Genomic DNA, 288,358 nt, shown 5'->3' with positions numbered 1-288,358 from the left:
CAGAAAGAGTACCGCATTCACTTGGGAAGGGGGGAGGGCCAACGCGCTATGCGGGCATTACTGCGTTCGGATCGGATTTGCGCTGGTAATTCGAGCGGAACTTCGTGCGAGCGCCACTTCCGCCGCCGCCAACCTCTTAGACACCGGGGGTTGCGAGGGCTTCCAGTTGACGGAAGAAAGTAAGTATGAGGATGGCGGGAGGCCCAATGCCCATGCCGACCGAAAGTGGTTGGCGAGGAATTGTTTGGGTGATTAAAAATTCCCATGATCGTAACCGATCGTCGCCGTTGGATGTTTTGTGGGTCGGGCAGTGCAGGTGCAGGTCCGGCGAGCCAATTAGGGCGCGCGTAATGCATGCGAGTTTGGATGTTTTATGAAAATAAAAACACATTTCGATCGCGCTAGCATGACCGGTAAGGATTATGGTTTAGGGTTTGTTTATGAAAAGCGGCACGGGACGTGCAACCTACGATCTACGAGCTGTCGGGCTTCGTTGTCCGAGTGGTGTTAATAATGGGCGCGATAATCCGGATCAAGAAATCAAACACACACACACAGACATATGCATTTGCTGTAATTGTATGCTTTATTACGCTTCCAATTGATTATTGGAATGATTAATGCAACAATGAAATCGAAATCGAAGTGTAATTATGAAGCAGAATGAGGCTTATTAATTCGCAACATATCGTGCTGCTGGAGTGTAATGTGTTAGCGGTGCGCTCGCACCCTGTACGGCTGTACTTCTGTAGGTCTTCTTTGCCCGGCACAGTTTAATGAGCCATAAGTCAATCGATGTGGGTTTAGCAAAAAACAGAAACAAAAAAAAAGACCGAATCAATTATTCCACAAAGTTGTGTCTTTTACGAGTGATGCAACAGATACGTTTATGCTGGATGATTTTACTGGCAATTGAAATAGTTATATCGACCAATACTTATCGTCATACTTTGCTTCGATTAAAGGGTAACGTTACAGAGTTACAGTCCATGGAAATTGTCGTTATCGATGTTGTTGAAGGTGCATTCAAACAAGAATTGCGATGCATAGTTATATTAATTTTTATATATTGTTTGCTTTATATATTGTTGCAATTTATGCTGTATATATTGTTAAACATTACATACATTATGTATGACATTGCCAGCATCTTTTAAAAACACTGTTTTTAACGTTTAGATCCTGACTAGCTGTGGCAAAACTGATGTAATAAGTAGATAGCGGTAATAAAAACAGAAGAGAAATAAACAAAATGAATATTTCAGTATGTATTACGTTATACTTTATCTAAGCCTAAAAATCATATTAAGTTTATCGTAACGTACGCTTTTATCGCTCGTTCGAAACCTACATAGCGATGAACTTTACCTTGAAGTGCAAATAGTGAAACAAACTGTTGTAGTGCTAGTACTGTCTGTCATTCATTAGCATTGTATCTTTGCCGTTGCCACGCATTTCATGATAATTGTAAACATATTACAATAATGATCTCTTCTTCTTCTTCTTTTGGCTCAACAACCGTTGTCGGTCAAGGCCTGCCTGTACCACTATTTGTGGGCTTGGCTTTGAGTGACTAATTGATTCCCCCCATAGCAGGACGTATGGCGGCACGGTCCATTTGGGGCTTGAACCCATGACGGGCATGTTGTTTAGTCGTACTACTATACTACGAGACCGGACAAATCATCTCTACTAATTGAAATAACTGAACTAACATACATTTTGCACCACAAACCCTTTTTATTTCAAGAATGTTTTGCAACAAAAGTGTCCATATTACAAGTATTCCCGTTCTATTTTCCACTTCCGAGAGTTTTTCAACCAACCATTCCAACCATTCCAGCCCGGCAGGGACGTCACGCGGGATGCTGCATTTATCGGATTTTAATCACATTTGTGTTGTCCGCGTGTTGCCCACCGTTTTTCCAATGACAATGCCCCCGTCCCTGACAATCAGCCCGACGCACGGGCCGTGAAGCGAGAACCGTCGTTCGTATTTCCGCCCTGGCGCAGGGTCGCACACTGCATCCGGGCAGTGCATTCCGGTTGAAGGGTAGCATAGAATAGCATCGATCTCGGGTAGCCAAGCTAGTGACAAAAATAGAAGCAAGCGAAAACTGGCACAACAACTACAGCAGCAAAAAAGCATCGGTCGAACAACATTTGCACTCCTCTTTCAATGAAAGGCCAAATAGAGTGCGTGCTTCGCAATAATGCAAACACGGAAGCAAACACCGTAACAAAAAATCAAAATACAACAAGGCTAAACTTGCTGCAGTCCCGGGTGCGAATCCCGCGACTACATTTGCGCACATCCGGGAAATGGTATGTGGCCCAAAATCGGAAAATATTAGCAAGAGCTACTCCGGTAGGGTGGAACGGTTCCTGCAACCAGGCGGGCTAGTGGAGATGCACTTCTGTCGCACAAAAGCTTACGTTGCTCGAAAAAAAAGCAATGGGAATGGGTTGCGATGGGATGGGTTGACGGAACTTTGTTCTATGGTCGATAATTTGATTGCCTATCAGGGACCTGTGGAAAGAGGTGTAGGAAGAGACAATCAAACAACTGGGAAAAAATGGACGAACTGCAGCGAAGGCAATGGTGAACGATTCTAGTGTGTGTGTGTGGTTTTACGATCTGGTTTTTGATGTTGTTTTGCCCAGTTTTGGACGAAATTCCGTCGTTGTGCACAGTGTTTACCATAACCGAGAAAAAAAGAAACAGTAGGAAGCGGCGTTTTGCTGCCTGTGCAGCCAATCATTTCACTGTATGAAAGCTGATGTTTGCAGCACTATGGCTATCGATATAAAAACACAGTTCTATTATTTTGTTGAAACATTTTTAGGCAACGTTGGGTGGAGAAGTGAAGGTTTTTTCTGCGCACGCAAGTGTTGCTATCCAACTCAGTTGTTAGCAGTTAAACAAAGCACTGATCAAAACTCAACAGTAAGAGAACAAAAAAAAAAAAACAAGGTCTAGAGCGTATGCGATTCTGTGGAGATTTGATGGATTGAAGGGTAAAGCTAATTGGAAGAACAGTGAAAAATGAAACGAAGTTCGTGGAAGAAGGCTTTTAGTAACAACATTGAGGAGAGCATGAGTGATTTAGTGCAACCAAATGGAGCTGCATTCGAAGTATTGAAAACAATTGCCCAACAAAAATGCATATTCCCACACTAAAGGGAAACGTTCTTGCAGGAAAAATGGACCTGAAGCCGCACGATCGTTAATTAATTAAATTGGGTTTCTTTGTTTGTATTAGACTTTTTTTCTTCTTTTTTTGGGTTTGGATGATCTTTCTCCACACGCACAATGACCAACTAGAAGTTCGCTTGCAATCAGGTGATTGTAAGCTTCGACCAGTATTAAGCGAAGCTGAAGCGAAGGTGAACTCTGTGCCAACGCATGGGTTGTGGTTGAAGGATGTAGTTGAAAAAATAAATAAAAAAGAGGCAACGATTGAGCGATTCGCCAAGGGAAAGAAAACGCGTGAAAAGAAAAAGAAAAAGCGAAAGGGCAACATTGGACGTTCGATTTGTGGGTTAGCATGTACACGCAACGCAACGCATCATAACGCTGGGGGACGCAGTAATTGGAGAGCCCAAGTTTTGTAAAGCAGCTGGAACAGTCGCACCCGGTGCTGGTAGCCACTTGCTGCGGTGGTCTACCACTACCATCGCTGGCGAGATTGAGGAAGTGAACGTGAGCCTGGCACAATACTTTTGATACCAAATAGGCCACCGGTCCCATACCGGGCGTTCGATCACGCGCGCAGAATGTGCCCGTGCCCACGCGGGTCGAATTGCAGTTGCAGTTGCGAGCGAAGTTAGCGAGGAAGCAATACAGGATGCGGGTTGTTCCAACTGTGTTTGCAGTCGGTACAAAGCAACGTGCCCGAAGCAACCAACACTTGCGTAATGGTTGAATGGTAAAGTGTAACATTAAATAAATAGAAAAAAAAACAAACAAAAGGGCCAGCACGACAGTTTGGTCGGGAAGCCGAAAGTCGAAGAAAAGCGTCGAACCCTTTCTCTTCCGGTTTGGAACCCCGTTGCACAGGTCACTCAAAAATCGTTCCAAGTGAAGCTTCCTCGTACGTGTCCGATAGAAATAATGTCTCTTTTTTTCTCTCTCCCTGTGTACACTCTAAAAACTACGAAGATAATTGTTGCAAGCTCTTCCTTATCGTTCTGTTCTTCCTGTCGAGTGGTGCATGAAAAGAAAGACGAAAAAAAAAAACACGAAAAACAACACAACGGACCATAAACCACGCCGTACCAGTCGATCGGAGCGATAGTTGCCACCGATTCGCATCCAATCTTGCCCCGGGACACGGTACATTGAGCTTAATTGATGAATGAATGAAACGTAAATGGACTCGGCGGCCACTGGCAGGCACACCATCGCGGTTGCGAGTGTCGCGCTTGCAGTGGCCCGTTCGCTGTCTCGTGTTCGCGCCCAACACCTTGCCCGTGTTGCGCGCCCAACGAGAGTGAATTTTTACGCTCGCCGTACGACGTGCGAAAACACCGACCGAACGCTATGGACTGCGATTGCCGGCCCGGGCAATTGGCGTCCCATTTTAATGGCGCTGTTTACATATGTTAATCAAATGAGCATAAATCTGATTTGATTGCTTCCGATGTCCGGGGCAGCAAAAAACGTCGGGCAGATCGGTTGACGGTAATTATTCATGGCAGATTAGTTTTCGGTACTTTCGGCCTGGTGGTGGTTCGTCCCCTATTCCACTGCACTGCACTGCCGGAGTGGTTTTGGGGAAAATGGTGTGCTAGCCGGTAGTGCATGGCGTATCGAACAGAAAAGGCCAGGAATGAGCATGAGGAAGGGCGGTGCATCCAATTTACTCTCGGTTGGAGTGTGATAGAAGGCGGATGATGTTCACAAACAAACGTGAACGAGTTGCTCCTGGAAAGAGGGAGGGCATTTGAGTTGCATAAAATTAGGGGAGCATTTGGTGTAAAATCAAAGGGAAATATTCAGCAATTGGTTTGGTAGACCTTCTTTGGCGAAAGATAATGTAACGAGTTTTTGATGCATAAAAGGGTCCAGGGAGCATGGAACTCATATGCACTGCCTGTAGGGAACGATAGTTATTGACATTAAAACATAAGCTAATGGAATTAATGTTTTATAAGCGAACATATCCAGTAATAATGTATCTTTACTATGGAAATCAGATCTGGCCCACCATGGCTGTTCGTTCCAATTGCGTTCGAATTTTGAACCTTTAAACCAGTACACGTTATGCATGATTTATAAAGCTTGATTCAAGAATCAAATAACACTGCATTCTGTCTCAAGGGAGCATAATTTCACAAAAAATGTTACACTGCACGTTACTATTATTCATTAAATATGTTTTCCTTTTGACGTTTCCGCTATGCTGCACGCAAATTGCTACACGCCCAGAAGCCTGTAAGTCAGCCAAAGAAGCCAACTCAAGTCAGGCAAAAGGCTTGCATCATCCAACCGGCTTCCTGGGATGGGGTGGTGAAGCAAAATGGCGCGTATGACCACATCTAGATCTCTAGCCGCTGTTGGTTGGCTTGGCTTAATTTGTTCCTTGTTCCATCCGGGTTTCTGCGGTACGCTGTGGATGGATGTGGCGGTTTGCTAACCGGCGATAAGAAGCAGTATCATACATGCCATACTACAGAGACACATACATACATATTCACACATGCACATAGTCACACAAACATAGAGAACTTCACCAAAATCCAAAGCCACGCATCACGGACGGATGATTAAGTGTAACTTCTGATGCCATTCCCATGCCGCAACTCCGCCGAAAGAGGTCCCGCGTGATACGGTAACGCGCCGCGGTAAGTTTAGCACACGTACAATAACATCAACCACGCACACACACACACTCACACACACAAACACACCCATCGTGCACCCCGTTCGGCGTGGGTAAGTGGCCAAGATCTGGTGGCGGGCTTTCGCCAGCGCCAGCGATACACGCCCGCAAACACGCGCACGCATTAGCAGTGGCGCGCTCGAACAAACCGTTTATCAGAGGCGTAAATCAAAATTTACATAAAGTTACCCGATTATTCCTGGCAGTGAAAACTTTGCGTTCGTTTTTCTCTCTCGCAGGAAAAATAACGCCCACCGTCGGGTACCGGGGTTGAAAACTGGGGTCGAAACATGTGCTCGCTTGGACCGGCTGGTTACGTTGAAACTTTGGTACGCGGCAACCAGACCGTTGTCTGGCGGATGGTAGAAGTCAGGGATCTAGTACTAATGGAAAGGGGAAAGATGATGGTAGATCATACCATTGGGAATTGGTGTAGCTTACCACTCCATCTTTTCGGGGCACTGGATCTTGTCGTGACAGACTGCTTCTTTAACGATACTTACTGTTTTTAAAGCGATCGGTACATTAACATTGGTTGAATTTAATTGGCACGAGTTTGCAACTGCCATTTGGAATTGATTCTACGAACATCTTAGTCGAGCAGGGAATCAAATATCAACAAACTGATTGAGTTTACAGTTCTTCGATTGACTTGAAGAATAGCAATTCATTAACTGAACAAGAACAAGAACAAGAACAAGAACAAGAACAAGAACAAGAACAAGAACAAGAACAAGAACAAGAACAAGAACAAGAACAAGAACAAGAACAAGAACAAGAACAAGAACAAGAACAAGAACAAGAACAAGAACAAGAACAAGAACAAGAACAAGAACAAGAACAAGAACAAGAACAAGAACAAGAACAAGAACAAGAACAAGAACAAGAACAAGAACAAGAACAAGAACAAGAACAAGAACAAGAACAAGAACAAGAACAAGAACAAGAACAAGAACAAGAACAAGAACAAGAACAAGAACAAGAACAAGAACAAGAACAAGAACAAGAACAAGAACAAGAACAAGAACAAGAACAAGAACAAGAACAAGAACAAGAACAAGAACAAGAACAAGAACAAGAACAAGAACAAGAACAAGAACAAGAACAAGAACAAGAACAAGAACAAGAACAAGAACAAGAACAAGAACAAGAACAAGAACAAGAACAAGAACAAGAACAAGAACAAGAACAAGAACAAGAACAAGAACAAGAACAAGAACAAGAACAAGAACAAGAACAAGAACAAGAACAAGAACAAGAACAAGAACAAGAACAAGAACAAGAACAAGAACAAGAACAAGAACAAGAACAAGAACAAGAACAAGAACAAGAACAAGAACAAGAACAAGAACAAGAACAAGAACAAGAACAAGAACAAGAACAAGAACAAGAACAAGAACAAGAACAAGAACAAGAACAAGAACAAGAACAAGAACAGTGGTGAAGAACAAGTGGTTTTATCATATAATTTTTTTTTACATTTTATCATCTCTTTGTACATGACATTGCGAACATGAACGTAGTACGTGAATTATTTTCAAAATTGCAAACATTCTATTTTTCGTTCTATTTTTTCTAGAAAGAGGATTTTTAGACATTCTAAAATTTTCGTTTCATCCCCTCTGAATTTTATACACCATCGTTGAGTTCAAAACAACCCGATCGATAGTGTTTTCGCGCCGTGCACTGGAATACCAAACCCCGCAAAAAGGTTATCGCGCAGAGAAGTATCCCATCGTGAGCGCGTCCCGTTGGGAGTTTATATTTCTCGTAAAAAGCTACCCAACAACTACACACATCAAGCACGAAGGATGCAACATCTTGGTATGGGAGGTATGGGTATACGTATTTTTTGTAACTCCCAAATTGTACACTGCCAAAAATACACAAGCAAACAAAAGTGCCAAGTGACCGTTGCGCACACTAAGCGACGGGAAGGTGTGAAAAGATACGCATAAATCATACTTTTGGCCCCATTTTCTTGAGCAAACCCCGTATCGTGCTCGTGTTGCAACATCGATGGAGGTGGATTAGGCTACCGGTGGAGTGGAGAAAAAAAAACAAGCGGAACTAGAGAAAACTCTCACAGGGTCAACCGTGCGCGGTAGTAGAAAAGCGCGTCCGGCAATAAATTAAATGAGTTGCGAAAATCCGCCTTCCGAGTACTGTCGCTCCAGTCGCTGTCATCCGAAACAACGCTCCAACTCTGCCTCGTGCGTGTGCGTGCATGTTTGGGAGTGTGTGTGCCTTACGATGGGAGAAAGCTTTAAGCTCAATTTATTTTACTTCTTTTGAGAAGCATCCTCGCATTCTTTCCTACATCAAAAAAAGGAAAAAAGCAAAATGTCGGCAATCGTCCACATTGTCTGGCCCCTGGTGCTCCCAGTTCATTCCACCGAACGAGCTCGCTTCGACGTGTTGATAAGAAAGTGAAACCGTTGCTCTGTTGCTTCATTTGGCTTTGGTGTATCGTTTTTCATGTGCTGAGGGTGTTTTTTTTTTTCGTCTTCCGTTTCCATCCTTCCTTGCTCTCTCCACGTGCGGTGGCGATCTTAGAAGGGAAGGAAAATCCAATCCAAGCATAACGGAAAGCCATCAGCAGTCGGGATGCGTTCCGCACCAAACACGCTCCGGCGTAAAATCGACCCGGTTAAGCCCCCGGTTCAGATCAAGATTCGAGCTCGTCGGCGGGCGATGAGCAGCTTTGGTGCTCGCCTTCCTTCACATGCGGTAAATTCATCATCGAAGTACTGGACGGGATGTGACGGTGCGGGTGATGGAGTCGCTTACACCGTTTGACGGTTTTGATGTAGGTGACGCTTTTTCTCTGAGCAAGCGTCCCTCCCGTGCTATGAACGTGCGAGAAACGAGTGTGGAGCGGGGGTAGAATTGGGAAATGAAGTGGATAATTTGCTTTCTGTTTTCGTCGCAACCTGTTCTATGCGAACAGCCCTCACCCGTGCCGTGTAGATCGTGAAGAGTTTTCTTGCCACGCTTCGCAGGTTCCGTTGTTGTTGTTGTTGTTGTTGTTGTTGTTGTTGTTGTTGTTGTTGTTGTTGTTGTTGTTGTTGTTGTTGCCAGTACGGCTTCAGTTCTGGCTGGGCAAAGAAAGTGTAGCGTACCGTGGCTAGGCCGTCCCTTCCATCCACCAGCAAAGACGCATGTGCGTACACGCGTTGGAAGGTAATGTTGTGCTTGTGTAACGTCAACTGCACAGAGATCGTCGTTGAGAGGTTTTTTTCCGTCTGCTATTTTTGCCACATATTTTGAGACGACTTATTGGTAGCATTTTATTTTGCCTCCTCCACCGCCTTCTATGCTCTCATGGGTGCTTTAACACACGACAAGCAATTTGATGGCGAACGCAACAAACCAAAAAAGAAAAGTGAGGGGGATTGAAAACCTACCCTCGTACTGAGTAGATTTCAAATGACAGCAAAGGCTTGTGATTTAGCGCGGCGGAGAATTTATTGACAGAGATAAGCGAGTTTATTAGAAATGATTTAATCAAACGGTGAACATGGCAAGAAAAATCAAACCTTAACTGCAGATACACATTCAAACACACACACACACACACACACGCGCATACACAGACATACACCCACTGAAATGGTGGATATTGGCGAGCTAGGAATGGTGCGGGAGCGTTCCACATGCTTTGAGTTCGGTGAAAACTGTCTTTCGACAAATCCCTGCGTAGACGACATGGGCGAAAACGAACCAAAAATAATAATAATAATAAAAAAACAAACAAATTGATGCTTTTGGAGAATGAGCGCTCGAGCGCGTACGCGTGTGTGTGTGTGTGTGTGAGTGAGTTGGGAATTTTCCACTTCGGGATGAAAATCTCTGAGTTATGCTAATGGCATCGACACACTCTCTAGAACAAAGAAAACGAGCATTCGTAAGATTGTAGACCGAACCTTTGGCGGCTGGAAGAAAAATGGTCTCGTTCGAGATTTTTAAACATTGGACACTCAATGGGATGATTTTGTGCAGTCGGAAGTGTGCCCATTGAAACGGACAGGCCCCGGAAACGACCGGGTTCTATCTCAAATGGGATCGGGCTAATGTGAGTGTTTTCTGTTCGACCAGAACACATCTCGTAAAGCATCGTGGTGAATAGGTTGCGCTGATTTGTCTCCGAGTTTATGTGTAGAGTGTGCTCTTACAGTAGATTATCGAGAATGTTATATGCTTTTATTCATTCCATTGAGTAAGACAAGTCGATGCGCTCCATAAACAGTCAAATTCATAGAGCAGAATGATTATCTACTAAAGTAGCCTTTTATCACTAGTATCTTAGTTTCTTTTTGATATTTATAACTGTTATTCATGCAATAGAACTACTTTTTGTTTCGGAGTATAGAAATTACACGCTATATCACAAGTCTGTACTGTTTCCAATCCTTCAATTATTATGATCTTATGGTCGTTCTGTTATTCTGCTTTATTTTTCTTTTTAGTAAATCCGTTTGTTATGATCAATATTTTGAATTCTTTTGTTGATGTATAGTATTTTTTTCTTTAGATTTTGTTTTTGGTTGATTAGATAATGTAGATAATTAGATGTAAATTGAATTCATTAGTTAAATTGGTCAATAGTGCACAAATGGTTAAGGGATCTGTTTCTCCATTTTTATTTTGTTCGACTCTACAGTTTTCCCGTATAAGATCTGTAAATCTAAAACTTTCCTCATCAGTGCCTCAGTTTTATTGTACTTTGCTTGAGTTCTAGTTCTCTAGTTGCTAGAGATTAGATTGGTGATTTGGAATTGATGAATTTAACAATTGTGAATCATAAGTCTCCATTTGCTATGGATTAGTTTTGAAAACAATGTCGAACATTCGAGCTGAAACATTGCGAAACATGTTGTTTGCCGTAGTCCATTGTTTTTCTTTTTAGAACGTACAATCCCTATTGACTGACACCCATGTCTAATAAATGTCATATGAACTTATCTGTCACCTTTACCATCGCATACAAATGATATAATTACCATGAAATGACCGAAATTTGCTAACACAATGAGTTTGCCGAAACAATTTCTCCCCCTCTTGACACGATTGCCACCAATTGCTATTGATGCAAAGCAAAGTATTGTTTTGCTCTACGTTAGTAGTTTGCCATTTCCACAAAGGTCCACGCATTGCTCACCCTAACAGCCGAACCCTCGCAGGAAATGCTTTGAATATTAATCACCTTCCAACCCTGAAACACATCAAGCCTCGTCTATCCATAGCACCGTATAATGTCCATTTTCCCCGTGTCGGGGAAGTTTTTCGCGTGCAGAAACAATTAACACCACGCGGGGCGTCACCCATTGCCGTCGGCGTTCCCAAGCGGAGGTTGACATTTTGCTGCGCCAGCATAACGTTGCGAGGGTGTGGTAGCGTTGCCGAACTAATGTTTGCATCGAAACGAACCATTTGTCCGATAAACAAATCTAGCATGCGTTTACGCGACAGAGCACACAGGGGCGCGAAAAATCATCGGGTGGAAATCAACTCAAAAATGACAGAGTGTGGATTTAATTACAATATAATAAAAATAATGACACCGCGTGCGCATATCACCGGATCTCGGGGGCGTACCGTGGTGCGATATGAAACTTTCCATCAATTCCGAAAGCAACAAAAACGCCGGTTCACTGAGGTTGAGGGGAACATTATTAAACTGGCTGCTGTGTGCGGCAAAAGGTTTGATCGGCGTCGTACGAAATATGCCTCCCGGCCGTGTCGTTGTACAGCAGGGATAGTATCTTGCAGGCAGCTTGTCCCTGCAGCAGTAGCAGCAGCAGCATCAGTAGTGAGCGCGAGCACCGTTATCAGTTATGACTTCCGGCGGCGTCTTGCCAAACGTGACAAGCTTTTCGGGGGGTGGTGGTGATGGTGGTACGCAAACTGTGTGGCGAGGGTGAAAAAGAGAGGCAAACACAGACCGAGAGTCAGTCAGCCAGTCTTGCCAACTTCCCATAGCCATAACAAGCTGACATTTAATGAACGTCATCGGTAGGCGGGTTCGAATCGTCGCCGGGATTTTTCACAACCGGATGCACACACACACACACACACACACACACACACACACACACACACACACACACACACACACACACACACACACACACACACACACACACACACACACACACACACACACACACACACACACACACACACACACACACACACACACACAGATACACACACACAGATACACACACATTGCGATATTCCGCACTAGTTTCCAATTTGTTCGGCGAAGTATTCGAGGAAAAACGGCGAACACACGCCGTGGGTAGTCGAATCACTGCGTAGGCCATTGGAAATGGCGTTTACGCAGCTAGAGGGGTATAGTGGCGACGGTGCTATTTTTCTACATCTCCCAAAGCTCTGCGCCGGGAGCGGGACGGGCTGCGAATCGAACAGAATGCGAAGACGCATTACGCTAGAAGCAGCGCATAATTCGATGTCAGTCAGAATGTAGTGCCGGTGAACGGGACACAAACGCCACTGCACGGGCTCGTGGGTTTATTGGGGGCCATATTGCCATCGACCGGCGATACACCCTCACCTCTCTAAGCTCATCCTCTCCAGCAGTCGAACGCTAAGTGTGAAAACCAACCGAACTTCAATGGTGCGTGCGTGAGAGAGATAGAGAGCGACTCCTTCAGTGGTGGAGGTGCATGTTCTGCATGCGAAATTAGAAGTTTTCTTATCACACTCCGCTGCTTGCCGAGTCGGATTGGCGGGAAGTTAGTGGGCACTTCCGAGGGATTTCCTCCCGTGCTTTTTTGGATACCCGTGTGACAGGTTTTCCCTCCGCGTGCTCCGGACACTCTCTGTCCGTCTGTCGTATCCATCAGTGTCAGCGTGTGTATGTGTGTGTGTCTCGGTACACTATCATGGTCGTCACGGTGGAACGGGCATGCTTGCAAGCGCCAATCTCATCTCATTCCCGCATTCCAATTCTTATCGAACGTGGATCATCGCCATGATCCCCCAGGTTTTGTGATCCGGATCCTGGCCGGGACCTGGCAAAGTGTCTCATCGTCATGCAAATGTGCTCGGTCGGGGAGCGATGATTGGAGATATTTTGGGAAGCACAAAACGGTAATCAGACGTCAATATCGGTTGCCCTGAAATCCTCCTGGGTTAATCCAGTTAGCGGATGAAACAGCAGCAGCAGCTGTCGCTGCACGGTGTCGTGCGAGCAGGGCATAACCGGCATAAGCGAAGGATTAGAAAGGAGTGCTGTTGGTGGCTGTTAAAGTGAATTAAAATTAAATTGATTGGATTTTGTGTAGCTCTCCTGGTGCGATACGGTTCCGAACTATGCTGCTATCAACGTTTAACAAACACAATCCTCACTGCAGCAAAGGTGAGAGCTAGTGCTACAAATACAGTTGTGATTGTTTGACAACTGGCATAATACGGTAGGGTAATATAAAATCGCATCGATATCAATCGGTACACAGAATACAGCTTAAATTATTTCCAAACTATGAAATTATATTGAAAAGAAAACATGAACAAAACGCGATAATCCGTTCTAATCTTTGCACGATGCTACGAATGTTAATGGGAAACTATTGACGAAACAGCTACACATTATGTTTTTATGTTTATGTTAAAAGTTCTGTGTAATAACCGAATAAATAATTAAAGTTGCTCGCATTTCTTATGCAAGTATTGTTCGTTACCTGGTTTGAGAGATATTTTTTCGGCACGGGAAAAAAGATACGCTGTGCATTCCGTTGTGCCTACCTCTTTGTTCTGGTCAACCATGTTCCGGTGACTCCACTACCTATCACAACGTGCAGTAATCTGTTCCTCAGTTACCAAACTTACCGAACCGTATCGATGGCCCCTGCGCTGCTCCAGATCGATGCGAACCGCACCGCAAATAGAAGCGGCCAGTATTTTATTACTGGCATCAGTAACCACACATACACACTCACAAACATATACACACGGAGGTATCACGGGGTGAAGGGCTTTGATGAAGCCGTGATGAAGGTATGGCATAGAAGGTTTCGACGCCAGCACTTCGTTCCACATGTGGGTGAGTGCACTGGCAATTGGAGAGCTGTTGCGTGTGATACACAGATCGCACTTCTGCACATTCGCATCCTATGTCGGGATTGGTATCATGCTGATGATGAAGGAAGTCAGCGAGCGACGACAAACACTCACGGGAAGCACAAAAACCGACGATGAGCTATGATGTAATGGGGAAATGTATGTCTGATATCGATACCCTTCGTCGGGGACGTAATTGGCTAGGTGTTGCGGATAGCAGAAACCTGGGACTTTCACGCAGTCAAAGTCGGTTCGAAAACGTGAGAGCGATATGTGTATTTTTATTTTTTGCGGAAGTTGAGATGAATTTTATCGACTCCAGGGGAGATTGTACGTGGCTAACGAAAAGTTTTGATTGTGGTTAGAAACAGTAAAAGTACAGGACCATTTGCGCTTTTTGCGCTCTCATTGTCGCAAAGCAAAGCAAGACGAATTGGCACGCGGTGTGATTCATCAGTTTCTGCTTTCAGCACGCAAAAAAAACACGAGAATATAAAAAAAAAACAAGATCAAAAGATAAAAGGGTAAGCTGACAAATAGCTCCCTGACAAATGTGTGTGCCAATGTGCAAAGCGTAAATGTAAAGGCAAACAATCCAATCGGAAACACCAACAGCAGCTTCTGAACAGTTTAATGGACTTTGCGCGATAATGTACGCGTGCGGCTCGCGTATGCAAATGGGGAACCGAACTTAGGGTTTTTGCTTCTCATTTCTTCACCCTTACGCTCCCTCTCTCTCTCTCTCTACCTTGCAAGATGCTGCTGGAAGCCAAAGTTGAAGTTAAATATGTTTGAAAGAACCAACGCAGCGTTTACCTTCGCCTCTTTCAAACGAAAGCAACCGTTGTGCAGGGGGGGGCGGAGCATTCTCATCCGTTTGGTAGAAGCTGTACATTAAACGACTTGGCAGATGAAAATATTCCGAATGTGACTTTGCCCAGCTTCTTCTCACAGTTTGCACCAGCCCCACTCGGAGCGTTAGGTGCAAAAGTTTTGCCAGTTTAGCTGGCTGGTGGGAAAGTGTTCCCATCCCCTTTGCGCGAGGCCTTTTTGACTCAAAAGCTACCCGCGCTTACGCTCTTATACCACTACGAACGGATGCCAACCCATCTTCGCCGTGGTGCTGTTTCACGATGACGCTCGGCAAACCGACGGCCAGAAAGAAATCGTGATGAAGCGCGATGCGTTTCGATGGTTCGATTCGGAAGGCAAATGGCAAATGACTAAATGGAACGGATTGCTGAAGTGACACTTTTCGTCATCCTTTCAATAACCCCTCTCGTTCGTCCAAAAACACGCCACAGCTGGTGCGAGAGTGGAGCGTTTATGGGAGGTTTTTTTTCCTTGTTTTTCGTGCAGAAAGTGTAAAGTTGGCTCTAAAATATTCATCCCACCTAATAAGGTGGAAAATGATGGGAAAATGCTTTTAGCATGCATAAAAATCTGAAAAACCACTCATACGTGCCCGCCGAGCGAAAATGGAATCGGCGAACGAAGAGGGTGAAACGGTGAAATGAGACTCAACGGATGGCTGAGGTGTAGAAAGGAAACATATACGTTATACCAACAACAACAACCACAAAAAGGGCAAAAACAAATGTCACGTGAAAGAATGTGCAAAACTGATTCGCACGGGGGTGCGAGATGGATGCTGCGATGCGTCCGCTTTCTTTACGATCGACGCCGCGAAAGGTTAAGAAACCGCCCACCGGGAAAGGGGGTTGATGGAAATGTGCTTCATAAAAGCGAACCGATGCGAAAGGGTTGCGACAAAAACTGTGACACAGTGTAGGCGACCGATGGGAGGATGGGTAGTAGGGCATAGCATAGCTGTTTATATCACCGGAAGAGCGTGAAAACTGTCCGGGTGTTGATGAACGTGTGTGAGAATGAAACTGAAAGCTCCGTTCGTGCTTCGGTACGTATGGGTGGAAGAAAGGGAGCTAGTTTTTAGGCTATAGTGCAGCAACAATTTGGGATTTATCAAAATTTTAATTCAGAGCGACATCTAGATTGTTTCTTTAAAAATTTCACTAAAATTAATGAAATGGTGTTATTCCTTGCAGTTGCAGAGCAGTTGAACAAATAATTAATTTACTTTTAGATAAGATAGATCTCCCAAATCCCATGACACAAATGGCACAAAACTGTTTTATAGAAATCGCTCAACCAGGATCATGTAACATATCGAAAGAAAAGAAAACAGAAAAGAGCGGAAGCTTGCGTCGCGCGTAGTTTTAAAAGCCGCGCTAAGAGGAAACTTTTCCAAGAGGCAACACACGGAACGGAACGGAAAAATGTATCCGAAAAAGAAAATGGATTGTTGAAAGCTTCATGTGTGTGTATGTGTGTGTGTGTGTGGGTTTTACTCCTTGTTTTTTTATGCAGATACATGTAGCGCGAATGGTAAGCGAGTGGAATGGTTCGAAGAGCAGGTTCCAGCAACATGTTTTATAACGACAGTACACTCACCGCATGATGACGATGTACTTTTAAAGGAAGCAGAGAAAAAAAACTTCCAGCCCATCCCTCATTCCTCCTTGCCCTTCTTCGCACCACCCCGGGGGAAATGTTTGCCAAACGGACGGAAACGGGCGGAAGAGGGGGGCGATTTCTTCTGGGAAGTTGTAAAAGGAGTGATGTGAAGTTTATGTCGTTTTTGTGCTTTTTGTGCTCATATGTTTGTTTGCCATTGTGAATGTGTGTGTGTGTGTGTGTGTGGGTGGGTGGGTGTTTTTTGGTTTATTGTTGAGTTCATATGTGGTAGAGAAATGTGCCGAAGGGGCGGTTTGGTCGGTGAGCTGGTAACTTCAAAGGGAAAAGTATGCAAACGAGAATTAAGAAGAAAAAACAAGACACACACACTCACAAAAACGGTTGATGGAAGTGTAAATGAAATAATTTAATTACATTATCTTACTTCTAGCGCTACCCGGTTGGTTTGTGGTCGGCCTCCATCCAGACTGGTGCCGGGTGAGCTTTTTAAATAGTAAAACAAACTTGCTAATATCTTTGTCTTGCAATGGAGTTTCGTAGGTGTTATGTTTGTTTTACTGGAAAAGGATAATATTACAACTAACAGATAATCATGTACTAACACGTTGCAACGGTGGATTGTAAAATCCCTTTCAGCCCAGCTTCATCCGGGGCGACACACCAGCAAACGCTCTGTCAAAAGGCGAATCTGTTGATAGCTAGCCCAAACGCTATCCACCATCAGCATTTAAATCAACCATCCGATGTTTGGCGAAATGTTCGCACCCCAGACCGACCAGATACGAGATTAAAAGAAATAAAACCCCGGGTGGCTGACGTCCGCTGTCAGGCCGGATTCACACCACCGCGGTATGTCGCAATAGGTAAAAGTTTATCGTTTATAAATATGTTTGTTGCTTGCATGACGTTGCTGCATCCGTGCGTGACGGGAAGAGTATGTCGCGACGGTGCAAATTTACGACGCTAACGGTCGTGTTTAGTGTGGAGCGGCTAGAAAGCTGCACAGATGAAATGGTTGCGACGGATCATTACAGCCTCGAAGGATGTTTAACACACACACACACACACACACACACACACGTGCACAGGATGATGTTGATCGGGCGTAAAATTCGCTTGAAATGGTGTTAAAACTTTTTACGACGGCTTAGAGAATTCATTTACGATCACTGCGTGTCCTACTCTCACTCTATCTCTCTCTCTCTCTGCTGCCCTCAACCTGTGGCTGGATCGATTGCGTGGTTTATCGCGGTTGATGGGTTGATAAATTCTCTATCGTTAAAACCGAATCGCTCGATGATGCGGAAGCGCGTTAAACAGGCTTCATTTTCTCAGTGCATCATTCGGCAAAATTAAGCCTAACGGCAGCGTTTGGTGGTTTTAGTACACGTTTAGTACATCTAGGCCGTTATTATGCTCCATGCTCCGTGCCAGTACGCGAACATCCAAACGGGTCTTTCAAACGCCGCTGTAGACTTTCTTTGTGTTTAAGGATGGTGGAGAAAACCAATTTTGTTTGTGTTTAGCTAAAAAACGATGTAAGTAGTCATCAAAAAAAGGTTGTAGTTAGCTTATTTAAAGCGTTAACAAATCACAGACTATGGTAGAAATCATACATAAATTTTAATGCGGACAAAATAAAGTAAAGTTATCGTAGAGATAAGTAATTTATTATAATTTTAGAATAAAAAGAACAAAATTGTCTCAGTATAAAAGCAAATGAAAACTTGCGTTCGAATTTTTCGTTGAAAAAAGTGACAAAAATTCCATGATATAACAAGCTGTTTCTCCATTTCCTAAGTAATTTCTACTTCTTGCGTCCGAAAATCCGACTTGAAAGTTTTAAATTTCTACTGAATTTTCCACATACCAACATACCAAAGAAAAGTCAGATCGAACCATACCTTCCTTCGCCGAACACAGTGCTGCGTACGCACGAATCTTACACGCAGCATTCCCGAAACCGAACCAACCCCCGCTCACTCCACCTCACCCCGGGTTACGGCACTATAAAACTAAGCTCAAGAAGCACGGTGGCAGCCGGAGCCCGCAGTCGGCCAAAAACCGGCAACCGATATTTATTTTCATTTCAGCTTTGGCCCACCAGAATCCCACCGTAATCTGATTATCCTGATGTACCTTCGGTGCCGCGGTCGTGGTATGGCTCGAGCGTCCTCGTTGTTCCCACGAAGGCTCGAGCGTCGCGCTAAGGTCACCACGGCGGCCATCACCGCCGATCCTACCGCCGATTCAGCCGACACACATTTCCGGCTGTTTCGGGACCGGGCCCTGTACCGTTTTTCCCGGACAACGCTTGTGGTTGACAGGCCGGAACCCGATTTTTGAACGGTCTGTGTTACCTTCTACTTAGCGGGCTTACCGGGGCGCGGTACCGTAGAAACCTGATTTACTCTGCGCGTGTTCGCGCACGGACACGTATTTGCTTTCAAAACAACGGTCTCTAATGTCAATGGTGGTTGCGTGGTGTGATTCGCGGCTCTGGAACGAGAAGAAAAGGCGAATCCTGGCCGCTGGATGTGATCCACAAATCATACTTTGTCCGCAAATGAGTCATCATGCGGACGAACAGAAGAGGGGGTAGCTATGTGACCACGGAAGAAACCAAACCAGTTCACCAGTATCTGAACGGGCAGGCAGCCAGTGTCCTGTGGTGGGAGGGAAGATCAATCATAATTAAGCGGGCCCCGCAATGAAGCCGCCTAATTCAATTGCCCGTCCTGCAGCGCACGCTGACGGAAGAAGCGCACGAACGTCGAACGAACCGTCGAACTGCACAGGCACACACACACACGATCGATGCAGACATATTTTATTCATACCGGCAACCAGGCAAGACATCATGCACTACTCAACCTACCCGTCCGAAAGAAAGTGCGCCGGCAAACAAAAGGGAGCTGCTACCCGATTGGCTTTTATCCCGTTGCACAAACCCTTCCCGGACGCCCCCGTTCCCGTGCACCGTTTGTTTGTGTGTGAGAGTACACTCGAGGGATTAGCACATAACCCGGTCGGCACGGCAGACATTAACCGCACGTCGGAAGTAAATGGATTTGACACTCGACCGTCAACTGTGATTAATGGCTTTTTAATGGAGTGTAAATAAGCGAACCCGATGTAAACACGGGTTTTGCACGATTCGCCAATCATACCGTAGCTACCCTGCCATAGCCAGCACGCGCCCTTGCAAGGATGCAAGGATACAAGTGGGTGAACAGGGCGACTTACCCGCCCGACGATCCTGGGGGCCGCGCGGCTCGCACAGCCACTGTCAATCTGATAATGATGGTGAGTCTGATTGATTTTTCTCTGTCGAACTGTGACGGCGACGATGAGATGGGTGGCGGGCAACGATGAAGTCGGTGCCCATCACGCGGGGTGGATTAAAGAGAAGCTTCACCAGAGCATTATGATTATGAACTCAGGATGGACAGATGCTATTGCGTGTTTTGGCGTTGGTTGTTTGAGTTGTGTTTGGGTTGTTTTTTTTCTCTCCTCCTTCTCCCATAAATAGACATTTTGCTGATGTTCATTGGATCGTGAAATGTGGTTGATTTTCCATTCCCTTCGCCCCGCCAACTCCACTCTACTCGGGTGGCTTTACGATGGGTAATGGTTTTTGCGGTTGCTCCTCCAGCGATTTGCGCAGCTCGGCGAGTAGATCCCTCCCGGGGTGCTGGTTCCGCACCGGGCGCACCGGGCTGCATTCGCGACCGGGCGGCGGTTCGACCGGCCCGTCAGCCGTCCGCTTGGGCCGCTTGATGGAGATGAGCAGCTTGCTGCTAAGCTCGTGCTGCTTAGTGCGGGCTTTTCCACCGGTTGATTTAGCTTCCATTTCGGATTTCGGCCGAACGCTATTTTTGAACAGACGCAGCGGTACAAACGCGTGTGAATTTGGCGATCCCGCACGGTGACGACGACGACGACTGCTGGGATGTGTGAAGCGGCGAGTGAAAGTTATTACTCGGCTGCACACACACACACGTGCGTCGCCTACTGTGCGTATGTGTGATGAAAGGTGGGATGAAAGATGAGGCCATTTTTCGGGCCAATCGATCGAATGTTTGGGTAGGGTTGCATGAGCACAATAAATCACATCGGATTAGCCGGCGACGCACTATTGCCCTTGGTTGGGACGGGGAAATGGAGGTTTTTTCCCACCCAACCAGCTCGGAATAGGAGAGCGGTACCAAGTGAGGGTTTGTGGTAGTTTCAAATTTCATAAATTATCATTTACGGTTCGCAATAAAACACGCTGCCCCATGTTTGGTTTGTATTCTTCGTTTTAGTGGCAGGGTATCGGTGTATTTTTTTCTCAACTCAACATCATCCCTTTTACCATCACACACACACACACACACACACACACACACACACACACACACACACACACACACACACACACACACACACACACACACACACACACTTTTGCTGTCAACCCCGTTTGGGATAGGGAGGGTGGTGAGAGTGCGCCGCATCCAACTGATAACGACACTACGCTAAGATCGCATGCGACACCCCTTAGTTTCGGTGGGTTCGATTATTTATTTTTATTATCCTTTATTTCCTCACTGATATGTTGTGTGTGTGTCCTTTTTTATGTTCTTGTTGAAGTCGGAAACCTCCGCCGCCGGAGCCTGGAGTGGATGGCGAGCAAAGAGAAAACAACGAAGTGCATTGGCAACCGGGCCAGGAATTATGGTTCAAAGTTTGCGAACCAATTTTGGTGGTTTTCTTCGTCCTCGGTCCAGTCTTCAGTACGCCTTGATGCGTTGCTGGCGTGTGCTGGCGTGTACTGGCGTAAAATGAAAAGCTCGCCATCGCGTAGATATTCCCTCGAGTACACACAACAGGATAAAGAGGCAGAACGAAAGAGTGAAAGACAAAGAGGCGCAGAGCTCTGTATAGATGAGAAAAGTTTAAATAGAGCACACTATCCCTGGTGGCATCCCTTGCGATGCTTCTACAATTTAATGATCCTTGAGCCGTGTGGAAAATATCCTACAAATACAAACATCCACACACACACACATACACACACAAACGCCTGTGAGATTGTCGAGCTTCTTGGGAGTAGCGAATAAATTGCATCACTTTATCGACTTTGCGACGAGAACCTTCTTTCGAACCGTACTGTGGTTGGCCGCGATGAGTACCGTACCACTCGCCGTCATTGCGGGGGCCAATCGACCGGAAGCCGGAATGTCCGGATGCGTATCGGATTGCTAATAAGATGTGTTTTGTGTTTGCCCACAGCCCTGCATACGCGCTTCGAACGGCTAATGATTAGACACGCTCGACTCGACTAGCCCTGGTAGGTAGTACGCATCTCGCCGGTGACGTCCGGTTTTCCTGGGTGCCACGCGCCCGCTCCTTCCGGCATGGTGTACGAAAGTACGCCGTACGTGAACCGTTATTGAACCGGGTATTGGGGTCCAATAATTTATTCTTTCCCCTTGCTCCCGGTGCTTCAGCGGCTTATTGCAAGGGTGGAAGAGTCACACACCGCCCGGAGTCGCCGTCGATGTGGAGGACGGTCCCGTTTTACGACCGGCAAGCAGATTGTACTCCCGACAAACGACAAACGACCGGAAGGTTTACGGCTTTATGGATGAAGTGTGTCGGCTGGCAGCTTTCTGGCCCTGGCACTGTTTGATCAGTGACAAGTATGTAATGTTGAGTCAACACGATGGCTACAGCCGAGGGCCGAGTAAAGTTTACGATCATTTGCTTGGTTTTTGGGGTGTACGTTTAGCAGTAAATTGGAAGGAAACTGTAAGATGCGCCAATTAACAGCTCAAGTAGGTTGATTTGCAGCAGTACCTTGTTTTTGCAATCATCCTTTGTTCTTGTAGACAAACAATATCCCTTCACTTTGCGCCTCGCAGCTTCGCTTGTTAATCGAAGAAAAGCTGTAGCGACATGTAGGTTTGGTACCGGTGCTGCTAATCCTTCCTAATGTGGCTAGCTTGACCATTCATCTTCCCGGGATGGGTGGCGAGAACCAGTACTCAACAAATGCAAAAAGCCAAATGGCTACAGTCTCGAGAGCCTAGCGAAGTCCAAAAAACTACCTCACTGTGGCACCATTTAATGCCATTCAAATTTATGGCATTCATGAATAGATAAAACCATTTTCTTAATATTTGGATGGCGCCTGAAGACTAACAAACTGGATGGGAACGGTGGGATCGACTTATTGGTCAGCTTTGGTCACAATAGGGTGGTTCGGTTTTAGTAGCAAGTCTTTAATAGGTGCTCCAACATGTTTAGATGAGTTCCAATAGGCACGATTATTCGCAGTTCAATTCACGATTATTCACTAAAATCACATCAAACCAGGCTACAGCTCAGTGTTCGCATCCAAACGGTAACAAAGGGCCGTGCCCAGCTTAAGCCAAGTGTGCCCGTAGAGCGAGAGTTGTCCAGTGTGCACGGCCACTATCATGTCCTCGCTGGGATGCACTGGCAGATATACGAGTGTTCTTCCTCGAGACAGAGACACTTTTGCACGCCTTTCGCCACCTGCCATTTTGAAGAGGGCCGAAGGATATGGTTCCGTTTATCCACCTGATTTTCAGACTCTTTCCTTCTCTCTGTTTCTGCCCCTTTCTGCTCTGTTGTTGCTTCACGCTGTCTATCCTTTCTTTCGCTAGTTTAGGTCCGACGGTCTGTTTTAAAATTCCTTTCCAACTGAAAGCATATTAGCATTATTATGTGCCAAGAGGCGATGGTTTTTTGTGTGGTGCGATTTTGCCTTATTTTGCATCGTACGCCGTCCGTAACGGACGGTAAGGTGTGTCGTCCTCCCTCGGGCTGGATGCTGCGACGCTCTCTCTCTCTTTGCCTTTCTCTCTCTCTCTCTCTCTGACCATAGTAGGGAAAATATTCATACTCGAATCTTGAAAGTTTTGTGTGACAACGTTCGCTTTTATTTCACGAGTTGCTATGCTTTTTTGTGTGGCACAAACCGCAATTCGTTCTTCTACCCAATGCTACCCTTGAATGCATTTTACGAGTTTCGGTCAAACAGTGTGTGTGTGTGAGTGCGTTTTTTTTCGGGTCGCTCATCCCGTGCCTGGTCTTTGCTTTCGCGTTAAACGATTTATTGGCAAGAAAGCGTTTAGCAGGGGTTTTGCGACAGCTTTACGGGATGCTTCATTTTATTGTCCTGCTTGCTTGCGTTCCCTTCCAGCTCGTGAAGCGGATACTCCTTGACGAATCCACTCAGGACAAAAGCACCCCAAGTACGCACAAGGGTTAGAGAACGCGGCGAGCAAACCACCGTAAACATCTGGGGAAGGGATAAAAACCAATGCACCGCGACCTGTATATCGGGGTTTGGCTTCCAAACTCGTCGAGCTCCGGTACCGGTGGATGAATCATAAAGGTGTCATCAGTCGGTGATCTGGATGCCGTACGTGCGTGAAGCGGGGAAACGAACCAAACCAACAATCACCAAAATTACGGACTCAGACCGATAGGCTTCATTCATGCTGCAATTACACTTCATTATGTCTCTTACGAATGTGTCGATCTCACTGCTTCCCCTTGGCAGGGGACACAGGATAGCGCTGCCTTTTAGAAGGGGGAATATTGTAGGGAATACTGTTCGAGCAGTTCACATCCGTTTATCCCCGGATACTTATGTGACCCCGGGATTCATGATCCGTTTCGGGCACACATTTGCAGGCACTGCATCCCTTTCTCGGGTGTGTCTCGGGAACGGAACGCAATCTTGGCGAGCTAAAAGACGCTGCTTAGACACGCGACACACAACGGCAACGAACAGGGCCGAAGGGACGAAAGCCGAGCGGAAAACAAATAAATACATCAGACCGTGCAGGAGAGGGAACATTTGTGCTGGGCCCGCCCCTTTTTCCCTTTTTCACGCTGGGCACTGTTTTCACATCGTTAAGGGGATTAGAGCTTACTGTGTGTGTGTGTGTATGTGTTAGCAGTGTTGCCATTTTTGCATTTTCCATGAAGTGAAGATCTTAATGCCTTTATTTACGACAGTTTAGCTGTCTTTTTCTTTTGCGCACTTTCTCCCATTCATTCCACTATTTTTTGTTTCGCTTTTTTTTTTTCGCCTGAAAAGATTTGTTTTGCTATGCTGGGATTTTTACGCGACAGAAACTTAAAGGCGGTTAAGGGCCACACAAAGGGACATCGTTAATTATGAAAACGGGCAACACTGTTACACTCACACGGAGTTGCTTACAAATTGCGGAGTTAATGGAAAAAAGGATTTAAATTCATTCATCTCTGTTTTCTGACTTTGGTATCAACTCAAGATTGATATTCATCCTCAAATTCTGTCTAATTGACGATTGATCCGTAATTTCACATTGTATCATTTTTGTACGTCTTTAATATTTATTTATTTATTTATTGATTTATTTATTGATATATTGATTCATTAATTGATTGATTGATTGATATATTTATTTTTTTTATTCAATTATTTATTTATTCATTTATTCATTTATTATTTTAATAATTTATTTAACTGTTTATGTATTCAACTATTCGTTTATTTATTTATTTATTTTCTTAATTACTTTTTAATTTATTTATTTGTTTATGTATTTATTTATTTATTTATTTATTTATTTATTTTTTTATTCATTTATTTTCTTTGTTTATTTATTTATTTATATACTAATTTATTAAATTCTTTATTTGTTTATAATTAATTTACGTATTTATTGATTAATTCATTTATTTATTTGTTTATGTATTCAATTATTTATTTATTTTTTTATTATTTATTAATTTATTTTTTGTTGAGTTAGGTTATTGGAAGGTTATTGTTAGGTTGGAAGTTTTTGTTAATAAAGTTGCTTACTGCATGCCGTTTAAATCATTGTTTGTTCATAACGGACGGTTGTAAAATTCAACAAAAGTGAGCCAAAATTTACATAATGCGAGCTTTATTGCTAAAACTCACCAAATAAGAAATGAAACCTGAAAGCTGAAAGGCGGTTCGCTTAATCTGCAAACCCCTCCGAGGGCGCCAAAATGCACCGCTGTACACTTGCCTGCTTGGCAAACCGAGGCTGGCGGTTAGTTCAAACCTCTGTTACACATTACACATTGCTCATTCGTTCCCTTCGCACCGCAACACGGGGTAACGCAAAGGGAAAGCAAACGCAAAAAAAAAAACAGCAACGCTCAAACAACACACAACCGGTACGGGCGGGATCCCTTTTGCTCGGCTGGGTTTGGCTGGGCTGGGAATGTTTGCTAATCCTATTACGTAAGATTTTTGAAAGTGTTAAACATATGTGCCTTTATTTATGCTAGGCCATCAAGTTCGGGCTGCCGCCGTCAGGTCAGGACAATCTCATCCTTCCCTTTCTTTATAGTGCATTTTTTGTTGTTGGCTGCGTTCGTTGGCGCTAACCCATCACCAGCATCCGGGGCCCGTTCGCAGGAGCGATGCACCCGAACGATGTGGGGATTTATGGGTGCCGGAAGGTTGTCTCATTTGCTCGTTTGCCTAACGATTACCAGCTGAGCGTGTGTGTCAAATGTCTCTAGTACTGGTTACTGCTGTTTTTTCTTATTTTTCTGCTCTATGCTACAGCTGACGTCTGCTCCAATGTTTGTACACGTATCCGGCACTGTAACGCGTTTGATCCAGTGCCGTGTGATCCCGGGCAGCTGCTTCTTCCGTAGGATTTGGGCTCAACTAACCCGGTTTGGACATTCGGGATGAGATGGAAAGATCATGCTGTGTACCGCCGCTGGCAACACTTGCACCGAGTATGTTGTTTGCTGTGGTGTGCTGCATTTCGTCGTGGCAGTAACAGGCCGAGGCCAGTATCGTAATGATGTCGTGTAAGTAAGTAGCTTAAAAGCGGTGTTGATTAAATTTTTCCCTTGAAGCTTGTCATTTATTGCAGTAGATGCTTGCACATTTTAGCTAACTGCTTTATTTGGGCAATGGCACACAGACGAAACCTTCGCTGTACTTGTCACGCCCTCCCACAACTTCTAGCCACAAGGCGTACAAATCAAATCGCTGCTCGTCGATGGTTCATTTTCATTCGGCTAACCCCATATCGAAAACGTGTTCCAATCACACTCAGAACGGATCAGAGCGTGGCGACTGCAGACTGTTGATTGGATTAGCTGTGTCATAATCGAGCAATAATCGGAACGAATCAATGAAAAATGCACGACATCTTGTCCACTTTCACTAGCTGCCCTTGGGTGAGCTTTTCGGAGGTTTTATGCTTAAAAGAAGGATGGAAGGGGTAGGCAAATTTCAGTGAACAATATTCAAATAGTTCATGGAATAAATCAGCATCATTTCGAACGAAATCAATCAATCGATTGAATTTCGGACAGTTACTGATTACACCAATTTCTACGAACAATTCAGCTTGAACCACTGTTATGGTGCATGCTGTTATTAGTATCAATTCATAACACTGATTAACAATTGTAAATATTTCACATTTCATCTCACATTTGGGTTTTTTTGGAATTATGATTCAACAATGCACTAAGTTTTGCTTGACGATCCTTTTCATTATCATATTATCTCTGATGCAATATTATAACTCCATTTTGCTACATTGTGACTGTATTTCAGTTACATAAAGCGCTAGAGAGCTATTGTCTTTACAATTTGGTGATTTTGGATTAGGATTTTCATCCGGGTGCATTTCAGGCATTTTTAAAGATGAAGTCATAATGCTCTCGATTATTAGCAACAGAAAAGAAAGAGAAAAATGAAACATGAATAAATGTAAAAGAACTTATAATAGATCCAAAAATTAAAATGTAAAATAGAGAAATAAAATAAGAAACAGAATATATCAGAAAAAACAAGTGATAATCAAACTGGTCGGCCGAACAACTGGAATAACTTAGATTTGGAAGAGAGGTAATGCGTCAAAGGAAGTTTTGGAATACAACAAAAAACGTATTTTTTTCTTTTTATAATCTAACAACAGGCTGAGCGAATAATTAAAATGATAATTGCTTGTTTTGCACGATGTGAAGGAGGCAATAGCATTAAATTTGCATACATAATAAAACAAACAATAAATATAAAGCATTGGTAACTTTCCTGAACATGAAAAGGCATGAACAATATCCAGAAAAGCTTTTCAACCCACGCAAGTGGATCCCTGAATGGTTTCTGTGTAAATTAATAGAGCGCTTCGAATCACAAACCAACAATTTGTTTTGCTAAATGTACAAATTAATCGACTCACTTTGTTCTTTTCCATTTCCTTGGCACATGGTAAGCGTTCTTAGATAATTCACACCCAAACAGCCGTGCAAAATTCCGCCAGCAAACCGGTAGCTTTCAGCGCACATACCCCACAAGATCTACAGCGGCTGATTGAATATTCAATATCACAAACCGTGTGCAAAATTGGAAAACAAAACCCTGAACAGAAGCCTTCTTCCATTAAGCAGTGCTTCTCGGGAAAAAGCCCGGTCTCAAGCAGGCTCAAGCACCGTACCCGTCAAAGGGGAATGGCCACCAATCCACGCAAAAGGACGACGAGCCTGGCAAAGCTCACGCCTTACCCCTCCTAAGAACTGCCCATCAAACACGCTAATACATCATATCATCCCTGTGTCCCTCCGTCCGCGTCCCGACGGCCGTTTACAACGGGAGCCCGCGTGTTTGCTCACACCGCGCATGCATATGCGAAACGGCTGCAGGCTACCGCTGACGAGAAGCAAGTTGCCAGCGGCGGCGAAAAAAACAAAACCCATCTCGAGACGGTGCTGCGGCACCCGGTTTCCCGGTGGCCCCGACACAATCGCGCGTGGAAGATTTATGCTGACGAAATTAATTAAAGCATCTCGTCCACCCCCCGGGATGGCGCGCGCTGTTGTCTAGGCTCGGGCAAACGGGCAACGTGCAACAATTGGGCTGTTGCTGCTGCTGCTACTGTTTACTGACGCACTCGTCGCCCTTGGGGACTTGGCGGCAGCGAGCGCGCCCGTTTAACAGTGAAGCCCTTTCTTGGCTCGCTTGGTTGCTTGTTTCTGCCGCGTGCCAACACAAACACGATAAGCGCCAAAGCAAAGCATACCGCACGGTACTGGATCCCTCCTCTATCTAAGAGGGGGTGGGAGACTTATTTTTCTTAGGGACCCCCGCGAGCGACAGGCTGTTTGGGAGTCCGCGAATAACGCTAACACAACACCAGCGCACACAATTCGCCGAACCGAAGGCGCCAACCACTTGAGCGGTATGTGCTGGAATTGCCCTTAGAATCCCGCCCTCCTTAGGTGAAGCAGCTGGGACGAAAAGAATGGAGCTACAACAAAAGCGACAGAGAGGGCAACGAAAAAATGAAGGCGCAAAGGGCGCAAAGAGTGAACACCAATTCGTACAGGAGCCGCTGTGCCAGTAAAAAAAAGCAACCCCCAAGCAGCAAAGATGATAACAAAACAACGAACGTTTGCTCACATCAACACATCAAGCATGCACAAGTGCACAAACACACACACACACCCATTTCGCAGGCGTTAAAAGCAACAATTCAAATCACGCGCTTACGGGCGCTTTTGATCGTGAGCACTCACCGCTCACGGTGATGATGATGATGTTGATGATGAAAGGTGATGATGACTTTTCCTTCTGCCCGGGTTTGAATGTCAGAATCAATAGAAGAAAGCGCTTGCTTATAATGCCAGCGTGCGGGCGTTCAAATTAACGAGCGGCAAATTACTTTTCTGACCTGGCGCTGGCCTGGCCGGAAAGAGCCAGAGCAGCCTGGCAGCAGCCGCGGATCGGGTTTTGGTGGTGGAAGCTTTCTCCGAGAAATTGCTGGCCGGCTGGCTGGCGGCGTTGGAAATTGAAAACAGCAGTGAGTGATTGTGCTCGCGATGGGTTTGTACGTAAATTGCGCGGAAAGATGAGAGGTTTTTCATCATTATTATTTTATTGTTGTTGTCGCTGATGCTAGTTTATTGTTTTTCTATCGCTTGGTTTGCCATTTGAATTTGCCAAAAACAATACGAAAGCTCAACACCGGAATAAAGTAAAAAATTTTATTGCAAATAAATCACCGAATTCCAAAATCGAAGAAACTAAAATTCCGGAGAGGCTCGTTCTCGGCGACCGCGGTCACGTTTCACGGGGCACAATTTTGGTCCGCGTGTCAAACGGTTACTGCTGCCGGCATATTGTTTATATTCCCGGGCCACGCCACGTCAGCAGAATGTAATCGTACGCGAAATTGACAGGCGAATTCGGCTGGCCAATTCCGCCCTACTGTGCCAGTTACCTGTGACCACGGCACAGCACACCGCTAATCGGGTATACGGCCGAACAAAATAGTAACCTTTCCACTGTTCTTGTTCGGTGCTGCCCCGGTCAAATTCAATTAGCCTCTTCGTGCGCATCATCCTAATGCCAATTGTTGACAGTTGTTGACCGGTGCTGCTGCTGCTGCTGCGTTCTGTTTGTTTCCCGTGGAAATTCGCATTCGCGGCTGTTTGCTGTTGCTTTTGGAACGGGAAGCAGCTACAAACTGGGTGTGTGTGTGCCGAAGGCCGGCGAAAACGCGATGAAAGGTTAATAATTTTTATTGAATTCCAATTGCGTTTGCGAGCAAAATGAAGGAGAAGTTGTGAGAGTGTAAGAGGGAGGGGAAAGGGAAGAAGAAAAAAAAAAACAGGACGGACGTGCCATGATTACCAGACTGGTTGCGCTGAAAACTCGCTGAATTTGATGCACGTGGAAATCAATGTACCAAAAAGTGGGGAGGAAAAAAGGCTTTGAAATATAAATGTTGCCGGTGCCGAGGCTTTCTATTGTGGCAATTTTGCAACGGTGTTTAAAAGAGGAAAAAAAATAAAAACCTGGAAGCGAATAGGCGATAGAAAAAATAAATAACAGGACGCAGCGGAGGTCTGTCAACAGCGTTTGCTAAAAATAATCTAAATTTGCAATCGGTCATGGCTGTCAGTAAAGAGCGCCATACGCATACATTTGCACGGGTAAAAGCATGCGGTAAAATTGGATGAGATGACATAAAATGGTTTTTAAATTTCGCAGTTTTTATGCACGATAAACTTCGCTATGTCTTAGATTTGGCGTCGTGTTATCGTTTTTGCTTGAACCGAAAGCAAGGTTTGGCCATGTGGTGATGATGATGATGAAGTCCCATCTCTTACCCTTATACAGGTTTGTGAAGAGCAGACATATCTGAAAGATAATGTTACTCTTATCTAGGTTGGTGTAAAGAAAATTCTAGCAAGTGGTGGCATTGGCTCAGAATACACAGACACAGCACATCCACCATATTTCTGACCAACTTCAGGGAAAAACGGGTTTAACTTCATCAAATACAATGGTATTCCCTAACATGCTTTACATAGCGCACTGCGACATACACATGGTCAGTTCCATTGGTAGCTTGAAGCAATTAAATATGATCATCCAAGTACAGTGTGTTCCTGTTACATGTTTTGATGACCTAAAATCCAAATCACGATCGGTTGAGCATTTGTCATTTGAGTTGTCATGATAAATTATCACTTATCATATTTCTAGATATTTGAGCCGGTCTGATGGTACATTTGTGAACTCGTACGACTTAACAACATACCAGTCATGGGTTCAAGCTCCGAATAAACCGAGCCCCCATACGCAGGACTGACTATCCTGCTATGTGTATTCAGTAAGTTACTAAAAGCCAAGCCCACTAGTGATGTACAGCCAGGCCTTGACCGACAACGGTTGTTGTGCCAAAGAAGAAGAAGAAGATATTTCTGGACTCGCTATTAGTGTGAACTCGTGTTTTGCGTTTCAGTTTACATGCTAGGAATAATTTACTTCATTCCATTAATGACGTCTCATTTTGAAAACTCGAAAATTTGTTTTCCTAGAAACCCTTCTTACCTATTTTTTTCTCTTTCTTTTTTGTGCTTGTATAATTTAGCAACAGTAAGCAAAGCGTAAGCAACAAAGAAATTGCCTGAATTTTGCAAACGTTTGATTAGAGAAGTAAGTCAATAAAATGGGGATAAAATTGTGTACCTCATCCTTCAAAAAATGACCAAAAAAAAAAAAAACGAGTAAATATAACTAAGAACTTCCGCCGAAACAGATTTGCTGCGTAGCGTTACATGCTGCTACATGCTCCCGTTCGATGCTGAAGGCAAACCTTTCCGAGGAAATCAATTTGGATTAGGCAGCAAATGTAAAGGAAAATAATCTCGTAAATCATACCATACTTCTCTTTGCATTCCTTTTCCTTCCGCAGCGTTTACCGCGTACGTACCCGCATCCATCGCTACGCCGAAAGCCGACATTCTTTCTACATTAAACTCGCGTAAATTTGATTGATTTCCTTGTCAGCACGACATCGGCACGTCGGTTGCGCTAGCGCCGTACGGCATGTGCACATGCTATGCTCGAAATAATAGAACACAAGCAGGTGGAGGCAATGCAAACACCTGCTCAAGAGAGGAAGCACTGGCTCTTCGCAGGCCTGTGGAAAGGCTGCGCGAGGAGGAAATCCGATCCACAAACATGCCTGCGTACCGTTTCCGATGCTCGATGACGGATCGACGACACCTGCCCGGGAAATGGAAAGCAAAATGGGTGGCAAGGACAGGGTGTCGGGGAAGGGGAGCAGTTTTATTTATTATTAATCTGCAACTAATCCGCTCAGCGAAACAAAAGAAAACATCGTGTCGTTTATCTGCCCACGCGTCATGCGGTGTGCGCGTCGGTGTGTCTTTTTGCGATATGCTTCCGATGCCGGGACTTCGATGCCGAGTGTATATCGAACCGAGTGAGAGCAGGTGAAAGTGGGAAGCCTTTTGTATTCTAGCCACGCGATACGAGGCATTAGAGCCGGGCGGCGATTAAAGGACCCGCGTCCACACGAAGACGAACGTCGTGCGAATGCCGGCTTCGCGAAAGTCAATACCCTGAGAAAGTGGTGTAAGGGATGGTGTGAGAGAAAATGTTAATTATAATTATCCTTATTGGTAGCGTGCGTCTTATTCCTGCATGAAATTACAATCCGTAATGAAAACACTGCCCCCCTGGATAGGCGGGGGAAGGGTTGTGTAGTACAAGAGGATAGAAGATTACTTTCCAAAACACAACGTTGACGTGTTTGCCATTGCTTAACTAACCGTGTATCTAGCACCAGCATTTCATTACCGGAGCAAACCCAACGCTCGACTCAAATAGAACGGCTGGATCATGACTTTGAAGATGCGTCCTAGATGCCTATTTAGCCTCGTTCGGTTTACACAAATTTAAAGACAAATTTATTGTCAACAAAAACCCATCGATACGCTCTGCAAGCAAGAGCCAAGCAGCTAAAGGGAAAGGGTTGGACTTTGGTGTGGCGATCCAACGCTCAATCAGCTTGGAAAACAAGCATAACAGAGGCGGCAGCAGTGCATGAAGGGCACCGGGGTGCGGAATCGGTTAATGAAGGGTTCTCTCTGTGTAGGGTTAGGTAATAAATCCTTTCCTGGTTTGCTGTTAAGCAACAAACAAGAAGCCTCCACTCCCGGTGGAAGATAGCACTGTCGAAAAGGGCGGAGAAGTACGACAAGGAACAACGTCCGGTTCGGGACTTTTGTTTTTCCTTCCTGCAGCCCTCCCAGGGCTCGTCCTGCAAAGACTGGGTCGGGGTGTTTACAGCAAAGAAAGGGGAAAGGGCAATGTTTCTTGCTCAGCGTGCCCAAGAAGCGTCTTTCGAAAGGCGAATGTGAAATGTTTGCTACACAGACATTAGACCCACACCTGTCCGGTTCAGTTCGGTTTTGGATCCTGGTCTTGCGGATCTTGCAGCAGTGCGGGAATCACACAACGGTAGGGTCAGCCCGAAAGGGAAGGGAAGAATTTTGCATGTTGTACATTGTTCCATTTTGCAAAATGTCCGCTGCTGGCCAACGTCATCGTCCGTTTTGGTTTTCTTCCAAGGAAAATGGGCAAGTACAGAGCCCGGGTGCCTGGCCTGGAGGATGATAATTTTTACTAATTTTCTACCCATGTCGCCATCCTTCCCAGGATTTCATACTCTCTGCACATATGTGTGCGGTCAAGGGGCCGTTCGGTTTCTTCTCCTCCGTCGTGTTTCCCACATGGGCTGTGCAAATCCCATCCGAGCCTGACTGAGACCCGACCGCCTGGAACGGGGAACGGTGTGTGGGCGCATGGGAAAACAGAAACATGCTCCAAGTTGTTGTAGTTGCTCGAACCGTACCCGGAGACCCGGGAGGGCCAGGAAACGGTGGGACCGTGTTGAAAGATATGATTTGTATCTGTTTCATTTATTATCAACAATCTTTCATTCATTGTCCGGGGCGAGTTGTGCGTGAAGATGGTGCCAACCGAAAGCTATACCTTCATCTTGTGCTATGCTGTGGGTGATGCACAAGTGGGAGGGTTGCAATTGTGGTTTGTTGCACAAGTAACCTTATTGCAAATGATGCATCATTGCTGTGATTGTTGATGTTTAGCTGGGCTGCGCAGAGGCTCACACTCACACGGCCTGGGAAGTGTTCCAGTGTGTTGAGAATGTGAGCGGAAATGTATTGATTAATATTGTTTGATAGAGTGGATGGAGAATGATTTAATAACCAACGTGGGCTGTGTTGTACGGAATGTGTCTTCAGCAGACGAACACATTCCGTATGAACTTTGGCCGTGCTCACTAGACTTATTGTAACAAATTCCCCGAACGATTGCAATCATTACTGGGCATAAAAGCCGTTTGTGCACAGAAGTTGATACCATTGACAATGCATTGTGCTGAATGAAATTCTGTGAATTCGCCTATTTAGTCCTTTTTCCACGAATAATCTGTGCATTGTACTGCAACTGTTTCTTCTGTTTGATGGATTATCTACAACTATTCTGCCTAATGTTTCATTGCACTTCGACATCGCTTGCAACATGTGGGGGTGGCTTTGTACACTGCAGCCACATAATGGCTAAAAACCGGCAAGCAAACATCGTACGAGTGTTTGCGTAAAAGCAAGCGAAAGTTTTACATCCATTTAACAAATTAAAGGCCACCGCTACCGCTCCATGCTTTCCTGTGGCCTGGTGACACGGCATGCTAGCGGCATAATAAAAGATACGTCCTTTGAAGTTTTGGTTGGTTGGTCTACTTTGCAGCCGAAGCATCGAGGCAAACTAAGCAAAGTTTTGAAAAATTATGAAACTACATTTCGCAGTACTTTGCAAGTGTAAGTGGCTGAGGAATTGCTGCATCGTCGTTGCATACAAATATCAGCTTGTTTGCTTGATGGATTAAGGGGGTGACTCTAAATGTTGCAACATTTCTACTTTCATCCTCCATTCACTTCATTAAAAAAGCTTTTACAGTGCGCCAAAACTTGGCAAACGTTGCCAGTTATGCAAACAAATTTAAAGCAACACATTTTCGGTAACATACAAAGGGCCATGTAAGAGCATGTCCTGTTTTTTGCGTACCGTTAAGCGCCATGTGTTTCTAAGCCAAATGAACCGACTCAGCGCTGTTTGATCGCACCATTTGGAAACACTTTCCACCTTACCAATGTTCACGCTTGGCATGCCGAATGCGCTCCTACCCACACACCTCACGGTGTTGCACGGTGAAAATTAAATTGTATTTCTATTTGCCCAACCGTGTCGTGTCAAGGGTCGGTCGGCCAACAATCGGCAAAAAGGTGCGTTTTAATTTGTGCGTGATTGTTGCACCCATATCCTACACCACAGTGCATGGCATCTAAGCAGGAGCGAAGAATCAGGTAGAATCACGAAGGCACCCACAACTCAACAGCAACGCGCGTCAGTGGAACGCGTGTGGCAGTGTTTGTTTAAACTGTCGACAGCCGACAGTGATGTTGCCCGAAGGAGGCGGAAATCGGAAAATCGTTGTTGCAGGTTGCCGGAAAATGCTTCATATCCGCTTGGCGAACAAACGCCACCCTCAGGGTACGTGTGTGCAATGCACCAGGGAAAGCTGCTGTAGCTGGTTGTTGTAAATATTTGCACCACTCTCGTGCGCTGGCATTTCTATTCTGGCGTGACAAGCGGACTCAAGTGGGGCGGCCCCGGACACGGTGGAGCGTACACGGTGCACCGAAACAACATATCCGCTTGTTACCGCAGTTGTACGCTAAACAATGCTGATGATGTCGAGTGGCAATGCTTCAAAGCGGATGCATTTTCGATTTCATTCCTATGCTTCTTGGCCGCTCTTGGAGTTTAGCGATCGGTGTAGGCTAATTGGAACCCGTTTGAACCCACGGGAAGAACTGCACTTGACGAAATTGGTCGTTGTGGTGAAGGAACTTGGGAGAACAGAACTACTGCACTGGTTGAAGATCGTTGGGTTTCATGTGTACGGTTCGTTGGCTGCTGCCTACTGATCAAAAACCTCATGCTAAGCAGCTTCTATGTTATTACATTACACGCTGTAATTCTTACTTTATTCTCAGCTGTAATGTATATTTATTGAATCGAAATGAATACTCGCCTTCTAAACAACACATTAAGCTCAAACGCAGTACGCTCATTACGGCATTACGGTCAAACAGTATAAATCATCATTTGGCTATATTTTTTTTTAAATTTTGGATTAAACTCATGCAGAATTAAACATTTGAATTAAACACTGGTTTTGCTGCATTCTCATATTTTCTTACAGACGCTCTATTTATTACAACTTCCACTCGTTTAACTAGCTTTTCTAATTTGACTGCAGGCAACAATTAAAAGCACACAGATTGTTCGTATGCAGCTGTGCACTTCTTTCAACAGATCTGATTGATGCTATTGAAATGGTTGCGTGAACATGTACTGAAAAGTCAATTATATTTATTTCCAACACATTTTATCCATCATAATAAAATACACGTTTATGAAAGCATATCTAAACCATATTCCTAGCATGTTTAATTCAGCAGCAAGCGAGAATACCGGTCCTTTGTGTCATTTTAAACCTAGAGCTATATAAACTATTACACCATTCCAACAAACCAGCATTCCAACAGCAGCATTTGATTGGCCGAGTTGGGAAAATCCAATTGAATACATAAGAAAAGCGTGCCAGGGCAGAGAGGTCGATTTGCACATTGTAGATGAATTAAAAATAGGGCAAACAAACTCCCCATATGAAATGTTGGAAATTAATCAAAACATCACTCAGAAACGGTACATTAAACATTCTCTCGTTACCAACGAGCTTTGTCAAATCTGTCGCCCATTCGTTTCTATAGTTCCTCTTTTTTTCCGACCACCACCCCTGTCTCATCCTCCTTCTTTCCCTTTCCTTGGTCTAATCCTTAACCACTGAAGTGCTAGGGCTCCTTGTGAAGTTTTAAGCAAAAACCTACTGGCAGGCTAGTACATACATCTAGGGCAGAAAGTATTCCAGCTAGGCACATGCATCAACCGATTGGCCAACAGTGCTCACATATTGCTTTCGCTTTGCTGCTGCCCCTGCTGCCGTTGCTGCTGCTGCTATTTGCGACGGGGTTAAAAGAATATTTTTCATTCCCGTGTCGAGTTTTTGCATCTAAATGGTCGTCCCGGTCGTTCCCACATCCTTCCCCGTGCGCACCCCGAGTTGAAGAGCCGGAAGTAGCAGCGACATAGACGGCGAACCCGTACGCAGCATGAGTGGGGCTGGGTGTGCAAACATGAGCAAAACACGAACTCCCCGGTTGTGGGTTTCTCACTTTCTCGGTCACAACCGTTTCCAGCCACATCAGAGAGATCGGTTTTAGTGTTGCCCTTTTTTTTTTTAGCTGTCCCACACAAAAAAGTCTTCCCCGGTCGAGATGATGATCAAATGAATGGAGCAAAAAGGAGTACATCAGCAGCAACAACAAAACGAAAACGAACGAAGGAATCAAAAAGGATCAACGAAGAGCATATAAGTGTTTTTCAAATCATTCACTTTCAGGCTGGCAGTGGACGGGCGGGTCGTGGGTAAAGCAGGGACACCCGTCACTCGATCCGGGATCTGGACAAATCTTCCGGCTTTAACGCCGGCAAAGCCGGTGGCCTCTAAAGAGGGCGCAAAAAAGAAGAACCAAAATACGCTCGGTTCGACAACTTTTCATTTCGTAGTGATTGAGATAGTAGCTTAGGCTGCGAGCGAAAAAAAAACACACACATACAGAAAGAAGGACATGGAGGGTTTAAAAGCTCCCAAAGCATGGCGTGAGCTCTTATCCATCAGTTTAAGCATTTTAAAAGTGCCACCACCCCGGTAGAATTGCTAGAAGGCAAAAAAAAGGGTAAAGGAATCATTCGAACTCCATTTCCTAGCAAATCCATTTCCTCTCTCTCTGTTTCTGCTTGTGCAGAACGCGGAGTGCAACGAAGGACCTTTGGTTCGGGGCAGACGGTGTGCCGAGTTTTGCTCAGTTCCGTGCGCTTTCGCCGGAAATGGAAGAATGTGAACGCATGCAAATGTAACTAATGAATTAAAAGCGGCACCTGCCGGACGGGGTGCAATTGCAATCGAGCAACACCTTGCCGGTTGCGCTGTGGGCAAAAGGCTGTGTGTCGATGATCTTCGGCAACGGAAGTATCGTCAGCTTGCATGTATTGCCGTTAGTGGCATAACCTTTTATCCCTGCTGTGAACTGTTTTTTTTTTTCAAATGTTTTGCATTTCGCTAATTCAGATTTCGCACCTAGTCATCTTGCAGCAATGAAATTGAGTTCGAAAAAAATCGAAATGCTACGAAATGCACATTCATCTCTCGTACATTCATATCCGGTTCGAAGGACTAAATCTTCGTCGGCCCAGATCAGTTCACCTAGTTGAATATGTGACTTGCGTTTTGGTTGAAATTTGTTTCTTCATCGTTTCGTATCACTCAACAATTTTACCCTTTTTATAGATAATAATGTGTTTCTCGTTGCGTACCTTTTCGAGGTAGTGGTTACGAGGTATTTGTATTAAGTAGGTTAGGTGTATCAATGAAACGAAATTCTCGTTAAATCAATTGGCCAACGCCATGCTGTCGTGCCAACCAATTCTTTGCTGGCGTTTCATAAAACATGAATCTTGAGATACATTTTTAACGGCCTCAAATTAAACCCCAATTATGAAGAATGTATTGAAACGGTCGCAGTGTGTTAATGTTCCCGTAGGACAAACCCCCGCAAACGAGCTAGCTGAAATCAATTTTGATCCTGAACCGTCCGTTCTGGCTCATAAAATCATAAACTGGACGATTTTCCGTTTTCCGGGCAGTGCCCATCTATTTTCACGGAAGTGTGGATCAAAATAGCAACCACAGGTAGATGCCGGGCCGGCCACACATATTCATCCACCCCTTAAATTACCCTTTTTTAGGAGCGCTAAGTGAGGGTAAACAAGAATTAAGGGAAATTACCACACACACAACACAACGCCCAGCAGTATGACGGAAGTATGACTTTTTGTCACCTTAATTATGGTTTCATCGGAATTGAGGCGTGTGTGTGGGTGTGAGAAGCACCAGCTAGCTTAAATTGTTTGAACAAAAATATGAACAACACGTACCACGATTAACCCACTCATCGTCATGGCGCGCTTGTCATGGCCGTAGTGCCTTTTACATATTTCATTCGTGTGTAATTAAGTGTAGTTTTCGGGGCTGAAGTGCGGAAGCGCTTTTTGGCAGCCCCAAAAATGGGATGCATGATTGGGCGCTATCGATTAGGTGTATTGTTCTCGAGTGTTCTGGCCGTCCATCGGCTAACCAACCTGTTGACAGCTTTCCTATCCAACCGTGTGCGGATCGAAAAAAAGAAAAAGCACTTTCCATAACGAGTCCAGTGATAGTACGGCCGAATGCACGATGTTCTAACGGTCAGTGTGTGTGTGTGTGTGTGTGGACGTTTATAAATGCTGGAAAATCAATCATATCGACGTGTCAAGCGTGGTTAGCATATAACTTTCCCGTGCTAAGGTCAATGGTACGGGGTGGGCCATTGTCGATCGAACTAGGCGAGTTTTGGTGGGGCTCGCGTGTTCATCTTCACTGAGGAGTAAAAATTGAGGCAATACAGAACCCCGTGACAGCGGTATAGTTGGTCGTGTGCTAGCACGGTGTTGGGGTGTCCGGGTTTGACAGAAGCTAGAGCTATGGCAGGGAAGCTCAAACGATTATAGTAACACAGTGAGATTTAACTCAACAATATCTCTCATATTTCGATAAATCTTTGTTTTTTTTACAAATTTTACAAACTTTAACTTTACAAACATTTTATGGTTTTGATTTGGATTATAAGCTTATGTTACAAGCGAAAAAACTGTTTTATTAAATAATTTGTTTAAGATCCTTGTATTAAGTGTTTCTTCATCGATGGTATTTCATAGTATTACTACATAAAATTTCCTACATAAAATGGATGAAGATAACCAATAGCTTTAAATTGTATAGATGTATTAGGCGCTTTCAACTTCTGAGACAATCTAGATATTCATTTTATATAAGTAGCAACTTGAATAAAACATCAAAATAAAATAAACCTCCTGAGCTTTTTTGAAAATTTGTTATGCGATTAGAAACCAGTACAAGGAATTTTTCATTTAGTGGACAAGAAGTGAGGTTTTGTGGAATACAAAGTGGTAGCAAGTTGAACGAAACTAAAACATATAAATCATGTTCTACTTTAAGCATAATACATACTCAAACAAGGATTTAAGACATCGTTAGTGGACTTACTGATACGTTCAAGAAGGCTCGAAAAGCATAGTTTCGCTTCACTATCAATCAATAGTGACATTGAGCTCAAGTGAAACAGTTGAAGCTGTGTGCAACCTCTGCCGAAACAGTTTTACCAATCATTTATCCTACGGCTTTCCCAGCCCTGGCCGAATGAAGCAAGAATCGGCTCGACGGCCGCTGGCTCACTGTTAATTATTCATCGTGACATCAATCACTTCCGACACAGCCGTCATGGGCAAGTAGGTTCGATCGCTGGAAGGATTCGGTTTCGAGATGGACTGGAGACTCCTCCGTGCAATATGTATGTGTGTGTGTGTGGTTGGAGTGGTTAGTTAGAAGCACCCAGGACGTGGCCGCCACCGTTCCCAAGACGGGAGCTAGATTATTTATATCCCATCGGTGAGCCTTTAAAATCGTCCCGTTCGAGGCGCACTACCTGCTGTCGCTTGATCCAACCTGGGGAAAACGTCATTATCGGGAGCTGCTTCGTTGCTTCGGCCAAGGTGTAGATATTTCACACCATCGCGGTGGTAACGTACTGATCGCTGCAAGGTAATCGGAAACACATTTTCCTCACCAAAATAAAGAAAAAAACATCCATGTATTGCTTAACTCGAGCAGTGTGCTTGGAATGTATAGGCAACGGGAGGTGGGTTGAAGATTGGTCGGTTGGTTAATTATTCAAACTGAGGAGAGTACGGGGTAGGGGGAAGGGGGTAAATTTAACGCCGGAATAGAGCCGCCGGAACACCACAACATCGTGCCACATCCACCCACCTTCTCCTTCGCCATCAGGGGCTTTCCGGGGAGCGATGAACGTAACACGGCCAGATAGTACCTCGTACCTTCGCCGTACCTTATTGGTCAGCAGCCTTGGGTCAGTTAAAGTTTATGACTTATTCATACGTCTGGCATAATGAATTCATGACAGATAATCGCCGACCGGAAACCGTTTAAGGGAGGTTTTGCAGGATTGTACACCGGTTCGATCGAGCGCGGCCGAAACCGTCCGAAGGTAAACTACCGCTGTGGTTGATTTAAGAGGTAGAACAGCTTAAGAGCGCTGCCAGAGTCGTGCCAGCCCGCAGTCCCTTGTCGTAGGTGGCACTAATAACAATAATAACAGTTCTGACCACGCCAGTATCCATGGTAGGCTCACGGGCGCTAGGAGTGCTAAAATTTACACGAAATTTGCTACCAAGCGGAAGAAATATTGCAGCCCGGAAATGCAGCCGGAATGTAGCGGTCTGCTTCTGGGTGGATGATGATGATGGTGAAGAAATCGATATGGTTTCATTTAAATTGTAGTATGTAGAAGCGGAGGCGTTTAATTTATGTTGCAACATGTTTCGGCTCATTCGCTCGTAGTTTAATTTTTCCATGATACATGGCAAGGGTCACAATATGCAATTGTAATTTCACGATAAATGCGCGAAAACAAATTTTACACAATACTTTTGATTATATTTCTGTGCATGAATTGAAACGATTTTTTAAATAATATAATCAGCATTGAATTGCAATAAAATACACAATTCTCTGAGGTCGATCAATACTACTGCTTTCTGTTGTGCATGTGTCAATCAATGGATGTCGCTCTAACTGCCACATTGACCGTGCTGTGAACCTGTTATCATTTAACCAACAAATAATTTAAGCCCTTCCGCTTGCCCAGTAGCCATTGTTTGTAATGGAGCAAATAGCATAATCACACCTTTACCTCCCTTACCAAAGCCCCAAAGATTTGCATCGTTTGATCGCAGGTTGCTGCAGGCGTGCTGCACGCTGCACACGGTACGATACGTGCCTGCCCGGTGCATCAACACGGCCACAAACAACACGCGCACAAGGTGTACCGGTGTTCGCTGGCAACATCTTAGTTTAGCAGCCGTGTGTTAATTGAAATAGGTCGTTGCCGTTGCCCAGTGCACCATTCGGACCAGTTGGGGAGGGGGGAAATAATCCTCGAGCGCACGCGGGCGCGCCCGCTCTTGTTCGCCATTGTGCACACGAGCACAGCGAGAATAAGATCCTCCATTGTGTGGCGATTAGGAGACGTTTGTCTTCGAAAGAGAACCTCCGCACGAAATTGATGAAAGCCCAGTAATTAACCATTTAATTGAGTAGTGTGCCAGTTTGTGTGTGTGTGTGCACGCCATCGGCCATGTAAGGCGTGCCCCGCATTCGTGGCGGTACACCAGGGGGTAGTGGGTTTTGTAGGGCCCGGTTTGTACCGTCCGCACCGTGGCAGGTTGATTAATTACGCCGAATCGCTTTCGGCATCGCTTTCGATCGAAGGATTAGGCAATAGTTTACCAATAATTAAGCGAGAATGCTGTTGCATTCGGACAATGTGCACGGTGCACGGATAACGGTGCACGCGGTGTTCAGAGGAGTTATCTACTGCAGCGTTTCACTGTTTGACAGAACAGGTCCTTACCTTTGCTTTGAATGTAGAGTATTTTGGAAATTATTGGGATGATCAAAATTACAGTTAAAATATAATTTTAACATTAAATCTCTTAACTAACATAACATAAACAGTTATCACTCTGAAAGATTCTAAACGCTTTCACAAACATTTCCAATCGTCACTATCCTGGGCTGAAGCAGATCGTTGAATGCAGCAGATTTTGCAGCAGATTGAATTAAGACTTTGAGGCTTTGAAGAGGGAGGAAAATACTGCTCAACGGACAATTCACGGAATACATTGGAAGAATTGGTTGCAATCAAAAGTAATACATCAAGAATCATTTGAATTTACTCAAATAATATATTTAAAAAGTTGCGTGAAGTAAAACATACATCCATACATATTGTAATATTCCACATTAGAGGTTAATGTTAGAACTTCAAGATTGTTTACTAACATCAAAGATGATCCTAAAAATAAAACGAAAACTAGTACTGTTCTCGAACTGCACTACCAACCACCGGATACTGTTCACATACCCCAGCTGCACATATGTAACATAGCAAACTTATCAAAGTTATGCTGTTGGACAACATGCATTCCGATTAGATTAGACCCGGCACAAGTTACCGCCAACATGTGCCAGCAGCCAATTGCGATAGGTGATAGTTTGTCCCGAAAGGCCCAGCTAGCATAATCAAGGACAGCAGGCCTAATCGACAAGTTTCTGGTAGTTTGCTTGTCGGACGAAACGATGCTGCTACCTTCCCACGTGTGCTCCTTGAGCAGCGTCCTCAGTTAGCAATCTTTGCGCGGATTGGAGGACGAGTAGACGAGTGCCGATAAGTGTTGCGAAAGTTTGGAACTATTTCTCTTGCTTAAATACCAGGTTTGGGGTTAGTTGCGGTAGCTTCCCGCTGTCGATGAGAGCTTTCCTCCGTCAGTGTGAGTGTTTCTGACAGCGACCACCAGGTGACGAGGAACGAAAGGGAACGGAGTGGTTGAGTGGGCAGCAACAAAAAACCTCTCCTCTCACTGCAAATGGTTAGTGTGGTCGAATGTTGAAGTCGTAATAGTGAAGGCTTTGTTTTGGCCCAGTGCAACAGAGCCAAACGGAATCGTCCCTCCCAATGTGCGCCCTTGGGGAAAGCTCCCGGTGAGACGAACTCACTGCCGAAGCAGGAAGGTGAAGTGAAAATTTAATTAAACTTTACGAAACCTCTCCCAGTGCGGTGACTGACTTCCGGATTGGACTTGGAGTTGGTCCGGTGTCGATGTGCGTGTGTGTGTGTGTCAACGGTGGATGTCACCCGTCTGGGCGGTGTACGCAGGTAAGGTTGCGGCGTGTTTCTATGCAAGAGAGCGAGAGTGCTAGTTTGTTGGCGCTTCCGTTTGCGCTTTACGAGACGTGTCAAAACATAATAGATGTAATAATATGGATAATTTATTATCTAAACATCTTGCCAGGCGCCTCCGTTTTTGGGACCACCTCAAAAACGGGGGAACCCGGAAGCTGGAGCGCAGTGCTCGGTGGGAGTGAAAATGAAACAGATAGATGGGACGCCACGCAGGCAAGGAGTGGTGAAAATGAGAACGTAAACATCTCCTTTTCGCTGCCAGCCGGCGAAGGATAAGCGATAAGCGCTGCGGTGTAGAAAAGTTAGGGACGAGTGAGTTGGTAATGAAGTTGTTGCTATTGTCGGTTTGCTGGGGGCGAAGGGCTGAGTTTAGGAGCAGATAGATAGAGAGTGAGAGAGATATCTACATCTACATAATCATGAACGTCCGAAAGGGGAATGAGAACTAGCGGATGACATGAGGTAAGTGAAAGGATGAAGGACATTGCTAGGAATGGTCAGCAACGGGAGCGGGTGACGGTAGCAGTAAGGCAGACACTGACGGAAATGCAGCATCGAGGAAGTTGTTAAGGTGGGTTACAATGGGAGTCCTAGGGAGAGGGTCCAAAGACAGACAACAAGGCTGCGAAGGATGGGGCGATTTTGATCCAACGTCAAAATCTTGTGCTGCCCGTAAGATGGTTGCGGTTTGAAATCGGCCTGGCCTGGATGAGTGCGGTCAGAATTTCTGGCATTAGTTGAGTTGTTTGACTTTTCCACTACCAAAATGGGGTTGTGGAGAGGTGGTCAGGGTGGCGGAAGGAAGGGACCCGGCTGGTGCTATAATCGGAGGAAGGACATCGGAGCGACGGATGCAAACTGGGCGATGCGGAAATGCACAGTCAACGAGGTGGAATATTGAAGATGGCACTTGTGGGACATGTTTACGTCTTCCGGTCGAAGGATGAAGGTCCTGGACAGGCCGGCAGTACCCGAGAACAGACGATGCCAGTCGAGGAACCGAGAAGCTGTTGGGAATGATCTTCAGATAATGATAGTAATGGAGAACGATAGCTAGCTTGGCCGGGGCTAGTAATAAGGGTAATTCAATATCGAACACAGCACAAACTCTCACGCTCCCGTTCCGATAAGAGTTTGTCGCCTGCATAAGCACTAGAAATTTGACGACACACCAAGGAACGATCGGTGCAGGAGGGTTATGCTTTACAGCGACCGGTAGCATGCTGCTGCAGCGGCTGGAACCGATTGGAGTGGAGGTATTCCGGTGCAGGGATCTTGGTTCAATTTTGCGGAACAGTGTGCAGCGCACTCGAGCTAAAGCAGAAAACATCAAGTTAACGTTCCCAGGAGCATCATGAATTGGAGATGGCATTTGCAGCTGCAATCGGGCTGGTGCATATTTAAATTTCAATTCTGCATCCGGTTTAAGAGAAGGGGTTCGTGGCGAGCGGGACGTGTGCGATGTGAAGGTGACCAGGTCCTTAGTGCTGGTGGATTTATTACCGCACTTAAGAAACACACCAGGTGTGGCTGTGAAACCGACGGGGCTGCTAAATGGTCAGATAAGGCAGGACTGCAGGCACTGCAAGATCAATAAGAATAAAACATACATCATGCATTGCAAATAAACACAGTGTGTACACGCTCGTACCATTCGTGCTCATCTGGGAAGGTTCTGTGGAAGGTTCTCAAAACAACGATCGGTAATTGAACTAGGAGGTTAAAGCGGATAAAGAGGGAACCGGTAAAAGAAATATGAAGCTGGAAAGGAGCGGGACTGCTGTACAATTAAGAGGTAGTATCTCGTGCATGGCAAAGAAAAACACGAGGTTATATATCCTGGTAAGGAAAAAAGTGTTTTTGCATTCGGTATCCTGTAAAATCAGACTGCATAATGGATCATATTGATTATCCATCAAAGCAGAATGGGAACAGGACAGCTTTTTCGTAAAGAGCTAGCATATTTTTGTACATAGTATTGTATCTACGTGTGTTTTAAATGAAGTTATACGATATCTTAACACGTTGTATATTGTATGCGCAAAAAGAAGATAGTTTCATAAATAGTTAGTGTATTATTAAAAGGCAGAAGTCAAAGGTGGGTAAAATATGTCGCAGAATCAGAGGAAGTATAATAGTGAAGGAAAGAGAAGAAGAGGAACATAGGAAACTCAAAATAAGATAGTGAAAAAATTAGAAGTAAGAAGAAAAAGCGGGAGACGACTAACCTAAGAAAAGGAAAATTAAATCAAAATCAGAAGGAAAAAAAGAAAATAAAAAAACCGAGAAAAGTAAGCTCAATGACGCGAAAAATAGAAAAAAAGGGAAAGATAAGAAAGAAGAATAAGAAGTACAAATGAAAGATAATAGAAATAAACCAAAAAGAAAACAAAGCGAAGAAGAGCAAAAAAACAGGAATTAGTTAAAAAAGAAGGGAGATAACTAAGCGAAGAGCCACCGGAGGCTTTAGGCAAACTCAAATTAGGTATTAAGCAAAAGAAAACGTAAAAAAATAAAGGGAAATATATCATGAAGTAAAACTTTTGTTTTTCGTTTGATACTTTTTTTAAACACAAAACATGAAAGAAAGTAAACCTCCTACTTCTCACTAAAATACATTTGAAGTTGCAGAAAACGCCTTTTTGCAAGAAATTGATGTCCTTTTTTATTATTCCGCAAGAATATATCTTGAATTCGCTCTTAATTATTGAGCTGTCATATAGGTTTTGCAATGACTTTGACTTTTTATCACATTTTCCATCTAAGCATTCGTACGAATAAATTCGATAGACATTTCTTGCGGGATATTACATACAAAATAATAGTAATATTACAAACATAAATTTCCCCACCAACAGTTATTAGCAGGGGTATGCAATGGATTAGCTCACCATCCACCCCGGGGCTTGTTGAAAGGCTCGTTTTTCCCAACGTGATCCCCATGACGTGATGACTACTGTGGTTGGGACGTTTTTTTTACGACGCCAAGCACGCATAAATCCAAACCCCTAGCAGCAGCAGCAGCAACAGTAGCAGCAAATAGCACCGGCCCATGTCCGCACAACCGTGGTGCGTTTTTAATGGTGCGGTTCTAACAACTATAATCTCGCTGCGTTCTGCTCAAAACGAAACCGCGTGATTAGTGCGTATTTAAAACGAGAGCAAAGCACCCAAAGCAAACGCCCCCTCAAAAAAAAAAAGCAAAACAAACGGCTCTGAGTTTGGATATTTTGTTTCCATTCTCGTGTTTCGCATTGTTGCTTCCCACCCAGAGTGCGCTCCCAATCTTTGTCATAATCCATAATCCATTCCCGGTTGCAACCGAGGGCCCTTCAGTCTGACGAACTGCTGCCAGTGGTTGCCAGCGTCATCAAAAGCCCGCCCGCTCGTTCGTTCCTTCGTTCCCGGGTCGATCCACATCACGCAAAGTACAGGGGACGGTGATGCGGAATCGCGATTGGGGGGCTAACAGTGTGGCGTGGTTGGTGCGGTCCCATCATCCACCGTACGCCTTGTTTCGGCGCGGTTTCGGCAGATATTGCGTGACATTTGTTTCCCCACAGTGCCGAGGTCGTATTTTGTGTAGAAGCAAGATAAATATTTGCCGATAAGAATCATCAAATTTCAGGCTCAGTTTCACTCTCGGATTATGTCCGGTTGGTGCGGTTTCGTGTTTCGCGGTCGCTGTTGCTGGACAAGCCCCACACCGGAGAGGGTGCAATTGGCCAGAACAAGCACCGTGGCAAGTTATGGCGATAGATCAAACTGCGCCGAGTAGAACATACTAGCAAAAAAAACGGAAAGCAGAGAAATCGACTGTTTTGCGTCTGATTTGCACACGAACTTTTCGGGCAGCAGTACGGGACCGAAGCGTCCGGTTGTCCACCTACGCGGGCCGGCCCGGTAGCACGGCAGCACTACCGTGGTTTAGAGATTGTAGATAAGTGTCATAAATTTGTCCCTCCCGTGCAGTCCGTACCGTGTTGCAGAGGGACGGCAAACGCATCGGCGAGGAAGATGAATGAGCGAACGAGCGCGAAAGGGTGTAATTCAGAGGGTGATTGCGAGAGCGGGATCGAGAGAAAGGTTCAAAGATCGCGTCCTCTCTCGCAGCAACTGGCACAGGATTTGAGTGACAGACAGGATAAAAAAAAAGCACAATGTCCGTCCGTCGGTCCACCGGAAGAGTTAAGCTTGAGGTCGATGTCAATGGTGGAACCGGCGTGCGTTACTGCTGCTACCACTTGGTGGGTTGGTAAAGATGTTAATCTTTCGCTGAAATCAGGCTTTCGGTAAGTTTCGGGCCTGTTGACTGTATCCCGTCCAAAACCCTTTTTTTCTCGCTTCGTTTTGTTTCAGCGGTATTGTGCTCTGTTGTCCTAGAAAAAAAGGATGCAGCTGTGCAGATTTGTGAAAGGGAAATGCTTTCAACTGCGGCCCATTGTTGTGAAGCGGTTTGACATTTGATCCACCGGTGAGTGGAGCATGATAGTGCCGTTGATAGTTCTTGAACTTTAAGCTTTATTTTTGCTGGATCAAAAATGCTGTTGGTATTATTTTATGTTACTACTTTATTAAAGGCATTTTCTGTTTCACTCCATTGTCTGTTGATAGCTTTCGATTGTTGCAACAACCGCACATGGCTGTTCGGTTCCATCCGAGTGGCGTAAAGAGGCAATCAATGACTTCAAATTTTAAGCGCTTGTGCATCAACGTTGTACTTGACCTATTGTTACTGGTAAACATAGAGTCTATGAGTACATTTTGAAGAGTAAAGGAATACTTATTATTACATGTATAGTCTGTTGACATACATAGAGTATATCACGCAATCTTTCGTGGATGATTATTGATTAAAATGATTACGTAAAAAAAATTTGAATGCTTTTTGTTGTAATGTTCAGATCACCTAGAGTGATTTTTTTTAAAACTTTATGAAACATTTTTCTCTACCTTTAAATAAAACAGATCCCTACAATTATTGCCCGCACTGTCCCATCCCCTTACAACTGGCCATTTGTCCTGTTCACATGTTCGAAACTGTCACACGGCAAATACGGTTCAAAATCGACGTTGCGCAACATACAGCAGCCAGCTCCATGGAGTACCGTGTCAGTCCGAAATACCGAAACCCGAAACTGCCCCGGTTGGCCAGTCACGTGTTTCCTAGTTCGAAAAACCACCCTACACCCTCCCGGACAGCAAACGGAAGGATCAACAGTGGTGACGGAGGGAGGGCCAGCAACTGTCACTCGTTCGGCCCTTGTTGTGTTCGGCTGTTCGGCCGGGTTTTTGTTATCGTTTGCGTTCGTGCCGTAGGAAAAGCTGGCCCACGAACGGAACCCGAACACAAAACAGCCAACGCGTACACTGCAGCGGCTGGGAAAGTGCGTCGGGAAAAAGTGGTCCGGAAAAATGATACCCACATTCTCTCAAACGAAGCCCACTCTCTCTCTCCTTCTCTCGCAAACACTTTTATTTGTCAAAATTTCTCTCATTCTCTTTGTTTATTTTCGAGATTTTAAGCATCTTCTCTCGGTGCGATACAAAATCACATTCATTCGTGAGCGTGAGCACAGAAAGAGAGAGAGAGAGAGTCCCACAAACTCTCCGGATTTTCCTCAACGTTAGGGGATGGTTCGGGTCGGGTCGATTTGCTGCTGCTGCTGCTGCTGCTGTTGATATCTCTAATATGTGTGTACATTTGTTGTTGTTGTTCCCTCGGACCGAATCCTGACGGTGGCGGCAGCCCGACAATTGATGAAGGTTCAGTATTTGCGTTGCATTCCTTACGCGAGCATCCCGCGCCACCGAGCGATCCCGGGGCGTACTGTGCGCGTTTCGCTCTGTCCAAATCTGCTTGTGTCATTGCGGGGTTTTAGTGAAAGAGTGAAGTGTGTGCTGAAAAACAGGCGGTACAGCCAAAACACACGGTGTGGTGGTATTGTACGGTGGGTGCTGCCACTGCCACTGATTGGCAATCGGCATTTTTTTCCGGTAAGCGTTGTGTTTGGGTGTGTGTGTGTGTGTGTGAGGGTGTTTGTTTTGCGCGAAACAGGGCCAACAATTGAAAGGAGCAAAATTGATCGATGCATCGTGCACCCTATATCCCTGTGCTGCACCGCAGCACCGTGAGTGACGGCGTGAAGCGTTCGGATGCTTTAGTGTCTGGTGTCTGGCATCATCTGATTCTGGTGTGATACTAACCGATCGATGGGTGGCGATGGATCAGGGCCACAGTGCCAAGCTTTCTGATGTGGTGTACGTAACACTGGTTTGTGCTTCATGTTGCGTGTGTGCATGTGTAACACAGTGTGGTTAAAAAGCAGGATAATAAAAGAATGCGAGTGTTATTGTTGAGCGACAAGGCTGTTCGAAACTAATCACCACTGAACAAGGTTTGTGTACTTAGTTCTTATCTGAACATCAAAAAGTTGTTCTTCAGGACTGCCTGAAAACTGAAGATAGATCTGTGGTTCTTTGTGTAAAACCGCGGGGAGCATAGTTGTGCTGGAAGTGAGCGACTGGTTGAAAAGTGTTGTTATCAAACTAAACCAAACATATTAGTGTCAATAATGCCATACTTTTTCAGTGATTAATTGTACTAAAAACGATTATAACAATCCTCTGCACATTTGAACACATTGATAAAGGATACATACCAGAGCGTCACAGCTTTAAGGTCAGTTTGCAGACGGTTCCGTTGCTGTAAAGACTCAAATGATTCAAAAGCTCGTTTGGTTTGAAGCTCGCTGCGATCCGTCCTATGCTATGCTCCGCACTGGCACCAGATCGTTTCGGAAACTTGCCAAAACGGGTTTAGTTTCGGCTCGGAAACCACCACTGACCCAGTGTGGCCGTGACGGACCGAGAGCCACCACATGGCGTCCCCCTCCAAAAACCCAACAGGAAGCGAGCAAGTGCCGGTGAACAATCACCCGACCAAGAATGGTGTTGGTTCCCTCTTGCACCAAAGGACACCAGCTCCTTTCTGCTGTGTATCAGTTTGCTTGGCTTTGGGGACAAACCCAACCCTTCCCGCTACAACACCGTGTTAGTGGTGGTGGTGCAGGCATTTTCCAGTGACAGAATTTACCACCGATCGTTTTGAGACACCGCGACATGGCCACGGCCACGGTGGTGAAAGCGGTTGCTGGAGTGAGAATGCCTCGAGTGCTATTTTGTGGCTCCCACGCTTGTGTTTGGTAAACAGTTGGTGCGCTCGGCTTGAGGCCCGTAACCCCCGTAAACGTACTGACGACTGATGCGCACCACCTCCCTCCCGCCAACACGAAGAAGGGACTGCGGTGGAGCTGTGGCAAACAGAGCAACCGAAAACCCGACGCTGCCAGTTGGGTTTTTGGGATCGATTTTCCACTTAAAACCTCAATCGGAGACCGTAAACTATTTCATAACATCGGTCGGGTTGGTTTGCGATAGCTCGAGCCACCCGAACGAAGCGTTAGTGTGTGTGTAAGAGAGAGAGAGAGCGGCAGGGAGTGTTGGGTTGGGGGCAGGGGGGACTATAAAACAATCACGAGTAAAATGAGAAAATATTCATCTAATGTGAGGTAACAAAAACCCTCTCTGTACCGCTCTTTACCGCCAAGCCCCATCATCACGACCCACCATCATTGGGAAGAAGGGCCAGATCCATCACAGATGTGGAGTTCGTCTTTTTAGTGTCTGTCCGGAAAGGAATGAAGGATCTACGCTTTTGAAATCAGTCACACGACCCGGGGAGCTGAAAAACAGGGCAAGTTTTCCCGTCCGCTCAAAAAGTGCCCCTGCCTGACGACGAGTGGCAAATAGGGGGAGAAACGGTCTCGAACGGTCTTGCCTTGGAAGCGGAGGATTAACAATTTATTCAATAGAGACAAAAGTATCCTCCCTGGCTGGTTCGGGATACCCGGGTTCTGGTTCTGGGAGATTTTGCCCCGTTCCCGTTCCCTGCTGCGTCCCCGTAGCTTACCTTTTCGATCTTACGGCACCCGGAGGCCGGTGCGATGCGGAGCTACCTTGTGCAAGCGAAGGTTTTGCTCGGCTTCGATTCGAAATCGAACCCGTGAAGGGATGGACAATGGCAGCGCAAAAAAAAAGAACGCACCGTACCGAGTACCTTGAGGAACAAAAGGCTAAGCAGAAGGGAAGCCCTTTATTTTTTGCGCTCTTGTACTGTGAAGGGAAACCCGTGGGAGGCTGGCAAAAAGGCGAAAGGAAAAGCTCGTTTCTAGATCGTGGTGACGACGGCGACGACCCACGAAACGACAGAACGTTGCGTCCGGCAATCGTTGATCCCGGGACGATGCTTAGAATAATGTTGTGTCTATGTGTGTGTGAGTGTGTCCCGGACCGGGCGGACGTAGCACGCACGGGTGGTAGAACTTTATTTCCAGCTTGATAATCAACCTTGCACGTTAGGGCCAATTTTCCACCATCCACACCGTCCGGAAGTTCCACTCCGGCGGGGAGGTCCGGTCATTGTGGACGAGAGCAAGTGAAAACTGTGGACTTGTGGAGATGGAGCAGGTGGCGGAGTTCGGTGTCGATAAGAACTGAACCTCCCGTAACCGATATGTCGCATTAAGTGGCAGCAAAAGGAAACCTTTCCTTTCTTTTGCTTTCTCTCTCTCTCTCTCTCTCTCTCTCTCTCTCTCTCTCTCTCTCTCTCTTTCGCTCTCAGTATCTGTCTGTTTCTGTGTTTGTATCGTACCCGTAAGTTCCCGTACTTTGACCGTCCGTCGTCCCTAGTTCAGGAAAAGTGGCTTCCGCTTTTCGATGAAGCTAAAGTCTGTCTCTCGGCAGAACCCATCGAGCGGGGTTTGTGTCCGTCTGTGGGTGTGTATGTGAAGAATAACAAAAAAAGGGCTTTTCCACTTTTCAATCAGCATGCGAAACGGCGCGAAAGGATCGCACGCTTTTACTTTTATTTCATGCTGATCGGTTCGTTTCGGGCAAAGTTTCTTTCGGGTGATTGGGTTGAAGATGCTGTGCTGTGAATTAGCCGAAAAAAGGGGGAAAGTTTCTTTCTATTACCCCGGGTCGGGTGGTACTAAAGCACACGGATGCTGGAGTCGGAAGTGGGGTTTCTGTGGGCATTGTTATCTTTAGCCGGTGTACGCAAAAGAAGAAGAAAAAACGGTTTCAATCAGAAGAAGACCACTTTTGGGGTAGAACCATACCATTGAAAAGGACCTTTCGCTGTGCTGGGTCGATCACTTTTGTCACACGGCCACACATCCTTAAGGTAAGGCAGTCATCGCACCGAGAGAGTTTGTTTTATAGTTCAGCGTGTGAATTCGATTGGAGGGGTTTGCTCGGTGCAAGATCTACGGTCTACGATTCTTGATTCAAGGAACCGTAAGCTAAGGATTTCCGGAGGTTTTATTCCCCATTTTCCAAGGCACCCTTTCGCCCCGGTTAATGATGGCGATGGCGCCACAGTGCGCGTTAATCCTTCTTGCCACGGGGATCCAATCGAGCCACGGGGCCACATTAACCCATCAACCGGGCGATCAATTAAGGAGGACAATTAATTATCAGATTATCAGACCCGCGGTTCGCGCTATCGCCGTCGGACGGATCGTTTCTTCCTTTTATGTTTTTTTTTTTTGTTGCTGAGTATTATCTGCGTTTGTTTTGATTTTGGATTGAAGTTTGGCGCCTTTTTGTGATGCTTCTTTCGTCGCCCGAAGCCCGGATCATTAGAATGACCGAAACGACCAGGGGATACGGTTGAAGCAAACCACTCATTCGCTCCCAGCAGGAGCAGCAGCAGCAGTAGTAGTAGCAGTGGCAAATTATTGCTGATGAAAATTGATACTGTTTCGTTAGCGATTCGGGACAGTTTTCTTCCTTTTTGTGGGCGAAGCACACAAAAGACTGCTCGAAGAGCTCGTCCAGAGAGCTCGTCTCTCTTTCTGTCTCGCTTATTAGAGGTTATTTTTGAACCCAGTTTTCCCAATTGCTGCTGCAAACCACATTTCCAACCCGCCTGAAGGAGCACGGCACGTGGCAGCTTCTTTTGCCGCGAGTGGCGTGGACAGTCTATCCCGGGCCACGGGTAAAGGTAGCCGAACTCTTAATAATTTCCCGGAACTGTTTGTCTTGGCCGTAGACGGAACGCGAACGATACTTCGCTCTGCAAATGAAATATAATGGTGGCGCTCGGAGTGTCCCGAGCCGCGGACGCAAGCGGCAAGGGAGCCCACACAGCGCAATATTACAAAGTGGACTCTAAGGGGGGAGAAGGTCTGTACGGTCTGTCTGTGTCGTGCGAAGAAGACGCACTGCACGCAGAATGTCACGGAACGAATTTGCGTTTGTCAAACCACTCTCCGGAGAAGCATGGAAGACGGGTGGAAAAAATGGCATGTTTACCAAACCGGACATCCACCGACACTCCAAACGCGCGCGCTCTCCCAATGTAAAGCTGGCGGACCTGGTCGGAAAGGAAAAACCTCCTCGAAAGACAAGGATGTTATTTTTTCGCCCAGTCGTTCGCTCGTTTGTTTGATTATCATTTAATTTCGAGACGGTCTTGTTGTTCTTCCGCTATCGGGAGGGAGGGGAGGGTCGTTCGCCGTCTCCGTGGGCTGCCGTGCATCGGGGACCACTTCCGCTCCGGCACGAGCACGCCACGCGGTCTGCTTTTTTCTGTTGCTGTTTCCGTTGGCCCATTTCTATGCCCCTGTGTCTCATTCGCTTAAGTGTTTGGTAGCGATGGGGCTAGTGGGGCGAAATAGATAGGGAGGTAAGGGATTTGCTAGGGTAAATGTTTGCGCCCGGTGCAGGCTGGGTTTTTGGATCTGCTCTCCCCACACTGCCCACTATTCCAATGTAGCAGATAAGTAATTAAACCAAAGCCCAACTCTATCGGGTTTGGCGCGCGTATTGCCTTCGGGCTTCAGGTACGCCACCAGCTGAGGGCCGCGGAAAATCCACTCACTCTATGAGTCTCTCTCTCTCTCTCTCTCTCTCTCTCTCTCTCTCTCTCTCTCTCTATCGCATCCCTTTTCTCTTTCTGCTTTGCAAAGAAAAACAGTTTGCGCTGGAGAAGAAGCAAATCAAAATAGTTGCTGTATGCAGATCGACCTTCGCGCCGGGCGAGATTCGCGCCCGGAAGGATTCCGGGGTGCTGCCGGAGTTTAATTAATTTTTCTTGCTCTCTCCCTTTCTCTTTTTTTCTGCTTCTTCTACCGTTCTGCCACATCCGGTCCTGCTGGTTTTTTTTCCATCTTGCCGTGTGTACACTTGTGTGCAAAGACCCCCTCCCCCCACTCGAGGAAAAATTGAATGAAACGAACGGGGTTCGATTCGCGCATTCGAGTTTGTTTAAGGGGTGGGAGCGTGTTTCCTTTGCCTTTTTTTTTGCGCTACATTTGATGCTGTAGCGAGCTGACTTATTTTTACCACTGTTTGTACACCAGCAGGGCGGTGGGTTGGCATGTGTGTGTGATTGTGGAAAGGGAGAAAGAGAGAAGAGTTAAAATCCACCAGGCGCATACTTTTGCCCCCTCTTCTACAACTCGACAGCAGTGAAGAACCACGCGTTCATGATTTGAATTGTGCCGGAAGTCGCCGTTTTTTCCCTCTTTTTTTCGTTCGCATCTTATCACACACGACCTGTGTTATTTTATTTCAATTTTTTTTAAACATGAAGCAAAGGCATACAATCTCATCGAAGAGGAATCTTTGCAATCTTTGGCGATCCCGCCGTAAAACGTGAGCGTAAGCAGTCGCTTTGGTTTGTTTGCCTTCGCGCTTTGTGCTTGCGATTAGGGATTTTAGGTTTCGTTGTGGTTTGGGTTTTCTTTTTGATGCAAAAGAGGGCAAGCCCTTTCAGCAACATTTTGGCAGCAAAGATGCGTGCCGATTCGTTAGCGTCTTTGTTGATCTTGGGCGGAGAACATTTCCCAAAAGCAATGTTTTTCAAACAGCAATACTGTTTTCCGGTTACACCAAAGACAAAGCGGATGTAGAGAGAGAGTGAGAGATAAAGAGAGAGAGAAAGAGAGAGAGAGAGAGAGAGAGAGAGAGAGAGAGAGAGAGAGAAGGAGCTGTATTGTGTTGCCACAGCTTTCGTGGTCCTGTTACTTCTAGCGCGGGGGGGAAACGAAATAAAAACACCCTTGTGTAAAGTGTCCCTGCCGGTACTTGACCCCGCTGTTCTTCCACTCCGCTTCTGTTCCGCCCGTGACGCCGGTGTTGGTTAAATTAAAAAGTGAACTTTGATTCCATTCCTGCCCCCTCCCTGACCAGTGCCACCGCGTGGCAACGGAACATAATGAAATTAGAAAGCAAATAACTCAATTTAGTTCGCAAGTGAAACGTTTGCGGCTTCTAACCCTCGATCGTGTTCGCCCACGGCCGTTCCCGCCTACTAGCTGTTGGGGGGGGGGGGGGGGGGGAAATTATGCCTTTCCCCTTCTGTTTGTGCTCTGTTTGCACTCAAACGGTCTGGCTGTGCTGAGTGATGTATACATTTTTACCCACCCTCTCCAGCACCTCGAGCAACGGTCGGGCGACTCGGCATCTCCGTTGCTAGGAAGGTCCGAAAACCCGGTTTTTGGCTAATATTTACCAATTTTACTACCACATCGAAAGTTCAGCCACCGGAACCGGAGTCTCCCACTCTGACGTGGTGTGTGTGTGTGTGTGTGTGTGTGTGTGTGTGTGTTTGTGTGTGTGTGTTTGCTGTTGACCAGTGTTGCCAACTGTCAAACGTAGCGTGCAGCAAAGGGCAAGATTGACGAAACCTGCCATTTCCAACAGCACAGGTGCACAGGAGCCTGTCGGTCGGTCGGTTGGTCGTGTCGGGGGGGGGGGGGGAGAAGAATTTTAATTAAAAGTCTTTTATAAATCAATTTGTCGAACCTCATTCCCCATCTCGCTGTGAAAATGCTGGACGGCTACAAGTACACAAGGTGACACACAAACATACGCACGCACGTACCGTTTTTGGCAAACGCCTATACGTGCTGGCGCGTTCTGTCGGTGCTCGTACGCAAAGTGGGTTGCCGATGGTGGGGCCGAAAGGGACGCGTATCGATTACACGTTGGGTGGCGGCTCCCGGACCCTTCCCCGGAGTGGGTAGTGTTGCTGGCGACAATGTTGGGCGACGATACGGCATTTTTCCGAGCCCGTTTTGCAGTGGAAGTTTAGTCTCTCTCTCTATTAGTTGCTTCCGCTGGTTGGCTGTGCTTTCAGCACCTTCAGCAAAAGCAAACGCACCAAACCAAACTGCGGCCACTCCACGGAAAACATGTTCAACCTTTCCACCCTGGCTGGTGATTGTGAGTGAGTAGTGAAGCAACCATTCCATCGTCACGGGTTTCACCGCCGTTAAGCAGAGGAAGTCGTCGGGCAAACGTTGTAACTTCCAAAAATAGACAAAGAAGTACGTTGCTGTTCAAGATTTTTTGTTTCTTCCAAACTAGAGCCTGGGAATAGGTACCGAACTCGGAACTTTACGGTTCACTCGCTCAAGGTGTAAGGGTGTAATTAATAATAACGATTTAATTATGAGGACAGGACCCGCGCGCAAGGGTTAAATTTACCTTTTACCAACCGATCGTTGGGGAAACGCCCCTCCATCGATTGTCCTTCTTTTTTTCCTGGCGTTGTTTGGCGAACTTTGATGCCCTGCTTCAAATTTAACCCTTTTTTTGTTGTTGTTCTAAAACAGAACAGACTCAAGGTCTATTGGGTTTTCGATGATGCATGTTGCTTTAGCGACCTTTTGCAAAGAAAAAAGAGCGCACCAACCAAAACGCGGCTGATCGTTATCAAGCATCAAGCGGGGAAAGGTCCTGAGGGCTCGATGAAATCGATTAGCAGATAGAAGGTGATACAACAGCATCAGCACACACACACACATACAAACTGGGCACACGGTAGGTCAAATAGGCAGAGAGGAGAAAAAAATCGCTGTCCGCTGCAGTAAAAAAATGAAGGCAAAACCTCGAACGCATCAACGAAGACCGCGCTGATCGTTAATTAGACACGGATCCGGATGGTCCGTTCGCTTGGACTCCCTTGAGCCATTGCCGTTCATATATTTTTTTTTTCACTCCGCCCGTTGCAGGCGCAAACGGGAGCCAATGATTTCACGGTCTAGGAAGAATTAAGTGCGCCATCTTTTGGGTTTTTTGTTGTTGCCGTTGCCGTACGGTTTTCGATATAGGCCATGGGTTCGCTTACGGGATGCCTCGTAGCGCCGGAGTACGATAAGGTCATCAATTAAATTTTCCCGCCTGACTTGACCCCGGTGGCGGGCTTATTCCTCATGGGCCCCGAAGTGGAATACGGGAAAAGCTGAAGGGATGCTGCTGCTGCTGCTGCTGCTGGAACGACAAGCCGTGGACGGTTTTGTTGATATTTTTCGTCGGCAACTTCGTCGATTAAATCGAATCGCGTGGCTTTTACCACGCGTCATTGAGCAGAGAGGGGACCGTTTTTGTTCGAGTTCGAGTTAATTACGGTTAGTGAATTGCAGTCTTGCTCAACCCTGTCCCCTGTGTCCCCATGGGGACGCGTTCGCTGTGATTAGGATGGTTGAGTTAGATGATGCAGAAGAAGAAGAAGAAAAACCTGCTTCCCCCTATTGAACCTCTTAAAACAAATATGGTACCACCGTTTGCCAGCCGGGCCGGGCGACGAGCTGTGGCTTGGCTTTGTCGCTTTTAATATTTCTCGTTTTAGCAAAACGATGGGAACACCACCTTCGTGGAAGATCGAAAGATTGGACCCGGCAGAATGACACACCGTAATGGTTATGATTTTTGGTTTTTTCGACCGAGCGACGGGGGAAAACTTTTCCTTTTATGACATCCTACAAACCCAGACGGTTGGCTGGCCCTCGCAGCTCCCTCGCCGTGCTTTCCACTTTTAACGACAGCACCAACCATAACGAATCTCTAGCACCTGCGCGCGCGCGCGTGTGTGTGTAAAATAGATCGTCATCGTAAAAGCGCACGCGAACGCGCGCCCGATTCCCGGCGTAGTGCGGTTTTTCCCGTGCGAAGATTGCGGGCGGCAAACGCACCGGCAAACGTCGAAACTGACGCGCCCCTCGAGGGCTTCGCCCGGAGCCGTGCCAGATTAGGATGGGTTTTCCTGTGCGAGCTTATGCTGGGTGTGTGTGTGTGTGTGTGTGTGTGTGCCTGTGCGCGTATAATGTGATGGAATGTTTACGATTTTAATTAAGATTCGTAAATAAAAATGAGCACTGCTACGATGGACCGGGGCCTTCCGTTCCTTCGCTCGTTTTCTGAGGTGTGCTTCAGCGACGTTCGACGGCGGAAAATAGACGCCAAAATGGGAGGAAAACAAGGAGGAAGGCAGGTATCGAAATGAAAGTTAATGCCCGATGTGCACACAAGATTGTATATGTGTGTGTGTGGAAGCATATTCGCGATTTTATAGCGCCGGGCGTTGGGGAAACTTGTGGCGCTCTGGCCTCGGGCGCTGAAGCTTATCAGCAGACGGGGAAAAGTGAAGAAAATGGTTACGTTCAGAAGCATACTGTCTGGCGAAAATTATGAGAAAAAAAAACACGATGAAAGTGAAAGCAGTATAGAACAGCTTTAAAATAACTAGCAAAGTTCTTACAGATCATATGAGAGTGGTCTGAATGGTCGAGTGAAAATGAACGTTGTTTAATTGGTGTTTTGATGAGATCTCGTAACATATAAAGCAATATATAAATATCCCTTAAGATTTTTTGGTTAGAATAAACAATTATTATTAGAATATACATTTTGATAAAATTGGTTTTAATTACGTAGCATAGAAGTACGTAGGATACAATGGTCTATCATTAGATTTAGACGATGATTTTACCGAGTATTTTCGACAAGTTTTCACACAATTTCCTCGGTTATCCTGTTATATGATACACTTGTATAAAAAACCGGATTTATAATTAAAAAAGGACTTATAGCACCTGTTGTACGATTCACACACTCGTCTGCCACACCCAGATTCATCAGTAAGAAGCGCCACCAAATAAAGCCTCACAGCTATAAGCGATCAATCAATGTGGTTTTGTTGCGGGGGGGGGGGGGGGGGGGGTGTAAACTCAACAACTGCTGGAAAATGCTGCTGTACGTTTCCGAAAACAAAACAAAAAACAAAACAAAAAAACAACCATTCCTAAATCCTCCCATTCCCGCAACAGCCGACGCGGTTCGATTCGTTCGTTCCGTGGAAAAACACCTTCCGATTGCTTATGAGTTGTAACGTATCATATAAAATCTGCTTTCGGAGAAATGCTGCGCTGGAAAATCGAAACTTGCCTGCCCGACTCCCCTGCCAGGCCTTATTATTCGCGTGCTGCAACTTAAACACATACATTCAGCCGCACACACACACTGAACAAAACTCAGCGAACACATGCTGGCGCCGCGCTTGTTTGATGAAGTTGTTTGATTCCTGAAGAAAACTCACGCAGGTTGGAGTCCAAAACCAGGCAAGACAGAAAGGTGGCAGGTGGCATGAGTGGCCGGTAGCAAAAGGTGAAGAACGACGCTCGAATCGACGTCGTCAAAGCGAAACCTAATCTGAATCACAGTTGTATTATAATAAAATTTTATGTTTATATTTCCGCTTTGCTTCCGCACCCTGCTCCTTTCCTGCCCTTTCCTCTCCACTCCCCGTACACAACAACACGTGCACGATGGATTGGAGCAGTGGAGCAGTGTTGCCCTTTGCCAAGCTGCTGACGCAACCTAGTCAACCGGTGTCCGCACACGAAACCGGAAGCCCGAAACCGTTTCCCCGCCCTTGGTCGCTATGGTCAGCGACGGTTACAGAGGGAGGAAGGGAACGCCTTTTTCTTCCTCCAAAACAGGCTTTCCTTTCGCTGTGTGGCAAGGTTGGGTTTGGATTTTGCTCTGCCCATCGCCCCTTCCCTCGGCTCATTTTTCCCCCTAACGCCACGGGTTGGCTCGAAAGTACGGAGCACGAAAAGGCAATCTCTGGTTAATGGAAAATAAACCGCCCGCCCGGTGGCCAACCTAAGCCGTACCATGAAAGGTGGAAAGCCCACTAGCCCCACTATTGTGTGTGTGTGTGTTCCTTTTCCGTTGTAGAGTGGAACAAAAAAATGTTGGAAAAGAGAGCAAGAGTGAGAGCGGGTTCTTTGGGGCGGTTTTTTGTGTCGAAGAAAAGAACCTACCAATAGAACTACCTCCCGAAGGAGAAAGGAAAGGAGGGAAAAAAGTAAAGAGGCATTTTCTCCATTGATCGTGAAATGACCGATAAATTTTTACCCCATGGGCAAGTGGTTTTATTCCTTCGTTTTCTTTTTTTTTCGGGGTTTACGTTTCACCTCCGCCCGGTCGAAACCGGAAATCCTGTGACCGTGACTGTCGATCGTCTGAACGCGTCGAGGACATCGAACGGAGAGAAGAAAAAAAACCTCCCCCGCCACTATAACAATGGACGCGTCAATGAAGGTTGGAACATAGTTCCCCTTGGACGTAAAGAACGCCCGAATGAACGCCCGAATGACTGGTGTACTGCCGTGTCCTTACGACCAACAGAGCTAGTACCGTTGCTATCGAGCTTCCAAGTTTTCGATTAATCGTTCTCGGAGTAAGATTTGCCGGCGCGTATTGATGGTAGAAACAACGGGGAAACAGACTGCGGTGTTCGGACGGGCAGTGCAGCAAATCCTGCACCACCATCGAGTGCATTTAAATTGCTTTTGATCGATCTTACGAACCACCGGAACCTCCGGAGTGTGGTGCATCTCCCAAGCCAGCCCAGTCCAGTCTTTAGCAGTCGTCTAATAGGATTGCTGTTCCATTGCGCCGTTTGAAGATAGGAGCATGAAAAACCCCAACACTGAGGATGGCTGAGGTTCTTTTCATCGGCTGGAAAAGCACCTGCTGATGAGATCCTGTTTTTCCCGGCACTGATCAGCAGGATTGGTTTTGCAAAAGCGAATTGTTGCATCTGCAGCACTGCCGAGCCCGAACTCAATTGCAGCTCGAAGGGTCTCCGGCAAACCGGGGTGGAAGCCAATGAGCTGCAAGAGCGGCACGCGGGGCACTTGCACCTTTCTGCTTTCCGTCAAACCCGTCTCCAATTAGTTTGATCTGCAGCGATGATAGGGCGAACGAAGGTGCATGCTAATGCGGCTGGGGCTACAGTTTTAATAAGACGTGAGCAAAACTCGCCTCCAAAAAGAGGGGGAAAATATATCAAAGCAGCAGTTCAAAGCGAACGGCCGACCGGCCCGTTTTGTGCGTCATTTGGTGTAGTAGCCTCATTTGCGAAACCATCTTCCCGGTTGCGTGGCGTTTGCGCTTAAACCGTTTTCACATTGTCGCTGGCAGCAGATATCAGTTTCGAGCGTTTTGCAGTACGGCTCAGACTGCCCCCGATTCAGTCGGCCCGGGATGTCTTATTATTCATCGTTCGAGCAGGGAATTTATTTTCATTAAACTCGAACAAATTATGCCACTTGTCTGGGGCGTTCGGAGGCCTCACCGGCCCAGCGAAAGCAAGTGCGCTCAACGCCACTCATGGGGGGGGTTTGATTATGTTTCACTCGTATTTAAAACGATTTGAAAGCTTAGAAGCAGGAGCAGCACCGGCAGCAACCGGCACATAAAATTCATTAGCGCGGGTATTATGAAGTCTTACCTTTCTTCATTTTGGGGATCCGCTTTTTCTTCGAGCGATGTTGACGATGTTGTTTTTTGGACTGCAAACTTTGGGATTCTTCCAGTGCAACAGAGACATCAAGCAGGATCTTGTTCCTGTCTTACACCTCACTTTACTTCGGTATAGACTGGGAAATGAGAGAACCGGGCAGGAGCAAAGCGTTTTATACAAAACGGAATGAGCAATTTCATACGAGCATCTTGGACTATTCACACTGCTGAGAATAAGTTTAATATCACTGGCAATTATGTGTTGCATCTTTTGATAAAAATGATGTTTAACTCAAAAGTGAAGGAGTTTGTGAATAATTTGGTTAGAATAATATAATTTTTTTTAAATAAATCAACAATTTCTTGATTCACACGATGGCTGGCACTGTTCAATTACATTAAAAAAATGATTCAAAGCGTTTCTTTTGCATTAATGTAAGTTAAATAAATATTATTAATGTAGTTTATCTCTTGCAAAACCCAGATTAGCCAGAATCTTAATTCTTTAAAAGTCTCATAGTTTTTAAAAGTTATTTTATGCACATGTTTTGTCGTTCAAATTACAAATTACAATTCTTAAATTCTTTAGCATATTACGTCTGAATATTCGTTGTTATTTCCTTAATAAGCTTGGCTTTTTAAAATAATTTCTACTTTTTTTCTTTATATTAAGGAAGCAAGTTTATTGCTTCGTTTCTGGTCTAATATGATTTAGATGATTTTTTATTGTTTTAAATCGAAAATATTTGTAAACGTCTCGTGGTTTAGCTCAATCAAAATTGCTGTTTCTTTTGCGAAAATTTCACTCGAAAGGAAATATGAACAGATAAAAAACAATTAAAATAATTAAAGCTACCCTTAAACTTACTACCACCACTGTTTTGTGTCTACCATCCCGGAATAGCGCCGTATCCCCCGGAACGCGCCAGTTCGCTCATGAATGTATTAACATTTTTTGTCACCTGCACAGCCGTGCACCTGGTAATTCCGGTGCAAGATGTGCATACGGCGGGCGTTGATGAAGATATGAGCGCGAGGAAATTAAACTAACGCTCGGCTGCATGCTGCAACGGCTTCTTTCACTTGGCAATGGGAAAGCTGCCGATAAAGCATCACCATTGTCGGCTGGATGCAACTATTTCGCAAAATCCGGCGCTACCGTCCTCCGGCCCCGTCCCGTGGTTGTCCACGAAGTTTGATTGTGCTCATATACACAAACACACACACACACACACACACATCTATGTATCATTGTGTTGTTTTCTTTGCCTTCCTTGAACGAGTGCAGCAAAATTAAGCTTATACGCAGCCAGGCGCACACTACCTCAAAAAATGGGTGGATGTGCTGAAATTTCACCCCACCGCCAGCACTCTCGCAGCGCGTACGAGATTGAATCATAAGTGTAGCCTGTCGGAATGCATATGTATGCAAATTAGCACAACGTGCATAAGACACTCGACACTCGGTACGATGCATCGCTAGCTGCGCAGCGAAGAACAAAACCGGCACGAAGCACTGGGCGAAAAAGCGTGTCCCAAAACCGTACGCAAACAATGGCACGGTGTCTTGGAATTTTGAGTGCGGTAGGAGCGGGAAAGGGACGAAGACATAGCAACGAAGAAAGCGTCAACTGATAAGATCGCAGCACGGATTAGCGAACCGAAACAACCCGGCTCCTCTCAGCGAGTACACGAAGCTGCTCATTTCGGCGTTGTGCCGCGCCCTGGCAACATTCCGCCCCTGGGAGAAGGGATCCCACATTCCAACGGTAGGGCCGTCGTCAGCAAAATTCATTAATTAAAAAGTGGCAACAAATGAATTTACTTGCCTGCTTGCCTGTCGGTAGAGAAGGAAGAGGCAGAGCCAGAGGTGGGAGCAAACAGCGAAAGCTTAGCATTTCATTTTCCTCGAAAAACGGTGCCCCTTCCTAATTTTCCCCCCGAAATGCGTCACGCTGTAAGTATGCAGTATACATTCCGCCGCGCGTAGGATGCAATGGGTGGGCTTGGTATATTTTGGTGGGGGATGCATGGGGCACACCGACGGGGGAAGCAGCATGATAACGAGCGGAATAGTTTCGCAATTTGATAAAACAAATACGTTAGCGAGCGGGAAAGGGGGAAGGGAGTGAAAGGCAAGGACGAAATAAACTAAAAACTGTTAATGAATTTCATTCGCACCGAAATGTACGGTTCGTTTGGTTGATTTGCAGGAAGTGAACTAAAGTGAACTGCCGGTCGCCCGTTGACGCCGCATTTGGTGCGACCTTACATGCTCCCTGCTCCATAAGACGCGTGTGTTACATTTGCTGCTTGTGCAAACAAGATTTCTCGCCAAGCGGATATGTAATGGGATTTCACATTTGTTTGACGCGAACGCGTTTTGTAGCATTAAATGAATTTTCTCCAAAACCAACTTGTTCTTTTGTCTTGGTGTTCTGTTTTCTAGAGTGCTTTTTCTACCCATTTCCGGATTAAATTATCAAGACAAACTGTTGATTTCTTTGTTGATTCTTTTGCTTCACAGAATCCAGCTGCACCACGGTTAAAAATCGTAGCATGCAATAAGGCCAAGCGTTAAAAAGTGGAGAAAACCCTCTTGCACCCCTCCACCTAAGGTGTTGATCATAGTATTGAGCATTCGCCCTGAGGGGCCCTTTCCGCTGCGTGCGCGCCTTCGTGAATAGGGACACGTGAAAAAAAAAACAAAAGCTCCGAACGAGTGGGCGAGAGAGCAACAGCAAAAAAACCGAGCTGGCACAAAAACCTGTAGCTGATAATTGCATTTTAATTATCCAGTCCTTTCCTCCGGACCGGATCATCCGAAAACAAAGTGGTCAGCGGCTGATGGACGGCTCGTAGTGTGCGTGTTGCTTACGGTGGGTAAATAATCAAACGCGCGTGATAGAGAGAGAGAGAGAGAAAGTGCGAGCTTTTAATTGATAACGCGAAGCTCCCCTTCGTACACACGCAGTGGTGGTGGTGGTGGTAGTGTGCACAGCTGGCGATGATGCTGATGATGCCGGCGGATGGTAATTTGCGCGGTAGTAGTAGCAACAGCAGCAGCAGCAGCAGCACAGCCGTGCCAGTAGTGGTGTGTCCGTTGCCCGCGTGCCGAAGGTAAGAAGCCCGTTCCAGTGCGTGCGTCGTCCGGTCGATTCATTAGGAAGTCATAAAATGAAGCGCCTGTGTGCAGGTTGACGAAAACGGAAGAAAAAAGGCTCTCCGGAAGATTGAGTGAAAATACAGTGACGCGATCTAACGCAGTGTGTGTGTGTTTGCGTGTGTGGTGTAGCTGCGTATGTGTGCCGTGGCCCTTTTTCAATGTCGATGCGCGTCGATAACTAGACGAGTGTGTGAAGTAAAAACGTGTGGATGGTGGTGTTGGTGAGAGGTTTGATTATTTCCGCACAGCAAGTTGTGAAATTGAGAGCTGCCAGTGTGACGCCGGTCTCTTGAGTAAGTGTTGATAATCGTTTAGCCAAGTAGTACGGCTCCTTTGAAAGTGCAAGGCTATTGACGGTTGCGGACTCGTTGATCAATAGAGCATCTTTTTGTGCTGACAGCATTCTGTAGTAGGCCGTGTAGTACTTGGAGTAGTCTTCGTGCTTGCCTTCCATTAGACCCGATAGAGGGAAGCGATCCAAAGCACCCCTGTATCAAGACGATTACGGTACGACGAGGGGATGGGCGCACTAAACACCGCCCGGTGGTGGCATCAAGCACATCCGGCTACAGCTATTAGTGGAATGATGGTGGCTGCACGATCCAGATCGGCCGCCAGTGGTGGCAAAAACAGCGTCCACACCAACGGCGACGGTGGCACTAACGAGATGGCGAAGCGCAATGGCCGCCGAGCCATCGTTACCGCAAAGTGCGCCGGCGACAATGGCAGCAGCAGCAGCAGCAGCAGCGGCGGCAGTGGCATCATCACGGCGGTCGCCGGCCATCGAAGTCAACGAGGCGTAGTTAATTGCTTTCTACGATTTATTTTCCTTCGCAACATGTTCATCCTCCTGGTCGTCATCAGCGGGCTGCTAGTGTCAACGGCAGATGCGGTCATCTCCAGTCGTGGTAAGTTAATAACATTCCATTCGGGGCAGGGTGGGGTTTTTTTCTTTGCGGGCTGCTCTCGCCTACCCTTGTTGCAGTTGGTGTGGGCAGCTGGGGCAAGGTTTGTTGGTCGGTTTTATTGGTCGTTCTTTTTTGTAGCTGTTGCTGTCGTTGTCGGTTGGGTAGTCACTTTGTGAGATCGTGCTCGACAAGTGCCTCCCGGGGAGTGGTTGTGCCTCCGGAGCCCGCGAATCTTAATCCTGGTGCTATGGTGACCCTGGTGGTACAGCTTTAAGCGATGGATGGCAAATGGCTTTATTACACATCACAGATACGCTCTAGCACACATACACTTGAGGATGCTCTTGACGTTTCTACGTGATATGTGACATTAATAAATGAAACAATTGAGGTAACGCTCGTCGCGTGATCCAGGCGATAGTTCCGGAAATAGCAAGGAAGATACAGTTTATTCCCGGAAGAAGGGAATGGAGATGCATTATGCTTCGTTGGATGTTCAGGACTTTGTTGTATATGTGTGAAGTCCTATGCTCATCCAATGCCTCTCGCGCTGTTGCAAGGCTTCTGAAAATTAGGTATAGAATGTTGTATGCTATTTCAAAACGATCTGCCACGGAAATGTCAGTCCTACGAGTCGTCAACTCTTACGGCTTTACAACATTGCGCGTCGTGTGCTAGAGCAACGTATTGTTCGAGTTCCTCATGCAAAGGCAATCTTGCCAAGATAGGTTCGAGAATCATTTGCCGACAGCGGTAGTTATGGATTGTCTAGGATCAGGAATCTCCCAACTGTGGCCTTCGGGTGAATTGTGGGTTTCGGGAGCTTTTAAACTGTACTACACAGCAAGTTAATAAATAGTCAATGTGTTTTGACTATTTTTAAAAGAACCTAAAACATCAATAATTGACAGCTGTTAAAATTTGACATTTTACAACAATAATTTCCATGTATAACGAATATTCGAATGCTTTGAAGGGCTCACAGAATGACACTCGACATGACATTATTTGCGAAAGCAATGCGGGCTAAAAAATAGTTTTGAAACCCTTGGTCTAGATCAGATACAGTGGTTTTGTGCTAAAAGAAGAACATTTTAAAATGTTTTTAAATGCCCAGAATGGTCCAATAGGATAGTATTTTGCTAGTAGAAATAGGATTCTATTTTAAATAGCAAAATTCAGGTGTGATACCTCTATGTTTTTGAAAGGTGTACAACAGGGTTGTAAAAGGTAAAGTTTGAATAGTACAATTAGAGTGTTATTACGATAGGACACGTTTATAGGCAAACAACTACGTGCTAAACATTTTCCTTTATTCGTCCTTGTATCATTTTTCAAGTTATCAAGTTACGGTTGCATACTAACTATATTGCATACTTTACGGCGTTTTTTTGAAAGACAGGGCGAAATGAACTTTCTTTATCACCTCGAATTGTATTCCAATACCTACCAAATTAATGGTGTTCTTTCTCATAGCTCTTTGATTTGGAGAAGTTTGGCCACCAGAACTATGTCTTGAACCACTGATCTTGACATAAGAAATATTGATTATATTTATTTGAACTGGATAAGCAAGCATAAATCCTAAACCGTTAGCAAAAATTATATCAAATTCCAAGCCGTATTGTGAAGACTTTCAAGCAGCCAGACAAAGCACACTAATTGAACGATTCTGCCAACACTGTAAAAGAGACCAATTTAACTTTCCCCAAACGAAACATCCGGCATAATTTCCCCCCAGAGTAGTAGCACACGCTTTATTGTGCTGCCATAACTCCTAGGCCCTTGTGATGTGATTATCTGTGCTTTATGATCTTGGAAAACTATTTATTGCTCGCCTGCTCGTTTGCAAGTTCACATTATCATACCGTTCCGGGCAGCGGCGGGGGAGTAAAACGCTGCCTGTGACTCTTGTAAATCAGCCGGAGTCCCTCCGTCAGCAAACAAAAATCAAACCTTCATATCAGCAAATTCCCAACTTTGCACCTTCCGGTGACCGACCTACGGTAGGCGGCTGAGGATCATTGTGCAAACCCCATGCCAACCTTTCCCCCTCATGTTCACCTAACCAACCGACCGGGGATGATAGCTAGTTTTCGGTAGGAGGGTTATTTAGTCATAAATCTTGTACCGGGGCGCGCGTGCACACTCACACACACACACCTTCTCCTCCCAGCAACGGAACGGTTTTACAGAACGAAAAGGTGGAAACAAACCAGAAGAACATGTGCACTTTCGAAGCGAGAAAAACATCTTCTCGGCCTTAACTTTCTCCCGGGCCATCCTTCACTCACTCCTTACTGGTGTAGGGGAGGGGAGCTCGGGCTAAGGGTTTCCGAGTTCCGATACTAGTCGTGTTTGCTGCAAATGATTTATACATGACACCGCGATACCCAAGCAAAGAGAGAGAAAGCAGAAAGACACGCCTCGGCTAGAAGTTTGGCGCAAAAGCAACTTGTGCCGGTTTGACTTTTCGGGCCTGTTGTTAAGTTCTGCTACGAGGGAGAGACAAAACAAAAAAAGAAGCTCCTACTATCCCTAGTGCCAGATTAGATGTTTTGTCGGCTCTAACTCTAAAGCACCAGCTCCCACGTGGAGAAGGAGGTAACGTAAACCAACGGCAGGCGTGTTGTTGTTTGGCGCTGGTTTGGTACAATCGCAACGAAATGGCCGCCTCCCACAATTCGGGCTGCGTTGAATCAGAAGCATAATGATTTACATCAAACGCCATTAAATTACCATAAATAACAATTTATCTATTTCCAGTGAGCTTTTCGCCGAAATGTGGCGAAACGCGGAAGGTGGCCACGGACACGGGCTTGGGATGTGGTGTTCCCTCCGTACTGCTGCTGCTGCTGCTGCTGCTATACAGCGCAACCATCCCCAGAAGGCAGGCGGGGGCCTAATTTTGCACCCATTAAACAATTGAAAAGTTCCTAATGGACTTTCCATCCATCCATCTATCTGGCCGTATATTTTTTTTCGGCCTCCTCCCTCCACCACCATTGGTGTGCTGATGGTGTGTCCTTTGTGTGTCGTTTATCTGAACGCGAGCGGCCACAGAAAGTGGTCACCGCACGGGCACACACAAATAATAAAAAAAACAACAACACTCACATTGTGCCTCGGCACCGGCAGCACAATCGGCACACAACAATGCAATGCAATCAGCAAAATCATGATACTGCCACGAGACAAATCCATTTTCTTATCCACAGTTGAAAACTTTCAACCATCGTCCCGGCACCGCCCCATGCCCCCTTTGGACGGCTGAAGCTGTAAACTTTTTGCCATAAATCAAGCGGAAGACACACCACCGGACCACCGAGAACCGGTTGCGGGACGAATGATGGTATCGTCCCGAGACGGACCGAAGGGCAATTCGTTGTCTTTTCTCTTCCCCCCTGCTACGGGATATGTTGAAGGATGATTCCCGTTAAACGGCCAGCAGGGAACTGAGCCGTTTTGGACGAGTGGAGCTTTTGTATGTGTGTGTGTGTTTGTTTGTATTTGAGCGATAGAGGTTACAACATGCCCTAGCAGCGGTGGTGCAAACTGATCGTGTCGGTGTGCCGCTTCGGTTTACCTCAACGTCCGTCAGGAGAGCACAGCACTGCACAGCAAATTCTAAAGAAGCAGCAAACTATTTTCTGTTTCTTCTGGTCCCATCGTTCGAATCGCAGGCCAATCGGCAGTGGCGACGGCGGAGGAGGCCCACGCCCTTTGGTGGGATGCATTGTTTGGAAGAGTTACTCCGGAGCCACCGACCGGTGGCAGCTGGGTCGTGGGTTTCGAGGACCGCACCGGAAGATATAAAGCACACGAGTGCTTTTGGCGATTGCGATGACATCGGTAAATAAAATAAATGAAGAGACGCGGCGAATGGATTCCACTTCTGGAACTTCCTGCCCTCCACTTCAAGACGCCCGACAAAACCGACTCTAGCTCTAGGACTATTAGGGTGCGACACGCAGTGGTGCGCGCTACAGGGTGAGCTGCACGGGCATGCTCCATTATCATTTCAAGACGAAAACGGAACGTTGCAAACAAACGTTGACATAAATCGATCTAATGGCTGTAAATCCATTAAAGGCTAGTTTCTCACCAGGAAGATAAGAGACCACACACTCCGGCCACGGACCCACGGAGCTGGCGAATAAATGCGAATGCGATAGGATGAGCGCGCGGCCGCCCGTCGGCCAATCGGTTGCTATCAATCGAGTGCCGGTGGATTGATTGTTTGGAAAATGGCATGCACGAGGGGAGGGTTTGGTTTGGCTTCGGTTGGTCCCATCGCATTATCTCTACCAAACGATCCCGATCGCATGGGGGGGAAGCCCGATTAATGATGATAGCGCTGGGGCTTTGTGTCAATGCGATGGCACACGCAAGAACGGCCGGAAAAGGTCAAAGAGGAGGGAGAAATGTTGAGAGGGTACGATCCATAATGAATGTGCTCGACGTCGTCGTCGTCACAAAAGTGCCCGGGAGCGGGGTGAGGATAATGTTTTAAGCATTTAATATCATTATTGAAAGGTTTCGAGCTCGGCGGTGTTCTTCGGGGCATTCGCGGTTGGTTGGTTGCTGGGGCGAGATTGATGGGAGGAGGTTTAGGTAAAAGAATGAAGCGCAAGCTAAGGACGATGATGGTCATTTAATACAGCCCACCCAAGATGTATGCAGCTTAGCGTTGGCGAAAAGGGAACCACCGTTTTCCCCTTCGCAAGCGGTGCTGTAACTGTACGCGGCGCCATTGCATACTTTACGGCGCGTCAGCAGCAGATGAACATGCGGCGAATGTAAATATTTGGCTCGTTTAGGAAAATTATTTCGCAACAAATTTTACCCAGCAAACATGTACCATCCCTTCCTGTTTACACACACACACACACACATACATACACACAAGGGGCAGTAGAAGCTTGGAGCTGAAGCGTTAACTGTTCACTCGAAAAGACATGATGAGCCCGAACACGGTGAACGGCGTGCACACTAGAAAGGAAGCAAACAACGCAACCATCTCTCGTCTTTTCCCGAGCGTTCGGGCTTTTCACTATACCGGCGTTAGCTTTTTCCACGGACCTGTGCCATATTCACCCTTGTAGCATCATTTGGTTGTTGTTGCTTTTCTTGGAGGCACTCTGAGTGCTTCCCGTTTGTATCATGCTTGATAACGTGTGTGCATGTGTGTGGGTATGTGTGTGTGACTCTATGTTTGATCAACACATCTTACAGCCTTTTCAACAATACATTGCGTTGAATGAAGGCAAAAGCTGCTGCGGGAAACTTTAAGCGCCATTGCCGTAGAGAGAAGCACAGTGTGTAGACAGATAGAAAGAGAGAGAGAGAGAGTGAGTGAAAGAGAACCCACACCATCGGAAAGCCAGCCCACCCACTTGACGGGAGGGCCGCTCATGTTTCACTGTATAATTTAATGTTGCGTGGCAGTGGCAGTAGAGCGCACAAAAGACAACGGCGGAGGCCCGCTGCAGGATGTAAGAAAACGTGTTCGCCTTTTGTTTCGTCCGGCTCGGTTGCGGCGCGTTGGTGCGTTGTATTTGCACTACCGTGGGGCGCAGGAGGCGGGCGGGAAGGCCACCCATTTTCGGCACCATCTTCGCGCCGTTGGTGCTGGCTGATGAGAAACTCAAACAGATAGGCAACAGCGGCTCGTTTTGTACACTTTCATCCCCATAGGCGACTAGCTTCCCACGCCTCGGCCCGGAAGTGATCGAGGAATCGGGTAGCGCCCCTTACACGCACACACACGCGCGCGCCAACACAGGGCAGAGGAATACTAAATATTTATCGTCTTGAAGTAATTACATCCTGTGCGAATTCGACTGAAAATGGTCGATGCTGGTTGTCGTCGCTGGTGGGCGAACAGCGGCTTTTTTCTCCGTTCGGCTCTCTTCAACGGGGGAAAAAAAACAAATGGAGCTAGTGTGGTTCCGGCAATGTGGAGCAGCGGGTAGGGTGGGTCACAACGGATCCGGGGTGATTTATACGCTACGAATTCGAATTTTGTTCTGCCAAATCGACCGAATGATGCGTCAAGGCCGGTCGCTGGCTGCTGTGACAGTGTGAGCCATCGGTGGTTCCGGTTAATGTTTCCCGCTCGCGCACGCCACTATCGATCGAGATGGGTGGAAAGCTACGTATCGTACGAAATTTAAATGGCTTTTCGGGTGGCTTCGAAATGGTGGAACTGCCTGCTGAAAATGTTCGTCAGCTGGCTAAAATGTTTCACTGGTTCATTAGCGAGTAACGGTGGCGGGAGCAGAAGTGAAAAGGTTATGTCTGTTGTGTTTGGCCTTTTTGTGTGAGCGAAAAAGCGTTGGTTATTGATTTTGGAAGGGGGTGGGTAATGATTTTCAGCTTTGCTAGTGGACAGGCACGAATGAGGCCACCGCTTATGAGTATGTTTTAATGAAACAGAGTAGATGCACTATTAGCTTTACCTTTATTAGTTGGTATAAATGAAGGGAATAGGTTTTTGGGAAATAAAAAAAAGTCAACAAACGGCTCCAGCATGATTGCTCTTTATCTTACATTTTCCAACAACTTTTTCGTTTAAAAAAAAGCCTTACTAAGGGAAAAAATAACTGTAAATTATGTTTTATTGTAAAACAAGACGAAATCCCGCGCCGGGGAATGCTTCCCCCCTACTCGGCAATCTCACATCGCACCGAATGACCGATTTGGGACGCATTGAAATGAAATGTTTCTTTTTGTTTTTCCTTTTTTTTTCCTGGAACAATTCACACCAATTCCCTCCCTTCCGCTGGGCCTAGGTTGTGTGCGGCCTAGTGGCGGACGCGTGCGGCAGTACACATTTCATTCGCACTTTGGCCTATAAAAATAAAATAAAATCTAACGATCGGGAAATAAAATCAAATGTGCAAAGCGAAGGGGAAATAAAAAAAAACTAGGCACCACAACCGCCTCATCCCACCTCATCCGTGAGTGCTCCCGGGACGGACGAACAGCTCCGTGACGGAGCGCGCACCCCAAGCTTTATATCAGCACCCATCAGCGCAGCACGCCGAACCGAGCACCCAAAAGGGGAAAAAGCAGCCGTTCTCACGCTGAAATGATGCTGATGGTGATGCTTTGCAATAATGTTGAGGGGGGAAATTGTGGGCCGTTGAAAGCGTCGGCTAGAGCTAGAGAGTATCGCTAAGCGTGGTTTTACAGTGGGTTTTGCAGGGCCTTTTTTCACGATGGCGTTAGCCATTGGAAAACAATATAAACGAAGCGGATAGGATTTTACGCACTGTGTGTGGGTGTGTGTGATCGGGATACAAACGCGTGCACACATCATTCGATTGTGTTGAATTTGAAAATGACGTTTATACGTGTGTGTGTCCCTTTCCAATTGCTCAATTTAGCTGAGCTAAGGGAAAACTGTGTCTGTGTGTGCATGGCTGATAGTAAAGGAGGAATGATTTTATTAGCTGTATTTTTGCTGTTATTGTTCAAACCATTCCCCGTCGGGACTTTCGCCCGTAAGACCGGGATGATGTTTTTATCTTTCCGATGGATTATTGAAAAGTAGCCACCGCTATTTGAAAACCCATCACCACGGACAGATGGGCCAGGCGTGTTGCCCTTCGGGGCAAGTACTAAAATATTCAAATAGCGCCCGGCGATGGCGATAAGAGAGTGACCGTTTTCCCGACCGTTTGGAAATGGGGGTTCATAAATAGATCAATTTTGAAAGTGTGTTATGATTATGTTGCAAACACAGGGCGCCGTGGCGTTTGGTGGGCGAGGTAGCAAGTCTCTTTTCATTGTTGGAAGCATACCTAGTAGGCGCGCGCGCGCGTGCCATCCCTCGTTGTGTTACGGCGTGCTGGGCGCCTCCATCAATCAATTACGGAAAGCGAACACCACCAGCTTGCACAGTAAAGAGCCCCATTTACTTAGGCCCATCATGTAAGCCGGGGATTAGGTGCAACCATCGGTGGAGCACAATCCACTTACGCGCGGGACCGAGGGTCGCAAAGCTGTTAGCCCCGGCCCGCGCGAGACTGCAGGGAGGTGTAATACGGCCCTGGGAAAGTTTGGCGTGGCGTCCATCGTTAAAAGGCACCAATCAGTCTTTTCCATGGCTTCGGGCAACATGTGCGGCCAAGGTAGAGTGGTCAGCAAAATAGTTGCAAATGGTTTGCGGTGTGTGTTGTCTGATTGCTTGACTTGACTACTTGTACACACACACACACACACACAGACGCACAACTAAACGCGCCCATGTAATTGGATACTTGTGAAACGGGTAGGGTTTCTTTTTCGATTGCCTTGTCGGTTCATGGCTTGTCTATCGCTCAGGTTGAGAATGATGCTCGTTCCAATACTGAATGCCGCTGGTACACATTAAGTGCTGCTTGTATGCTGTCATTTAGTTGCAATGCTATGTTCTAAATTTTCACTCTCTCTCTCTCTCTCCTTTGATTTCTCATTGGCAGAGTTGCATTCAAAACCGAATTGAACCAGTTAGCATGTCCAAAACGGTCGTTCGCCGGATGAGATTGGATACGATTTTTTATTCATGTGTAAAGCGGCCACGTCACAGGCTTTGCTTTGCTAGACAGGTGCACTTTGCTGCCATTCCACGTGTCTGGCTATTCAACTATCAAACCCAGAAAGCATATGCGAGCCCAGCAATGGCAATCGAGGTGAGTGAAGCCACTGGTCGGCTCATCGGCTCACTCTTACGGCGGCAGGAGGCATAGGAGTTTAATTAGAGGTGATCTGGCAAAAAATCTGTCCAGCACATTCCGTTCACTCACTGCCTAGCCTGGCACACAAAAAGCAACAAAGATTGGGGAAGAGAAAAATGGAATAAAATGGATTGAAAAGAAGACAAAGCTTTTATTCCGGGTTGCCAGCGAGGTGTACAGTTGAAGAGAAATTAATTAAAATTAGCATTATAGGTTGTGGCTTTCCCAATCGGCCGGTACACAACCCTTTCGAACCCTTGATTGACGGCATGCGAATTCGACAGATGTCATTGTGCGCTCGGATAGCCAAGCAGATAAGGGCAGCGCGGGAGTGGAGAGTGTGTTCTATTGTTCTTCAAGCAGCGTTATTATGATTGAATTTAAGAGGCCCGAAGCTTTACGCATCCATTCAGCTCTATTGGAAATGGGCTGAGCGTTCGGCTGGTCGGTTTGGCTGACACGTGCCAAACCATTTTACCCTCCCTCCCCCCCCCTTCCCCCTCTACGGTTGTCTGGGTGGACGGATATCGTAGAGGTGGGGAGGGATCTAGCTAGTGCGGTCGAGCATTGGAGGCAAAAATAGACTTTAGACTGCTCAACACAATTGGAATCTAATCCTTTTGTTCGCTGTAGAGCGTATCGTTTCCCTCAAAAGCATACGATTGAAAGGAATGCGTCCGTTTCTTTTGAGATGACCGAGATGGCCAAACCTGAGCTCACAAAGAAGTGATTTGGGTGGAACAAAGGGGAATGTAAACGTAACAGAGCACATTAGCGCTGTACAGTATAAGGCAAAATCTTTATAAGGCAGAATCGTTAGATTTGAAGCAAAGATCCGAAATAAAAAAAGGTAAAATAATGGTTGCTTCAAAATATTATTTCTATAATTTTCGCTTTGGCCAATAAACAACAACGAGATTTTAAATAACTTGTTGACAAAGAACAACTATTTCTTAATGAGCAATCAAATTTGAAGTGACCGTACAATGTGCACATCAAATATAGACAGCTATCCGAAAGAATGGAACATTATAATGAAAATTTTTCGAACTTATTCAGTCAACAAAAAATATAAAAAATAATAAACACAAGAGCTCCAGGATGATCGTCCAATTCCTATAAGAAAGAAAACGACCCCCTTTACCGTGTTAAGATGGCTAGGATGGGCTACCATCCCAGCGCTGGTAGTGACAGTTATTGATGGTCATTATTAATATCTTTGTGCCGTGTTGTATCAGCCTCCTCACATTGCCGTGCTGTTATCTTGTGCTGTGCTTTGTAAATAGATGAGAGTTAGGAAAGTACGTTACAGGAAGAATAATCGTACGTTGCTCTGCGTTTGACATACTTTCCAAGAGGCGATACTAATGAGGATCGCCCGTAGAGTGAGTTGTTCCAAAAAACCTTTGTCGGAAAGGACAATTAGCGCCTTTTACGTGGAACAATAGAATGTAGCTAGGTTTGTTGAACAAACATGAACAACAAAAATGGTTTAGAGTTCTTTGTGATTGATTCTTTTTTCGGCCAAAATCAATTCCTAATCCCGGTCTGTGTCGAAGCTTCTGAAAAGCTGCTAATTTTATCGCTTGCATAGCAAACTTTGGATCGAATAGATCCACCCATAAGCTGGTTGTATCAATGAAGCATTTACAATCAGGCTTGCTTCATGAGCAACGCTGCGGTGGAAGCTAATTTTATTAAGCACTGACATCGAACGACTCCCGGACCTGCCCTGAAAGAGCGACGCGCACCGGCTTTGTCAAGAAGTCGCAAAGAAACGAAAAGAAATGAAACTCTGACTGGATGAGGGGCAGAAGAGAGGAGCTCGCGAGGCTGCTTATTGGATTAGAAGGATTTTGCTTATTTTTCAGTCATTCTATCATTCGCTTCCCCGCAGGACGGGGGTTGGTTGGAAATTGTGTGTGGCACGGAACGCAGGAAGAACGCGCGAGAAGAGCAAGGGCGATGGGCGAAACGACTGGCAGCAGTTAATGTTTTGACGATAGCTTATTTGTTGATTGGATTTTCGGGCCCTGTGTCAAGGTGTGGTGCGTGTGGACCGTCGACCGATCGCGAAGGTATCACCCGCACGTCCGCCTGCTAATAGCCGAGACTGCAGGATTTATTGATTTTGGGGCCCGAAACGTTAAGGGCGGGCGGGTGAATGACGGTGGGAACCTAAATAAAAGCTTATTAGCGTAGAAATGGGGGGAAGTGATTGGCAGGATAGAGCCGTCGGCCGACCCAATTGTCTGTCGGGGGGTGGTAGAAGTTGGTACTGCTTAATCGTGACGTTTGATTTTCGATTTGTTTGTTTCCTCTGTTTTCTTTTTAATGATAATTGTTATTTGATTAAGGAATTTAGCGCATTAAGAAACTGGCTCGATAAGATTCTATTACTACATGACGTTCGTTACTTCGATTTTTGTTGTGCAAAATTAAACTGTTTCCGCGTCGATTTTGGGATTAGCTTAGTACGCGGCATGCTTTATCGAAGCAATTGGTTCGTTCGCTCACCGCTTCACCGTTAAACGGCTGCCACATGCTGTGATGGATGAAGCACAGTTGATTAATTCACCAATGTTCGAGAAGTGCCTCAATCGAAAGTTAGTTTATACAAGTGTGGGCCCCCCCCCCCTACCCCGCACAGTAGTAGCGTTGTCGTAAGCAAGTGTTCCGGGTGAGCATACTTGAACACGCTCCGGTGACACATGACATCGCATAAGCTGTCATGTTTATCATAATGGAAACTATCCTCTGTGTGTGTGTGTGTGTGTGTGTGTGCGTGCTGTCGTCTTCCATCACCTCACTGCCACTGCTGTATAGATTAGTGCCTTCGCTCCTTATGATTAGACCGGGCGTTATCATCGTCTCTGGCAGCGGAAGGATAGCGGATGGGGCGCGTGCGGCAATGTTCGGCAAAGGCAGATTAGTTCGTTAACTGGCATCATCAAACGCTCGAGTCGAGCAGATACTTGAAGCTGAACGAGTGCTTTTACCCGCTCGGCAGAACTGTGTGTGTGCTGAGTTAAAGTGATCTTCTGACCCGGGCTACAATAAATCGCAGCGCCCCAGGATGTGTGGGTCTCGTTCGCTTGCTGGTAGGGCGATAGGGCCATAATTTCACCCCTAAAACCTTACAGCGAGCGAGGTTGCAAAAGCGGCCCCCCCCCCAGTTTGAGTAGTGTGTTCCTTGCCCCGTCTTTCCCACGGCTGTGAAGACACGTACGGAATCAGTTATGCGAAGTGCGAAACACACCGTGACCGTGGGAGCTTCGGGGGACCACCCGAAACACACACCGAGCAACCGGCGATGGATAAAGCTAAGCCTGCCCTTCACCCCACTCTTGGTGCTACAGGCACACACACACACAGTAAAAAGAGGCGAGAAACAACCCCAAAGAACGATGAATGGTACACGTGGTCGTCGTGCGCAAATGATAGCACCATCGTCCCGGTGTGAACGATAGCGTCGTCGTTGGGATGCTTCATCCAAACCGCACATCCCCCGATGGTTGTCGTCGTACCGCTTGGGAGCGAACGTGATGGTGCTGTGGGGCTGGGGAAGGCCACGTGACGATGGATGTGAGATAACAACAGCAAAAAAAAGCGGGCAAAGAACAACGATGTCCACGGCACAAAACATGGCACCAAGAAAAAGGCGCACACGGACTTGGCTCTGTCTGTGTGTGTGTGATTTGCAGCAAAAAGCTTCAGAAGATTTCCGCAAGCGAACAGCGCCGATTGCTTGGGAGTCGGGGACGCAACATTTGACCGTGGGTTGAAGAACGCCAACACGGTGTGAAATATTCCTCCTATCGCGCGCGTAGAAAAGCTTGGCGCAGGGTTGGTCGTGGGTAAATAAATGCAGCAGCCCAAGCGCAACATTACGGTTGGTCATTTACCGAGGGGGGGGGGGGGGGGTGGAGGTTCCGTCGCAGCATCGCTTGCCTTGAGTCCTTGCCTGCCTGCCTGCCTGCCTGGCAAAGTGGGTCTATAAAATATCGTCTGGCAGCGGCGGTGGCGGCGTCAGCGATGCGACACGTTGAATGCGTCTCTGCCATCACCGTACTGTTGCGCAGGCAACAGTGTGCGAAAGGAGAACGTGGGGTGTGGGAATGAGTGAATGAGGGAAGCGGGAGAGGAAGACAGGGAGCAACAAAAAAAAACACGCCTGCGAAATGGAGAAAGCCGGATGGGAGTTGTGGTGCGGCAAGTTGTCAGCAGAAAATCGTGGAGTCCTTAGGGAGGTTCGTGCCTTGCCTTGGTGGACAAAGTTGGTTGGACCGGTTGGACCGGTAGGTGAGCCAATCCTTTTTGTTGTTGTTGTTGTTGTTGTCGTTGTTTTGCTGCCCCCTTGTTGATGGCGTTGTGTGTCCTTGTCCGGGACTGTGCCACTACTCGACTCATCCTGCTGCCCAGAGTGCTGTTGAGACTTAAATCGAGCGAGCGGTCTGTTGGCGTTCGAAAACCCCTCCACCCGCCTAGGGAAGAGGGAGCAAGGGAGGGAGCGATGGCAACTGCAACACACCCCGTCCTGGGGGGCATTGTCGGCCAGACACGTAGTGCTTTTGAATTTTTAATGTCCCCATTGCCGGTGGAGCGAAAGTGGCTAAAATGGGAGGCTCAGGCCGGGATGGCCCGGGAGCAAAAATTAAAGCGCAGCAACTCCGGGGAAGCTGCCCTGTTCTCTTTCTCTGGGATGGGGCACTGTTCGGGTGGGCCTTTTTTAAAGTGAACTGACCGGGTGGCTAGAATCCGGACGAATCGTGCAATTCCGGTGCACCCGGTGTGATGCCATTTTGTTGGGAAAAAGGCAAAGGATACCGACGAGAGGGTCTGAGTACAATTTGAGCCGCATTAATCTGGGCGGCATCGGTTTTTAAGCCCCTTTTTGAGATCACAGAATTGGGTCTAATTAGTTTGGGAAGCCGTTTTGTTCGTGCCAATTATTAAAGATAGAGAGAGAGGGAGAGACCAAGCGTGGAATGTAGGAAATTCGATTGTTGCATTTAAATTGTTTGCATCAGATTGGGATTTTTGTTTAATTTGATTTTTGTTTTATCAAAATAATTCTCAACTTAATATTAGCACTTTAAATCTGCATTCAGATTGATGTATTAAATGTTGTATATAATTGATAGAAATGTGTTGAAAAGCATCTTAACAACAGCTGAGAAAACCTGATTCCCATTTAAGGTTATACATAATTTGAATCATTCATATCGGAATTTCGGTACCGCCAGTTCTCAAGAAATCTGTACCGGTACTGAAGAACGTCCAAGAGATAACAAACGCTGAAGCGTTTACCATTTTCAGCAGTGCAGCCAGCACTTTGAATACATGAATATTCAGCATTAAGATTCATGAACTTAATACTCTGTTATCAACAACGGGGGGTTTAACGATACTAGCTAGCCTATTTATATCAAGTTTGACACTTGGCGTCTGCGATCATGTCAATACTCCATACTAAACCACACGCAAAACTATCCTCAGATTTTCAGGCTCCAGCCTGAAAAAAAAGTAGACGAACGCCCATTATTTGCCAATTATTTAATATTTGTTAGTTGGAGTAACTCATGGTTTAACTCATGGTTTAAAGGAAGATTAAATTATCGGTCGTAAACTAAGTAGCTAAACGATTTTTTAAGAGTTTGCCAGCTTATCTTCGATGCCACCATTGCGAACTGATTCATATGAATGGACACTATTCAGCGTTAGGTTTTGAGGTTACAACCATCGAAAATTTACAAACAATGATCACACATTAACATTGCCGATAATGAGAAGTGATTCCTGTTTTATAGCAAAAATAGTTAAAACGAGGTTCGAAATGCTATAAAGATATCATCAGTGTAATCGATGATGTTAAGATCGATCCATTATCAAACAGCGATCAAGAAACGATCAGTGCAAACTTTACACCGAAGTTCTAATAAATCCTTAACCTCCACTCCCTGCATGAATGACAGCGAAAATTTGCTCTTAATGTTAAAAAATGCAGCCATACACTCTCCAACATCAAACAGGCAGTTTATTAAACGCCCAGCTTCATTTATATCTCGCAAACCCAACGAAAATGACCCCAATGTTTCATCGCAACGGCGAAGCGAACTTTGATGTCATTGCAATGAAGTGCAGAGCAACTTCAAAATGGGTGGGCCCCAACGAACCATTTGTACGAAGCTGTTGAATGTGACAGAAACAAAGCGATCGAATTATGGCACACGAATGTGAAACGCTTACATCTGTTAACTTCCGGCCAGGGTTCTCTGCCACCGTAACCGCTGCTGCAACCTTGCGGCCGCCTTCCTAACACTATTAAATCATATTATTCCTTCCGGTGGTGCTGAACGGGAATGATGAACGCGTTCTGAAACTGAAGAGAGCAATGAGTGGCGGCGGGTGGTGTGGTTCCAACTCTTTCGGAGATGCCATTGATGGATTCAGACGAGAGAAAAAAAAGCGCCTCCGTGTTCACTCTGCAATGCAAGGAAAGGGCCATCGAAATGGATTCATTTTCTTGACTTTGACCCCATCCCCGATTTGGAAACTAGCTTGCTTGCGATTGGAAACTCGCAGGCACGATCAGCAACCCCTCTCCACACCCTGTGCTCGAGGTGGAGTAATATCGGGCGGCCCACACTTGGGCGAATTTTCCTTTCAATTTGGCTTGTTTCCGTTTCCGATGCGGCGACATACGGCGAATCGATTCGCATTAACTTGGTGTGGTGTTCGCCGCCCTCCGACCGTGTGTTTGCAAGTCAGCATTAGTCAGTTTTTTTTTTTTTTTTGTACATGGAAGGGAGAGGAAAGCATTGGACTCGGATCGATTGCACAATTTTGCCCGTGTGCAACGGTGTCGTTGTCGATGGGAACGAGCCTCCTCCTTTTTCCTCGTTGTCCCTCGAGCACAGGGTATCAACTTTATTAGACACTATTCATCAGCACCAGCACATGGTTGACAGTGCTGCTGCTGCTACTTGCGAGGAAGTGTTCCCCACTCTGGTTCCGTAAGAAAACTTGATCCAAGTCGGAGACAAAGTTGCTTGCGCGCTTGCGTTTTCGGCCTTATTGCACACACAACGACGACAGCACAGGAGCATTCATGTTCGGAAGCTTTCCTTCCCAGCCTGTAATACTTTACCGCTCGTGGTAGGATGTAGGAAGCTATTTTTATGCACAAAGTTGCTTGAAACACACGACGCCGGTGCTTACAAGCGCTGCTACTACTTTTCCGAACAGTTGCCTTTGTCGTTGCCAGTGTGCGCCGGTGTATTAGTTTGGTAGCGAGCCAGCGGGAACCGGTTGTACATTTAGTAAAGATGTAGAGAAAAATACAGACACACACACACATGCATACATGTGAGTTTAAGAGGGATGGGGGTAAGAGTGTAGGAAGAAGATGAATGGAAGAAAATCGACAAGAAAAAAAAAACTACTAAAGGACAGGAAAGGAATGCGCCGATACTTTATCTTCCCCAGCGCCAGAACACATGGCGCACAACGAAATCGTTAGAAGTTGGCTGGCAGTAAACGATCGTTCTTTTGCATTATGCTGCTGCGAAGGGAAATGCGTTCGGGCGCTCTCACATACAAACACACACACATACAGTCACTAATCCAGTGCCTTCGAAGAAAGACGGTGTGCCAAAGCACTCTGGGGAGTTGGCAATGGGGTGGGAGCGTGGTATAGCGGTGGTCACTTTGGAAAAGAAATGAGCAGGAGAAAAAGAGGGAAGGGGGGGGGATGTGAACGGAATCCATTTTTCCTGTCGAACGTACACCGAGAGAGGGAGAACGGATGCGTGGTATTTTCCCATGATTTTCCCGAAATTTTCACATGTGTTTCGAGCGTAAGTGTTTTATGACTTTCACCGCACGGGCATGGGGGGGGGGGGGGGGGGGGGGTGGTTCAAGAACGTGTGGAATGGACGAGAGAGGACGACAGTGAGAGGTGTGGTTAATGTAGAGGGAAAAGTTTGCTATAACAACTCTCCCATCCCCACACCACCCTCAAGCCTCGAACGGATGATGAACGATGGTGGGTAATTAATCATCGGAAACGATATTCACTTTTGGCCCCTTGGGCTGGGAGTGGGTTTGGGCAAGGCCATACCGTGAATATGGGCTACCGTGAGTGCCACCCGAGTGTGTCGAGTAATACGTGTGTGAGTGTGTGCTGGGAAGGGAAACGTTCACAAACTAGTGCGCCCTTTGTGTAGCGCACACGGCGAAGAACTTATTTGCCCTCTCAGACTCGCTCGCTCACCTCCTGCTGGGAAACGTGTGAAACATCTTGTTCCCCAGCATTCCTCGAAAGAAAGTGTCGGCATCTTGTCTCGGATCGGCCGCTTTTCCGCTAGCACTTGCAAACACATGCCGCTACACGCAGAAGGAGCAACGGTACGCATACATGCGGCGCAAATCTCAGTGTGAATGCTGCTGCTTCCGTGTGTGTGTGTATACCGGTGCAGTAATTAATCATCACACGTACGTAAACCCAACCAAAACAAAACAAAAAAAAAAACACTTCCTCAAAAGGGTGCGCTCTGCCATGCTGGAGGACGGGGAAAACATGCTGGTAAACAGACCCGAGTAACAGACCGGAACGAAGCGAAGACAGCGCAGGAAAACACTGAAACAAACAGTGGCACAATTGCCACGAGCCACAGGGAAGAGACGGAGACAGAGAGAGAGTGAAAAATCTGGGAAAATTTGACACCACTTCAGCCGTGACCGACTTCAGCTGGCTGGCGGTACACGGCCGACACAGCGGCAATTGATGATGAGCCTCGGCGGCGGCAAATCTGATGGTGTTCGCTTTCAGCGAGTGCTGAAAATGAGCGTGAAGATTTATGACACTTCGGAATGTAATTTAATATTCATTTATTTAAATTCCTTCGCTGCCGCGAAGTACACACAAACGCACAGTTTCAGCGAGACCAGGCTCATCCTCAGCCCACGACCCAGGCAAGTGTATCTTAACGTCCTGCTCTGGGAGAAAGCCACGTGGCTTCAAGCTATGCATTGTCGTTTGCGTCCTGCTCATCGGCTCATGTCCCTTGCTCCCGCCATTCCGGGCGGATGACGGATGTGCGCAACTGGTTTGGGCCCGGCGCTGCCGGCATCCTCCGCCATCTTCTCGTCCCGGGCGCGCTTTCGTTAATGATTTCGCTCAATTATAAGCAGACGGAGGACATCGAAATATGATGCGCCGGAGTAATTAGTGCGTCGGCGAAGGTCATTTATAATTGATGTTTGAGGTTGCGAGGCATTTAAAATGAAGCATCGTATCCCGTACTGGGGGAGAGGGGGGGGGGGAGGGGCAAACGGGACGGGGTGTGGTTACTGGTGGCTGAGAATAATCGCCCGGCAGGTTGGCGCCAGCCGAGTATTCCATTCAATCGTCCGAGAACATACTAACGTTTGTGGTTGACGGTTGCGGCTGGACGATGATCTCTGTGTGTTTCTTTGATGGAGAAAGTTAAACAAATATGGTACAAATTTAATCCACGTTTGTAGGCACATGCAATGGTAGAATACAGTAAGTAGCGCCTGTGTGAGTGTGTGTGTACTTTCGGCTTTTAGTTTTTCATATTTGCAACACTGACTTCCCGAACCGCAGAAAACCTGCTCGATTTGCTCTGTGATCCGGATGGTAACCTTATTTTTACATGCAGACAAGATCTGGACCGCCTCATGAGAACGTCTCTAGAGCACCACCGCAGACGTTGGCCAGATGTCACCGGCAGCAGAGTCCTGTGTGGTCATCCTGGTTTTGTGTCCAGACACACACGCACAAACATGTGTACAGGCACAGCATAGATGCTTGCAGTGCCAACTGCCATTTGCCTAACCAACGGGCAGACAGAGAGAGAGAGAGAGAGAGAAAGCACATAAGATGTCCCACATGACCCTGATGCGTGTACGTAGAAGGGGTTGGACGACTTTGAACGTTCATATGCTGGCTCGCCTGTTCGAAACAAAGATGAAGGTCGCTCCCGGAGGCCAAACCAGTGCTATGATTTACTTTATCCAGTGACACACATGCACCACTCACACACTGAGACCGATTATGAACATAGCGCATGAACGATCTCGCCAGTCAACTGCAGCGCTGCAGCATCGCTCAGAAACAGTTGAGAAAACCCCCCGTTTTTGTGGGCAGAAGTCCTCAAAAGGATGCTTCCTTCGGTGGGGAATGACATTCTGAGCCGGGCAAAAGTTACTACTTAAAACGGAGCGGTTTGAGGCTGCACCACCGTACCGTGCCAGGTCCTTCCAGCAAATCTTATTTAATTAATGGTTTTTATCTGGGGCTAGTAATTGGCGCGTGTAATGTGCCGGCAGATGCATTCTAGCGCGTACAACCGAAGGGTTGGAATTGAGCTTGTAGATTGTCAATCTGCATACAAAGCGTTGCAGCTAGTGAAGGTGTTGACAAAAAGCACAGCAAAAACGTCAAACCCTCGGCTAGCAACCAATATCCCGAATATTTAGAACGCAAATTGAAACAAATATGGTGACAATTTAAACGCGGTACTATAGCTCGCCAAATACTCTTCGTGACGCCTTGATTTTTTCCTCAATTGTGAGAAGAAGTAAAAAAAAGGCTTTAAACTCAATAGTGTGTGGTGTGGCCGTTATCAGTCTATCTTGGCTTTGTCGACTTTCGCCATAATGACTGTTGCTGTCTCGCCTAGCGACTTTGCTGACCCCAAAAGATTGTTTCCCCCGGATAAAGCCATAAGATTTTAAGTTTAAAAATTACGATATAGTTGTATGCTTGCCACACGGCACCACACACCTCGCGTTCGCTGCCGCAGCGAACCATTTCCGGATCGGAGCGAAAACTTTCGAGAAGCACTTCTCATTTTGCTTTTCTTTGCGCGTGAAAATTCTCCTCTCCAACAACGGAAGTAAAGCGAGCCCTAAAAGGAAGAAAACAAAAAAGAAAAGAAAATTCCTTCTTTACCAGCCAACTTTACCGCCTGTGGTACAGATTGCAATCGATAGGAGAAACAACGCGCTTGTTAGTCGTGAGGATATAGTTTTTTTTTGTTCGAATTTTATGGTGCTTTCGCTCGCTCTCGCATCCTCTTGATTTTCTCATATCAGTTGAACCATTATCATAATGAATAGCTAGTAATAAAAATTTGTTCCGATTCGTTAGATGAAGATTTGAAACCCGCGGTTGAATGGGTTTCGAACTTTTCCGTAGCAAAAGTGTAAAGTCTGCACACGGGCAAACTGCCGGAGAAGCTTCAAACCGGGGGTAGAAGTCGGTCGCAGGATCGGTTGGGGCGATTCTCGGAAGTTGTGGAAATTGTGCAAAATCGAAACCCCATTTCATTGGCGAGTGCTGTGCGGATGTGTGCCCATTTCGACTCTCGGCGCGCGATGTCACTTTCGTGACGCCAATGGCGCTAGGCAATTCGTTAGCTACCACACCAGGGCCAGGGCCAGGGTTTGGTCGTTAAAGAAGCCCACGTCAATAAAACGGAACCGATGCGTGTAAGGCAACGAAATGAAATACTTTAGCGCTATCGCACCGCTTGGTTCGGCTGTTAGATGCTTGGAATTCCAGAGCGATGTCGCCAAAGCTCCCCTAAGATAAAGGGAACAGCCTTGGGAGGATTGTTTGGGCAAACACACAAACATACATACACACCAGACAAACAACTTCGGATGTAGAGGCTTTAACTCGCAGATAGGCAAACAATCATCCCGGCACATGGCTTGGCAATACTACAAGACACAGCGTGTCGGTACGACAGGGAATGTAAGGAGAAACTGTTAGAGAGAGAGAGAGAGAGAGAGTGAAGAAAATCGCGACACTTTTGCAACATCAGCCTGTCTTTCTTTACCGTTTCTTCGGCTCAGAGTGTTGTGCCCGCTGGCGTCCTGGAGCGATAGCCCGCATTGCTTACAGCAAGGCCCCCCCCCCTCCACCCATCCCGGTGCGAAGAAGCTGTGAATTGTCACACTCAATATTTTACCCGAGCCGATTGGTCGACAAACGGTCACGGTGCTCTGTTGTGTCCAAGACAAACACACACACACGTACAAACGAATATCGCATTATTTGGTGAGCTTTTTTTTGCAACCGCAGCGAAGGACACTCCCCAAAGAGGCACTGGGAGGGCACAGATGGTGTGAAATAAAGTTTTTATCTGCTAACGAGCCTCGGCTGCAAGCGGCCGTAGCCACCGTCACCAGCAGCAGCAATGGTTGGGTAGACTTGGAAGGTCTTAATCTTCAGCAATTCCCCCCGGAGTCCGTCCCTCGGTTTCACCACTGGGAAGTCAGCACAGGTCCGGCGTGGTAGCAGCACACACCATCACGACGTGGCAAGTTATTTTGCAAAGTTGGCCAAATGTTATCAACCTACCAGCATCATCGTGTGTCTGCTGCGTGTATCTTGATGCGCGATGTGTAGAGCTCTATCTCTCTCTCTCTCTCTCTCTCTCTCTGTATCTCTAGTTATCTTCCCTGGTCTTCTGTCATCTGCCAGTGTGCTGGCGTTGATCGACCGCCCAGTAACAGCCAGAGGCGCTGGCCGAACCGGAAAGAAGTTAAAGCGTTATGCTCAGCAAATATTCGGTCGCAGACGGAACACTGTGGTCCCGATGGCCTCGTGGTACTGGTGTGGCCTCAATTCTGGCCGAACCAAAGCGTGTCCGTTGCCAAAAACTTTTGCCCTCCTTTTTCTCTCGCCCTGTTGGGATGGAGCGCATACGCCATTAGTAGCAGCGGCAGTAGCAGCAGGCAGCACCAAAGGCAAAGAATGTTGGCTTTTGGGGTGGAAACAATGCTTCGGACCAGTCGGGGGGCGCTTGAACGGCTTTCTCCAGGCAGTGCGGAGTTAGCTTGAAGCGGTAGGAAGCTGGCGTGTATAGAGTTCAATGGTTTTAACACGATTGCCCAGGATGTAGAGGAGATATAGCCGCATTATTAACCTTGAAGTTCTATTGCCTTTGCGAGTGTTTGGCGCACGGTGAAGCACAGAGTTTGCACGGTTATTAAATTGCATTTGTAAATAGGCAAACATTCCTTTCGGCGTAATTTTCATTCAGTTTTGTTAGTGAGTGAGTAGCTTAATTTTTCTACAACCACTGCAATAGTTTCACGATAAACAGTTCCGATGAATGTAACGATCCGATTAATATCCTCTTGTTTGGGCATTGCCAAGGTTTCGATTCCATGGCGAGTATTGTGCGAGTTTGTGTGTTATATTAGCTTATAACGGCCATTAAATGATGTCTAAAAAACGATTTTACAAGCTTCCAAATCTAGCAACAAAAATCACTCCAAACTAATCCTTTTCATGTGTTCAACACATCACAAAATGGCATGGAGTGATCAGATAGGCTGCTGTCGTTTGTGCAGCACATCATTCCGTCCCGGATGTGTTGTTAGGCCCCGCACAAGCCGCACTTTGGAAATCAAACGCCTATACCCGTGTGCGGGAATGAATAATGCACTGTACAGTAATTGTATGCACATAAACATTAAGCTTCATGCAATATGAATACCGAAATGACTGTAACGCTCTCGCGCGCGTGTATGTGTGTGTGATAACGGTGAACATTCCCATGCGTCCCTCTCGTCACATTAACCCTGATCATTTGATGCAAAAAATAAGGTTGCATCAGGAGTTTGCCGCACCAGCCCGCACATCAAACGATAAAAAAGGTGCACGAGTGCAGGAGTTTGATGTTTGGCACAAATGGGTTCGGCTCGGTATGGCATTTTCAATTGACATGCATGCGTATACTATTCAGTCCAGCTTTGCAGCTCATTACGGGATAAATGGTGCACGGCGGTGTAAAGCGCCAGCGGTTCCACTTTGAAAGCAACTTTCTAAAATAATTCCGTCGATGCAATGCAATCATATCGTTGCTTAATTGGGAAATGCGGTACTTTGGGATAAAGTGGAACGGATGGAAATTTACAAACGCGCGTGGTTCGCACCAGTTGGGACAGCATTTAAGGGGTGCTTTGTAGCATTATGCTTGTTCGCTCAGAACTGTGTTAAATTAGCAAATATACATCAATTTCGTGTTGCATTCAATTGATTGTGCTTGTGTAGCTATACCAGAGCCAACCTAGCAAAGGCACAAGTACGATCACATTGCTCTTGAACGATCGGTTCCGTGGTTGCTCTGGGGCTCTGTAGCATCATATTCACAGAAGGATGTGGCTTCACAATAAAAGCCCTCGAGAGAAAGTGAAACAGTTCGCCCGGGAACTTACCAAAGTCAACTGCACAAAACTATATGCTGGCAGCCGTTATTGCCTTCAGTCCGGTTTTGTTGTGCGGGTAAAGGGAACCACCACCTGAAGGAATGGAACACGGCCACCGTTGGAAGAATATATTTTGGGGTACGCCCGTGTACAGAAGATGCTGCTGGCCACCCATGACGGGAAGAGGTTCATTGGTCCGTTTTCCGCTTCAAAAGACACGGTCGGACTTTTCGCCTCCTACTAAGTGTGTGTGTGTGTGTGTGTGTGTGTGTGTGTGTGTGTGTGTGTGTGTGTGTGTGTGTGTGAAAAGCAAAGAAAGTCAACCTTTCCCAATCCACTTGTGTGTGTGCTGGTAGGGTGGGACCGGTTAGATATAGAAGTTTTGCCAGAAACTGCGAAGGAGAAAGTTAAACATTATCGATCGGAATTGTGCCGGACTGGGAGATGTCCTTAGGAACTTAGAAACGTTAAGCGATGCGTTTAGCAGTCCCAGCAGTTCTCTAGCGCACGCTCGCTTCAAAAAGACTCCCCAGCCCTCATGTTAGCTGTGCCCTGCCTGTGTCCTGTATCTGTGTGCCCGTGTGTGCGCTTTAACATTCATTTCTATCCTCTTTGAAGCGATGGCCAAAAGGAGGACACCAATCGCTGCCGGGACACACTGCTTCTTCTTCTTCTTCCACTCAATTGACTGCATCCTTTTACGATGGTGAGGTTCGTTGCTTTTCAAAAGAAATGATTGTGACCCACACACACACACACACACACACGTGGACATTTCAGCACAACCTCAGCGAACCCCGGCTTCACATGCGACCACATGTGGCCTGCCAGTACCTGAAGACGGTGGAGTGCTTTTGTTGTTAAGCTTGAAAATGTGTGGTCCACTTGGCCATGGTTGAGGCTCTCTCCGCTTACCCTTAGGGGGTGCCCGAAGCACTGTTTGGCTTTTCGTTGGCAACCCCCCCCTCCCTGCTCTTCCTGAGATGGCACCAAAAAGGAACGATGAGATGGCCGGTTTATTTCTTTATTCATGCGATTTGTTAGCCTTTGTCCTGCTCCATCCAGCAGGCTTATACTACACAAGGGGACGACGCTGGTCTCGAGAGCTCGACTTATCCCCGCATTCGTACGTCGCCTTCAAACGGACATATTTTCAAGCATCTGTTTATCTGCCAGCTCACTGTCACCCGGGGAAAAAAGGACCCAACACCCGACCGTTCTGTTTGATCCGGCGGGAGAGGATGCTTCGGTGTTTCGGACCGATTGTTTCGAATAATCAGGTGGTGGCGGTGGTGGAGCACCGAATAAAACATTCGAAGCAAACCTTTGAAATTGATTTTACGGTAAGCCACTTGAAGCGCGCTGCAGAGTCAATACCTTTTTTTTTTTTTTTTTTTTTTTTGCTGAAATAAACAATTTTCTCGCTGCGTGTGGCCGGATACAACGAAATGTATGGGAAGAGGTGTGTGCGTGCTGCAATCAGGCAAGGGGGTAGCATTGGAAAATACTGGTGAATTTGATGTAATCAAAATCTGTTGAATGAGCGGAATGGGTTTTACGAAATAATTTATTTCTCTGAATATTTAACGGGTGGGAGTGGAGCACATTTAAAAGAAGCGCCTTGAAACGGAACGGAACGATCGGCAGGCGCTTCTCTAAATATAGCTCATGGGGATGATAATTATGTATTCTGTAGAAAAATCCTCAAGCAACGCTGGCAGGCTTTGGCATTCAAGCATGTCAGGAAAAGAACGAATAGCACATATATAAATGTATAACGAACCCCCATCGGAGGTGAAGTGGAATATTGTTGTGGATAATAGCGTGCGTGCGTTTGCTGTGAGAGTGAAGCGGGCTTGGAAACTGGTCGGTAATTATCATTTTTTCACCAATAACTTGGCAGCGTAGCATAAAGACGATGGTGCTGGGCCACTGTGCCACTGTGCTAACACTACAAAGACAATACACGCTTACTTGGGTGAGGTAAAGCTTTGCCCTTGCCTTCAGGAGAGCATTGTGACACAGCGCAGAACTTGTGGTAATAGGTGTAGGTGTTGTAAGAAAAAAAAAATGGCACCACTACACCACTACTCGCATAAAAGCTGGCCACGATGACCGGGTGGGCAAAAGTGGCTCAACAATTTCCATCCGGTCCCAGTACTCGTGGGACTTGTCCTGGCCGGAGTTCCGGATTTTCCTCGTCCAAGTGCGGCAAGCACAGGAGGGTGAAGATAGTGAATGTCTTCTTCCAGCTGTGTAACTCTCTTTGTCTAACTCTCTTCTTTTCTGTTTCCCGCCTTTCATTGGTCGTAATTTCTTCGCACAGCAATCGGAAAACAGAAACAAGAACGAATGTTCGTTCCGCCCGTTATTTTATCTCGCATCTTTACTTGGCCCATACTTTACGGGGGGGGGGGGGGGGGGGGGGGGAGGTCTCGCTGCGGCTTACGGTGCGCCACTCACTGCTGGCAAAAGTATGAATATAAATAAGTTCATTTTGACGAAATGGCACTCCTTGGCCTAGGAGTCACCATTTCCTGCTTTGTGTCGAGGTCGGGGATTTGCGGCTGGGAAGTTTTGAGCTCTATTTCTCCTTGGTTTTAGCTGAGTTGGGAGCATTTTGCGTGCATGTGTGTGTTCAGTGTCACAAGATGTATAAAGTACCCTGATTTGGCACTTTGTATGCTGATTTAAGTTATTTGTATTTTAGAGTTTTTAAGTAAACTTCGAGTACTTTTGGGCAGGAAAGGAGCTGGTAATTGTTGCAGGTAAGAATTGCTGTCTTAATCCCTGGTCTTTTAAAGGTAAGGTGGCTCGGCTAATGAATTCGATTCGATTTACAATGCCTGCATCGTCTTTGTTCTATGGCTTAGGCTGTATTGAAGATATATGAGGGCGACTGACTGACAGGATAAGTAATTCAATTGGATCGAATGACGATACAGCACCAGGGGAAGGTTGCTTGCTTGAATCTCGTTATTGTGCCGCAGTGTGCTTCCTTTCACAACTGAAACAAACACGCAGCAACCGATATGACGAGTCATAGTTATTCGTTGCTTTTCTGCCTCGAACCAGGAGAATAAGATGCAGCATAATTTTTCTGCAGCAAACCACACTTTCCGATTGTTTTCCTGCATTCCGCTCCCTAGTAAATTTAATTCCAACACAGTGTACGTTCGATGCGAATGAAAGAGTGCGTAGATTCTAATCAAATGCGTATACTGCAAAAAAACACTCCTATTGAAATAGAAAGAGAGAGAGAGAGAGAGAGAGAGAGAGAGAGAGAGAGCGCTTCCAGGGCAGGTTGGTAAATTGAGCTTGCAAAAGATGTGTGTCGTCGTCGGAAAGGGAATTGAAAGCAACGAAGAAGTGGAACACAACAATTGAATCTGTTTTCCGACTCAGGAAAGCTGCTACAAAACGCCTGATTGTAGGTTGTATGTCTGATGAACGGTGCCATGCGTACGCAAGTAATCTAACAGGTTGTTCGACCTTACCGGCCGTTTTATTTAATCGACATTCACCTCAAACGGTGACAGTTTGAGTTGAGTTTGAATGAGACCTGGGAGGATTGTTAGTTCCGAATTGGAATCGAATCACGGTAACGCACTGTAGAACGGTTTATTCCTAACAGGTTTCAATTTGAGCTTTATAAAACGAAATGGGAAGTCGAACGAATGAATGTACCGTTTGCACCATAGAAAAAGCGTTCTTTGGTCAGCTTAGTTACACTCTTTATTAATGATTCGATTACGGGCTCGGTACCTTGGTCGGTTGTTGCTGATACTTCATCACTTCTACATAAGGTCCTTTTGCTAATTCCAACACTGGCTATGTTCTTGAATATGGTTCTGATCGCTATATTTTTTTGTTATTTTAAAATCAATATCGAATTACTGCATACACACATTTTTGTACTTAATGTCCTGACTTAATTTATTTTAATTGATGGAAACTAATTACTACATCGGAACCGTATGTAAATGCTGAAAAGCATCACATGTTGTGGCGAATTCGATTGATGCTGTTACCTGTTCTGTGTGCCAGGTGTAAGGGAAATTGTTGCAGCACTGCTTGAAAGTAACAATTTATTGGCATGTTGCTCAAGTACCCAGAAAACAGCCACAAGCAGCGCATCCATGATTATTTATGTCTTTTATCCCACCTCATCCTCCCACCAAGAATGAATATCAGGCTGGAATATCGACAATGCAGAGAACATAAATAAATCTACCTGAGCGCGTCCATACACCTTGGGTATTTTCAGAATTCTACGAAACACGTTGCCGATCGTGTCCTTAGAATGTCAGCAAATAATTGGCTAAAAACTCTGTTTTGCAATTCGCTAACGTCGCCTGCCGTGTTTCGTGCCCGGTGCTATTTCGAATTTTGAAGGCACATTTTTGGCACATCTCCAAACAAGGATCCTCCTATTCAAACTAGTCATACCATTAGCGAAAACCGGTGGAGCGCGTGCTAGGCAATAGTTTTCGGGCGTTTCAATCTGCTCAAAACACACAAACAACTGAACCAAATCGAGACGATCATTAGTGAAGTTTGCGCAGCAGCACAAATAATAATCGAACGGTGGGCGACCGCTCACGGTCGTTCATCTTCATCTTATCGGGTGCGATTATGCTATCTTCTGGAAGGATGAAGAATGCTCCCGCCTTTTACAGGTTTGCTCTGCCACGCTACGAGTCTGTTTTGATGAGCTTGGTTGTGGAACAGCCGGACGGGGCCGGTGTGAGCAGCTTGAGTTACGGGACGCGCCTCCTTTCCGGTATGTGTTCCGTCTGAGCAACGTTTTATTTGAAACCGTGAAATGGCTCCACTTTACGCTGGTCCTTTCGTGGAAAAAGCAATCCCGACTGCGGAATGACGGCCCAGTGTACAACTTTTTCTTCGTTTGCTGTAAACAGTTTGCAGGCATCCACCATCCCGTTTCTGGACCGAAGACAAAATTCGTTAAGAATGTCTTCGGTGCTGCTTAGCAGCGCATCATTGTGTTTAATGTGTCCTGTTCCTTCTCTTGCAAACGAGATGAAGTAAGTCAGCTTCAGGATGGCGAGAGGGTTAAATGGAATTTCAACGGGCTTCTTGCGCCGTGTTTCGAGGTGCGCTTCTGTTTTTGAATCTCAATATGCTTTCCAGGTACACTAAGCGAAAGGAGCGCTGACGGTTGTGTCCCTCTGGGTTGATGTATTTACTGTTTTGCGTTTTTTTTTGGTAGATCGTGGTCCTAACTTACTCTTTTCTTAAGAAACTGTCTTTTTATTTTTAAAGCGATAGCTTATGAATCACTGTAATGCTATACTCGAGCAGTTTGTACAAAAATCTGTACCATAATTCTTTATCTCACGCGTGATACGCGTAGAGCTGTCTCTACTGTGTGCTACGCGGTATACAGAAGCATCCTAGTGTTAACCGGCAACGACTACCGCTGAACTCCCAAGAAACTCCTAGCATCAACAATGCCCTCCCGAGGCATCGTACTGTAGCACCTAATCACAGCAAAAACATGGCACTTTTGCTGTCACTCCTCTGTGACATCACCACCTTCCTTCCAGCAGCACAGAAGCTTGATGGAAAAGGTAAAAAAAACAAGCGGGAGAAAGATATACCCCTCCCGGACACAAACCCCTACTCCATGAATGTCCTAGCTAGCTAGTCGTGCGAAAGGTGACGGACACAAGCGGGTGATTGTTGCGCCACGGACGGTTATCTGGCTGGTGTGCCATTTTCCCAGCTGCCTGGGAACGCATGAATCCGAGACAACGCACACACACACAAACACAAACTGAGACACGGTTGTCACCTGTCGCCTGTTCGCGTCATCATCGTCTATCTTTGGGAACGTGCGAAGCGTGAATGTTAGGGAACCAAGTTTCTTACGCTGTCTGTTTCAGCTCGCGCACCTACTACCCCTGCCGTGTGCGCTTGGGACGGGAATGACACAAGCTTTTGTCCCTATTTGTGTACTAGTAGCTAGCACGGTTTTTGGTGTATGTATGTGCATTTTTGTGCTTGTGATCTAGTTCGTTTAATTCAGCTTTAATGCACATTCTTAGCAGTTGAAGTTTCGGGTACGCTTTGGAGACTGTATTATTGTTTGCTATCCATGGTTTATTGATACAATTGTTTTACTATGCTAGATCTTTCTAAAAGAAGACCTTTTTTCTTATCATATTCGCAGTCTAGTGTCTAAGTGATATATATCCAGAAGTGCTTTGATAGTTGCTCTTTGTTTGTGTGCCATTGCAGTTTGCTTTCAGCATAATGGTAAGAGATTCTTTCGAATACTTACCACTCGTATCTTCAACATCCCAACACGATCATTATATTCACACCACATGTCTGATTCATTGCGTACGACGATACCACATGTCTTCCAGTCGGAAGGCCTTGCTCAGACTCAGAATCCACTTGAGACGAGTGCATGTAGCCTTTTTATAACTCGTATCATTATCACTATAAGATTACAAACATTCATCCATCGCTCCTGTGCATCCGTGCAGCATCCGTTGACGTTTAACATTTTGATGTACGCTGAAAAGCTCGGTAAGCGACAGATACACCCACTAGCTGCGCGGATGTGCTGCAAGAACGAACTTTCGTAATGCAATTTAAAAGTACCATTACAAACGTTGCATAAAGACATTTTTTTAATAAAACCTTTTCTCTTCTTTCTTTTGTCTTTCTTTCCAGGTAAGTGCGTAAAAAAAATCACATTTCTAATGAGGTGGACCGTGGCGCAAAGCCAGCTCGGCAAGTGTGAGTACTTGGCTGGTTCCCTAATGAGATACATTTTTACTATATAACAACTCACATACACCATCGAATAGCTAAAGGTGTACGAATGTTGTACATCATTCCATAGCGTTCAAAAAATGTCTCTCCCATCGCATTTTTCTGTGGAATTCTGTGGTAACAGGAATGGGGTTTGGAACTTTGCATATTTAATATTCAAGGAACTTGAGCGAGTTGGAGAGCATATGCGAAATAAAATGTAATATTGCCAACATTCCTTTTATATGAATGTTTTGAACGAATTTTTCGTACTAATTCCCGCGGCAGGATGGTTCTGTGAAAATGAAATAAATCATATGATATTGGCCTGCTCAAAGGTTAACAATGAATAAGTCGTTTCATAGTTCTATTCATTGCTCTCCTCACTTTGCAATCCGTCCCTGGCCTCGTTACCTAACCATGTATCTAACTGACTTACTGAGAAAAGATCAAACTAAAGCATTCATTTGGACAGTACAAAGTAATTACTTTGTGGCTAATTTCTGTTGATCTCTCTATCTCGCTCTCGCTCCCACTATATCCTACTGTTCGAGCTTTTTCTCGTCTTGTCTCCTTCAATTGCTGCGTGGCTTACATACTTTTGAACACGTTTGGATATCTCCCCCCCCACTCCACCCCACGACCCGAAAACACGCAACACCTCCTGCCCAGGGAGGGCAGCATAACCGCTGCCCACCGAGCGGCACATCGCGAAACGCGAGCTTAGTGCGTGTTCACGCAACATAAACGGTGTGACGAGCGAAAGCACTCGTGCGTACAATGTACGTTGCGGTTTCTGCTGTACATTGCGTGTAACCGGCTGTTTGCTTCTTCTTCTTTCCCTGTGCGCAATACATGCGCACCTTCAGCAAACGAATCTAGCGTTTTTTGTGTGTTGGCTTGTTGTTGCGTGGATCATGAGGCGCAAGGAGCAAGGACTGAAGACTGAGCCGATGGGATGGGAAGTGGGGAGCTTTTTAGTGCTCGATGACGCTATCAGTTTCGGGGATTACCATAATGGTTGGCTCTCGCGCTTGGCCCTTGTTTCTTCTACTCCCGTTTCTAAGCCTTGTTCGTTCGCGTTCGCGGTTCACGGTGAAGGCCAAAAGTCAGACAATTACCAACCGCCTGCCCGGTGTCTCTTCCCCATATACCCTTCCCCAGAATGGGAGCCGGAACGCGTAATGTCAAAAAACGCGTTTGTTCTTAAATTTAGCGTAGCGCGCTGAGGTGGTAGAACCGATCGCACTCACCATTGAAAGCCATACTCGGCAAATGGCTGCGGAAAATCAATTTTCCTGCTAACGACTCAGTTCAGAGAAAGAGAGACAGAGGGAAGAATGGCGCGAGTTAATTGAAGGAAAACAATGTGCTTTCTCCATCGTGTCCAGCGTGTCCGACCGCACATTCGAAGCGGGTGCGTCATGTTGGCCGTGATGGTATCACCTTCACCTTGGTTCCGTTATGCGACATCGAATATGAGGTGGAGGGGTAAATCAGTACGAAAAAAGGGTAAATTATTTTCCATATCTAACTGCGAATGCTCTGGGATGTTGCTTTGCATGTATTGAGGGGCTGACGGCTTTTGCAGCAAACCTCGCATAATGTGTGCGTGTGCCCGTTTACGCAGATCATCGTTCAGAGTTCAAAGTGGCTGCATAAATCGTAACCGATGGTTGGGGTAACCTTTTCTTAAAAACGAATAAAAAAAAACATCGTACAAGAATAAGTGGAATCGACCGCAGATGCTGTACGCTGCGAAACATTTCCATAAATTTTACCCCGACCGCAGCAAGCTCGACCTTTTCGCCAAACGTTCTTTCTTGTCTGGGTGTGGGTGAAGCGGATTGCTTCATCACTTCGCCTCGAGCATGCTGATGATGATGATGCTGCTGCTGTTGCTGTTGCTGCTGAAGCATTACAAACACACACACGCCGTGTTGTGTGCTGCAAATTCATCTTATCGTGTGCAAACCATCGTGTGCGTCCTTCCGGTGCCGCTGCCCGCTGAACGTTTGTACACGATCGAAGGCAAATTTATTGGCAGCGATTTCAATAATTTTACTTTTGCCACCAAACAACAAGCAAACAGCGCAACTCTCCCCCTCGCCGAGTTGGGAGAGTTCGAACGATGGTTTTGTAAGCTGCACGAGTCGGATTTACTTTTGGCCTAGTTTGGTTGGTCGGTATAATGTTTACTTCTGGAAAAGTGTTGCGATGCTGTAAAAAGGATTTTTCTCGACGCCCTTCCTCTCTTTCTCTTTTCCACGCTGGATGTGAGCAAAGGAAAGAGAGAGAGAGAGAGAGAGTGAAAATGGCCGCTTAAGAAGGACAATATTTTCTCCCGGAGCGTAGCGTTTGACGTAATGGCGACGCTTAAAGGGGCAGCCAGGGCAGGGTGGTTGGGTTCCATTGAATTTCGGAAAATGCCACCTCTTACCATAGTGCCACCGTTCCAGGGAAGCAAAACTCGGCCACCCCCCCGACAAGGATGAAAAGGAAATATTTATTACGCTTTACCATTAGCTTAATTGATGTTATGAGATTTATATTGGAAGGTTTTTATTGCCACGTATGTCAGAGTCCTTCCACGGTGGTGTGGTCGGAGACATTGGCACGTTTTGTTGTACGCCTTCCGACAATCGTTCGGTCGGTGCCTACGCTCGTAACGTAAGTTCATTGCTGTTCAAAAGAAAACGAATACATTTGGGTTGGGTAAAGGTTGGAAAGAAGAGATGAACTTAAAGTGGACCAATGTTGAGGATGGCTCTCGAGAATGTTCGAGCGAACGGGTTTCCAAGGACTTTTTATTCGCACAGAAACATGTTTGATGGGTTCGTGCGCGTGTCCAACTTCGTTCTTGGTGTGTAAGTGTGTGCATGGGTGTGTGTGCCCTCAATGTTAAAAAATCTATTCCTTCTATACTGTCGGCTCGTATGCACGTATGATCCCCGGTGTAAAACCGATCATAGGGTCCCACTCGAAAAGCCTCTCTACCGTCCGACAATATTTGACAAATGAATAATTTATGATCTACTCGGTACCGGCAGGGCGGGGTGGGTCCCCTGTTTGGGTGGAAGATTTGTTTTCTAAAGTAGGGTAAATGAAAGAAATCCCAAGATCGACTCTTTGTCCGGTGCTTAGAGCTAAAAGCGAACCAATTTTTTTTTGGTATGCGTCGGTCCTTTCTTGCAGAATGATTTGCAGACCTTCAGACCTCAGCTGGAGTACCGAGAGAGAGAGCGGGAGAGAGTGAGAAAGAGTGCGTAAACATTGAAGCTTTACAAGAGCTTTTTATCCTTCGACCCTGTTTTCTTCTCCAAAGAAGTTTCAACATATATATTTCCCTGGTCGTAAAACATATCCAAATCCGGTGCGGCGTGCCTATGAGTGCCTACTTCACACTGGTACCGTCGGGTAGGGAGGAAACCACTAGCACTAAGGGGGGTTGGATTCTCATTTTATTTGAAGAGCTGGTTGATAGCTTAATGTATAAGGGATCCCCCCTCAAATGCGTGAGCTGGGCGAAGGCAACCGTATAAGGTTCAGCACACACTAACATATCTCTTTGTGTGTGTGTGTGATCGGTCGTTTTCGGGGCTCTGGAAGCAGGCGTTGCAAACTGAACCGTAAACTACCGGTGCGGAGAGAGATTTATGATGGTAGAATGATTGGAATGGATGGATTGGATGTTGAGCTTCGTCGTACCGCATCGTACCGTTTTACCGGGGAGCATCGAGCAAGAGGCAGCCACTGCCGCCGCCGCCCGTAGACGAAGATACGGGGTTTGAGATTGTTAGTTATCTTATATTTATTTTGGTTGTCGAATTTTGCTCACCCCCTTCGTACGCGAATGCCCGGGCCTGACAAGGGTCTTTAACACACACACACACACACACACACACACACACACACACACACACACACACACACACACACACACACATGCACGGAAGTGCGGCAAATCCATTCGTTTTTATTAAGACTCTATTATTGGTTACGGTTAGCAATTGCGCCCGAGCCTAATAGATGGTCATTTTTCTTCCGCCGTAAGATCCTCCTGACAGCAGGATCGGGGTGTTTTTTTTCCCCCTTAACAAGGCAAAGAGTTAGCAAAATGAAAAGGTTTTCTTTTTTATTTGGGGTTGTTTTCTCCACCTATTTTTTTGTGTGCGAACGGGGAAATGCTTTTTATGCAAATTGGTAAAACAACTCTGTTGAAGACGAAAAATGGCAACCACTTTTGGGCTTGATAGTGGAGAAACGCTACGTTTGCCCAATGCTCTCGGAAAGAATTGGCGGAAAAGCCAAAGCTCACGATCAAATTTCCAGCACCGACACTTATTCAATCAACTTTATTTGACCGGGGAGATGCCTCAGCAGCTTTCGATAAAAAAATCATTTCTCTAAACGTTTCTCGAAAGAGCGAGCCGCTAAAATCGTATTTTACGATTATCTTGCACTTCTAGGAGGCGGGATAAACAATTTAATGGTCCCATTTCTTGGGACAATGTGTTCGCCATTGTCACGCGTTTATGGAGCCGACGGGCAATCGCTGGCAGGCGCCAGCAACCGTCCGCCCTGAAGGAAGGCGGAAAACAAACTCTGTGGAAAGTGGGGCGCTTATTGGCTCCGAAAGGCTCCGACACATCTCCGGTGCTGTTGTGGAATGGGTTGGAAGTGGTGGCGGGTTTTATCATTTTATTTGCTTACTTCAATCCAATCAAACCATTCCGACCGTTCCATGGCCCCACCCACACACGCGTGCCCAGTGTCCGGTAAAATGGCCCACGCGATCGTTCCAACGCGATTCTCGGTTGTTGGTTGGGGGGAAACCCAGCAGCCGCCGCCCCTCGGTGGATCGGTTGATGATCGATATTTTATGACAACTGCTCAACGGTCCTAAACGAGCAGGCTGAAGGCGCGCTCATGGAGGCTCTTTCAAACGTTTTCTTTAGTGTTTGATGTCGTGAAAATAAAAAAAAAAATAAAAAACACGCCCAAATAAAGTGAACGTTCCACGAAAAAGCCATCTGGCACTTCATCCATGTCTCGGAGGGAAAAAGCATCCACCACCACCGCTCCTGGGTAGTAGAAGCGTGCGCGTGCACGCCAGAACAAAAGCCAGAACCGAACCTGAAAGGAACCGAAACCTGAAAGTTGTGTGTACGAGAACATTCACACCATCTTCACCGGTGGGACACAATGGCAAAGAGAGAGAGAAAGCAACAAAAAAACTTTTTCTTCCCAAAGTTATTGCTGGGTGTGTGTGTGTCTGTGTGCATCATTACTTGTACTCCTGGTGACGGTGTCACTTTTCCCTGTCGACACTAATGGGGCGAGCGCAGAGAGGCGAAACGTGCCGTGTCCATTCTTCCATTCGCTTCTTCGTTCGCTTCGCTCGTTTTGTCGAACGGGCGGGCGAGCTCAAATTATGCCGTAGCGGGCGAATTATGACGACACATAAGCGCATTATGATTATGATGATCGTAATAATGTAACGTCTTCTCGTTTTACACACCGCTTCGCCCACTCGCTCCAGCCCTGCGCGGGAAGCATCCTCTGCAGCGTGCTTCGGCTTACACAGCCGATGGGCAATGAGCTCGAAGCGACCGAAGCACCTCATGATCATCATGAGCAAGGTTCTGGGAATGCGCAAAAATGCGTAGTGTGTGGGAGAGTGTGCTCGATACATCTTAACGCTCCCTGGAGCGATGAGGAGTAAAGCTGACGCATTCGCATTTGTGCTGCAAAAATATGTGTGTGTGTTAAATATTGCACCTGTAACCAGTGAGGAATTGACATTTCCTTGATTGGATCCGTTGTTCAGTTGATGGAATTTCCTTCCTATCATACTAACCCCTCACGCTCTGCCAAATCAATCCCAAAGCCTTTTACATCGTGCACCTTTGCCTGCATTCTTTCCGTTGCAAACACCTTTTTTTCTGTGTGAGCATTCACCCACTGGCAGAGCAGTGAGGAGAAGAATAAAATGAGAGGTACAACATAAAATTAAAATCTTGTCCGGCATCTTGTCACACTGTGCATGACCAGAACGCCCTTCTTGAGCTCTTCCTTTTCCTCATGCTGTGCAGATGAAAGTGAACAAAAAAAAAAATGGAAAAGAGAGTAAATTAAAGCATGAAGTGGCGGTGATGAGCTCCGGCTTCACAGTGCACAGAGAGGGAACGTACTTCGCACTCGAGAGTGCAGGCACCTGAGATGAAGCGCAAGAAAGCGGGGCCAATAGAACAAAAACAACACACATAGCACACAGCACCCCCGACCGAAGACAATAAGCGAGAATGACGTTTACTAATTACATTTTTCACCATCTCCTTGCAACTCCCGTTCGAAACGGTTCTCGGCTAGAGGTTGTATTGAAAAAAAGGTTATGGAAAGTAAAAGTCTTGGACAATGCGGAGGTGGGCTGGTGTAGTGTGTCTAAGGGTTGTAGTTTGTCCTACCGTTTCTCCTTCCTAGCTCCGGCCCATTGTTGTAACTGGCTGACTGGCCGGTCACCTGCTGTGCAGCGCGAACAATGCATCCAGGGGGCTGGGATTTCTTCGGACGCTGGCAGCTCCTGAGTCCGCTGATTGCGTGCCTGTCTTTTTGTTTTTAGTTGTTGCTTTGTTTTTGTTCTTCCCGGTTCCCACGAAGCCACGCGTTGAACGATGACGGGACACTGGGCACTGGGGTTGTGGAATGGTGTAACAGGGTGGGAAATGGGAGTGAAGCGTGGTGTTCCGTTGACAGATTCACCGTAGCAAGAAGTGATCATGGAAGGAAGTTGCTTCATTTGAGTTGAGAGAGAGAGAGAGGATGAGAAAGAGAGAATAATAAAAAATAACCTTGTTTTATCATTATTGGTTACTTTGGTCGTGGCTTTTGTGTGGGTAAGAAAGGAAAAAATAGTAAGCTTACAGGCGATAAGAAAACTTACACATTTAGGGTTGCATTAATACTGAAAATTGTGTCCAATAAAGCGCTTTTTTCAAGGCCAGGACATCTAGCATACAGCTCTTATGATTCCAGACTATGACGCTGTAGACTATCGTGTACCCTCTCATCGGTTGGTGGCAAAATAATTACCAACTTGTCGAAGAAGGATGTGACCTTTCGGCTGTGGATGCCATTAAAAGCGATTGTCGTTTAGATGGCGCGAATGTTCCGCAAATGCTGCGTGCAAGCGTGTAGGCTGCTAAGTGTCTTCGCTTCGAACTGACGCACCGCAACTGCTCTCGCACAGCTCAGCCACAACCCAATACGCCCATTGACCGGAAACGCGCTCGAGAACCAATTTGACAACCGGCTGGTGCTGCTGCTGCCGGTCGACCGGTCGATTGACCATTCCAGATGCCAGATTGGTTGCGCTGCAGGAGCCGTTCCCTTCTGCTGCTACACCCGGCCCGTTTCGGAGGAAATAATAAAAATCCGACGATTTATGGGGTTCGTTTTTTTTTGTTGGTTGGTTGGCCAGATCCGTTCAGCGTTTGGAGCGTGGCGGTGGAGACGCATGGTGGTTGAAATGAGTTCGGCCATCTTCAGCGCGAACGGTTGATGGATGATAATGGTTTCCGGTTCATTCGCTGCGGCCAATGCGAAAGACGATGAAATGGCCCATTTTGAAGCACATCAGTGTATCATCGTCCCGTGCAAGAGAGAGAGAGAGAGAGATAATGCCCGCGCGCGATGAGTGCTTCCGGGAAGATTAGAAGTGGATTCGGTTATTGGATTGATGCGGGATGGGACGGAAAGGGGCAGTGATCGTGCGAGTGTGTGTGTCTAGCTAGTGGTGTCTCGTGACTTGTGGGTGAGTTTAATTGACAATTGTACTCCTTCCGCGTGGGGAATGACTCATGCAGCACTAAAGGCGATGGGTTGGGCTGTTAAGCTTCTTGGAAAAGTGTACCACTCATGCGGCAACGAGTCATTTAGGGAATTGGAGACATTTAGGATGGTTTGAAGTAGTATTGGTTTTACGTGAGAATGTGTGCAAAAAGTTAGAAAAAAATTTGAGCCTTAATATGTTACCTTCGTTGTAATTTCCATGTGTTGCTAAAGAATCATATGCATCATGGATCGGTACGGATGTTAATACTGAATGTAAAGTTTCATCAATATTGAGTTGAGAAAAGGAAATCTTATTGACTCATTAATTAGGAGTGTTTGAGATTGAAGAAACGTTAGAATTATGAATCAAATGAATCAAACTTGTGATGCATAAATCATTAAAGCTTTCATGATCTTCCAGGTGCTAGATATTGCTGGTGAATCGTTCGAGAAACATTATTCGTGAAACTTAAAATATTTCATATATTAAATCTTCATAAATTTCAATATAAATTGGTCCCAAGAGTAGCAAATCGTCTTTCCCGAGGATAAAACATACAATAGTAGTTCAGTCAAGGTTTAGTTGTCCCCTTTTCACTCTCACTTGACAGATAAGGTTCCACTGAGCGAACGTTTACACTGCACGCAACTTAAACTCGGGTCAAATCTGCAGACAACGGTCACGAATTCTTCGCCCGAGGAGGACCAAAAGGATTTAGGACCGTTTTTTTCTATCTCTATCCATATTCACCATCCTTGTTGCCGTATTGTAGCCCATTGGAAAGCAAAATATACCGTTTTTGCCCGGCTCTTTCCATTGCGTATGTACGTACGGCTTTATTGTCCATCGTGACGAAGTGCATTGTAACGGAGATTGCCACCTAAGCAGCTTCGCAAATCGGATGTTTTTTTTTCTTCTTTCACTTTTTACGATTTCTGTGATTTGTTTCGATTTTCCACTTCGAACGAAAGAGTCGTTTTTCGATCGATAGTTCCAATAGCTCCTACACCCAGCAAACCCACACGCCAGTTCCTTTTCTCGCGGCGATATGAACCGATAATAAGGCAAACAAACAAAAGATCGCAAGCGGAAAAGCACGCACGACGAGTTTCTGGCAACGTTTTGCTTGTTGTTGCTGCCGCTGGTACTCTGGAGGAGTTTTGTTGCAGAGGATAAATGCGTGAATGCTCGTGAGAGAAAGCCTGAGAGTGTGTGTACTCAGGGAAAACATTTATCTTACGCTTACCGGGTGGTTTTTTTTATGTAGCATTTTTGTTCTTTTTCCATCGCTCGTTTCCATTGGCATAAGTCTTCGCGAGCTGCTTCAACACGCGTCTCGCTTGGCGAGCAATTGTGCAGATTGTTTTTACTGCTTCGTTGAAATCTGCTGGGGCTATTTTCGTTCCGGCTTTTCACCTTTTGAGGTAGCGTGCATCGTCTTCTGCCTTTGCACCGTCTCTCAAACAAGTTTAAAAATTGTACGTATTTTATGGTGTCCTCACGACAAACTAGTTTGATTGCGGATTGTTGTAAATTTGTTGCATAAAATAATATGCTCCACTCGTCATAAATTACTACAGCTTCCGCTAAATATAATTCATCGTGCGCCTTTCGTCTTTCGGAGAAGCTTAAAAGTAAAGCATGACAAACGAGTGGTTAATTAGTGTGCTACGGGTTTTCCACCCATTTGTTATCTTCCGCATGTACTATGCTCTGTTTTTTTGTATCTAAAGAACAGTAAAACCACTCTAAACTGCTGTGTTTTACCACCGCATTGCATTGCCATCCATCCGGCACAGTTCCGCCCGGTCCGCGGAGCGTGATAAAAATGATCCAAAGGGCGACGCGGCCAGCGCAAGCAAGCAGGTGTGTGATAGCAACCTGGCAAGAAATGGAAATCGGCACGATTACTTGCTGCTCCGTTGGACCGGAAGCTCTGGCGGATTGCGAAAGCGTGAAAGTGGAAAAAATTTACCATTTTACCAACCATAAAACTTCTGCAAAACATTTTTTTACGTGATCGTTCCCGTTCTGTGCAATGTATCGATTCAGGAAAGCAACACCGCACAGCATATCGAAGAGTTCTGGTTGAGAGTAGGGCATGGGCATGAAGAGCTGTAGTACGGCTGGTGGTGAGGAGGTCAGATCGGGGGCAGTTGCTACAATATTGAAACAGACTCACGTATTTTCGTTTGATTGTGAAGTTCCGTTTTGTGGCACAGGTACCGGGCTGGTGGTGGGAAATGGTGAGGAAAATTCCTTCACTTTTCAGTGAGTGGCAATCCGCACTGAATTCATAATTCAAGGAAGTGGCATTGCGGCGGAGCCTTACCTAGAAGAGTGGGTGAGTGTGTATGTTAAGTGGAGGGCAACACTTAAAAAATGGAAGAAAAAACAGGAAGACATTTTATGAACGTTTGTTTGAATAAACATATTTGTAGCATATCTGCTATACAGAACTCATTATAATACACACTATCAGCTATAGACACCTTGTAACACACTTCGTGAAAACAATAACCTTCCAACATACAACCCGGAACCAAATGTATGAAACACAAAACTTCTTTTGATTATAAATAAAACCAACTCCGACCATGGCAAGTCAGATTCGTTCGGACCGTCAGGATAAGACTATGACCATCCTAAATCTTTCGACTTCTCATTTAAGGAGTTCTTATATGTCCCCCTACCCTAGCTAAGGTCTCTAAACTCAAACGTTTCCAGTAATGGAAACCTCTTCAGAGTTTCTATGATCGTCTGGATAAAATTTGAAAGTCCGCTTCGAAATAGTATCAACATCAGTTCCGTCTATTTCAAAAACGATGACCTTCCTTAACGACGTTTGAAGGCCAATGAGGCCAGCGTGAGTTCAAAGTTACTACATGGCAACCGTGACAGGACTCGAACCTGCAATCTTTGGATGTGTGGCATGATCATCCAATCTTCTTCTTCTTCTTTTGGCACAACAACCGCTGTCGGTCAAGGCCTGCCTGTTCCTACTAGCGAAGTGGGCTTGGTTTTCAATGACTTATTGTTACCATAGCAGGATAGTCAGTCGTGCGTATGGGGGAACGGTGTTTTCGGGACTTGAACCCATGATGGGTATGTTGTTAGATTCTTCTCGATCATCCAATACCATTGTTTATACAGTCTCATTGAATTGAGTCTCATTGTGGAATTGAATAATGACCGGCACCGTTTGGGTTGACAGGGACGACATTCTCCACAAACTTTCTGTTGATGTGTACATGTGCTAGTTGAGCGTCCATTGAACCTGGTTCCTCGAATTGATTGTCCACAAATGTGTAAAATAGTTCCCGCAATTCAATCAAATAGTGCTGAACGCTATAACGCTAGACATTTGTTTGGTGTGACGTATACTGAATAAAATGCTCACTTATTTGACGTTCGTAGCGTCAACGATGCGCCGGTCCGGTGATACAGTCGTATGATACAAATCTTGAGTGCCTAGTTAGAAGAACGATAAAACAAGGAGTGCTTCATTGAAATGGTTAGAATCAACGTCAGAAAATGCGTTCTGGAAAATGTTTGATGAGTTGTTACGGTGGCATTTAGGGATCACAGATTTTATACCGCAGGCTTCAAGAATTTTACGTATTTATTTTATTTGCAAAAAATGAAAGTAAAACCTGTCGTAATCCTGTCTCATTCTTTGAAGTAAAACTCCAGACAACATCTCACTGTATTGGTTTTGCTTTCATTTTCATTTAAATGATGTAATGCACCTAGATTTTCCTAGAAGTGTATGTCTTAAGAACACCGTAGAATGTACTCAACAACGTTGTGTAGTTCACCTTTTTAATGTTTCATGGGGGATGGTTTTTTTTTGTTGGGTTAGAATCAGACGTACAAAAAAGAGTTCTTCGAAGGATTTATGATTTGTTAAAATTTGTTTTACCTCACCACCCGTTCAACCTGGTGTTTCAGCCGTAGCTGAATGACCGCCATAACAATCATCAATACTGCGCTGGCTGGGTAATTATGACTTGCTCTCCTGTTTCCCCTTACCGCCAGCGATCCAAACGAATCGATTTCATGCTGCCTCTCCCCGAATCCATGCGAAAGGCATAAAAATTGATAAACAACACCCCCGCTCCTGCCGGCTGCAAAATTGATCAATCCCAAAAACTGCACCGGGCAACACCGGGCCATTCCAGGCATTTGAAACGGCTCGTGCTCGTTTACGGTCAGATTTCAAGGCTTTTTTTGTGGTGCTTCTCTCATGTTTGTAGAGCGAAACCCCGTAATGACTATCTTGGGAAATGGTCAGCACATCGCACACAACCAATCAGTGATGCACACACAAAGAGAGAAAGAAGCATAACGAAGAGCACAGGTTTCAATCCCATTTGAATGAAGTATGGTTTACGCGGAAGGGAGGGACAAAATGGACATGAAAAACTCCAGCGAAACCTTTTATCTGGTACTGTAAAGCGACCAACAACAACAACAAAAAACTCACTCACTTCCACCGGATGGATGGATTTCTCCCTTAGCAAAAGAGTGCGCAAGGGATGCAATCCCGAGGGTTTCACGAGGGCAATTCACGCGAAATGGACGACCTTTGAGCAAGTAGTCGATCGGCGGTGGTAGTGTATCGTACCATTTTCGACCCCGTTTGCCACCCGTGCTGCTCCCCAAATCGCTCGCTGCTGGGTGCCCAAACGTTCGTCGGAAGATGGACGGGACCGAAGCGAAGGAAAAACGAAGAAAAGGTTGAATGATGCTAAAAGCTTCACAGGAGAGGTTAATCCAGTTTCCACCCAAAGCCGGAAATGTACGACTCGGGACGGAACTCTAAGATCCTTCGCCCGCGAAATCGGCAACATGTCGATAATCTGTTTTTATTCGTCCAATCATCATCGTTCGAGGAGGGAGATTTTTTTTCATACATTCGCTCCCACTGCGTCTGTTTAAGTGCGTCCAGCTGGGAACGGGGTTTGGAAAATAACCCTGTAAAAGCATTTTAAAATATTCATGTCCCCCGCCTGGCCTGCCGTACGTTTAGCGAAAAGCCCCTCGATGGTTCCCTTTCGAGGCTCTTGTCGGCGCGGTGGTTTATTAGCGAAGAAGTAATAAACCTTTCGAAGGGAGCGAGGACCGTACGAAAAAGAGTGCGCCTGTCTGTGTGTCGCAGATGATGCCCACCGGTGAGGGAGGGGTATGTGTGGTGCTAAATTGTGGCAACCCCTATCGTCGCGTGCAAGAATAATCGGAAATCGAACCAATTTTCCACAACAAAGTTTGTTTCGCCTCCTTGACTTGACATGTTCAAGATTGGTGGAAGATGATAAAACAGCAGGACAGAAGAAGCGGGAGACTGTGCTCGTATATCGTGCCGCACTCGAGAGCGCTCTTATGGTCGCTTGGGGACGGCGGACGCCGACTGTAAAGTTAATATATAAAAAAGAACCCTAAACCCGGCGAAACCGGAGCCTAATTCGCGCACCCGATCGAAGCATCCGTTTATGATCCCAACGGTGTAAATCGCTTTTCCGAACCGCGAATGGCAACGTGTCCCTTTTTTGTGTGTTGGTATTCTGCCCATCCCGGAGTCCGGAAATTCTCCCCAGAGAGAGAAAGAGAGAGAGAGAGTACGACAGCTGCCTGTACCCCATGCGTACATCCGTCCGGCCGTCGGGGAAGTACTTCTGCTCGCGCTTTTGGGGAGCAGGAAAGGCTTTCAAACATTATGCCCACCGAGAATGCTGGTCCACCGGTCTAATATTCTAGTTCTGGGCGGAACCCACACCTACACGGGAAGGATGGAAGGGCCCAATGTACAGAGGACGGTCTCACGGTGGATGTTAATTTCCTTTCGCATAAATTTTGGCAGTTTATTATCACTTTTTCTGTTGGTTAGCTGATGCTGTTGTTGTTGTGCCCTTTCCAAAACCGGATGCGCGTGGTTGTCGGATACACCCCACCCGACGGTTTGGGATAGCGTCCGGTTGTAGGGCGATCTACCCGCCGAATTTTGGGGCATCACTTTCACCCGGGAGGTTTTACCTGTGGACAAACATCCTGTTCATTTTTCTTTCTGTTGCTGGCTCCAACAAGGCTTTCCTGCCTCCCACTTCGATGCCTCGCTGTGTGCTGAAGGATGTACATGATACAGGTAAAATTGAAAACCATTCCATTTGGGTTGCGGAGTGACGGTCCCGGGTACGGACGGATAATGGTTCGCTCGGTGAGGCTTTTATTTCTTTGCGAAAACTAGATAATGGAATTTTATTTTCAATACCACTTCTTGGGAGGTTTACTTTTTTTTTGCCGCTGCTATTGCCTGTGTCCCTTCCTTAGGATGGGGAGGACTTTGCGCGAGTGCGGACTATTTGCTGAAGAACGGCCCCAACCTTTCCAACCCAAAGTGTGTAGCAGCCGGCCGGGATAGGACTGTACAAAAATAACATTTTATGTTCGTTTTCGAGAAGTATGTAAACTAGACAAGAGCAAAAAAATAATTTCACTTGCAACACGTGGCTCAAGACAGGCTCTGGCAGATAGATTCTTCATCATTCCCGGGTGATGGGTAATCGTTGAGTATCGCTCTCCCCTTATTGGCAGACATTGTTACCTATACTTGGGGGAAAAACAATAAGGTTCCACGGGCACACTTTTAAGAAATGGCTCAATAAAAACACTCCTCTTCCAACTGTTTGCGGTCTTGGTAGGTATACCGGTATCGGCAGTAATGAATTGTGCGACCCTAGTTGATTTAATTTACGATGGTTTACAAAGTGGCCCGAGTTTGCTTTATTGTTTTTCTTAGTAGATGTATTTCTTATATATTTTATCATCTTGCACTTAGTTTGTAGCTTTCCAGCAGCAAAAGACAAGCGTTGTAGCTTTCTGCGTAATATTCTCAGGAAATTGGTTGCAATTAGATTCAATAGTAATAAAACGGAATGCGGAATGCATCTGAAGAATTGATTTCATTTCAAAGCCTTACAAATAGAGTCTTCTGCAAACCACTTCTGAATGCGGTTAATGTTTATGTTTCTGAAACATTAGAAATTCAAAATAGTAACTAAATAATAATTGGCAAATTGAAAAGCTTTGCTTACAGAAAAGCTAAGGACAGGAATTTCACAGAAAAAAAACAACAAGATCAATAAATGCGAGGTGCGCCTCAAGGCACAACTTCTACCTCTGCTTTATGCATTGGCAGCTGGCTGCACCCTCGGGCCGCTGTAATTGAAAACCAACTCCTACCCGTACAACATTGTTTGACCAAAGTTTACGACAATGCAAAACTGTTCAATTATGTAAACTTATTCCTCCAGTCCGTCCTAAGCGAATCTCGAACGATCTCCGTCCGAACCGCCGAGCGCTAACGGTAAAACTTTACCACCAACGATGCTTAGTCGCTAGAGCGGGTGGGGGATGACGGGGGTCATAACAAGATGTCTTTCATTTTTGCTAAGCATCCTACCCCCGAACCACCTCACCAATGGGCTCCCGGCAGCGAAATATAATGACGCAAAAGTCGTGCAACGTGATACGAACGGTAGCGCTACGGGGCGAATTTTTGCCCACCGTTAAGGGGCCGCGCTTCATCCTGGTGTTTGGTACCATGCCCTGTCCAGAAGGCGAGCAGCTTTCTTAGTATCTTGGTACTCTTCTACGCTCCCTACCGCTCTTACTGTTGATACCTGTACATTTTATTAACAAATTATCGAAAATGAATTTAACCATCGTTGGGGTGGTTGGGGTGGTGGATGGTCGGAAGCACATTGTTTTACGCCGTCCAGTCGAAATGTTGATGTTTTCAGCACCCCCTTCGACCACACCACCATGGCCACCCACGCATTAGGCCGCGAAAATATTTGCCCATTTATTTTAGCACGAGCACGAAAAACAGCATTATTCCCAACGTTTGTTCGGCGATTCTTCGGCCGAAGGTATGATAAGCGATCGTAGTAGCGCCACTGCAGTAACACGCGCGAGAGCCGGCTGCTGCCGGGCATATTTGTGCGAGATCGTCGTCGTCGTCATCGTAGGCAAAGAATGTCTTCGTTTAATTTTCCCAAAAAGTCTCACCATTCTGTCCCTTTCCAGTTTGTTTTTAGAAAACCCTTCAGCTCGGCTGCCCTATAGCACTGAGCTTCGGAGGCTCTCCGTAATGACGCGCTCTACTGGCCAGGCTATCGTTCTATCTTGCCGCACAGCCCCCGCACCGAAAAGCAGAATTTTGCAGCCCGTCAGCTCCTGATAGCTATCTGGTGGGTGTTTTTACTGCCCCTGGAGCTAATTAATTTGATTCAATTAATTTCAAAAACAAAAGCCATATACCCGCCACTGAAACTGGGAAACCATCCTCCCCCCCCCTACCTTGGCTACACACAGAACGGTGGCTCATGCTCGCAGCCGCAATTCCGGACTTTCGGGGATCCGTTAATAGAAAAAAGGACTACCCGAATTCTACAAGTTTAGATCACCCCGCAGCGCTACCGGCCTCACCCATCTCAACCACCCAACGGTACAACCCATCTCGTGCCCGCCCCAGTACAGAACAGAAGAAACCAATTCGGAACGGATTCGTTTTTTCCCGCGGAATGGGTCGCGCTATCTGCTGTGCCGGTCTCGGTGCGCTCTAGGAGTTGCGGAATGCCACGCGGTTACTGTTTTCAATTGTGTGGCGAGAGATTCAGTGAATGGTGAATTGAAAAGAAAAGTCCGCGCCGAATGGGGTGAACCACTTTACGTTATTGCAACCAATTTTCCAAATGGCTCTATTTCGGCGCAGGGCGCTGGGTGGTGTTGGGTTTCGCGTGTATCTCCCATGGGGGGAGGTATGGTGAGCGAAGGAAGCTTCGGCACTTTTCACACACTGGGTGCCGCCGTTTCACTTCGGTGCCAACCAACGACGATGACACACCCGCGTACCCCGATTGGTGGACCGTGATCCATCCACGGGGCTTTCCTCTGGGTGAAACGATCGTGTGGCGGCCATTGTTTCAATAAAGCGCCCAGCGCAAAAACAATCCAGCAATAGAAGACAAAGACGAAGACGGGGGAAAAAAATCCGCGAGATTATGTAGATGTGATGTTGATTTTGAAGTTGAAATCACATTATGCATACCCACACAGACGCGCACACACACACTCAAAGGCAGCTCCTTCTCGGCTGTATCTGCAGCGATGTGAAAAAGCACCATTTTGCTACTTTACGGTTGAAGCGAGCGCACCATTTTGGGATCTGCCTTTTTTGCCACTTCATCCTCTTTGAATAGCTAAAACAGCATCAGATCACCGTTGGGGAGGAGGGCCGTTCATCCTTCGTGAAGTGTACGCGTCGACGCCTGTATTAAGTTTAACTGTCATCAAGCGGCGTAATTGAGTTTTGGTGTTCGTTGTGCGTCATCGTGTGCGTGTCCTGTCCCCATCCGTGCTGCGGACAGGGCTGCATTAGCGATCAATGCATTATTGACAAATATTTAAACATTTCGCCGAGCAATCTTTGTCCCGCTGCGACACGTGTTGAAGATTTAGAAAAGTGCTTCAAACAAGACAGCGCCAATCTTATCTCCAAGCATTTTGTTTTTACCCACGCACAGAAGTGTCCATGATAAAAGATTATACATTTCTCTACCGCAACGTCTTGCTGTGAAAGTCTATAGCCATCGTAAATCCGACGCCATCCTGTTCTCTCTTTAGCTCCTGCGAAGGATGCTTTTAATTGGGCTTAGAGTTACACGGGGCATCCAGATGGGGGGTTCTCTCCAGAAAGGCCTTTGTCCATTGTTCCTTAGCTCAATACGACTTTGTACAACCCTTTTGTCTTGCGGTGAGATTCGATGAAAGAGTTTTAAAGACATTAACAAAAACTACCAACAACAGCAGCAAGAAGCTGCTCTATCCTTCAATCCTTTATCAATCAACCGGTCTCTTGTTCGATGAATGAATTTGGGGTAACGAGCAGATTTGAGGACAGCAACAACAGAAAGAAAAAAAAAAACAAAAAAACAAAGGAAAGACGAACTAAGCTCTCTAACGGCAAGGAGACTTTGTTAATCTTTCACATCCGATCCGAGCTCTCGAAACATCAAAGGGACCGAGAAGCTTGCACTGTCACCGAATATTGCCGAAGCTTTGGAATTTCTTCTGCCTTCTGGCAGGGTGTAGACCTAAAGTCAGTAAAAAGGCCTTGGACCGCAAAGCTGGAAGCAAAGCTGTATTTAACTAGTACGCAGGCAGCCAGGGAGACTCCCTTCGTCCGTCGTTGTCGTCGGGCTCACACGGGGGGTCAGGGATTTTGAAGGATTTTCAGCAAAAGGTTATAAATAACGACCGTGCGCCGTTTTTTGGTCTCTCTCTCTCTCTCTCTCTCTCTCTCTCTCTCTCTTTTTATCTTAAGGCCCAACTCTTACTGCCCTCTTTTTATGCCGGCTTCATCATAATGTCAGCGTGGGTGATGATACTGATCACATTTCCAGAGCGCACCTATACGCAGCGAGGCCCCCGAGTGTGAGCTGGTCAGATGGGGCAAATTAAATTTTAACTTTAATTATGGTCCAATGGTGCTCGTGAGACTACTGGGTCGGAAGGACGCTGAACAATTAATTGTATTAAACACATCTGGATTATGAAGCAAAAAGGATCCATCGCCGTCGATAGCAAGCGTTTTTAGAAAGGGGACTTGACTAAGTTGGCATGCTTTTTCTCTGGTCGGTTTTTGAAGTGCTGAAAGAAGATAATCTTTTTGAGTTTTCTGTATAAAGTGTATATCGAAGCTACGCTTGGCTGTCATGAATCTTACACAATCTAGAAGATTACCGATGCTTCTGAGTACAAAAAAGCTTAATGCAATACGATCATTTGGTCGCATATTTTTGACTGATTGGACTGAATGACTGAATGACTTAGGGTGTTGTCGCTTCACGTCAGATTTACAGGGTTAATCGAGTCGTATTCCTATGTAGCGCTGCATAATTTTTGAACTTTGAAATTAAAATTCAAATGAAAGCTCATTTCAAATCTGCATACACTACACAGTTTCGGGTTGCAATGAATGTAATGGAGTTGGAAAAATACAGCAAAATGAAGAAAATGGCTTGTAGTTTTTAAAATAATTCACTAATTCTTCAACTGAAAACAATATCCTGTATAGTTACGCACTATAAGCTGTGATGACAAGTACACAAACTATTTTGAAGTAATATTTCAGGTGCTCATAATTAAGTAGTAGAAGCAATGTTTATCCCAATTGACATTTTCGAGTTCTATTTATTGGTTTTTCGGGCTATTTCCCTTAAACTGGTACCTTAAACTTCGCTTAAACTGCACTAGTTTAAGGGACTTTTAGAACAAGCCCTTTAAAATCGACTTAAGGACATAAAGTTTCTAATTCTTCTTACTGTTCGTTAAGTCATATTACAAAAAAAACCCCGAATTTTCACCAAATAACGCCGTACAAAAAATACCTTCCTTTTTTGCCAAACATTAAATCAAATTATTCTTAAACGAATTGGACGCCATCTTCATCGAATCTAAGAAGGTCATTTTCATGCACAAACGAAATTTAGACACTTTCTACATGTTTTACCATACACAAATCCACATATTTTGGTATCTCGAGCAACATCCGAGCAGATCATGGTTAAAAATTTAGAACAAATGTCACTTGGGTTGGGAATTCAAATTGTACACTTTAGTACCTAAACCTTTTTAGAAAAGGGACAAGTCCTCGAGACATGCTATTAATGCCGACCGAGAAGAAATCATCGAATTTTCGCGTAAGTTGCATCTCGCGGTATCCAGCCAAAATATAGCTGATTTTCGTGTTACAATGCATATGGATGGTTTTAGCCCCAAATTTATTATTCAATATGTTTCTGACTGAAGAATACAACTTTGAAGCTCCTTTAATGAAGCTTAAAATTCGATCAAAACATAATCAAATCATCATAAGTCATAAAATAGCAAGAATAACCCTATCGAACCATTGAGCTCGTTGCTATACTGCGTTAATGTCACCACGAACAACGGCGCTGCCAAGAAGAAGCTCCTCCGCTAGCGTAATATCGAACGAAATTGAGCTAGTGGCTGTGAAATAATTGGAGCACTCCTTTCGTACTGCGTGACCACTCAACTCGGCTCGACAGTTGCTCGACTTTTATCATTCGCTGCCGAGTCCAACAGCATCATCCAGCCAACAGCCGGTAGCTATCCGGCTCGAGCAAACGGGCAATGATAGATAAACATTCTCCGAAACGTAATCAGTGCGAAATGCGCCACTTTCGGCATTAGCATATCATCATCACAAGCTCTCTCCACAACCAGATAGCAGCAGCAGCAACAAGAAATAGGAAAAAAAATTGAACGAAAATTGGCCATCCTCGGCAGTCGGCACGACAGCAGGAGGATGATGGGTAAGAAATCTAATCACCTTTTCCCGATATCAAATGTCGATTTTCATCAGTCGCAAAAATCATCAACAGATTCCGTGTCAATCACGCTCCGGCCCGTGGGTGGATGGGGACGTTATGCTAGTTTGCTTTCTCCCTGTCGGACATAGCGCCCGAATGCCTGCCTCTGCTGGCTGCTCCATCCTATTGGCGGCTTAACACCACCCACGGACGGTCGGACGGGGACGGACGGCTTTTGCTTTCTTTGCTCCATCCACACCAGGCCGGAACAATACACACCGGCGCGCTGTGAAAACGCTCGCCGAGACTGATAAGCCGGTCACACACAACACTCCGCGGTCCACCGGCAACGGCTTTTGACCTTCTTTCTCGCCCTGGACTGCTTTGCCTGGAACCGTGGACCGGAAAACCAAAATACCCAGCACCCGGGCAACAATCGAATACAGTTATTTTGATGATCAAATCGTCGAACCGTAAATCCCTCCCCGCATCCTCTCGCATTCTCTCGGTCTCTCCCATCCACTCTCGAAGTTGGTGCTGATTTTTCCAAATCCGAAATGTATTTGACATTTGGGTCTAAATTTTTTTTCTCCTTTCCTTGCTGCTGTTTTTCCATCCTTCATTCCTCTCGCCATCTAATCGCCTGGCAGTGTGTCGAATTCGAGGGAAAACCCATTTTTGGGAAAGCCTCACTAAGCATCAGCTGGTACCGTCGTACCACGCCGGGCACGATGGAAATATGCTGCCAGAAAGGGACCCCTGCTGCCGTGAACTTGATGGGAGAGCTGGTTTTTTTTATTCTTCTATGCGGAGCTAGTTTCGTGTAGAAATGTCACACTATTTGTACTGCCGCTTTCAAATCCTCGTCCACCCGTAGGCTCCCAATAGCCGGCTCTTATCAGCCGAGCCTTTCGGTGCGGTCCAATTCCACAATTCGGGCGGTCCGCAGCGACATTTGCGCCAAACACGGTAGAGGCACGGTAGAGATGGCAGCATGTCGCACGGTCGGTGCGCCTTTCGGACTGTGGCAGCTTTTGCAGCGTTATTTATACTATCAATATGTAAATATCTCCATACAAATGTTTCCTGACGGTACTGCCGCGTGTACACCTCCTTCTTGTGTGCCCGTGTGTGTTGTGCGTTGTTTGTGGCGCTAGCGTCGCGTTTTTCGGGGACTGTTCGGTACTCTATTTACCGCCGAGATGACCCAGGAACGACCGGGAACATCCGCACCGAGAGGCAAGCTGAGAAAGGAGGCAGACTGCAAAATAGAACTTCGATCGAAAACTGTGTCGAACGGCAAGGACTCGCGTGGCGGCCTCCCCACGTATTGCCGCGGATGAAATGATGCGACGAATCGGAAAACTGTCCCGTCCGTGTCATGGCTTCGGGGGATGATGAAGAGTATTCTTTCTTTATTCTTTTTTTTTTGGAATGCCGTTATATGATGCTGGCTTCGTGATTTTAACAAAAGGTTGAATGCTGTCGGAATGTTTTGGGATACAGCAAACGACAGCCGGTGTGAGACGCCACCGAACCCAGGGAATGCATTGCTGTACAACACCCGATCACTCCAGTTGTGTCGTATTGCTCTCGCCGTGTTTTCTTTCCTAGCATTACCAATGCCTTTGTCAAGAATCAATTCCGTTTAGTGTTCCGGCGACTAAATCGATAAGGATCAACCGTGTTCTAGGAAAATGGATGGCAAAATGGGTGCAGCGGTGGTGCTGCTGCTGCTAGGAAACTGCACTTTGCTGCACACACTCCCCAGCAATTGCCACACAATCCTTCCAGCTTTGTGCGCTGCTTATTTGGTGCAGCTGGTGTGTAGCTGAAAGCTCACGCGACATTGACAGCGGCAAGCAATCCATTATCCTCTCTCCAATATGACGCGGATTTCTCTTTGTGTCATTGTTGCCAGTTGTCAAACGCTTTTGTCGCACGGCGTGTGGGTGGGCGTTGGTGATGCTGGTACGGCATAGGATTAGCACGATGCTTTGAGGATTTGTGCTACAAATTGGTAAGCTGCTGAACCACTCACCCAAGTATACAAAAGGACGCTTCGCTCTGCACGAGGTCAACAAAGTTCCCGCTCAGTGGGACAATGGACACTGTGGGAAGAGTGACAGAAAAAGGGAATAGAAATGGCGGGAAGGAGGTTTTTTATGAAATCAACGAAATTTCATCATCATTCATCGACCGAGCTCACTCTCTCGTACTCTTCCCTTGGTGAAGGTCGATCAGGATCAGTTATTCTCTGAGTGGCGGACGGGACGCGCATGTGACAAATTCGATTCGTATCGACCATACAAGTACCTTTTCTGGCAATTGAAGGCCTGCGGCCTGTGTCCCAGGCAGGCAGGCTCGGTAGGAGTGCCGTTAAGATATTCATGTATTCCGAGCCCTCGAATCCCGGTTCGAATTCTCACGCAACGCAGGCCAGAATATATCTATATGTCTCCCTGTTCATCATACAGTGTGCTCATCATTATTATTGCTTGGAAGTTTCAGTTTTTTTTGTTGGTCTATTTGCATCGCCGGCCACATATACACATAGTTTTGCGTGCTTGCTTTGTCACATTTTGCCAGGCCTGCGTGCATGGTGGGGTTAGAAGCCAATGGTGTGGTGAGATGAACCGATTCATGAGGCAATCAAGAGAGCGGGAGAAGGGACATACATTTATTTTCGACCGGCCAAATCGATCCACCCGCTGCTCGTCCACTTGGGTTTTTTTGGTGGGTTGATTCGGTATTCAGGACTTTGGCTCGAAAGGGAACAATCGAAAAATGTATTTGAAATTCTAATCCAAACGAGGTTCCGCTTCCAATTCGATTTTTTTTTTGCCATATCGAGCGGTCAGAAAGTCAATCACCGTGCGTGAGCAGTTAAAAGTGGGGGACCTGGGTGTACCGTCGAATTTGAACTGCTTCTAAAGATACTTTCACACACAAACACACACACACACACACACACCCACTAGCACACGGGTCAACTTTTGGGTTTGAATTAATTTTGCAATTCCCAATACCACCGGGTGTTTTGCTCTGTTGTGGGTATGTTTTGTTTTGTTTTTGGCCAGGGTAAGCCACTGTTGCGCATGGATGCTTGCGTTTATCGTTATTTTGTGAAGATCTGGTTCACCCGAACAGTTGCTGGCAAGTCAAAAACCATCGTCATGCGTGCGTGCTTGGGTCTTTTGAATTAAATTGTTTTTTTTTTTGTATGTCCTTCCACGAGAGGTAATGCAATTGTTCAACGTGGGTCACTACCAAGGAGCCTGTGTTTGTTTAGGTTAGTTGGTGCTGTATATTCTTTAAAACTGTTTCCATTCAAGCAATCACGCGGCAAAGGTCAATTGATGCGCATCACAAGTGCTTATTTATTGGGCACACGTTATATGGCTATACTTGATGGTTGTTTGGAATTGAATCAACAACAGTTTCATTTTTCGCATCTCTAGATCGCTTGCTTCTCCCACTTTTTAATAAATAATAGCATGTTGTTTGTACCTTAGCTTTCCCTCTTCTTTGCTTGAACGCCAGCCCCTTACAAAAGCGTTTGCATCACTTGCGACAATAAACTTCTGAATAAAGAAGGCAAACTTTGGTGCATAATATAGTACGCCAGCAAGTGAAACGAATGTATCTCATCGCGCTTGTCGTACAAAAGGAACGGTCTCTTCATTGTAGATTAAGATTTTTGATGGTAATGGTCGAAAGCACTTAGGTCGACGGCTTTGAATGCCGATTTGATAAACGAAAACACACCTGGGACTTGCTGGGGAGGCTGTTTTTTGTTGTTGTTTTGTTGTCGATGCACAAACACGCTCACAAAAGGTGCGCAAGCAGCAACATATTTTCCGATGGATAATTGTACCCATGAGATTGTCACATCTGTTAATAGGGATGAGGGTCTTTTTTGTTGTATTTTTTTTTGAACGATATTATGCAGTTCAGTAGTTTCACAGAGTCATCGGACTGGAAACGTTGCGAAGAATGTCCCGTGTAATTGTATGCATTATTGCGAGAATGCGGTAAAATGTCGCCATAATAGATGTTTTGTTATAAATTGTCATTTCAAATGTAAAACTGTACATAAAATCAATGTATAGCTGCTGGTCTATAGACACACTCCAGAGTGTTTGCAAAAGGTATTTTCCATCCCGTTGCTTTCCGACGAAATTATGTCAACTGATAATCATTCCAACGTAATGAACATACAAAAATGTCACAAAAAATCTCGACTAATCAGCATAGAACGTTATTGCTATATTTTTGTACCTTTGATGGTCTACTGGCTTTGTATGAATCAGTTAAATTATCAGTGAATGTTAAAGTACAAAAGGATAATACTTGCACCTTAAATTAATAATAGATTCACAACAATAGATGCAATGAAATAAATATTATAAAATAAAAAAAAAAGGAAAATGAGCATAATTACATGTTTTTTGTTTTTGCTTCAATTCACATGAATGACATGTGCAGCGACCTTGGTCGCTACGATTCGCGTAACGTGTAAATGCGACTCGGGTGCTGATAATGAAGTGAGAGCGATCGGCACAGATCGATTGGAGAGAGAGATCGTGAACGGCGAAGAGAGATCGGAGAATGGAGACAGAAGCGATGGCGGAGAGAAGCGGGACTTCGGTGACGGCTTGCGTGTAGTTCGGGTGTGTTTAGAGTGGCGGTTAAATTAATGTAGCGGGAAATAAAAGTTAATAAATAAAGTTAGTTATAATCTCTAAAATATTAATCTTTAGTTGTTTCATCTGGTGACAGCGGTAAAGCGCCTACTTTGTAGCGCACGTAACGTTATTTCTGGCTGGTGTTCTAAGTGATAGTGTAAAAGTAAAGGTATAAAGTATGTGGTGAAGGTAAATTGCAGCGTCATAGTGTTAAGTGCTAATTATGATCTAATTATTAAAAAAATCATTTTTCTTTCGTAACTAAGTTAACAACAGTTTATTTTTGTTACTATCATTACAATCATAGTCATCATAATCGGTAGGCTAATCAAATTAGTTGGTAAATATTTGCAATCATAATCCGTCATTTTATTTTAGCCGCGTACGTAGAGAGTAATGAACCCTAAGGTGTTGGCGCTTAGAAACAGGACTGTCAAAATCAATAACGGTAACGTGGATAAAATTCATTCAACAAATCTGCAACACAATCTTAATTCAACTACAAATAGTGATCAGTGTCTACATAAAGAATATAATTATACGGAACACCTCAGAATTCTTAAGGAAGACTTTTTCAACCAGAGTATTGAAATCGAGCGTGCATTAAACACTACAATCCACAAAATGGCATATGAATTTCCACTCGAAAGGGCAATGTTATGTATTCCGGAATACAACGGAAATGCAAATGATTTAGATGGATTTCTTTATCAAGTTGAATTCTTTGCTAAACAAATACCAGCGGGTGAATCGGAGGAAGATTTAATTCGAACCGTAATGTTTAAATTAAAAGGTAGTGCAGCTGGTTTCTTTCATCGCATATTAGACGAATCGTGGGTAAAAGTAAAAACAAACCTTATTAAGCTGTTTGGAGAAAAAATGAGTTTAGAAGCCATTTTCCAACAAGTGGAAACACTACAACAAGGGGGAAATGAAGCTTTTTCCGCATTCAAAGAAAGGGTTCTTAAACTCAAAGAAAACATAATTAATGCAGATAAAAACAACACCGAGGACTCGTACGCCATACGAAACCTAAAAATACACTTTTTAGCTGGTTTGAGAAATTCGGAACTGCAAACACTGGCGAGAATGAACAAACACTTAGATTTCGATGAACTTTTAGAGTATTTGGAAGATGAAGTGGTTCAAATTGAGCACATGCGGAAAATCGAAACAAGGTTGAATCGCTCAGAAGCGCATAATACTCCTCAAACCAGTTACTGTAGTGGCTCATCTGCACAAGGCGTGATTGACGAAAGAAACCTGCAGCAAGAAGAATGTAGTGCCAATAGTTTTAGACGCTGCAACAATAGCACTAATTTCACTAACCCTTCAAATTCAAATAGTTTTTGGCAATCACAACACAATAGTACGGCATATAACACAAATACTCGTAACATTAACAGTAACTTTTCTCGGCCAAGAAGATATTTTGCTCCGCATAGTAGTTCCTACCATAATAATTATACACAACTAACACCATCACACAATTCAACACAACCACAAAATAATTATACACAACATTTTTCACAACAAACACCACCACAGAATCAACATGAAACTAATAATTCACGGGGGCAAAATCAATATTACCACCAACCATTGAATTCCAACACACATACAAAAAACTAAATCAAGGAACACTATGTGATGAAACAGTAATTAATAGTGTTCCGAAAAAACAGAAAAATTTATTTTTGCTCAGTCCTAAAGAAGAATATATGGATAACACAGAAGAAGTACCAAATGTCTGTGGAAATGAATATGAATCATTGGATATAGAATTTACTAGCGATGGTAAACTAATGGTTCATATTTTATCGCAGAGCTCAAAAAAATTAATGATAAAGTATTTAATTGATTCGGGAGCTTGCTTCAATGCATTGAGTTGGGAATCGGCAAAAGAATTAGGGCCTTCTTCCATAAATTACAATGACAAAATAACATTGTCAGGGTTTGATGGAACTTTGTCCGAAACCATTGGCTCAATTTATGTTAAGTTAAATGTTGGAAAATCTTTATATGCTATAAAATTTTACATACTTAAAACACTCAGCGTTCCAGGAATAATCGGAGCTAGTTTTTTAAGAAAATACACGTTAGGAATAGGAAAAAAATTTGAAAACATTCATTTGCAAAAGAATATAAATGAAAATGAGAAGGAAAAAGGGAGCGAGGAAGCGAGTATGAATGAAGAAGATTGTACTTTGATAGACAATCAAGAAAAAAATGAGTTGCTCTCACATATGGAGAAACAACTCTCTGATTGTGATGTGGTCGAAACGAGCAAGGAGGAAGAGTTAGTCGGTTCAGAAAGATATAGAGAATTAGTAAAGAAAATTAATTTTACACATTTAGATAGCACAAAAACAAATATCATTCAACAAATAATTGCAAAATACACCGATATATTCCATTTGCCAGGGGACAAACTTACATTTACTAAAGCAGCAATGCACGAAATTGAAACAAATTCCAATATACCTATATATAAAAGACAGTACAGATTTCCAGCTGCTCTGAATAATATTATGGAAGAGCAAATAGAAGAAATGCTTAAACAGAAAATAATAAGGCCAAGTAAAAGTCCATGGAATGCTCCTGTCATGTGCATTCCCAAAAAATCTGAGGATGATCAAGGAGAAAAAAAATATCGGATAGTAGTCGATTTTCGTGCTCTCAATTTAATAACTAAACCTTTCGTATATCCTATTCCCAGAATAGATGACATCATGGATAATATTGGCAATAGTAAATTTTTTTCTACCATAGATTTGAAATCTGGATTTTTTCAAATACCCATCGCACTTAAAGACGCCGCAAAAACAGCTTTCTCTACAGCTAAAGGGCACTATGAATTTTTAAGAATGCCAATGGGCCTCAAAAACAGTCCTTCAACATTTCAGAAGCTGATGAACACTGTGATTTACACCATACAACCAATTAAAGCTTTCGTTTACTTAGATGATATTGTGGTGTTCGGGGATTCAATAGAAGAGCACACCAATAACCTACTAAAAGTGTTTAATGCTTTAAGAAATCACAATCTCAAAATAGAACCGTCAAAATGCAAATTACTCCACAAAGAAATAACATATTTAGGCCACACTATCAAGGAAACAGGTATTAAACCAACACAAGCAAATGTTAAAACAATTTTAGACATGCACACACCAAAAACCCTGAAGGAAGTACGATCGTTTTTAGGAATGATAAATTTTTATGGTAAATTTATACCAAACGTTTCTGATATTAGAAAGCCTTTGCATGAGCTTTTAAAGAAAAATGCTGAATTCATTTGGGATAAAAATTGCGATGAAGCATTTAAAACGTTAAAAAACCTACTTATCTCTGAACCAATTCTAGTGCGACCAAATTTTGAAGATTGTTTTGTAATTACAACAGATGCTAGCGATTATGCTCTTGGAGCAGTATTATCGAACGAAAAAACAGTAGAATGTCCGATCGCTTATGCCAGTAGATCCTTGGTTGGAGCCGAAAAACGGTATCACCCTATTGAAAAGGAACTATTAGCTATAGTATGGGCGGTGGAACACTTTAAACATTATATATATGGAAACAAATTTATCGTATATTCCGATCATAGGCCCCTAGTCTCTATATGGCGCCTTAGAGAAAACTCGCCGATTTTATCTCGACTTAGGTTGCGCTTGCAAGGATTGGAATGTGAAATACGATATAAGAAAGGGAAAGAGAACGTGGTTGCCGATTTTTTATCTCGGCTTCCAGAGCTAAAATCGAGTGAAAATCAAAAAGAGGAAGAAAACAATACGGTAGCTGTGTTCACACGCCAACAAAAGAAACTTCTTATGAATCCTAATCAAGGTAAGAAACAAAAAGAAAAAGTGGAAGAAAATAATAACATCCCTGAACATGAAGATCACTGGCAACAATTATTAAAATTAGATGTACAAAAAGAAACAAGCACTGAAGAACTAAAGAGGACAGAAAAGTTGGAGAAAAACAAACAAACACTTAAATCAAAATTTCAAAATTATAACCCGGGGACAGAGCGAATTCAGATTGAAAAACATGAAGTAGATACAGTGCTTAAAGAATTTCATGACTCTCCGGTAGGAGGACACGTGGGTGTTAAAAGAATGAAAAAAAGGATAAAGGAGTTATTCTTCTGGGCTGGTATGGATAGGAATATTGAGGGCTACGTAAAAAGTTGCAAATCTTGTCAATTAAATAAGATTGGTAGATACAACAAAATTCCTATGCAGATTACTACTACATCAACTTTTCCTTTTGAAAAGTTGTACATGGATATTGTAGTACTACCAGAATCAGAGAGGGGGAATAAGTACGGATTGGTAATACAAGATGATCTCACAAGATATTTGATAGTTACACCAATAGCAAATCAAGAAGCAACAACTGTAGCTAAAGCATTTGTGGAACATGTCATCTGTCTTGTTGGCGCTCCTGTGGAACTCGTTACTGATCAGGGAACAAACTTCATGAGTGCGGTTATGAAGGATGCTTGTAAATTATTAAAAATTAAAAAAATCAACACGTCAGCATACCATCCGCAAGGTAACATAGTCGAAAGAGCTAACAGGGAGCTTAAGATATACTTAAGACAGTTCGTCGGTAAAAACTATAAGGTGTGGGACGAAGTTTTACCATATTTTTCCCTACAATACAATACATGTATTAATTCGTCGACTGGTTATACTCCTTATGAATTAGTTTTTGGTAGGAAAGCTAGGTTACCAACTTCCATATACAAACAAATTGATAGGAAAAGGATGTACTCGGATTATTCTGAAGAGTTAATAAGAAATATTGCAGAGACACATTTCATAGCGAGAGAAAATTTGATAAAGTCAAAAGAGAAGCGTAAATTAATATACGATCAGAACGCAATAGAATGGCAACCTATGTGGGGAGAGATGGTACTCGTCAGAAATAACCAAATAGGAGTAGGGCAAAAGTTGCAAGGGCTGTGGAGAGGACCATACGAAGTGGTTGAAATACCGAGCGACCAAACATGTATAGTAAGGAATGGGAAAAAATTAGAGAAAGTACACAACAACAGATTAAAAAAATTTAATTCATAAAATGAAAATGGGAAAACAAAAAGAGTAGAAATAGGATAAGGAAGATTCTTATATTCAGATTAGGATTTAGAAACATTAGAATTAGTAGTTTAGGGATTTGAAATCAAGGAAAACATAAATTGTAGGATAGTCTTGGTAGAAAAAGCTTAGTTACCAAAAAAAAAAAAAAAAAAAAAAAAAAAAAAGTAGAAGTAGGATAGACAAGGGTCATAGGTTAGATTAGGATTTAGATACAGAATACGGGGTTTGAATTTTAGGAAATTATTATTTAGCTGCAGGATAGAGCCAAGATATAGTTAGTTTAGATTTCATTTATAGCTTTAAGTGATTATGTACATTTAGGAAGTAAGGATTATTAAAAAAAAAAAAAAAAAAAAAAAAAAAAAAAAAAAAAAAAAAAAAAAAAAAAAAAAAAAAAAAAAAGATTATCCCTAACTAGTTCCCTAAGCAACAGTAGCATATAGCCACAAATATCCACACGGCATATACACACAAGCACGTATCGATGGAAGCAGCATTAAACAGACACAGGCACAAACGAGATATCGAGTTGAAGAAAAAAAACGTAGCACACACCACTAGCACAGAAAACAAACGCTATACGGGTTGAGCTGGTGAGGTTGAGCTAAGACGGTTGAATGATGGTTGAATGATAACTTTGCTCCCCCAGTTCCCAGTCCAAGAAGGCAGCTTATAGTCAGAATTATGCACCTAAAATATAGAAGGCCAATGAATTATTAAGTCAAGCGGACGGACTTTACACGTATGTTACGTTGTTCGCACGTGAACGCAGCAGCAAAAAGAGCGATGAAAACGACAGCCCAGCACAAGGAGCGTTCTGACGGAAGTCCCTTCTGACGGCCTAGATCTATCATAAGACACATATAGATCACGAGATAACGATAAGAAATTGCTTGCAAAACAAATCGTACTACATAGTTTTCTTGCAAAACAATTTTCGTTAAAAAAAAAAAGTAAAATGACATGCAGCGACCTTGGTCGCTACGATTCGCGTAACGTGTAAATGCGACTCGGGTGCTGATAATGAAGTGAGAGCGATCGGCACAGATCGATTGGAGAGAGAGATCGTGAACGGCGAAGAGAGATCGGAGAATGGAGACAGAAGCGATGGCGGAGAGAAGCGGGACTTCGGTGACGGCTTGCGTGTAGTTCGGGTGTGTTTAGAGTGGCGGTTAAATTAATGTAGCGGGAAATAAAAGTTAATAAATAAAGTTAGTTATAATCTCTAAAATATTAATCTTTAGTTGTTTCACATGTTATGGTTGAGTTTTATACTATATTATTATAAACTACTACTCTTTTTTTTGCAAGTGATTTAGAAATCATACAATAAATAATAATCATTGCATAGCTTCAGGCGCTTTTTGCGCCGAGAGCTCATCTTTCATAATATCAACTGTGTTATAATTCATATGCATTCAACCTAGCAACGGCAAGGTTATTTAAGTTATGGTAAGATAGACAAGTAGGTGTTCACAAAATCAACAATAACCGGTGCTATATAATCACAGCATGCGTGCACGATGCTATGAATAATTATTGATACAATTGCATCCAAATTAGCATTATCGTTCGTTTCCATCAGTATGTATTGTATGGGCGACCGCTTTTCAACAATATTTCAACTGCGCCTCACTTCAACAGTCACTTTAATCCTAAAGCACACACTCAAACTCCACCAGCAATGTTGGGATCGGGTGTCGTGTGGTACCAACGTGTCGTCCAACCCCATTTTAAAGCCAGCGCTTTCAGCCGGTGCAAAAGTTGCTGCCTCGCATTTAAAGTTGATGAATTCCGGAGCAAACCAATCTCTCAACACTGTTGGTGTTGGGCCCGATTGGGCGAGAGTGGGTGGTGTCGAAGGGCGAGAAGGGTGGGGTAGGTAGATAATGTTGTTGCAAAATGTTCCATCTCTATCTCCGCTTCTGCCCCGGCCCGGCGGATAGTAAGCGATAAAAACAAAGAGGAAGCAAAAAAGCGGCCACCAGCATTCCAACCATTCTTCTACCGCAAAGGAAGCCTGACGGAAGACGTCAGAGGACGAAGCAAAAACAAAAAAAAAACCTGAATGGCTAGAAAAATGATATTTTGTTTACATTAGCAGCTCCCTAGCGGAGGGAGCGTCCTGAGCTTGAACCGGGGCGGCGGTGGCGTCAGCGGCTTCCGGTTGGTAGGGTGGTTGGCTGGACGGTAGCAATTTTACGCTTTGCTGAATGGTTGCGAAGCACACACACACACACACACACACACACACACACACAGCTCAGCAGAAGTAAAAAGCACACCGAAGGAAACAACACACCGACTCCAAAATGGCCCCTCTAATGTCCAACAGCGTTGGGAAGATTTTGTACCTTCTTTTTTCCAGCGTTGGTTACCCCGTCGTCGACCACTTTGGTCCCCTTGCCCTCCATCTAAACCCCCGCGGGAGCTAGCGCCCGGAACCGGTGACAAAATCTGGGATCCGGGAAATTGCTTATCCTTTCGAGCGAATGCAAGAGCGAACGGAATGAATTGACAGGGCCTGTGAGGAGAGGAGAAGGGGGTGGAGGAAGGGAGGAGAGGATGTTTCTACACCCCACACTTCCCCACTCTTTGCCGCTTCAATTACAGCCACAACTTGCCATGGATTCTCCCGCTGGAAGAAAATGGAAATGAAAGAGGACTCGATGAGTGGTGGTGTAGCGATGGCGTTGGTAGTGGTGTACGCATCGCGTAACCGGCCAACCGAGGGGCTGGTGGTGTGCACACGGGTCACACGGCGGGGTGTATAGCCCGAAGCCGCCGGGGGGCGCCCGAAGAGGATGGTGAAATTTATTCTGCATGTAATTTCGCCTTAATTGAATTACGCTTTTTTGCGCTTTTGGTGCGCTTTTTTTTATTAAATTTACATTGATTTTGTGCCACTGCTGCTGCTGCTGCTTCTTCTTCCTTTGGATGTAGCACGGGATGCTTGGCCGCGTTGACAGCGCCACCATTGGCACAAGAGAGTGACGCGTGGAGATGTTCTCGCTGGAAGAGGGTGGACGCTTGCTCGTTCGTCATTATACCCGGCGTGTGAGTGAGGTTTGCCACCGGGGGTCTCGGTGAATGACACTGGATTTACACCGGACCGCCTAGCCCCCACTGCATTGGTGCTCCGTGTCTTCACCGAGGGCGTCACAAAGTGGTGCGAATGAAGTGGGACGAAGAAGAAAAAAAAAGGGAAAAGCAGAAAATCATCCCAAAAAGGAGCAACACAAACATGCTCGATTGCTCCCAGCGGGCGATGCAACAGGATAATCATTATCAGGGAAGCGGCGGTCGCACTGTGTTTTTGGAGTTATTTTTTTCCATTCCATTTTCAAATGGCCGTCCGGTGTCCATGGGACGCTGACACCCGTATACGGCGACCACCACCCCGGGCCGCCCGCAGACGTGAAGCTGGATGGATGATTTGATCGGTTTATAGCGACGACACCACACCCTGCACCACCCTGCGCAACTGGTTCGGGCGGTGGTAAACCCCACGACAATCACTGGGACCACTTCCGGGAATTCCGAAATGGCCAGCAAAAAAAAAAGATCTCTACCGCCGGACCAGGACTACATCGGTCGTATGACAAATTTGATAACGTCAAAAGAGTGGTACCCCGATAACGAGGCTTTGATTTTCGCATTCTGTTTATCTACCCGGTTGTTGGGTGTTTGATGCTCACTTTTTTGTGGTATGTGCAACATCGCTGGATGTTAATTGAAGCTACAGTGAGAGAGATGAAACATTTTTGAGGGGTGTTTGCGCTAACCAAAAAAAAAAAAAGACAACCTCCAAGATCCCAACAACCGGACACGCGCGCGCAGGGCAGTCCCTTTGATGATGGCTAGAGCCAAACACAAGGGCGTCGGTGTAGCGCAGCGCAGTGTGTACCTTTGTGGATTGTGGATCATGTCAAAACCATGTTTCACTTCAGCGGAGAGCAGCAGCACGATCTTTCCCACTTTTTTGTGTGTTCAGTTTGCCTTCCTACCGGGCACATCATCATCGCCGCCGCACACGCACGTCTCCATGTGGGGTGGAGTGAGGCTTCGAACTTAATTAGATTATAAAAATGTGACAGTCCAGCACGAGGGAGCAGTAGCAGCATTAAAAAAAAAAGCGACACGAGATGAAAGATTAATTAAATGTTTATTTTTGTGCAGCAAGACCTGGGTGAGGTGGGTGAATCGGTGTTGTTCACCTGCCCAACAGTTTGTGTTGCACTTTTTTGTGTGTGTGTGTGTTTTGTACAGCAAACATTACCACACAGAAATGGACAGCCACTGACATTTTCGGTGGAAAAGGTCCGAACCTGCGAAGGATATCAAAGGCACTTAACGTTTGATGGTGGTTGCCGGTGGTCTGTGTACTTGTAACTCATCAAAGTACGAGGGATGTTGCTTGATTTGTGCTGCTGTTAGACAGGTGCAATTAAAAACATCATCCACACAAACAGTGTCTATTTCTAGAAGCATGAACAGAGAAGATGTCTTTAGTACGAAGGGAGCTTGCAATGAGTGACGTTTGGAAAGTAACTGCCTTCCAACTCGTGTGCCAGTGGTCCTGGAGGTCGTAAATTATTCCCTACCCATCCCATCCTAATACCACTCCATCTTCGATGGTTGGTTAGGAAGTTTAACCTCCTACTTGTGACCCTTCGAAATCCCCGTGGATCGCGTTGCCACTTGTTCGAATTCTTTGCACGATTGGCCCACTTGTATACGGCCCACGGAACTCTAGCGGTGTGAAACAGGTCGGCTGGATAGTTGCTTGCACTGGATCAGTTTTACCCAGGGAGGGAAGAGTTGCTTGAGGAGAGTTCCGGCACCGCAGGAAGCCTGCCGCTGCTCTACACAGCGGTCGTCTTTAATGCGAGAAGAGCCACCGCCTCCTAGTGGCGTAAGAACGCGTTCTTAAGCACTTGGCAGCACCCACACCCTACGAAGCAGTGCTGCGCTACAGACTGACGATGTGGACAAATCGGTACTAAATCAGTGGTGGCACGTCCAGTGTGCCTAAAGGGAAAGCAATTTGCAGGCCGGGGAAGACTGTATAGAGCAAGCGGCTAAAATGTGTTGGATTTATGTTTTATATTACACATGAATGATTGTTCGATTAAAGTGAATGTTGAAGAGCAATGCAAAATTTCTACTGTAATAAAAGTGCATAAATTTGTTCTTATTTTGTCCTCTTGGCAATTTCCTCAATGTGTGTGTGTGTGTGTGTGTGTGTGTGTGTGTGTGTGTGTGTGTGTGTGTGTGTGTGTGTATGTGTGTGTGTGTGTTAACCATGCAAAGATTGGCGCCCGTTCGATGTGAAAAGGCACAAAACATTTCCCTAACATGCCATGATGCGTGAACGTACATATTAAAGGTGTAATAATGCATGTACAGACACACCCCAGAACTAGCACCATAAAGAGAAAGAGAGAGAAGGAGATAGAATGTACATGAAGCAATACATTCCGAACTTGAACGATGCCTCGAACACGAACGAACGAACCAGTGTACAGTGCCAACGAGACGCCGCAACGTTTCGCAAAGTGCAAGTTTCCCTCTAACCTCGGGGATACCAACACTGCCGCTTCAACTATATCTCTCACCCATTCCCCCTCCCGGGGGCGATGGAGGCTATAATTTTCCAACCGGCAGGCACAATCCAAACTCCGAGTGGAGTGTGCCTCACCCGGCCGTCTGTATCCCTTGGAAGTGTGGTTTGGTAGTAGTTGCCGTTGGCTTGTTGAATGGTCGACCGGGTCGACTCTGGTTCTGTGTGTCCTGTGTGAGTAGTTGCGCATTCCTTCCTTGACTGCTTGTTACGAGTGCTCGCCCTCCGGGTGTCCGTGCCAAGGACGTCGGTGGTAGTGTTGGCGGTAGCATCTGTGTGTGTGTGTGTATGGTCTTAGTTTGAAGGAGTTTGTTGTAGCTTGGCTTGCAAACTACTAGAAAAGCACTCGACAGAACGGCGCTCTTCTACCCGTATTCACGCTTCGTACGCGAACGCGCTCGCGCGTTTGAAGTTGCCCATGGGTGGTAGTGCACATTTTTCGATTTCGAAAGTCCGCTCTGCGCCCCCGCCCGCACAGAGAGGTGGCATGTTATGATTAGGAATTTATTGTAATAACACCTCTAAACGGTTTCATGCTTCGCCGACCCCGTACACCACTGAGGGCGGAAATGATAAATGGGTTTTGGCGAATAAGCTTGTGGTGGTGGTGCTGCTGATGGTGCTACCACTACTATTACCTGGTTACTTTCCAACCACACACACACACATTTCGCCCCTCAAAGCTCGGTATTCTAATTTGATGGATATCGCACCAAATCACACGATCCGATCCGGTTGCAGCACGTATCCTTGGGATGGCTGGGCTCCTCCTTTAAGTTGCCACCGCGAAACTGTTAGTTCCCCGGAACTATTGTGTACTAAAACACAGTGTGGTGTCTGTGGAATGGTTTGTCGAGTGCAAAGGGGAACACGGGGAACAACAAGCTGTTGGTGGCTTTGCCAGGGCTTTGCCGTGTTCGTCGGCGGTGTTTCTCGCGCAACAATTTCCCTTAGCCCCGGTGTGACGACAGGTGTCGTCCAACTGCTGAGAGTCGCCCTCTAAACCTGTGTAAACGTCTCCCAACACCCACAACCTTCCACTGTGTGTAAGCGATTAAACGATTCGATTTTGCTCCGCCAAGTGATTGCGTAGTTCGTTTGTGCGTTTGACTTTTGACGAACTTCTTCGGCAGTGTGCCCAATTCCGGGAACATTTTGCGCTGCCGGCAGAGAAGTGGGGATGTTTTTCCTCTGGAAGGTGGGCAATGGGGTGAGCTGAAGGAAAGCTTGCGTCACCACCGTCGATTCGCACCGTGGTGAGCCGCTACCGCCCAGAATACCAGCCCGAGAAATCACAACCAGCCTCGGAATGTATAAATTATTAGCTGCGTCGTGTGTATCCCGCCGTGCGCACAGGCAAGTAAATGATGGCGTGGCAAGGGGGGGGGGGGGTATGGATGGGATGAAGCGGATGGGTAGGCCACGTGTGCAGCTTGCCCGGGCTAGGATTAAACGCGCGCAAAAAGGTATTTTGAGGTGAGCTAGCTGTGCGAGAGTGACTCTCCTGCATCGGACGTAAGCAAGAGGGGGGTGGATCTACCCAAATCCAAGAAGCTGCCTGTTTGTTTGCCCAAAGTCATCTCGAGGATGTGTGTGTGTGTGTTTGTGTGTGTGTGTGTGTGTGTGTGTGTGTGTGTGTGTGTGTGTGTGTGACGGGCGGATTGCTCGTACGTCAAACCGTCTTCACAAATTCTTCCTCCACCAAGGCACCAACTGTTTCTTTTCACCGAATCCGAAAGTTCGGGCTTCGGGCTTTCATCCGCGCTCGGGGGTCGTTTCACTCGGTCGGATCAGACGAAGGCCCTGCCTTCGGTGAAAACACATAGGAGCCGGCCACCCCCTTCCTTCTAGTCTTTCCCCTCGCCAACAGATCGCTAACAAGGAAAATCGTTTGAAAATGCTAATTGAAACAAGCTTTCAAATCAACTGAGAAAAGCCGCCCGAATTTGTTAAGCACAAAATCCGCGACCAGGCTTCCCCCATTGCTTGACTTTCTTTGCTGCCTCCGTCTGACGGTTTTTGTGGGAAGCGTGCGGGTAGCACGGGAAACCCGCCCGAACAGAAGGTTACGCGTTTCGCAAGGGGCGGCATTTGCCTTGGTAAAGCAACGCGTTGGAAGTTGTTTTGCTACCATCCGTTGGAAGGGTACAACTTCCCCGGTATGGTGGTATGCTGTTGTTTTCGGGAAGATGTTTTACCAACCGGCAGGAGAGGGCAGGGTTTTGGTGTTGAAGATGTTTATTGGTTTTAAATATTTTAAATTTAAATAACTCCACAACATTCGCCTCAAGATGTTCTATTTTCTACCTTATAAACTAACATTTTTCCCTTTTCTTGTCTCTCCCTGTAGGTATGTATGAGCAACACATGCAGAGGAAAGCTTCACTGCCTCACCAAAAACTTTCGACGAGAGAGAAAGTGAGCGAGAGACAGCCTGCATCCATCTATCGTAAGCACATTAGTGTACCAACTTACGGGCGCAACATCAGCAGAGCGGCTGAAATGTGTATTTGTTCACTTTACAAACAGCTTAACAAACGGCCCACTTCCTCACACACTCCCTGGCAACGCAATTATCGGCGCAACGTCAGGGCCAGAGCTACAACACTTCCCTGCACGAACCTCATGGCTGCCCAGTTCACTGGCTTGCTCTGGGTTTTTAATCTTTCATCCCAAACACGTCTAAATCATAGAGAGAGCACTACAGTGTGGAGATGCGTGTGTGTGTGTTGGCGGAAGTTGGTATCAAACAAAACTTTTCACTTCACTCCTCCTGCCATGATTTGGCTTTCTGGTAGAATCTCTCGGGCTAGTTCGGCCATCTGTCGAGTTAAACACATTTTCCCACGATTTTTCGATGTTGTCCATCGATGCATTGTAGGACCATTGATGGCTAGCGCCTTCGTTGGATGATGTGTCCAGAAACAGATCCATTAGAGAGGGACGCAGCAAAGTCGTTGCCCTATCATACCCGAACTGGATGGCGGACGCTGTTGCGAGGGCTGGCATCATCAAAACAGCAGATTTCACTTTACCCAAGCGTTGGCCGATGGTAAAACATGCAAAGCATTTTTCCGCCAAAGCGGTGCGCTAGTATTGGTGTGTGCGAAAAGTCAACGAATGTCGGCCGCCGATCAGTGTGATAGTATGCATCAAGTGTTTTTTTTTTAATCCGCAAGAAGATGGTTCTTTTCCACGGTCAAGTGGTGTGCGCGTGCGGAGCGATGTCACTGACATTTGATGGAGATAATGATTGTTCATGTCAAGCGACGATCATTGCCCTCCCTTCCCCCCGTGGGGGATGGTAGGGATTAGCTCTGATTAAGCAAACGTCCGAGCAGTCGCTGCTCGCGAATGCAGCTGTAAGTGGTTTCATTGATTGTACGAATTTTATCCCAACGGTTCGAGCGGATGGGTCTGGATCGTTGCACAGGCAAGAAAATGGCGCAGCGCTTAATGAACACGGTGTTTTAATGGGGTTTGCATGTTTAAAATAAAACAGTGATTGTACACTTATCAATAGGTAATGAGAAATGGAAGCTTGCGCTACTTATGAGCGTTCGTCTTTAGTCATTCCCTGGTAGCTTTCAAGCGTTTCAAGTGACAAAGCAATCGAAAATTGTACTATTACTTCAATTCTAAACCTTATATTTTTCCTTTCTGCTTGCATCGTAAAGTAGCTGTAAAACGGAAGCAAATAAATTACATACAGCTGCCAAGTTCCATTGACGAGGATCATTTTTTATCTCTGCAAACTTTACTTTGAAACAAACGCTTTGAATCGTTGGTTAGAAGATTTGTCAACTTTTGCCAACCAACGAATAAAAAACGAAGCCCCCCACCGAGAGAAAACCGTACGGAAAACGACGACAGTTCAGGCGAAAAAGAAAAGCCCCACTCAAAACGTGTCCATAGACATTTCAATCAACTGTGGGAGGGAAAAAAACCAACAAAAACACAGAACCAACTTCTCCACGATTGATCGGCAATTTGGTAAATCCTGCGGAATGAGGGGGAAACAATTCCACCACAGCAAGAACTTTTACCGATAATAAGATGCAAACCTCGGCCGTAAACGGCTCGTTTCGGTGGGCGGTTTATGGTGTGCCGTATAGGGTGTGTGAGTGTTTTTTTCGCCCTCTCTCTCTCTCTCTCTGTTTATAGCTATCATTTTATACTTTCCAAGTGCGTGTGCTTTTCTATTCTTTGTTACTGTTTGGCGCTGTGTGTTTTCATACCCACGACCGAACCAAACTTGTACAGGGAACCATAAATGACACGGGTTTGTCACGCCGTTGAAAATAAAAGGTGTGTGGGAAGCCGATCCGCACTGCCTTAGTGGGGAACAGGGTGAACAAAATGGAGGAAAATAGAAAGGTGTCGTAAAAAAAACACACACAACAGCGTTGGAAGAAAATTGAATATAGGTGTCGATTGATTGTTATATTCCGTCGCTCTGCAGTCGCATGGAAAACGCTGGCGAGGAGGCGTGTGCAGTGCCGTTTTTTCTCCATTCAACTCGTTCACAGGAACACCCACCTATTTGTGTGTTTGAGGGTGTGTGTTTCTCTTTTCCACAACGTTTAACAGTGATCGAGCGCCCGTACACACCACCGTGCGAAAATCATTCGATCTAATGTTGGGTTGGTGGGAGAGTTTTGATTTTGATGTAGATTTTAGACTTGTTTCTATTTTGTTTGGAGATTTTATAGTAATTCTAAGCTCATTTTATGTAACATTAAAAGTTAATTGTGAATGATGAAATTGAGATGAAATTTTAACATTATTTTGGTTTAAAATTGTAAGTTCTTCATACAACTTTCGTCATCTACGCACACCAAAGTTGTGAAGCTTTCATTCTTTGGAAAATAGGCATGCCATTCTGCATGTAATGAATTTTAGATTAAGATACAATACTTTTCAGATCGTTAACAATTATTCTATCGATAAAAATAATGTGCAAGAACTAGAAAAAGGTTTTATTCAACTTGCTTGCATGCTCAGCAATTCTTGAAATGTTTTCAACCTCTTCAATGGATTGAAGTAAAATAATTGCAATAATATGCAAGTGATTTCAAACTGATGAATGTGAGTTGTGATTTGAATTTAAATTTCTGAAACAAAAATCCAATGCTGGGGGCCTTCACGATGCTAGTCAGTTTTTTTGTATGGAGTTTGACAGTTGGAGGCTGAAATCATGTAAACACTCCATACACAACCGCACAGAAAACTAGCCTGCAATTTTCAGTCTAGATTATTCTAGCCTCAAAGCTAAAATTAGATTCGAGTACCTGCTCGAAAAATGGCAAAACAAGGTGGTGTTTACATTTATTTCAAGGTGCATTAAAGAGATCTGGTGATGGAATCCAGAATCAAAGTGTATGTAGTCCAGGTGGTCTTTTTATATAAAAAAAATTGAATATCACTTTTTAACAGGGTGGGTGAAATTTTTTATTCAAACATGCTCTCTGGAGGCTTGACGAATACATAAAACACTCTTGAAATCTTCATTCAGAAGCAGAAGCGATAAAAATCAGCTTTCTAAATTCATACACCTTGGGATAAGCCCACCTGTATGTTATACCCACTTAGATAGCTGCTCGAAAACTGCTATACAATGCAAACAGCTGACAGGCTGAAATTTCAGCCTACAAACTTAAAACGGAAAGGACCCCGCTACCAGAAAACCTCAATGTTTGTATGTTCACTTTCGCTCCAACCCAAGCCAAGCTACCACGTATTTCTATGTTGCGGAGTGTAAATGGGGTTCGCACTCACATAGCACGGTGTGTTGTTGCGGCGCTCGTAGCATCATTGTTATTATATTTCATTCAATTTCCTTCTGTGTTGTTGTTGTTGCTGCTGGTGAGCCTTCCCGCTAGACGGTCGTCTCGATTAGATTAGATTTTCGATAGCTCGTTTACGGGTTTTGATGTTTTATTTATAAACATAATCGTTTGGCGAGGGCGCCGTGTATGCATCGCCGTCCGTTACGGTGGTGTTGAAGGATTTTTTGTTGTTGCGGCTTTTTCTTCTTCCAACCAACCCTTCTACTTCACTTGAAAACGAGCCCGCCGGAACGACCCAGACCATCGCAATCGCTTGTGTTTGTGGGGTGTGAAAAAACGCGAAACGCGTCACGCGTTTGATTCGTGCCTATCGATCGATCGTGTGCCGTTCGAACCGTCGCCAACCGTGTCGCTAACCGTTTTGCCACTTTTCCCATTTTTTAGACATTGATCGACATTAAACCGTAGGGCGTATGCGTGGGCTAAGGGGAAACAATTTCTACCAGCAAGAGTAAAAAAAAACACTCACTCTACCCTTCCCATCACTTCCGGCATGTCTTTGGCCACGGCACTTTCGCTTTGTTCTGGCTGGTGGTGCCGCTTTCCGGTAGCAGGCAAGCAGCAGCATACATACATGTGTTACTGTGCGCATCCGCTGCTTCCCATACTTCCTATTTGGCTCTAAAGTAGCAGCAAGTGGAAAAACAAAGAGCCAATCAGGGTGCAACCGTTCCACGTACAGTGAGGAGTGGAAGAACTTGTTGAATCTCTTTGCTCAAGAGCGTCTGTCGTCAGAGCAAACAGAGAACCTCGCAGGCCCTCCCCTGGAGGCACGGAGCCTCCACGTGAAAGTGTTAACTGCCTGGTAGATAGTGGCTGGCGTGTCAGAAGGACAATTAGTCAGTCAGTCAGTCCGTCAGGACCGACCGGGCGGACGGTCTTGCGACTCTTAGGCTGTACTTACATCGATCCCATTACGCGGGGTAGCGTGTGAGTGAAAATTGTGGTCCTTGTATCGTGTTCGAAGCCTGTGTGTGTGTGTGCTGTTTGTGCAGGACACACGAACTTCTCTGCCAAGATACCGGGGAATGGTAAACGTTCTTGCCTCATCGTTCAAACTCACCTCACATGGAGGAAGGGAAGCCAAAGACACGGGTTGATTGTTTACAGTGACGAGCGCAAAAGGGTTCTTGAGGTGATGTACTCGGTGCTGGTGGATGGCTTCGTTAACCGATCGCCTGCTGCCGGTGGGAAGGGCTAGAATGCCGCCACAGTGTATGTGTGTTCGCTTGCTTACTTCTGCCAGTGTGGCTGCATATCCGTGTGCACGTCTGTGGAATGCAAAAAAACGTTCCGCTGCGCCTAACCATCGTACCTGCATTGATTCGTTCGGGACCTGAAAGTAGGAAAGAATATGCATGCCCCGGAAGAATGAAGCGAACGGTGCCTGCCGTACGGTACAATAGTTTTGCAAAACAACCGTTTTTCGTCTTTTGTTACGGCTTCGAAGATCGAACTAGCAAAAGAAAATGCTCTCGATGCAATCAAAACCGAACTGCCACTGTTTGCTGCAGGGGCAGGAACATGGATACAAGAGTAGCAAGAAGCGGATGCACTCCCGATCGGGATGGGAACAGTTGGCAGCAGCATGCCGTCACGTTGTGCAAAGCAGCACACTCACCCCCCGCTGGTTCCTTTTTGATTGTCAATAAATTCTTGTCTCAATTGGAAGTGTGTCCTCCCGCCGCACGGGCAGCTTAAATCTACTCCCTGGATGCGCTAGCGATGCACCACCGCTATTGCTATTCCTTCTTTTGTGTGTGACTTTAAGCATGTGTGAGGGACACACACAAGCACAGATGAAACACTTCATTTTCTCCCGATGCTCGCCAATGCTCGTCGACATCAATAACCATGCCTCCGGTATGCCTTGTTATTGTTGCGGATGGTCCGGAGGCAGCGGACACGGGATGGGATTGATGTACGTCTATCAGGTTCTGCGCTTACCATCGGGAGCACGGTTTCGACCGACATGCTGCTGCTCTGCTTCCGGGAAGCAAATCGGGCAGAGCCTTCCCTTTGCAACAGGCTTCTGGCGCACCGGTGAGGTCCCTCCGGGTGGGTAGCTGCTTGAGTGGATTCACTATGCTCCTGCACATAGCACACTGCAGACGTTTTTCTGATGCATTGTCTGCTGTTTTTCCCCCCATTTCCCCATGTTCGGTCGTGTGGCGTGTTGTTCAATAGATTCTTAAGGCACGGGTGAGGTCGCGCTGTATACGTGGTATCAATTTCTTGAAGAGCATAAGTAGGGTATCTCGGGCCATGTACCGCGAAGTTCGGCTAGTGGTGGTGTTTTTCAAATCTGTTCGATTGCTGCTAGCTCACATTTCCTTCCCGGCGCTACACTTGCACATTGAAGGAGAAAAGTGGCGGATGTCAAACGCTAAAATGTGCGCTATTCATTTACCCGAATAAATAACCGAGACCAAAATTGGAATTGATTCTAGTATTGCTGTACGTGTCAATCAAGCCATTTTTCAGAGGTTCTGTTTGAATGAAGCTGCAAACTTTAACATTTTTTGACAACTTTTTTGAAATCATTTAAGGAAAATTAAAGAACAGTTTGAATCTAGAAATAAATGTGTGACTCTGAGAATTATGGATGTAACAGGTAAGACGCGCACCATCATCATGCAATATGTGCGTTGTTGCATTATATGAATTAGTTACTATTCGTAATCGAATTGGGATTTTTATAAAATAAAATATAATTGGAATCGAATTGAGATTTTTAGAAAGAAAAGGTTAGGGAGATTTAGACCAAACTAAGTTTATGTGGCTAACAGCAAGTAGAGAAGATAAGTTGTTTTGGTAAAATCTTAAATCTAAGATAAAGAACATAGTTAATTCACTCAAGTTTTGAAGTTTATTTTACAATGCAAATAGCTTGTTCATATTGCTATTTTTGTAAAATATTTTTGTAGAGACATTTCAACTTATTGGACTCATTTGCTTCATTCGTAAAAAATGATGTCATAATTCATATACAGGCCTATTATCATACTCGAATGACATTCGATTCCGTCGGAAGCACTCGAGTCGAGCGGGAGAAAAATTGGTATCGTTTTCGCCATTCGAATCAATGAAGGTTTCGTCGACATTTTTGTTCTAGCATCTGTGTGTTTGACAGTTGGTCGAAGCAACCGGCCGTCGGAGTGAGTGTAAACAAACGAATTCAGCACTTCTTTTAAAATATTTTTTTTCCATAATTTTGTTGGAAATGGGGTAAATATGAGTAATGAGAGTGTTGATAAACTTAATTACACATGCAGACAGTGGCTTAAATTCTTTGTGAGATTAAATTTGTGCGTTTCCGACAGCTTGAGCTGTCGGCAGAAAATCTCTCGAATGCACCTTCCTGTTCGAGCAATACGGTACCGATTTTTACTTCATCGACTCGAATCTGCCGATGAGTTAGTCGAAGCGGAACGTCGTTAGCGATAAGAAAACGATATGAAAATGAACATAATGAACGTGCGAGTGAATCTTCTCGAATGCAGAACGCAATATAATAGGCCTGATAGTAAATATTAATAGGAGCCACTGGCTCTTAACTGGAAAGCGGCTGCAAACTGAAGGATTGTTTTACTTAAATTGGAGTTTTTTTTTTGCAATAACTATTTTTTTCGAATATGGCGTTAATAATTAATTTCCTACAAGCCAAAATCAGCAAATATTATATTGAAAAACTAATTTGCAACTAAATTTGCATCAATTCAGGCGCTGTATATTGCCGTCAAGAGGAAATGTCTATTTTTATAGATTTCCCTTACTTAAACCTGATACCGGTATAGACGTTTCCGTAGTACAATCATCATGTTGTAAGACTTTACAACGTGCCCTTTTTGCTTCAAATATTTGATTAGATCTAACTCCTCTTAGCTAGTACTGCCAATCCTGCTCTGGGTAAATCAATCACGCCAGAGATAGCCACGTCCAATAGTACAGGTCGAAAACGGCTGCTGCGTCAAATAAGCAGAAACATTGTTACAGTGCATGATTTATAAGAATATTATGTTTATGGAAAAGAATAATTACACAGAAATTGTTGATCATATCCAGGTATTGCGAAACATACATTTTCTCGCTGCATGATTTCCTCGAAGCACGCAAGAACTTCAAAGCTAAAATTTCAACAGAAAGCGTGCGCAAAATATAAATCAAACCATTTGCACTGTCTACCCTACAAAGTGTTCCGGAAAATTATATTTTCCAATTCAAATGTGTCTCTTTTTCAATTGATTATTTTCTCCTTGTTGCACACAGTACACGATGGGGCAATAGTTTCTTGCTCAATAGTCAAATACATTTGCCCCATTGCATTGTTAAGAGTGCTCACTTGCAGTGTGTTGCCGGCAATTGTGCTCGTAGTGGTGGTGCTCACTTTTCACAAAACTACGAAACAAAATCATTCAAAGCCCCCACTCGAAAGAATAGTGTGAAAACAGCAACAAACTTCTTCTCGTTGACGCAAGAGCAGCATTACCTTCGGGCGGTTGAAGGAGAGAGCAATGGAAAGAAAAAGTGCACGTACCGGCGGGTTGCCATTTTTGCATTGCCCCAAAATGCATTCAATACACCCCGAGTGCCTTGCACAGCCAGTGCATCGTTTGCTTCGTTCGGTTGGCAATAAAAATAAACCAACAGCCAAGTAGTGCTCCCTGGCGGCTGCGCGGACGGGTGGGTCGGTCAACAGCAGTGAAGTTCTCTTTATCAATGTTTAAAACAGCGGTAAAACCCATCGAGTGAAGTGGACTGCTTACCAGAGTAAACACAAGTGGTGTAGCAGTGGCTCGGGCTGGTCGCGTGCTCGAGCATCATTGCAGCTCTCAGGCCGATTTTGCAATGACCACTCGCGCAGCGCAGCGGTAGAGATTTCACGAAAACTTTCATCTTGACGCACCGATATCGTGTTGTACTGTTGTAGGTAGGGGGGAGGGAGCGTCGGACCATCGGACCCAAAGTGCAGGGGGGTCGTGAGCTTTTTGTTCCGCGTTTTTGCCGCGCCGATCCTTCTTTCTGTAAGGATGCAGGCGAGAGCAAAGAATAGGCCTCTGACGATCGAAATGAGCCGTTGAAGGGAAATGGCACGAAAATGCAACCAAAAAACATCGTTGAATTTACGGGTTGAAAAAAAAAATCTCGCTGCTACTACTGGTAGGGGAAAGCGGGGCAAAATGGGCATGTGGGGCAAAATGGGCACCCTCTATTTAAGCATTATTTGACTACAAAGATGCTTTCCAATGCTTAAAATGTATTCATTAGAGTGTTCTATGAACACCATGTAAGTTTCATAACCCTTACATAACAAATAACTAAGAAAAATGCAAAATAAGGTTTAGCAGCATATTGATGTAATTTTTGCCACTTCGAAAATAAGCTTAAACGTGTGTCACAGGGATGCGTTGAAGTTTTTCATGATATATTTTTAAAGATATGATATTTCTTTACAATTTGTCTGAAGAAAGCAAGGCGATTGAATGCGTATTTTTACTAATATAATAAAAAGTACAAAAATGCTTCACGTGGGGCAAAATGGGCAGTTACGCTTGGGGCAAAATGGGCAGATGCTTTTGACATACGGCGCGTGGTGAGGCTATGGTGTTGTATTTGTCGCCTCAATAATGATAACAGGCACAGCTTCAAAACATTCGATTTTGTAGATTTAAACGTGTAAAAACTGTTATAATTTTGATAACATATTTTTGGAAGAATTTTAAGGGCTTTTCTGACCAGCAAATCAAAAGATAGAACGAAAAATACATTTCACGAAACGTGCGCAAAAGCATAGACCATTACCTAAGCGCAGTTGTTGTGGCCCATATTGCCCCAGTGTTTTGACGTTTCACAGTTTGTTTACATATGCCCATTTTGCCCCAGGGCTATGCCCATTTTACCCCGTGTGTCAAAATAGCTTCTCGTAAAACATCAACTTTTATTTTACATTATTTTATTGTTTTTAAGTTGTTTTCATTATATGTGGCAATTTTAATCCATAGATAAATGGTGGAGGTATACCATAATGAAACAAAAATTGTGTTTTGTGGAATATTCAAAGGAATATTCAGTAAATTGCTTAACATGCCCATTTTGCCCCGCTTTCCCCTACACCAGCGCTGGTACAAGGAATGAAAAATACCGTACGTACGTATGGTGGGCAGTACAACGGCAAGACAATAACACAAAAAAACACACACACAAGCGGAAACTCATTCACATAAAACAACACTTTGAAATTGTGCTGAGCATTGGAAAATGGGGGGGGGGGGGGGAGTAGAATATGGCCCAAAAAGAGGAAGTGTGTGCCGGGTCGAGAGTGTTATCCAAGCGCAACCTATTGGCTGTTGCGAGTACATCGATGCGCTTTTGTCAACGGCTCGATAGCTTTCATGCCGAACGTACAGGTGAGCGTCGAGCATCGAAATTCGATGACCTCAGCATGACCGGACAGAGCGCCACAGAGCCTACGAATAGCTCGCCATCCTGTTGGGTGAATGCAATATACAAGCCACTCTTGGACCTCGGTTGAGCACCACGAAAGCAAAAAGTAGCAACAAAAAACCCAGGACCAGGACATTCCTCCACAAGAAAGGGACGAAAAATGGAACGAAAAGCAAAGCGGAACGAAAAATCCAGCCGCTAGCCCAAAACATCACAAGAATCCACCGATGCAGTGATCCGTGATCCGTGATCGAAGATGACATCCGGTTGCAATGACGCCCCGACCGAAACCCTTGTTTTCTTCCGTCGACCCACCCGCCCCTTTTGCTCAACCCGATTTGCGGTTGAATCGTGGCCAAAAGCAAACATCGATTCATTCTTTGGTGGCATTTGAGCGCGCCTGATCAAAGCAGCAAAAGAAAAGACAAAAAAAAAACTCCACCACCCACCCACATATTTCCCCACCAAAAGCGGGGTGGTAAGTCATTCATAATTGAATTCCCTCTTGCTTTGTGCGCTTTCTATTGCATTTTGCAGGGGGTTATGCGCTTGCTTTTGCTTCTTGCTTTTCGTTTTTGTGGCCTCATTTTTAGCCGCCCCGTTCGCTCGCTTTATATAAATGTTCTGCCGGAGGATGGGCCGCACAAAAATCGAACCCGAGCGAGCATCTACCAATTTTGTTTTCTTTTTCTTTTCTTCTTTTTTTTTGTATGTGCTACCACTGCCTGTTTCTCGCTCAGTTGAGATCCTCTTTGTTTTTTTTTTAACTCTCTTATCACGCTGTAGTAGCATTCCACGTAATATGATTACTGCATCCGGCGCAGACGGCGGGCCGTAGTTTGGCATCCGTCGCGAGAGTGTGTGTCCTTCCGGACTGCATTTGACGCGACGCTTGGTGCGTTGAGGGTGAAATAAAGGGGGTGGGAGGGAAGTGTTGCGCTCCTAATGAATCTACCATTTTGGCAAACTGCCACCCAAACCCATGAAACTTATGGAGGATCGAAGGTTATGGAGCTCCCTCTTCAAGCTGTATTATTCATTAGATCGAATTTGTAATAGAATAGTCAGCTGCGAGCTTTTCCTTTTTTTTTATTCGACAAATGCAGTAGAAACTTTTAATGTAATGTGATCTATTACACGGAGGTTTATATGGCTCTATCCCTACAATCGTTACTGTTTCGGGATTTCTCACATACTCTACTTGCTCACAGCGTATTCACGCATAACTAGAAAGACACTGTACATGAATCAGTTTTGCTTTTAGTGTTTGCAGTTTTCTTTCTACAAATGTTATGTTCTCATAGCAACAATTCCACATCGATGCGAACCATTTTGTTGAATAAACTAATGAATTAATTTTACCATTATTTACCATTTTACTTTAAAAAGAACATTTCATCCTATTGATATACTTCAAAAGAGATGTAAAGTGTTAACCTTTTAGGAGAAGTTTTATGATTGTTAAACCAATTTGCTTCATCAAAGTATGACTCAATTAAAATACTGAATAAATTAAATTAAATGAACTGAACTTCAAATATCCTTAGCCCCGAATCATAACACTTATGTTGCAAGAGTCAAATATTATTTTTTATAACTAAATATTATTTTAAAATAGATATTTGATTGCTTTCTGATGATTCTTGGATTTTGTTTATCAAAAGCAAAACATTGTCGACAATATCTCATTTATTTCATATGTGGAATAAAAATATTTACAGGTATTATAGGGTATTATCTCGAATGTTAGCGTAAATCGAATTTCGAGGTTTTCAGTCTAATTATAGCCAGTTTTTGTATAATTTTGCTTGAAAAGGTAGGGTTTAGCCACTACATTAGTTATTTGATCTGATTTCAACGGAAGATTACAATTTTGTATCGTTTAAAATTGTTTTGAAAATTCGACCAAAAGGGAATTTATTTTACATTTCACATTTGATGTGTCCATTCAGTACAATTTGCTCAAAGAAATAAAATTAATTACAAATTAATAAAAAAGCGTATAGCGAAATCGCGCATATCGAATATATCGGGGAATACCTGCATATGGTCCATCGGGGGGGTTTTTGACAGCTTATGGATTAAACAGTGCAATAGAAAACTCAAACCAACAAGCGAAAAAAACACACACCGCATAATGGTCTGCGGTTCTGGTACTTCCACGAACATGACTTTAATGATCAATCGGTTCCCATTTTCCGCGATTATGCAACCACAATAAAACACACACACTGGTGCGATTGAAATCGGATACATCGGAACCGAACCATATTGCGCCAGCGGTGTGTGGGACGATGAACCGACACAAACGTACGAAACGCTTTGAAATTTGAACTCGTGGTGAGGGGTAGGCAAAAATCAGTTGCATTAATCTTTAATTTACGATACGTCAATGTGAGCGACGGTAGATAAAATTAATATAAAATAGCATTTGCATTCGGTAGCGTTTGTAGGGGCGTAGCTTGTAGGGGCGGTAATGCAGGATGTGCCGTGCGGGACTGTCACCCCTTGTGGGCTGTGCAGTTATGCAATATTAATGTAGACTGATCAGTCTAGTTCTGGGAAACGGTCGGGAATTGTGGTTAGGAAAAAGCGATTCCCGCCATTATAACAAAAAAAAGAAGCAAAAGCACCCAGCTTAACCCCCCCCCCCCCCCTTTGCACCCGGTCTCCGATATGCGCTGTTTCGGGTCAAACGTCATTCGAAGGAAAAATAATTAAGCCGCAAATAATTAGCTGCAATTTTAATTGAAATTGAAGAGTGATAAACAATAAGCAGCGCTCCCGGGCGGGCCAGGCCAGCACCATCCAAAAAGGGACGCCAACATGTGAAGACCCACCACCACCGACACGTCATTGTAATGAGTTTTTCCGGGAAAATTTTGATGCCGACCTTTTGGCTCCCTTCCCCCCCCCCCCCCCCCCGCCTGCGAAAAACTGTAAGCCGTGTAGTGTAGTGGGTGTGTGGGAAGGATTTATTTGCAAATGGTGGTTCACCGCCATTTAAACAATACTAACAAACGTAACCACCACATGATGATGCCTGTCCGATGCGATCCGTGTCCCGTGAACGGGCCGGATCCCCGGGTTACAATTATCTAATTTTGTGGGTTGATTGTTTTTATTGTGCGCCACGCTCACCTGACTGTGATGCATCGGATGTGCCAGGATGTGAGGTTAATTGATGTATTTTAATATCATAATTATGATTTTCGATTTCAATACTGTCGGTAATTATGGGTTGTAATGGTAGCGCGTTGTCTGTTTTCCATCAATTAGGATCGGTGGGAGGCATCCTTACGGCAATAGTATGCATATAAAGGAGTGTGCGGTATGTGAACGCTTACAATTCGGGGTATGCACGTGTAGGATTTTATGTTAAACTGTTAGCCTCACTGCATAAGTGTTGCATAATGGAACAGGCTGGCCGTTATTGTTGTGCTAATCTATAAATGAAAAGATGTATTTTTATCAGCGCTTTTAAGCATCATTTCATTCACGGTTTCACCTGCAAAGCCAATTAAAAACACGCACAAAGAAGCCCACCACCATAGCTATTGATCGTTTAGTTTTTGGGGCATCGAACCAAAAAGGACTTTCCACCTTCGCTAACCAACGCTAGGAATCGAACAATGTTTTCCTAACAAATGGGGAATTATTTATTAATTATTCGTGCTACCACAACCGGCACAATCTACCTGATTGTGTGCATATTGTGTGGCAATGCTCACACAACTCTCTCTGCCACCCATCCACAATGAGTGACGATGGTGCCTATTACTCCAAGAGTCAACTGTAGCCAACCCATTCATCTCAATGTTAATTTTAGCAAATAAACTCAACGTCGCACAGTGAAAACACCCTCAACACCTTGCGTATGTGTGTGTGTGTTTGTGCGGTGGGAAAGGGCCGCAATCGATTCCGTTCACCCGAATATGGGCTCGAGAGAAAATGGTACAAGTGCGCTGGTGACAGTGTGTTGTTTGTTTGCACTTCCTGCTTTCCCGACCCGTTTGACAATGTCTCTGTAAGAAGACAGTTACACACACACACACACACACACACACACACACACACACACACACACACACACACACACACACACACACACACACACACACACACACACACACACACCGGTTGAGCGATTCCATTGCCACCACCCATTGAGCACGCGGGACAATTTCAATTCAATTTCATTCCGATAGCATCTCATCAATCTTGTCTGTGTCTCAAGAATCCTGCTCGCGACCACGGCCCAGCCAACGGTTTTGAAAGAGTACGAACGGTAGCTAAGAACGATACAGTAACAAGCAAGCAAAACAAACAAACAAACAAAAAAAAGCTCACCAGCAGGCAAGAGGAAAATAAGAAACAATAGTCCTCGGCTAAAGGAAAACATTGACACTTCCGAGCGTAAGGGGATAGCGACACGCGAACGGTGAGAGATGAATGACGTACCGATGCTCTCTTCCCTTGTACGCGGGGAAAAGCTGCTGCTGCTGCTACAGCATGAAAAATAGCCATCCACTCGCTCACTGGAGTGGAGATGAAAGTGTGTCGGTAGTCGGCGATATACTGCTTTCAGCAAAATCATCCCCTAAGCTTCCCGCATCGCATGGGGGGTGTGGTAATGGAGGGCCAGGGGAAGGACAACCTGTTCATCTTGTCCACACCTTTCTTGGGAGCAATGCGGTGGGCCGGGTGACGGTATTGTGTTGCTGAGCTGAGCAGTACTGCTGCCCGGTACGGTTGACAGTTTTACGCCAAAAAGCGCAGTGGTTGGCAACTTTTGTCGGAAATATATGAGCATAAATATTCCGTTGAAGTAATATATTTCTCTTTGATTGTAATTGTTATCTTGGATTGGGCAGTCATTTAGTTAGTCTTTTTTTTTTTTAATAAATTACTCTAGGGACTGTCCTGTGATTGGAAGATTTGCAGGTGCCAACGGGAAGTCTAATGTAAGACGTTGCGGGTCCTGTCAGGACCGATGCCTTCGTATGTAATTTGGATCGTTTGATTACTGCCAACGGATAGACTATCCTGTTACAAGTTAAACATTATAAACCTGCATCAACGCACCAGGTGCATAGCAAATAAAGACTTTGTATTCAAATGAAGTAAAACATATCCAAGGGAAAACAAAGCCACAGACATAGCATTATTATAGTTCCTTGCAGTTTATATATTTTCCTATCAAGTTCTGAAAAATAATAATTATAGTATGAAAGATTATTTGTTGCATTTAATCTCACAGAACATATGAATATGCTTCTAAGAATGCAAGAAAAACGTCCTTGCCAACCCCTGGACTTTCCTAACCCAGTTCGTAATACACTTGAGCGACCGTCCCGGTTCGCCCAGATTCTTGTGCCGAATGCGTTCCCTCTCTCCTGGTCCCATACTCTCGTGCACAAGTACCGGTTGTTCGGTTTTTTGATGAAAAATGATCCCATTTTACCTCCGCTACCGCTGCAAACGCTGTTCCCGTTTCCGCGTGCGTCGTATGCGCCGGCTGAAAGACGACGTTGCCTAACGGTGTGAAGCAGCTGCTTTTCCGCACAAGAACGTCCTTGTCCAGGAGGAGCGGTATGCCACGACGACGGAGATAGATATCCGGAAGTGTATTACAATGCAGATGGTCGTAATCTTTGGCCATTTGGTTTTGGCAGGGGTGTGAGGCATCGGGTTTGGAAATTCGCGAGCGCTCCTCCTTATTGCCTGCTAGGTGGAATTTAAACATGTAGTTAATCATCATGGTTCGCTGTGTGGGGCCATGGGTTCATTTCTGGCAGTTGTTTGCCTGTCTATTTGATCTTGCGCAGGCCCATAGAAATCCGCCCATTGAAAACGGAACGAGTTATTTATAAAGCACAACAAGATTGAATGGCACCGCGTGACATCAATCTGCTCCAAATTAGATGGTTTCTCTATTGCCCGAACCCCGGAGCCTGTTACCCGTTGTGCAACGCTTGATTACGTCTATCGGTGTCATTCAGCGTTGAATAACAGACAGACAGCAGCAGTAGCAACATCATGGAGAGTTGCAATTAGTGTGGTATCACTTTTTCCTGTCCAGCGCCAGCCTTGAAACCCTTCCCCTATTGCTCTGTACTATTTTCGCTGTAGCAATGATCGACGCGATTGACATGGATTGTAAAATGTGGAAAATAGCATCACCCATCCGCAAGTGCTCCCTTCCCGACTGACCCCATTTTGGGCGGGGTCCCATTCGATGCTACTCGAAACCTTCCTCGATCCAGCAGTCAGTTCATCCAGCGTGTCACTTTCCGGCTGTGTTCGTGGCGCAATCTCGTCCAGCGAAGTTCTTTTATTTGATCTGGCCAAATCCGCTCTTGCTTACCTCTATCAACAGAGCTTGTGTGTGAGCGTGTGTGTAGGTATGTGTGCTTGTGTTATGCATCTTTTTATGCAACCAATTTCGCTTTTGAGATCGAACCAGGCTGATCTGGTGCTAAACAAACCCACCGATACCCATCCGGAACCACAAACGACCGTTCATATTTCATCACGGACTAGAAGGTTTTCTGGGACCCGTTGATGTTTTTGGGAGGATTTTTTTCCAACGGAGTATATTTGTTAACTAAAACGGGTGGAAGTTAAGAGGGGGAAAAACGAAACCATCTCGTATGTGTGTAGCGGCGAAGGATCATCATCAACGGGAGTCGTGTGTGTGTGGCAAAATCACTTCTTTACTATCCCCAACGAACTAACGGGCGTTACGGGGGAATGCTTTGAATATTGAACTTTGCCAAAGACTGCTGACACATGCACATGATGACAACTTCCTAGTCGACGCCGGGCACGCAGCAACACGATGATGACGTGGCAGTGATGGATTCTGATCTCTTTCTGAGCTGACGGTACGATAAAGAAATGCAATCGTGATAGTGGATATGGTCGTGAAAAAAAACACGACCGGCTAGAGTAGTTGCAGAAATGAAAAATTTGTTTTCCGTCCTAGTAGGGCAAATATCCATGTGTTACTTGCGCTCTTTTGTCGTCTTTTTTTATTTTGGTTTAAGTCTTTGACTAAATGTTTTGGTGGAATGTTCCTATGATGAAGTTTGGCTTTGTGTGAGGGTTTTTTTTTGGTTTATGTTATGCATGCGAGTGGTTGGCAGGTAACACAGATTCATAATCACTTAGGATCGTACGTGGTGAGTTTACCGTCAAGTGTATATAATTTGCATTTCCCTTAGCTCATTGTCAGCTGTTTTTTTACAATTTTTTTCCTGATAGTAAGATTAAACATTGTAAAATCTGGCTGAAGCCGAAATAATATTAATTTGACTTGAATAAATTATGATTGAACCTTGAGTTACAGGAGGAGCCGAAGTAGTGATCTTATGATTAATGCATCTTCTCTTTGTGCGTTTATATACAGGAAATGTATTCTGAAGATATTAGTGAAATTAGTTGGAAAACAAATTTATTTGGTAGTGTAGAGAAGAATTAGTAAAATTGAGTCATCGAGTTGCTGGTGTTTACTTGTTCTAGTGAATTTATGATGCATCTTATTAACTATACAAAAAAATTGAGTATTCAGTACTCAGTATTGAGTACCTGTAGCATTGAAAGTCTATTTGATTGAAGTGCAGGACATCTTCAATACGGGATCCGTACGTCCAACCGTTTAAAAGAGGTTTTTGATTCGTGATTTGTGACGAATGTTTTGGTCGTTTCGTGATTATGGCTTTTAGCCTCTGGCACACCAAATTGAATATCTTGAGTGTAAAAAAAAACTACCACTTCGTTCCTTTTTGAATTATCTCGATTTTTCGTAAATAGTTTATTACAAACCTGTATAACTCCAAGAAAGTTCCTAGTTAGATGCGGTTTTGTTTATCAAAATATAAAAAGAAATAGATAATTTTCAAACATAACACTGTTAATTCAACAGCTTAAGGCTGACACGGTTGAACAGCTTGGCCGGTCTCGTAGTAAAGTCGTCAACTCGTACGACTTAACAACATGCCCGTCATGGGTTCAAGCCCCAAATAGACCGTGCCGCCATACGTAGGATTGACTATCCTGCTATGGGGGGAAATCAATTAGTCACTGAAAGCCAAACCCACAAGAGGTAAAGGCAGGCCTTGACCGACAACGGTTGTTGAGCCAAAGAAGAAGAAGAAGAAGGCTGACACGATGTCAATAAGTGAGAATTTCAATTGAAATTGGAATCTAAGTAGGATGATTTCTAATATTGTTTTTAATACTTAACACTTTAAGCGCCGTGTCATATAAATTCGCATGACGGTTTGGCTCACCGTTCAGCTTGGCATCTGACGCTCAGTGATTAAGAACGAATGAAGTAGGAAAGAGAGAACGAGAACGACAAGTGCTACGCCGCTTATCGCAATGAAACAAAAGAGTGATAACAATGGCACAAGAAACTGTCGCTCTCATCGCTCTCTTGCCATGCGCTACGTGCTCACTCAAAAACAGTGACGTCAGGCCGGCGGTCAAAGTGTTAAGCATGAGGAGAGCATGATTTGTGGCAATAATAATTGATAAACTTAAAAATATGCCTTTTTTATTTATATAACATTTATATCAAAATTAGCTACTTTTAGGTCCTTGCATGAGAATAGTCTGTTCAGGCATGTTCAGGAAAATTTAATTTCATCTGTTGAAAATCATTGCACGCGCTAGATACCAATGGCTCTGTGGAAGATAAATCCTTCGCCTATAAAAGGCAAAGCTTGCGATAGATTCTACACTGTAAATATCAGCCATACTGCACAACCTTTCCCTTAAGCAAGACGTTTACTGCACCGTTTTCTCCGGTTGACTTCGGTGCAAACAAAAGCCAACATTCAATCGGCTCCCAATGGCTAATAATAGCAAACCCAAGCCAAACATCTTGCAACCAATGTTCTCTCCATTCGAGCGATGAAAGCAAAATTGCACCGTTGGCGCGCACCACGATCGTTGCAATGGATAGAAGGGAGGGAGTAATAATCATAACAATTCGCTCACGAACATCACGGACTACGAATAGAATTTCCCAACCATATATACACTCGGCGTGTGCAGCGGCGCCAAACGGCGTCAAGCGAACGTCTGCAGCGTCGCCATCATCATCATCATCGCCGTCGCCGTCGTCTTCGTCTCTGGACTGTCCGATGGAACGAGCGATCGAAAGCAGAAGCTTAAGCTTATTTATGCATCTTTGCAAACATTGCATCTACCGGAATCGGACCGCTCCGTTTTCCATCTCGCCAGCATCTCCGTTTCACTAGCTGGGCTCTGAGTGGTGGGTAGGTAGTGGTGGCGTTAGTGACCCCCCCGTCTGCTGTCCTCTCGCTGCTTATGCTGACCATCACACGGAAACCCTTTCTCAATGCGGATGGGGATGAGGGACATGATGCGCGGTTTATCCGTTACGGGGTTGATTGGATTTGCTTCGCCTGCAAAACCCGCTTGGTGTGTGTGTGTGTGTGTGGTGTGCCCGGTTTGCACCATTCATTGACGCTGCCGCACGAGTACGAAAGCACGAAAGTACGTTAAGCTGCTTAAGCGCTGGGGCTAAGGAAAACAAATGCACTTGCACGAACAACTTGATGAACAAAAGGGAAATTGGTTCAGTCCGTTCCCGGTTCCGCGACCGCGCTGATGTTGCTGCTGCTGCTGAGTCAGTGTTCTTCTTGATCGATTTTGATTCGCACCAGCGGGTGCCATTTCAGATGCGTTGCATCTTTCAGGCATTGGGAGTTGAGAAAATTCAATGAACAAAAGAGCTCGTCCCGCATTTTTTTATTGCTTCACAATTTCAGTGGAAATTGTTACTCCAAAAAAAAAACACACACACACACAAACTTGCGAGCGCTCAGAACGGAGGCGCATATCATTTGCATTACAACATGGGTGAAATTAAAATTGAAGCTGGTGCCAGTGCCCGGAGTCTCTCCCGATCGGCGAAACTGAGGAACGGAAACCCTGCGGTGTGGGAGAAAAATAATGCTGCAAACATAATGCAAATATTAGCGCAAAATTCTCCAAAGAAATCAGAAAGAATGAAAAACAACGCCCCTTCATTCCTACAACCCGTGTGGGGATCTTTCGCTCTCGAGAAGACGGTGCCTGCTGGCAGTGCGCAAACAGATATACGTCAAGGCGTTACAAAAAACGATGCGAGGCACATTGGGGCAACATAGCCCAGAAGCGTGTAAGAGAGAGAATGTTCTACCCAAGACAGGGGTTATGGCGAGTAGCTGAGCAGGAAAAGGGGCAATCGTGGCCCATGGGGTCCATAGGAGAGAAAAAAAAGCGTATCCATTTCTTGCAAGCCTTCCTTTTGGGCCGCTTTGAGGATTGCTTTTACTTCGGTCAGTCTTGTGTTGCTTTTGTTTTTCTGCTACAGCCCGGCGGTTCCCCTTGCACGTCTCGACAACTGCAGTCCGGTGGCAGTACAATGCACATGAATCGCACCAGACGGTTAAGCCGTGCGGAATCCGTGGGGGCTTCATCAATTCCTGGTCTCAGCAGTAATTTCATTTACTCGTTTCGGTAATGCAAACAGCACGGAGGAAACACCAACCGGTTCGCCTCGATTCGTAATGAAAATAGCCCTGTCCACACCAAGCAGCTCGCCTCCTCGGAGGGTGAAGGACCAAGACGGAAGACGTTGACATGGAGAAGGAACGGTGGCAGATTCGTTTAGATTATGTTTTCTTTTCTGCTTGCCGTCAAGTTTCAGCAAAAGGGATTGTGTTTTTTTTTTGAGCTACTCCATCCAAACCCTCCTCCTCCTCACCCACCCTCCACCCACCCCCAAACTAGGCGCTTGGGGAGCACGGTGTAATAAAAATTCAAATAAAATAAAAATCTTCCGTCTCGTGCTTTGCGACGGCGGGAGAAACTTCCAGGCATTTGCATCCAATTGGAACGGCAACCGTCTGGCCTTTCCCGGTGGACCCGTAATTCAACCGGGAGAGGAGGGGAAAGGGCCTATGTACTGTATATTATTTTTCTCTTTTCGTCTCCCTCCTTCACTTGCTAGGCTAGAAAGAATAGGGCGGGGAAATATGTTCACGCTCGCACCAATTTGTCATTTTGATTTGGTGAGGTTTTATTTTTTTCTTTCCAAGCCCCACCCACTTCCGGGTTTGGGGTGGTGGGGTTTTTTTCTTTGCTCGGTTAGACGGTTGGGATCGTGACACGCTTGCCGTCAAACGAAAAGCGAACGACTTTCTCGTGCAAGAAAAAAGGAGGGAGCCCATAAAATGGGCACTCACTCGGCCCGACCATCCCGATAAGATATGGGCGACATAGGTCAAGGAGGTTGGGCAAAGACGACGACGGGGAGGCCAGAATTTTTTCTGAAAATTGTCACAACGGGAATTGGGTTTATAGTTTTGGATAGCGGGGTCCCGGGACCCCGGGTGGGTATCTGATTTTATCTGACACTGTTATGCGTGCGAAGCAGTCGTTTTTGATGAAGTCGCTTGGTTGAGATTGCACTGAGCCCCCTCGCGCCTTGGGGGCAGAGTGAGTGGGGTGGTATTAAAGCTACTCGAAGGGAGTTTTTTTTTTTTATGCTGCATTGTAGGAGGATTTAAATGCGTGGTACAAAATTGTTGCTGACAGCTAGCAGTGACGGAAAAGGTCACTGTTTGGGTGGATGAAATGGAAACAAGATGGTAACAATGGTTTTACAGCACAGACTTCGAATGCTTTGAGCGAGTGGGATATTGGGAGAAAGTGTTTGCAAGAAGATTTTTCTCTGAATTGGTTAAACTTTACTGAAACGTATGTAACTTTTTGGGTTTTTCCTTCAACAGTGTAATTAGATCCAGAATTTGCTTGAAATCCCCACGATAGGCAACAAAAACACCTGGTACAATACTATATCACGCCTCGTTTCTTATTCACCTCGGTTTCAGTGTCAGAAAAGGGTTCAAAAACCAAAGTGATTCTTATAATTGAGCCAATTCATCTGAACGAATAAAAAGAACATTCATGTATCTCGAAAGATACATGATTCCTATTAGTTGCACACCCAGTATCTACAAAGCAGCGTTACATGCAATAATCATGGGAAGTATCAAATCGTTTCTTGAACTTATAGGACTTTGATCGTCCGACAATGCACTATTTTTGAATAAGTTGTCGGTAAGATATTCTTCAGTCCGGAATGGTTTGAATTGACTGTGACTTGCCTTAAACTTGTGTTCTGGTAGAAGTTGTTTCTGAAATATATCATATGACTTGCGTGTATTCATTTGATGAAATGATATCTAATAGTAACTAGAAAACAAATCATTGTCTAGTTCTGAAAAAGAAAGATTAATTAAACTCTCTCGCCACTTAACACTCCCTGAGGACTGCTTTGAAAGCAATCGAATGCAGATTGAATCCAATCAAAACGCGAATAATTGTTCGAATAATTGAATCGATCGTCCTCATCACCCCTAGGCTCGCGGGCACATTAGACTAAAATTCATTGAAACATTATGCCAAACCTCGATTCAATATCCACGCCAATTTCCATTGCAAATGCGCACGACCGCACAAACACTCAACTGCTCGCGACCTATCTGGCTGCGGCAACAGATAGTAGTACCATCTCGGGCGCGGGGATCCAATATGCACGCTGCCTGCGCGCCAACCATTAGCCAACCAAACGCGAGTTGACACATTCTTGCTGGAAACAGTGCCTAATCGCAGCCGACATGTGTTTTTCGGGCGGTGGCCTGATGTTGTTGCTTCACTACCTCTATACACGAGATACAAAAAACATTAAAGCTTTCTACGGGTAGCTAAAAGGATAGTAACGGAGAGGATGTGTGTGTATCGTATCCTGGTTGTTTTTCACCCTCAATCCCTGTCCCCCAAACCCGAGATTGCTAAGCGATAGAGAGAGCTAGAGGGAAGGGAAGTGGAAATGATATTTATATGCAAATTACAGCATCCACCAGTACGCCACGCATCTGATCTGATCCCGAAAGCCGCCCTATGCCCGAATTTCATAATCATGTGCGCGCACATCCCACTTGAGTGTGCAGGAGCAGCGTTTTCAAATTTCAATATCATCAAATCAGAACCCCAATCGTAGAAAAAAAAACACACACACACACACACACACACACACACACACACACACACGAAACACTACCACCACAACACTTCATTGCGAGTGTTTTGCCAGCGGGCGCAAGAACCTCGCGGCGCTGTTCGCTGGTTTGCTCTGGATGAGCTTAATCGTTATGATTTTGCACCCGGCTGCACTTCTTCACAACCAATGGTCGAGCAAAGGAAGGGGGTAGTGCGAATTATTGTGGGTCACTATCAACCAGGAATTCAGAAATGCTCTCGGAATGCTCGGAATTGTCGGTGTGTTTGTGGTTCTCACATAGTACCACGCGTGCTAGCGTTTTAAAATATAATTAAACATAGCCACAAAAATGCATACTAACCCATATGCCCTTAACCGCAGTAGGTTGAGCGCAGTAGGACACGCTAGCAGAGGATCCCTTCGTCAGCTGCGCGAGAGATCGTGCGCCAGCGATCGGCTGTCAGATTCATATCCGCGGTGGGATAACGAGATCGTTCCATTTAATTAAATTGAAAACTTCACAATTACATTCAATTTCAATCGAAGCTGTACAGGTAAACCGGGTGCCTGAATCTGGATGAAATATCACTTTTTCCGTTATTGGTCCGGCAATCAGAATATCGAGCACGACGAATGTGTGTAAATGGGACCTGGATTGGACGGGATTTCCGATTGAAGGTGTAAATGAGTTTTTTGTGCGCACGGATCATCGTGTTTCCATCCAGTCGCGGGAGGGAGCTATTTTCCAGTGTTTTACCGACCGTCCACGGAGGGTGTGTGGGAAACATAAACAGATGAATTTCGCATTACCGGGGTATCGGGATGAAGCCACCACCGAACAAAGGTCAGAGCGAGGCTTTACCGATGGCGCAGCACCAACACCCACCGTCTGAGCTCTACCCAGGCACTGTCCTGAAGTCATGTTGGTAGAACTGCGCCGACTTTTCCACACCGATGGGGAGGGATCGATGTTTGGTTCGGGCATTGCCTTTCTTCACCTTTGCTGTGCGTTCGTGTGTCCGTTTTGTTTACAGTGTGCTCTAAAAGTGTTTGTCTAGCGGCACATTTCATGCACAATAAGATGAATTAAGAGACGAATGATAGAGGTAGCAGAGGAACATCAAACAGTGGAGAATGTCGTTTGGGTTGAAGTCAGGATTATTGATAAAAGCTAAATTAAATCTTTAAAATCAAGAGAGTAGCCCAGGTTGCAGGTTACAGTGTACCATTAACTGATCGACGTGCTTGATAGAAGTAGACAATTGTCGTTTTGACATCGAGCAATATTTAAAAATTCTAAAAAGGTCTGATAACTGGTTTTGGTACACAGTTAGGATGCTTGCGTTTTGTAATATTTCAAGCTTTCTGAGCGTACATTATTGTCTTAAAATTAAATGTTAAAATTGTCTGTTATTGTTTTTTTTATTCATATTAGAATGCCATTCGTTTATAAAACCACTTGTGCACCATTAATTCCTTAATTTCCCCAAATATTGGCCCTTATTTTCTGGTAAATATACGGCTGGACGTACACTTTCTGAGCTCACTGTACGGGTGTTGTGCCCGTTGCGTTTCGTGCCCATTTTCCACAATTGTTGTTTTGTATAATTTCTCCACACCACCACCACCACCACGAACAGGGGGGATATATATGTGCGTCTATAATTTCCCGTACGAATGCGAATATTCGTAAGCGCCCAAATGCGAGAAGCTTTTACGACCTACTGTGCCCCTTACTGGTGCTGGAGAGGTGCCGCACATGAGCCGCACTCTGCTTCCTACCCGTCCGTTCGGTGGCGAAACAAGCAAAAAATAAAGGAAAAACTCATGCCGAAACGGAATGAAAACCGTTCCTTTTCCCTCGTCACTGCCGCAGCTGCCTGGTGCTTTTGTGAAGCTGGTCTGGTGCGCTAGCATTAAATGGATGAATATGGTTGGCAGTTGAATTTTTAATTTTCCAAATTGGCGCTTCCCGGGGAGGCGCGTTCTGCGAATCTCGGTGCTAGCGAGTTGTAGTGGTCCTTCCCTTTGCGTGGACAAACATTTCGCCGAGTGACCTCGCGAACCCGTGCATTCCCGCTGGGAATCGGTGGTGGTGCTGCTGCTGCTGATGCTGCTGCTTTTGTTTGTTGCCGAGAGTTGGCGTTGTAATTGAAATTTAAGTGTGGGCTGTTGTTGTGCTGCTCTGTTTGTGTTGTTGTCGTCGTTTGTTGATTTGTTTGGTTTGGTGGGAAAAGTGGGCAACCGGTGAGTGTGTGTGTGTGCCATCGCGTGGAGAGTGAATGTTGTGAAGCCAATGTAATGGGAAAACTTATTTTTTGGACCCGCTATGATATCTCATTTCCGGCAGCGCGATTCAAAGTTTGCTATCGGGAATGGAGATGGTGGGTTTTGGCGGGAGTGTAAAAAATAATAAACACATAATGAAAGTTCAACATGACGGGGACAGTGTGTATGTTTCAATAACAAAAAAACGGATGGGGTACAACCCGTCTGGTGATGTAAACGATATGCTCAAGGTATCAAGTTATATGCGTTATTAAATATAAAATTATTGATCCGATGATGTCTGTGTTCATCGAACTGTATTGTTCCAATGCCCTTTTATCTCTTCGTTAAATAGTATGAACAAGATACGAAACCAATAATTGAAAACAAATACAATATCGGATATTTGTTAACAGAGAAAAGGCTTGAAAAAGCTTTAAATTTAACGGGCAAAGCGCATATGAGTTTGACATCAAACGTGCACAATCACAATGCTGTTAGGTATGGTAACTGAAACCTTATCTCTGACCACAACACGTACCATCAAATGCAAATACCGCCCCATTCAGCAAACCGCAGGGCAAGGATGCTGCTAGTATTCTAGATGCGGTGTTTGATGCTTTTTCCCATACAACCAACACTTCAATGCAGCCTCTGCTGCACACCCATTGCTGGACATCCAAATGATCCAAGGCACAGCAGTAGCAGCAGCAGCAGTATCAGCAGCAGCAGCAGCAGCAACAGCAGGCAGCTTGTCTCCCGGGAGTCTCCCGGGTCGCTCGTACGTATCTGCAGGACATATGCAGCAGGGAGTTGTGTTTTGAAACTGCACCAAACGGGCATGATTTTGGAGCCAAAACAACAACACCAACCCTCAACAGCGCCATAGAAGCAATGGGAGGAAAACATCAAACCGACCCACTCTAATGAGCTTTCCCAAAAGCTTCGCTATGCCGGTACGAACGGGACATGCGGGGGAAACGATGTTTGTAATTTCATTTAAAATTAACTGCCATGGATGGCACCAGGAACATGATGGGGCTGCCCCGGTAGTGGCGTTGTGTCGTTTAAATTATTGATTAAAATGTGCATTTTCTGTTTATCTCTCCTGCACGCGAAAAACAACAGCATGGCCGAAAAGTTCCTCTGGACCAAAAAAAAGGAGGAAAAACACAGTGCAACCCAACGCGTCATGTGCGCTCGTGTTACGAATACTGTTTAGAGAACATAATCCCTACTTACAGCAAAGTTTGGCCAGGAAGCGGGTCCACCGGTTGGGACACAAAGCCAAACAGGGATGGCCAGGGATAGCAAGGCACGGTAGCGGTGGTGTGTCAATTCGTCATTGCAGCAGCAGCAGCAGCAACATCCGGTGGTAATTCCAGACCCGCCAGACGCACACAATGCGCAATAGTTGCGTGCGTACGGGCGTGAATCGCACCTACACAATATGATTAGCATTAGCGAGAAAAGCTGTGCATAATAATGAGTAGCAGCAGCTGGTTGGTGGAACCGTGATAACACGACACATCGAATGGAGTGGTCCTGCTGAGCATTGGCGTTCCTCGTGGCAAGCAAAGTCGGCAGTTGGCTTGCATCGGTGGGCAGTTGATTAGATAAATTCAATGCTATAAAGCGTACCTCACACGTAACTTAACAAATTCACAGGGCATCAAGCTGGATGGATTCATGATTCTGGTGAGCCGTTGATGTACTTGTACGTGGGCATCGTGCGGAGGTGTCTGTCGTGTCACTTTGATGTGCGACAAAAGCTGTCTATCAAAAGATGCAATTTTTGTGTAATAAATTAAGAGAGCATTTCTGTAGAAATTCATTAAGCACAAGGCGATACAATGAGCAGGTGTACGGTCTGTGATGTTACACACTTACAGCATCTACAGCATATCTAGCAAGTCATTCATCCATCCTTGCTTAAGACAGTACGTTATTCAAAGATGCAGGGCAACGCTATGGCCGTTGCATGCTGCTTTCAAGGGTTACGGAACCTGCAGTCGATTCAAAGCATTACGGTTTTACGGTAAAGCCGAACAGCGTCAGTGGTTATAATGAAGACGAAGTTTGCTGACGATGCTGGTGATGGGGTTTGGCGATGAAAAAGCTTCCGCATGTAGCGCAGCCATACAGCCAATGTGGCGTCAGCAACAGGAGCATCCCGTTTAATGCATTATTGATGTTTTAGGCGGTTGTGTGATGTCGTCCCACTTTCCCGCATCCATCCTTAAACTGTGCCTGTCGCCTGTGAAAGATTGCTGGCAAATGAGCAAAAGACACTGTGTGCTCTATCTATACCGGGCAGACGGGAGAATGAGGTTTTTGAAAATTAAAATCACTCTTCACGAGTGCTGGGCGTGTGGCACACCATTTGCATAATTTTGCGCTTCTTTTTGCGTGATGAATCGCACCGCCATCGCGAACCGGGGACGACGGATTGGAGGTCAAGGGGGGATGTTGTTGTTGCCAGGATGCTTTGCTCGGCCGGCGTAATGTAACAACGCCTCGCGCACAAACGAAGACAGACGATAACTTTATTTACCATAATTTGTGGGCATTTGACAACACCACAGCAGGCAGTTTCCCTGGAGATAGAGAGAGAGAGAGAGAGAGAGAGAGAGAGAGAGAGAGAGAGAGAGAGAAATGGAGCGTGAAGAGCAAATTTTTTTAAAAGACAGCATTTAACCGTACCGAACCGACTGGCTGGGATGGGAAGGATTGACGCTGTGGGGTTGAAGCGTTATGTTGAAGCAAGTAACCCGTCCACAAGAACGTTCTACCGTGCACCGGCACTAGCACATTCTTCGCACCGGCGAATGATCGGTTAAGGGGCGCTCTGGTGGCTCATTGAATAATTTATCAACGCGTGTATAAAAATTAACATTTTCCTTCGATGCTCATTCCAGTGGAAAGATTATTTTGCGCCCCTCGTAGTAAAATCGATCATTTGTCGGTTTGTTGATGGAGATACAAAAAAAAAAAATGAAGGAAATCGACACATTTCCGCTACCGACGAGCGAATGCAAATAAACGAACCCAAACACACATCCTCCACAAACAAGTCATTAGCACCGCGTTACGTTACGAATTACAAACAATTCATCGAACAAAATGTGATGAACGCACCGAGGAAGGAGGAAAAATCACTGCCCGTATCAAAACAAAATGCCTCCCTTCCGGGGTTGGTTGGCAAATTTGTTTCCAACCTTGTCGTTGCACTGCCCGAAATCGATGCCAGGCGGAAAATCGAAATCAAATTCTACATTACCACGGCATTTCCTCATCCCGGACGCCGGGCAGTTGTCGCACAGTCGGGTCGAACCGGTGTTACTTGACACGGAAAGCTTCTTGGGTCTTCCTCGTCTACTGGTGCGCTACTAGGTGGTACGTGAGGTACAAGCTGTGAAGACTCGAGCGATTTGCTTTTCTTTGCTTCCGTTGATCGCGGATGGTACGGCGGGGATGGAGAGAGGGGTGTAGTAAATTGTATCACGTACTGTTTGCATACGAATTACACACACATACACACCGTTTGGTGATACCCTCCGACCTGGAGAATGTGGTAAAAGTGAAGAAAAAACGAGACGATTTTATCGGTGAAAACGTTTCCGTTTTCCGTGCCGAAGCGAGGTGAGGAAGCGTTTATGCAGGTGGAATGGTTTTTGAAACGTGTTGAAGGTAGATGAAAATTTGATGTGAACAGAGAAAACATATTTGTTAGGATTTTCGAACAAACAAGGACACAGTTGTGTCAGTTAAGTTCGACATATTAACAGCTTTCCAACAGTTAGTTTTAAAAAGAATCAAACCACTTCCCTTAGATTTTTCGTGCTATTGCTGAACGTGCTCTCTTTCTCGCTTTCCCTTCTGATAGCGCTGCCGCCAATCTATGAGAAATCAAAACTTTCCGCATAACAAACAGACAAACATTGGATCATCAGCACACCGCCGCACCGAAACCGGATCACGCGCCACGTAGAGGCACACGTAGACATCCCCAGCGCAGCTCAGCCCCAGCAGCCAGCGCGCTTAGAGCGTTTGCGGCATTGCTGGATTCGTTACTCTGTTGGCGTGGGTGTTGACTGCCAAGTGCGAATGTAATTGACAGTCGAGTGAAAGTGATTGCAGGCAAATAAAATCATATTTTTCGAATTATATCGCATGCCCCGACGTGACGACGCTGCGCTGCGGATCAGCGGATCGTACCCAGAGCGAAAACCATTCGCCCTTGTGTCGTCTTACAAAAGGACGGCCGGGCGCGTTGGTGTCGTTTATTTTTATACTTGTTTATCTACAAACATCATCGCTGATGATGAGCAAACAGCAACACGACGATGTTGTGCTATTGATTCGCTATCGAGTGGAGATTATACATGGGGCGAGCATACGTACGCTGCTACCGACACTTGACCGTGAGCTGCCGGAGTTTGATGTTCCAGCGGGACTAGCAGCGGATCTGCTTTGCTAGCTAGCTGGATGGTGCGCAATACTGTGGATTAATTGTACGTGAAATTAGTATAATTACGTTGGAGGAGATGGAAAGCCAGACCAGACGGGTCTGTTTGGTGGTGGCGTTTCTTGTCGATCGTTTATCCCTCGATCGATTTTTGATCAAGTTTCTAAATTGACCTACTCTTTACAAACTGTAATATGAAATCAACAAATTTAATAAACACTTTCCAGTGATGTATTATGTAGCTTTTTTCAATTCTCTTCAAGAGAAAAATAAAACGGGAAAAAGAAAAACCATTAACCTTCTTAACGTCTTCATCAGCGGTGCGAGCTGCTCGGTCGCAGTGCTTTAAACGTGCCACAGCCTTGCCGCTGCGCCACGAGGGGAAAAAACTCAATTATCGGAACAAATGCGTAACTAATTGTTTGCAAGTAGCTAAAAAAAGTGGTAGAAATTGCTGCCCGAGAAAGGTTTCAATCGTTTGGTCTTAAAAATTAACGGCTGTGGGAGCTTGCCAGCAGAATACACAGCGACTAGGATGTGGAACCCGTTTTGTACTTCGCGCGCCAAAGCAAACGTGCAGCCGTGAATATTACAGCAGAAAAACGCGTTAGGACGAAAAAGAAGAAAAAAAAGGAAAATCCTTCCATGACACAGTCCCGGCCCCAAGCCACGTTCGCTGGCGTAATGATGGGAACTAATGCGAACGGTCTGCTGTTAATGTTTCGCAATAAATTAGAACCACGATTTATTTGCTGTATTTGTGTGTTTGTGTGTGTACGTGCAGCTAGCACCCGCTGGCAGGCAGGAACTGAAAGATTGTGCTTTTTTCGGCGGTCACTCGCGCAAATGGCTTCCGGAGAAAATTGGATTCAACCCACCGTACGCGGATAGGCCGTAGCTGACCTTTCCGCCGCCAGCCAAGGGACGACGGGATGGGTGCGAATGTTAATTGCGGCGCGCGATTTTACTAACAGAATTGTATCGCCTGTTTACAGCGGCAAGGGCACCATTGAGGGACTTGTGGCGAGCCGTATAATTTTTAACGATTGACAACGGTGTACTACTTTTGTTTTTGCAATCTCGTTTTGCTCCGCCCTGAGATGGAAAATTTCATGTCCTTACGAAGCGCAGCGAGTAGCAAAAATACGGCCAATGTGTGCGTTACACTTTGTACAAGCATACATCATAGCCGGGGCCGTCGTAACGGATGGCTGTTGGTGCCACTTTAACTCAGGATGTGTGTCCGTACACCTTAACGAGTGAAGCCAAGAACTGAGAACCCTAACGACAGTATCTGATATCTGAGAGCATATTCGATCGTTTACTACAAAAAAGGCTTAAAGCTTATGTGTTAATAGTTCAACATGAAATTAAATTCAATCTTTATTCGCTAAATTCAAAATGGTTTGATTAGTCGATTGATTTAAAAATCATTGCATTAATAAAGGCGCTTAAAGCTTTTAATTTTTGATACAGAGGTAAATAACATCAATTGTAATATAAAGAAATATTTAATGTTGTTAACGTATAGAAATGAACATTTAACGTGCAAGAGTTGCGTTAAGTGAAAGAACAAAAATAATTAAATGACAATACAAACGATTGATGATTCAATAATGGAAATAGATAAATCTACGATCCGCAGGTAAAATAATTAATGAAGAATTTAAAAACAAATTATTAAGGCACCGCCATGCCCAAGCTCCTTCCAGGAACTGCATGAGACGCTTCCCGTCTAATACGTTTTAATGCAGCATGTGGGTCCGAAAATGTGCCGCACACGGTTCAGCTTGGTGTACGCGTGGATGTAATCGTGATGGGACTTGAAGATGATCGTTACGTCGTTCGTCTCCCCTATGCGAATCATTTTGCATCGGAACTGCAACGATGGATTGAGCAAAAGAAATCACACGGAATTAGAAACACTGACGGTGATACTTCGCCGCACACTAGCTGTCAAATCACGGACGCCGGTTGTGTCAAAAACACACTGACGCCGCACGACGCAATTCCTAACCTAGAACATTCGATGCTAATGCGTTGGCATTTGTGCCATTCACTCGCTATGGTCTAAAGCATCGTTCCAATTTCCAGAAATGTGTAAATCGAAACTTACCTCCCTAATGCGCGTTATGTGGGTAATCGTTTGGGATATGATCGCCGCCGTGCGGTGGTTCTGCAGATTGCACAGCTGGAGGCTGCGTGAGTTGCGGCTTTTCGACACTTCCAACCGCTGCGTCACGCTGATCTGCATCCCGTGCAGCGTGACCAGCGCCCGGTCGATGTGGCGCGGATCGACGTAGCTCACGTACGCAAAGCCCCGGTTGTGCTGCCCAAAGTCCATCAGCAGACGTATCGTGTGCACTACGCCGGCGTTCGAAAAGATCGGCACCAGCTCTTCCGGCCCGTAGTTGCGCGGGATGCCCTTCACGTACAGCTCGTTGAACGGAAGCGCCTCGCTCATCCGGGCTTTCAGCGCGATGATGCACTGTCCATTGCTGTGCTGTATCACGTACGTATTGCCCATCCAGGTGACCGGCATTTTGCTCTGGGTAGGACGCGACAGGACGCTGCAAGAAAGCACAAGAAGCACATTTATCACTTTATCCATCAAGTTTTCGGCGATTTAGAATGCACAGATATGAGCTAATATGGTGTGTGTACCGAAGCTGTTTGCAATTGAGTGAAATCGAAGAAGAAGTCAGGAAAACGATTGCGTGAAAACTTTATAAACCTGTGACGTCACTTCCTGCAACTTAAGTGAAGCGAGTGGAACGTGACCGCTCGAGTCGGTTGACGCGTTGTGGCGTGCGTGCGTTACATCTATCTTTTTCTGCGCTGCGGGATAGATGTTTTTTAACGTTCACTGTCACACGCACGTTTGCTCGCGAGCAGAATCAACAAGCCATCTCGCTCTGCCTGCTATGAACAAACGAGACAGCATGTTGACACGCGCGCGACTGCCGCACATTTGGAGAACGACATCTCACGTACACACAAACACACACACACGCACCGCGCACATTAGGCGAAAGCGATAGAAGAAATATTGGCCATAAAAGGGACATTTGAAGGTTATTTGTGGAGTGCAAAGTGACAGATCTTGGGTTAATTCTCTCCGCCGGCATGAAGTGGGTAATTTTAGCGTGGCTTACAGGAGTTCAGAAATTGTAATCTATCTTTAGCTGAACTTTACTGCCTGTACTTAGGAAGAAGAAACAAGGAACACTCCGTTTTATGATGGATGTAGGTAAGATTAGAAGAGGGAAAAAGAAAACCCATAAAATGAGCGAACATTTTGCATGTTTTGCAATCGTTTGAAGCTGTCACTATTTTTAGTAAAGATCCATCCGTTTCCGGACCTTTCAGTGTGGCGTGCCAACCCTTTCGGCACTTCATCCTGCACGGCATAGGTACGGCAGTATCATCACACCAGCACGGGTATTCGCTCGTCTTTAGGATAATTTACTGTTTCAATTACAATGTCTCCTGTGACTGCCGTACCGTTTCACCTGTCCATTACGGGCTTCCCGGAACGTTTTCTGCACTACGGTGTCCCGGGTATCGGTGGAAGTTCGACTTGCGTCCAATAATTTAGAGCTAATTTATTATTGAATTAGCATCGATAAATCACATCGGGAAATAATTACAATATTGTACGCTCACGGGACATCACCTGGCACGCCCCCTCCCCCCCCCCCCCCCTCCGCACTGGCCGAACGCAGACGCCGTGAGTAATGGCAAGCGTTTAATTTCAACAGCTCGTTAGATGGCGCGGTACGGCTTCGGACGATTAAGGCAGGTTTTCGATCCCAAGGTTTCGATGGATGAATTATTTGAGCAGCCGCGATGGGGCCGACGGCATTACATCAGGCTTCCACGGCTTTCATGGAGTCGGGGCAGAGTTTAAGGCGAAACTGAACCGTGTAATGGTTAAGTTGTGTTGTTTGTTATAGTCGATCCCTCACACGGAAGCGATTTATCATGGAGAAACTTCACTTGATGGAAGCTTTACGGTTGAAATGTGTTAAGAGCAGAATATTGGCAGTTGGCAGTTGACGGGTGTGTGTGGCAACCAAAGTTAAACTTCTAACCCTAAGCTAATCTAACTGGTAAAGCATGTTAGCTCAAACAGGCCTGTAGCTGATCCGTCTCGCCGTACAGTTCCATCGTAGCGGGCAGTCAACGGCAACAACCGCGAAAACACAAATTTTGATTGATTTTGCTTTGTGGTGCTGCCTGCATATCGGTGCACACGACGTTGATGGAACCGCTTCGCAAACTTCCCGTTGTGCCGGTGTCAGTTTGGAGCGGATGCAATTGCCAACCGACATAACAGGCCACCGCGAGCAACACTAGTACCAGGCAAACCCTGGTTTTTGAAAAGTAGTAAATGTCGGACAAGCCATTCAATGCGGGAAGCTATAAAGATTCGTTTCCAAAGTTCCCACTACGAAACTGCACATTAAAGGGGAAATTTAAATGAAACGCCACTATCTTAATGGGCGGATCGGTTCTTTTTTAGTGTCTTCTAATAGCACTATAAACAAAATCTTGCCTGCATCGGTACTTTCCCTACCAGAGCCGGGCGGCCAAAAAGGAATAAAGACAATAAACTGAACTTGGCAGCAAGATAACTTTAAGGAAATGTGTCTGTTAAAGGGAGAAGTTGTGCGAACGTATAAGGCACTTAAAATCGGTCTACCCCTAGAGGGGAATGGCAAATAGTATTGAAGAATGTGAGTGTTTTGTTCGTTTAATGAGGCAGTCTATTTTATATGCTCAGTTGATGCCGATTGTTCCCCTTTCGGATGATAGTGCAGTGGTAGGTTGTGGATCACTATTCTACATTTGCTTGAGAGTTTTTTAATGACTTCAGCATATCAGCGTCGAGATTTCATATTTTTCTAATATCGTTACATTTATGGGCCAGCTCAGGGTTAAGTCAATACTGCTGGTATGATTTACAACAGTTCCTCGGTATACTCAGTCCTCCAGTAAAGCTTCATATGCTCTTCTGTTCCTACAGGGTTTTGCGATTCTGCCCCAAGACCTTTGGACCATGTGTGTGATATATCTCGGATTGCGTATGTTCTAGATGTCTTACAGGGTTTCCCAGGAGTTCTCATAGTTGTAGGACATTTAATTAATTCTTTTATACGGGAAACGAACACGTGATGGGAATTGGTCTGTATAGCACCCTTGTTGGGCAAATCCAATTTACTGGGAACCTGTCCAAAAAGAGTGCCATAGAGTCTAGTTCTCAATACATTAAGTTTACTTCCAATAGGATAGAGTCAAGGAAGAGTCCCACAAATATGAGAACACCTCCAAAAGCACATGTAACAGACTCTCAGGATTTGATGGAGCCAATTTAGATACTATTTACAGAACAAGGCATCTCTTTTGGTCGCTATTATCGTTATCTGAAGTGAAGACCAACCCCGTAGCACCAAAACATATCCACAATCTTGAGGCTGTCACCAGCAATGTATGCACTACTGCTCCAACGTGTTTTATTGTAGTCATCTCAATCTCAAGATATAGGTAAAGCATATAACTTTCTCAACTTGAATGTAGTCTTTTAACAGCATCCTGGCGATCCCATTAGTAACTTGGTTGATAGTGATTCTCCGAGCATTTTTTTCTCTTATTAGCTAGCTTTAACTGATCTTAGCGAGGAACTGGCTTGGTCCATTGTTTCCCAACTGCTCTATCATCATAATTATTTCCAAGCAGATTCTACAACATTCCTGCAACAGCGACAGTTTTTACCAATACGATATAAGTCAAACACAAGTTTTCATTTCCTTATACACTAACCCGGGTAAACAAATCCAACAACAAGTACCCAAAGGGGTTCAATTTATATGTTTTATAACAACCATCTCCATCGGTGGCGGATGTATTTCTTTCCATCCAACTATGGAACTTTATTCCACCCACTCTCACACTCACTCTCAAGTGCAATGTTCCACCATTTGGATTACCATTTTCTCCTGGCCACTGTCGGTTCTCCTGCCGACCTTATAATCGTTCTCCTGCTCCAAAAAGTCATAGAGAAAGATTACAGACTGTTCGGTTCTCCGGCGAGAACAAAAGCCACCAGGGGCGGAAGTCCGGTTTAAAGAAAATCCAAACAGAGTAGGATATTAGAACTTCATCGGTAAATATCCGTTTCATGGTTTCTGCAATCATCCCGCTCCTGGATGGTGTGGCTTCCCTGTACCGGCCCCAAAACGAGCAAGCTGGAAAGGATAAGGAAAAGTGGTTGGGTAAGGGAAGGGAAGGGGGGTTGAACCTCGGGTTCCTTCATATCTTGGTATATTTAACCAGCAACCCAACATAGCGCTACGTATTGCTTCCGCACACACACACACTTCCCTTTGCTAAAACACAGTCTTAGAACCTTCCAAGTCTTTACCGCGAATTTCGATAGCCAAATGGATCGGTAAGCAAACTCTCTACCCGCGTGAGGGGTAGGATAGCAGTAGCGGCAACCAGCAGGCAAGCTCAAAATTGTGACCCGGAGCGAAGAGTAGTGTCTTCCCTTGCTCTATCCAATCCCGATCTAAAGCCGTAATCTTGCGCCGTACACCGGTGGTTGCAACCATTTTTCTATTTCCGGTCCAGCGTGGGGAGATGCGATACTTCCACCAGCCTGGCAGAGCGAGCGGACGACGACGGGGGGACATTGTGCCTTGCGGGGAATACAGAAACTTGCTCGCTGAAACTTACTCCATTATCCGCAGATGCCGGTAGAAGCGAAAGGGAAGACCGGTGGTACGTTAGTAACATCGTCGTTCGCCGGCTGTGTTTGGTTCCGGATATCCCCGGGGTGTGTTCTGTCTTGGACTGCTCCTTTTGCTCCGAGCTTCAATGTCAATGATGCGGAGAAATGATTGAACCCCTTAGCCAGCCATAGCCGCTTGTTTTGCGCTTGTTGGGGAAGAACCCGGTCCCAAAAATAAAGGGAAAGATCGCCGGAACGACGATGGTTTAATTTGTGGACGGACGGCAAAAGGATGCCGTGTTGCAAATAGGACAACGGGCCGACGACATTCACACACACACACATATACTTACACAGCGTTGCCGATAAAACGGTACCATTTTACAAAAGGGCCAGTAGTGGCCACCTCAGTTAGCCGGTCGACCGGGCCGAGGACGTTTTCATAATTATTCCCGTAAAAATGCTACAAAATTTGCATTTTAGACCGCATCCGAGGTTTGACGATGTTTTTTTTTTTTTTTTTTTGCTGTTGTTGATCTGTTTATCTCCTCCGTCTTGTCGTTTCCTTCATGGTGGTGTACAGCAATAGCCCTTCTACCTTCCCAATGCCATCGTGAAAACCCGTTTGTTATCTCGAAAATATTCATTTCCCTGCCAGCGTGTTCCCTTTTTACGAACCGTTTAATTGAAGTAATGGATGCTTCCGTTGTGTGTGTGTGTTTTCCTGTCCATTCGACCGAGCACGGAGACTAACGAGCGCAAAGTAAAGATAAGAACGCTTGGCGAAGCCCTGGTCATCTGGCTGATGCGAAGGCGAAGAAAGTTTGTGCAAAGTGTTGTGTCACAGGGAAAGTGCAAAGCAAAAAAAAAGCTTAAACGATAGCTTAAACAAGGAAAAAAAACATCACAATCGAACGGTGAGCATCATCATTGGGCCAGGTAACAGTGTGCGCCATTGGTGGAAGTTAGGTTGCGAAGTTACACTTGCTGGAGTTGAGCGAATATCTGCTTCTACTCTCTCGGTCACCGTGGGAAGTTTGGTACGGCTCGGCCTGGACCTGAACCGTTCGGCACCGGACAGGCAGGAGAGCGACAATTAGCGAGGAGATGAACGTCATTTGTTCGGTTTGATTGCGGTCATTAGTTTTCGGATGATATCGCACCGGTGGTGGTATCCTCTCCGTCCACAATGGGAGGTTTTATTACTGGCGCCGTTTGAAAACAAGGAAACGCCTTGGTGTGTACTTTGTGTTGCCATGCCAGGCCCTTTCAGGGACCCCAGTGGTGCTTGTTCCAGTTAAGGATTCAATTACAATGAACCTATATCTTTACGTTGTGAAAGGTGAGCGTGTACTTGAAAGGTTAGCTGAAATTACCCAGTAGGGAAGGAAGGCAAAATTAATTAACTGCGTCCACATTCGAAAGAAAAAATGCAGTGAAGCTAAAGCAGAGCCACTTAGTGCAGTAAATGACTCAGTTAAGCAAGGGGTTTTGCAGATAAATAGAGGAACTTAGTATCTATAAGCTGTTGTGAGACATAAACGTCTCTTACTTTGTCTAGTGTTAAGGAGCATGTTTGTGAAAGCAAATAACAGCCTAATGTCGCTCTTTCACTGTGAAAACTCTTCATTGTAGAACGCTCGAACAAGACTATAGTGTACGTATACTGTTGTATGAGTACCCAGAGTTTAGTGTCATCAGACTTATGCAGGGACGACGTACGGACAGGTGAACACACTTTTGACCTATCTCGGGTTAAAGGTCAGTCAATGACAACATCATAGCAGCTGACTTAGAAGCACACAGGATGCCGGGGAAGTGTCAACCGAGCAGTCTGAGAAGAAATCAGTTCACCACAAGGAACCGGTCGTACCAGATATACCCAGTACTCATATATGCTTCAGCGATATGGACACTGTCCAAATCAAAACTCTCTTAGCCTCACCGTTCAAGAGCAAGATGCTCAGAAGCTTGTTTGGCACCACCGTATCTGTGGAAGAACAACGCAGTGAATTAAACCCAACATACCGAGGCCAGGTAATGTGCATGCAACTGGAAGACCAATCCGGTAAAAATTAACCAGCGAACCGTCCACACGGACAGCGGGGGCTTGGTACGCCCATGTTGAGGTGGCAAGTTGTCGTAGAGACATCCGCTTGTTAGGCCGGAAATGCGGATTGGAAGGTGAAGGCCGAAGTAAGCAGGTAAATGGAGTATGACAGAGATCCGTTTTGTCTCTTATCTCTTATTACACTATGAGGATAAATAAGTTTCATTTTGAGCGACTTCATCATGACCCTAAACAGCAGTGTTTCGTCAGATTTGGCCAGAATAGGCTTCATATTTTAGGAGTCCTTATCGAGTGATTTACCGAACGTATTGTTCGAATTGAAGTCGGAGTAAAGGTAACCATGTCCGCCAAACGATCGATTCAAAGTTTCTTTCTGTGCGATATTCTTCCAGTTCACAAGTTCTTGAGCTGTCTACAAGCTGTTTACCATGTGCAGGTGTGAATTATTATTTGCAAACCTAGCTACTCTGTCTCGTCTTAGCTGCACTTCATATCAGCAAGAAAGCTTTTACGGAACACATGTTCAATAAAGTGTTAATGCAAACTAGAGGCTTCATTTAAACACGCCAAAACATTGTTCTTCGAAAACATTCATATTACAAAAGTTGAATTTCCTGCCGAAGCAAAACTCAATCCTGTCCTGGAGGTGCTCCAGCAGACGAAAGTATGGGAACTGGAAAGCTAAATTAGAAATTATTACTAGCGCAATAATTATCCCGGTACGCGAAACAATCCCCAAGTACACCACGTGTGCGTGTGCGTGTACAGCATCTCAATTACAGCGTAACCTAACCCTTCATACAATCGTCTAGCGGATGTTTCCCCTTTTCCCTTTACAAATTTACCGCTTAATGATAGCGAACGTGTGGGTGTGTGTGTCGGTCTTGGTGGATGGGTTATTGTTTTCCGCTTCCCTCCAACAATGCATCCCGCTTTACCTTTTATGCGCACGGAAGAGGGTGCAAAGTTTTGGACGAGTTAATTTTTCACTCCACCTGCTTGCTTGGTACCTGAACTCCAATTTGAGCGTTCGGATTGGTAACCGACGGAGGGTTACTACACTGGCAATTACCGGGGATGATTTTTGTGCCCGGATGCGGCGGGACTGCTCTGCCGTACGAGCGCAAATGCAAAAGTCATAAATTGGTTTGCTGCCAAGGTGCCGTTGCTGGGGATATAGTTTATGAGCCTGTCCGTTTTTACCGATCCGGCAAGCAGCAGCAAACGCCTGGTCGTCCAGGAACGGGTCGAGAGGTAGACATTACGGGGAGGAAAACCACCAATCTGACACGATGTTTCGGTAATCCTTCCTAGCCTACAACACAGTACGGTGGCCTGGATGGACTCCGGTGCAGCACCTACTGTAGCCCAGTGCACTGCAATGCAATTATGGGTCCCGTAGCACACCCGTAGCAGCAACACGTTAGCACGCCGAACGGTGGCTGAACAGTGTCGAAGTTGAGGCGCACATAAAGATCGATCCTTTTTCGTTGCGTCGGATTGGTTTGTGTGGCTCGCAGCGAAGCCGGTTTTGGTACGGGCAACGAGAGCCGTTTGGGAAAATGACAACGACGATGATGATGATGATGTGTGTTGCATGCGTGTTGGGAAAGGGGACGCTTCACTTTCCTCCCGGCGGGACGACGCCGGGCTGGCACGGTAGCAGCATCACAGGATATTATTCAATCCGTACGATTGGATAACATTTTCCTGCCTGCCAACGAGCCGAACGATGTTCAATTTCCGCTACGACACAACCACCCAGCTCTTCCCTTGCAGTAGTCAGTGGGACTGCTCATGTGCATCGGAAACGGGAAGGTTGACACTAATGCCCGGCGAACGATGGGGGGCTCACGGGCAGACAGGATAGAGAGAATGTGTATCTATAATTATATTGAAATAGGGTTTGATTTGTTTCAAAATGTTATTTAAAAAGAGTGGCAAACATACAATTACTCTTTCTCTCCGCTCTTGCACTCTCTCTCGCTCTCGCGTGCTTTTCGTATCCATTTAGTGGGCACGATCACTCGCGAACATCAAACGACCATACCGGCAAAGGAGGGTGCACAGTATTGGCAATATGCGAACGAATTTTAATCTATTCGATTAAACACGCGCCTACCGTACTGGGAGAGGAGGGGACACGAACAGCAGTAGGATCGAGGGTGGCACAGAGGATCACAGAGGCAAAACGAGACAAAAAGCGGGACAAATCTGCATCTGGGAGTCTGGGAAAAACGGGCATTAGGGCGGAAAATTGGCAGCTTCCCGAAACGCGCATCGAGTCCAGTTTTGCCAATTGGAACTCCCAACTTCCCCTCCCTTGCCCGTCATTCCTCACAATCGGTCCTTTGATGCGATCCCTTGGCCCTACCCGGAGCTCCTGGTGGTTCGCTCCGACACACTAATGTGATGTTAAATGACATTCGATTCGATCACAATCCCCCAGGTCAAATTCCCTTGTGCCTGTTCTGTGTCACCCTTTACCCCTCCCCCGTCAACCCACCGAGGTGGGGTGCTTAATGCTGCTAGCCTATGCAGCAACTCCGGTGGTTTCCAATCTGTGCATCAAAGCTCGGCGTCAAAGCCAGTGAGTAAGAGCGGTGGAAATGCGACGTGGCAAAAATGCAACCGATGCAACCTGTTTGATGGTGTAATTGATTTTTCGGGAAGGCTGAAAATGAAACTATAATTAAACGTGTACATAAACGCGCCCACGCCACTGTGTGATGGTCGTAAATGCATCTTTTGCCTAAATTTGACATCCTTTTTTCACCCCTCCCCCCCCCCCCCCCCTTGGCTGTAAGTGGCGGTTGATTGGCAGTGTTCCGAATCGGTGCAGTGACACCGAACCTACCCTGGGTAAAGTGCACACATTGAGCACAAGTGCCTCCAATACAATTAGTTACCGGCGCCCGGCAGCAGCAGCTCGTTTAATTGGCCCCGATGTGTGCACATTAACGTTTGAATGCACCTCACTGCAGCGAGGAGTGACGTGGCCTACTGTCAGCGGAAATCGTGACATGCTGTTTGTCCACGCTAACGAGTGGTTGCAGCTGTCCCCAAACAGCAGGAGGGGATGGAAGGTCACATATCGATGATGTTGCTCACATGCTTGGATGGGAAGTTTTTTTTTTTGTTACGCCAACCGATTAATGACCAAATTCCATGCGGCGCTGCCAATTCGTTAGAGAGAAAGGGGCCACGTTTTCCACGTGTTTGAATGTGCACACATCCCCGAACGCAATGGGGCGTGTGTAACACGTATGCACCCGCATGCACCTAACACAAACTAACAAAGAGAATGTGGGGGGGGGGGGGGGAATCGCACGCTTGGTAGAGAAGCTAAACCAGGATTTGCTCTTGCGTGTTAGTTACGACTGATGTGTGATGGGCTAATTTTTGGTTGCGGATGAACTGCCAGGACACCACTGTGGTGACTGTGGTTGTCATTTGTTTCGTCGTGTTTCGGTGATGACCAAACGGGGCAGAACATCTGCATTCAAATTACGTGTATGTGTGTGTCTGTGTGTTTGCGTTGCTTCACGCGATGCAGCTAAAACGCACCAAAGGATGGGCGGTGGGGACTCCGTATTTATTGTGTATTGTTGGCGCTTCTGTTCAACAGTTTACTGTTGAGTGCGTTTGCTGGACGCGATTTGCATGAAATGAGTCGTATGCAGTTTTATTGATGATTAATTATTTGCCTCTTTCAGTGCACTGCAATTGCATGGTGAATGAGACAGCATTGAAAGGATCAGATAGGAACGTTTTAGCCGTTCAAGATTTTTCTCGTATTTCTGCTGTTACTACAATGCTTGGCATTACGTTCGGGTGCTTTTGTCTGTTTGTTGCTTCTAAGCTAAGCATCGTATCACTCTCTGGAACATTCAAGTACAGAGAAGCAACTGTTTCATCTAATTTGTTTAATAATCACTTAATAATCACATTTGCTCAAAAGCAAAAAATAAAAAAAAACAAAATCTTTTCCTGGCTGGAGACAGAAGCACTGTACTAAGGATCTTCATGATAATACAGATTCATTTCAAGAGCCTATTATGTCACCACCATGTACAGCACGGCACGTATTCTGGTGCTCACCTCCGAATGCTTTGATAGCTCAATTTTCTATTAAATCTAAAATAAAATGCACAATGCTCACAGCTAATCGTTCGTTTATTGCACACTGGCTAATACATTAAGCGAAACCACGCGTTGTATTTTACCACTCCTGATCAGATGGCAGGCATTTGCAGTCAAGCCAAGGTGCTTCTTTGGAACCAAGAAGATTTGAAAAAGAAAAAAAATACACATACTCACACAAAACTTCCTTTTTGGCTTTGAAGTCGTTTCTCTCCCGCACGAGATTGCCATTGTCAAGTTTTTCCGTCCGCGCAGGATCGTACCAACCCAGTAGCATTCAGCTTACTTCGAGACGATTGTGTGCCATGTGGATCGCAAAAAACTCCTCCTCGAGTACCTAGCCACACATATACGCGTCTACACACACACACACACACACTTCCCACTCGCACGGGGTCGGGTTTAAACGGAAGCACTACAGTCCGGGCACGTAATGACTGCTGGCATTATTTTAATAGCTTAATACTTTTGCTCCCCATATGTTCACATCCTACTTATACACTTGGCGCCACCACCACCGTTTCCCCATCTTGAGCACTTTTCGTGACATCTGCAGGGCAATCTCACCGTCTCCTAACTGCTGAAGTAAAGGCAAAGGCACCGTAGCGCCGAGCGGTGTAAAAGCGATTCCGTAATCTTCTGCCAAACCGAAAATGGAAGGTATCCGCGGAAGAGTGTGCCATGTGCACACCGGAGATACGCACAGGGCAACTTGCACCACGAAAAGCTTCACAGTGCTGACGGGGCCTGTGTCTGCCAGTGAAGCGGAAGGAAGAATGCCGAAGCCAATTCTTCGCCCCCAGAGCTTACAATTTAACGTGTTTCGATTTAGTTGCTTTGCGGCTTTGTTGGAGTGTTTGAACGCTTCGGGAATGGTGCGAGCTGGCAACGATTTAACAAGCGATTTAACGGCAGTTACATAAAATAATGCTATCGCGCTATCGATTGCCAACTGTCACGTACCGAAACGGGTCGTACAGATGATTAAATATCATTATTTAAATGCATGTATATGTATATAACTTTGCCAAAAGTTGAATCCGTTTCGGATGTGTTCATTGAAACGGCATTCTAAGAGTTCCTTTTTATCTATCTCCTTTTCTCTTTGTCAACCAACATACAAAGCCAAATGCTCTGTAACCGCCATCCTCAACGCTCGACTTGCGTTGGAATCGCTAGAAGCAAGAGTAGCGCATAATATGCCTCAAGATGGCTCTTGTTGCTAGCAGCACCATCATAACAGTCAATCATTTCGAGTGAGTTGCAACTGCATAAGGTAATGAATGAACCAGGCTCGAGTCGCGCCCTTCTCCCCCAGTAAGTCGCGAACGAGCTTTATTGTTTAACGAAATGAAAAGTCGGCGTCGAGTGGATGTAAAGTGTGGTGCGCTACGGGCAAGGCAACGCTGGCTGCGACTCCCGACTCGAGTGGCTTCTTATTGCTTTTTATGCGAGCGTATTAGTGTCAGGGTTCTCTCTATCTCTCTCTCTCTCTCTAACTGATTCGTGGTAAGTGCACTTGCAGCGCAGTTGCACAATTTATTTCAGTCACTGATTATGAATGAAACTCAAGACACTACTGCTGCTACCTTCTCAAGTCTTGAACCGTCTGGAAGAAGAATGGTTGCAACCGAAGTGCAGTGCTGTACCGGGCTTGTGCCCTTGTGTTCGCCTTCGAGACGGCTTTTGAACGGTTCCCGTTGTCCAGTTCCCCGGGTGGAGCCGCATTTAATTGACAGTGACCGATGACTCCCTGGAACTGTGTCGCGATAACCTCCCTCCGCCGTGTGGGACTCACACACTGTTTCACTTACCATTTTACGATCTCGGGGATTAGCCTGCAAATGTGCTAATTCTATTTTATTCTCTTTCTCTCCCATCTTTCTTCCGTAGGTAAGTCGTAGCTCCCGATGTCCAAACTGGCCTGGCGGTGGTGGTGGTGGTGGTGTGCGTCATAAATTATGTGCCCCAGTCGTCGTGCTGTGCACCTTCAGCATATCACATCAGCACCTGATAATGGGGTTTAGGTGGACCCGGAGCTCACAAATCTGCATCAGCAAGCAGCAGCCCAGCGGACAGACACCCCCACAAACACACACACAAACCCTTGCAAACGGTGACAACGTACTTTACCGGCGCTACTGCACAGTGTGCTGAGCTTGCAACCGACAGTCAGCCGGAAGATTGATTCATGCAACCAGCAACCCCCGTTGGAGCGGTGTTCTGCACGCGCCGTAAGGTGTCGCCATCGCTTAAAGCACACCCGCTGTCGACAGAATCGAGTGCGGTATCCACTTACATTTGTGTGCAGTCAGTGATTTCACGGTGCAGAAAGCGATCCCGATGGTAATGGCACACACCGGTCGCAGTAGTAGCAGCTACGTCTAAACTGAGTCGACCCGGAAGATGTAAGCGCTTCCCCTCCATACAGCCACCATGCCAGCCGACCACACACCACGGGCAAGCTCAGTCAGGAGAAATTAATGGCCACGACGGGGGAGCCGAAAGCGTAGTGGATGCTATTAATGTTCCCGCACCAGTATGGTACCGCTTTGTGTGCATGTAAGCAGTTCCTTTGCCCGACGAGATCCTTACGGCATAGGAGCCGTTTGTAGCGCCGTTTGTCCCCGAACAGTGCAAGCCGGACCCGTTTCCGTCTCGAACGCAAAGGAACGGTGCACACTTTAGCTAAACTTGGGCACTCCATTTTTCTATGCTCCTTTCTGGGATACAAAACTCTACGCTGCACAATTGCACTGCGAGCTGCTGCAAGCCATTCAGTGGCTGCTCTTAGCTGCGCCGCACGCCACTCTCGGGAAGAAAATGGTGTGGAAAGCAAAAAAGGGGAAAATCCCCCCCCCCCCCCCCCCACACTCTTCTCGACGGTGGCCACTCCACGCCAAACCGGGTGGCGATAATTTATGTGCAATTAAACCTTTTGCTCCCGGGACTGGCGCAAATGTGGTACGCTTCCCTACCAGGTACGAACGACGGCTGCAGAAAAACGAAATCTACACCCTTTTCAATCGTCCACATCCCGTGGGTCACGAAGCCAGTTCAGCGCCGGGTTTCTAATGCGTTGCGAGGGATTAAATGAGAACGATTGGGTTTTTAATAAGTGCGCTAAAAGCGCTTGTAACGGGCGGCGGTGTCTCGCTTGCGTCACTGGGGAAGGGAAAGCTTCTTGCGCACGGAGACCTGGGGAATGGACTTTCTGCTCCAATTTCTATCCTTCCTTTGCCTTGCAGGCGGTGTCAAAGTAGGTCTATTACCGGAATGTGAGGCACTTAAATTCCGTTTGATAAATTTTTCGATTGGGGCGTAGGTGGTGTTGGTAGGCGCAGATTGGGGAAGCTGAAAAATTGCTACAAATTAGGCTGATTTGTTGCGCCGGGAGAGCGAGCGCCTTCTGAACCGGTACGATGCGACTGTTCATAATTCGAACGTGATTTAGCTGGTGGCCAGTTTTACTGTTGGACGAAGATGAAACAGATGGCCAAAAAGTGTAGCGTAGCCGGACGGGAACGGTCGGTGTAGGGTACACGGTGTAGCAAAATGTTACACTTTCTCTTAATTTATTGACAGTTAATTACACTGCCAAAGCCTGCCAATAGCTGAGACTTAAAGTATGATGAAGTGTTTGAAAAATTATGCACCAGACAAGCAACCAAATTGAGCGAGCTAATGGCAGGGTTAACGAGCGTTTGAGCCCGAGGAATGATTTGCATTCAGTTTGAGCTTACAGTGGTGTAATAATTGTGATGATTTTGTGTAAAGTTTGAGCACACCAATGCTTTAATCGTTTAACAGTAGCCTCATGAAAGAGAAGAACTCCACAGGAATTGAAAACAAAATAGCTAGAATTCATTTTAACTTACAAGAGCATCTAAGAAGGATATTCAAATATTCTTGGAAGGCCGTTCCGGTAGCAAAAAGGAAATACCCTGATGGTTGACTTTTGATCGAATCTCCCGAAAGCTTTTCTTGTTTTTCGATAGTAGAGATGTTAGAAAATGCTCAAACTGACCACAATACAGCCAACAACCTTGTAGTAGAGCTCTTCCATGGATTTTGATACAGACACCAGGTCAAATTCCTGTGTCCGGCCAGCGAGGTCAGTAGAACAGTAGAGTTCAAATTCAAAGAAACTCTGAAGAATTAAATAGAAATGTGATTTTATAAATACTTAAAGGCGAGACAGTTAGCTTTGATGTTCCACAATTGCAAAGCTCTCTTGCTATGCTTGCTCTCTTGCTTATTTCTAAAAAAAAGCTTTAATGCTGCTCGCATGTCACTTCACTCTGCCACTGAAGTGTAATCTTTATGCATATTTTTCCTTCCTCTCCGTTAGCTCAAAACACATCAAAGCAAAGCAAACCCCATTGCTAGGATGCACTGAAACTCACCCGCATAGAGCCGCACTTTTAATCCCTCCAGATCCTGTTACTAATGAGGGGTCCAGGCAAATGGGCCCTTTTCTATTGGGACAAACGCTGCGCTCTCTTTCGCGTCTAGCCCCTTTCAAAGCACAATCGAAAAGATACAACAAACCGCACCCCAAAACAGTGTGATTAGTTATAAAGCGTCATTTTCCGGGTAAAGAAGGAAAAAGATACCAGCAACCGATTCGTTTCATTTCGTCCCATTACACCGGTTGGAACCGTCGGGGACCGATTTTGGGGATCTCTGTTTGTCTCTTTATTTGGTCAACTACAAAACAAAAAAAAAAACCGACAGACACACATATTGGCGAAGGATTTAGTTTCCGTCCGGCGTCCGGCAACAACGTCTTCATCGCAAAACCATGCTTCGCTTTATTGCCGTGTAACGCTTCATTAGAATCTCTCCCGTCCGTTGCTACAGTAAATAGAGCGCTCAATTGATGCGCGTGAGTTTATCTAATCATCGATAAATCACGATATTCTTTCACGAGCTTCTGCAGCATCGTGGTTCGTACCCGTACCGAAATCGACCGACACCACCGGTGGGAAGCACGTTTCAGGCCCAGGATTTGGGATGGTGGCAAAGGGGTTTGTGAAAGTTGAAAGTCACGAAGCTCATTGGTTTTAGTGGTCGAGGATTAATAAAATCTTTCTCGCTCACTCTCTCTCTCTCTATGAAGCACTTGTTTCTCGTGCCGTTTACACTCCTCGAACTCTACGGGGCGCCTTCCCAGTGGGCACCACGAGGTAAGAAGTAAGGCTTCCGCTGACTGACGGGGGCAGCCTGACAAATGGGAGATCGTTTTGAGTGGAACAGCAGTGCTCGATCAAACTAAAGCTTCTTCGAACGTTTCAACGAGCAAATTGCGCTTATTAGTCGGAAGTCTTACTGCCCCCCAGCACCGGCACGGCGGTCGGTTGGGTACCATGGGCGTCATATGACCGTGCTCTGTGTAATCCGATGGTCAGTAAAGATGTATGTGTGTGTGTGTGTTTATGTTTGGTTAGAAAATCGCATATGCGATTGCTTTTCCCTTCCATTGAGCAATCTCCGGAATGGTTTGGGATGGAAGCTTTTGAAACGCTGTACGTATCATTGGCCACAGCCCGGCGGCGGTGGTCGTTGCTGGTAGCGGCCAGTAGAGCAGTAAAGCCAAAGATAAACGATCCCGTATCGGTACAAATGGAAGATTACCCATAATTTATTTACCAATTCATCAAGCAAAGCCAATCGTCCGCTCGTTGCTGCTCGTTGACTCCACTTACTACCCCAACGTAACTAGGGAGGGAGCCCTTCGTGACGAGCGTTTGAAGATGTACGGCAAAGAAAGCAATTCAATTATGAAACCGTTCGTTCAAAGCTTGAGATTTTGAAATGGAAAAGGGCAAATCTATTTTCCATAAATTGAAACGTACAAATTGAGCTGCTGCTGTCTGTTTTTTTTTTGCGTTTTTAAAAGCCAACACACTTGGTTGTGGTGTGTGATGGACAACAGCGATAGTGGAACAAAAGTGGGTAAGGAAAAACAATCCGATAATGTAATGTCAATAGGTTCACGTTTCCACATCTTGCCGGCATGAAAAGCTCCTTCATTATCCGTCCGCTCGGTACCTCGGGTGCGGAGTTTTGCCTTAACCGATTCTAAATGTACTAAACCAGCCAAAAGGAGAACACGCAGAACGAGCAGCACGCAAAAAAAAAACCAGCGCCGGCTACTTCTAATCCTTTTACTGCCTCCTCGCGTTTGACTTCGTGTCCACAAACCTGTTTGATTGAAAACATCTTTGCCAACCGGTTTCTTGAATAAATCATGACGGAATCCACCTTTTTCAAATTAAATTATTCAAAGCATGAGCAAAAGTAGGGCGATACGAAGGGCTTCGCGGTATGGGTGCAGCGACGGTGCTCGGATATCCTTTCCTAAGTAATCAGTCTGTGAATGCATGAAACCCCAAACCGAGCAAGCGTCCTTAAGTCCGCACCCAGTGTGGAACGATTTGGAGGAACACAGGAAGGAACGTAGAGCGGGTGCAGAACGAAAGGGGAGGACAAAAATGTCGCGTCGGTCAAAGGGAAACCGTGAAGAGATCAATTTGCAATGTAAATCATGCTTTTCTATAAAATAATGATAAAACCCTCTCGAGCAGCAGCAGCAGCAGCAGAAGACCATCCCGCAAAACCAGAACCAGACGTCGGTGCGCTTAACGCGCTCTGGCGAAGGGAAAGCTGAACCATCACCCAGCAGCTGAATACTTTGCGAGGAAAGTGCTCCCCGTAACTGTTCCACCCATTGATTGTCCCGTGTTTTTCCCTTTCTGACGACACTTTTTGCAGCGCTGACTCATCCGATGAACGCGCAATGGTGTCTGGTCGATCGATCTGTGTGTGTGTGTGTGACCGTTTTGTGCAGCGCTAGTGATCTGTGGTCCCCATCGGGATGGAGGAATATCCCTCCTTCTCGTCTATAAAAAGCTGGACACAAAAGCTGGACGATGATTTTCCGAACAGCGGGCCAATCGTGATCCGTCGGTTGTGCACCGCCCCTGCTGGAGATGGAAGATGGAGCATGAGATTGAACATTTATTTCATATGTTACTCTGCTATCGACCCGATCCGCGGGGCCTGGAGCGGGGCGAGGGGCATTCTTCCGCTGAGAGTGTCCGGATAAAACACGAAGCGCACGCGACGGTCGGGATATTAAAGTCCCCGAAGCTGTTCGATGCAAATGAAGCTTTTTTGTGGCTTTCCCTTCCCTGTTGGCAAATTTATGCAACTTTTCAGCACCACCCCGGGGGGAGCCGAGCTGCACAGAAACTTCGGCGGACAGTTGGGTAAAAATGCAATGAGAAAAAAAATGTCCACACAAAGAGGACATTACATTCGCAATGCGCATCCGGGTGGAACTAATGAAATAAAATTTTCGATCACTCAACCACACACACACATACACACACCGCTTTCCGGTTGCACTCTTTCTGGTTGGGGGTTTTAGCTGCGGTAACACGAATCCCATGTATAAGGACGCCAAACAGATGGCGCTGCAAAAGCGAGACAGCGAGAAGCTATCGATGCAAGTTGAAGCACACACAGATAGCGTCGCGATTTGACCACTCCGGGTGGTTCCTGTGTGACAAGTAAAAGCTTTCCGGGGGGGAGAGTGTTTTTTTGTCCGCTCTCAATCCCTGCTCTCAACCCCCGTTCATTAGACGTGTACGCGTACCACTAAGAAAAGTGTGCGAGGTACGGGGCAAAGCTCCCACCATAAAGGGATGCATTTGTGTGCAGCACATGAACGGCGACAACCACAAGAATCGTAATTTATTGGCTTCCGTGGTAAGTTTTATTAGACCATTGTTGGCCCATCCCCCCCCCCTTCCTGTCAACCGTGCGGTATCCACAATTATTGGTTTCAACGCCCCGCGCCCCGGTCGTCCCAAAGGGCAGGACGAAGTGGGGACTCTCTTCGGTACCCGGCGCACCGTAGGACCGATAGGTCGTCGGAAGCAATGAGACGTCTAATAAATTATACCATTATAAGTAGATAGCTCAATTTAAAGGTTTTTATTACATCCTTTGTGTGTTTGTGGGAGGGAAGATGGGATAGATGGGTGGGCGATCGTAATTTGCTTGCGACAGGCTCTGGTAATGGCGGTGGAACGTCCTTTCACTCGGCTAGAGCTGCAGATATTGAATTGTGGATGAATAATTGGGCAGGAAACGTATCAAGTTGTTTTTCAGCCTTTTTTGCGTTCCGAGGAGATAAAAATGCGTTAAAAGCTTTAACGAGGAATTTTAGAACACAAAGCTCGAAAAGAAGAAACTACCTAATAAAACCGGGTAATCGACTGGAAGGTCTTGAAACTACTGCAGACTCGTGTTGAAACAAACAAACCAGGACAGCCTTCAGCTAATTATAAAAAGTACAGAAATAGGTTTTCACGGAAGATGTGGGTAGGCTTCAATCATTCGGAACCGTTGCAAACGTCCAGAACCGGTTGGGTTCATTTCGAGCTGACCAAAATCGACCGAATCGTTGTGCGCTGACCTTGGCGTCGTGTTTGTGAAACTTGTTTGATATTAGAAGTGATTATTGTCGATATTTTAAAGTTCTTCTTCATGTTTCAATGCTCAAAAGTGCGTGGTTTTGACTGAAAATTGGCAGTGATCAGTTATGATTAGAACCTAAGCTCAACCAAAATTGTAACATGTCTGTTAACATGCGTCTTTACAGATGAAAGTAAGTAAAAATATTAAAAAAAAACTGCACAATATTAGAGAATGATATCTAAACGCACTGAATTTTTTAAAAAATCCTGTATGATAGATGGTAGTTTTTAAGAAAAATTTCAATTTTTTTCCAGCCAGGTTGTCCAGCTAGGTTAAATCCAAATCGGCTCCGAAATTGGTGCCGGAATCGGCTGATTCTAGTTCTGATTTCAATCCTAGAACTTAATCTAATTGCGGAGCCGATTGCGATTTCCAGGCCAATTCCAGTACTGGGCCGATTCTGACAGCGGAGCCGATTCCGGGATCAGAGTTGGCCCCGGATATCTACTCCGGAATCGGCTCCGGAACCGGAACTCGAGTCGGTGCCGGAATCGGCTCCGGGATAGCAATCGATTCCATAATCTGAATCGGCTCTGGAATTGATTCCAAACATGGAATCGGAACCGAGCAGTTCCGTTGCCGAGCTCCCACCACTATTATAAACGCCCTGGGATAGGCCAGAGAGCAGTTCGCTCTATAAACAAAATCATAAAATGGTCAAAGCAAAAGCAAATCAAGGCATAAAATGCGCTGGTGAATATTACGGGGGCGGTCCCGTGGTACAGTCGTCAACTCGTACGACTTAATAACATGCCCGTCATGGGTTCAACCCAAGAATGGACCGTTTCCCCGTAGCAAGGATTGACTATTATCCGGCTGTATGGTAATGAATTTAGTCTCGAAAGCCTGTATAAGCCGGCATGTCCGCGCAGGACGTTACGCCAAATAAATGAGATGATGATGCTCTGGTGATGTGGTATAAACTTAATAGCATTTTTTTTTACATTTGCTAGAAAAGCTTTATTTAACCTACTCACTTTTTTTATTAAGTTCTCAAAATTTTTGTTGCATTACTAACTCTTCGCTTAAAACAACTCCGATATTGCAAAGTTTATATGCATCTCGTTTCGTTTCTTGAAATATTACAGCCCTCCAATGCCACCGATGTGTGCTCGGAACTGGTGGGTATAAATTTTAATAAGTCGCCCACAAACGAACAAACAGAACATAAACAAGCACCCTGTGTGGATGTAACTTTATGAAACCCCTCACATTTCCATGCGTACCTCCACACGGGAGTGCATCCTGCAACGCGGTGATTGTGCCAGTGTTATTGGTTTAGTTTTATAATTAGCACGAAATACCACTGGAGGCCACCCTTACATACGCGGCTAGCATACTAAACCACAACCGACTAAGGTAAAATTCCTTGGTGGGTGGGCAGGAGTTCATCTGCCACCATCATTCCTTTCTGCGTGTAAGCGTAACTTTTGTTTCTGCTCTCCACGTTCAGTTGCTGGGACAACAGAAACATGAGGAACGAAATTGTTTCGACACTTGCACAACTTCATCCATCATCCCCCGAAACCCGCCCGTCCCGATCCCGTTGCGGTTGCCAGGGACGGTGGCCAATTGCAGCGGCAAAAGCATCACATTAATGAGCGTGTACGCTGGGCGGTTGCGTAGCGCCGTCGTGGTGCTGGTGGTTGCTGTACGTTTTCGCGTAATTTCGTAGAGAGTGTCATTGAAGAAAAATGTTACCTTCTTGACCAGTGAGATGAGGATGTGTGTATGTGCAAAGAATGCAGGACAAATAGCACAAGAACTTTCCCAACAAACCTTCTTCTTGCCGGGCTCAGTGCACAGCGTATGGGATCGGAGCATTTACTTTCAAACGAAATTGCTGTCAATGGGTTAATTAAGGCAGTGAAACAATTATACTTGCAGCAACCTGGAAGTCGTTGGTTTTGGTGCTGCTGGAAGATGATGAAAGCACATCGGATAACGAACAATAGATTTCATAGTGCTTGAGCTAGTATGTGCGCTCATATAAAGCCGAGAGGGTCTGGTTCATTGGCCTAGGAACAATTTCAAACGAATTTTTTTTGAGTAATCATAATTTTTGTGAAAAAAAAAACAGAACCCCTCTCTTCAACAGTCACCAGGCAGGTTTCAAAGCTGCACAAAGCATACACAAGCAATGGAGTTATTTGCTCTTCATTCGTTTGCAACCATGTCTCGCCGTTAACCAAGGTTGACGGTTGCACGGCCCGCCCAGTTGTGTCGCGAAAGCAAAGCCTTGAAAGCGTCCACAATCCCCATGGTCGTCGCCTCCTATTGAACCAACGCGAATGCTCCATTTTAATCAAATCAACGCAAGAATGTGCAATAAAACTATCGCAAACTGCACGGAATGAATTGTGCTGCGACATGCAAAAGCTGTGGCACACCGGATGGACCGAACGCGGCAGGAGCAAGTACGGTAAAGCTGTTTAGCCATGGCTCAGTACACCGGAATGGCTGCAAGCGGTGCTAGTGGAGGGGCACTTTTTGCTTCTCGTTCATGCTTTTGCTCTTTTAATACGAGTGATGGTTTGCCATTTTTCTAAGCTTCTTTATTTATTAGCTTTTAATTTTTTGTTACATTTTTTCCGACAACCTTTTGGGGGATGCCATCACGCTTCGGAATGATAGGTTATGTCACCGAAACAAGCCTGACTGTGTCAAAGGGTTCGGTTCGGCTGTCCCCTTCTTCTGTGCCTGAATTGTTAAAGAATCGAACGGTTTACGTATGACCCTGGCGGTAGGCTTTACATCGAGCCGAGCCTGCCGAGCGTTTGCGTGCGTTTAGTCGATTTGACTATGGTCATGCTGCTGCTGCTGCTGCTGCACGTGAACATGGCTACCCTCGGCTCGTTGCGAAGGCTAAAATTTAAATAAACATGAACATTCGCCGTGACTCCTGGTTCGGTTTCGTGTGCTGCGTGTGCTTCTCTCCGCCGTTCTGCCCATTAGAGTCCGTGTTGGGCAGGAGATCATTTGACAAAAAAAAAGCTACGAAAAGTTTAATTCACCCCAACATCGGACCCTTTGGTCATGCACTGTTTTTGTACTCTAAGGCTGATGGCGGTCGTGACGGTGATGGTGGTTACCGTACATGTCAACTAATTTCCCGCGTGCGAATAAAGCTTAGTGACGCGATGTAGGTTAAGCTGGAAGTATTTAGTAATACGCTCGTCTATGACAACCTGCTCTCTTTGTTCGGGGCACAGAGAGGGGATATGTGTTGCGTGCGTGGTCATCATGATGATGATGTATGCTCAACCGGTACTCGCAGGCGTGTAAATCAACGCCTTTTCCCTTTGCATGATACGGCACCATACCACTTGTTTGTAGTCGGGGAATTGAACTGGAGCGAATGAAAGGATTTTTATTGTCTCAGCGCGTGAAATAGACCGCTTATTATTCGTGTGAAAGGAAGTGAATTAAAAATATGTATAACTAATATAAGCAGTAGTAGTTTTTTTTTAAATTGTTCATGGTGTTATTTTGATAATTTATTGCATTATTGGATTTTCTCTTTGAGCACAAGTTGAGGTCGTCTCCAAATTAAGTGGTCGATTTGTGACCTTTTTCTCTTATTATACTCCCTGAAGAATCTTTCAACTTCTAAACACACTTAACCAGCTAATCCTGTCTAGCATCTGCTGTTTTATTTCTTGTCCAAATGAAGAATGTTTGTAAATGATCGTAAAAATCAAATTAAAATTTATTTTATTTAAAAATATAAGAAATCAAATGGACCTTTCGATTGTTTTGCTATTACATTTTAAAATGCCAAAAAGTTATGATGCTTTGACGATTATTTGAATTTTCCTCATAAATCAAATCACTATGATGTGAGCTTTCTCACACAACAATCTCTTAAAAGCAACATAGATAGATGAAGAGAGAGTTAAACAGAGTATTATTTATTTAGGAAAAAACCTATTACCCATCCATCATCATCTCCTGCAAAGCAGAAAACGGGTAAATTGTGTTTCTCTTTGTTCTATGACGCTGCCTATTCTTTCGACACAATAGCACACCCACACACACGTCTCACGTAACGAGTGTAAAGCCGCTTCCTCTGCAAATGTGGCTGTGTTTCCTGCGGAACACAGCGTTAATGAGCCGTGTCGAACGGATGCAAAGAATCACTGTTTTTTGTTGTCTGTTTGTGTGCGTTTGTCACTTTTCTTGTTGCCTTTTCGCAAATGTGCACCCTTTCCGCACTTTATTCCGTGGATGGCGTTTTTTTTCCTTTTTGTTTGTTTTGTTTGTCAACCTGGCGGAACTGCCACGGAACTGCACACTCACACACACACACACAGGCAGACATACTCACAATGAATGGGTTAAACGAGCGAAGAAATGTCTATTTGTCTTCGCCCTCCCATTTGCATGACAACAATCCACGTGTGGTGGTACAAATAGACGTACGCACATGGTGACATCGGTGCGCGTACGCACCACAGGCGAGGATTGTGCTTGTACGTCGGCAAGGTATAGGAAGACACACGTCAGCAGCCGCTTGCTGCCCCCACCTGGCTGTCGACCGCTGTGTTGCCACCAACGTTGTGCCGAGGTGTGAAGCCAAACCGCGCCTCACCTGGCCTCCGAGACTCGTCGGCGTGAGCACAACGGTGGGAAAAGCCAGCGTTTCCTTACCTTGTCTAGCAGTGGTAGTGCGAGCGCAGCAAATCAGACCATACCGAGCAAGCACACGAATCCCCGGTATGCTGCACTCTTGCCGGCAGTGTGGTGGAGATCTTTCAGAAATGAATAATTGCTGCTACAGGCGAGGAACCCAAGTGAGGAAAACAGGAACTCCCGATACGGAAACGGAAAGGAAATGAAGATTTTTTTTACTTTAAAAAGGATATAAAACCGAATGTCATTGTTCATGTGGGTGTGTATGTACTTGTGTGTGTGTGTGTGTGTGTGTGTGTGTGTGTGTGTGTGTGTGTGTGTGTGTGTGTGTGTGTGTGTGTGTGTGAATACATCATATGCACGTGGTTTACGTGCGTACGTTTGCGTACAGGTTACAGTCGGCGGCGCGCAATGGCAAATGATTTTTATTGCAACCTTCCCCCGTTATTACGTTCCGTGACAAAGTAACATTGTCCGTGTGATTCATGGTGTGGCATCTTTATTATGCTACGTTCACGTGACCGTGTTACCAGTGAGTAATGCGCTTGTACAGCAAGGAATTGCCGATGCTTTGCAATGCTTGTGTGGTACAATGTTGTTTGCGAAACAAGTATGCAACATATTGCTACTTTTGGAGGTTAAGCTTGACTTTTTCGCCCCTGAGTGATCCACCGGGTCGCATTAGATGAGATTTTTTTTTTAATGAGAATTGGAAAATGGTATTTGTTTGCGTAAAAATATTTCAATAAAACCAAAAACATTGTGCATTTTTACTAACGCTGCGTTCATCACTGTTTCCCGGAAGTCGTTATTCCCTTGGTATAATGTGTATGTGTGTGGTTACTGTTCATGTCCAGAAAGGGAGCCAAAACGATACACATTCATTTCTCCAGCTCTTCCGCTACCATTGCTCGTGAGCAAAAGCCGCACCGTTTCTGCCTTCGTTGCAATTCAAGCAATGATTACAGGTGAAGCGAACCGACAACCATCGCAATACGTCACTGGTTTGTGCGCATTGTTCTGCTTGTGCGGGGGATACTGACTTTTGGTACTTCGTAAAATAAACAAGTCCGGAAAAAACGAATAAAAAGAAGCAAAAAAAAACGACGCAAGCTGTAACGGCATCCCATAACCACAATTCTTACACCGGCCCACCATGACGTACACCTCGCGTAATGGGCGAAAACAATCAAGTGAAAATTTTAAGCCCATTTCTCATACGCATATTACCATTTCGCCCAAAGCCTTTCGAGCGTTGGAGTGCTTGAGACCTCTAAAACCAGGCAGAAAAAAGCCAACACTTCTCCACCACCGCATTCGCTTGTGCTAAGAGACGAGTGAGTGAATCGGGCTGTACCAGCCATTGACGATCATGTCGGTGAACCTGTTTTGCGAAGGAAGCATCGGTGCTGTGCGTGTGTGTGTTTTTTCAATGAAATATGAACTTTTACGAGATTGTCGGACGACTCCTCGCACGGCCTACACACAAACACGTGTTGGGGATTGCGCTCTCTTTCTGAGTGGTGCTCCTTCTCCTCATAAATGTGCTTTCTAACGGCCTTGCATGGAGCGTTCTGATGATAAAATGGCTCGGTAAAGCTTCTCACACGGACTGTTGCGGAAACGAAAGAGAATGAGTAAAAAAACAACCCTGAAATGGATAGAATTTGAGAGATCCACGTGCGAATTTACCAAATCCCTTTTCCGGGTGTAGATAGGATACGTTTGCCTTTGTGTGAGAGAAACCCACCCATGGTTTTGCGTTCTGCAGCACGGCACGGCACAGAAAGTGCTCCGGTGGCCCATTTACGATGGCCCGTGCCTGGACGGATGAAAGACAGCAAGCACCGGACGGTTCTTTTATGGTTCTTCAATATCCAACCTCGGTTTCAATTCACACGACGCTCACAACGCGGAAAGCCAACTCCGAACGCTTACCATCCGGACGAATTGTTGCTAGGGACTGTGCCTTCCAGCGGTGTGTGTGCTAGTTAGGGACATAATTCAGCCCAAGTGGACTGGCTTTCATCTCGCGATGGTCGAACTCTCCATCCATGCCGGACGGGATTTCACCGTTGCCAGTGCCGGAGCTACGGAAGAAGACGCAAGTGAATACGTCTGGCAGCTGGTGGCGATGAGCTTGCGGGAAGACCCCACCGAACAATAAAACATCCCTCAACCAACGGCTATACTTGCCAACGTACCGTTATAATAGAACGAATTTGCAATCTCATATATCGGGTTGTGGGAAAATTCATACGGGCAGTTCTACCGTACGGGCTTGGAATGCGTTCCGTTGAACCGCGTGAGCGAGTGGCCCATAAACTAATACACACCTCTCGCTGCGTAGTGTGTATTAGTGATGGGAAAAATGAAGTTTTTATCGGAATCGATTCCGGCTAGCTCCGCAGTTATCTGGAATCGATTCCGGATAGTAGGTCCGGAATCAGTTTCCGGAATCGATTCCGGAATCGGCTCCGGAATCGGAATCGACTCCGGAATCGGCTCCAGAGATGATTCCGGAATCGGTTCCGGAATCGACTCCGGAATAGGAATCGGTTCTGGAATCAACTTCGGAATCGGCTCCGGAATAGGAATCAGTTCCGGAATCGACTCCGGAATCGGCTCCGGAATCGGAGTCGGTTCCGGAATCGACTCCGGAATCGACTCCGGAATCGGTTTCGAAATCGAAGTCGGCTCTCGAATCGGAAATGGCTCATAAATTAGAATCGGCTACCAAACGGAGTCAGTTTCGGCATCGCCATAAAAAAAGGCGTTTGAATCCAATCATACTACTTATTGATAACCGCAAAAATCCAAATTTACTTGTAAAAGATCCATTCTCATGGAGATTCCCGGACTGATTTCGCTCCGGAGTCAACAACGGAATCGGCTCCGGAGCCAACTCCGGAATCGGCTCCGGAGCCAACTTCGGTATCGGCTCCGGAATCGGCTCTAGAATCTTCTCCGGAATTGGCTCCGGAATTGGCTCCGGAATCGGCTCCGGAAACGACTCCGGAATCGGCTCCGGAATCGGCTCCGGAATCGGCTCCGGAATCGGCTCCGGAATCGGCTCCGGAATCGGAATCGATTCCAGCATCGGAATCGGCTCCGGAATTGATTCCGAACACGGAATCGGAATCAGGTAGGTCCGATTCCGAGCTCCCACCACTAGTGTGTATAGAAGCGCTTGCGGTGGACGACAGATGAGCTTCCACAGCCAGAACGGAAGTGGGCACGCGGCTGGCATGCGAAATTTAATATGCTGAAACAGTGCACGCTGAAGTACACGATCATACAGGGGCTGCTTCTAACGAAAGTGAAGAAGCTGTGCCGCGCCGGCTGGACCTACACAATCGGAGCAATGTGTTGTATTTTTGTATTTTTCCAGTAATTTGTTTTGTTTTACTCTCAGTATTGGTACTGTTTTCTCCGTTACTAAATGAAATCAAATGCGATGAACCTTTTTTTTCTTTGCCTGTTATAAACTCGTTTTGAAAGCCTACCATTTGGGAATGCTAAAGATTCGTGGAAATGTTTGCAAACTGCCGAGATGAATTTTCCCCAAAAAAGCAATACGGGTTTCAGTGCGCAGCATCGATTCGAAAAAGAATTGCTCACAGCAGTTAAAATTATGGAATTAATCATCAACATATTTTTCAGAACACGACATAAGTTGTACTTATAGCTGACTGCAAGAGCACCACCGACGGCAAGCTGCTTTTACTAATTATTATTTACTGTAAATATTGCTTTTTTGTGTTGAGCTAAACTTACCATAATCGTATTGTTCCATACCGGGTCGAACAACGTCCTTGAGGTAGTAATGATCCTCTCCACGCGAATGCTGCTTCCGTGTTTGCGTGACAATAGCCTGACAAACTTCACCGCACCAACGGTATGGTGTAGTAAACAGTTTAACAGTCGCAAGATGATTCGTCGGAAACGGAAACGTACCGCAGCCCATACACGCATATGGGTGCCATAAAATCAACCGTATCCTGCCAACGGTAACGTAAATGGTGTAATGAGTGCCAAAATGAAATTGACGACAACAATCGTACGAATCGTCACCGCGCGGCTGTCAAGCAATTGGCGACGATGGTTCGTAAGCTCGCGCGTATGTCTACCGGTGTCGGTCGGGAAGATTATTGCATTCGTATGCCACACAAGTAAGCCATCAGTAATGATGGTACAGAATCGCACGGTGCGTTGTGTTCATTTTGACCGAGGTGCTAAATAGCAGGCTCGTAAAAGCCTCGACAAGTGCGTTGCCAACGGCGTTTTGGGCGAAGAGGGGATATCTTCCGGAAGCGACATCTTCGTACCACTCGATTGTGTTTTGATTGGCTCAATCTATTGCGGGATATAGGTGGGAAATGAAGCTAAAGATGCTTCTATGAGGGGGATTGCTGGGGCAGAAACAAAATAATCCAAATAAAACGATGACAATTGTGTATGTGTGTGCGGGTGTGAATGTGTGCTGATTTGTTGCCTCTTGGTATCTCAATTATTGGAGCAAATGGTGTTTTAGGTGTTCCGCTTGCGTCCACCAAGGTTATAAAAAAGAAGATGAGCGAAAACGAATGATAAAACTCATTGTCCTTAACCATGGTAGAGATGATTGCAAATGAATGATATTATGGCGTGGTGTAGTTCGATATATCGCTCTCCGTTGTGGCAGGGGAACGTATGCTTGGATTTTTTGCATCCTTTTGCAAGGATAATTTTAACTAACATGCTTTAAAAATCACATTCCTGAAGCAGCAAACCAAAGGCATTCAATTGTTAATGGGGGTGTATAAAAAAAGACACGACACTACCATTAAAATAGTTTATTTTTGGTTTATATCTTCACGTTCGTAAGTGTTAATCTACCAAAAAATGAATTTTCAATCGTTCCTAATCTCTGGCTTACGGACGATGCCTTTATTAGGTGTCAAATTTTAAGGTTAACATGTTGAGACAAAGTGAACTAAAATCCCATTTCAAGTGTAACTACTTAACATAGAACAAAAGTGTTAATAATAGCTACTGAAGCCAGGTTATTTCATACACCAGAGATGCTAGAAAAACAATAAAACCCGTAACATGTTTGACACCAACACGTGCCCTTTTCATTCAATGGCAATGTCGCTTGCACAACCACTGATAATTGCAACTGCGGCAAATGCAAGCAGAAACCTCCAACATACGAATTGAACAGCGATGAGCAACCACAAAACCTACGAGCCCGTTGAGTGGAGACTGGTTTGGAATGGTTTCAAAATGAAAGGTTTAAGTGTTGTGGTGTGTTACTTTAAATTTTGATTATAGCATGAGCGTCGTTTGTTTCGTGCTTTACGTTTCTTTTTTTTCTCCCTAAGCTGGCCTACACTTACAGCTAACCGATATCTTCAAGGGCGATGTCAATGTTAAAAATTGGCCCAATATAGTTGCCTTATCTTCTCAATAATACAATCGCTGCGCGGAGCATAAACACGACGCGCATAGCCAGATTGTACTCGAAAACTGGTGTCGGTGATAGACTTGTTAGCAAAATGAATTTCATTTCCGCCATCGCACCGAACGCTTACATACCAATCAGCGACGGCTGGCGACATTCCGGCCAGAACGGTATCCACTAGGGGACGAAAATTCCTCCCAAATGTTAATGTTGGCCATCGCCGTTTCAAACCCAGTTACGGTCGGTTCAAACATCGGCGATTCGGTGGAATTTAGCACAAAACATAGCTTCACTGTGGTCGCCCACAGGTTTCGATGCAGGAAGAGGTTCGGGAATGTAGTGCTATGGTGTGCTTTGTTTCGATAGGATAGTTCTCCTTCCTTCGGCTGTCTTTGTATAAACGAAATCTATAAAGTTTATACTTTTTATTTTAACGATAATTATAGTAGAATAAAAACATACTTTACACAGTGTGGCTAAGTCTCGTTTATAGTACATCTTCTCTAGCTAAAAGCATTTTATGAATCTAAACCCTTGTATAAACTCGATCCAAGGTCAAACTTTCTTGTTTCATCGACTATTTTCCTCCGCCGAGGGGTAAAACCTCCTCTTCAATCATACAAGGTACCCTAAATAGTTGAAATTCCTATGTTTTCTAGGAAAAAAGCCTGAAAGCTGTTCGATTTTCACACAAAAAATAAACACAAAAACACTTGAGCCTTTGTCTTATACGTCGATAAAAGCATACAAGACCGTTTCTTACAATATTAGACTTGCAACAGTTTCGGCTACTCATTGTTTCCCTTACCGTTTTCCCTTCCTTATCCTTCAGCACGTATTTCCCGTTTCGATCCCACAAAAACTTGAACAAAGCCCATCAGCGTAGCCTATTCTATTTGGGATACAGATAGCTACAATGTTTCCGGTTCTATCGATCGCTCGAAGAATGTGTATTCCGCAGCCTGTTCGATGGTGCTGGCCGGTTTTTGTGGATCACCGACGCGGTGCTTGTTGTAGCCTTTTAATTAAATTTTACCAAACTCATCGAAAAACGGCCGGCTTCCCCTTCGACCAATCCGCGCTCTCTCGATAGCCGGGTTTTAGACAAACTTTTGACGCCATAGTTAACGTTGGGCAGCAGCAGCAGCAGTAGCTTTGTAACAATCGCTGGGACGCCGCTGCTTGCTAATCAGGTTGGATCAGGTATGGAGGAAGAATATGATCTTCGGGACAGGGTAGCAAAATTTACAAAAGATGAATAAAGTCTCCCATCAGACCCGGCCTCCACTTAGCCGGAGGAGGGGTCCCTGCAAAATACCAGCAAAGATTAAGAAGTTATTTTGAAAACGTTGAGAAAAGTTAGTAGCTTGCCGATGTTTTTGCTTCCTGCATTCCTCATTATGGTTCATCATTCTACAAGCTCCGATGATGAAGGTTGAACGCGCAAAAGCACAGTGTATTTCGCGGCAGTTTCAAACTAAAGCAAAACTCCCGCTGTAAGCCAGCCCGTGCTACGGTTTCAAGAATATAATTAACACCAGCACAATGGCAACGTGTTTGTGTTACCCCTTTTTTTTGCAACCTTTCAAAACACATCACATGTAATCCCACGGCAAAGCGAACTTTTTCAATCAACAAGCCACAAATGCAATCATGTCCGTTTAGCCGTGTAAATGCGCCCATGCGAGCCCCCGACCAGGTCGACACCGCATCATGCCAGGGCTAAATCGCAAAATGATACGCCCCAAAAATCGCCCGTTATCATCGTGTCGGAGCGCGCCTTACCTTGCCAATTCTCGGTTTAGCTTAGCGACCGACCTCCTCCGGCACCACCGGCTTAGTGTGTTAATCCACCTTTAGCAAACCGTTCACGCGTGAATGTGGTCCGGATGATGGTTTCAATGTCACGGGCTCGCATCAAGCACACGACGCCGCCCGTGTCGTGTAGTGGACTATTTTTGGCACAGCTTACTACTCCGGCTCAAAGGATTGTGGATTATCACCCAGCAAAGTGGAAAAACCTGACATTTCGTTCATGGCTTTAACCCCTCCTTGATCGTTGGATACCATCTTCCATTGCAAAACGGTCCACCATCAATGGCCGTGGGACCAGCAGCATTTTGGAAGCCTTCTTGGGCTGTATGTGTGCATAATAATAACGTTTCCAGAGCGCAGAGCAGATACATCGTTTTACTTGAAGCTGATAAAACGGTTTGGCTGAACGCCATAATGGTCACCATTTTCCACGGGTGCTGCATGTGGTCTGTCGCTCTGGAGAGGTTAACTATATTTTAATTTGCACCTTTGGCCAAATTTTGGATGGATGTGAAATTTCGCTGCCCATAAAACTAGGGTACGTTGTCTGTTTTTCTTTTTCACTTCTCTCTGTGCGGACATCGGGGAAGAAGGTCGTGAACGCTATTTAAAGGTCGACACTGGAGGGGTTTGTCTTTGTCTGGTAATGAAATTATCGTTATCCGTTGGCCGTGCGGCGCTAGAGTGCAACTAATGGCCAAACCAAGGACGAACATGATAATGACTCACCGGTGTACCCAGGTGGAGACGTCTTCATGTTGTTGCTTCAGGCACGAGGTCCACCCGAAAGTCGAGTGGTACAACCATTTATGTCGCATTTTATAAATCATTTTATAATTTGCAGACAGTCTTGGCACTTGAAAATTCCCCCTCTCGTTTGTTTGTACTGTTTGAAGACAAACGCAACAAAAGACACATTCAGTATTTTCATCGAGATTTGATCAATCGTTAATGTGATGAAAGCGAACCTTGCAGTTGATTGAACATTTTTTTATAAATTTAAAATAATACCACATTTCCCAATGGCAAATTCAACTGTCCCTTTGGAAAAGTTTTCCCAACCCACACACACACACTCACACTTTTAGGCGCTGGACACGGTTGATAAAGTTAAAAGCGGTAGCAAAAGTTTTCCATCTCATTCGGCCAGTTTTTACCGCAAGCGCAAATCTTCCTCAAGCACAACTGTGTGTCGATGTGTTTGTCAATGGTGTGTGATGGTGGCCAGCAGGCAAGTTTGTTGGGTTTTTTTTCTACTTCTTTTTCTTCTGCTACCGGAACTCGGTAACTTTCCTGTCTTCCAATTTGCTCCATTCAGCAACTGTGCGCTGTGGAAAAAAAGCGGGAAATGATCCATATTTATGCTGGTTGAAACTTGACCAGTAGGATTAGTATGAGATACCCACCAAAAATCTCTCTCTCTCTCTCTCTCTCTCTCTCTATCTCTCTCTCTCTCTCTCTCTCTCTCTCTCTATCTCCTTCTCCATCTGTGCACGGTTCGTCCACCCTCTTGGGGCTGTATTAAAAAAGGAATCTTTCTATCCGGGCTGAGGCTCCCGCAGCACTGTAGGTGGTACGCAAAAGTTATTCCAATTCCCATCCGGTGTCAACAGTCAACAGGGAAGCCCGAAATGGGAAAAAAGCAACACAACACACAATCATCAATGGCCAGCATCAATACAAATTGACAAGGATGTGTAGCGCGAACGCCCGGAGTTCGAGTTGTCGGAAAGTCTTTAGAAGAAGTACAGAACCGGCTTCCACTGACGTTAGCCCACACACACACACACACACGCACATGGATACACAAACAAAGCCGAGCAAAGTAAACTAAAAACTCTAAAAACCGGATGGGAACAGACGGGCAGAAGGGCGGTTGTTTTTCTTCCAGAGTTTCACGTTTTCCTCCCGTTGGGCAAGTGGAATTGTGTGAAGAAATGAATAGAAATCCATGCAACGTCCAGCGGAACAGAAGTAGAACAGAAAGTTTACAGCGTTTTCTACTCTTTTTGATGCATTTTTCCTCCCTGCTGCTGCTGGTGGTTAAAGTTTTTGAAGGACTCGTTGGAGGCGTCCTTTTTGGACACCGGCGGCAAGGCCGATCGGTCGGAGTTGAGCGGTTGGTGCGGGTCAGTAAATAAAAGTTTGTCAAAGTTTTCTGCAACTCTGGAATGCTCCGGGTTTAGTGCTGCTGCTGCCGGGACAGGATAAAAACAACCGGTTCTGTCGCCGCCGAGCCAACACGCTGACAGAGCAGGGCGCCGAGGAGCGGTTGCGGATAGTGTAATGTTGATTGTTGGTAGTTGTTTCATCCCGTGTACGATTGCGCCCGGTTCGGTGTAATGTGCTGGCGAGTAATGGGGATAAACAAGGCGCCTTGTAACACATATCGCTTGGACAATGGGTACAAATGCTGAAACTTATACCGCCACACGCCCACCGTGGAGCGTGAAATTCCGATTGGAAGTTATCGCTACCGGTGTGCACTCATAAATAGCGGCAAGCGGGAGATTTGTACTGGGGATTTTCACTTCCTCTCCGCCAAGGGAATGTGTGAGAGCAAGTGTTTGCGTTCTTTGGTTGGCAGTAGTACTTACTTTTCGCTAGTGGTCAGCTAACCTTTGTTATCATTTCTTAGTTGTTTAAACAGTTTCAACTAAAAACATTTATGTACTGCTTTTATAAACAGCGATAGCTGTACCATTTCCAATAGCCAATCATAATAATACTTCTTCATCGAAGAGTTTACAAACGCCTGTGATATTCATCAAGTATGTTCAGCAATATTAAAACATTGCATACTCTCCAATGTTTTTCCAACCGTTACCCTAAAAAAATCAGCTTTTAATACAACTGTAATCGATACTTGGTCGTACTCCCCTAATAGATATTGCTTGTTGGGCATTGATTAGTTTCCCATGAAAATCAAACCACAGTGGCAATCATTTTGCCAACAACGAAATTACATTCCCGTCAACCAGCGCCCATTCAGACTGTGCCTGTGTGTGTCTGTGTGCCGTCACAGACCAAAAAGCAAGTGTAATTCAACAAGAGTGCACCCTTGCTGGAGTGGGCACTCTCTTCTCATGCTGTCTGGAGCATGAAAAGCACCGGCTGGAAAAACGATCCCAATTCATGATTGATACACTTGCAAATGAGAAATTCAATTTCAATTTTTCATCACCAAACTACCGATCCCCCACCATTGCACCACCGGTACCCTTGGATGGTGGTGCACTTCTGTCGCCGTTGTTACGTGCTCTTCTCCTTCACCGGCGACATCGGCGTACGTGTGGACAGACGAACGACGAGATTTGCAAACGGACGGAATCGGTGATGTCGTCTAGTGTGCTGCTGCTGCTGCTGCTGCACGTCAAAGAATTTTGGTCATGCTGGAAAAGTATCATCAATCCGAACCCCGGCCAGCAGTGCCAATAGAGTACGAGGGTCATAGCACGTGTATGTGTGTGTGTGCGGTACGTTTGTGGCATTACTGCACGTTCCCAGCGCAGTCTGAGCTTTGCCTATGTCGGCAAAAAACCGGCCGCATCCTTGCATCGGGAACCACCATCACGATCACGTTTGCGAACGCTCGCTTTCCATACGCAACGGGCAGCTTTTCTTCGAGTTTTTTTTCCCCCCTCTAGTTGCAGGAGTTCCAAAGGTCCAGAGTGAAGGGCCCGGTTCAGGAGATGGCTGTGAGAATGCAAATGTGTGTGATGTTTGGTCGAATGAAATGAATAAACCTCATTCAGCACATACTCTCTATGCACTCTGGAGTTGATGCTGCTAGAGTAGTATTGAATCACGATTCGACCATCGTCCCTGGGCAGTCGCTGGAACGGTTTTGTACCCCGTACTCCGTTCTCGGAAGCACTTCAAAGCGAGACAGACGATGAGGCGTTCGATGTACTACCTACTCCACATCGGCGATTGGCAAGTATCTTCGATTGGGCGTGTGTGGCACGGGATGGAAGCCCCCTTTTCCCGGACAGCAGGCGAATGTGTACGAAATTCAGCACTTTGATTGTGTGGAGAGTTGTAACAATGGTTACGATCCAATTGTTGCTTACACTGGCAGGTGTATTATTGTTCCTCTTTATCGCATTGCTTGGGCCTCATTCAATCGCTCAAGTAAGCACAAGTGCTTGGCAGTATGTTTGAATTGTTTAAAATTATTTTTTTTAACACGGTCTTATGAGCCACTTTTGTTACTACGTTTAATTTGAGAAAGAATGGATATTGTATTGTTATTGTTTTATTTTTATTTTATTTTTTATGAAGACAAAAGTTTATTTCATTTAAGCATTATGCTTCACCACGCGGGTTTTTTTGTCTTATATTCTTATTCTGTGGCATATTTGAATTGCGATTGTTTACTTCTACGAACAATTTTGTGTTAGTAAGAATGTTGTAAGAATATGATTTATCGTAATATATCAATCTGCCATTTTGAGTGCCATTTTTTAGCAAATTGATAGCAGTTTCAACGTCTGTAAGGTCTGCCAACCAAAGCGTTTCATTATTGCTGTGAAAAGGAGCGTTACCTACCCAATGATGGCGCAAATCCATCAATATTTAAATTATTTTTTCAATGTTTTTTAATTCAAAATATACAATCCATGAAAGAGGCCATTATAAGCTATACGGCAAAGCCGTTTCTCCCGAAAAAAATGAGACAATTATATTATAATATGCTACACAATCACCACGTGTAATGGTTATGGCATGCTCGCCAGCATTGACAAGCTCTTCCCGGCTGTATACGGACCCCAGATCCTAACCGTATGTCATTTAAGCTTGATTGAAAAAGGCTGTAAAATGGGTTCATCTAAAGTAAAAAAACACGACTAAACCTCTGACACGGACACCAGCCAAGCCAGTCCGCTTGAGCGTAAAAGGGACTTTTGCCCTTAATGAAGCCATCATTACTTCCAACAGGTTGAGCGATGTTTGCCATTTTCGAACAACTATTTGAAAGACTCCCAGCCGGGAAAAGGGAATGCGCCGTCGCAACACTTGCGCGTTTCGTGATAAATCATCATCACCATCAACCACCCCGGGAATCGGTACCCGGCAAAGTTAAGCACCGATCATGCATGCCTACGCTCCCTGTCACCCCTTCCCCGATCCCGTTGGGTTTCGTTTACGGTAGCGATTCATTTTCCCATAAATTTTAATTATCTACAACGTGTTATTAAAATAATCACGAACCGTGCCGGGACAGCGTGACACCGAGCCAGCTCTCTCGCACACAGGCTCTCGCCCCGGGTGGAGCAGCGGAGAAAGTGGAAGGGATAATGGTATCGTGCCGCGTATAAAATGCGTATTCTGGGGTTTTGTTTTACTTGCCCTCGGTTCGAACGCTGATGGGAGGCGAATGCTTTCATTTGACGTTTTCCACCTGTCGTTTAGCACCTGTTTTACGATGGCGCTCACCTATCACGCTGCAGGTCACCACACACTATCGAACCGGAATGGGGCTGCTTCCTGCTGGGGGGTGATCAATAAACTCGATGGTGGTCGGAACGGTCTGTCACGAACACACCCAACCCAATAGAGTGTACGACTTACCGGAAACAGGTGGTGAACGGGGAACGAACGAGAAAAAATCTTTCCGAACAGGAGGATGTAAATGTATTAATTTGGTTTGGTGGTTCGCGCGGATGGACACGCAGTGCTAGTGTGCCGTTGTGATTGCTTTTGAAAACTCAACTGATTACTCAAACTGAAGCTTTTTTGCATTCATTTTCATTTGCCGTACAGTGCCCCATACAGCTCCAGCACTCATAAGAGTGATTCAAATTTGTTGAACAATGTTCGTGAATATTGGTTGTCCCTCGATTGCTTATTCGGTTGCACAATTATCCAGCGCAACTTGGCAATAAACTACTCCCATGCTGTCTTCCTTCCTGAAAGCACACCGAGTCGTTCAGAGCGTTACTTCAAATTGAGTGCAAATCTAGCACAAAACCGAGGTCGCACTTTGGCCACCGTTTGCCAGTCCCATTAAACAATCTGCAACTTTCTCACGCGCATCGTTCCGCTCCCTCCAACACATCGCTGCTAAAGACAATCAGAAAATCTCATTAAGCCACTTCTTTCCAAACGGTAAACCATATTATCGAAACATTACATGGTGATTAAACTTTCCACTCACTGGCAGGAGCGCTGCGCCTTGGTGGAGATCGGTGGAGGCGCCGCGGTACTACCAGCCGCACCGCGGCCAACGATATTTCTTCATCATCATCATGCCTTACCCGCCGTGCTGCACTCAAAGTTCGATGTGGCGCGGAGCGGGAAGGTGCACTTCCCTCGCCAAACACGGTTTGTGTTCCTTCCTTCCCGGTACTGCCGCCCGCAAGCAGCGACGTAGCGAGCGCGCTATTCATCTGCATCGGGGGCCAGCTTGCTCTTCGCGACGTTCATTGGGTTTGAGTTTATTCGTTTTTTTTTTGTTTTGTTTTTGGCAGCACGGGAAGGAATTAGCACCGAAGTGAAAAACACACTGTTGGCAAAAAGCGAAAAGAAATCGTAAGCGGTAAAATAAACTTTTACCCTACCCCGGAGAACGCCGCCACCATTCGTTCCCGCGAGCGTTGGAATGCTCCGGCGGGAGATACTTCTTCTTCTTCTACTTGCGCCCGCGGCCGCGCTCACTGAACAAATATGGAAGCGAAGCGGAAGTGAGAAAATATCATAAACCCTGGCGAAAATGTCGTATGCAGAGCTCTGTTCTGTGTTCCACTGCTTCCCATTCGGCAAAGAGGAAACCAGAGCTTTACGGTACACTTGCCCGTGCGCGTTCGTTCTCTTCGTCGTCGTCGTCGTTGTTTGAATTGTGATTATGTGCTTTTGGTACCGCGAGCCGCGGGGACCCATTTTTCCTGCCATCTTTGGCATCATTACACATTGGGTGGTGGTGTGGATGCGTGTAAAGTGCACGATTGTGAGCGGGCGAGTGGGTACCGCTTTTCCTCGAACAGCGGCAAGCTTTTTATTAATCCAAAGCAGCATTGCACATTGATATTCCAACCGGAGCCGGCGAAGCATGGCGATGATGCTGGGCGAAATGAAGAAATATTTGCCGAATATAAAGTAGCATTACCCCCGACGTATTGTTTGTTGTTTTCTCTTTAAGGCAAAATATTTTACCGTGGCTGCTAGGGAATGGAGGTTACCCGTTTGGTGAAGCGGATAAAGCTTGCACATTGCAAATGGCAAACTGATTTAAAATAAAAAGTGTACTTATTTTTGATAAATTTTATTTTATTTTTTGCAATTGCTTCATCGTGGTTTGTATGGTAATTTATGTAAGGCAAGCAACTTAAACCTTTTCAGCAAATTTTGATTTATTAAAGTCATAATAAGCTTTGTTAGACTAATATTAAAATTGCTTAGAATAGTTCAAACAATTTCACGTGAAATGATGAAAGTATTTTCATTACTTTATCAACTTCATTCTATGAAAAAATAAGAATATGTAGTCAAACCTTTACATTTTCAACGCTTTCATTAAACTCTCATTCGTTGAATAGTGATGGAGACGCATGGTTGTTGTCGAACTTATCGCGTCAATTTTACATTACATTAAATTAAAAGCTATTATTTGATTTTATTTGATATTATATTGATTTGACCCAAGTGAATAATAATACAAGTAAAATAATTCCATCAGTGCAAAGTCACATGAAAAAGAATGGATAAAACTACCTCCACAATCACTTGAGCCATGTTTAATTATTTTAGAATAAAAACTATCAAGAGTTTCCCTACAGATCAAGTAAAAGTGGTAATTTAGTAAAATTAATTCAAATTGAAGAAGAAAGCATTTTGCACATCATATAAAAACCAGAGTGCAACGTTGTATTTCGGGGAAAAACGGAACATAATTCAAATGCACATTAATTAAATCATGCCATTTAATAGAGCGAACAGGTAGCACTTATCATGGACACCTCATGTTCGTAGGCGTAAGCACTGCAGCTTAAAACCTTCCCCATGTTATTCTGCCCTCATTTCCAACGAACCTAAAACGAGAAGAAACGAAATGAATTAGGGACGCACAAATTTACATTCACAGAGCCCAGTGGCGTCTCTTTCCGCTGGTCCCGTAATAAAAGATGGTCGTACCGCCGTACTGCCATCCTTTCCGCGGTTCCCTTGTGAACAATTATAGTTTAACCGGTAATGGTGTGAGGAAAAAAATGGTGTGTGAAAAAAAAAAATGGAAAAGTTTTTTTTTACTACTCCTCCCCCCCCTTCCTCACCCCCTTTTTGTTACACAGCCTGTCGCCGGCATATTGCCATAGTGGTAGGAAAGACAGAGCCTCCATGCCGATGGGAATAACTTCTGAAGGATAAGGGAGGAATCGGGCGGTTAAAGGGATGATGACAAAAAAACGGCAATATTAATTATAGACATAAAGTACCGAGGCGAGAGCATATTGCGGCGGATGAAAAGTTCTTTGCCTGGTGTGTGTGAGAGAGAGGTCTGTCGTAGAAGCTGGTAAAATCCATAACGCCAGGGAATAATTATCATGTTATTCCACCGACCATAACCCACAAATGCAGATGTAGCGAGGTATGGTATGGTTTTTCGGATGGAAATGGAAATAGAAGCCGTTTCTTTCGAAGCTGTTGCGAACATATCCTTCACATGTGTGTAGTGGTGAGGGGAGGGGGGTAGGGTTGGGCTACGTCAGTCAGCACGAAATTCCCTAAATCCATAGTAACTGATAAAACTCATCCCACTAATCGTACGCCACCGCAAACGAAGGCTAGTAATTTGTTTGTTATTATAGCACGCAGGGAAAGGATTTCGCAGAAACCAAACAGTTACCCCCCAAACGGGAACTACCTCTCTGTCTCTCTGTCTCTCTGTCTCTCTCTCTCTCTTTCTACGTTTCACTTTGTGGTAATGGTAAAGTTTAAGCCCATCCTGCTTTCATCGGTGGAGGGAGGGGGGGGGGTGATTAAGACACAGCCGCCCGGTCCGAAATCATCGCCTAATCGAAGCAGCAATCCCGTCACCGCCCAAAGCTTACCAGATCGATCGAGCGAAAGCAATCGACAAGCCCCGGCACATTAATGAACGTGTCAAATGTAATAGCGTAGCGGCGCAGGGTTCGCACTTGATTGTTCGCAAATTCTGTCTGACAAGTGCGTAATTCGATTAGTGGCGATCGGTTCGCCGTTGGCACCGGTTTTTTGGGTTGGTTGTGGCTATTTTTCGCTCACTCTTCCCTCCCGTCACCACGAACTTTGGCCAATCGGTGAACAAGTTTTACCGTCCCGAGGCTTTGCCTGTCGCCTGCCTTTTTTGGGGTTTATTTTTTTCTTTTTGCTTCAAACGAATTGACACGTTACAGTTTCGGCTCACGTACCGCGTTCATCCAGTAAGTTTTATCGGAACCGATCGTCGCACTCTACCCTGCGGTCCGCACTGTCCTCTTCGGATTCCGTTTTGTGCCAGCCCTGCGGTAATTGATTTCATTTTCGGCGAAGGAACACATTTTCACACGGTGGGCTGTGACCCTGGTGGCGATTGTGTGTATAGGCGCGAGCGCACGTCCAACCTCCAAATCTGGCCAATCGTGGCGTTGCGATATATTAACCATCGTTAAAGTGGGACGTGTGCGCGGCGGCGGCACATTTTGCCGGTGCGAGATTTAATTAGCTTCCTTCCTTGGCGGTCATGCGAGGTCATGGTTGGGCGGCGTGACAAAGAGAGGGCAATATGGCTCGGGCGTCGGGAACGATAAATTATCAATTGCCCGCTCTCGCATCAATGGACGTGCGAATAACGCGGCAGTGGGGAAAACTCTCGAAAAACATACACAATGTAATGCAATTTTTAATATTTTCCATTGTTGCAACACCAGAATGACTCAAGCAAAAAAAAAATGATTAAATTGCTTAACAATTTCATAACTCCCCAACATTTCTCCCAACAGTGTAATGTTGTACTGACAGCATAATGTTTCTTCTACTTCTACAGGAAGCAGCAGCAGCAGCAGCAGTAAGGGCAGCTCCCCACCAAACAATGGATTGGTGCCGCGGTTTATATCACGGGGTCACACCTACCGAGCCGTCGTCGGTGACACGCTGGTACTTCCGTGCGAGGTAGAAAATTTAGGTAAGTATCATTTTTATCGTGATTTACGTGTGGACCTGAAATGCAGGATATTTACTATTTAAATGGAAAGTATCTTCTGTTCGCAGCTATTTTATGAATTCATGAGATGAGTTTGAAAGTAAAGATGTCGTTTTGGTTTAGCACTAATACAAAAAAAAAAAACAATTTGATTTGAAAATATGTACGTTATAACTCGTTCGATGATGTTTTATCCTGTTTAATTGAAAAAAAAAATCAACGCCACTACTGCACACGTTTGATGTTACCTCCCTACGAAACCTCCGTTTCGCTAATAGCTTCTTCAATCCATTAGCGAGGATCAAATTTAATGTTGCAAAAAATACCTCCGTTGTTGTTCTTTACCAAAGGACCAAAGGAGCAAAGCCTTGGCAAATCCTTTCCTGATGCCGTAAGCCGAAAATGTTTCTTTCCTTTTTAACTTCACGATAATTTACGCGTGAGGACCAGGGACAGATTAATTGCAGGCAACTGTAGCAACAAAGCACAAACCCTCTTGAATAGCAGTGAGCAAACGTGAATGCTCGCTTTTCGACTACATCACTTAGAGCACGCAGCGTCTTTCGCAGCTTTGATTTGATTAATGAAACGGGTTGAAACGGTGTATCCACTAAATTCGCTATTAAATCTTTGCTCAACCGACGGGGTGCAATTTAATGAAAAGAATGGCAATTTACGATGAGATTACGATGGAGCAAAGCTTTGCTAGAGCAAAGCCAGAAAAGGGGAAAGATGGGTTACAATATTCAGGCAGGACCAGGTACAATATCACAACGCTCGCTTATGTGTGAGTGTTATTTGGTATTAATAAAGCACCAGCAAGGAGACACGGTGGAGCAACGATGCATGGATTTGCTGCACACATCACTCCTTGTTAACTGTAGGGAAGGATTGTGTCATCCTCTCAAGCCAAAAAAAGCGTGTAACCGTTTAAACCGGCATCAAATCGATCGACCAGCCGGCCTTTATCTACTCAGTTAGCAATAAATATCGACGGCAGCCATGACGGCGCACAAAACGCGGCAGTCCTTTCCGGCAGCTGAGATACGCACCAGCCCGGCAGTACCCGGCAGCGACATCACTCTCTGACGACGACGATGATGGCGACAAACCCGTCTTGAGTATGGTACCGGCCTTGACCGACAGGCACACTGGTGTGGTTGCGAAGGGACTAATCTGTTTACATTCGATTTTGATTTATCCCTAATGTCAGGCTGGAGGGTCGAGCCCTTCCGCTCAGCCCCTGCCGGGTGCTGAAACAAGCGAGCGCGCACCGGTGATGAAAGTCACCCTTGTGGAGCTGGGCGCCGGGGTGCGATTGGGGATGGAAGGCGATATTTATGCACGGCCCGCGTGATGGATGGTTCAGCAAAGGCAACGCCCACCCCAACTGGAGCGTTCTTGTTTTTTGAGAGGGGGACAGTTTTCGGAACCCGTGCTCGGATCGTGCGCTGTTTTCTTGCTGCCGAAAAAAAAAGGGATAAAGTGTCGGCCATTGCAGGAACGGAGGCAAGGTTTCTGTGGCCTCTGATTTGTGGTTGAGCATGCGACAACTCATCAAATGCTCATCATTCATCATTCCGAATTCCGGGCGGAAGCGTCTACCATATTGCCGTACGCTTTTGTTCCGTCGGAGGGGGGTTGTGGCCCAGCCCAGATTTGCTTCCGTTCTGTTGGGAGGACAAAGTCTTGCAAGAGTTGTTGTGCTTTTTAGTTGTGTGTTTTTTTCTTCCATCTTCTCGTTCACTCTCGTTTGCACTCGTTTGGAGTAAAACTTAAGCAAAACAATTCACCTTCGTCGAGCACGGTGGAGGAGGCTTGCTTACCCTTTTCAAAAAGTGTAGCAAAGCGCTTTTGCTTCCCTTTTGTTAGGCACACAGGTGTCAATTATCTGAACAAAGCGATAAGTGTTTCATTGTGACAGGGCAACAATGAATTAAAAGGTTAGGGGAAAAAATTAAAGTAAATTATAGCAATAAGCCTAAAAGCAGAGCACAAATTACAACCTCAAATAAAACAAGCGGTGGCTTATTTCATCACAATTATAATTGCGTCCAAACAAGTCCATTCATTCAGGCGAATAGTGTGTGATATAATTTAAAATTATTTAAAATCACACCACCCGAACAGCAACCATACAAACCTTCAATCACAAAGCACAAACAAAGCGATGGAAAGCAAAAACATTGGCACACTGTAGTGTGGCGCATGGACTGGCCAGTTGTGGCATTGTAATTGAATTCGCAATTTAATCATGGCCTTCGGAGAAGCACCACCAGTGCCGAGAGCTGGCAAAAAACGGCCCGAGTTCAATCGTTCGCTCCGTATCTGTTTCATACTAATTATCATCTCCCCGCCCCTGTTGTGTGTGTACCTCACTTACGCCGGCGGTTCCTTTTTGTGTAGCGGTATTTTATGTTGCTTGGTGTGTGTGTGTGTGTGTGTGTCCCAGCGGACCGACGACAAGTGGAAAGTGAGAGCCACTTTCATCACGATTTGCAGCCACCGTAATCAAATGTATGAGAACGACCATAATTAGTGGAAGCGTAATGATTAATTATCCCTTTGCTCGCCGTTTTCTGCCCGTTGTTTGCGACTCCGCTGCCTCTATTGTTGCGGAGTGCTGCTTTGCCTTTGCGCGAGTGTCCAAAGTGCAGCCAGGAAAGAAAGCGAGTGAACTCGCTCCTTTACAACAAATTGTTGTACAAGTTGCAATTAAAACACAGGTTTCACAGTGGTGCAGGAGGGTTAAGCAGCATCGTTCTAACGTACGTACCGTACTCTCTACTGCTCTTTGTTTGCAGACAAAGAAAGAAAAAAACGCACCAGCGAAAAAGCGAGAAAGATTGACATAAAATTGTAATGCAATGAAAGGTCATGAATAATCAATGCTATCGGTTTCGGTGGCGATGGATTGTCCTTGTTCTGTGTCCTTGTTCGGCTCATTCATCAGCGTATGCGATATGCCCGTGCGACCGCTAGATATGAGACTGATAGGTGACGGGTCAATTGATTAACTTTTTCGCTTCGCTTTCGCTACGCCCTCCCGGCGAAACCCCAATGCTGTAATCTAATGGTGAGCCCTGGTGTCGCCCTCCTATCGATCGTTTTCCACGAAGCTGGTTAATTCATTTCATTTTCAACTGTTGTGTTTTTTGTTTTTCGCCTGCTCTCTCGCGTGTATTGTATTTACCGTATCGCGCTTTTACTACTCACCAACTGGTGCTCCCATGCGCTTAAACAATTCATTCACTGGTGCGCCCACAGTCACAGCGCAACGCCGCGACGAAACATACATCAAAGCCATCGACGTGCAGTGGACAAAATTCTGCTCCATTAATTCGGTTTTACTGCGATTTTGGTGTTACTGGCTTTGGAGGGCGTTTTTTTTTCTTCTCTCCATTTCATTTGCATCGCACAACAGAGAGATAGAGTTTGGCTGGGCGATGCACAGCAACCGAAACCGTGCCGTAAAAGCTCCGTTGGTTGGGAAACAAAGACTGGACGGGAGCTTGGACAGTAGAAGAAATAACGTACACACACACACAAAATAACAAGCGCGAGCGATTTTTTTTTCTTCTGCTGTCCCGTTTCGCGTTGCCTCACATTTTGCTACCGTGCTTTATTTAATGTAATTTTTCGCTCGCTTTTCAAAGCACAGCTGTGTGCATTTCCCCTTTTTTGTGGTGTAGAGTAGGTTGTATGATTTTTTTTTTGTTAGAATTTTGTTTTAATGTTGCTCGTTTCTTTCTGCTGCTTTCATTGCGGTTCGGCACTCCCGCGGTTTACGGTGAAGTTTTAACCGAATGGGAATGAAAGAGGTAGAAATAGAGAGAGAGAAACAATCCGTAACTGAAAATGGTACAGATTTTCAAACTGAAAACAATACGTCGGGAGCGTCGTTTAGCAAATTTCATTAGTGTGCATTCGGGTTGGGTTTTCTGGCCCGTTTAGTTGCATTTACTCTCGGCCCAGTGTGTGTGTGTATTTTATCGGTGCGCAGCGTATCATGCGAACATATCTATACGCTTTGCACGTGAGCAACACTGATGCGCTTCTGAGCTCAGAAAGGGAGTTGCGGAGAAGGGCTGCAAGAAGTGAAAAAGATGAAACATTTGTTCGAAAATGATTTTGCTGCAGAAAATGTTTCATTTTGATTTAACTTTCAAACCGCCATTTTTTCCGGTGCCGGTAACATTGTTTTACGATCGGGCCGGAAGAGTTTTCCTTTGCAGATTTATGTTATGCACCACACCACGGGGTTCACCTCAATGAATAGCCCGTTCTGTGTCTATTATAGTGGCGGTTTGTTTCGGGATGTGGATGGGGAGGGACATTTTCCCGTTTCACTACAAATGTTCGCTAATCTGTTCAAAGCGAATCGATGTTTTTATGTTTTATTAATGCAGCGAAAAAAAAAACGTTCTAATAGAACATTTTTGCTTTTTTGTGCGTTATTTTGTTCAGTTTCAATGATCCTACTTTTGTGTCTGTGTGCACTCATTCGAAGTGGGAAAATCGGTTTTTTCCCGTACTACCTGGCACGGGTAGGGTCAAACGAGAACCGTCCAACCGGTAACCGTGTTCCGATTTTCCCGCCTGAACAAACACTGCTGCATCAACACTTTCGTGCGGGTCCTTTGCCCTGTGCACGCGTGCGACTATACATTTACTTAATCGCTCGGTGAGCGATTCAGCCATCATTTTCTATGCCCATCACGTAACGCGAGCAAGCAAAGGGCCGTCCGTTTTGTTACCCCCCACCGGACAGCCATCGTTAAATACCGGCCGCAAGCTTAAACGCATCCGTGTGACATCGAGATGTCGGCTCGCTTACACATACGCAGAGAAGCAAAAAAAAAAAAATAGAAGAGAAAGATCATTTACTTCCGCTTGTCCACCACCTGCAACGAGGCTATGAATCGGCCAGTTTGCTCACCGAAACCGATCCCAACGACGGTTTGCTCCACCACCATGTACTCCGTCTACCCATCCAGCAAATGGTTCATGGTGGTCCACAGATTGCTGACAATCGAGGAAAATAGTGAGAAAAAAAATTGTACCGTCAGCAGCCACGTTTGACAGTGAAAGAAAATGGTGCCCGTTTTTACTCCTCTTAATGCATCGCTGTGTGCGAGTGGGGACGGTTTTATGCCCATCCAGTGACGGCAAATACGCACGGAATGGAAAATTGCACTCCAAAGCGTTGAAATCTTGGTGGTGAGGAGAAAAGAACCATTTTACCTGTTGTAGTGTGTTTCAGGATGCGTTAGTGGTTTTTTTTAGCGAAGGTAAAAGACCTATGAACGTACAGGGTTCTACCATTGTTCTCGGCACATTCGGTGCTTATAGTGCACAAAACGGGCACCTTGTCATTATTGGAGCAACCGTGTTATGGTGGATCGATAGACTGCCTTTGGATTTCCGGGCAAAAGCAGTTCACGTAGCTCGGTATTGTTATATTTTTTTGAGAAATGAATCCACACCAGATAGCTTGAATGATGAGGGTACAAAAAAGGCATATTGGTTAGTTTTATGCATACAATGAACAATAGGCAGACTATTTGTAATATGATCTCTAATTCATCTTACAAAAAAACATCAAAAGAAAACAATTCTCCATAAACGTAAATGTGCCCATAGTATCGTACTTTTTGTGCTCAATTTACTTTGTTACATAAACAACTTTAGTGTGTTGTTACAGGGCTTTGCAAGTGGTTTTTGGTGTGTTCCCACTATTTGTTGGGCGTTTCCCAGATTTTTTTGTTGAATTGTATTGATTTCCAATGGGACGATACCCATATATTGTGGAAACGTACCAAAAATATATGGAATACAATGAATAAATCGTGAGACGAGCCAAAAACCACGAGACAATTTTCATTATCTCATCATGTACTGGGATAAACCTGTCAAAACACAGTTAGTCAAGTCAATGGATTAGGCATGCCTACACCAAAAACAGCTGTTTTGTGGAATTATGAAAATGAAGAATTTGTATGTGGACCTTTTATTCTGAATGGAAAAAAGAAGAATTTCTTTTCGGAATTTCAATTACCAATCTAACAAAAGTTTGATGCATCTTAGAGCAGACAGGTCGTAAGTATTGTGGTTTGTGGCAGCTCTTTCATCATTTGTACATACCTTTATATCCCAAAACCCCATTACTAGCCCCATCATCCTTCCTACACTCATGCGGATGCGAATTTCCAATTGATGTAATGTTCACTTATCAGCACTTCGAATGGTCAATATAATCCAACGCATACAAAGCGATATCTTGGGTATGAATCTACTCCCAACCTTAATCTTGAGACCTGAGACCTTGTTAGATGTTTTGATTTTACATACAAACTATCAGAATAATGTTGACCGTTAGGTCCTATAGAGACTGAAAATGATGACGAATTAAGGGAAGATCCTTACGATCCAAAATACTCTGTTTGATAAGTGTAAAATTCTATAAAAATGAAAATACTAAATAAATGTACGTTAAGTATCGTTAATTCACTATCCTCAATATAAGCAATAGTTTATTCAAATGATTTCACCAATCCATTTCACTTGTCGTTCGACTACGGTACCTTTATAAACTTGAATAGTTAGCTTGAACTACCTTGAATAACTTTATCCGTTTGCTGGCGCGATGTTTTTGACAGATTATTTCATTCAAATGAACACTGTGTCTTTACCAGCAAGCAATACACACACTTTGTCTATTTGTTATTATAGATGGTTTTCAGATTGTTCTTGCGCCACATTAGCATTTCCAAAAACCATAAATCATGCTTGTTTCCTAACAGTAAATATCATTTCTCAGTATCAGTTGAGCCGGAAACTTTCGATGGTCCCAGTCCGAGCCGACTAGTTACGTTGGATAAGTTAAAAATAGCCTGCACGACAACGGTGCAACATATTTGTTTAATAAATACCTACTGCAAAGAAGGACAGAAAGCTTCATCTCTTCCCACCTTCATCCACTCGCACATACTCGCGAACCACATTCCGCAACGGTCGGTTGCGCTTATCCTCACTCAGCATTGTCCTTCCATCCGACTGTCGGCGTCGTCCAGCCTGCCACATATCGTCCGCTGCGAAGGCATTTTCGTTCAACAAAAAAAAGGCAAAGGCAGCACGCAGGAATCTCGCGAACTTAATATATAAATAATGATGATAAACGATGGTAGTTTTTTCTTCTTCTTTTTTTTCGTTGGGAGGTTCGTGCCCTTCCTCTTCTCCCAATCATCGGCCCCATCAGCATGGCGCGCGTAATGGCCCTGTGTTTGCGGTTCGTGATTCGCCGTATCCACTGGATGGTCGATTTCGCGCCAGCATATTAGATGGGCGGACCGGGCGCACATACCTTACCGCAAAAGCGCCACCACGTTCACCTTTGCGCCTCTTTGTCGTCTTTTGTCATTCGGTTTGCCGGCTGCTTGCCTGCTTCTCAGCCTTCCCTTTTCCTTCCTCCATTGTTCTCGCTCGAATTCCAGCAAGCCCGCGAAAAAGTCGTTTAGCACAAGACGGAAATGTTTTTTGATGATTTATGAACCGAAATTGTAAAGTTGGGCCTCCCGTTGGTGTTCCCCTCCCGTCCGTGCGCGGTGCCGGCTAGTCAAGAGGGGGAGGGGTAGCAGGCGTCCACCTTTCCGGAAGCGTCGAATGTCAAATGAATGTTTCATCGTCGGGGAGCGGCGGCTGTGTCTAAAAAGGAAAACCATATGCCCCGGGAGGCTTTGACTTAGCCTGGGCTTAGCACAAACAGCACAAACACGGTGGCAGAATGATCGTTCGTTTGATGTCATTGTCGAGGTAGCCACGGTTAGACACACATACACGCGGGCTCCGGCACGTGGACACGCAAACAAAGAAACGACGGACCCGGTCGGTATCGCCGTGAAGAAAGGTGGCTGTTTGTGGCCAACTTTTGCCTGTCAGATTTGCGATAACACGATACGGTGGCCGATTTTATTGTCCACGTGGCACACATTTGCCCTGCCTTCGGTTTCCTTCCCCCCATTAGCATGGCGCCCCACGATTTTCCCTGGTGGAGTGGGATTTTCCCTGTACGAAACACAGGAAAACGTCACTGGTCATTTCTTTTATCATTAGGAAATGACATGGAAACTAAACCCGACGTCAACGCAACTGCAGGGAATGATGGGGTATTAGAGCAGGGCAAATAAATAGCAATAAAGTGAGAGAGAGAGAGGAAGGGAGAGAGATTGAGAAAGCTGGAAACGTAGGCATAGCTACAAAAAATACGAACCAAAATCCAAATCATAATCCAAATAAAGGACACACCACCGGGATCGTTGAACGATATTCCTGTCACGCACTCTAGTTCTATTTCCGCCCAAAGGACCCCCCCACCAGAGAAAGTCTTAAATCGGCGTTTGTGCGTATGTGTTTGTGCGTAGAACAAATACATACCGGGCCTCATGGGATCAGCAAACGAATGGAATTGTTAAGCGAGGGAAGCGAGAGAGAGAGAGGGGGTTTGGGCCAAGTGCCGCCGAGACCACAAATAAGGAAATCCTCCCGGAGTGCACGAAGTGGGCTGATAATCTGCCACGGTGGGTGGGTCCCCATTACAGCAGGGGACCATCCCAGGCCACCTTCTCCCTCTACTTCACTCCTCACCGATGACGAGTGTTTCCTGCGCGTGGTGGATACATTTGCTCTCAGGGCTCACAGTCAGCCGCCGTCTTTAGTGAACGCAAAACAACAATTGTGAAATGCTCTCCACCCTGGTTTAGATGCTACTCAAACCCATACACACGTACACAAAGTCACCCCAAACACACAGAACAATGTCCCCAGCTGCGATGAAAGCACGACATCGCACGGAATTGCGTGCATTTAAAATATATTTCGCTTAATTTATTATTTACATCTATTTCCACTCACCGCTAACGCTTGTTGCTGGGACGTGTACGCTTGGCAGAGCGTGAAAAAAGCCGCCGGACGCACAGCAGCAGCAGCAGCAACACACCGTTTGCTACGAAGTTTTTATGTCCACCGTCACCTGTTATAAATTACCCACGGAAGACAATTTGGTTGCGCCAACTTTGTGTTGTAGTCGACTGTTTTTGGTGCTTTTGCTTTTCGGATTTCTTTTGGTTTGTGCACAACACCAACCACCAATTCAAATGAAGGCTGCCTTTTCCCTTCAGGGAATATCCTTAAACTGTCATATTAGAGCAGATTCCGCAGATATGCTGTACGATAGCACTACGGACAGTAGATTCACTTCATTGCATCCGGATCAGGCCCGTGATCGATCTGACAGACAGCTTGGGCACAGTTGTTAATTTATCACGGTTCGATGCATCTTCGTATCGTCTGCTTCTGTGTGGTCGTACACCGGCTTTGCCAACAGCCCACTAGTAGCAGCAGTGTGGTCCGATTTCGTAGAAAAAGATTCGTCAAAAGAAGTGAGAATATCTGGTACGCAAACAAACAACAAAAACAAACTCCCTGGATCTACTTCTATCTTGCGCAGTGCGCTACTGCGGGTAGGATTATGCCCTTGCGGGCGAGACGGCAGAACTGCAGAAGCGCCCAGTCTGTCAATCTTTGGCTTCGGAAGAAATCGTTCATCCCGGCCAATGTGTCTAGTGACAGGACTGGCTCTGGGCAGTGTGATTGATATTTTGGGTATTTCGATGACATTGTGGTTTTTTGCTTGGGCAGGTTCTGCGAAAAAGGATGATGTATTGGCTGGCAGCGCTCACACAGGGAATGGTTGGATGCGTGACGTAGTTGTTTTAAAACACGTCAACGGAATGACGGTTGCCTTTTTTGCGGTCTGGAATTTGGAAGAACAATCCAAGCCGCAACAAAACAGGTGACAAATTTATTCCATTTCCAAGTAAAACTTTGCCAAAATCGTTGCCAAACAGGCTTCACGTTTAAAATCACTACCTGGAAAGATTTTAAGACATCAACATACCTCGACAGTTTCGAGTTAAATGGCGTAAAAATACATAATACCTTTGTCCGGATTTCGTTAAGCTGTCCGGCTCAGGATTGACACAGTCGTCCAGAGCATAGTTTTCAATAGCCTAGCAATAGCTCCACTGTCCTCCCGCTTTATACTCGCTCAGTTCAAACCGTTCAAACCTTCCCGTGCAGTCAACGGAATGACAGTTAAACCCAAACTAACCATCAATTCCCAGTTCTCGACACTGCTTGACAGCTGGTGAAGCATGTCCGGGTTGACAAAAAGAAGGATGAACGTGATCGTAACCTAACTGCCCACCTAACCAGCGTATCATGGCAGCATATACGGCGTTTGTTTGACGAGAATGACTGCCTTGAATGGACAATAAAAAAGCTCGACGTGCATCCTCTCCTTTGTCGGAAAGTGTTTTGTGTCATTTTGTGTGGTGTGTATTTTGTTTCGGGATTCTTTCAGCCTCAGCCGTACTGCTGTAGGTGTACAGGCGAACAACTTCCGCTAATGGTTTCTCAAACTGCACACCTGGAGCACCTGGTTGGATGCTCGCTCAGCACACGACTGCAGAAAGGAGGAACACCTTGGTGGAAATTAATGACAGTTTAATCACGAAATAATTACAGTTTCGCTCGTACTCTTGCTCTCTCTCTCTCTGTCCTTGCCGCCAACACACGTCGTCGGGCGCGCGCATCACTCCCATCCATGCCAAAACCCGGAAAGAGGGGATGTGTCCGCTCGAGGACTCGCATTCCGTTTCGCTGCATTACCGCCTGGTGGTTTGATTGGAACGCTTTTACGCCCGGAGCGAGATCCATTTTCGCTGGTGGCGCACACACACATACACCCTCCGTGTTCGGTAGGGATGGGATGGGGTGATCAACTTTACACCTGCAAGTAATTGCACCGGCGGAACAAACAAATGTGGAACAGGTTAGGTAAGGTAGGTAGGTAGCAACAACAAAAAAAGGCATCGGAACACCAGGTGCGCAGATGGGAAGCTTAATTGTACCGTCGCTAAGGGGCAGGTGTCGTTGTCTTGTCACACGAGATTGCAATTTTGAGCGGGAATTACTGGCTACCAGTTACAGGGAAGTGTAATTGTTACCGAGCTGCTGCCAAACGGGTTAGATGCGAACGGGATACGATTCGTACTGGGTGATGTAGTTTTTCTTGGTGTCCCCCTTTTGTGCGCGAGCAATGTTGATGTCGTCAGTGATGTCAGTTTATGAAGTGCGCAGTCTTAATGTGCAATGGTTGCCGAGGGTTCGATGTCGGCGCCAGGGACCTGATTGAGCGGTACAGGAGTAAAGTAATTAATTTCCGCCACCATCACCCTTTCAGCTGCAGTAGAGTTTTCCTTGAATATTTTAGCGCATAGATACTGACGCCGCTGAAGTGCATTAATTATCGAATGGCACCGTCAACAGGGAAACGGTGCCGCACGTAATGAATTCCGATTTCCAATCAACGCGAAAGCATTTAAAGGAAATCGTTCCTTTGACTGTTTGCATCCGCCTCTCCTGGGGTGGGGCTCTGAGCACCGGAAAAAGAGTCAACATCCGGAAAAGAGAACTGTTTGCAATTTTTAGACGATTGGTTACTACCAAAAGAATCGTTCACTTTCTCCCCCCGGAGTAAGTAATTGTTGGCAGAATTTCGCATTAGCCCTCCTGGCGGTCTGGAGTGAGCGGTCATGGTTTGGTACAAACTCCTCCTGCCTCCTTTTTTTGTGGCTACCACCAGCCCAGATTGAAGCAGGATAATTCTGCGTAGCAAAGCAAAGTGCAAAATGGAAACCACACCAGCCGCTCTGCTCCAAATTCCGCTCCGCTCAACTCATCAGCACCGAAAGTCGCACCTCATAAATAATGCCCGAAATAAACCGCCGGTCAAAATCGGTCCCTCCCCCACCGTCTTTGGTGCTGGCTTCAATCGCCCCTCGAGCGGCACTTAATTCGTCCCGACCGCCACTGGACCGCACCGCCGCCGCTGCGACTTCCGATCAATAATCTGGGGCGGAAAGTTTTGCTCGCACCTTATTAACTGGTCGCGCGCGCCCTTCCCGCTGCCAGCTAAAAAGCAATGGTGAGGAAGAGCAGGAAAAGCTTCCATGGGACTGGGACTGAGAGTTACCAATAAGCATCGAGGAGGGGAAGGGGTGGGAGCCGTAGCATCGGAAAGTTTTGTGCCGAGTCAATCGCGCCAAAGGGATACGCGGGACGGATGCGAAGCGAGCGAACGTAAGAAGGAAAACAACACCTTCTGGTGGAAAATACTGCTGTAGGACACAAAAGTTGGAAGGAAAAGTTTTTTTTTTACTCATTCTTTCTCTCTTACTCATCCTTTCCGCAGCGTTCTGGCGCTCCCTTCTAGCCGGCACGTCCAGCTCAGTTCAATCCAACCGGGCGGCGGGTTAGGCAAGCTTGTTGTTCAACTTAGTGTTAAGACAAGGATCAGGAGCAGCGTAAGAAAGGTGTTGCTTCTGCTGGGCGTGTTGGGAGGGGGTTCGGTGGTCACGCCAGAGATGGCACAGTGTGGCTGAGTGTGTGCGTGTGTGTACTAGTGTATGGTGGAAAAAGTTTACTTACGCCCGTCGACCTGCCACCGCTAAGCAGCTTAAAGAGACGTTTATCCAAAGCTATTTTTAATGAAACGGAAGAATGTTCGTTCTACCTGTCTGCTGGGTGCAGGATGGATCGGAGGCTCTCGCTGGCTTCGTTTCGTTTGCCGGTACGGTCAGATTGAACACCGGACGGGGTAAGGGTAAATACACCGACAACAAAGAAACACTTCACCTACCAACACTTTAAAATCCTGCCGGTTTTGTGCTGGAGCAATCAAACTGGGAATTAAATGCTTGATGTACGTTAAACCTAACACGAAGCGAATAAAGGGGGAAGATTATGGCTTCTTCTGATCGTTTAATTTGCAAATCGTGTACTGATTTCCCTTTCAATAAAGTTTTTCCGAGTATTTTTTGGGGATTTAGTTAAAAAAAACCTTTTTTTTATGATACTGGACTCAATTTATTTGCATGAATATTTAATTTGTTAACATTGTTTTTAAAACTACTTTAAATTTACAACTGCGCAAAAATTAAATGCTATTATTTCTTTCTTGCAAAATTCCAATTCATACTTTATTTAAATATATATTAATGTTTCCCGAATCCATCGAAGTTAGTCAGCTCTTCAAATTTCTCTACACTTTTAATTACAATTTTCTTTCTGCTGACCTTATAACTCGTGTGTTTCCATAGTTCCAGTTGGAAATTTGCAAGAAAAAAAGTGTCCTATTGTGTTTGCTGCCCAAATTCAATTAAAAACGCATTCCCTTCAAAAGGGCAACAGAGTTGAGGCATTTAGGCTTGATTTGAAAATGATGTCCCCACACGCACATACACACACACACACACACACACACACACACACACACACACACACACACACACACACACACACACACACACACACACACACACATTGCTGCAACTGTGCAACCTGCACAAACGCTCCTCTTTAACACCTCCTTTCATCTCCATGGCGAACGATTTGCAGAGAGCGAAGCAACGCGCAAGAAAATAAAACATAAAAACTCATTAGGCTGGATTTAAACGGTGCGCACGGCCTGGTTGCACATACACACATCGACAACAACAACAACAAAATATAGTACACACTACACGCGGCGTTGCTCTCCGGTAATTACGGATTCTACCAGCGACCTTTTCCCTTGGCCGAGATAGGCGCCAGACCAGACCGGACAGTAGCAAAGGAATTGTTGAACAAATGTTGCAACCCGTGTGTTGCGTTTCCTGCGCATTCAAGCGAACGGGCAAAGGTTTGGTCGAGCGTTTGGTGTCGTTCGTTGCGGTGAGAAAGTAGAAAAGTTTCTCTACAAACTTGGGCGTCGAGGACAAACCCAGGTGGGATGGAAACACGGTACTAGCCCGGCGGATATATGGACACAGATGGGCTTAAGTACGACGGTCGGAACAGTGCCGGCAGTTTCGGTTGACACCTGATATGGCCCGAAAGAGAGCCCACGGTTGGCAGAGAGCGTTATCCGCGTAGCGTGCCCAGTGTCCTACAAAGACAGCGGCTAAAAAAAAATGTAGAGATAGTTGTGCGCGACTTGCTTCATTTTCAGATGGTTTTCCTTCACGATGCAAGAAGCTCGGAAAGAGATTGCACGAGAACTGGGCAAGAAAATTCAACCACTTCCATCCGCGGCTACCATGTTCTGGGCTTTTTTTTTAAATGTTACAAGCCAAAGTATTTCCGCTTCAGCCGGCAGGGAAGCACAATGAAGCAATACCATGTCGCGGCGAGACACATGTTTCCGTGTTCATCAAGCGTGAAATTAGTTTTCCTTTTCTTTTTTTTACCTCTTCTGTGTGATAGAAAGACTGTATGCTTTTTGAGCGCTCGTTCAACTTCCTGATATTGAGCAACTATTCCCGTACCCTTTTTTTTTTTTTTTTGTGCAATCATGTCTATTCTTGCTCTTGTTTTTGCGTAAGCTGCTGTCCCCTTAAGCAAAGCTTCCCGTCACGTAACGTTCCTGGGCGAGATGCATGGAACGTAGAGCCGGCACAGCGAAAGCAAACTCTCAACCCTGTGGTGGTGGGATGGACAAAGTTTGTTTTAAAACTATTACGCGCTTTCCCTGTCATGGCGGAAGAAAGCGTGATTTAATTTAGAGGAAAAAATGCATACATATATTTATAACAGAAAGTACCTATCGCGGAAACAGACTGCTGCTGCCGCGCGGAGCTGGGGCTGCCGAGCGGCGTTAGCTTGTTTGATGTACATTTTTAATGAAAAGGGGTTTAAAAAAAGGAAGGTTGACATTGTTCTCGACAGTATTTGCCAATGTTCTTTTCCGTGACCCTTAAAGATGTTTGGATGAAAAAATTGGAGATATTTTATGTTTAACGTGTATTGCATAGCTTAAACAAGCGGGTATATTATTATTATTTTTTAACTTAATAATAGAGTAAAATAAGTAAATTCCATTTCATAGGAATTTTAGGGAAAAAACGACATTATCTTCTGAAGCGTCGAACAGCCATCATCGCTGTCGTTATGACATATCCTTTTCGCGTTGCTTTAAACGTGCTCGCGATGGAATTAAAACCTTGTAAAAGGATGCAACTTGCTATGGAAATATAACGAATCCTGTTTCATTCTGTCCAGTGCTGTGTTGGTGTCTTACTGTCATGGTTGTGTTCCGTCTAATTTTTTTTGTAGTATCGTTCCCTAAACGCCTTGAGTGAAACAGGTTACATTTATCGTCTTGCAGCACCATCTCTCTCCCTGCCCAGGGCGTAGCAAGAAATCGTAGTCAATTACGATAGCAACTTACGAAACGGACGCAGAGATTTACTGCACTCAAGCATGCAAACACCGTTCCTTTGACGCTCCCGTGGGGTTTCTACTGCCATAGTTACCCTCAGGCCACTTTCTGCTCCCACCGAAGACTTCTCGGAGACACTTGCAACCAAATGGTGGGAAAGGAAGTGAACGGTTCGGGAAGTGAAGCCACTCTGGTTCGTTTGCAAGGTGCGCCTGCCTGCGCGCTTACCCCTTTGATATCTCAATTGCCTTTTAAGCTCTTTTTAACTGCTAGGACAGGGGTTCAGGCTGGTGCAACTGCCGCCACGCACCCCATACGTAACCAATCGGATTGGCCAATAGGTTTCCAATGGATACAAATCTGCCGGGGCGACTCCGGGCTTGGTTACCGTGTACAAGAAAGAAAAAGAAAAATCGGATTATTTTACCGGACACAGCTGAAGGGACTTTATTTCAAATGTAGGACACACAGTGATACATGCCTGTGATAAGAGGGACCAGCGGGCGTTTCCATATTTGACCTCTCTTTAAGGAACCGATTGAAAGGGTAACAGATTGGACAACAGGACAACAGATTACAATATCATGCAAAACGGCTTGCCTATGTGTGTGTGCTTTTTTAGTCTAAAAGCACTTTCACTTCGAGGAAAGATGGGGCGTTTTCTTTGATTTACAATGTCCTGAGCGTTCGTGATCTCTGGGGTACGGGTATGATAATGTTGTGGGATAATTTTTCCCACGAGACCTAAGCGATATCGCTATTTATATCAGGTTGTAGATATTATATTGCGTTAAATTTGTTGTATTGCTGTAAATTACGGTTAGTATTGAATGCTGTACTTCCTGCAAACGTGATTGTTTTACTCGTCGACCATTCAATCTTTCCTTTCATACACCTTTACCTACCTTGTAGGCTCGTAGCGCAGTTCATGCTCTGCAGTTTCAGTTAAATAATATTTCGTACACTTGTTTGTCGAGCTTGGGGCACGATTTACATGTTTCATTTCGTTGTATTCTGTACCGTGCGCATGTACACTTGTGGTTGGTACAACCTGCACCAAGTTGTGGTATGCTATTGTGTGCATTTGCAGCACTGCTCAAGATTCGCGCGCCCCATTCAGCAACACCGGTGCACGAAGATTAGATGGCATTGTGCGGCAAACGGAGAGCAAAATTTGAAGCAACAATATGTTAACACGACACGGGAACGTACCGACGCTGTATTGTTCTTCTGCTGTTCAAAGCAGGCCGCAGCTAGGTGTAAGCCTTTCATTCATGGATGTTCATTCGACAAGGGAAAGGTAAAACTATTCCATCGTGTGATATGTACACGTAACCGTATTCAACGAAGCTTCCTACCAGTCAAGCGGTTACGTCTTAAGGCTCATGAGGATTAGTGGAATCTTGAATCTCTTCGTCTTCGCCCCACACACACACACTGACGCAACCCCGACGGCACCAGAGCACGGAGTCTCGTTTGCACCGACGGGTAGTGTCCCACTGTTACGGCCAAAGGAGATGGTATTAAATTAATCCCTTCCCCAACCGGTTTCGTGCTATTGTGCGGGTGGTTCGATATTCCGATCATAAGTTCTACTTTAGCTTCACCAGTAGAGGCCACAACACACACACACACTCATCCACGCGCCGTCAAACGTGTCGGTCCAGGTGGTATGATGGCGTAATCGATGCCACAAATAGTTCGATCACAGCAGTTAAACCGAACACTCGAGCCTACTGTTGGCCGGGCTTAAGATTCTGGGAAGCCCGGTCGCATCAAACCGGCCGCTCGGACCATGACCATCGGATTGGGGCGCGTTAGTAGATTAACGGAGAAGCTGCATCGAACCTTGTGGCACGCAGCGGGTGGAAAGCTGTCGCAGTCGAACCGACAGAGGTAGCAGCAGCAGCAGCAGCAGCAGCAGCCATAAATATGGTCATCAATCGACCATGAAAAGCTCTGCCCTTTCAGATCCGGATCGATGCGCGCTGATATCCGTAAAAGATTTACGAGAGATATCTCTCTGTGCTGCCTGCTTCTCCACCAAACACCCCGTTGCGTTCTCCCAGGTTTGCCCAGGTCCTCTCCCATAATGCGCATAATTCGGTCAGTAATTTCCGAAATTACGAGAGGCACTACTGTCCTTCGGTGGCCTGTAGGCTTTATCCGATAAATTCCGATTCTCATTGCCCTTCGATTGGTCGGTACGATTGGAGATGCTGGAAGCTGTTGGAGCCTCACGCGTTGGTGTGAGTTGTGGGAATCTTTTTCTTCTTTTCGCTCAGCCTACATTTGATTCAATTTAGTAGGCTAAAAAAGAAATGTCCCCACGCGGGCTCTGACAGTTCCACGGGCAACTGGCAAACTTCTTAATGAATCGTGCAAAGAAAGTGCCCAATGGATTGGAGCTCGTAATGCCTTAACAGACTGCACGGCATATGAACACACCAACATATGGACAAGTTTCCGTCCCTGAAATCTCCTAGACATCTTGATGTGGGCCTCTTTCATTTTTTTTTTTCTTCTTTTCAATGGCTTCTCCCGTGTTGTTGCACCAGGCCTAAGTTGGAAGTCTGTTTTGTGCGGTGACCGGTGAGTTACACGTGCTACAACAACACCGGTGACCGCTGGGCGTGAAGTTTTGCGCAAAGCCTGAAAACTGTACCACAGCACACATATAACAGAGTCTAGAGAGAGAGAGAGGATAGTCCGTTTGAACCAACAAACTCGCCAGAAAAACCAAAGACAGCACTAAAACTTTCGCCCCGACCTCGACATCAATTGTGGGCATACTTTGGATGTAAGTGTGTATGGATGTGTGGCTGGTAAAAAGGTGGAAAGATAAAAGTGGAAATGATGATGGGCACTTGAGAAGACACACAGCTGCTGGACACGCTGGTCCGGTAAGCGCAACCTTTCCCTTTTTCCTTTCTCCCATCCTCTCTGTCCAGCAATGCGCAACGGGTCCGAAAGTGTACGGTTATCCCCGAAACCCACTCGGATCCAACCGGATGCCTTTGTAATGGATGGCGCACGGTTTTCGGCTGGCTTAGGATCAACTCCGAGCTCGGTCGGAGGAGGGAACGCGTTGGTGAAAGTTTTCTTTTCCACCATTGCCATTCCCAGGCGCTTTCCGGACAAGTTCTTCTGTGCGGGGAAGCAGAACCAGCGCAGAGAAAACGTGTGGCATTTGCAATTAAATTGTTTCGATTGTTATTCTTGCAATGCTTGCTTTCTCTCTCTCTCCCCTTTGTTGGTAGCAAACGTTTGGGTGGAATGTGTTTTTCTGCGCATACCTGTGTTTGTATGAGTGTGTGTGTTTGGAGTTGTTGGCTTTGGTTCATAATTTTGCAATCAAAACAACATCGCACTGGCGGAACAACCAGAACCACTTAAATTATTGCTTGTTTCGGCTTCGTGTGGCAAAAGTATTGTTGTTATGATCGTCCTTCCTGTTGGCCGTGGTCGGGCAGATGAACGCAAAGCGCAATGCCAGGCCAACCCAAGCCTGGTCCGATTAGTTTAGGTTTACCGTTTCTCGCTCACCGGCCGCTTGGCTGTGGTTTGGGCATTTAACTCCATCGTGGCCGAGTTTTTTTTTTTTTTTTTTGAAAAAGTTTCCCGTTACGGTGAAGAATTTTTGCTGTGGTCAAAAATGTTACCCAAGCTGCTTGAGAAGCGTAATGCTTTGCGCATTACAAAAGTTGGGACTTTGGTGGGACCATTTGCGGGTGCGGGCAGTTTTCTTCCGTCTTTCTACTATGAACGTGCAATCTGGTTCTCGTGGTTGCCCCTTTTCCCCCTATTCTTAAGGTGGCAATTCACAAATTACAATGAAAAAGCACATCAAACAAACCGAATCCGCACCATGGAGGGCGCAATGCAAAACCAACTGAGAGCGACAGCATCCTTTTGCGTTTCTATTATTTATCTCTATGTGTGTGTGCTTTTGGCGGAGAGTTTTTTTTTACCAGAAATGAGATTTAAAATAAAAAAATAAAGCCGGAAGACTATTGACAACAAAGGAAGCCATTCCTCGAGAGTCATAGTTCGGTTTGGAAGAATCCCCCCCTTCCTCCCCTCCCGCAACCAGGGTGTTCCGATCGAGCGAATGGATTGTGCGAGAAGGCAGGAAGATGAGATAGTCAAAAAGTTCCCAAGAAAGAAAGTTGCCTTTTGTGCGGAATTGGCAAGTCAGTGGATAGCTTTTCGAAGCTTTTTTTTCGCACATACTCTCTTTCCCTCTGCCCGTCTCTCTCCCTTTCTCCTGATCGTACCATGTTGGCACCTCCTCATCATTTTTCTGTGCGATTTTGTGCGCTTTATTTTCCTGCCACACAAAAACGTGCAAACTTTTCCAATTTTCTGTCGAATCATAATTTTCCAGTAATTTGGCCGAAAAGTTCCATTTTTCCAAACCTTCCCTTCCCGGCGTACCCGGAAACGGCAGCGGTGCGCTCCTTTCTTTTGGAGGGCAAAGACAACCACCTACAACCGCAGCCAACGCGGGGCAGGGGCACTGGAGCAATGTTTTAAGGGATAAAGAAGGAATTAGTGCGCTTTGACCCGAGCAAATATGGTGAATCGCAGGCACACGGTGGATTTCGGGGGTGTATTGAGATAGGGGCACTGTATAAGCTCGCCAATTCGTAGCAAGTGGCGCTGTGGCAAAGGCAAAGAGGGAGAAACTTTCAGCACACAAGCTAGGAGGCAAAAAAAAGGCAACCAACTTCGACAGCCTCGACAAATGGAACTTTCTTTCTTTCCTCCACACACCGCGCACACAGTTCGAAAGCCACACAGAGTCATACGCAAAACCGCAAATGACAATCTGCTAGCATAACGATGCACACACAGACACACACACACACACACACACCAGGACACCTCATGCACTTTCACTTCTCCTATGTGGCGAAGGCTTGGACCGTAATTTCCCGTTCCCGGGATGGTTCGTTCCGGACGCCTTTCCGAAATGCTTGAAAGTTCGAACAACCGAAGGGTGCGCAATGTGGCGGCACCGTACCCGTTGCATAGATTAGAATCGGAAAAGCAACTCGAACCGCCAACGGTCTGTGGTCTGTGGGTGCTGGAACTGACTTGGCACTGCAATTACAACATCCTTCATCTTTGGGGTGGCGGTCATATGAATGTGAGTGTGCTTTTTTTTGTAGTCGTACCATTTTCTCCAAACCACGATGTGCATGTCCGGTGCTCTTTCTTGCCGAGCTCTTTCGCACCGACTAAGCTACGGGGAAAGCCGTGGGCGGTGAAGGTGTAAACCCCAGACCCAGACTTCGTGATGGTGGTGGTAGTGGTGACCATAATCTGTTGGTAAAAAATATTAATCCTTGTTTACGAGTGGCACGTTACGGCGCGAACCATTTCCCTAGGTGAGCTGATGTTTGTTTGTTCTGTTTGGCCTGTATTTGCTCATTTCTTTGGCACTCGTATTTAGCTGAAATATGCATGGTATGCGAACATCACAGGAGAGTAGTTAAAGTGTGGTTTGGATCTTTCGGTAATCGGCACAAATGTTCGAAAGGAATATTCGTTTTGTTTTAGTTTTTGGTTTAGCCTGAGCATGACAGCATTGAAAAAATAAAACTCCAATGTTCTGTAAGAGCTTTGCCATTAATTGTTGATAAAAAATGTATGTCCTACCAAGTAATGGTGAATAGGCAGAAAATCGTAGTCAACATAAAGTAAATACTTTATGCTAGGGGTTGATGAGTTAATGACAACATGTATTAATGCCTACAGGACTCTCAGTGAACAGAGGATTACATGACACGTGTGTTCATCTTGTTCGATGACTGATAAAGCGGTGCCTTACAAATAACTTCACGCCAAAACTTTAGCAAAATAGGCATAGCAAAGTACTGACACATGTGCTAGTAAACATGGTGAATAGTTCTGGTTTTGTAGTCGACTTGGATGCTTATTTTTCTCCCTAGCGTCTGTAGTTTATTTATAACATGTTTCAATAGCCAAATTCTTAAGAACGTCTCCAGTAAACACTGTGACGTGCGAATGTACCAACGTACGTTTGCATTTGTATCCTCTCGACACACATTCTACACATCATCAGCTCCACACCACGTACGCTTCATTTACGGCCGGGCGTACTGATGCTAAAACTCATTAACCTAAACCCAGCTCTTTTTGTCATTAGGGAACGATTCGTTAAACAGCTCCGCGAGCGCTCGAAAACGGCTGCTCGCACTCGTCCGCCGCAAAATCGTCCGTTGGGTGAAGATACCTGCGGTGGCGTCAAAATGGCAGGATAATGTGTCTTACGCACCACTCACCAATCTAATTGCGATACTAAAACTCATCCGTACCATTCCGAAGGAGGTTCCGAAATGTTCCGTGGAACTGGTGGATCGAGATTTACTCCCTGTCACTTCCCGGGGGCGGTGTGAGTGATGCTTCCATTGGAAGGAAAATTAAATGTTCGTATTATGTTTGTTTTTTTCTTTCGCCCGTTTCCCGAAACCATCATGTGTTGTGTGGATGCGCACGGGTAGCGCACGGAGTTGCCAGTAATGCTCCCAGGGAAGCGTTGTCTTCCTTTGACGTCAACCAATCCCTCCAGGGGAATGCTTTTTCCGCGGCGGTTTCTGTCATTAAAAATGCGTTTCAGCTCGTGCGTACACGGTGACACTGAGACATTGCTTGCGACAAACGTCTCAAGCCGCGTCCCGTCGCTGGTGTACGGTCGGGTCCAAGTGCCACTCGGCGTACACTGATGGAATATCAATTGCTCTACGGGTTGAGTTTCTTCCCTGGGCCACACATCACGACACCGCACGCTAGCTAGCAGCCTTGGCGGCGGCAGAACCGCGCTGTGACATAAATCTTATTAATTATCGTCTCACACTCTCTCTCTCTTTTTAACGCCATCTCTTTCCGGTTTTGCTCTACTTACAGGAACGCTCGTACTGCTGTGGCGACGAGGCTCGAATGTGCTTACCGCTTCGCAGCTGATGGTTACCCGTGACGAGCGGATACGGCTTGTCAACGGGTATAATCTGGAGATCTCCGAGCTGGAACCGCAAGACGCCGGTGACTACGTCTGTCAGATCAGCGACAAGGTCAACAAGGACCAGGTGCACACGGTGGAAATTCTCGGTAAGTTTTGACGCCGACGTAATTTATGGCCAAATCGCAGCAAGAAAAACGGTCCCGGGCCCACGCCTGTCCCCTAACCCGTGGGAGTCGACGCGGCGTGTGCGAAATGAAGGGCAAACCGGTAACTTAAGAAGCGTCCTCCCCTAATCACGGCGAACGAACCGCACCTCGCAAGCTCAGAAGACGCAACTGACGAATGTCTTCCCGGGTCGGCCGGGATCACCTAAGCGGATGACTCGATGATTGAAAGCTTGTTAGCCGTGCGGACGTAACAATGTACCGTCGGGCCGGTGCATGGCACCCACTTTGCCTTGCTGGGCTGCCTATCGTTCCAGGCACCTCGTACTGCCCACACTATCGCTTTGCATGGCATCGCACCAAGGGAGAGGGATGGGATGGGAAAAGTTACATCCTTTGAGCGGGTCAAAAGTTTGTTCGCTTGATTGAATTTAAACGAATGTTTGACGGCTTGTACGCTTCACGCACCGTTTACGAAGCAGGAATGCACCCTTTTTACTAAGCCTGATGTCTGGGGGGGGGTGATTTGCCCCGTTCGACGTGAGTGAGACCTTCCCCGAAGTGCCGCTGCCCCTGATGCGCTTATGTACGGCGTTGAAAGGTGGTTAGTGGTTGTTGGTTTTTAGTTTGTAATAAGTTTAGCTCCTTTTGCTCGATGATGCATACATGATTGGGATTGGGAGGGCTTTACTGTTGCGCGTACGGTAAGGTTCGGCGTGGTGGTGATGGTGGGGACGAATGAAGAGCACGCGTTCGTGTGCAGCATGGTAACAAGCACGTTCACGTGGCATTATGCCGTTACAACCCACCAACGCATACGCTGTGTTTCACTTAAGCAACTTCTTTACAACGCGTTAAATCGTTTAACGATACTGGAAATCAACGAACAACAGCATGCCATTGTATCTTTTTTATTGGCGTTGCAGGGCTTTTTGTTATTTTGTACTTGTTTTTTTATTATTTCATTTCAAGTATCTTTGTACATTGTTCATCATTCTTCGACAGCTCAGCTGCAGAATTAGGAGATAATATTGTTGAATTTGTTTGAGGATACCGAATGGTCTGCATTGAAAGTTGCGGCAAAATTTTATCTGTTTGAAATATTTCTTTTACTTTTTCGTCATTTTATTTATTCTGTAATTTAAATTCCACGTCGTATTCCTCAACCTATTCTTGTTTCATCGTAATCGGTTGAATTGTCAAAAGCATAATTTTTGCTAGAATCAATTAGGTCGACAGAATGAGAAAAAAAGACATACCAATCGATCTAAGCGTCAGCTCTTCTAATAGACTTCCCATTAACAATAATTGGTTTTCGGGATCTGAAACTTTTCTCAGAAAATTGTAATGAAATGCGGTTTTAGTTCCCGAAATTTAAGAAAACTGTCATGTAAAATCATGCTTCTGCCACATGTTGCACACCGATCAACAAACATCTATAATGATGTGTGCAATTTGTGATACATTCTATGAAATTACAAAGTTCCAGCTTGTCAAGGATGAAGTGTCACTCACAAACTCTCCTAGTTGTGGCCATCAAGCGTATACCAATTGATGCCTATGAACAACCCTCGTTTTCTTGGAGCTAGTTAACATCATTCGCCTGGTTAAAGTTGGTCTTGGATGATACATTACCCCCCCCCCCCCCCCTCCCTTCTTCCTCTGCAACCGTGAGTGGTGTAGCAATTATGACGATTTGTTGGGACCAACAGTTGTAAGGGTTTTTCGATCTCACTACTTGCAGCTACGAGGAACAGGAAACATACCACCGGGATAGTTGTTACCGCCTTTGATGTACTGCGCAACGAACAACCTCCTCCATCGTGCCCCCGACCCCAAATGCATCAAATAACATCCAGCCTGATGATAGTTCACGTGCGGCGCTACCTTAACGTATCCCGCAACTCATCCAATCGTGACAGTAACGCACACCTTTCAGCTCGTTAGGCAGCTCGCAGGATTGCACTTTAACCCATCGGATGATAATAATAATGCGCAGCGGAAAAGGGAGTAGAGTGGAGGAAGGAAAAACAAACTAAAAAAGCACACACACACACACAGATACACACAAAAGCAGTTCACCAAATAACTTTTTCACCCAAGCGACATAGCGGCAGGGGTGTGATGTGTTCGCGCGCGCAGAAGGCGTAACGATGGAGCGAGCATGTATTTACTCACTGCCGGCAACTTCGCCCCAATGGAAGCCGCTCCCCAGCAGGGCCAACACTCATTTCTTTGCTTCACTGATGCGCAGCAATATTTCGTTCGCCCTGTTTCCCCACCGCCAGTCACCAAAACGGCGCAGGTGTAGCTGTGTGTGTGTGTGTGTGTGTGTGTGTGTGTGTGTGCACGCTTAGGCCTCGGGACGTACCAACAGACGCCAACTTCAGAAGACCGACTTTCGGCACGCTTCAGCTCCAACGCTTTTCTATCGCGTGCGGGTGCGCGCGCGTCTCCTTTTCATCCGTAATGATGATGAGATGAGGCACCGTCAATACGCGGCTGGTTCGCACATGATGCCCGCACAAAACCCCACTGCCCTGTCTGCCGACCCTGTTCCACTAGTTTGGATGTGTGCTTCAGCATCTGGGCGGCCTTTTTTTTTGTCCATTACTCGCTCTAGAATGCGGTAGCGAAAGTACAATCATTGCGCATCAAATTCCTTCGCCCCTACGGGGAACCGTTTCGTTGAGTAAACATGCATGAAAAGAAATTGAAGATACACACCACCCATCACATCACAGCATAGAGCATCGCTGCGTGGAGAAGTTGTAGCTTCCTTTTCTTTTTGCGCGGCACATACTGGTACGGCAATACTGTTGCTACGGGCGTGGAGGTTTGCGAAGCCAGAACCGTCCCCTAGAATCGGGTGCCTTTTTTTGCCCTTTGCTTTAAGAACTTCCAAAGTTCTCTTTCTCTCCCTCTGGTGGCTCTGATTGTAAGGTTGGTAAGGTAGTTGAACCTATCCCAAGGTAGACTAGCTCCACAAATGGTGCTTTGTTTCTGTTCCGGTTCCGTTTGGGTCTCGCTTCCACGTCCCCCTCTAAGCCGTATGGTCGTATGTGAGTAGTTGCTTTTGCTTAGATTACCGCACGGGGAGCGTTGTGGACGGACGGAAAGATAGTGGAAGCAATTGACTCGTGACGGACTCGTACCCTGGGCACAACAAATGAGAAATGAAGTTGGCAAGCCAAGAATGGCCCCCCTGGTTCCAGCTCACTTGCAAGCTCACGGCCGTATATTCATGCCGCATTCAAAGTTCATTGAATCCACCGTCGCCGGACGCGTGGAGAGAAAGGAGCGAAGCCACTGCCCATTCGGGATGATGATATCGTTTGGAAAAATACACATTCCGCATCTCCAACACCCCTCCATCCCATCCAACCGCCGGGACCACAATTTGGTCGTCCACGAGAATCAGCTTCACTCTGCCGCCGTAGGTATGGGGCCACTTTTACTTCTATCACATTGCTGAGCCCGTTGCTCTAGCTGCCATATATGCGGGTGTGTGTGTGTGTGTGTGTCTGTGGTTGTGTGCCGCACGTGTTCATCTAGTCATGAGTGCCACTATTTGCTTAGCAGCGAGACGTTTCCGCTGCTGCGCTGTCTGCGGTGTATGCCGGGCCCCGGCAACATATGAAGGCAAATATTGCTGAATAGATCTTGGGCGCGACGTACCTTCATCCACCACTCCCACCGTCCGGTTCGCTCTGATATTAGAAAGCAAGCGGTAAAGCCTCCACGATACCAAGCGAGGGGAAGGGATATGGACCATGGGAACACACCACACAGTCGAGCCGCGGAGGAGGACGGTTGATATTGAAATAACTCAAATTCATTCCACACAGCACACACTGGTGGCCTGCATCACCGTTGCCGCCAGTTGACGGTGAAATGCATTTTTATCAAGCAAACCAACCGTACCGACCTGTACACCACCACCGTCGTCTGCTGCTGATGCACAACCCCCACGTCATGTTTAATGTCACACCGGGTTGAGTTTGCAACTGCCTCGCTCGCACACTCCGGTGCGATGATATTATTGCATGAATGCTGCCGGTGCTGCCAATGACTGCAAACTCGTTGGGTGAGTTTTATGGGAGGGAGGTTTGAATATTGCAGCCCTTCCAACCCCTCTCCCCATCCCGCACACACACACACACACACGATGCCAGCGAGTTGCTTTACAATCAATCAGCGCAGGCAAGCGCATAAATGGGGGAGCGAGAGTCAATTTTTCAAAGTCAATTTTCACTCAACAACTCTCTGCCGAACGTACGGCGGGGGAGGGGGAAAATATGAACCAACGAGTGTGCGCTGGCAGGAAAGTTTGCGAACTGCATGAAAGAAGCACAGCAAGCACACGGGAGGTGGAGGTAAAATTTCAACCGTAGTTTCTTTTCTACCGCTTCGCCGGTGGATTTGGGCCGCCAGTAATGAACCTTCGGTGCATGCGGAAGTGAACAGGTTTTTTTTTCGGTAGGATTAAAAAAGTTTCAATTGATTTATTATTCTTCCCTGTTCAGCAAGCTCCCCACCCCCCCACCCCATTTCACCGTAATAGTTGGAGTTTTCTTTGGGGTGTATTTTTACGGATGGAGGTGGTGGGGGGTTGTTCCTTGCTGTGAGTTCCATACTCTTTTAACTTTAACACTTTCATCTTCAGCTTCTGTGCATATATCTGCCGTTGAGTGGAAGTGACTTTTTACAAGTCAGTTTCCGTTCGTTGTGATGATTTTTTTACATATTGTTGTTGCAATGCTCTCTCTCTCTCTCTCTCTCTCTCTCTCTCTCTCTCTCTCTCTCTCGCTCTCTATCTCTCTTGCTCTCTCTCTTTATTTTAATCGCACTGATAAAGCTGAGTGTTTTTTCGTGTTAAAAATGTACTTTACGAAACGAGACACCTAAGTTGCAGTAAGCTTACCTTTTTTCGTCAAGTGGATGGTTTAAGCTTCACAGAGGAGAAATTATTGTACATTATTTAACTTTTACATTTTACATTTCTTAAATTACCTGCCCTATAACGGGTCACTCAATCTCATGCAGCAGCTACAATACAACATTTCGCTCACCTTAATTAAGTTTAATACTTGTCAGCACTTGTGTGTGTGTGTGTGTGTATGCCCTGAAAGTGAAATTACTATACAAAAAAAGTACACACCACCGAATTGATAGATTACCCATCGGAGTCAAGTCAAACAATTACCAGCGCAATCTGGGCGGAATGGGATGGGGGGGGTGCTCAAGTGTCGAGTGCAGTGCGTCCCGGCCTCGCGTAAATTATGTTTGCATTTCCCGAATGCAATCATCTGATGAGCCAAGCGGTTATTTATTAATTTTTAATTAACATGCGTAAAATTGAATCAATACACATTGTGGCATGGGCTGTTGCGTGTGTGTGTGTGTGTGTGTGTGTCAGTGTATGTGCGAAAGAAAACACAGAGACAGAGAAAGCATACACATCGCCCCGATCCGCGGGTAGGAATGAGTTGCGAGTAGCACCATCAACCAACATCACTGATTTTTTTCTTCCTGATTGCACACCACTCACACATTTTCAACAATGGAGTTTCAGCGAAAGCGGTTTTAATTTTTTTCATGTGCGGAAAACAATGGAGCATGTTATTATCATTTGTTGCTAGGGGGTAGCATTGTGTTTTGTGGCTTATTTGCAGTAAATGCTTTTCCACAAATTTGGAACGTTTGGTTTGGTTGGTAATCGTCTGATTTAATTTCACATTTTCATCCTATTCATACAGTGTAATATGTTTTCAGTTTATTTGTTTGAGGCTTTTTATTTCCTTTAAAATAATCGATTAAAGCCTTTCTTTTCCCCCGTCACAAGAAATATAGTTCGCCATCACACTACAAATAATCGTTGGCGAGCGATCGGGGCCATGCTGACCGGCACCGGAGAGATAAACTGAATGGTGCAGGGTCGACGTCGCACGAACCTCCAACAAAAAGCGTCCCCCAAACTTATAAACGAACGTGCACATACACAACACAAGAAGGGAGAACAAGAAACAGGAAGAGAATGCACGACACTCAAAGGCACGATCAGCAAATGGATTGCTTTGGAAGGCTGGAATGCTCCTCAGCCCACAAACGTTGCCCGCAAAGAAATGAAAGAAACTGCCACAACAACAACAAAAAGTAACAACAAAAACACCCAAAATAAAACGAGCAAGTAAAGGCGAAAGCAAAAAACACCTCATTCCAATTTCCGCCCGCCCCTGGCAGGGCCGCCCCCACCCCCCCCCCCCCCCCCCCCCCCCCGTTTGCTCGTGCACGAATTGGTCACATCGGAACCGCCGGCCAGAATTAGATATGAAGCTAATCCTTTTTCTGTTGTCCCACAAATTGTTACCCCCGGCGTCGGCTTCAGCTCACTACTCCACTTTTTGCCATCCGCCCGGGGGCGGTGGGTGCATTCCACCGAGACCAACCACGTGTACGTACGTACCCGGGACCGAAAGCGACCAGGCGCCTCCATCGTGCGCGGTGTGCCGTTCCTGTGGCGTTTCTTGAGCTTGCTTTTGCTAGCCGGGTTTTGTAAGAAATAGAAACATGCTTCCTCCCGCTGCACGTGTGCTGTTGGTCCTTCCCCTCCTGACTCTCTCGAACTCCCTTGACGCTTTTGCCATTGGTTGCCATGGCTTGAAGCAAACCGGTCGCTCTCAATGCGGGGAGACGGGCTGTTTCGCGGGGAAGGATATTAAATGTTTTGTGCTATTTACACCCGAAGAAAATGGAAAGAAATTGAACCGTTTGCTTTTGAAACGGTGCGCTTTACCGTACGGTGGGATGCCGTGCTCCCGTTACGAACACGTTGTGTGTGTGTGCTATGGTGGGCGATTGCTTCTACAATATCATCCCACCCCACCAGGGAGGTCGCATTTGATGTGCAATCATGTGGCTGGAAGGCACGGGCTGACACAGGTACGGATTGTACAAAACGGTGGAAACAAAACTTTTAACTGCCGTCCCGTGAAACCCCCCCCTCCCCCCCTCCCCCACCAACGGATGATCCGGAGCTGGCAGACGACTGTAGAGTGAGGGGAAACGCTCCAGCCGGGCGTCGACGAGAGCACGGAACTTTTGCTCATCCACCTTCCGGTTTTGCCGATGGAGCTCGCTACATTTATCCGCATCCGTACGTCGCCGGTTGCACCACACACACACACACACACCCGCACCGGTTGTAGCAACATCCAGCGGTACACCGGGGGTCGGTTGACACCAGATTTCATTCACCACTCGGTCCCCCGGCGGTCGGGATAGCGGCAGGATGAACTTTTTAATAATTTATAAACTTCCACCGAACACATCAGGCAGACCGGCGAGAGCGAAACACATCATTCAGGGAGACTTTTTTTGTTTTGTTCGGTGACCTCACTTTTCCTGCCACATCGCCACCTCGCTCTTTGATGGCCCACCCCGTCTCGGTTGGTTAGTTAGTGTTTGCTTCTCGCACATCCGGAGCAATTCGAGCTCGTCGAGCAAAAGTTGCTGGAAGGAACACGGATACACACCAAAAAGTTCTTGCTTCAAACTTATCTGATGCGCTGATAGTGGGTGCGACAAACAACAACGAAAGAGTTGCGTGTGTTTTATCGGAGGGCAAGAAAAAAGGAAATACTTCTTTGTGGAAAGACTGGCACACCAGTTAGCGTACTGATATTGGTGTGCAAATGGGGTAAGCTACGTCTTGAACTTGAACAAATCTTCGATCGTCCTTCAATACATCGGCTGTTTTAATTTGGAGAGCGTACGGGGATGGGACCTCCTCAGTTTGGTTGTTTTATTTCCCATTAGTTTGCTAACCCATTACTGTACTTCATTCTCCACTACTACTTCTACTGCCCCACGCTCACGCTCGTGGTGAATAATCAATATTCGAATTGCATACCAAGGCAAACACCGTGGCCGCCCATTCTCGCTGGTCGCCGTGGATCGCGCGCCCTATGTGTGGTTCATCTTACGCCGGGTCCAATTGCAGCCAGCCGGTCAGTTGATTCCATTTGGTCCGATTTTCTCCGCGTGCTCCGAGAACAGCAAACAACAAGGGCGGCAGAAAAGAAGAAACGAAAACTTTGCAGCACACATCTTTTCGTTACCGCCTGGCCGGAAAGGACACCCAAATTGCTGGCGCGGATGTGTTCGGTGCAGGCCACACAGCACAGTGTAAACCACAGCCAACGTTTGGGCGGTGGTGGTGGTGCGGATGGTGTCTCACGTGTAGCACAAGTGCATCTCTTTCCCCCATTGCCCCTTTTTCCGCCCCAAAACCGAAATGGTTGGTCAGTTGAGTTAGGTTCACCAAACCCCAAAAGTATGGCTGGCCAGAATGACATAAACACACACACACACACACACTCACACACAGCCTGTGGGGCTAACCAATGGCAAAACACGACTGCTATGCAATAACCAGAACACAGCACACACATACAGACACACAACCTACAAATTGCATTGCAATGGTCAAGTACTGCGACCTGGGGCGGGAAAATGTTGCTGTACGGCGCTCTTTGTCTCCCTCTCTCTTTCTCTCTGTCTCTCTCTTTCTCTCTCTCTCTCTTCATTATTTACCGAGTGGGAGTAGAAGAAAGTGGCCCAGCAACCTAGCACCCAGCAACCGGAAATGAAAAGTACATGTGTAAAATGGTGGTACATAATTCATAATTTACAATTTCCCAACGACCCACCCACTAACAGGAAGAGGGGTAGGGGATGGAGAGGAAATGGCACAAACACAAAGAAACACATTTTTGCTGCCTCGTGGTCAGCCAGTCGCCTGCGGACAGGAGAAGGTGGTAAACACTAATCTCGGGGAATAGTTTTGGCTTTCGGGTTGAGCTGGTACAGATGATCGTTACGATGAGCGTGGGTTGTGGTAAACGAAACAAAATGCAAAGAGAGAGAGAGAGAGAGAGAGAGAGAGAGAGAGAGAGAGAGAGAGGGGAGAGGGATAGAGCGCAAAAAATGCCCTAACGATCGCAATGAGTGGTTGGATGCAATGTTTTCTCGTGTGTGTATGTTTGGACAAGAACGCTAGCCTAGGGCAGAGCTTTTGGTGCAGAAACTTCACGTACGGCCCTGCAAATAATATCTAAAAATGAAGAAAAGTGGACACACCGCCCCCTCCTCACCTCGCTCTCGCTCCATTTCGAAAACTGAAGGAAAAAGGGCAACCATCGTTCCGAGCAAACCAATGGACTAGTAGTGCGCGTTTGGTAGATGATGTTTTAAATTGAATGTTGTTTCTCTGCCGCTAGCTCTTTTGTATGATGGCCCTAAAGCTCGCCCGAAGACGCCGGGGCAGACTGCAGCTGCCCGGGTCCTGCTGCGCTGCGAAAAAGTCAATGGATTGAATGAACTTTTCGGTGCAGCAAAAGCCCCGTGCGCGTTTGTGTGTGTGTGTATGGGTAAGCGTGATGTGGTACGGTGCGATAAGTAGGTTCAGCACCGACAACTTTCCTGCCCCAAAAACGGGATGCGAAGGAACGGCGCACTTTGGCCACCTTCATGCCCATTTTCTTGGGACGTGGGAAATGAAGTGGAAGTTTATTAATAAGCTTTTTCGGATTGCTCTGACAGCTAGCAGCGCATATGCGATGGGTGGATGTGGGATCGTTTATTGTAAACTTTCCTACGGCACGTTTCCAATACAACGCGTTCGTTGTGAGAGGAAGAAAAGCGAGGTAATTGGTGCCGAGATGCATCGCTTGATGAAAGTTTACCGGTTTTGGGGAGAAAGATTTGGCAAGATTTGTTATGCAAAGTTTCGCATACATTTGGAATGTGCAGTGGGGTGTGGGTGCGTTTATCTGATGGCGCTGTGCAACGGGAATAAACTGCACTGGGAATGGAATGCGCCCCACACAAAAACACATGCTGGAATGGAGCACTGCAAAAGGAGTTTCAAACACTTCAGTCCAGTGTTTAGTTAAAACTTCAAGCCTCGTATAGCAAGGACTGGCTATCAGACTTGGTGGTATTTATTAACGTCTCGAATGTTTGTTCTGACCGGCGTAACTGCGTAGGTCATTACGCCAACTAGAAGAAGCACTAAATTTACAAGAATTCAGACCACATCATTAGTATTGAATCCAATTTTTCTTCAACTATCTTCAAAATGATCGTTATCTGAAAGATCTAGGATGCAACAAGAAGGGTGATAGGATGGACTGCAACAAATACAGGAGTATTACGGTGTTGCATATCGCCTATAAAATATTTTTCCCAATCCTTCAGGATCGCCTTGTCCCACTGGTCGAAGAGATAGTAGGAAATTATCTAAGAGGATTTTGTAACGGAAAATCAACCACTGATCAGATCTGCACCATGCGGTGAAGTTTGGAGAAGATGGCTGACACGACACATACCATCCCTTCATTGACTTCAAACCCGCATATGATAGCTTATTTGGAATGAAGGTGAAGGTAGATGGAAAACCCTCAGGACCTTTTGCTCCCACTAAAGGTCTGCGCAAGGTGGACGGACTTGCCTGTCTCCTATTCAACTTGGCGCTAGAGAGGGCCATCCGCGACTCGAGGGTGGAGACTACGGGAACCATCTCTTATAAGTCAACCCAGATCCTGGCATACGCTGATGATATAGACATCATCGGTCTGTGGCTCTTCTATGTAGCAGAAGCCTACCAAGGGAACGAGCAGGCGGCATAGAGCCTAGGATTGTAGATAAACGAGGCAAAGACCAAACTGATGGTGGCAACATCAGCGGACCTAGAATTCACCTATCTTGGGTCAAAGCTCAGCGACGACAATAGCATGAAAGCTGAGTTGCGCGCAAGGATGCTGGCTGCCAACCGGTCTTTCTACAGACTGAAAACCCAATTCACCACAAATATCCTGTCGCGACGGACGAGGCTGGGACTATATAGCACCTACTTAGTACGAGGTGTACGACGACCTCACTGTCGTGCAGCGTATCAAGCTCGCCAGACTCCGGTGGGCTGGCCATGTTGTACGCATGGAAACGGAGGACCCAGCCCATAAAGTCTGTTTAGGCCGTCCACAATGACAGAGAAGGCGTGGTAGGCTTAAACTGAGGTGGCAAGATGACGTAAAGGCGTCCGCCATTAAGGCCGGGATAAAGGACTGGCAGACGAAGTCGCGATACCGTGATCGGTTTCGGACACTCTTGAAACTGGCCAAGACCGCAAAGCGGTTGTAGCCCCGGATAAGTAAGAAAGTAAGCCTTACTTACGAACCCCTTGTTACGAAAAATTATTGAACTCTGTTATGGCTTCTTTTGTACAAATTGTCATAAGTGAACACCCTTCAATGATGGAAAAATTCCTCGAGGCTGTACTAATAGTTCCACATAAGTACACAATAGCTCAATTACATATAGATTGTAATATACCCACAATAGCCTTTTCATATTCATTGATCAAATGTATATACAATGTTAAATGCTTAGTAAGCACACATCTAGTTCTGAGAGAATGTGATCTATCAGTGATCTATCAGTCAAGAGCTACAAAAAAGAAACAAACCAATGAGGAGAGAAGCTTATTTCGTATCCATCATGCTATAATATAACACCGCAAATGTACACATAATTTGTCAACATGGAGATAAATTAACTAAATTAACTACTACAGCTTCTACTGTAGCGAACAACTATGAACATTTAGTGATCCACGACCGATAGGAACCTATGGCGTATATTTTTTGTCTTATTATGAAATATAAGCTTCAAAAACCATTATACAATTCAACACTACGTTTCGCCGTCGGCTCTTTTGCTCCCCGCAAAAGTGCCCATTGTGCAAAGCTGAGCTTTCTTTTGATTGAATGTTCAACTTTAGCCCTCTAAAGTTGTGATTAAATTTTTACGTACCCAATCAACATCTGGCAAATGTTGCGCGCACAATGCCACAGCGAGCGAAACCTTATCGTATCACAACCCGCCAGCCGGATTGAAATCGCCGTTTTTTTTAGGGAGGGTTATGAAATGACACAGTGTGAAACGCAACGCAGCAGCCGAACGAGCGAACCGTTTCATGCAGAGCAGCGAGCAGAACGGGCGCCAAGACCTTCACGAGCGCCATTATAATAGCTATCATATTAGTTTTAATAAAATTTTATGCAAATTTTTCCGCTAAATTTATGTTCCTTTACCCGCATCCACCCGTTGTCTTCGGTCTCACTCGATTTCACTACCCCCTTAAGGGTGTCTTTCTTGCGCGCTCGTGTGTGTGTGTAGTTTCGAAGTACTTGCGCCAGTTATTGAAGCACTCGCTGAGTACGTACTTTTGCCTATAACGAGTAAATGATAGCTTCGGCTTTCGGGCTCGTACGTCGTTCAACCCATCCGGTAGCACCACAGCTCCGGTATACGGTTTAGCAGCAGTGCTTGAGAACACACACACACCTCAGCATACATGCCGTACTGCCACTGCCAATTATTATTCAACCACGCCACGCAACCCCGAACACCACTTTACGGGCCTGATGGGTGATTGTCTTCGCGTCGCGGTCTCGAATGATACCGGTCGCACGATAGTTTCTGGCCGCGAATCCGGCCGCACACTCACACGGGCCACACGAATGAATGGTGTGCATCGTGTGCCCCAGGGTGCTGCAAGTAATATTTTCTAGATTGCTTTATGGCCCTGCCCTCGGAACGAATTGGGTGACTAGATTTGAATATTCTATATGGAGCGCAGGCGAGTCCACCGGTGGTGTGCAGCTCGCGTACGGTACCGTACCGGAATGGCGGATGTCTGGTTGTAACACATTTTTACTGCTGTCGGCAGCAAACGATGCTTTAATTTGCGAGAAAGATGAGGGAATGTTTTTTTTGCGAGATGGAATAATAATACTTTAACGATAATATTGATATATTAAACGATAGCATCATGACAAGCACCGGAGCTTACGATTTAAAGGAAACCACACAAAGGGATACTGATGGCTGCGGCAAATAGTTCAATTAGCTTCCTCTACTGATGAGGGCAAAGTGTGATAGCTTATGCACGAATAGTTCAACATAACAAATCCTTCTCCTCATTCCCCGTTCAACCGTCCCACACGGCGCCAGGTACGATAATACGATTGCAACACATTTAATATTCCATTTCAGCAATCACACCAGGTGGCACAAAACGCTTGGCGCATTTTCTCACCCCCGACACGGCTGGTTTAAAATCGAATCACAAACACGACAGCTCCAACACGCTCTCCCACTCTCGCTCGTAAGCACAGCTTATCCGATTCAAATTCCATCAGATAAAGCGTAAGCAGGGGGGGTGTGTTGCGCTACCATGCTCTTTGGTAGAAAGATTTGATTTTACGTGCTCTGCTCGGCACACGGTCCAACGATCGGCCTCGCATCGGGGTACTACTGCCAAACACTTCCAATGAACCACTTCACACACACACACAACGCTCTTCACTTCCCCGGGGTGGAAGAAATCGGTGAACAATTTCGACAACCGGATTATGATCCACCTAATCCTTCCGTGTTGTGATTTTATGGCCACCAGTCATTAAACTATTATCACCTACGGTTCCTTCCTCCACCGGAGGTGGTGAGCTGTTGCTATCGTCCCGTGCGAAGGTGTATCTGTGTGTGTGTTTTCCGATGTGTAGCGATCCCACGATGTGTCTACTCAGGTGCGATATGTGGTGTACCCCATTCCCTGGAGAAAGAGAGTGAGTGCGCCTGAAAGACGTCGACCCCGTACACAGACACAGGTCGATTAAACTACGCTGATAAGATTTTCCCAGCTCCTGGGGCGTCCTGGGCAAGACTTCTGGGCGCTCTATCGAATTAGGGCGCTCCCTCTCCTATAGGGCGTACCGGTAGGTGATTCGCCGTGAATCTTTTATGACATTTTTAACGCTTTTTTCTCGGTCGGTCGGTCCCGCGTCGGTTCTTCCCAGCCGAGAAACGAGAAATCATTCCCACAATCAGTAGACAATCGTAGACACTATCACATACTCTGCACACTCTACACGGTGGCTGCTCGAAGGAAGGATCGATTTTCGGAACCACCGCACACACACACACACACACACACAGACACACAGTTCTCTGTAAACGAGGTTAACACTCATGTCGGTGTGTCCCGGTGGGGAAAATGAAGCCAGCAATCTACCATCGTTATTGCTGATCGTTCGAGCTTGCGGTCTGATCCCGACGGACGTAAATTGGTGTTTGTGTGTTGGAGTATTTGTGTGTGTATGTGGCGTTAATTTATAGTTCTTAGTTCTCAGCTTTTAATAGCTAGAGGTTGCAGCCTTATCTCCGTAATTACCGAACCGCTTCACTCTTAAACAGCTACCAATTTGATAAAGAATTCCCATGGGGGGGAGGAGAGAGGTTTATCGAGCAAAACTTTCGTATCGTGCTAGAACGCTTTTGATGAACAGTTTTACAATTCACTTAGTGTGTGGGGTGTGGAAGATGAGAGGTTGTTTATATTTTTTTTTTGGCAAACTCGTAAATGAAGAAATGATTTCCCCTGAGTTGACAGTGTGCTGTGATTGGCATCCAACTGGGTACCTTCATACAAAAGAGGTTTTTATTAAACAAGTATTCAAGCTAAACGGTAGTTAGTGCGGCGTAAAGCTCCATCGAGGCATGCTTTCGGATGCAAATTTGCTTTTAGTTATGACAATATTTGCTTTCATTAAAATTATTTCCCTTCCCTTGCTAGAGGTAGTGCATTTTTTGCATGCTTGCTATACGACTCTGCCCTACAAAAATCTTCACAATGCTTGTATTGTTGTGGTGTAAATAAATGCTGCTCCCTCGCTGCCCATCCCCGGGGCGAGACCCGATTCGACATTAGCGTAATTAACAGTGCCGTGTTGGATTTTGACGCTTTTTTTCTCCCCTTCTGTGTGCATCATTTCCATTCCATGCCGCGTTCCAGTTCCGAACAATTGCAGTGTGCAGCTGCTGTGCGGATGCATTATTCTGATGGCAGCTGCTAAACCCGCCACCATCCAGAAAGCTTCCACGCACACACGGCACCCACAAACGCAAAGAGCCAGAAGAAGGCTGAAGCTTTATGAACTTTTTCTCTTGTCTAGTTCCCTTTTTCCCGCGGGGCGGGAAATCTGGTGTTGTCGGTGGTGTGTGTCGTAAATGCAGTGCTTGAAATTACGCTCCATTAATTGTGGGTTCGGGTCGTATTGTTGTGCGCCTGTGAGTGCTGATTGCACTTCGACACCAGTGAACCGCGCGGGTGTGTGCATTACTGTGGGTTAGGTGGGGCAAACCCTTACCACGCAGTGCAACGGGGTTGCAGTATAAAGCAAATTGCACCAATCCGTGGTGGTGTGTACGCCTCCGTCTACGGATAGCAGGATTTCTGTCCCCCGATGTTTGGATCCCATCGTCAACGCTCTGCACCGTCCAAATAAGCTGCTTCCGACTTTCGGATAAACCCCGATTTGTAGGATGTCGGATTTATCTACCACTTCCGACCCCGGGACGCTCCCGTGCACGGATCCTCAGCGCGAAGCTTTTCACCCGAGAAGCAGGCACTAAAGGCAGCGGAGCATTGGCGTTGGTGTAAGTATTTGCTAAGATTGGGCGGCGGCAAACACTTGGACAAACACGTAAACCGTCATCCGGCGCACGCTAGCAAGCGCTCTGGTGCTGCTGGTGCTCCATATAATTTGATGGCACTCTCGGTTTTTTGGCAACGGATTCATTTCGTCGCCTCGCTTTTGCGCACCAACAATCGAACGGCGTACGACGTACGCGCACAGGGGGTGGGGGGGGGTGTTTCTGTGTGTCGAAGGACGGCAATAAAAAGCATAAAACATTGTGAGTGCGACTGTTTATTACTGCCATTATCACTATCGTACCGATGTTCCGGCGACACTATTCGGCGCACAGTCTAGTAGCGGTTGGTAGTAGCTGTTTGGTTCTGTGTGTGTGTGTGTGTGCCAGCTGTTGTTTTAGCTCGCAGCGCAACCCATTACTCGGTGGAATGGCGTTGCTCCCAGTGCTGCCCAGAGGCTATGACCTTCGTACAGTTGGCATGTACATTTCTTCCGCACTCTATTGCACCTTGTGCGGGTGATGGTGGTTTGCGCTAGAATTTCGTCTGCGTTCGATCGGTGATGACTCCCGACCAATGCGTTTGGCTGCGGTTACAGTCGGTGGTAAATACATAATACACTACTTTTGCTATGCACTTCTGAGAAGCGAACCTTTTGAAAAAGAGGCAACTAATCCCATAAAGTGCTGAGATATGCGATAGAAAGAGGACATATGCGTAAGTGTTATGGACAATCGCACAGCAAGCGAGAAAGTTCACGCCATTAAGCAAAGCATTTGAAGTTTTTGTGCTAAGCCTTTGTTTACTCATCCAGCAACCAGAGCATAATAGATGCTCCCGCCCATTGGGGGCACCATGTTTAACTATGACAGTGATCTAAGATCTAATCTCGATTGAATGGATGCTTGGAATGTTTGGAAAGCTGACTTCACACTGTATGCAGTAGCTTTTGTTGATAGACAATTGCAGTAATTATTTGTCTTTCTAATTATAGCAGCAAAAATCACACCATTGAATGCTGCATGAATGTAGCTCGAGTTAGGTTAGATAAATCCTGATCTAGGATCCTGATACTAGCTACAAAGGATCCCGATAGCAAGAAGAATCAAACCTTTAATTATTAGCTTTTAATTAATTAACTTTTGTTACACATTTGCCTTTTAACTCAATTCCTTTCTAATCACTCGAAGCAATTGTTTTCCATTTAAGACATTCTAGCTGTGTGTTCCTCAACAGAGAAGAAAAAATCAACCGTTTTGTTATGCTTTGATAACATGTTCTGATCTGAATGAATTTTCAACGCGTAAGAACGCAATAAACGCTTCCGTTTGTCCACCGTTTCTTTGTTGCAAACGCCCCGGAAAGTGATTTCCATGAACATCCAACAACGCTCATCTCAACTCTTTGTCCTGTCACCAGAGCTAGTCCCGGGAAAACCATGTTCCGAGCGCTCCAACATATTGACAACACAAGCACACTTCCATATATAAAGATAAAACGTGTATGTTGCCCTCCCGCGGCGCAACATTTTGCAGCACCAACAGCACGTGCAGCACTACCAACCAGGAAAAGGAGGAGCCCGGGCCCTAAATTCCGCTCGAATTGCTCTCACCAACCGGGTTTGCCGTGGTTGTTGTTGTCCTAGGTTCTATCGGTCATATAATTATGGACGCTCTTTTATTGTGTTGCCTGCCGCTTCGTGAGGGAGTGCTGTGTCTGGCTGCTGCTGCTGCTGCTGCTGTACCATAAATAGGGAAACACGCCCGAAAATGTTGCTCACCGGCATGCTTCCACTTTGCATGATGGCGATGGCTCACACCAACCAAACAACACACACACACACTCGATAAGCTGCTCAGTGGGACGGCCGCCACCGGCCCCACACAAGCCGAAAAGTAAAGCACTTTGTGAGCGCATATACATCCACATCATCACTGGTGAAGCAGGCTCTCCAGCGCTAAAGTGGCAGGATAATCATTGTACATACCGCCCGACCTTCCGACCCGTCAGAACAACAGGCATGGCCAGAGCGACCAGAGGAGGGGACGCGTGAAGAAGATCCCGAAACATTACCCAGCTTTTCTCGGCATTATTATCGTGTTGTCAGTGTGTGTGTGTGCGTGTTGTCGGTCAAGAGCAATGGAAAAGCTGTATTGTTACACCCCACCCACTCGCCTGGCCCGGTTATGGGATTTTTGCGAAAAAGAACATCGCGCGCAACCCGATTGTTGTTTGGGGCGGTCGTACATTTATGGTCCACCGTGTGGCACACTCGTGACACTGTACGTCTGTGTCGTTTCTCACGCACATTTGCCTTTTATGATTTGTGTTCCGTTTATTTTATGGTGCTTGATTCGAACACACACACACACACAGTTGTCGAGCAGGACCAGAAGGTTATGTGGGAAGAACAGAGGCAGGCCGAAACTCACGTCAACACGTGTTTCACCCATATTTCGATGGCTCTCAATCTCGCCGCTCGTTGTCCCCTGTGTGTGTGTGTGTGTGTGTGTGTGTGTGTGTGTGTGTGTGTGTGTGTGTCGCTGTCTCTCTCTCTCCCTGCTCCCTGTTCACGGTGACACTACTCGAACGCCACTTTACCGCTGACATGTATTCCCATCATTCATCAAAAAAATGCACCGGATTCTACCCTCGGGGGACTCCGGGCACTCCGGGGGTGCGTTTCATCCATAAATGATTTCTCGACCGACTTTTCGAAAGCTGTGCTACAGCAACAATAGCAACGTATAAAGCTGATAAGAACAACCCTACCTCTCTCTCTCTCTCTCGCCATCAAACAATCCTTCAACAAACTCTCGTGTAGGTACGCGTAGCTTTTCAACAACCAACGCACGATCAAATTCATCAATATTTATGAACACACACCGGGCGGCGGACCCGTTGCGTAATGAATTTTGCAACAATTGTTGCTTTTCTGTCTCGATTTTCACCAACACCACCACCACGAAAAAATCACGAACGTACGTACCCCGCTCGGAAAGCGCCACCCAATGCGCTTTCTGTGCGTGTGCACTGTGCTTTTGTTCTCACGCAATAAAATGGGGCAACTATTGTTTCGTTCACCCATGACACACGGACACACAGGATGATTACGACCCGAATAAAGGAGACCAGGTCCCAGTTGTCATTGGGTGGTCGGTCCAGAAAAAAAAAAACCGAGCTGCATCGCTATTTTATGCACCAGTTTTACGCCGCCTTCCGTCCAGTCCAAAGAACTACAGCTTACGGCTTACTATAAAACATAACTTGTTGTTGATCCATTTTGCATTTTTTGTGTTTTTTTTTTTTGTCGTTTCATTTCGTTTCGGTATTTTATTTCCTTGTGGGTATAACTTACAGTACACGAATCTAGCTGTGTGTACGTGTTTTACAACGATCTCGGGGGCACACTCGACGCTCCGCTCCGTCTCATAAATCATTGCACATGCAAAGCGATGCGATGGAAAGGGGAAAGCAATGGGAAGGACAGGGAACGGAGGTGGTTGAAGGGATGGATGGAAAATGATGAAAAATATACGACTTTCGCATCATGGTTCGCGTAGTACGGTTTTCACACATTACCGGGCGATATGCATGAGCTCGAATCCGATTTTCCGACACGCGGGCAATGATTATCGCATATGACAAGGGGCTGCACATGAACAACGGCATGGGAGGAATGAAGGTGGAGAAGGTAAAACAAATGACCTACTTGCACACACATACACACATGCACGAGATTTCTTTGGGTGACTGATTTTCTTTTCTCCCGTGCCCATTATTAATCGCATTCATTTCGATTCGAGCGTGCGCGGGAATTGTATGCTGTACTTTTCTGCATTCTGCTTTTCTTCCAAGCCCAACATATGCACACAATCCGTGGCAAACGGAAGCTTAAAACACCTGTCACTGTTGTTGGTGCGTTTTTGTTTTACAATTGATTTCGGTAGCTTAAAACATACAACGCTGATGATTTATTCGCAAAGGAAAACACAATGCTCGCTAAATCAATTCTACCATTCGGTGCGGGAGATTCGGTATGCTCTGGATGACACGGTGACAAATGATCTTCTAAAAATGGTTCCTTCATTTTCCCAACCACCCCCACAGTCACAGTCATCGATTTATTTGCAAATGTTCTACGAAACCGGTTCTTTCGAGTGCAGGCGAAAACGTTTCAATGCGAATTTCACAACGAAAGAAAAAAAAATCAAATAAGCGTACCAACATGGCTAATTTTATTTGGCAAAGGTTGAAGAAGCACCTGCCGGAAGGAGAGAAAAGGGAGAAAAGAAGCACAAAAAACGTGCCATGATTAATTTCTTCCCAGAAACAACCCAGTCACCACCCCTGGGAGCAGGTGGATTGTGCAAAAGAAAGCATCCAAATGCTTAATACACCATCCCCTCTCCTGCTCGGAGAGTCATGCCGGCAACAATAATAGAAACACACACAAACACACGCACACCGGTTGCCACGCACCCCTTCCGCCTGATCATGCCCTTTTCCCTGATGGACAAATTTTCACGACGAATATTGACGGCGCCCGGCGCACGTACACGTCGAGCGCCACAAATCTAGATTACTGGGCCTCCATCCTCCCGGGCCGGGTCAAGCCGCTTTTACAACAACACCCACCCAGCACGGGGTGACATGGCAGCAGCTTCTCCACCTAGGCAACAGTCCGCAAAAAGGGAAGAGTCCGAATTTTTGTCGCAGGCGATGTGCGAAAAGCAATGACCTTTTAGAAAGAGCGCGAAGGATTTCGGTTTACTGTCGCTGCTCTGTGCAACAGACAGCGAACAACAACACACTCACACAAACAAAAAGGTTTTTCAGCATAACGCCAACGTACAAGAAAAGCTGTCGACCGGTGAAACGACGCCGAGGTTCATTTTCTCGTTCGACCAAAACACACGGCTCTCCGGAATCTTCGCCCGTGCCCCTCCCCCGGGAGGAGAGTTTGATTCAGTTCGCCCTGGGAGCAGGCAGCCGGACACGGCACAACAAAGCAGGCCAACCTCGCCCATCCCACCGGAAGGACACTCCGGGAACACGTGTTTTGAATAAATCAACGTCTTGTTTTTTTTGCGGTGTGTGGGCGGGCTGTGCGCCGTGTTGGTGGCCGGCCAGAGCACAAATAAAGAAATGTAAATGTCCCTGCGCCCCTTGCTCCTCGTTCACACGCTAATGTTTCACAAGAGTGGGGCAAAAAAAACACGCAAGTGAAAGGATAAGAGGAAAGAAAGAGAGAGAGAAAGAGAGAGAGAGAGAGAGAGAGAGAGAGAGAGAGAGAGAGGGAGAAAATAAGAGAAAGAGAGCGAGATACATTTCCCAGCAATGGATGAACAGGTGATTTTTTATCATGAAATAATAAAATAAATTCCACCTTTTATGCTTTCCTCGCAAGCGGAGTGTGGAGCGCACCGCCAGGTAATAAATGGCTGGCAATGGAGAATATTCACTAAAGCTTTGGGCGATATTTATCCGATAGTAAAATGGGGGCCGGGGGACCGGAGTCTTAATGGCTAACAATTTAACTCATTTCTCAACCGAATCAATCAGTACGTCTATGCTGTGGATGAGGTTTTTCATCGCTGCGCGTGGCTCAGCTCTCTTTTTCACCCTGCGCAAACAAGGAAGAGCTTTTCATAAACAACCGGTCCAATATTTTATGTATTTGTATTGCACGGTTACTGTGCCCTACTATTACTCCCACTAGCATCGACACCATGCCACCTTGTCGAACGAATTAATGTCTACATCGGGCGGCCCAAACGGGGCGTGTGCGTTTAATAAACAGCCATGCCAAAAAAGGGGGGCGAGTGGGTAGAGTGCAGCCGTTCATACCGGGGACTATCCTTTCCCCTGTCGTGCTGCGTGAGCGTACCGAAGTATCGACGTAAATTAGTTTAATGGATTTCTGACAGCCCTCTTTAGGGAGCAGCGATGGAGGGTTTTCGAAAAGGATCAGGTGTATGAGCCCGCCGGGAGGAACCCAGCCCATTAACTATTCATCTCAATTTAGAACAACCGAACCGGGGCTGGGGGCGGGCGGGCTGGCATGTAATCATTTGCTAGGGCAGATCTGCCAGACGAGACGGGATAATGCGAGACACACAGTAGAGGCAAAAGGCTTCAGGGACCAACGGGTAAACCGGGCGACAAAAAAAAGTACGAGCACAACGGGTGGAAGGGGGTGTAGTAAAATTTAGGATAAGTACGGAAAGCTTTTAACTGTATTTATAGGAAACGGATTTAATCCTCTTCCGCTTCCTCGCTTTGTGGGTACCATTCGTCTTCATCCTTTTCGTTTTGTGGAAGTTAAAGTCATACACCGGGGAGAAAATCCGATGATTGACTGGCGTAATCGGGAAGCAAACGCATACTAACCACTCTCATTGTCTTTGGGTGCATTAATTTAATCACGTGTTTTTGTGTCTTCTTTTCCCTTACAGTGCCACCGAGTGTGCGGGCCATTCCACCGACCGGTCAGGTGACGGCACGCAAAGGAGGCGCCGTAACGCTCGAATGTAAAGCGTCCGGTAATCCGGTCCCATCCATCTACTGGACCAAGCGGGTAAGTGTAACTGTGTTGTGCCGTTGCTGTTCTTTCTATCTATTTTTGCTGTTGTTGTCACAAGCGCACACTTCCGGAACGGTACCCCAGCTCTAACACTGCTCTCTGTTTGTGTCTTTGTTCTTCCTCCTCTTCCCAACCCAGACTGGAACGGGCAAATCGGCTGCCAAGATCGGCGAAGGGCCCGTACTGTCGCTCGAGCGCGTCGAACGTCAGCAGGCCGGTGTGTATCAGTGCACCGCGGACAACAATGTCGGCGAACCGGTCACCGTGGACATGCGGCTGGATGTGCTCTGTAAGTATAGGCTCGCGATGGTCACACACACACACACACACACACACACACACACACACACACACACACACACACACACACACACACACACACACACACACACACACACACACACACAAGCATAACTTCAAATTATGCGACCTCTTTAGCAAACGGGGCTCACGCTACGACCTTCTACAATACATGCCACCGGTAGCAGAGACAGAGAGAGGAAAATCCCTTGCAGCACGCATAAATCAGGCAGCGAGCGTTTGCAATGCTCATCGGCGTGTAGGGTTTGTTGCGCTTTTTTATTGTTGTTGCTATTAATGTTTCGTTCGCGACTCTCGCCCTTGTCGGGAGCGCAGGTTTAATAACCGCCTTAAGCTGAAATAAAGTATCACATTATTATTTTGGTACTTTTTTTTTACTTTTAGTTGTTGCCTGGCATAGCTTTCAAGCACTGTTCCACTGTTCCGCACCGTGCTGATGGAAGCGACGGTGCCAGGCGCGATGGGATAGCGATGAGCTTTCCGACAGTACAATGTGCTCGTCCAGCTCGTTCGGTCGGGTTAGTCGCTTTATCCACCGATGCGGAGCGATGCAAGCGGAAACTAGAGCGTATACATTAAAATATATTACATTACCGGCATGTTTGGTCGCTTCGTTGACCGCTGGTGCAACCATGATGGAAGGGCAGGATGGTTAGTAGGATAGGAAATGAAAACGTTACGATCGGACATAATTGGATCTTGCGAATGGGGCCATGGTGGAAAGCATCCATCGCTGGTAGCGTGGTATTGCTTGTTAGCTCTACATCAACAGTGACGTTCATCTACATGAAATTAATAAATGGTTTTTTTTTTTTCATCAGTACACTACATAACAAAACTCTTTAGTAAACGTAACGATTTGAACTTCTCGGTCGGTCAAGACCTGCTCAAGGGCTTGCTTGGCCCTATGTATGGAGGCACGGTTCATCTGGAGCTTGAACCCATGACGGGCAGGTTGTTAAGTCGTACGAGATGACGACTGTCCCACGAGATCGACCTTACGGCTTGAACGGTTCAATTAGTTGTCAGCTCTTTTTACCATTCAAGTATATTTTTATTTGAATATCAAGATTCGACTGTGAACTCTTCAAAGTCAACTCTTGAAACCACGCATCAGGCGTAAAATTAAATAGTAATGGGTAAATTTGGTAAAAATCCTGAGTCGACTCCGATTGGATTCCGATCCGACTCCGGATGGTAGGTCCAATCAGCATTGACCGGAGTCATCCTGAGTCGGAGTCGTTCGGAATCTGAGTCGTAGTTGTCCGGAGTCAGAGGCGAAGTCGTTCGAAGTCGTCCGGAGTCGTTTGGAGCCGTCCGGAGTCGTTCGGAGTCACAGCCGATCGAATTTGGCAAGAGTCACTCGGAGTCTCCCGGAGAAACCACTAGTTCCGGCCGGAATTTGAGTCGTCCTGAGTTGACTGGAATCGACCGAAGTCAACGGGCCCTCTTTACTTCAATCAAATACTCTGCTTTGATGTTTGCTTCACATTAGTGATGTGCTGTATGGAGCGCACCCACGACTCCGATCCGACTCCGACTATTGTTAGTTCGATTCTGACTCCGGCAAAATGGAACCACTAGATCCGCCCGGAGTCGGAGTCGTTCGGAGTCGTCCGGAGTCTTCCGGAATCGTCCGGAATCGACGATTCCAAACGACTCCGGATATTGCAGCGCGGACCTACCTTCCGGAGTCGATTCCGAATTTATTGGAGTCGGATCGGAGTCGACTCCGGATTTTTGCTCACTTTACCCATCACTACTTCACATGATAGATTGAACGTGACGTTAAAACCGTTAAGATCACGAGCTTTGAACGTACCCTGTAAGAAGGAACAGGTTGTCCCCGAAATACGCTATTAATGCGGACCTAGATTTCACGGTTTCCAAAATATCACTCATTTTCGTATAAATTTGGTTGGAATGAGACGTTTTAGCTGCTATTACAGGGTTTCCCACGATTTATTGGTTGGTTCCCACGATTTATTGGTGCGTTCCCACGATTTTTTGGTCATTTCCCATAATTTTTTGGTAGCAACCCACGATTTATTGGTCGGTTCCCAAATATTATTGGTCGGTTCCCAAATATTATTGGTCGTTTCCCAAATATTATTGGTCGGTTCCCAAATATAATATAATATAATACCGACCAATAATATTTGGGAAACGACCAATAATATTTGGGAACCGACCAATAATATTTGGGAACCGACCAATAAATCGTGGGTTGCTACCAAAAAATTATGGGAAATGACCAAAAAATCGTGGGAACGCACCAATAAATCGTGGGAACCAACCAATAAATCGTGGGAAACCCTGTATAACAATTGATATAATTCAACCTAAATATTATAATTGTCTACCTTCTTAAATGGCATATAAAACTCGACCGCAAGGTAATTTATTCTACATTTTAAAATTGAGGTGTAAAATCAGCACAAATGACTAAAACAACTGTCAATCCTACAAAACCACATATTTTTGAATCCGTGTATAGGATGTACCGCGTATTTTGGGGACTACCTGTACATTGAACAGGCAGACCAGTTTTTTGAAGACAATCTTGTTTCAACATTTTCAACCCGCTACCGTCCTTAAACTTCTGTATCCAATTTCTAATGAAATCTTTTCCATCAAATAAATAATCTCGTTCGTTCAGCTCACACTCACTGAAATCAACAATACTAAAGATTCTACGAATGCCAGCCGGAGGAGGATAAATTTGCCTTTACCCGATGCTGAACGCCCAACGTTTGCTGCTTGCCCCGCTTTATGCAGAACGCACACAACGCTCATCGCCCGAAGCGACTTTCCGCTTAGTGCGGATGCTGCACTTTGCTAATATAACTTTTCACCTCTTCTCTCGCCAATTCCAAACAATCTCAACAAAAACCCCACCCGCCAGCGTGTTCTCATTACGACTGACTGGCTGACTGGCTAAATGTTAAACAAAGCATCGCATGTTTGTGCAAGAGAACGCCGGCGGGGGCAACCATCAGTCTAATTGAGTTTCGTGCATCGTTGTACGAATGCAGCCGTCATTGCACCGTCCTGAAATGATTGACACATACACACACACGCACACACCACACGAAAATACTGAAAGGGTTTCAACCGTTTTTCTACACCATGCATTTAGCAGAATGTGAAAGAATATTTGCGCTTATTAGTTGGAACAGTGAGTCGGGCGGTCTTGCCCGCCATTCGATGCTGTTTCGGTCCCGCTTTCAGCCGGCGTAGGGTAAGCACATGCTCCCCTGGTGCATTTGTTCAAACACTCAGTAGAGCACATGCACGCCACGCCAACATTTGTCACGGTTCGCCTGCTTCGACAAACATTCCTTCCGGCAAATGGGAGCGTGTATTTGTGCGCTCCGATCCGATCAACCCCGGATGCATGTGAACGGGTTGTGTAGCTTCCGATCGGTGGGCCCGGCTCGTCGGTGCCCAAACCACAACGCGCCCCTCATTCGACATGTCTCGCACGGAACGTACGCCGGTGGCTCCTTAAATCAAACAATTTAACGTTTGGCCTGGTCCTTTTTGCCGCCACTTGCAGCACACCGTTCCAGCGCCGAGTGGGTCACGCTTGGCACGCCTCGGCTCGGCTGTGCCCCTGCGCCCGCGACCGGGGGAGTTACCGAGAATGCGCTAATTAAATTTACCACATCGATACGATACGATAGCTCCCGTAGCCGGCCGGATTCCACGGGCCACGGTAGGCACTGATCGGATTAGACAATCGACTCGCGCCAATCGCGGTGGCACAGGGGTATAAAATATTCAGCACCAAATTGCGAAACTCAGCGCGGCACTGTGCGGGCAGTGCGCGCGTCCAGTTTGGTGTGCATTTCCCGTCCCAGTCGACCCTTTCTCGTGCTCCTTTTCCAGGTGCAAGTTCAAACCGTTTCAGTTCAGCCCTATGTGCGTGTGTGTGAGATTTAATTTTTCATCCATTCCTTCCGCTCACTGCCCTGCGCCCTGTACGGTGCTCTCCATCGCTTCCGGCCCGGGTTGGCATGATTGGCCGTGACAACGTGGGGCCCGCGCGGATGCATATCATTTATTTATCTGGATCTGGACGGTGGCAGCGGCTGGCTGCGGTGACCAGCGTCGAAACCACTCGGCCGCAGTCTCGTTTGCGCCGGAACCTCCCCGTGGAGCACCGGGTTCGGGCGAAATCTGGTCGTTTCGTGCGAAAATCGTTGGCAAAATAATCAGCTCCACCACACTCTCCCCACCCGCCAATCGCTTCAGCGATAATGAACCCACCCTGAGTGGCTGCCCGGTAGGAAGCGGAAGGTTGTATGTGGCTGGGTAAGGGATTTCGCGAATCTCAACGGGATGCACACGCGAACACTCACACACATATGGTCACAAACAATGCACAATTGCGCGTATGGCCAATCGCTGGACAATTTGTCCCGAGGGTACACTTTTCCGAATTGCGCATCTCAAGCGATAAGGGAGGGGGAGGGTGTGTGCGGGGATTGTTTCACAACATTTCATCGCAATTGATGGCTTCGGTGTGCTTGAGGGTGAATCAATCAGAAACAGCCAAAGAAGCAATCGCTAGCCAACAATTTGCATTCCGTATTGTGATTTTGGAAAATAAAATAGTAATTTAACTTACTGGTTCCATGGTTAACGGTTTTACCTTTCTTACACACGGTAAAAATGCATTAAAGAGCAGCTACTGTGATCTGTGTTAGGGTTTCTAGTTTGGTTATGGAATTAAAAATGATACCGTTGCTGTGGTCGGCTTGTGCAGATTTTCGGCAGTCAGAACACTTATATTTTAGTGAACGATGTATAATAACTTTCGTTTTATTTTGAACGATATTTTCCTTTTTCCATGGTCGTACAGATCTGTTAACTATTTAAGGTACAAACGGGTACAAACTTTTGTATTAGTTCTGAGAAATTAAAACTAAACTAAATCAAAAAGTAAAGCTTAGAAAATAGCAAAAGAAAATGAAGGTTAACCGATGACCTTCTATTCGGTTGTACTAGAAGCACGAAAAAAACCTGATCTGAATGAAAGACATGGACTAAGTTGTTTTTATATTTGATAGAATTTAAAATAAACCTTGTTTTCTTAAATATTTAATAGCTCATCATGAGGGAGGGTCGTTATGTACGCTAAAATACCGAACATATTCATTTAGAACATATGTTAATATTTTAAAGTATGAAAAACGCGTTGTTTTTATTTTATTTTTTATTTTCCCTAATGTTGTTTAAAAGCAATCAACTCTGATTTCAAAATTAAACCGTCCCTTAAAAACGTATAACTTTGCATGATTGATATTATTTGTGCCCTAAAAACATTATTATATGATCTGAATTCATACAAGAATACAAACGAAATAACAAACAAAAAATAAATCTCACGTTTTGTGTAGCCTTCCTGCCGTACTCGGTTCTCTTTGTGTAGTTATTTAACCTTCGAGCGGTAGTGACTGTTTACGGTGATTCACTATTAATTCGTACCCTTCTACGGTAATGCTACCGCGCCTATTCAACGACGAATTGGTGGTTGATTTAATCGAAATATTTATAAATAAAATCGATTCCATCACTCATAGCCACACGCGAGCGGCCAACCGCTGCGAGCGTATTTAATCATTCGACGTTTAACGTGCCCCTGGTTGACGAATGATGATTTGATTCTACCAGAGTGTGTGTGTGTGTGCCGCTTTATGATGACGCCAGCTGGCCACTTACCACACCACCGTTACCGCACAGTTCAGTTTTAAAAGCTGGTGTGGTTTTCCGCTACAGAAAAAAAAGCAATTGTGTTGGTGCGCTCGTGTGTGAGGTTTGTTTTTTTTTTCTTTCGTGTCACTTCTATAAACCATTTTAATCTTTTCGTTCAATTCATCATTTGAACTGCGCAAAGCTGGCGCACAGCTGACGGGAAAGGTACACGGTATAATGATGCATTTAATAAAACATTATTCAACACAATGCATGCGCTGCTGGCTTTATTTTCTCAATGCACCAAACACAGTGGTTTTCGACAGAGCGCTCAATTTCGTTCGACCGGTCGACGAAGTGAAGCGAGCCGAAGTTCGGGGTTACTTCACCAAAATGCCATAAATCCTTTCCCATTTGCTGTGCTCTCTTTCGAGCAAAAGTGGTCCCACTTCACTCACTCCCTCCCTCTTTTCAATCAAATCGATACGTCGACACGTCCATCACTGAAATAGCGCTTGATTAAAATCGGTATGTTTTACTGGGCAACCAATTCCATCTAGTGTAACCAAAGCGCGCGCGCACCATTACCCGAAAGCGAGTAGAGAAAACTGATTGATTGATTTTTACGCTCTTCCTGCCCACCCAGCCCACTTTTTCAACGTGACCACTTGCTAACGTGAATGTGTTTTAACCACCACCTCTCCCCGTTTTCGAACTTCATTCCAGATCCGCCCGACATCAGTGTGGAAAAGTCGTGGATCCATTCGGGCGAGGGATTCGAGGCACAGCTCGAATGTATCGTGCATGCGGATCCGCAACCGACGGTAAGTTTTTTCGTTCCCTCCATCTCTTACGCTACGCTTCTCCAATCGCCATCGTGTTCTAGTGCCGAGTTGATAACAGCAAACCTCGGCCTGTGTGTCCGGTAGCTGTGTGAGGGAATGTTTTATTCCGTTTTTTCCCCCCATATTACCTCTCGCAAGAGTTTAATGAAATAAGTCACGTAGCATTTATCAAATTAGAATTACGTAGCTGGCCGAACCGAACCTGCTGAGACGAAGCAGCAATGGGCAGCACCGGGTAGCATCATCTGCCTCTTGGAAAAGGTAAAAGCCGAGGGCAACAAGTGAGAGTTTAAATTCGTTACGACCGACTCTACCGGTTTTCGAAAAACGTTCCACACACGCACACACACGTTGCCCGCACACGTGCATACTCACGTTCACTGTGCACAGTGGAGAGGTATAAGTGGATGTGAGCATTAATCATCAAAAAGCAGTTCTCCAGCACGAGCCGGCTGCGGCGCTGGTCTTTTGAGGTTGCAGAACAAGATTGAACGCAGCCAATAATCGCACTGACGCGGGAACTGTAAGCGGTGTGAAGGGTTAAGTGTGGCAATATTCATTGAAATTCATCGCACTCCCGGTGCAAAACTCGTCTATCGCTCTTTTTCACTTTTCTGGCTCTAGCTGGCTTTTTTTTATCGCGAGGGAGGGCCATTCAGCAGCTTCGTTTCGACTGCTGCTGTCCACATGGAGACGCATGGAGACGCCTGGTCATTCGTGTGTACTGTTGCTCGTTGGTACTGCTTCTTGCCACTTTATTTGGCACACAAACAGACACACACACACATCTATTCTCACTGTTGGACCTTCCTTTTGGCCGCCCTTCTTGCAAACATAAAATTGCCATTTTAGTGGATAAAACAAAATTGCTAACCCATATCCAGCCCAACCGGCCGGTTCAATAGCACATACACACCGACCATATTACCCGTTACCACCTGGCAACAGTCAGTATCCGTACATCGCGGGCTTGAAGGCGTAAACAATAACAGCAACAAAACTCTGTTCCCAACACAAGCTTTCTTTGGCCACGGCGCTTTCCGGGGGACAAAACTCTTCGCCTGACGATCACGTCACGCGTGGTGACGGGTTGTGACGTGCGCGCGTGAATGAAACAGCAAACCGATCATGGACGCTTGTGGAGGTAAGCCCTCCACTACCCTGCCCCCGCATGAATGAACATGGAAGCACTTTATGCTGATGATGAAAGCAAATGGCAAAACACCTCGTCCTGCTACCAGTCCCGACTGGTGGAGAAACAAATGGTGTGGTTCCGCTTTGTATTTTTGTCACGAGCTCGGCTGTACAGCAAATACTAGACCTACTATCCTGGGCCGGTGAGTATCGTTCGTATTTCTATGCTTGCTCACTGGTTCACCGTTGACCCTTTCGCACTCGGCCAGCCAGGTGTAATCAAACTAGAGAGCCCACTTGAGGTGGATCAATCGGTCACAGCATGAAATCGGCCAGAGGTTTCGACCAAGGTTCTGGGGCTTTCATGCTCTTCCGCTGTGTGTGTGTGTGTGCATGCTTTCGTGCTACGGTCTTCAGCTTGCGTGTGAATATAGACTTTCATCGGTTGGCACGGTTCGGTTGCTCTGTCCCATGGCGTGTGAAAACCGGCTACTTTACACCCAGCCGGGATGCTTTTCTTTTGGGCTTACCTTTTGACGATGTACAAACTCCCAGACACAAACACAAGTAACGCAGAAAGTAAAGCTTTCAGTAAAGCCGATCGTCTCGTAAAAAACACATTCAGAGCCAAGTTGAAAATCATCATCATTTCTTCCTCGGAAAGGCTCCCGATGGGAGCAGCAAGTGAGTTAGCTGGGTAGGAAAACTTTTGCCAAGGATAATTCAATTTACGAGGAGCTGGGGAATGGGGATCCATTCCCTGTTAACATGTTTGCTCTTTTAGTTTCAGTTTTATTCACAGTTCGCTCCGGATTCGGATCAATTCAGTGCCGTCAATACTTCTCCTCACTCATCGTGTGTGTGTGTGTGTTTTTTTTTTTCTTAAACGATGATCCCCTTTCAGTTGCAATTTCTTCGCTCGAAGGCCCCACTGCACGAAATTCGATTCACTTTTCCTAATCGGAAACTGGACATAGGGCTTCTTGATTTCGTGAAAAACCCGATATCCATGAGTTCGGGCGCAAGCGTGAGATGAAGCGTGGCTGGGATCAGCAAACATAACTTCCACATGCGCCATCCGAAGCCAATCCCACTAGGGTGCACCCGCACAGCAGAAAATTGAATTTTAATTTTTACGCTTCATAAGCAAACTTAGACGTCGATGTTGGCAATGCTATTTTGCTTGCTAAAGTGTCGAATTTGCATGTAAACATGAACAGGATCATGCTAGACATATTACATCGAAACACGGATGGGTTGCCATGAAACGATGCGGATTTTGGATTTCAAAAATTCATCCTTTCTGATTCGATAATTCTATACGACTTTCCAACTGAACCGGTCCACTTCAAACACTTCATCGAAAAACTGGCCCTGAGGGTTGCATATTTTACCGTTTTTTCCCCGCTGCTAAAGCAGATGCACCATTTCATCAATGCAACCAAAACAAACACATGCTGCTAGGATTATGTAAATCATATTGAACGCATCCGAATGATTTACGGTGCCTAGATCTGCCTAGATAACTTTGGAAAACGTGCAACCCCTTCTGCCAGAACTCCCACGCCGGGAAGCAACGTCTTGCTGCACCACCGTGACCTCGCCAGGAACAGATAGCAACACACAAAACAAAAGCTGTTTTCGTATGCCATCGATACGAACGAACTTTTCCCGCCAAGCTATCCATCTACATGCCCTACAACAAAGCGTGCCCACACAAACCTCTAAAAATTGATGATCGATCGTAAAAGTTTGGGCAAAAGCAAACGCCCCACACACACACAAATGCGCGCGCCCATTCTTCCCCATTGGGAAGCTAGGAAGGAAAGGCGAGATACCGCTACACCCAATGCCTGTCTCAGTTTCATCGATCAAATACACCGAACCGGGTAGCCACAGATCTCTTTCAATTCATTTAATGGTGCAATTCATTTATGATGCTTTTAGTCTGCCCCTTTCTTCCCCTCCCTTCTATCCTTCCGCCGTATCTTCATTAAACTGCACCCAGTGCTCACCCACCAGTTTGACCCACTGTGTTTCTGCTTTCGGTTCACAGCGATGCAATTTGATTAATGCATGTTTTACCACTTATGCGTGCGTGTTTGTGTGTCTGTGATAGTGGGTAGATTGCGGCTGATAAGTGATCACCATCGTCATCTCACCACCGCCATCACCACCACCATCAACAACGCACACTTCACTGTCTACATTTTTTTGCTGAGTGGGTTCAATTTTCTAATTGGTTCTTTGCGTTTTGCAAATTCCTCCTGATGGGCGGTCACGAGTGCGTGCTTGTCATCAATTTCACCCTTGACTGGAGTGCACCTACGGGCCCCGGGAGGAGACCACACCGCCTCCAATTTCGGCCCCCGCACGGTGGGGCAGATGCGCACTCCAGCACAGCACATGCTCTGGCCGAGTGCACAGTACAACGGTACAAGTGGTGCTTGCCGCCACAACGTGCATATGCAACAGGAGCGTTCGTCCGCACGACGAAAGCGCATGTAATCATGGGCCCACTTCAGTTACAGTGCGGTGATTGGTGCTACGCTTCACTCACTGAAGAGCGGGCAGGGGAATGTACAGATTCACTCCGGCCGTTAGGAAGCATCCCGAAGAAGAGCCATGAACGCGGCTAAAAGTGAACAATATTCATTGTCCTTCTTGGAGAATCTTTTTTTTTTTGTATAAAACCTTCCCCCGTGCGGTTATTTCATCACAGTTTGGAGTGGTTGAAGTGTAATTAAAATTCATAACAGAGTTCCTCCTGTTGGTGCTACTTCAGCTTGAACGATCGGCTACAATTATGCTGCTAGTAATGGAGCAGTTTTTATATTGCCTTTGCACAAGCCTCTCCCATCTATCGCTTGGACCAAAGCAAGCCCTTCCGAACAAGCGACCTGGCACTGCAAATGTACGCCACCGTTCCAGCGTTCATCGAACGGGGGCAACAAAGTTTTGCTTTGTTTTGATAAATTAATTTCATAATCCTCGACCCAATATCTCCGCCAAGTGTGGTTGATGCGCTCGATAAAGGTCGTCGGGTTCGTGGCTTGGCAGCGGGCGTGTCATCGGGCGCGCTAACGCTGCTCATAGTGCTTCTACCGTACACCAATGTATGCTGTGTTTGTGGGCATCTGTGTATGTGTGTATGTGCTTTCTCCATCATCGCAGACAGGGTCATTTCCATCTTGCGAGTAGGAAGCCAATTGTCCAGTTCATCATCGGGCAACGATGAAGTGTCGGCCTAGCAGCAGCAGCAGCGCACAAGATGCTCCAATCTCAGATAGGAAGCCGCCGAGGAAGGAAGGAAGCTTTTCGCTTGAACTGCCATCGCCATCGCCAACGAAACGCCTGCGTTGCACCTTCGTTGGGCACTGGAAGCAAACGTGTGGCGCCACGGCATTGCCAGCACTGTGCCATTACAGCTGATGAGTTGCTGATAATGATGTGCGATAGAGAACACGTTTATGAGGTGCTGGCAGGACGGATGCAAACATGTGTTCCGTGTGTTGGTTAAGCTGATGTGCACCGGTATGGCGTGTGTTCGTTGCTACTGCCGCCGACAATACTCGTTAGGGTGTGTGTGTGTGTCTGTTGGTGAAGCGAATATAGCCATTAGCGTGACGGCATTCGCTCAAATTGAACACGAGCGGACGCATCGATGCTTTTGGGCTAAAAGGGGTGGAATTTGGGAGCATGTCCGTACTGGGTTCGTGTGGCGTTGAACCAAATAATGAAGTCATTGAAGGCGAGTGCATCCTTTAAAATATATACGCTAATTAAATCACGCAGCTCAGTTGTTTGGATGGAAGTTATGTTGTGCTTTTTTCGTTGCTTTCGTCTTCCTTCTGGCATCCTTTCCAAGCATTAGCGTTTGCTCATTACTTCACTCTCGACCATTTATGTGTTAAGCAACGTAGAAATATTATCAAAACTGTAGCGGACATCAATAATTGCAATGAAAAAGGCATGAGCTTTGTAGAGAAGTATTGAATCTTCCTTCTGATTTTTTTTATATTTTACAAATTTTATCTCTCCACGTTTTTTTCTGGACTGTGTTGCATCAAATAAACTAAAGAAAGCAAGCGACACAAAAGACAACACCAATCTTTATCACCATTTGGAATGTGGTTGTCCAATCGCCTGCCAGTGCCTCTGGAAGAGGGAGCGAAAACGGAAGATTGTTGGCTTGCGATCCACATTCCCGCACGCTGTCGTCGTAAAATTTACCACATCGTTTTCCACGCACGATTCGGAATGGGGAAATGGGGTGAGAAAAGAAAATGTCATCGAAATAAACCGCGACAAACGAATGAAAAACCTTAACCCAACCTCCCGGCACCGGTGGTGCCGGCATCCATTATCGCTGCAATACCATCAGCAATCGCGTCACCGTTTGGTTCGTTTCGTATCGCCCGCAGCACGGTATTCTACCGCCGGTAGTGGTGGTGCTGCTGTTGACGGGCTCAGATGATTAGGTTCTCGAGCTGGAAGCGAAACACTAAATTCAATCGAACAAAAATTACGATAACAGAGCGGGAAAGAAAACAGAAAAGGGCGAAGGACCACCGTGACCGATTCGGGCTATCACCAGCAACAGCCAGAACGGGGTTGGAAGTGTGGTGGAGTGAAAAATAGGAAAAAGTTGCTTCTTTTTTTGTCAAATTCCGACCAGTGGTACGAAGAAGCATACAAACATTCCGTTTTTCCCCGAGTTACCCCAGAACGGGGGTGTTCGGAAATAACCAATGGGCAAAGCACACACACACAGCAAGAGGTAAACATCATTTTGTGGGAAGGTTTGTAATAAGAAATAAAGAAGAAGAACCCCTCGTCTCCTCGGCGATAGCCAATCCCCGCGCCACCAGAACGCGCTCTGTACCGAACGAATCGAATCGGCGAAAGAAGCTGTGAAAAGTGATAAAATTTCAAATCAATAATAATAAAGGAAGCGTTAAGAAGCAAAAAAACATAACCTCCTTTCTCCGCCGCCCCCGTTCGAACAACTTTACCCGGAACAAGTTGCAGCGCGCGCGCCGATCCTGCAAATTTCCCCCGGGGGCGGAAAAGTTAAAGGAAAACCAGGGACATTTGCGTGTTTTTTTTTATCCATCCCTTCTTCTGTCCCTCACCATTCGCTGCCGAACATTTCTAACAGCGACCGACTGAGGTGGTGGAATTCAAAAGAATGGTGATGAAGAGGAAAAGCAACAACAAAAAAAAACGAGAACTCACACCAGCAACGCGTAAAGAAAAGAACCAAAAAATGAAGCTTATTACTGTATCCCGAGCACGTAGAAAATATTAAGGAATTAGTTTGGAATGTTTGAACCGTCTTCCTGGGCTTGCTTTTTTTATTTGGCCCATACAGACCATGGAGTGTTTGATCGAGGGACAGAGGGAGAGAGAGAGAGAAATGATAGGAAGGCACGAGGCTCAAGGACAATGGAAAGTGCGAAGATAACATGGGATGAGAAATCGACAAAAAAAACCCTCACACACACACACACAATGCCAATCGCACGTTCCATTTGTGTCCGCACACTGCGCTCCGAGGACAATTTTCCCATTTCCACCCCTTTTCCTTTTTTTTTTTCTTTCGGTTGGTGTTTTCGCCCCTCTCCGAGCAAAAAAATTCCGCATTTTCTTGTGTGCAATTCCACCAACGACGATGCAGAAGTGGAGTCGAGCTTAGCAGGGTGAGGCCGGGTGGCGTTTCTTCCCGGGATAAGATTCTGCCGAGTTTATATTCAAACAAACACGCAACGAGGAAAGAGCTGAAGAGAGAGAGTAAGAGAGCGCGCGAGAGAGAGAGAGAGAGAGAGAGAGAGAGAGAGAGAGAGAGAGAGAGAGAGAGAGTAATGGTTGGAAGATGAAAAAATAAAGCATTCCGGGAATGTGTTAAAAAAACCAAGGGACCGAGGGCGCAATTGAAATGTGGTCATTGGGCGTTGCGAAATGGGTTGTTTGTCAGAAGGGGGGACGCGGAAAATGGGACTGGAAGTGAAATTCAATTTTCCCACTCATTGAATTGTGATGTTATTTTTGGTTTATCGCGTGCGCGCAAAACCGTCTGATGTCTCTCTTTTGTGCAGTCGCCCTGTAGTTGTTGCTGCTTGGTGCTGCTGGATTGTATAGCGAGCAAATGGAGAGCTGAACGCGAACATTGCAAATGATAAATGAGTGCAAAGGCTTGTGACATTGCTGTGCTGTGGGTGGGGGGGGGGTGGATGAAACACATCCAGTACATCCCCCCATTCGCTGCTGCTGATCGCTTATCACACTTCGCTTCGGAACGCTTTGGTCCTCGGCTATTCTTGGGTATTTCATTTCACCGTGCACCGGTGGCAAGCGTACCGCCCACACCTGCAGGCTGCAACTTTTAATAAAGCGCTGCACACGCACCCTAATCGAGCCAATATTGTTTTGCTCTGGACAAGGTGCCCTTTCTCTGCTGCCCGTGTGCGTGTTCGGGTGTACGTTCGCTTGTTTAATTTTCATCTTAGTGTACCACGGTGGGGCCCCAACGCGCAAGCAAATTATGCGCTCTGGGTTTAATAAACCTTTCCTCTCGGTATAGTACAGCGCCGCGATAGAGCTCAACACACAAAGCAACGGAACATGGTCTGCAACGATCTGATAATGTTGTCCAGAACAAAAAACAGCCTGCAGGCGGGACCTCCCGCGGCGTACGAAGCGCCATGTACCATAGAAGGTGCAATAACTCGGCACGATAATAAAGGTCAGCTGCATACACGAAAGAGGTCGTGCCACACGCTGTGTGTGTGTGTGTGTTCTGCTGCTGTTTGAAAACGATGAAGCAAAAGGCTAATAATTTGTCCCATCCCGCTTGCTGTCTCCGCTGCGTCAATCACTCTTTTGCTCCAAATTGCGGACTCCCGCGCCCGGATTGGAAATAAAATTTTACAACTTCCAGCATCAATTCCCAAAATGGCTGGCTGGCGCGAATGGTGCTGTAGCTGTGTGTGTCTGTGTGTGGTTCCCTTGTGCGGTGGGTTGGTTAAATTTATGGACCGATTTCGAATTCAATCGGTAGCAGCAGCGCATCGAGATGAATCAGCGTCCCGCTTTCCGAAACTCCCGGCCAGGTTGTGAAATCTAATCTAAGAAAGTGCCACAGCTTTTCGCGAGGAAAATGCGCGCCGCTTCGCCGATTGCAAGAAGTGATCGGGCTGAACACCAACACCTCCCCACCACCGGGATAGATATCGGTGGTGATAAATAATTCATCCCGATCCTTGATTCCAGTGCTCTAGCTCTAGCCATTTGCCATTTGGCCCCTGGGTTGGCGGGCTGGCAGATCGGTTGCGCTTTCCTAATTCAGTCCAGTTCGCGCTTCAAGTCGACGATGGTGGTGGTGATGGTGGTGGATAATTTATAGTGCACGCTGTAATCACAATTTTAAATCAATCTGCCATGGTGTCCCGCCAGACCTGCATCAAGTAGATTGAACGAGATGAAAGCGCTCTCGGACGTGGTGTGATGTGCACGGATTTTAAAGTGGTCGTGTTCGTCTGTGCTGACTAGTTTACTGTCCAGCTGCTGGTGTTGGGCCATCATTTAATCTTGTTTCTATTTCCAAGCAATAACTCTCTTTCTCTCGCTCTCTCTCTCGTGCTCTTGTCTGGCGACTGGCGTTTGGGAATAAAACCTGTTACTAAATCACGAACCATCGACGAGGGAAACGATTGCTAGCTTAATAAGAAAAGGTGCAAAGATGCTCCATTTTTCCACGTCCTGTGCAGCTCCAGGGAATGGTGCAACCTTTCCCACACCCTCCCGGGTCCATACCAACCATACCGATCGTAAACAATTTTCCTAACAAATTTTCATACCCATCACATCTCGACTCGTTTCGGGTGATGATGACAGAAACCTCTGCTGCCTGCCACTACTCAAAGATTCATGCTCGCTCACTATCTTATGGTGCCAATCTCTCCCCTCTCTCCCATGCCCTTTGTCCCCGTTTGGGCCATTTTACTTTGCAAAATGGCCATCTTAAAAGAAATGGGCTTGCCTGGCGACCGGTAACCGGTCGTCTTGCGATGCAGACGAAAGATCATCACCGACGACAGATAATCTCATTGGCACCTAACAACGGGGTAGTAATCACTGGCAATCGCTTCATCAACTATTTATAAAAAGCCCGCCCGTGTTATCCTTGCAAACCAGCAACACACACACACACACACGCACACCCTGGTACAGTGACAGTACCATAAGCGTTGATTGTCGAGTGCCTTTCCTCAGGGGAAGGTCCCAATTTGACTAAGCTTTATGGTTTGCCTTCTGGCAGCAGCCACCTCTCCGGACAACGACGCTAGAGGTGGTAGTGATGTTGAGGTTGTTGCGTCGTGGTTCACCTTTTTGCCACCGTTCTGCAGTTGAGAAAATTGTGTAAACTAAAAGATAGGGGACACACTCACACACCCAACACCTTTGGGGACATATTCCCGGAGCAAAACGCTAAAAAAAGGGGGGGCGATCGTTTATATTCATGAATATTCTCCTTCTGCCTTCGCCCAAGTGAGTGCTTGGATAGTATGTGCCGACACAGACTAACACACAAAGCCATATGTGTGGGGAATGTAGTAGCCCTCATATGTTTGTTTGTTTGGCTTAACTACCACGCAAATGGAGGCGGAGGCCACCTGTTTTTGTCTGAAACCCGCAAAAAGGGCAAAAAGGTGAGAAAGGAATTCATTTTCCCAAGCCCAAGGTTCCCCTTACCATACGCGACGAGCAACGAGGCAGCACGATGATTGTGAGTAGTTTGCGGCTTACTCCTTTTTAGCTTCCTCGTCAATCCTGGGGCCCTGCTCCTGCGGGACTAGCTTGGTATCCGGCGCACGGCGTGCGTTCCCTGCGCTCAACTGACAGTTTATTCGGGGCAGCACCCCCGGTCTTTCGCATCGCGATAGACCGTTCGCACATACATACGCGCGCTGTATATTAATTTAAACATCAACTTATTCACCGCATCCCCACCCGATCTTATTTGCATACCTTTTGGCCGGTTTTGGGACGGAAGGTATTGTCTCACCTTTGTGCACCCCAAAACGGGGGAGTTGTCTTCGCTCTCTTATCGCGCACTCTCTCTCTTTCTCTTTTCATTTTTCAATAAGCAATAAGTTACAATCACCACGAAACTCTCTCCAACCTGTGTTGTGCTTTGTCGGTGGAAAACACCTTTTTCCCGCTCGTAGTACGAGGAGTGTTTTCGCGGGCTTTCTGTTTTCCCCCATTGCATACGGGAACTTTTGATTCGTTTTCGCGAAACCCGTGTTTATTGCTATTGTGCCAGTTGGCACGTTAAATTTAACGTTTATTGTTTACCTGCCGCGTACCCCATACCGGGGTTTGCCTCATCGTCCCCGCTGTCGTAGTCGATGGGATGGGGTCGTTTTGTGGGCTGTTTTCATTTGGTTTATGATCAAACAACGTGTGTGTGTGTGTGTGTCAAGCGCGCGAAACGACTTCTTCGATGGTGTTGTTTTCGGATGTTTTGGGTCGTTTCGGTGGGATGGTTGTCGTAAAAATGGCGCAATGCTCCACTCTGCTCTCCTGCTTTACTATATCGGTGACGCTATAATTCAATGTACCGTTAGCGACGTCAACAGACGGCTTGGCGGCACACGAATGCAAGTGAAAATGGTTGTGTTGGCCATTTCTTTCAAACGGTCGCTTCTCTATCAACTGCTTCGTCCCGAGCATTGCGCCCAGGTTGGACTGCGGAAAGTGTTTGCAAATGAAGTTTTCTTTGTGCTTCTCACTTCCCCCCTTGTAACATTTCTCATTAGTGTAAAATTTAATGATCCTAACGGAAGTTGCAACCAGTCGCTTTTCGTTTTCTAATTCGTCGGAATTACTATCATTTGCTTTCAAACCCCCCCCCCCCCCCCCCCCCCACCGGGCTAGCCCTAGCAGCAACCGAGCGACCCGAACGGTTATGCTAATTGACAGTGTAAATAGTGATGAAAGCTTTCTGCCCAAATCGCTTATTAATGGAGGTGTGCCCTCATGTAGCAATCGATGGGAAATGTTAGATTTTTTTTAATTTAAAAACAAATATTCCAAAAAAGAACGAAAGATCTACTCGTTTTACAATACGCCTTTCCTCTTGCACACAAATTACAACCGATCATCCCGACGCAAGCGAAGGTAGCTAAGTAGGGATTCCATTTCCTCATTAGCCGGACCCGACCGGGAAAAGGGGGTAATCCGCTTTGCCGCAGTTAAACGGATAAATCCGGGTCCGGGGTACGCACGAAAATACCAAAATATTGTCACATTCATCATTTGTTTTTAAATCTCTCGCTCAGCCCCGGGAGGTCCCTCCCCGAGGGGGAGAAAGGACAATGATGTTGGGGATTGTGGGTAGAACCCAACCGAAAAAAAAGGCTGCCCCGTTTCGAAGGAAAGACAATAATATGGTACGCGGGCAGGAAGCCCATCCTGCCAAGAAGATGTAAATCTCTCTCTCCTTCTTTTACGCAAACACAGCTTCTCGTGCGATGAAAGCTACGTTTTGTTTTTTTTTTTTTTTATTCTCTCCCACGACTCTCTCTTTCTCTCTGTCGTGGCGACACAAAAATACCCCAGGAGCTAACGCCAGCCTACGCCAACCATCCCCAGCGAGAGTACGAGGGCGGTGGAATGGTCCGGCTTGTGTCACGGGCACTCCACCTCGGGTCCGAGCGAAAAAAAAAGGGATAATCCTATTTGTTTGCCATGGGCTGTAAGTTTGCAGGACGAAAGTGAGAAGATACCCGGGCTCGGCCTGTCGACCAGACATCGGTTTCAATCCCAACCCCATCCACCCATCTCCGCTCCCATGCAGCAGCAACCACAATCGTATAATCGCCTTCTATTGTTGTGCTGGGGCGGGGACGCAAAAGAGAGAGAAAGACAGTTTAGCTCCCAATCCTTACGATTGTTAGTGGTTGGCTGTGCTGAAAAGGGGTTAAACCTTTGCCTTGGTTGTCCGATGTCCAACGGAGGAGCCGGTGAGGCCGGGACGAGGTCAAACCAAAGTCCTCAAATCCACGGCCCAAGCCGGTTAAAAGGATCTACGGCGCTGATGTTATTTTCTATCCGATTTGTGTCCTCCTGCGGTGGCGAGCATTTGGGTTTTGCTGTAGTCCGACCAACATGGAGTAAAAACACACTAACTGCATCGAATTCGCCTCTCTTTCCCTTTAATCCGTTACATCAATTAATCCGCAAGTGGGTTCTTCCTGCCGTTCAAGTAATTGCTGTCGTTATACCGTGACGAACGTTGTTGGGGCGTTGTTTTTCCAACGCTAACGCAAACACACACACACACCGGCAAACAGTGCCAAAATTGTGTGGCGGTTTTGTGTGCCCCCACCTCAATGGTCGGATTATGAAAATCAATTCAAAGCAATCGTTACTACGTGCGCACAGTAACGTTCGCTCGGTGGAAGAAGTTGTTCCGCCATAGCCAAAGCCACACGGCATGTCGAACGACTCATCGACTAACCCCGGGACAAATCCCGGGACCAAATCTCACACTGAATGATGATGTGTGTTCGTCGCCACACCAGCTGGCCGCCGAACAGGGACGAGCCTTTGACAGAGCAAATTTACGTCAACATCCGTTGATCCGTCGTCGTCGTCGTCGTCGTTTGTTGCTGCCGGGTGTACTCTCATACCATATTCTTTCGCAATTCCGACGATCAAGCCGTCGGAGTTTGGTGGTATTTAGAGGATTGGCAAAACACGTGCTTCCCCGCGAGACTACATTGACGCACGAAAGGGAAAGCTTTTACGCAAAGGGGGAATAGAGAATGAGAGAGAGAGCCATAGCAGAGATGCTGCAAATTGCACCACACGTAACACGTAAATTCCAATTTGTTTTGGCAGCGGATTAGCTCAAACCTCATCCTTCGTGTGCTTTGCATGGTGGGCTGCTGGTGGGCGGAGTAGGGGAGATGTATGTTTGCGTTAGCATAACCCTTTTACCCGCAATCTCGATTTGTTTACCTCCTATCCTATCCTGTTCGAGAGGGAAACCGAGGACGCACCGGCTGTGAACAATGTGGCCGTACCTTTTTCCCACGGGGAATCTAACCGAACCATACATTCGTGGTTAAGCTCACTCGTTTGATAGTGGTGGCCGTTTGTATGGGCAGCAGATGGGGTGATGAGTGATGAAGCGAGCAATGGGACTGGGCAGGAAAGTGTGGCGGTTTTGTTCGATTTCGACATTTTGACCGCAGGAAAAACAGCCACACAGGCCGGGGCATTAGTTTAACATTTAAAACATACCGATTAAAGGCTTAGCAAAGTGTTAAAAATTCATTCCACACTCTCACACTTACCGGTTTGTGGGGCTGATTGGGAATGTAGCGTCGCTCCGGGGCTGTGTGAGTTGAGTTTTAATTAACAGTACACGCGCGATGTGTTCGGCTGTTTCGTGCAAGTTCAGAACGGTCGCTTGCCTCCATCAACTAATCATAGTGCTTAATCCTATGGGAAAACTATTGTGGTCGCCCTTTGACCTTCGTATTGTTCTGTTTGGATGTTCTGTTTTGTTGTGTGCATTGTGGGTAATGTTAATGACAACAAATAATGGCTTCAAACAACAACATATCTTACAATTAACAACAAATCGCTCTCTTGAGGATGTGTACGGTAAACACTTAAAAATTGAATATTTAGATCTTTTTTCGATTACATGCAAATTAAATATGAGTATGAACATCATGAAATACTCATAGAATTGAGTTAGTTAGGATAAACTAATGCAAAGCAGTTTCATGACGTATCTGCATTCTAAAACCCCAAATCCTATACGAAACTCAAAGTGTGTTTTCATTGCTCTGAACTTTCCAAAACATAAAAAGTCAACAAATAATTGACTATTTAACCAAAAATCTATGAATGTGGGGCTCTTCACGATTCTAGTCAGTTTTTTTTTATGGAGTTTGACAGTTGGAGGCTGAAGTCATGTAAACACTCCATACAAAACCACACAAAAAACTAGCCTGCAATTTTCAGTTTAGATTATTTTAGCCTCAAAGCTAGAATTAGATTCGAGTACCTGCTCGAAAACACGGTGTTGTTTACATTTACCCCAAGGTGCATTGAACAGATCACGTGGTGGAATCTAGAATCAAAGTGTATGTAGCCCAGGTGGTCTCATAGTATGTTTTTTTAAACCAAATTTGAATATCACTTTTTAACAGGATGGGTGAAAACTTTTGTTCAAACAAGCTTTCTTGAAGCTTGACGAATACTCAGAACACTCTTAAAATATTCATTCTGAAACAGAAGCGATAAAAATCAGCCTTCTAAATTCATACACCTTGGGATAAGCCCACCTGTATATTATACCTACTTAGATAGCTGCTCGAAAACTGCTGTACAATACAAACAGCAGACAGGCTGAAATTTCCGCCTACGAACTTACAACGGAAAGGGCCCCAATGTCTCATTTCCATGGAGAGAGCTTTCTTCCGTAATTAATCGATTATTCAACAAAATAAACTCTTGCTCAAAAAGCATTGAATATAAAGTAAACAGAAAGTTTCCACGTCTCTGTAATCCACACATTTTCCACTTTGTGTAAGACGGTACGTTTCAAACGCACTAGCCTAGTGCAATCGCTCGTTAAAATGAAAATGCTACCAAATGAATTTTTGCGCTTGAAGGATTTCTCGCTCTAGTTTCGCTATTTGTTCGACCAAAAGTCAACATTCCTTCAATGTTTATGCAATGGACACTGTACACTGTAAAGACACGAGCAGAAGCAAAAGCGTTCCCTCTGCACACACACACACACACACACACACACACACACACACACACACACACACACACACACACACACACACACACACACACACACACACACACACACACACCAAATAGTGACCGTACAAATACACCCCAGCCCATACTGCACCTGCACCTTGAACGATACATCGATGCAGAGTGCAATTCCGCTGGGCATTTACTTGCCCATTAATTGGCTGGAGCGATCGCTGTCCCCCTCCGTTCGATCTCGGTAAACAGCAAAACCACCGACAGAAACGCATCGTGCAGCGTGCAATTTTGCCCCACTGCTTTAGGGACCATCTGGGGGTACCACCGGACCCCGCCCCGCCAACATTGAGGACATGTTACGCGATCGTTAGCCCTGTGTGTGTTACGCAGCTGTTGGAAAGGAAGCAAATTCGCCCATGGCCGGGGATAGTGGCGCAAGCGGCCGGTACATGTTTGTGTAACTTGTTGAAGTTTGGATTTTGCGGTTTTGTGAACAAAATCGGGCCATCCATCGCTTAGCCACGCCGACAGGCAACATACACGATGCGCGCCGAACACCTCCCCTCGTGTCAAGGTGAGGTGAACAGTTGCGTTTGCGGTTCCGACGCATTTTCTGCCAATTTTCTCACGTAACCACGTAGGGGGGGGGGGGGGGGCGAGAGTTGCTAATTAGAATTACATTGCCACAGCGTAAAGGTAACGCCTACGGTCGGTTCAATGTTTGATTAACAGTCCTGTGATTCGCACTGATAGAAACAATCAAACAGGAGATGCGTATATTCCCAAAACTGTTATGTGATGTCGCAACAAAAACAAACCCCACACTTTTTCGTTTTTGGATATGTTTCGTTGGATATGTTCGTATCAGTACGTAGTCATCCTTCTCGTGTATGTTCTTAGAACGACTAAAAACTATTTCTAGCGAACTTCAAACAAAATGAAGTAACACCATGATACGAGCGAGAAAGCAATTCTGAGAATTGTTTTAAAACATGCATACCGCTGCGTACAGTGGCTCAGCGTCAACGGTGCAATCGAAACCGCATACCGTGAAGCGTAGTTCCGGTGATAAAATGGGTTTGGTATTTGGGTGTTTTCCTTGTTTTTTCACGATCCCGGCTAGTGGTTAACACACATCTCGCCCACGACCTCTGTGTGGTTCTGGTTCGGTTCGAATTGCGGATATTTTGCACGCTCGATTCCGGAAATTTTGTTCCTAGTTGAAAACCACAAAAGCGCTAAACCGACGGACCCGACTGTAGCGATTCCGAGCATGATATCAGCAGCGATAAGAGCTTGGATGTGGTAATGCATTGCGTTGGTGGCAAAGATTTGTTGTTTGTTTAAAATAGTGGTTTTAATATTGCTGTGAATGTACCAAACAATGCGAGTATATTTTTTCGTAAAAATGGTCTCTTTTGTTGTAAATATAAAATTCTTTAATTCCTACAAATATTGAAAATATCACCATTACTGTACATGATATTTTTTTTATTTTTTAACAGTACGGTCAGACATTAGCAATATCTTGCGATTGGTTCATTTAATCCTTCGAATCAGATGAAAGAGCGAACAAAAATGGGCAAAACGTTAAATAAATAGTGAGTTCACACATAGCAAAAGACTCAATACATTTGTACTGGTGCGAGATGCTTAGTGAAGAATAAGCGAGCTTTTAGGGTATATGATTATAAGAATTGATACCAAACTTTCAACAAAACCCATTGGATACAACCAAAACAACTATGAATAACTCCTCCACGGCCCAATGGTCGTAAAACTGCACAAGGCAGAAAGCTTTTCACCCTCCACCGGAAGACAACAACCACAGAAAAAAAGCAAAGTAATACCCCAAACAAACCAAACACTTTGCGGCATACCGTTGGAAAACGATTACTGTGCCCTGTGCGGCTCAAGCAGCCCGGCAGACCGAACCAGACATATTTTCCTTACAATCAATTAAGCTAAATAAATTGAGTTATTCGAAGTTATAAAATTTCACCGTTATTACTTCGGCACAGCCAGTTGTGACCGGCTTGCTGCTCATCCACTTTAGGCTGGGTGAAGGTGGAGATGAACAGCGATGGTTCGGGGTAGCAATCACAGGACGACCCGGGACACAAAACACAACGATGGCGGGGAATGTTTATTTTTGGTTCGCCGATTCCTTTAGGTCTTCCTTGTACGACTACTACTCGTTTTCGTAGTACACGATTTTTTGGATGAACGAACGGAAATCCCCACGCCAACGGGGGCGGATACACACGAATGCTGACCACGCCATGCAAAGGGCAACGACGACGGCGACGACACCAGTGGGAACTTTATTCAATTGTCAATCGTTTCGGTACGTTTGAATGGTGCACCCCGGCAGAGATGGAAGAGCCGGCGGTCCCTGTCGGTCTGGTGAAGCAATAATAGTCATCCGCACCGACCAAACGATGTGTGACCGAACCATGCAAAACATGCGCTCGGCTGCGTTGAAAAAGGGTTCGTCGTACATTCATTGGCCGCAATCCGATTCTGGTCCCGTGTGTGTGTGTGTGTTTAAGAAGAATTCAAACAAAAGTCAACCTATAGCGCACGCTGTCGTGTGCTACGGCAAACCAGTAATATGAGGTCCTGACCCAAGCAAAAGGAATATTTAAAAAAAATTGCCCTCTTTCCTCTTCAAAACACTCTCGCACAGAACACATTCTAATATCAGACTCGTAAAGGGAAAACGACAAGAATAACAAAAAAAAAAAACACATGTGTAGTAAAAGTTCAAACAAACCCTTCCCCCATCCCAGCCATTCCGGGACCACCGAACAGCCCCGGATTGAATGGTTTGGCCCGGTTGCGCTTGGCCAGTGTCTCATCGGTTCGCACTAATGCTGCTCCTGCGAAAGGCGAATAACATTTTGTCCCAATTTCATCGTCCCACGGGAGTGCCCGGACGTGGTCGCTTATTTTTTTTTTGTCGTCATCATCGTCGTCATACTATCAACCTCCCATACAAATTCTCATCTATTCACTTCCCTTTCCTCTTCTTCCCGTTCTTGCGGCAGGTCTCGTGGAATCAGAACTCATTTCCGCTGCAGCCAACCGACCGGCGTACGATGTCGTCCAGGGGCAACCGGCACACGCTCACCATACGCCACGTGCAGCAGGAAGACTTTGGCAACTACAGGTTAGTGGTGGAATCCATTTTTTTTTATTTTAATTGACCCATGTGTAGTGTGTGTGCAACCGTGCCATTCTGTATAGCGGCACGGGTCTGAATAGAGCTTCTAATATCCCCTGTTTTGGTCAGATGAAAGGAAATGGTGATACTGAGCGGGGAAAGAAAAAAGTGAACACTCTCGCCCAATATCCTCGAGCTAGTACCAAAATTGTTGGACGATTCATTTGAGCACGATCAGAGTACAAACACACACACACACACACACACATGCAAGCTCCAAATGAAGTCACCCAGTGGACGAAACCGAGTTGGGTTGGTTTAGGAAAAAAATGGCACACAAATGAACCTCCCAGTGCGTCGTCGATGTGTGCCAATGTTTGCCCCTTGCACCAGTCGTGTGTCTACGATGACCGGATGACCGATTTCTGTCTAATGATTTGGCACTTCTTTTCCCGCCACCATCCACAGCTGCGTTGCGGACAACTCGCTGGGCCGTTCGAAGAAGTACATGGAGGTTTCGGGGCGGCCAGGACCGGCCGATTTCCTGTCGCCGCCGTGGAGCCGCTCAACAGACAGCTTTAACCTGACCTGGAAAGTCGAGAGCTACCCACCGCTGCAGGAGGTCCGGCTGCTCTACCGGAAGCTGATGGTAAGCGGCTGATTCTCTACCCGAAACGTTTCGGCCAAGACCGAGTGCCTGTTTTGTTGGCTAAAATTGTTGATTCGATTCTCCGATTTTTTTTTCTCAACGCTCCACAGATGAACGAAACGTTCCAGCAGCCTGGCCGATGGCACGACGTCATCCTAACGCCCGCCCCCCGGCCCCCATCGGAACCGTTGACGCACGTGATGGCGTTCACACTGCGCGGGCTGCAGCACAGCTCGGTGTACGAGGCGATCGTGCAGGCGAAAAATCGCTACGGCTGGAACGAGGTAAGCAGGATTTTGGGAGGGGGCTCTTTAACTCTTCCATCACTGAACGCACGTGTTTCCTTCTCTTTCTCACACACACTTTACCCGCGACAGGTGAGCGACATCTTCCAGTTCTACACGCAGCGAATAACGTCCGACATACACTCGGAGGAGATGCAGGTCGCTAGCTCGACGTCGCGCTCGGGGGCCACCACGCTACACCGGACCGCACCACCGGTCGGAACGGCCTGGACGCTGTTGGCGCTACTGGCTACGCTCATCCCTTGGCTACTGCTGCACGGTGGCACGCTTGCCGATCGCTCCAAGGTCAGCAACTAAGCAGCGTCAGCATTGCGATCAGCACCCGGATGTGACCGAAGTAACCGACCCGTTCGCGAGCCGATGTTTGCGGACATGTTAGACTGTAAGTTTTCTTTGCCGAATGGGGGACACCATAAACCAAAAACCGGGGGAAGGAGGATTGCTGCATCCGAAAGAGCCTCCCCTGCTGCAGCCGTGTTCGATCGTCATCAGAATGTGCCAGCGCAGAAAATGCTTCTTCAATATCCAGCCGTCTGCTTAATTTGTAACGAGCAATTCCAAATCATCCAACATTCCAACGAGGGCTGGAGCGAAAGGACAGGTTCAGACACTCCCAAGACGCACACCGAGCCGATACAATCGATAAGACGTCCACCTTGGCAGGCACGGTCGCGTGACGGGCAGCCAAAACTGAACCGTACTTTGATAATTAGCTAGAGGGCAAAACAGGCTGGCAAGGCAAACTAAAGCTTGTGTCTGTGTATCAAAGCAGAGGGGGGGGGGGGGGGGGAGGGGGAAGATGTAGCAAACGGACACCCATACATATGCCAAAGATTCGATACAAAGCACTCACACACACACACACACACACACACACACACACACGCAGAGCAATTTTCTGTGCGCTTTTGAACTTTTCCCCCGTTTCCTTCTCTGTGTGCGAACTCCTGCCTGAAAAGAACGGTCCTTTCATTATGTATAGATGTATATGTGTGTGGGTGTGTGTGTCCAACTTCGTACTAGTTTAGGAGATCGAGGGAATGGGCTCACCTTAGAAACTTTAGTGATGCTTGCACATTCGGTCACCGCCGGCCCGCCGTAACTCTCGTGTATATACTCGCATACTCCTTCCCATGATGCCCTGTGTCGATAGGGAACCGCCACCATCATCTGCCACGCATCTCATTGAGCGTCACACACACACACAACCGTGGAGGGCGCGACAGAACCTCCTCCACATAAGGGGACCGCCGAGCAGCAGATGGATGCTGGGAATGTTAGGGAAAATCGAAAACTTTTGCTTGTACCTTGTACTACCACCATCACCGGTGGTCCACCTCGCCCGTGGAATCAGAGCGAACAGGCTCGTGATAGGTGACAGACAACGGCCCGACGCTGTGACACTCGACACAGCGAACAAAGTTGTACGAGCAGCCTCGCCTGGCATCATTACTAATGCAACAACGACAGGCAAAGAATCGGCAACGATCGTGGCGTGGCGTGCTGGCAGTAGAAGTTTGCCGAATGTCTGGATGCCGGGTTGTGTCCCCGGTGTCCCGGGTGTGTGTGTGTGCGGCTAATGTTTAGATAAAGTCTTAAGCAAATTAAAATCAATTCGGCTGCGCGTTTCGTGTGTAGTGTTTCGTGTGGCGCGCGTGTGCGCCATATGCGTTTCACGTTGTCAAAAGAACGAGCGAGAGAGACCTACCAACAACTCGTGTGCCCAATCGACCCTCCCCGTACGGTGAGAATGCCAGCACATGATACCACTTTTTGAACCCTTCGTACACGCGCACACATACACACACACCCACACTCCGCCGGGAGGGAGCCTGTCTTTTGTAAATACATTTTAAACCATTGTTTTGATTATCAAAAAGTCAACCTTTTGCCGTTCGGCGCCACCTTTCCCCCTGAGGAGGGGCCTCGTTTAACCAAAACGCCCACGGAACGTTTCAATAATGAGATATGACGAAGTTATTACCCATCGCACACACACGCGGGCAGTAGGTGGAATATGGCGGAATGGTTGCAAAGGATTGCGGGGAAACGCTCATGGCGTCACCGTGGACCGGGGAAAACTTTCCGAAAATCGTTCCATCGTTGCATCTATCTCTTTCTCTCCCTCTCTCTCTCTCTCTCTCTCTCTCACTCGGTCTCCGTTTCTTGGGAGGCAGTGTAGAATCAATTAAAATGTGAAAATATACAAACACTCGACGAGCGAACTGCTGTGCTGCCTTTCCAACCATTTTTCCAATATCGACTCAGCCTACCGAGGCTCCTGGCACACACACACACACAAGCCAAACCAAGACCACTCATACACCCACTTTGTTTTCTCTGTGCGCAAGTTTGGCCGCTACTGTACCCACAAGGCTTACAAGGACAGCGATGCGGAGCGGGCCCGATCGTAACTCGAGTTTGCCTAACGATCACACCCTGCAGCTGGAGAGGTTGTTTTGCTACTGCTCGCCTGCTGTTTTGTTAGTAGACAATTTGGCAAACTTTATCAAACTTTGTCCAGCTTTCTGTCCCCATCCCCCTCTCCTCCCTCTTCACGTCCAGTTGTTGCGCGTTCCAGGCTCTAACCATCACAAATCGAACGGGCCAATCGATTTGAAAAAGGGAAATACTGTTCCACAACTTGCTAGCGCACGGCCCCGTGAGGTGGTGAGGGATTTTAAAACGAAATTAGTATATTTTAGTCCTCTACTAAAATTTCAAACACAAAAAGAAGATCCTTACCATCCGGAGTCCCACCCTGAGGGGATATTTTTCGGTTTCGATGAAGTGAGCACTTGCCTTCCAGCGAGGATAGGATTAGCGACGATTCCGCTTGCGCCCTTTTTGACGGACGGACACACGGAGCGTTATGATTGTTGTCAAACGACCACTGCTGACGTGCGTTTTGTCTCTCCCGGGGCTGCACATTCTTTTGTGTGGTTTTTAACACTTTACCCCCACCCGAAGCCCGGCCCCCTTCATCGGCTTTCCCAAAGGATCGGTTCGGCCCTTAAAAGGAAACTTCTCCAAGTTATGTTGAGCGTTTTTCTTTCCACTTGGGTGTGTTTTTTTCCTCGCATACTTTTAATCCATTTGAAAGCGCGTGTTGGTGTGTGTGTGTGCCAGATCCAACCTTCCGTTTTACACTTCACGTTGCTTCTCGCACGATAATCGGAGCTTGATCCATGCGGCCAGAATCCAACACGTCAATGCGGTCGGCTTCTGTCGGCTGTGTGTTAAAAGTTTTTCGGCCCGGTCCATAAAACTTCCGGGCCCAACATTATCTTACGTCCGCATCCGGCAGTGCGGCGGGACACACGGAAGCGAGACACACTGGCAGGAAAGCTCTCGCCCAATGCCAAGAAATGTTCGGGCAACCCCTTTTCTTTTCATAAAGAATTTGGAGAACCAAAGCAACCAAACAAAACAAAAAAAAACCCTCCCGGAAACGTGTTGTCACACAGCGTTCGAGGTGACATTCATTCAGTGGGGCAAACTGGAGCCACAATGGGAATGGCAGCATTAAAGCAAAAAAAAAAAACAAAGAAAGAGATAAAGGGAAGAAAGTCGGTGGAAAGGGAACTGCAGCAGTGTCGCGCACTTTTGATGCACTCAACCGTGAATAAGCCCTGGGTTGCCGCCGTTGCCGTCGCCGGCCATGATGAATGGGTTTTGCTGGTGATGGGTTTCAGTTTTTGGGATGCGCCAACTTTTCGTTCCCCGTAAACCCTTTCCCCCGTCCCCAGGGGTTTCGGTGGCAGCGCCACGAGTAGCAGCATGTCGGACGGCAAAGCAAAGCATCTTTTGGGCCAAAATTTAAACCGACCTCTCAATCAAAACGGCTCAATGAAATGCGACAGCAAAAGAGCGGTTGGTCTAGATTGCATGTTCATCCACCTCCCCCACCCGTGGTAAATGCTCCCTCCCCCCCCCCCCCCCTCCCCCTCACATTTACCATTATAATTGCTCAAAGAAAAACGAAACTAAGCCCTGTGGTCCCACTCGCAAGCATCGTTCCATTTCCGGCCGAGTAGAACAATTAAGAATCGGATCGTGTTTGGGAATGTGGCCCCAAACGCCCCGAATGCCCCATTGTACATTGCCTATAGTAGCACAGTTGTCGCGCTCTGCAACAACTCGCAATCTCATCCAGTAAGTATGTGTGTCTGTCTGTGTTTAATAGTTAAAGCTCTAGGATCACCGTCAATCGGTGTGTGCGTAAGCGTCCGCGTGACACGCACCGTGCACCTTGTAAATAGCACACGAAACATATACATACATACATCTATATTTACTCGTAACAGAAAAGCAACAACAACAAAAAAGTTCCCCAAAAATACACACAAAATTACTTTCGAAGCACAGGTAGGACATTAAGCATTTACAAAACCCCGTACGTACTGCTCACACGGACGAACTGCTCATTCACCACACCAAACACATTGTCGCGAAGGTGAAGCTGAAGAAGACAACAGCAACAACATCAACCAAAATGAGATGAAATTGCTTTCCTCAGTGAGGTGTGAAGTAAGAAGTAGCAAAGTAAGAAGTCACTCGCGGTTTTCTCGCGCTCTTTCGCTCTCATTGGTGGCACCTTACTTTTGCTGTGAATGGTTCATACAGTTCAGGCACACCCATACACACTTATCTATCTTCTCATGATACAATTTTTAACACAACACGCCACATCATCAACGTTGAATGCGTTGAATGAAAGTGAAAGTGAACAAAAGAAACAAACAAACAGAAATAAAAACAGTAGAATAAAGCTCCAAGACAAACAAAGTTAAAGAAGAGGCTTTGGTCGTGTCTAGCAAAAGAAAAACGCGTATAGCACTAGGTGTGCTTTCGAAAATGTAAGCCAAAATTAAATGAAAGAAAACAGCAACAGCAACACAACACGAAACGCTACTGTAAACCAGAACAACAACAAAAATAAAACAAAACAAGAAAACAAAGCAAACAAATGAAAGCAAAAACGAAAACATCAAAAGAGGAGAATGTGTCGTGGTTCTGTCGTGGCGCGCCCCTCCGGCATTGCGGTGGGAGGTGGTGCATGGGGCAAGATTTGAAATGAAGACTTTTTATATATTTAAGTATTATATTATATGTGAATGTACCTATGGCGAGCAGCATGTAAATCGTAAGGGCACCCTTATACGGTAAGTACCACTAAAAACCTACACACTACTATTACTTGATAGTAAATAGGGCGAGCAATGCAAAGTAAAAGAAAAAAAACAGACAAAAAGAGAAAGAGAGCAAGAGGCAGAGAGAACAAGGAAACTAAAAACAGAAAACAAAACACTAGCAAAAACTCACAAAACGCGCGGGAAGAGTTGTCAAGTTGCAACTGCTGCAGCAGCAAAACCAGTAGAAATAATTGAAGCAGAGGAGCATCGAAGGGACAGGCTAAGATGGAGTGAATGCCGCCTAAAAACACATAACACAAGACATATTTAGACGTTAGCGTAAAGATAACATTTCAGAGAGGAAGAGAGAGAAAAAAACAAAAACCATCCCCCATACCAAGAAAAGCACAGTGTTTGTGTTGTGTGGAGCTGTGTCGTAGTGGGAGAGAGAGAGCAAAAAAAGCTAAGCAAAACAACAACTAACACAGCAGGAAGGCAGTAACAGTTGAGGCATTACAGCCTACACGACAAAACACACATGCAGACTAGTTACTTTAATGATGATTGATGCCAGCCAGGTGGAAAAATATGAAGCAAATTAAATATTGACTTTAATGGTAAATGAAACGCACGAAGCCGCCCGCCCTGCCGGGTTTCCGGTGTCCGGCGGTGAACAAAAAAAAAGAAACAAACAAACAAAATCGTACATTGCGGGCGCCAGAATCAAGTGGAAACAAAGAAGCACACACCATACGTCCCCACTGCTGGAGAGAAACGAAGAGAAGGCGGACGGCAGAGTACACGAGCCTGGCCGTGAAGGCAAAATGGCAAACTGACAGCACGACAGCGATGGTGATGATGATCATGATAGTTGACTACGTAAACAGAAGTGGAGGAAAAAGAGAAGAAGAAAAACAAGGCAAAGCGAGAAAAAGATGTAGAAGAATGCAAAAAAACAAGCAAGAAGAATTAGGAGTAGAGAAAGGATCAGAGGCAGAACAGAAGAAAATGGATATCCGAGACGAGTCCCGTTCTGCTGCTATCTCCGGGGATATGACGTAGGATAGATGGCCGTGCGTGACGCGCAAATCCTGTATGATTATTGTACCAGTCCACAACAATTCGGAAAATAAAAACAAAATTAATACAAAACAAAACCAACGCCAAACCAACGCCCCCGTCGCTGTTGTGCATGATTTGAGGAAACAAATGTGTGTTTCTCTAAGTGATTTATACTTATTTCTTTTTTTTATTTTGTGTGTGTGTTTTTAATGTTTAAAATAAAGTATTTTTAATATTTTTATTAAAAAAATGTATTTTACATATTTTTTATCTTTTGCTTTGTTTTTTTGCTAATTATAATGTATAATGTTTGTACGTATTGTTGTTTTCTTTTCTTTATTTTTCTATTTTATTTTCTATCCGTGTAATAAGTTCATCTTAATTCAAGCGGTCTGTATATTTACTTTCTTTACTTTTTATCTTTGTTATTATATTTCATTCTTTCACACAATTACTTTATACTTCTCATATTGAGCTATCGATAATTACATCGGTCAAGTAGTTTTTGTAATCGGTTCGCACAAAACATCGTAAAGTCTTGAGAAAGGATGCCAATATCCCGAGCGTAAGTAATTCCTTAGTATTAGCTAGTATTAGTCCCACTGGAGCTATCATTTGCATGCCTAACAGCATATTCCATTAGGTTCCCTTACAGATTTACAGAAGCAAAAGTAAACTGCAATTCGGTAAGACGCCATCCCTGCAACACGAAAAGACACACGAAAAGAAGCACAAGATCAAATCAAACCCGCACCAATAAGATTCCTCCAAAGGTGTACACCAATAATGGCCCCAAATTAATCCATTTCAGTACCGCTCTCGCTAGCATCAAGTGAAACCCGAGCTGATAGAATGCTACTTGAAAGGAAAAACTTCAATTACTTCCATCTCACTATCGTATCTACTAGCGACTGGGTTCGTCTCCATCGGTCCATCAGTGGGACATTTATTGACTGTCGACGGGCAAGCGCAGTGGGGAGAAGCAAAGGATTTGGCTGCAGCCACTTTCCTAACATTCCGAGCAATTTTCTGTACCGTATTCATCCCACCGCTCTCCGAGGAAACGTAAGACGTAAGTACGCTGCCCACATTCCAATACGTTGCGGGGTTTTTTTTGCAGATCTTCAGTTTCGATGCACCGACGTGCTCTATTCACTTGCAGCAGGCAGCTCCGCTCTAAAAGCTCCAGGAAATCTGCTCGATTTAAATGGTGGCAAAGCAACGAAGACGAAGGAAAACCCAAATCAAAACACAACACAACAGCACAGAAGCTTCAACCGAAGAGATGCTTCAAGCACTGCCGAGTGTCTGTTGATGCTGGGAGTTTTGTTTGTCTTTCGCATCGCCTGCCATCCAAGTAGGTGAGGGATGGATGCGGCAGCTGTGTACAACCCTGTGTACGGCAATCAGTTGACATCCATCAGCTCATGTGCGTGTGTGTGTGTGTCACGATGAGAAGAAAACTTTCCAAAGATGCGCTGGCATTTGGAGTCGTGCCAGTAAAGCATTTCGATTTAAAAGTGTACTTCCGTCCGGAGGAGGAGCGCATCTAAAGAGCCTTCATCAGTTTGAGTTTTTGCTCGTTGCGTCGTTGCTCATTGCAATCGTTGGTGCTGCACACGCTCCGTAAGTGACACGATAAACCACTCTCCCGATCCAAGGGATGTTAATTAATTCCATACCTCCCGGAACGCATCCTACTACCTCCCCTTCGAAAGGAATCGTTTTCTAGGGAAATGGCTCAGAATTCGGATACACCGATTCCGGGAGGGTCGGAGGCGAAGGAAAAAACCAACCAAACCGAACCCAATCCCAGCTTTGCTTTCTTCCCTGGTGTTGCCTTGGTGGGGCAAGAACATCTTAAGCATACCCGGCGGCGATCGAAGTTGCTTCAAGATTAAGGTAAGCAAATTAAAATTGATTCGTGCGTTGGTCGATAGAAGAAGAGCGATACAAATCGACAGGTGTAACGCCAGAGAAGAAGGTAGGCGGAAAGGTGAGTGAGAAAATGGGAAACGGAAGTAAGTGGCCACTGTGGCAAAAATAATCAGCCCCTTGGTGCGATGGTGAAGGTGAGATGCTTCCTGCTGCTGCTGGGTGCTTTCCTGGAACGTGGTCGTTTAAGTGTTTGCCGTCCGTTTCCAAGCTTCCAGGGAAGCTTTTTTATGGCAGGTTGTAGGAGAGCAATCCTGCAGCCGAGGCAAACATTCCAAAGCAATCGGACCTTTTTGCTGAGGAGTGTATTTTTTCCTTCCTCTTTTTTTTTTGTTTTTTGGTTGATTTTACTTTTTATTAACAGATGTAATAAATCAACAGCGCTAATTGGCACTGGCAGGCGAGCGAGCTTTGGTGAGTTGCTTTTACACTGAAGTTGGCTTCTGATTTGACTGGTTGATTGGCCATTGAATGTCTATATTTTTAGCGATTGCTCCGATTGTTCTTAAACAACAATTGCAGGATGATATTTTAGCTTCGAGCAAAGATAGTGCAGCATATCTGCTCTACAGAACTTCGTTATAATACGCACTATCAACTGTAGACACATTGTAACACGCTTTGGAAAGCCAAACCACACCATTATAACACATTTAGTAAAGCAGATCATACGATAGCAACACATCCGGAAGAGTACAGGCGACTCAATCCATACAAATAACAGCTGTGACACACTTATTAAAAACAACCGAAACGCACAACATGAGCAGGAACAGTTTATGCATTAATACCCAAAACAGGAACTTAGTGACAAGAACCATCGCTCTGGTCAACAAAAGACTAACTTAGTGAAAATCATAACTTTTCAACATACAATCCGGAACCAAATGTCCGAAACCCTTAACTTCTTTTGAGTAAAAATAAACCCAACTCCGATCATTTCAAGTCAGATTCGTTCGAAAGATCAGGAAAGGACTATAACCATCCAACATCTATCGACTTCTGATTTAAAGAGTTCTGTTATGTCCCCCTACCCAAGGTAAGGCCTCGAAATTTCAACGTTTCCAATAAGGGAAACCTCTTCAATGTTTCTATGAGCGTCTGGATCAAGTTTAGAAAGTCCGCTTCGAAATAGTATTAACATCAGTTCCGTCTATTTCTGCAAACAGGTTGACCTTCTTTAACGATGTTTGAAGGCCACAATATTTTAGAATAGGAGGATTAATTAAAAATGGGTTAATGCTACAGTAATTTTCTGAAATGGTGGTAAAAACTAGTCGCAAAGTGTTACGCTACTGATAGTTTTATTGAATCAACCGATAGAAAAACCTCCATTGAAGCTAACTTTACACCAAACTGCTCCCAGCTGATGAGTATTACTGTTATCTAATTAAAGTTTTAAATGTGTAGCATTAGTAATGGTACGAACAAGAATTCGAACGTTGCCTGAGGAGCCAGTTTCTGATCTATTGGACTAATCGTAAGCTCCCAGTGCCATTTTCTATAAGCGCCGATGACCTTGTGGAGTCGCTGAACCGATGTAAAAGTAAGTAACTTACTGAATATTAGATAAAGATCTTTTAAAACAAACTAATTGGATTAATAAACAAACCAAAATACCCAGTCGTAGAAGAGCCTCTTTTTTACTCATTCGGAATCCAATTTGCATTGCCTCCATCATGCATGCTGAATGGGTTGAACTGACATTATGGGCCGATTTTCGCACCGTTCTTCCGAGTACTTGCATCCTGATTGTTACTGCCCGTTTTCCGCCAACTGTTGTTTTACTAGATCCGTGCGCTTCTTAGCACCACCTTGCCGAACTGCTCGGTCGCTGGCAAGTAACTTCCTTCAGACCTTGTACCAGCACTCAGCGGGGAAATAGTTTGTGAAAAGTTACTAGTTAATGATAATTTGTCA

The 288,358-nt window shown here is 45.8% G+C and overlaps 3 protein-coding genes across 4 annotated transcripts in view; 1 reads left to right on the top strand and 2 right to left on the bottom strand.

Annotated features, from left to right (window-relative positions):
• The window catches only part of LOC120949991 (ell-associated factor Eaf), a 3,293-nt gene extending 3,003 nt beyond the window's left edge, over positions 1–290 (bottom strand). The window contains exon 1 of the mRNA XM_040367674.2: positions 1–290. This exon is cut by the window's left edge and continues 319 nt beyond it. The gene's annotated coding sequence lies outside the window, so the exon portion shown is untranslated.
• A 49,310-nt stretch (positions 291–49,600) lies between these two features.
• Positions 49,601–282,242, top strand: LOC120948327 (hemicentin-1). 2 transcript variants are annotated; one of them, XM_049607978.1, is made up of 11 exons: positions 49,601–50,344; positions 65,140–66,690; positions 207,610–207,740; positions 230,011–230,211; positions 252,244–252,365; positions 252,510–252,660; positions 259,119–259,216; positions 277,237–277,358; positions 277,821–278,001; positions 278,112–278,285; positions 278,379–282,242. In XM_049607978.1, the coding sequence occupies exons 2-11, from the start codon at positions 66,299–66,301 to the stop codon at positions 278,601–278,603; spliced, it is 1,797 nt and encodes a 598-aa protein (XP_049463935.1). In that variant the 5' UTR covers positions 49,601–50,344; positions 65,140–66,298; the 3' UTR covers positions 278,604–282,242. The 2 variants fall into 2 exon arrangements, with proteins under 2 accessions (XP_049463935.1, XP_040220474.2); XM_040364540.2 differs by having other exon boundaries at positions 49,604–50,344; positions 65,140–66,686; positions 207,603–207,740; positions 278,379–282,241.
• LOC120948328 (dead end protein homolog 1-like) lies at positions 165,739–167,129 on the bottom strand. The gene is made up of 3 exons (XM_040364544.2): positions 166,877–167,129; positions 166,329–166,782; positions 165,739–166,091 (listed from the first exon to the last, which is right to left on the bottom strand). Exons 2-3 carry the CDS (start codon positions 166,752–166,754, stop codon positions 165,948–165,950), a joined length of 570 nt encoding a protein of 189 aa, XP_040220478.1. The 5' UTR covers positions 166,755–166,782; positions 166,877–167,129; the 3' UTR covers positions 165,739–165,947.
• Positions 282,243–288,358: the final 6,116 nt, after the last annotated feature.

The sequence above is a fragment of the Anopheles coluzzii genome, chromosome 2 (genome assembly GCF_943734685.1).
Source record: "Anopheles coluzzii chromosome 2, AcolN3, whole genome shotgun sequence".
NCBI classification, from domain to species: domain Eukaryota; kingdom Metazoa; phylum Arthropoda; class Insecta; order Diptera; family Culicidae; genus Anopheles; species Anopheles coluzzii.
This window is presented reverse-complemented; position numbering and strand designations above follow the sequence as displayed.

Excerpts from the sequence above, each read along its gene's own strand:
- LOC120948327 (XM_040364540.2), top strand. The coding sequence starts at position 66,299 with ATGGGCGCACTAAACACCGCCCGGTGGTGGCATCAAGCACATCCGGCT. Across the intron at positions 278,002-278,111 it reads TGCTCTACCGGAAGCTGATG|ATGAACGAAACGTTCCAGCA; the intron begins GTAAGCGGCTGA and ends AACGCTCCACAG. Across the intron at positions 278,286-278,378 it reads ATCGCTACGGCTGGAACGAG|GTGAGCGACATCTTCCAGTT; the intron begins GTAAGCAGGATT and ends TACCCGCGACAG.
- LOC120948328 (XM_040364544.2), bottom strand. The coding sequence starts at position 166,754 with ATGCCGGTCACCTGGATGGGCAATACGTACGTGATACAGCACAGCAAT. Across the intron at positions 166,092-166,328 it reads ACATAACGCGCATTAGGGAG|TTCCGATGCAAAATGATTCG; the intron begins GTAAGTTTCGAT and ends CCATCGTTGCAG.